The following is a 246783-nucleotide window of genomic DNA, read 5'->3' as shown; positions in this document are numbered from 1 at the left end:
GAGCCTAACCAAGCCTTCATGACAGGCAGGGCACACCCTGGACAGCCTTAAACTAAAAGGCACGCAACTAGGACAGCCGGGATAGGCTCCAGCTCCCTGCAAGAGGAGGAAAATGATGAAGAAAATGACGGCCGGATGGATGTACAAGAATTCTCTAGAAACCCCCAAAAAAGTTTTTTGTCTGCTCAAACTTTTATTTGTTTTTGATAGGATGTAGACTTTTCAAGCAGTGACTGTTTTTGAAGCTTTTCACTTACCCTGTCTTGGTGTTCCTAATTGGTCAGTTGGTTAGTTGCTCTTTCAAGATATGCTCATACCAGTGGCTGAAATACCCAAAATACCCATCGTTTCAGGAACCATAATGAAAATATCCCCTCATTAACTGTTTGATGCAGATGGAAAACATTGCTTAACATGGCACCCATGTTGAGATCTGTTGACCTGTCAAGGCCAGAGTGTCCGAATCACATGCTTTTCATACTTTCAGAGATCTATCGGGCCCTTGCGTGGACACATCCGCACTCACCCCGTGCTGTTCTTTTTGTTATCCTGGACATAAAGACGATTATTTTAAGAAGTAGCGAGGAAATGATGTAGGAAGGAAGGAACAGAGACATGACGGGCGATTAAAAACAGCGCCGCAGATTACTTTTTGATAGTGTGCGTGGAGCAGGGAGGCGACAGCCAAGATGGATATTTGATTGGCTAATGCGTCGAGGCGGGTTGCCACAGAGGGCATCCCGTTCTGGCCCCGCTCGCTCGCCCGCTCTCCCTTTCTCTTTTCGCTCGCCCTCTCGTTTTCTCTCAGCCTTGACGGAACAAGACCACCCATTGGGGACGTCTCTGATCAATGCAGTCATTATCCTTTCTGCACACACACACACACACACACACACGCAGACGTAGAGGACAAATGAGGAAGAGATGTGCTATGACTAGGTCAGAGCAGCAGCAAATTTAAATGTGTCCAGTGAAATATGCTGGAGAATGTCGCACCATTAGCCAGCCTGCCGAGCGAGCCGACTCTCTGGCCTCAGGTGCAATAACAAGTGGAGATTTAGGTTTGCCTTTCTTCTTGGCTTGCTCTCTTCTTGTTTTTCCCTTACTGTGGCTTCTTATCCTTCTTTCATTTGTTCTTGGACAAAACAATTTGATTCTCACTTCCTGTGTGTACCTTTGTACATGTATTGACATATTTTCATGTACCTGTTACCCACATATGATTTAATCTCTACCAGTGTGTGTGTGTGTCTGTGTGTGTGTTCCCATCTGTACATATGCCGAGCGCGCTCAGTCCCAGAGGAATAGCAGCGATCAGAGTAGAGCAGTGTAATGATTCCTGTCTGTTAGCTCTGCACCACCTGTATGCACACCAGTGTTTGCCGACTCGACATAGCTGTTTGCCGTTTCTTAATGGCTTCGCCCAGCGGCAATACTCTGGGAGTTTAACAACAGCGAGCGAGGGAGAGAGTAAGAGGGGAAAAAAGGATGTTGTGGTGGAGAAGCCAGAATCAAATTGAATAAGCATGAGATTTTTGAAGATGAAAGAGATGAAAAGAGGTGGATGGAGGTGCCAGAGAGATCCTGATGGGGGCACTGAAGGACCTGTTATGATTTAATTTCCCCAGAGTGCTCGGGTTTTGAAAGCAGAGGACACGGCACCGTCTGAAATGCTCAAAAGATCTATTTGCGAGAACTCCGTGGGATGACTGAGTTTATGGAAAAATACAAATTAAATCCATTCTGCATGGCGGCAGGTTGCTCTTGTTGGTCTTACAAACACCTACTATGGAGTGAATACAGTTTACAGAGTGAAAGTGATGCCCCGCACGCATCGCTCCTCCGAGATGCACAATTTCGCTTTCAGAAATAATGACCACCTGCATGACGAATATGCTCTGGCAGGATACAGTATGAGAGTAAACACCACAGATAAGAGACCGCATGCACAAGTTGGATGTCTGCTTCTGAGTGTGGGTTGGAAAAGGCAAAAACCAGGCTGCAGTTATGGTGATAGAAGAAGGAAATGTTAAACAAGCATGCAGTGCCCACCGTAGATGCACAGACATGCACACCTACCTTAAGTGACTGCATAAAGAGTATTTTAAGACGAGTAAATGCAGAAGCTCTGTCCAGATGATCATGTTGTGCTGTCATAGCCAGGTTCTTATTACAGTTAACAACCTGGCTGTGGCTAGACATGCATGCTTTATGCCACATTTCCTCTTTTTAACAGAATAGATGGTTGCAGTGTGGCTATCATCTGCACAGGTCACCCACTAAACCAATATAATACTGTTAGGGGATGAAACCTTTGTAAAAAAGAAAGAAAGAAAGAAAATCAAAGTTCTAGTAATAGGGGAGAGCGGGGTAAGTTGTCACACTTTTCACACTGACTAACTCTTACTGAGCACCATACATCACAACGTAATAAATGTTTCACCAAATGAAAGAAGGAAGTCTCGGGCACATATGATGTATTCATTACATTTTCATATCTTATCTCATTACGGAGTTGTAGACTGTTGAATGGAGAATGTGTACTTGTGACAATTTGCCCCATCGGCAGGTAAATTGTCACACTAGATTATCTTAAAATAAGAACACAAATACTTAATTGTGATTATTGATTTTAATTGTTAAATTCAAACCAAAACTGGAAATTTGAACAATTATGCCAAGAGAATTTGGAAAAAAAACAATTATTTCAATCCAATACACATTTTAATCAAAACATTAAGTAGAAAGAAAACTTTAGTTTGAACTTTAAACTCAAATGTTCTCTGGCTTGCACATAAATCCATCATAAATGAATGGAATGCTGCAAATAACTTGCTTTACTTAACATGTTTATCCTCTGAACAAAACAGATGCCCTATTTCTGATTAATCAGACTCAACTTCAGAGTCACAATTCTGGCACACATAAATTGCCTGGCCTGAGGTGCAAGCATCATGGGCCCATTAGTTGCATTTTACGCATTTTACCCAGGTCTCTTTTGGACAACTGTTTGAAAATGGCTCCACACAGACAAGGCAGAAGCACTCTTCATCATCTGATGATGACTCTTGAATTATTTTTCTTCTTTTAGCTGCGTTGTTCTTCATAGGTCCAGATGTTTTCCCCCCTCGCGTCCCTCTCTTTTGAAACAGCTTTTTGCTAGATTCAGCCTTATTCTTTTCTTTTTCTAGTTGCTGCTTCACTGGCGTGTCGGTTAGAATTGCTGATTTGCGTTGTTTTCTTCCTTTGCTGGATGGTTTTCGGCGGCCAGCTTTTGGATATGGCCGGATGTCCTCTGGAGTTGGTAGTCCGCTGTCAGTAATTGCAGTGCTGGGTAAGGGTGAGCTCGTGATAGAGATGGTGCTGGAGCTTGGCAGTTCAGAGTTGGTGCTGGGGCCTAGCAGTGCAGAGTTGGTGCTGGGGCCTGGCAGTGCAGAGATAGTGCTGGGGCCTGGCAGTGCAGAGGTGGTGCTGGGGCCTGGCAGTGCAGAGTTGGTGCTGGAGCCTGGCAGGGCAGGGTCCGGAATAGGGCGATCTGTGATGTAGGATGGTGCAAACTCGGCTTCCAGAAATACATTTCTGTTGTAAGGTTGAATCCCAGCCACCCTAAAACCAGCCTGAATGTTCAATGGGGTTGCAGCCAGAGGATATGCAATTGCCACAATCCCAGGAATGTCATAAATGGACATTGTCTTCCCAGGGTTGTTCCTCATCCAGGCATCACACGTGCTGTTGATGTGCCTCTTTAGTGGCCCGCAGACAGACCTGTCTAATGGTTGGAGCCGATGTGAGCAGTGCGGTGGGAATGACAGCATGATTATGCCATTTTCTTTGGCATAATTGAGTCCATCAATGGACAGATGAGACTCGTGGTTGTCCAAAAGGAGTAAACAGGGCTTCTCCTTTGAACACTTTGTATGTTCATTGAAATGTTGCAGGAAGTCAACAAAGTGTGTGTCTTTCATCCATCCAGAGGAATTTGCCCCTCTTTTGCTGCCGGGTGGCCCGTTGATCAGGAAATGGTCATGGAAGTGGACACGTGGGAAAATAAAGTATGGAGGTAAACTATTCCCTATGGCTGAGACAGCACAGGCCAGTGTGACAAGGGTTCCCCTTTCAGCAGAGGTCAATGACCCTACTTGTTTGAATCCACGTCTGGCCAACACTTTGTCTGGTTTATGTACAGTGGTGACCCCAGTTTCATCAACATTCCAAATGTCTCCTGGTCCAAACTCATATTTGCATAACACTTTCTCTAAGTTGTCAAAGAAAGCATTGACATTCTCTCTGTTGAAGCTACTTGCCCTGGCAAGGCTAGTTGCTTCTGGCTTTCTCAGTGACAATGTTGTATGCTGCTTTAAAAAGCCTGTAAACCACTCTTTGCTGGCCTTTTCTTTTTCTGCCCACAAAGGCACAAACTTCAGTTCGTGTGCCACAGCAAACTGGTAGGCAAGCTTTCTGACCTCACTTGGTGACAGACCAAAATAAATGTCAGCTGACCTAGTAATATATTCAACAAGCTGCTTTTCCAAATCAGGGGAAAAAATCTTCCTTGGCGTTGTATAACCAACCATTGTTGTTGGCATGGCTGTCTGACTTTCAATTTCTTCTCTGGTAATCTTTTGACAATACCGAGTTAGAGTACGGTAATTTATGTCAAAATCCTTTGCTGTACTTCTGATTGATTTGTTCTGCATCTTTACCTGCCTGACTGCCTTTAACATAATGTCAGGTGGTGTTCTGCCACGCTCTGTCTTTCGTTGATAATTTCGAACCATCTTACTTTCTTCCTTCCTTCCTTAATTCCTGCCTCTCCTTCCTTTCTTCAAAAACCTTATTACAAATACAAATGAATTACAATATCAATTTTTTGGAGCATTTATTTGTACTGGGGCAAGTTGTCACATGTGACGACTTGCCCCAAAGTTAATGAGACAACTTGCCCCAAACTGACATTTATGCTAATTTTGGCTAAATGTCAGGGTTAGCTCAACATAGCACATCAGCTGAAGTATCAAAAGACACGTTAATGTCTCCTCTATTTTGTGTAAAATAATAATTTGTAACATCTATACCTAACAAAGTTGTACTGACGAAAATTTAAAGTGATTTATTTTTCCTTTTAGGTCAAAAAAATAAAAAAGATGTGCTCACCTCAGATTAGAGCAGTCTTGACTACATGTGAACAGGAGGTTGACTATAGAAGAAGAAGTCACACAAAGTGGCTATTTCATTTTTGAGATAGAGCCTCTAGTGTTGGAGTTATGAACAGTGTGACAACTTACCCGTGTGACAACTTACCCCGCTCTCCCCTACTGCTGGAGGCCTCGAACTCATCACCCCATCATTGCACTCATGGGACTGAGGTTGTCAGCATGCTTCAAACGAAGCAGCTGCTGAATTGTTAAGGTGCCTGAAATGTGCCTCCCCTCACACTTCTGTGATACTGGGACAATCGATATTTATGACTTTCTTTTTTTTTAAAAATTACAACCCACCGAGCACAACCTCTTCACAAAAGCAGTTTCCAAGTATGCAAAAAATGGGAATGAAAGCAAGCTTTTCTTCTGTGGGTCTGTCTTAGAATGCACATCCAAGTGCATCACCTGTTGCTAAGGCACTTTTCGCGTCACTTCCGAGTGTGGCAAACGCTTCTGCCGTGTTTGTATCTGTAATTTGGAGGGAAGATACTCTACATGGTCTATTTATGGGAGAACACGTTCCATGTGCTGAAAACCACAAACACTGGAGGTCAAAACACTTGCTAACACAATATGCATCTACAGAATGTATATAAAAGAAGGATATAGCCATCGTGGCAACATCAATTGGCATTACATTAGAGCAGCGGTCCCCAATCTTTTTTGTGCCACGAATCGGTTTATGTATGACAATATTTTCATGGACCAGCCTTTATGGTGTCACGGATGAATACAACAAAGTAAAACCAGTACCGGTACCAAAAAAAAAAGAAAATTTATTCATAACACACGGGAAAAGACACAGGCATCGTCTGTTGTCTTCATCTCCATTATCAGTCATCATAATTTTACCATCTCTGTGCAAGTCTGCAAATTTCTTTATTAAAATCATAAGATTCTTAAATCTTATGATTTATTTATATAATCAAGTCTCTCTGTGCCTGGGTCCTCGTCACAAAACATGACATCACTGTTTTGTACAGTTTAACACAATTTAATCCCCACATTTGTGAAAGAAAAACAAAACACTTTATTGAAAAGTCTGTAACAAAACCATCAAATCTGATAAAGGTTATTTAAATGCTGCTAAAGAAGAATGGATTGGAATTTGAAAAAAAAATACATATCCTAACCTTAATTACTGGAGGAGAATAATGAATGATGCTCACAGTGAGTAAATAGTAAACTGAGTGCATTTTCTGGACAGAGATTCACTTTTAATGTGTATGTATAACATAATACAGATACATAAAAATACAATCCATAAATAGAAGAGTCCTTGAAATGTACAAATGTACAAAATACTATTAAAAATTTAGAAAAATTGAGACACCTTGGCCTCTGGTACAATGTATACAATGTATGAAAAGATCTTTACTGCAGATGCTACTATGGCTTTGCAGATTTTTTTCTTTTCTTTTAACCTGAGGTTGGTAAATCTGTCTATCACATTTTGGTGGTCAAGTCTCTCAAGCATCTCTTTCTCAACTGACATCACAGCCAGGTGCTGGAGTCAGCTTTGACCCATGGTCCTTCTCAGCCAGGTATGGAGCTGACTCAAGACACTAAAAGACCTTTCACAGCTACAGTTGCTAACTGGGTTTGTTAGGGCAACCCGAATAACAGTTTTCAGTGTGGGGAAGATCTGATTATCCAGAAGATTGTACAATGTTAACATATCTGGAATGGCACCAGCCTCACTCTTGAGCTTCAAAAAGTTTTTGGCAACCGTGACTTCCTCTGACTGAAGCTCAATATGGTAATGCAGTGCCAGGGCTGACAACCCAGTTTGTTTAGCAGATTCTGTATAGCAGCTTTAATATAGGGAGAACACAACTTCCAGATTGTACGAGTAAAATTAGTTGGGGTTTTTTCTTTGCCAGTTTAACAGTTTCTGTTTTGCCTGTTTTGGGGGTGCTTTGCACTTTTTAGCACTTCTATGTTGGCTTTATTTTTCTTCCCCGGACATCCCCCCCGTGTACTGTATGGTGAGAGCTGAAATGTAGACAAAATACCTTTTATCTAGCATTACATTAGATCAGGGGTGGGCAACTCCAGGCCTTGAGGGCCGGTGCCCTGCAGGTTTTAGATCTCACCCTGGGTCAACATACCTGAATCAAATGATTAGTTCATTAGCAGGCCTCTGGAGAACTTCAAGATATGTTGAGGAGGTAATTTAGCCATCTGAATCAGCTGTGTTGGATCAAGAACACATCTAAAACCTGCAGGATACCAGCACTCGAGGCCTGGAGTTGCCTACCCCTGCATTAGATTCTGAGGTTTGAGGGAATTGTTTCTAGTTAGCTATTAGAAGGCTGCACTCTAATTAACTAACGCACTTATAAATATAACAAGGATAAATACAGCGATATAAATTTTCCATATCCTACAAAAAATTGTTGAGCAAATTGAATGTACACAAACAATAGGTCTACTACAAGTTTTCATGTAATAGTGCAGCTCTTATCATGTGTGTTCACTTTTGTCTTCTGCAAATTGAGGTTTTCCAATCAGCAGCTTAAAAAAAACATGATGAATACGTTTGTTGAAAGCAAAAAAAAAAAAGTCAAATAACCTTAATATTGTAAAAAGAAAAGAAAAGAAAAGAAATGAAAGCACTATTCCCATATTGAATGAATTCATGCTGCAGAATGTAACCTCCCATCTTTGGTGAGCTAGTTACTCCAGTCAAAGCGGTGAGCTGGTTGTTACATTAAGCCACAGCTTTTCAACATTTCCTCTAGATGCTGGGTTTGAATTTGGGTCTTTCTGGATCTAAATGCTTCAACCAGCAATTTATCATGCAATGCAATCAAAGGAACAGATTTGACTGTACTGCATGAAGCCTGAACTTTGAGTCACCCGTGTTGGGTTTCACCACTTCTCCACACACTTTATATCGGCTCAGTCATGACAACTTACTTTCTCTCAGACAGACATGACATGTTTCAATATTTTGGCTGTCTTTCCCTCCATTAAGTCACAATTTCGATGTCTCGTGGAGATGGACAGAGATGTCTGGTTGCACAGTAAACTAGGACGCCCTATGGTCCTGTCACTGTGGGTAAATCAGAGGGTCTCATAGCTGTTCTCACCCACAGCACATTTTTGCACTGACATATAGCCATTTTTTTTTACCCCCCAGACGCCGCTAAGATAAGATGTCTACCCTGAGGGAGAGGACTGTACACACACTCACAAACAGAAACACACACCCAGACACTCATCCCATCCAATGTCAGTCGAACCCCTCTTAGAAGGTGATAGTTTTTGTTTGTCCGTGTCCTGCTGAGTTCTCCCCTGGAGCAGAGCTGACACCGGAGCAATGCACCTCAATCATCCACAGTCATAAACAGAAAACAAGTCTGAGACATCAAATGGATAAGGAAGACGAAGTGGAGAGGAAGGAGGAGAGGCGCAGACAGAGGAGAAAGCGACTTAAACAAAATACCCCGCAGGGGTTTGAAGACTTGGGTCATGAGGGTGATTGGAGGCTGCGGAGGGGAGGTATCACTTAGAGTTTTCTGGAGGGCACAATGCTTTAGTCATTTCAGTCACACTGATGGAGGTGCATTAATATTGGATGGTGCGATATCCATGCTTGACACAGACCAAGACTCCCAGAGAGAAGAAGCTTTTCTACACTGAGCTGTGAGCAGCCAACATATACAAACTGTGGTATGTTGAAGGCAAGTTTGCAGGTCAAGTAAGACGGCAGTAGAGGTCACGGGGCAGGAGTCCTCCAGTTTACTTGAGGCAAGTGAAAACTTTGTGGCAGACTTGAAAAAACTCTCTGCAACACTGAATATTCATGACGGACTAAACAGCAATCAAGGTCGAAGTTTGGGCAACTCATTTTTAGTTATTTATTTAAAGTTACTAATGAGGGAGCTAACCGTTCTTGTGTTAATAAAACAAACCCTTCCATAATTTTTTAAGGAGCCTATTCAACCCTCCAAGGAGACCGTCTGTTTGTTTGCTTGCCTGTCAGCAAGATTACAGCCGAATTTCATGCAACTTAGTGCAGACACGGAGAGCTGGCAAAGAAAGAACCCATTACATTTTGGTGCGCATCCAGATCAGTTTCTTTAAAACTGCAACATAGGTCACTGACCTTGGGGGAGCTCTGTGTTCTCTTGAGTACCCTTTATGCATAAATGTATCAATGAAGCAAATGTGTTTTAAATATAGTGCACATTTTGTAAATCTGAAATGGCATCACCACGAGCTTATTTTCAAGCAGTTGTTATTTAGTTTTACTTGCGACCCATAGATCTGTCAGTGGTAGTCTTCTTCTTCCTATAGTGACATACTTAAAAATGGAATCTCATTCAGCCATTCAGTAAAGTTTCATACTATTAAAGGTTTACGCACTGCCTTACATGCAAAAGATCTCTGGTTTCATCCAGGGAGGTGAGGTTGTGGGGTTGTGTCAAGAAGGGTATACAGCCCAAAAAAGATCTGCCAAATCAAATAGCTGGGGATCTCCTCACCTACCTATCTGCCGACTGTACAGTTTGTACATATCCTGTTCTACCTCCTGAGCCACTTCAACCCCTAAAAATAGCATAACAAATAATTTAAACTTCAGTAAGAAATTGGAGCTTTGCAAGCTCTGTGTGAACCATTTTTAGTGGCAATAAACTGATCGAATTGTTTTCTGTTTGATTTATTCAGTCTCTCATTGTGGAGGACTCTTCTTCACAACGTTGCCTGAGTTCATGAGGTTTACAACGGATTCATTCAAAGCTTTGTTAAGGTCTTGCCACACCTTGTCAGTTGGGCTGAAGACTGGACTTTGGACTGTTGCGATTGACCAAAGTCTTGATTCTTTTCTTTTTCAATCGATTCAAATTTACTGCTATGCTTGTGTTTGTTGTTCTGTTGCTTGACCCAATTTCATCTGAACTTTAGCTGTCGGACAGTTTGAGTCTAGAATACTTTGATATATAAAAGTGTGTTCCGGAAATCTTTTGGGTTGTTCAGATGCAACTTTGCAAACCAAAACTGTGCTGCCATGTTTTTTTGTTGTTGTTGTTTTGTTACAGGAAAGAGGGTTTCTGCTGACAGGCCTTCTAAAAGAGCCATAGTTGTTCAGTCTTTTTCTAATAGCTCTATTAACATTTAAAATGCTAACCAAGGCCTGTAGAGTCTAGGATGTCGATTTATCTATTTATTCATTTTTTTACAGTTTCTCTGAGCATTGCACAGTCTGACTTTGGGGTATTTTGATGAGACATCCACTCCTGGAACGATTGTGCCACCTGAAGGCTCCAGCATCAATATGCCAAAACTCCTGCTTTTACAGAGATGGTCTCACTTGGTGACGATCAACTGCATTTGATTACTACTTACCTTCTTAATTCTTATGGAAGCAATAAAGGTGCACTTACTTTTTAACAGGACTGCCCTGTTTTTCACATGACTGTGTAATGCATAGTGACATTAAATACTCATAAACTGATATACCACAAAAAAATGACATCACTGTGGTGAAATAAATGGGTGAAATTGGACCCACTGTGTGTGTAATGGACCAAGTTGAAAAAGCAGGAGTCACAGGAATTATTAGAAAAACAGGGTTTTCATTTATTTAACCGAAAAATTATATTTACAAAAGTAATAAATGTTGAGCTCATAAAAGCGGTCAAAGAAACAAAACTAAACTAAACTCAGGTGAAAAGACCTGCGAACACCACAAACCAAACAACTGCCCCAACAAACATAACTGACCTAAACAGGAAATGACAGACAGGGTTATATATAATGGCTGATGAGACCACTACGACACAACAGGGGTAACTAAACAAAACACATTCATAAACCACAAAAACGATGCAGTACAGTCTAGTTTATTAATAAACTAAACACCCAAGAAGAAAATCAAAATCTACTAAACCCTAAACTCGCATATTTAATCAAGTACAAAAGCTTTTTTAATGAAAGAAAATACACATCTCCCCCTTCAGCAGGAAGTGGTGGTGCAGTCCAATCATCCCTCTTGTATTTAACTGCTTAAAACCCTGCCCACCACCTTTTGTCTGGCAACTCTCAGGGATCATGGCAGGTAAGAAACAGGTAGAAGAAACAAAGTAATGAACTGGTATGTAGTGATGGGCAGATGAAGCCCCATGAAGCACTGAAGCTTTTCATCCAATTGGTTCACCCCAACACGAAGCTTCATTTGCTCTAGCAGGACACCTACTGGACGTAAAAATAATAGCTGGCATGAATTTGAAGAGTGTGGCATTTTGCACACAGCCTGTAAATGTCAACAACAAAAGGAGTGTGTAAAACATGTATATTGTAGTGATGGCAGTATACTGTGTATATTTATACTGGCAGTATGGGAAATGATTATTTGGAAATGCTTGAAATGGAAATGATCATTTACTGTGAGGTGAGGTGTGGTTGGGGTGTGGACAGTGGTTGTGCTTTTGTAACGTTGAGGTATGGACAGCTACACACTGCCTGTTCACATTTTATTCTGTAAAAACTAAATTTTCACTGCTTTTATGACCTTTTTAGTGGGGAGAACATAGCTAGGATTTAATGATTTAACAAATCTTTTGAATCCTTTGTCCTCCACAATGCTAAATGGCTGGGAGTCCTCAATCACCATGCTGACCAGGTCTTCATCTATTTGAGATTGTTCTCCTGAGGAAAGACAATAAAGATAAAGCACAAATATAAATATCACACACGTAACTTATAACAGTTGTATAATATTGTTATATCATTTAGTAACATTACTGCATCCTATATTATCATTGCATTTGATGGCTCACCTGGTCTTGCTCCACAATCGGTGTCCCCCTTATTCTCATGCAAAGCTCTGTAGTGCCTAAGCATGGATGAGGTGTTGCTGTTATATCCCAGCTCCCTGGCACATAGCAAACACTTCACCTTGTACAAAAGTCAAGACAGCTCAACATAAATTGTATTGCACCATCAGTATCATGAAAATACATCTTCTGTAGAAATTTACATACCTTGTTGGGAGGAATAAGATCAAAATGTTCCCACACAGGGGAGAACATCCTCCTCTTCTTAGCTGGCTCCATTCTCTCCTGACTTTCCTCACTCTCATAAACCTCCAAACGGTCTCCAAACTCTCACTAACCGCAACTCTCCATCAAACACCCACATTTTTGAATGAAGTCTGAGGGGTTTATATCGCTGTCATATCTCGCGGCAAAGTTCGAACCGCTTCCTGAACCAGTCACGTGGTACAGCCAGGCAGCGAGGCTTCGGACGTCATCATTTTCAGCTCCTCCCATAAATGAAGCAAGCCTCGATACGCGCTTCGCGGAAACGCCCCCTCCATTACTCGACACACGCTCCGAAGCCTCGATACAGAACGTCCCATCACTACTGGTATGCATACATAAGTAAACTAAATGTGTGTGCTTACAAATAGAACAAATGTACTTAAACCAATCAAACTAATTAGAAACCAAAGTGTGTTATTGTGTTCAAATGGAGAAATAAAAATACACAAGAGTTACCGACACTAGGGTGTGGCCATAGGTTTGGCCATCACAGTGTGCAAGCTGTTTATTTGTACGATATTATTAGAGATAAAGTATCTGAATTTCAGGAGCGGGACCACGCCTCCAAACACGCTCCTTCTGCTTGTTATCGATGTGTGATCTCCCAGTTCTATAAGTTGTTTGTTCTTGTTTTTCGTGCCCCACTCTTCCTTCCCTTTTCACTTCTATGTATTGCATGGGGATCTGCCAGGCCCGGGAGCCGCCATCAGTCCCTTTCGAGGCCTTCCCCAAACCGCAGCTCAATTCATGTTTAAGCCATTAAAACGCTGTCAAACCTAAATGAGGACGTGGGCCCAGCAAGTGAACACTACATTACATTCATTTAGCCAATTCAACAAACCAGTTTAATATTGTGCAAATTATTACATTCAAATACTGACTCCACTATTTCTAAACGCAGTGAATTAGTGTGCCTTTTGGTCAAAACTGCAAATGAAGAGAAAGATTGCTGAAGATTGCATCAGTGCTTCGGTTTCTCAAACGTATTCAATTACCGTCTCCCTTATTCATCAACTATTTGCACAATAAAAGTGTAATGCATTTTTCTTTGTACTGGACATGTAATGAAAGGTTGTGTATTGCTCGATAAAGTCTTCAGCATCCTCATCCAATAACAAATATGACTAATAATTTGTTTGTTTCCTCTCAATGACCAACTACCCTTTGTATGCAGTCAGTTGGGCTTTTATTGAAGCATGCCTCATATTCTCACACAAGAAGAAGTGACTGCAGATGCCTTCTGGCTAATGGAGTCATTTAGTGGAGAATGGTGGATTGTGTATAGTACTTCTGAGCTTCCATGCTGAGGCTTGCTGGAGAGGACTAGACAGCGAGTAACATTACAGGGTGTAATTACTTCAAGCACCATTAGGAACGCAATAACGTCTGTGCTTTGCAGAAAAGCCCAGTCCAGCATGCTCACTAAATGTGTTTGTGCTTGTGCAGCTTGCTTTATGTGTGTCTGCACAAACAGGTCCTCCTATTCAAGTGATTAGCAAGTAATGAGTAGATTGCTCCAGCAACAGATTCCCTGTTTGCTAACAAAGTGCCAGCTGAGGTAATGACTTGTCACTACAAAGCACTCTGCAATAGCCCGCTGGCAGAGGCCAAAGTGCCACTGTGGATTCAGCAGGAAGGACTCTGTCCACTCTTTAGTTCATAACCCAACTTCACAAGTTACTTTGTAAAGAAATTTGTGAATTTTGTGAACTCTCCCAGTTAGTGAAAGGAACAAAATTGGCTGGAGTTACCAAAAGAATAAAAGATTCTTCCTGAAACTGATGCTGAACAGACAGTATCAGACAGAGCAAAACTAAAGTGCCCAAAACAGTCTGTATATAGAAGGAAACAAAACACTGAACTTGAATTTTATTACTTGCGGATCAGTCGTGTCACAACCCAAGCAGCTCCATCATGTTAGCGTAGCGGGTGAATCATTCCTCTCGATACAGTTTTGGCAGACAAGTCACATTTGAAATTGATTTATTATATAACTACAGGTGGATGTTGGGTGATGGAGGGGCTAAGACAGCAAACAGCGATGCAGGGTTGTGTGTTTAGTATATGACATAAGGACAGATAGGGATGTTGGTGTAGATGACCAGCTCGACTTTTTTGCCTGAAATGTCTTGGAGGCTTCATGCCATTTTTCAGTGAGACTTTTGGGTCTGTAAAAAGTTCAGTGCGGGCAACCATTTTTATTCAGTCTATTTAAAAATGTAACTCTTTCAGACTGAGCTTGTACTTGAAAGAAGCGTTACCTCAGTGACAGTAGGTAAGCACCGACAGTATAAAATACGGATGTAGCCACAGTAAAGTCTTCCATTGCTTTTGGACTCTAAATTTTGAAGCCTCAAAATTAATCTTTTGTCTTTTAATGTTAGTTTTTTGGAGCCAGAAGCTACCATATTTAGAGAGAGCTAAATTGGAATGCTAAATTATTAGCTAATTGCTAGGTTAGCTAAATTATTAGCTAACAAGCTTGGTTAACAAGCTGCCTTCTTTAACTGTAGTGGTGTAAGCAATAGCTTTGTCCCAGTTCTGGTATTAATTTTTCACGAAATCATGGAAAATTTAATTTAAGTATTGACCGGCATATAAAGTAAATGCTTTAAAAGCAAGTGGGGGCACCAGTTTAGCTCACTGGGATGAGCAGGCCCGCTCTCAGCCATACGGTCCTTCCAAGATCCCAACATCCACCTGGGCAGCCCTGGTTCAAAGCCCTTTGCCGCATGTCTTCCCCGCGTCCTCTGCTTTCCTGTCACTCTTAACTGCATCTATCAAAATAAAGCCAGAATTGTTTTAATTTACTTAAAGTAAGAAGGTAAAAGTAGCTATTCTTGTGCAAAGCTAACTGAACCGTAAAATAATATCAGTAGATGGGTTTACTTTTTTCCATTCTAATTATACTCAGCTGGAATCTGAGGAAAAAGTAGGAAAATGAAAAATATATAGGTATTTTCTGTTGCCCACATTGTAGAGGGTGATTTTAACTCTAAACAGGAAAATGTGCAAATGTGCAGTACAACCCCCCCCCCCCCAAAAAAAAAAAAACCCAAAAAAACCCAGCCTGCAGACACGTAACACAAGAGTTAAAATGGGATTCAGCAACGGGCGGCTAAAATTGGTTGTAATGGCTCAGTGTGAGGAAATGAATCATAACTCACAATAATTTCTATTTTGAGAGCCTCGGTAGATTTTCTTAGTGTACAGGCTGTGATCAGCTGACCTGCTGCTCTTTGTGGATGTATACAACTTAATTCAACCAGATGTGAGCAGATGTTTCATGAGCTTTTCATCCTCTACACTGACAGTACACTCTTTATGCTGTCTTTATGAAGGTGGAATCCAGTCAGTGGATCTCAGCATCATCAGCTAAAATTCATATGAATCTCTGCTACGCTTGATGTAACCTTACTGTGACCATGAAACCACAGCCACTGTGCACCAGTCACACACGGTTCTTTACTTTAAATCCATCACAGAACAGCAAACTAACGTATTTATCCTGCACTAACCTGCAGAGGTTTTTCATGCAACCTTTAAATAACAAAGTGAGTCTACCTCAGCTTGCAGCTTGTTTCACAATATGAAAAAACATAATGTCACATACAGACCCAATATTTGATTTAAAAACATGAGGGCTTACATGTAAGCTTTCAATTTCCAGTTTATCAAACACCACTGAGCAGTACTTACCTTTAAATCTAACCTCTCTTCTTCCTCTCCTTTCCTGTCTGTCTTATCTTTCTCCATCTCTCTCTGAAGTTAGCGCTCTTTCTTTTCTCTCCCTGTCAAATACAGCAGCTGGACTTTCAGCTAGCAACACACTGTGCCACAAACTGCACACCATCAGTTTGTGTGTTTGCTGATGTTTGTTGAGCTGATAGAAATGTCGAATTTAAAATGACCTGATATTTAAAAAAGTCACTCGCTTTATGTTCGCTCTTCTTCTGTAAGGCTAGCTAGATGCTGAAGTACCGCAACTTATGGACACCTGCAGTCATTTTGGCTTTGTTTTTTTTAGTTTTTTTTTAACAAATGTACCGCTAAATAACTAGTTGAGATAAAACCCAGTACTTAATGTTGTTTCTCAGCTGTTTCACTTGAGCTGTTCACCAGTTTGGGAAAAAGTTATCCACCACTGCCACTGTGCAATGAATCTTAGGATAGGGTAGGGTAGGTAGGTTAGATAATGCATTTCTAACAATACTGTTGCAAGCTGAGGAATCTTAACAACAAAGCACCCACACAGAGATCGAGCTTGCTGTTCTACCCCAAACAGATAGGGAGCGCTCTTTAATAAACACTTCAGCTATACTACACTGTATACAATAACTGTCGGTGAATTTATACTGCAGCGTGGGGATCCTATCCACAAAGGGCAAAACTGTTCTTTGTACAAAGCTGTAAATCTGCTTTCTTTAATGCCATAAAGCTGGACATTTCTACATGGGCGCTTGCTTTTAGAGCCAGCCTCACGTGGACCTTTGTTCTGGCTGGGCCTCCTAGAAACGTTTTAAAGTAATTTACCCTTTATTACCAGAAATGTAGTTCTGTATGTTGATCATGTATAACATCAGTTATTGTGTGAAAATGACCAAACTACTATTCAGCAGGACCGAAGCTAAATGTACTGCATGTCAGTGGTCCCCAACCTTTTTTGCACCACGGGCCGGTTTATGTCCAACAATATTTTCACAGACCAGCCTTTGAGGTGTTGCGGATAAATACAACAAAATAAAACCAGTAGCGGTACCAAAAAAAAGAAGATTTATTAATAACACACGTGAAAAGACCCAAGGAAAACGATTTTTTTTTTTTAAAAATTGAGGTTTAAAAAACCCTAAAACCCATAAATTTCACACCCGAGCCTCAACTCTCGCGGCCCAGTACCAAATGACTCATGGACCAGTATCAGTCTGTGGCTGGTGTGTTGGGGACTGCTGCTGTGTATGGCAGGAAGAATCAACCAATTGGCACTAACAGGAAACTCTGTGTTAGAATGAGATGTTTTGCTTTCATGTTTATTTCAATTAGACTTTGTCGCTGATTATTTTTCTAATACCGTAATTAACCTTTTTGAGCAATTACCAGTTTTTAAAATATTTTTTCTGTTCCCAGACAATGTTTTCCATTATAAAACAATTAGCTGTGGTTAGGTCACATACTGACAGCAGCAATAGAGTCAGACTCAGGAGCAGCTTTCTTGTTGGTTTGTCTTCCTTTCATCATATTTTGCCACACTGACATGTTTATGAGACAGGAAGCTGCGTACTGGTGATATTTATGGGAGTAATAACAACATGATAACAGCTATTTAATGACAGTTGAAATGGGTGTCATTAGTTTTCAATTGCTTAATTTTCTCTATCAGTTAAGTAGTAGAGGCAGTTTTTTTTTTCTTTTTTTGACATGTTATGTTTAATATGATCGATTTTTTTTATGATTATAGCCTGACAAGAGACAAAGCAAGGATTGTGATAAAGCCTAAATAAGAAACAGAATCATTTCCATCTGTGTAAATGCTGTAGTTACTACAAAATACTGGAAACTGTCATCATGTTCAAATGAAAACTCAACTCACTTAAAAAAAAAAAACCTCAAAAAAAGTTTTTCCTCTCCTCAAAAGAAGGAATGCATTGTGGAGTAAATTACATATCACAGCATTGCTTTGAGAGGATTATTACAATTTGCAGGATTAAAAAGATGCTTGGTGTGTGGCCTTGTTAATTGCTGTAATAATGCTGATTCAAGGACCTCTCACTTTGAGCGTTGGCTTTTACTCAGAATTTACATAATGAGGACGAATGGCTTGCTGCATAGCTAATAAAAGATAAGCTGAACTTTTTGAGCTTTTTCTTGTCGCTGCTAAAATTGCAGATACAAAAGAGTCACGAGAAATTAGTGATCTAAAAAAGAAAAACAAAGAATGAGTCCAGCCATCATGGTATGCTGCTCGTCACAGCTGTTTAATCAGCGGGAAGTTTTCCACTCCATTACTCACTATGTTCTTTTTTTTCAGATGTTACGTTTGTGTAATAACCACTCACTTATGTAATCTGCTTCACCTGCATTTAATTCCTGATGAACTGAAGTGTTAGGATGGAGGTGGATTAATGCCAATGGCATTTTTGCGCCACGGACCGGTTTATGTCAGACAATATTTTCACAGACCGGCCTTTAAGGTGTCGTGGATAAATACAACAAAATAAAACCAGTACCAGTACTCAAAAAAAGAAGAATTATTAATAACACACGGGAAAAGACCCAGGGAAACCAAGTTAACGATAAAAAAGTAACAATAAAAACCCTGAAAACCATAAATTTCACACCCAAGCCTCAACTCTTATGGCCCAGTACCAAACAGCTCACGGACCGGTACCAGTTCGTGGCCCGGGGGTTGGGGACCGCTGACTTAAATGACCCATAAAGCATTGGTAAGTATTGAATATGAAATGTTACTTCCCTACCTTTTTTGTAGAGTAAAAAAGGTCAAATTGGATTGGAATTGTCAAATTGTCCTTTATCACCTAAACAGATTTGTTTTAAATAATGAAATAAAATGTAGTCTTCAGCTTAAAGGTATACCCTCTAACGTGGGTGACTGCATCGGTGAGATGAAATGTGTAAGGAAAGGCCTGGTTGTGTGTCGGTGTGCATGTTTGTGTGTGGGTCAGAGAGTGAGAGATAAGAGGCCGGTAGTGGCTCCTGACTGAGAAGATGGACTGTTATGGCCTCATTGATCTAGATCTCTCACAGGGAGCTCATTCCAATCAATATAGAGAGAAGTGGGGAACGGTGCTGCTGCTGTTTTGGACCACCGCCCCTGCAGTATCTGCTCCGTCTGTCCTTCTAACTCTTTTTCTCACTCACGCCGCTTTCATACCACCCACCTAATTCTCCTCAGGCTATCACACAAGCAAATATTTCCGCTTTTGTTTGTCTCTTGTTAGACGACCTGCTGTGAGAAGATTTTTTTTAATCAAGATTTTGATGCTGTATTTATTACTGTGATAGAACCTTTAGTGGAGGTCGCACTGCCTGCCACCGCATCACCTTTTCTGCTTCCCTTGATCACATAACAGTTTGCATTGGCACACTGGATGTTCCTGTTGTGTGCATAAGAAACAAAAACAAAGGTTGCAAAAAAAGTGTTTATATGTTTTAAGATGCAGAATTCTGTCATACTTGGACAAATAGGTTGAAAAGGGCTCGATTAAAGGGAATAGTCTTGATGTAGGCCCAAAGCATCCTTTTTAGGTGTCCCGAGGCAGGGGATGAAAGAAAAGACGTAAGCATGTGCTTTCCTGTTCCCTTTTGTCCCACTATAAGTGTGAATCTTTATGTGGAGGGAGAAAAGGTGAGACTTGTTGATGCAAGGGTGGGCGTGGACGTGTGTGTGAAGGTGAGAGAGGCACAGAGTGTGAATGAGAGCACTGGGGGAGGTGTTTTAGGGGGCCACTTTGGGTAAGGACACTGCTGAAAATTGAGGAGAGCCGACTGCCTTTTTATGTGCGTGTGCATTTGTTGTGTGGCAGAGAGGGTGTTTATGCGGCTGTTTTGTCTCACCTTGCGTCTCAGGTGGGATGCGGGAATGAGAGAGTGGCTCACGGTGGGCTGCGGACAAGCAGATAGAGAATAAATCAATAAGGAAGTAGCAAAGCAAGAAAATGAGGGAAGAAAGACGGGAGGAGGGAAAACAATTTGGTTGTCGCTGCGGAAAAGACAGGCTGGAAAATCCGTCTCGTCTCAGTGCCATGCTAGCTCTTGTATTAGAGTAATGTACAATCATTTTGAAGCCAGCCTGTCAGATAGTCACATTCCACAATACCTGCTTAGACGAGCAGCTTGGCAAAGTAACATTTTGGCAGAGGTGTTAGCAGGAGATAACTTTTAAAATTTCATGGATGAAAGAAACAAGTAACACTGGTGACCTTTTAGTTTTCCCATGTGGAAGGTGTACCGCCAAGACTGCACCGCAGTACACCACACTGCAGTCTTTTACACTCTGGCTTTCTGCTCCCTGGTGACAAATCAGCAAGGTTTTGGATGTAATCCTGCACACAAACCCTGGAAATTTACATGGACTTGAATAACAGTGTGAAAACTTCAGGGACCATACTTGTAACTTTTTTATTGTTAAAAAAAAAAGTTAATAAGCTAATATTTTTGAACACTTGAACACAGACAAATGAATTTCCTCTCAGTTAGACAGTTTGTTTTATGTCATTTTGAGTGCAGTTTCAGAAGAGATACTGTCAGAAATGGCACCTACTGACAGTAAGAAAAAAATAAATCCTTAATTTCCTTAGATTTTGCTTCCTTACAAGACTTTCTAGTCATGTTTTAAAGTAGTCTTCAGCAATATTTCTCCAGGCTTCCTGAAAGTTTTCTTTGGACATTGGCTACTTTTTGCACACATTTGTGATCCAGTCCTTGTAGCTGACCATTTTCAGAGGAATATTTTTGCTAAGCCACTTGTTCAGGGATTAAAAACGGAGCTAACTCAAGGAATGAACCAGTGCTGCGTCTACACTTTGCAAAGAACCAGTTTTAAATTGTATCTTTAGGCGATGTTATTACTAGCAGCCTGTCGCAAAAACACATTTGTTTGACTGTCTTTGCTTGAATCTATGAAAAATGCCAAATCATGTTGACAAGCATAAAATGGTTACTGTGCACCAACGATGTGATTCCTATTAGCCATTTGCCAGGGTCTTTTCAGTGTCAGGTGCAGTGTGGTCTTAAAAAATTTGAGGAAACTGGACAAGCAGAGGAAAAAAGTGACAAGTGTTAGGCCCCCAAAAATAATATCTAGAGCAGATGAACAGTATCTGCAAGTCATAAGAAGCCATAAGAAGAAGGGAAAAATGCAGCAAAGGACATGCGAGATGCATCTGGACCTTCACTTAATTAATCTGCTGTTCACTGAAGCCTCATCAGAAATGGTCCCGGTTGAAGGTGTGTGGTAGATGAAAAGGCAGGGCACAACCAAACAAGAAGCTTTGAATGTCCTTCAAGAAGCCCAGAGAACTATTCCTGAAGACTATTTAGAGACATGACAAGATTGCCTAAGACAGCTAAGGCTATCTGTGTTGAAGAATAAAGTTCATTTTACCAATTATTGACTTTCAGACTTATTAGAATTGCAAAAACTCTTTTTACATTTAAATAGTGTTTTGCATGTTCCTATAAATCGCTGCACCTATTTCCCATTTTCCAAAGTAAAGTATAAAGAAATGAGGGGTGGCTTGAAACTTTTGCACAGTAGTAGTTACCATGTTGCTCCATTTTGGTAATCACCAAATTAGAAGGGGTTAATTGATTATTAGAGCTTTAATTTAAAAGGGGCTTTATCCCATTAAGATGTGTTTACTTTTAACTTTTTTAATTTAACTTTAAAACTTTAGCCAAAAGTTGTTTTTTGTGCCCTGGTGTGAGTTTTAGGTCGACAAGAAGAAAACCCTGATAATGTCAATGGGTTTGGAGTCGGCATTATAAAATCAATGATGGAATTTGAAAGCATTGTTTACTCGTCATGGAGGGTTTCACCAAAGACAATAACAATTTGTATCATGGGAAGTGGTGCCTTTAAAGCTTGACAGATATAGGGAACTAAAGGTCACATCTCATATCTCAGCCACTGCCACACCAATATAGCTTCTTTATCTAACTGTTGTGAGTACTTTGCAAGCACAGTAGTAAACTGTATATCCCTCCAGATTCCATATAATATCTACTTTACTTTGTGCTGTTTCACACCATTGAAATAACTGCTGATTGGCACAAGCACCTTCGACCTTTGGTGTAGCACATTCAGCCGGTGCACGGCCTGAATAGTTTTAAAAAGCAGCAAACTAGGGCCCAATACGGATAAATCCATTACATGCTATTGCTACAACCTGTTTTACCTGAGACAAGTTTGATTTGTGGACTTGCACTCATACCCAGGGTGAGAAATTTTAACTGACATTACTTTCCAAATTTAGATTTCCATACTTGCCTATCTCTGTGTCAAAAAAGAAACAGGATCCAGTCTGTGGGCAGAATGAGCACAGCTTGAAATACCACTCCATCAGCAGAGACCTTTGATGTCTGATGTTCTTTAATGAAACATCTCACTCACATCACAGCACCCTATTAAATCCCACTCATACAGGGAGACAGGTAAAGAGTGAGAGTAAGAAAGCCAGATCAGGAGACCGCTGACCTTTGTGTGCATGCGTGGGAGAGAGTGTGTCTTTAAGAAGTAGAAAAAGAAAGGAATAAAACAACACTGGCATCAGACGCACCATGAGTTCAAAAATCTGATTTCAAAACAACTTTATTGCAGTTCTTCGTTATATAAAACATATCTAGTTACATCACAGCTTGTTTTGTGTACAGTGTGTACTAAAGTATGAAGAGTCAAAATTAAATTAACTTTATATTTTGATTTAGTTTACATCTTTATCATACACTAGTGGGTTCCACTAAAAAAAACAGTTTCATTGCCTGCAGACAGTAATGCACACAGTGCAATAGTCTGATTAAACAGCCGTCATCTAACTGGACCCATGAAAAGAAGGCAGCTAAGCAAGGCAATAGAAAGAAGCCCTAATGTGATAACATACAATAGCACATATCCCAGTAAGTGCACAGTGGTGGTTTTATCCCAATAAAATTCCCAGACAAAGTTGCAAAAACCTTCTTTTTTTTTTTAAACTACATTTAATAGTTTAACCAACAAGTAACCAGTAATGTGTGATGTTACCATCTCTTTGTTTTTAGTTGTGAGCACTTGAGCAGCCAGCTGCATAGAGCCAACATGAAAGGGCGCTTGTTCTCACATCAACTACTTTATAACTGTTGGAAAGTAGCATCATTTATGGTTTTACAAGATTTTGCTCTGTTTCAAAGTCTTGCGCTTGACTCTCTCTTTGCATAAAGAGTGCTTAAGTTTCTACGTGACAACAGCAGCTAAGATGGCGAACTAATTCATTTAGCATCAGATTGATAATCTGAAAAGATAGCGAGCGTTAACCTTTGACTCTGGATATGACAGTTAATCAAAATGCAATTGTAAGCACACAGAAATTGGACCAAACACCAGGAAAAGCATTGGTGGAAAAATGTAAATAAAGGTTTAAAAAGTTTAACTTGGATTTAACTTCCATGGCTTGTTACCTTTTTAGATTCCCATCACAAAATTAAAAAGGGATTTAATTTTGTTTTATATTATCTTTCTGAAATTATACTGTATGAACATTACATACACAAAATTAATGCTCATTAATGAAAAATAACGTTAAATAAAGCTTTTTAAAAGCTAAAATGTTCATGTGTTTTAAGATGTCTGACAGAAAAAAGGTACCAATTATTGCATTAGTTACATTTGTGCGTTTGGTCATCTATAAAAATTTCTCACAAGACATCCTGCACATATTTCTCTGTGGTCTACCATAGTGGACATGATACAGCCACCAATCTCTGAGTAAAAAGTTTAGCGTATAGTTGCTATAGTTTGTAACTGGTTGCAAAGAGGGCAACCAAGAGCTTTTTAGCAGTGATTTTCTTTGGTTGCAAGCCTGTACTTTTCATGATGCCAGCTTTTTTTTTTAAAATAAATATTAACTCACTGCTAGCCAAGCGACAAAACTCGCAAAAGTGCAAAGCAAACCAGAAACAAAATATTTGCCTTCATAGTAAAAGTGCCTCAGTGCTACAGCAAACACATTTAATTAAGTGCAGATTTTCTTTACAAGGTCAACAGCTTCAATTTCGGTTCGTATCATACTTTTAACGGCCTTACTACCGCTTGGAGAGTAGTTGGCAAACTTGCATATTCCATGCAAATTACCGGTGAACGATATCTTCTACCTATCAAAGCACTGCTAAGGAGGTTTTGTCCAGCTGGTCAGGGATATCTTCCCTAGTGACTGGTGGTTTCCAGGGTGTCACTAACTGATCTCCTGGTCTGTGTGACTAAGGCTTTATTCGTTTGACCCTATGTTGTAACCATAAATGTCACACATCCAAAATGGGGGACAAACAAACATCCCACTGTTAGTGATCATGTGTCTGCAAAAACCTCAGTAACAACAAATCTGAAGCATCTCAACTATGGTGAGACACCATCTGAAAAATGGCAGCTATGAGCCCCTAAGTAATAAAATCCAAATTATCATCATCACTGGCATCTTCACACACGCACGCACGAATCCCGAAGGACCTGCAGAAAACCCACTTTTACTTTAATCACATATACATGGACCCTCATGTATTATTACCATACACACAGTTTTATATAATCACTGTAAAAATAAAAGCTTCTTCTTATTTGCTGGCGACCGTTCTCCTGTGATATCAAGACCAGCTTGACCTCAAACAAAAAGAAAAAAAAAGAAAAAAAAAGGAAAAAGCTGAATAAGAGCAATTTCAAAGCAAAGCAATACATTATCTCTAATGATGTTAACAATGGATAATTTTAGCTAATCCCAGGTGATGATTAAACTGTTGGTAGTTTAGCCAGAGACGAGCAGAACTCAGAGCCACAGGTGCAGCGCAGCGGTGCTCAGACACACCAAATCACTTAGCAACCACTTTGCCTTATCACCCAGCAGTCACCGGGGTCCTGTTAGTGTATTAGCAGGGTACTCAGTCCTTTTCATTAGTGCCCCTGGCTCATATCTGCTTCCACCTGGGTCACAGATGAAATGATTTTTTCCCCCTTTTCCCCCTAAAAGGAGAGATTTGTTTTTTCCTTTTAGCCTTGCTACTTTTTTCTCTACTCTTTTCAGTTTATCAATGTACTTCACAGGGATTATTCTTCATCCTTCTTACAGAGCTGCATCTCCTTGGCTCTCTGTCCATGCTGTGTAGGGAGAAATCCCATTTATATTCTCCTTCATGGCAGGGTAAAGACCTTCTGGGATAGTTAAGTCCAGTTTCATCTGTTTGTGCGTGTGTCTGTGTGGACTCCCCTGCTTCAGATCCTTTGAGCTTAGACATCTTAATTTCCCAAAAAGTACAAATACAAAACCTGACATTTTGGGTTTCAATGTGGCAGCAGTAGGCACATTATATCTCTGCTTACTTCAAGCTCTATGAGGCAATTTTGTACCTGAAAAGCCCCAAATGTCAAAGGGGAAATGACTAGTTGACTTGTGATGAAACTTTTCCTTGGATTTAAATGTTCCATCCTCATAATGGGATGCTGAAGTGCTTTTTAGCTTTGCATTTTTCAAATAACCAATGGGGTCAGAGCCGACCCCATTGGTTTTCTAGGGAAACCATGGGGTCAAATTTGACCCCATGGGTTCTCCAGGGTTAAATTTCATTCCCCCCTTTTTTTTTGCATGGATAGGAGGCAAGGAGACATCAGCATTTAGGATTTAAACTGATATGACGAATGTGTTTTTCCAGGAAACTGTGCCAAGTTCAACTAAGTTGTTTTTGAACAGTTAAATGTCCTCTTCAGCTCTCAATCCACTGACTAGTCTGTGGTTGGCTCCAAGGCACTGAGGGTACACGGGTCGTCCGACACACACTGCTGCTGCTGCTGTTCCTCAATACCACGGGCAAACAGCCTGATCAACTGGCACTGGACACTGCAGAAATAAAGACACACACAAAATGCACCATTTAGCCTGAATAACAAACCATCAACTTAATGACTATGTTCTTTTCTGTGAGACTTTACTGCCCATGTGGCCGCAGAAGCAACGGAAACCTTTAAAGTGCCGCCTATGACAGATGGAGTATATGCACAGAAAAAAAGCTGTAAAATGGCCAGTGTGTTGTACAGTCTTAATTACTACCTGTGCCTTTTTCTCCTAAATGATACCTATATTTACGTCAGAACACCTGCTGTTTTCTTGGGGGCGTAAGCAGCAGTTAATATAATGCTTTATCTCTAGATTCTATTTATACATGAAATGAAAACACAAAATCAAGCAGAGGCATCTTCAGGTTGTAATTACATAAAAAGGTACCTTAGCTTGTTTGTAAGTATTTGTCTTTATCACAGTTGTGCCTTCAGTTTAACTTTCGCTAAAGATGTACTTCCTACATCGCACTCTTTTTTTCCCCCTCCAACTTTCCTTCCGTCGCACCCGGGCTATTACCATTTATTATCCAAGCAGCACTCTGGCTGGCTCACTCCAAGAACGATTAGTGGCGAGGAAGAGGCAATAAAAGGACGGACTTCTGCTTTAATTAAAGGGGAGTAGCCTTTTAACATGGGGAGGGCCGTTAAATTAGCAACATTACAGCGCCATGCATCATTGGCAAAGTACAATGGAGCATGAAATAAATGATGCGTCAAGCAGTGCCACGCCGGCTGTATAGAGATCTGATAGCGGGGAAAGCTGAAGTGTGGACAGGGCCAGAATAATGAGGGGGGCTAATTCCATTGAGTTGCCAAGATTGTACAGCGGGGAACAGTGAAAGACTCTCCTGACCAGAAACTATTGGACACTAGTGGTGCTAATGGCACTGCTGCTCTCGCTTCTGTCTCGCCACACAGGAGGACATCTTTATCACCAGCCCTTCTTTTATATTGACAATTTAGCTACACACAGAGTATTGTCGTTGTTAGATCTTTAAATCCTCTACATGTTTTTTCCTGCTTTTTCTTTCCAAATTCAAGTTTTCTCATATAACTCCTTAGCATCTAGCAGACCACTAGAATTATTTAGCCAAAATAGTAAAACTGTAGATTTGGGCATTATAGTTTCTTTGCTAAAAACCCTTCCTTTTGCCTGTACCTCTAACCCTAGATGGGTCACTGACAGATATTAAAAGTTTGGATAGCTTGTAGCCAAGCTAGCATTGCCATGCGAACATGTTATCAGCCTAATAAGTCTTCGGTCACTTAGGCCAGCGGGCCATGGACCGATACTGGTCCGCGAGTCGTTTGGTACCGGGTCACGAGAGTTGAGGCTCAGGTGTGAAATTGATGGTTTTCAGGGTTTTTTCGTTATTTTTGATCGTTTTTATCGTTAACTCAGTTTCCCTGGGTCTTTTCCCTTGTGCTAGGAATACATTTTCTTTGTTTTGGTACCGGTACTGGTTTTATTTTGTTGTATTTATCCGCAACTCCTTAAAGGCCAGCTCGTGAAAATATTGTGGCGCAAAAAAGGTTGGGGGCCGCTGACTTAAGCCTGGAGCCCAGTTGGTAAGTCCCTGGCAATCTCCGCTAACTAGGAAAAAATGTGCATTCCCCAACCAGTTTTCTACTTGTCGAGTAGTTTGGTATCTTCCATGTTAACTAAAGTGACTGCAGCTAACTCCAGAAACCACTTGCAAACAGTTGAGGAAAACTCTCCCGACTGATGGTTGCCAACTGGTCTCCATGCCTGTGTGACTAGAACCTAAGGTCCATGTTCACCATCCTAAAACTCAGTCCACTTAAGCAGTCATCACTTTGTCAACGGCAGCTGCTCTTTAGAGGACATTTAGAGGATCTCGTTAGTTAGGTAAACCTTTTGTATATTGCCCACCCTCTAATATGCCAGTCAAAGGTATTCTTTGCTTGCACTGTTAGACACTTCTAGGTCTCTGGTCATCAGTCTGCTGACCTGTTCTGGCATGTAACCATGCTAATGTTTAACAATTCTCACTAAAAACAGTTATCTAAGGCTGATCTGAATGTCTCGATCTTTAATGGCTAAAATCCAGGATTCACAGAAGTCATTGGGATCAAGGAACATGCATGTCTGAACAGCTTTTCACAGCCATCTACCCAGTACCTTTAGGTGTTTCAAAGCCATAAACGACCAAGGCGAAAAGGCAAAGTCACGGTCACCCAAGTCCACAGGCTTTTTTCTACGATTTCAGTTTAGATCAAAGCAGCGGCTAAAAGTTGTACATCTGAGTTTTACTTCAGTGCACTGTGAATACAGAGTTGTCAGGCATACAGAACATAATCTGTTTCTACTTACGCTTTAAGACATAATACTCAGGAACATTTGGGGCAATTTAAGCCAAGATTACAGCTTAATACCCAAAAGGAAAGTCTTTACCACAAATATCCAGCCATGATGATGCAATAGGTATGAGCCCCGCACGTATTTCAATACTTCATCCATTATACTGTTCCTACAATATTATGTGCTTCAATTCAGAACCATTTGCCAGTCGTCATCTATGCCGAGTGATCCAGGCCCGTCTTTACCGCTCCGCCGCACAGAGTTCATTTTTAGTGACAAGCTTCATAAGACGGTAAAAAGAAGTTATCGAGGTTTGCTCCTCTTTACCAGGCAAAGTAGAGTTTAAAAGCATTAAAATGTCTAATATATGAGCAAAACATTCATCACAACTTATAAATAAAAATGCATTTTATTGTTTTTCCAGTGTTTGTTTCCCCAAGTTTGAGAGATTTCTTTTCTTTTTTCATTTTTTTTAAACACCTTAGTGTATTCCAGGCAATTTCACATGTTCACTGCAGTCACCAAATGTTTCTATAAATCACCCAGAGGATCTTATACGAGTATGCAAATATGCATCTAAGTAGACCATGTAACTGTACTGAAAGTCTTCCTTTTGGGGTTTAACCTCTTACCACAGAGGTTTCTTTGGTCCGGATATTCCCAGGTATTTAACCCCTAGTGGGATTTTCCCCTTGGAGGTGGTCCTCAGAGTTAATGACCCACCTTGTAATCATTTGAGTCTCGGAAGGGGTGTCAACATTATAGGTGCCACCTATAACGCTGCCCTGAGAGTCTGAGATTAAGACTACCATGACCTGGATGACATCATTCCTCACCTGAGCCAAATGCAGTATTTCTACAAGTAAGACCTTGGTTGAATCTCTTATGATGCCTCGTAGCGTACGTCGCACAATTGTCTGTGCAGTCACACATGATTCTGTTGTCATTTACCTGACTTGAATGGCAACCTCAGGCAGGATCTCCCCATCGCAGCTCCAGCTGCCGAGGGGAGTGCTGTAGCCAGTCTTTGTTGCAGGCTCGCTCAGGTCTTCCAGTGAAACCAGTATGTGGCGCTCTGGCTCGAAGCGAAACTTCCTCACCCGGTGGACCTCTACAAAAGGGTGGTCAAACTGGGGGAGAAAGGCAGACCCACATGAGAAATGATGAAAGGGGAGAAGACGGACAGATAAGATAGACAAAGGAACAGATGTTCTCACAGATGCTGCAGATGTTATGCTCCCGGATCACCTGTAAAGGTTTCAAAGTGAGCAGCTTGAGAGCCGACACAAGAGCTCATCTTTGTTTTAGTGCTCGACTAAATCAACGTTTCTTCATTCAGAGTCACAAGGAAATAAGACGTACTGAACAGTGAGGATGGAAAACAGCATTTTAGAAAAGAATTTCTAATTAGAATTTCCTCATAATAAGTGTCTCCACCAAATTTTGAACTACAGCTCAATATATAATGTATAAATGCTTGTCTAACAACAATAAATGAATGATTAACCCTTGATTATGGGGAACGGAGCCTTCAGTCGCTCTGCTCCTTGGCTCTGGAAATCTCTTCCTCCAGCAATAAGAAATATAAACTCTCTTCCTGCATTTAAGTCACAGCTCAAAACATCTGTTCAAACTGGCTTATTCGCTTTAGTGCTGATTTTATCTGTTGTCAAGTTCTGTTTTGCAATTTTAACTTATTTTATGTATTTTATGACTGTTGCTCCTTTTATTAATTTTGTTCTTTTGTAAGGTGACCTTAGGTTTTTGAAAGGCACCCTCAAATAATATGTATTGCTATTATTACTATTATTATTAAAGTTTCACAGAGCAAGCACATCTACTATCACATGTCCCGTTTTTCCTAACACATGATAACATTATAGCCATAATGATTTACTGACATTTTATTGGAAGTTAAAAAACAATGGCATGAACAATCTTAAGCTGTTTTACTACACAACCATCTGTAACCATAACAACTGTTAAACACTGTTCTCACTGTTACAGTACATCATAAAAAAAAAAAAATCCTCATAACTCCTGTCTACAGTGATCAAAATTTATTCAACATTCATTAACAGAACACTAAACAGACAAAGAAATGCTTATGGCACATTAGCCTGGTCGTTCAAAGAGGTTGTAGAGACCTTGCATATGTGGGGCATCCACACTTTCCCCCACATTCACTGCAGCTCAGGTGCTGTTATAATATTATGGATGTGCCAATCACGCGTATGATCGTCGTTTTAATCTCAGTTTGCTCAAAATAACGACAACTAGTTCATGTTTTGGACAGTGTAGTCACATTGCAGGTTCTTGTGCATCTTCTGACCTCTGCATGACCTCATTTTGTGCACCATATTTCCCCAGTCATACAGGAAGCTGTTTGCACTTCACTGACTGTTAGATTTGTGTTGTGCTGTCATTTTTTCCCCCGCCTGCTCATTTCTTTATGTGTACTATAAGACACACGCTCCCTGTCATTCTTCATTTCCATTTGCTGTGCAAATGTACAAACCATTCATATGCAACACAAACCCCAGGAAACAATGCCGCTGTTGTGTTGTACATTATCATTGTTGTTATTATTAAATCCTTTATTTGAACAGTCTCACTGATATTGCAATCTCTTTTTCCAGCTATATATCAAAACTGCACTTTATGAGTGATCACAAATCAAGAACAACGTTGAAATATCCCAGAGACTGCTTTGTTTTCCTCAATTATAGCGAAGTATTTAAATCCAGTTTTTTCAAGTTCGGCATGAATAACACGCACAGCTCAAGTTAAAGTGTCCTGTGACCCGATATTCTAAGCACCGTCTTTAAATTTGATTAAGGAGCAGAGGCAAGCAGGAAGTCTTTGCAGCAGGGCCTTGTAAATAAACATGATAGAGAGGACCCCCCCACTTTTCCATACACGATGCCACAGCGAGTAAGAAAAGAATCGCCTGTAATAAATCGTGATGGACCGTGACACACAGAATCGAGGCTTCCAGGTGGATAAGAAGCATGCATACAAACAATATCACAGTAATCAAGTGCAGACAAAACAGTGGATTGTACACTGACCTTACGACCTGCGAATGAGAAACAGGATTCGTTTCTGTATAAAAACCCATGAAAGGCCCTTTATGCTGTTTCACTTTTCTAAAATACCCCTGCGATCTTTCAAAGCCCAGCAGGTGCCCATCACTGCAGGAACCTGGGCAAGTGTGGTAGTGGGAACGCAGACGGGTCCCATGACTTTGTCAAGGTCCTCGTTGATCTCTGTCTACACTGCCCCAAACCAAAACTTCTGTTTCCTGAAGATTTCTCAAACTGATGGATCCATCAGGAGAAACTTGGAGTTCACCATCTAGTTCAACATGCATACTGGAGGAGCTGGGGATCAAACCACTGACATTCTGATTGGTAGGTGCCCCATTCAGGGCAGGGATAGCTCAGTAGGTAGAGTGGTGGCCCCATGATTGGAAGATCGGGGGTTCAAATCCACTGAACGGCTACCCTGAGGCACCCCTGAGCAAGATGCCGTCCCTACACACTGCTCCCCGGCGCCCAATTGCTGCCCACTGCTTCACTGAGTGAATGGGTTAAATGCAGGGAGGAATTTCCCCACAGGGATCAATAAAGTATACATTATTATTATTCTACCACCTGAGCCACAGCCCCATCCAGTGATCAGAGAATCCCATTTTCCTGAAAAATTACACTTAAATTTAGTTTACAGGCTCCTTGTGTGTAGAGTAAACATTGTATTTTTCCTACTGTCTTCTTACGGAACGTCCTTATATCAACATGTGGGCCTTTTTTCCTTCTTTTTCCAGTGACAGATGTAAACAGGCAAAAGGGAGAGATGCGGGTCAGATAACATGCAAGTGCATGAAAACTGTGTGAACGCTGGAGGAGTGAAGGAAAAGAGAAAAGAAAGATGAAAAGAAATTATTTTGTCAAAAATCCCCTTTCATCTCCGTCAGTGTTGCAGAAAGCGCACGGACAGAGCTGAACCTATTTTCTTAAACTTCACAGGGTGCCACTTTCTCTCTAAACTCCTCTCTGTTTTGTCTTGCTTTCTTTCCGTACCTTCCTCCCCTCTCTTTCTGACCCTCTCTCATCCTGAAAGTGGAGTGAAAGCCATTTATTTCACATCAGACCCGCTTTATGACTGCAGCCGCTTTGCATTCATGCTGGATGGTCTGCCTAAAAGGCTTTCTGACAAGGCCATGAATACGCTTAGTGGCTTCTCACTCCTTGTTTCTCTCTGCTTGGCTGGACAGTGATGCTGATATTAGCTGAACTCTGACGCAAAGTCCCGATCACCCTACTCATACTCGTCTCCTGTTCTGTGCCGCAAGTAAAGCGGCAAAGACAGCCTAGAGATGCAGCATGTCATCATTTTTCGTTGCCATTATCACATTCAGACATCTGCGATTCCTGGACGGTGGTTAACGAGACTTCCTTTTCTTTTCCTTACACAGCTGTGACAAGTGAGTGTGTAATATAAAACAAGCTTTAAACAGCAATGCTAGCTTATCAAGCTCAAATAGCCAGGGCTAACATGCTCTCTGAAACATACTTCTATGTCAACATCTACTTACTACGATGATCGTAGCATGTGTGTGTGTATATATATGGACCTGTATGTACCCGTACCTCCTTAACAGACGGGCAAACAAACTAACCCCCCAGAAAAAATGTGCAAACTCCATCACACACACACAGCAGTTATTAATGTCTCTATGTTTTTAAAATTTCCCTTATGTTCCATTCAATGTGTGTTGCCCGTATGCAACACACTCGAATTTAGTTCGAGTTATCATTAAACACAGAATTTAAAACATTCTGTGTAATCATGTAAAACAAACCAGTTGCTTGATTTGCAAACATTAAAAGGGAGGGAAATGTTGAAAACTGCTAAATAAACATCATGTATCATTTCATTAATAATTAAAACGAAGTGAAAATTCTGTTTGTTTTGTACCTTTACTTTGTAAAGGTGATTGAATGATCCGTGAATAAAAACGGAGCGGCATTAGTTGCACAGTCATTCAAACTGAATTCCCCAGCTCATGGAATAATAATGGCCATCTTATTAGTACCATATATTCAATGTTTTTAATGATAATTATTTTTTTAAATTAAGACACTGTGGTACTCTTGGTAATAGTGGTATTTGATTATAATTGATAGTTGCTGATTGTTTGGAAAAGTTTCTGATTGACAAATAAATATTCATTAGTTACATTGTTTGTTGTTGAAAACAGAAACAAAGAGCGACTTCTCCATTTGGGAAATTGGGACAATCGAGCATCGCGCTACCGTTTGCTAATTAGACCCAGACAAATCGGAGGTAATAGATAAACAGAACCAAACTGTGTCCCATTGCTAATATCTTGCTTTTGACTCTCAGCGTTTGGATTATAGCATTCAGGGGAAATCCTCAGCAGTCAAAGTCATTTTAATTCCTACATTCAGCAGCATTGCCAGTGAAGGCTGGTAATTTTATGTCGTGCATGCACATTTCTCTGAGTCATCTAGATGCTAAAATATTTAATTGGGACTGGAGACACGCTTCGTGTCACTCGGAGCAGCAAAATCTTTCCCTTTGCTTGATAATTTCACTGTAACAGCACCCGCCTCTGCGCTCTGCTCTGAATACCATTTTCTTTACTTTATCATCATCGAAATGTTTGCCTTTCTGTGCCGCTGTATAATGTCAACTTTAAAACTGGAAATCTATCAAATCATCGAATCAAACCACATCACAGGTAATATTTTACCTTTGTGATTTAAATATCAGGGCACAACTGAAAAGGAAAATCTGACATTTAGAAATCGCCTCACGATGCCGGCTTGGGCTAAAAACACTGGAAATTCACACTTTTACCAAGGAAGCCGGTGCAGATAAAATTACTTGAGATCCCTCTGAATGGGATAAACTTCCTGTGGTCCTTCCTGAGGTAATTATTACTAATCACTAGACTACCCCTGGTAATACTTGTGCTATCCTGTGAGGGCATTAGTCTGGTATGAGCCTGCTCTCCCATACAGTGTATCCCTGATGCAGCGATTACCGGTGCCTCTCTGGACTAGGGTGGAGGTTATTTATGATACGTGGGAAGGCATAAGGGCTAAGGCATTTGAACTAAAGTGAACCAGAGTTGAGAAATTGAGCAGAGTCAGCAAAGGGAGGTGCTAGCACAGCAAGTGGGCAAACTCTTCCTTCTGCTTACTCGATTACAGGCTCAACACACTCAATCCATCTGTGCACAGACTGGAAAGTCATCATGTTGAACTCGATGCTGTGCGTAGTGTTTAACACGATGATTGACAGAGGACTGCTTCACTGTTATCTGAAGATTCCTTCTGTTATCCCTGCTGGATCCGAATTGCAGTCTTTTCCATTCAGTAAGATTACGCACAGCATGCCCCGCGCTTTACATTTATCGACAGTTTAGGCATATTAGGGGAAAAGCATCTTAACTGCTGCATGCCTATTCGGTAATAGCAAGTGCATTGAGATTTGATTGCACACAGCGCAGCTGCGTACGCCCACCTGATCGTCTTTGTTGGTGTGTCGAAGAAGGTGTTTGAAGAAGTCCAGGCGGGAGCAGTTCCTCACCAGGATCAGGTCTGCATTGCCGTCAGCGAGGTGGGCGAAGGGTGACAGGCCTTTTGGACTTCGAGGACAAGCGCAGCTCATGTTGGCTGCGTTAATGGCAATAAACTTTCCATGGATCTCATTCCAGTCACTGCTGTCATCTGAAACCAACATCAACACATTTAGGTTTACAAGTAAGAACAGACTAGATGAGGTGAAGTCATTCATACACAGATGTTACTCCTCAAGCTGCAGTTCCTCTGATGGCCACTTGAGGCTGGCTCCAAAGGTGAGTCAATCCACACAGACTGATGTTAAAGTGCACGACTTTAGCTATAAAAAGAACGTCTTTGCAGCCCGTTTACATACACTTTTCCCCTTCTTAACATCTTTAAGGCAGTGTATTTTTTTTTTTAAATGACCCACCTGTTTGGATTTAGTTTGGGTGTAGCCACTTTGACCGTCACGTGTGTCAACAGAAGATAAAACTGTTTCAGCAGTCTGTTGCTCAGCGCTGACTAAAAGATATGTGCGTCTGCGAAGTGCACCTATACAGTTTATGGTTGCAGTTTGCAAGCCAACTTGGAAGTCAGCAAATATGGTGCTTTATATAAGTGTGTTAGGTGTTACATGCAGTCTGATTGCAAAACTGTGGGCACAAAGCAGCTTAAGCTGCAAATTGTTCTGTGACACTTGCAAAGTAAACTTACATGTAAACACTATTAAATTGTGCGATTACTGTTGATTTGCATTACCTGTAATGCAAAACAACCATAATTACCCTTTTGTGATCGTAAGAGGCACGCAACCCAAACAGTACTTTTCACTTTAAACACACCTTTGCAGAAGAGTTCAGTTTCATATCAATGCAGCAGAGAGATATACTGCCTTTAACTCAGAGTTACGTGAACTTTACGCATGGCAGTCTTCTCCAATGAAGTTTGGACACCTAAGCATAAATTCGTCCAAATTTCCAGAATTACTCCTGGAATTACTTTGGTAGAGCGTGCAGGAGATGGGCCACTTCTCCTCTCCAGCTCCTCACCTGACACACCTGCTCCATTTCCACACAAGCGCAACTGGACATCAAATAGGTTTACACACTAGGAAGCTGGCATTTGTTGTGTTTGAAAAGAATCTTTGCTACCAAGGTCAACAGTGAGTTCAGCGAGTTTCATTCAGTTGCACATTTCTAACTTTTGATTGCTGGATGTCAGCATCTTTCTCCTTAAAACCTTTAAAAACTTGACTTGGTTTCCAGTATTCCATATGAGGTTGCCAAATGTGTAGTAATCCATTGCACTGCTGAACCACACTACAGAGCTCCAAAGCTGCCGGTGCTGTATGCTCCAAATAACCACACTCACTTTTATTTAAGTGCACTCCACTTGGAATTAAATGTGTCATGTTGATGGAGGGAAATGGTGAGTTAGCAGCAAAAAACTAAAAAAATCAAGTGGTGGTGAATGAGAAAAAAAAAATACTTTTTTCACAACCCCGCCTCAAGCGGTCGAAGGTAATCTTTTAAAAGTGTGAGGTTATCAGTTTGCTTTTGTCCATTTGTGCTTTTGCTTAACTTCTTCTGCTGTCTCTGCAATATTCAAACTCCTCCATGTGACATTGAGACTCTTAAACAAGCAAACCTTGAGCTGAAGAGATTTTAAGTTCACTGGAACTTTACCTGCAATTCGGCTGCAGCTCTGCCACATTTGCAAAAAACGCCACATTTAATTTCGTTTTGGAGAATTCTGAAAACCTCAAGCTATGTACTTGTACAACTGAGATAAGAGATGGAAAAAAAACCCTCATTGAGCTTGTCCAGAAGGGTCCATTATCAAGCTGAAATGAATAATCAGTGCACCATCAGGTATGTGGGTTTGAAATATTTTCTGCATTTTGCTAAGTCTTTATGAGTCCTGGGGTTAAGCTCCAAGCTTGTCACAGAGCAATAGTGATGCTGATGAGGGTCCATTAAGATCCAGATGTCTTGGCAGCCGTTCTCAGTGCAGCTACCCCGCTGACTGAGCCAAGATAGAAACTTCCCCGCCGACACCAATCTACCAAGGCTGCGAGTCTTCCGCTACGAAACGCAATTAAGCACGACGAGGTAAGGGTCAACAAAAGAAAGAGGAAGTCGTACAAAGGTGGAAGGCTGATGGGTTAACCGCGAGTTTGCTCGTTATGATTAAATGGCACGCGTGGCCTCCCATACCGCGAATGACAGACGCGATGGTTGCACTTCACAAATCACCACTCTGTTCCTCCGAGATTAGTGGCTGTTTACTTGTGCGATGGCGTATCAAAGACACAGTGCTATCACCCACGGGACCGCCGGTGTCTGTCACCAGGGTGATAGTCGCTGCAGCAAGCTGGAAAAAAGTGATCACAGACATCCAAATTAGCATCTGACTGCTCCGCGAGCACCTCAGAGGGAAAATTATGTGATCTCGGAAAGCAAAACGATTCATTACCCACCCCCCCAACACACACAGACACACACACACGTTGCAAAAGCAAACTTACAGAGGTGATAACGCGAACCAATGATAACAAGCCCACCGAGGCTACTTTAAAACAACAGTATTCTAATTGGAAAGCAGTGATGTAAAAGTTAAAGAACAACAACAAGACATCCAACGGTGGACTGTAGGCTCTGCGTTTGGAGAATGTTTCCAAATGAGTGTTTGCTTTTGCAGGAGAGGCTGGCTCATTTGCAGTGAGGGAGTGTGTCGTGCCTCATTGATTTAGCAGTTGTCTGAGATTTCCCTCACCAGTGAAGAAGACAGGAAGAAGAAAAAAAAAAAAGCACAAAACAAACAGCAGCAGTGGCGTGAGGCAAAAGCCCCTGTCAGTGCTGGCAGAGCCAAATTTTGTTCTGATTAGTGGAAACTGGTCACACGGCCCGCACAGATACACAAACAGGTTGCGCTTGCTTTTATATTTAAAACAGGCGAAAAATTAAAAAAAATATAAACACAAACACTCCAGAGGAGCCCTGAGTGCCAGATAGCCAAGAGAAGATACTGCTGAATTTAACATCCTGACACTAATTAGAGAACACACACACGCACAGATCATCTGCAGCTCAGAGTACACACTAACACACACTAACACACACTAACACAGGAGTCAGTATTTCATCTGGCTCCAGAGGGCTTCTGCTGCGGTGTCGCGGTTTTGAGAGGGTTGGGGGTAATAAAGTGTGTGTGTACGTGTGCAAATGGTCAGAGGGAGAGCAGGAGGTGGCTGTCGTCCTCGGTCCTGTGCAGACAGAAAGAGTCCGACTGGGAACATGTAACCTCGCAAAGTAGGCGCGAGGGCTGGTTGCTGGAGATTCGGTAAATCAATAGGTTAAAAAGGAAAAAAAAAAAGAAAAAAAGAAGGCGGCTCCGGGGGGGGCATAACAGGGGAGCTATGCACTGTCACTAAAAATCACTTTACGTTTTCTCATCAATAACTCATCAAGAATCTCATCAAGAATTTTGCCGTGCTGCGGGAGAGAAAGAGGAAGAAGAAAAAGGAGAAGAAAAAAAATCAACCCAACAGAAAACCCAGGAGCGAAATGTTGCGAGGGAGAAGATGATGCGGTTATTTACACTCAGTCCACCTCAGGTACTTAATCTTTCGCAGAAAAAGAGAGAAAAATGCAAATCTTCCCCTGTTTTATGTGTACGACTTCAAGGGAAAAGACAGCCAGCGTGGGATTGTCTCCTCTCCTCTTTTCCCCCTTCTTCTCCTGTCTCTATTCTTAAAACTCCAGCCTGTAAAAATACTCATTTTCACATGTATCAGAAGCCTGGCAATGGTTTCAAACTAGACAAACAAGCAGATAACGAGGTAGAGAAATGAGAAATGCACTTTTTCCTGTGTGATTAAGGCGGTACATTTCTAGTAATAAACCCGAACCCGTACCTTTGCCTGGCTTTTCCTTCTCCTCCGACACGTCGCTGTGCGTGTCTTTTGATGAGCGGTTGTGCTGACAGATGCTGCACCTGAAATATCAGCGACACTTTGATTAAAACATCAGTCTCCCTGCTGACATTCCAAACTTTAACAAGCCTAAATGATGCATTTGATAGGAATGCATTCGGTCCATCTGAAACCCGGCTCGGCTTATAAGTCTAAAGCCTTTTGTAGCTCGGTCATGTCACATTTTATGCTACAATAAGTTGTCGAGTTACACAGTGATGGCACTTTTTGGAAAAGGATGAAACTTTCCTGAAAACCCGAAATAAAGCGATAGCTTTTCATTTACCCGGATCGACACTGCAGCTTGTCCCTCGGATTCCCCACGTCGTCCTCGGCGGGGAGGAAAGAGACTGTGCCCTCGTAGTAGTTGTGGCTCAGAAAGGTTTTCACACCTGGAAAGGAGACACAGTCAGTGTGAGTGCAGAATCCAAATGTGCCGTGTGTTTTATTTTGTTGTGCTTAATTTCAACCTGAACTCTTTTTTTTTTTTTTTAAGGTTTTACTAGAAAAACAAACAAACAAAACACAACACATCAGCTTTCACTTTTTAGGCAAGTATGTAACCCCCTACCCTGCAGAACCACTTTATTGATCACTGTTGATTACTGCATAAAAGTTTGATTTTTAAAAACCAAAAAAAAACCAAAACCTTTCTAGCTTATTGCATTCATATTATTTATTAATTGCACAACTCTCTTGCACAATGTCACTTTCTTCTGTAACTTCATTTTGATTTTCTGTAGTTGTATTTGTAAAGTTTTTGCACTCCCTCACAGCATAAGGCACTCACAGTGCTCCTGTGGCACTTTTATTTTAACTATGCTGTTTATTTATTGTAGGCTGCACTACCTTTTATTCTTTATCCTGCTGCTGCAATACAATTATTTCCCTTGTGGGTTCAGTTGTCTACCTATACTAACTACCTGTCCATCCATTCATCCACCCATCGGTCTCTTATTGCATCACCATATCAAATGCTGGCACTGTGTCCGAGCAAATATGCAAAGGGTGTTGTTTGGTCTTTGCTGCTATCGCATGCAGAGTTGTGTCAATATTTAGAGTTTATTATATACTCCTCCTACAAATGATCATAACTGCCAAATTGTGACACCTGTAAGGATGCTGTGTTAAACGTGAACACAATAAAGGTGTTATTGTTATTTTTAAACAGGGCTAAACCTAAGTGATTTAACTTTGGTCAAGTTTTCCATTTGGGAACACGTCTAGACAGCTTCCAGTGTGGATGCTATCTTAGCCTCCTTCTGTCCACTTGCGCTGTGCGCTGTGCGATTTTACGATAATCCTCAAATGGCAAAAGAGCAAACATCAAGCTGTCTTTCAAATTGACTTGAATTTTGCTTGGAGGATCATTGTTGGTGAGAGCCGGGCCTACAGCTACATCTAAGCACTTTTCTGCAGTTCACAGTGGAATGGTCCACAGTTTCCAAGCCCAACGGTAGCCCGAACCACTTCCATGTGAGTCCTTCCACTCCTTGAAATTGAAAATCAATGACCATTCTGACACACAGCACACATCACAGGCACCAAGTACACTGGGACATAACATGACTAGAGAACATTTTGATCACACCTCATTTTTTTGTGCATACCTGCAACCAGGAAGTGTAAATTAAAGTAAAAAGATGAGTTTAAATTTATGGATTTCTATTTTGGATAAGTGGAGCTCAATTTTTGTGGATGAAAATTGCTTATTTCTATTCAGCTGGCTCTAGTTTAGTTTCCTATCTGTCATCATAGCGTTGAAGCCTAGACCAAAAAAAACAATAATAATAAAAATAATAATAATAGTAACAATAACAATAATATGTAGAGGTTTCTGCAGACCATCTCATCTAATCATGGTGTTAGGAAAACTGTTGATCCTGCTGCTGATGTCTGGACCCTTTACAAAGCCAGCAAGCCCTGGGATGAACTCCAGGTTAAATCTTTTTTAAAACAATTCATTGTGAGATTGATAGCGTTTAAGAACAGTGAGCCAAGAGTTAAAAATAAAAGGTTAAATGATCTAGGCAGATTTTAGAAAACTGATGGCCCACATACCTGCCAGGTCGTATCTGGCAGGGCCAAGCCATCTGTTCCTCTCACTGTCTGAAAGCACATCTCCATAGAAGCCGTAGCCAAGCAATGAGACTGAGTATCTGAGAAAGACGTCATTGTGATGAACTGAACACACATCCATTGGCTGCGAATCACCTGTTGAGATAGTCAAACAAACAAAAAAACAAAACACAAAAAATAACATGAATATGAAACTAAAATTAGTCTAATCTTTCAAAGGTTGTTGGTTCTTGTAAGTTTTTCATATTCTTTCAGCAATTTCCACTCACCCACAACGATGTGTAAAGCAGAAGTAACTGGATCGTTGGTTCCCACTGTAGCAAAGCAGATACAGTCAGTAGACCCTGTTGGGTTACGGAAACAAAGATGCGCTCCGGTTAAAGAAATAAAAATGACATACTTCTTTAATTTACCAGAAGGTTGTATCCTCTCTTTGTTTGTCTGGGTTTTCAAAGATGTGGATACATCTAATCAGTGGCTCTGGAGTGTAGTGGTTTATACAATCAACTAATAAGTCAACGGTCCCTTTCCTGCTAATTATGCTTATATTTAATAATGAAAAAAGCACATCTTATTCTTTATGCTTTGTTTTTTGTTTTTTTTGTTGTTTTTTTTACGTGCCAGCATTGGTTTGGTTGTTTGATGCATCTTAGTCTACGTTCAAAAGCGCATCAAATCCGATTTTTTTGACCCTATGCGACCCATATCCGATCATGGTATGACAGTGTGAACGGCACAAATCCGATATTTTCAAATCCGATCTGGGTCACTTTTGTATGTGGTACTGAATCCGATACATATCCGATGTTTCAGAAAGCGACTGCTGTGTGAACGGTCATGTCGCATTAAATCCGTCTTTTACGTCACTGACACAAGACAGACGCCAATTATCAGCGCCTGAGAAGACATCGCGAACGCTTCCTGAACTTAAAGCAAAAATTGGGAAACATGAAGTCCGAAGTCTTTATATTAAGGGCCATCAGTCAAACAATATTGTTTGCTCTGGGTCTAAACAGAGCGCGTTGTGTGTGACGTCTTCTTTTGCACATGCGGGCCGCTTTGAGCGTTCACACTAGAGCGCGTTTACTGTCGCATTTTATTTGTAGTGTGAACGAGCAGACAAAAAAAAATCGGATTTGATCAAAAAATCGGAATTGAGCATTAAGACCTGCAGTGTGAACGTAGCCATAGTAACTGTCACCATGCCAGTGTCCGGCAGCCTCGCCTCTGTCAGTGCGCCCCAGGGTGGCTGTGGCTACAATGTAGCAGCCATCACCAGTGTGTGAATGTGTGTGTGAATGGGTGGATGACTGGATATGTAAAGCGCTTTGGGGTCCTTAGGGACTAGTAAAGCGCTATATAAATACAGGCCATTTACCATGTATTCACAGGTACATACTGAAAGGCCTTTTTCCTTTTAAATCCATGTCTTCCTCCTTAAGACAGGAAGTGGAGCAGATATGATATTTTCCTGTCTTCAACTCTCAGTAATTCTAAAGGTTGCAATATACACTCAGGATATGTGATGGGTACTCTGTCATGAACGCCTTCCAGCTAATCAGAAGAGACTGTGTAGCAGCTTAGCAGACACTGTTGGCACTTAAGTTTTCCAAGATGCTGATAGTGTGTGTAAAACATACTCTCATAAATTAAATCAGTCCTTACACATCATAAGCAGGGTCACGTCTCTCAAATCTTTGACCAAGGGAAGGGAATTTAGTTGAATAATTTCACTAGACGGAAGCAAGGAGACATCGTAGTCATAAAGTTAACTGATCGGATAGCTCCAGGCTCCAGGCTATCATCAGCTCTCTTCAAGCAACAAATGAGGGATAAGAGGCATCCCCGCTTTGTGAGAAATGTTGAGTTTGACATTAAATCTTTCAACTTGAGAGGTAATCAGCCAGTATCTCTCTTTCTGCACCACATGGTGTAATTTCAGACCTATCTGCCCTACTTTGATCATCCTCAAGTGGTAATATAGACCTACTGCCACTGATGAAAGACAGAGAGCGCGAGCAAGAGAGCAAAGAGAGGAGAGTGAAATCTAACCAGTGATGTTTTGAGCTGGCTCACAGAAGCGTGACAGGGAAGATCAGGCCTGTCATTCAGTAGCGGACACACAGATGAGTATGAAGATGAGCTCCCTCTCTTGCTTTTTCTGACTTTCTATGAATATCACTTATCTGGCCTTTGCTTCTTCCCCTCCGAGCTTCATAATCACATCCGAAACACTTTCCGATTGCTCCTGACAGCCCTGCACTGCCTGCTATTTTGCTGAGCATAAAAAAGGTGACATGTGCCATTTCAGTCTTCTAAAGCTACTCCGTAAAAGCCAGCTGACTTTGAATGAATATAACTGCTGCACACAGATCTTCAATGATGTTTAGTGCTCAGATCTTCAATGTTTTATTCCCCTTAAGTTGCTCAACCACAATAGCTTGCTGGCATATTCTGAGGAGAGAGCATAAACTGTCGCAAGGCAAATCCTCAGTGGAGATGCTCCATTTTTTATCTGTGTTTCCCCTAAAACTGTCTTGCCAGTAAAATCATCTCAGCAGTTAGATCATCTTTGTCTCTGGGAAAACAATGGACGCTAGATGCTTTTAAGAGCTGCTCCAAAAAGGATATTTTAGCTGTTTCAATCCTCAGTACATGAATATATTCATGGCTGCACTGGCAGTATCTTAAAAACAGCCTCAAACCAAAAAAAGCAGACCTTTGATTTAAAATATTTGGGTTTTTTTTAATCAAAATTGTCTAATTTGTGTTACCTGAAAATGTTTCCAGTAGCAAAGAAAACTAAATGAACAAATTAAGTGTTCAGTTGAGATAGATGCTGACACCTAACTGTAGTTAGTTCATACTACATTTAGCACAATAAAGCAGCAGTGTCCCATCAGGGCAAGCAAGGGAAGGACTGCTTGTCCAGTGAAATCTATAAATAGTCATCAGTTAAAACTCAAGTAAATTCAATCTCTATTCTTTCATCTCAAACAGTGTTCTGTCTCATAAGTTTGCCCCTTTTGCATCCACTGTTTAAATTACTGTCATGTTGTTGGGCTTTTGTCTCAGGAAGCAGGATTAACTCTGCTTAATTCGGATTTCACTTGAATCTGTATTATATGTACATTTCATGGGTGTGTCCACTACCTGGTGTTAAAGGGCTGGAGCTGAGCAGGCTGAGAGACCAGCAACTTTTTCTGGTTGTTCTGTTGCACATTAAGGATAAACATCTAGTCTGTGATGGGAGAATTATCTGAGACTAGCAAGACAAACTGCTCGTCTCTGGTCCCCGCTGAGATCAGTTATGATCTATGCATTTATTACAGTAACAAACAAGTTTCCTCTCGTTAACCACTGACATGTTTGATGTAGAGGATTTAGAAAACTTTTTTTTATTAATAGGCAGGTTGACCAGCTGCAGACTTCAAGTACACTTTTAGATTTAGTAACTCTGAAATCACTTAGTTGACTGAACGACAGTTAAGTGTAACCAGCTGTTTAACTAATTTTTCATTAATATTTTTAATCCTTCAGTAGATACTGACAGTTAACCATGTCACCCAATGCTCAAGGCTTTTTTTATTTAGCCGTTTTGTTATTTATACATTTCAATATACTTTAACAGCAGTTGTGTTTTTCTGGACTTATTACACATAACGTCCTTGGGGATTATTAAAGTATTCTGATTCTTATTAGAGATATGAGGTCCTCACATGAAGCCACTACAAACACTTTTTATAGAATATAATGCATTACTACCATTAAACAGTATGTAAAGCATTACACTGAACTTAACCTTACACAACTGCAGCAATAATAAAACCCATATACAGTGGGGCAAAAAAGTATTTATTTTCCACCCTAATTTACGAATAAATTCTTTACAAATCCCACCATGTGATTCATGGATTTTTTTTTTCACATTCTGTCTCTCACAGTTGAAGTGTACCTCTGGTGCAAATTACTGACCTCTGTCATCATTTTAAGTGGGGGAACTTGCACAATCGGTGGCTGACTAAATACATTTTTGCCCCACTGTAACAGTCATGGGGAACATTTTTCTGCAGTATAACAGTGGTTATGTTCAGTACTTTACAGTTTTATGTGTACTAAGATGTGTGGTATAGCTACTAAAGGAATGGTTTTAATACATTTAATACATTTCTTCTTCAATCATCCTTGTCAGCGAATGGTAAATATTTTAAGTATAATAGTAATAATATTTTTAAATTCTTCAACCAGGAAGGCATGCAGAAAGCTCAAAATTTCCATGCAGTGTGCAGCATAAATAAAAGAATAAAAGAGAGGCTGAACTAAATCATGAAACGCTATATGTTAGTGGTTTAAGATCTATTATTCTTTTTGGATATTCATCATCTCTCTTTGCTTTTCTGTATAAGTCACCCTGCACCACTGCAATCAAGTCTGTTCCTTTTATTGGATTTTATGAGAACTTTTTGTTTACTCCCCAAAAATCTAATGTTCGACTCTAGAGGAAGTATTAGAAAGCCACGGCTCAATGCTGAAATATACAGCATCTTCACTGGTGTTAGGAAACTACCTTTCCTGTGCATATAGGGTGTTACATATGACCACATTAACTCATTCACTGCCAGCCATTGGCAGTGAATGAGTTAAACCCATTGACTCATTCACTGCAATTGACGGCTATAGACGTCAATGGCAGTGAATGAGTTAATAAATTAATTCAGGCATGGAGACAGAGTACAGCTGAGTTTCACCCACACCAGAGGAAAAGCAGTTTATAGCTCTGACTTTGTATTGAATGACCTTGTGAGTTCCATCTGCTAGCAAAAAAAAAAAGAAAAGAAAAGAAAAAAGAAACATCGATAGAAAAGTAGTGCAATAAAATGTGCAGGATGAGTGGGTAGGAAGGTGATACTCAGTATGCAAAACATGTATGTGTAGCAATGGGTGTGATTTTTAAAGTATGATGCATGTTTTCTTCATAAGAAATGAAACAAAAACAAACAAAAAAACAACAACTGTTTGATTGAAAGTTCAGTGGTAATTCCACAAACAACTTTACAACCAATTCCTTTTAACTTTAGCCCACGGGTCAACTACCCACTCAGCAATGGTTCAAACATGTAAACAAATGCTTTCACCAGGTAGCCATGGGCCCCAACACCATTGTGTTATCTCAGCCAGTGACAGACATTCATTCAATATATACCAGAAATTTTAGAAAAGTGGAAATTACACACTTAAAATTTTAATTTATCTGCTTGTGTAAAATGACAAAAGTCCAAATTGTGCTTGTAAGTGGCCTAAAAATCACTTACTGTGTGCCCAGCAGCTTTTTAAAAACCTATGTCATTAACATCAAGCTGTGCACAGGATAGCCTCATGCACTGTATCTCTATCCTCATGAAAATTAAAGATTTAAAAATGTCACTCAGCACGTTTCCATTTATGGCACTTGGACTGATTGACCCTCTGCAGGCCCCTGTTGGGAGCTCCTACCCTGTTGCCATAGAGATCATTGCTTTTAACTCAGAAAGCTGGGATGAGAGAGTGTGAAGTTATCGCAATTAGACTCTAAATCATGTTCTGGTGCGATTTAATGCATTTAAGACTTTTCTTTTAACTGTAGGACTACTTCAGTCCAATTTTATTTAAAAAAAAAAATCATAACCATCCATCATCCAACTTGCTGTAACTCAGTTATTTGAGACAGCAGGACCTTATGAAAGAGTCACAATTGATTTCTGACAGCAGAGAAAAAACAAGTGTGACCTCAGTTCATTCAGCTGTGGGTTATGTCATGTGTAGACAGAACATAAAAAAAACATGGATTTTTCATTTGAGAACAAAAAATAAAAATTGTGTAGGCTAATCACAATGTCTCGGGGCGTTATGTTCTACAAAGGTTTGTGCTGCAAAGATTGTAAAGTTGCAGGTTTTAAAAAGAAGACCTTGACTTCAGAAGTTGGTGTTTACCTGTGATTTTGTAGTTTTTCCATCAAAAAGAAAAACAAAAAAAACAGAAGAAAAACCCCCCAGAAAAAACAGACTAGAAAGTGACATCCATCCGCTCTTTTTAAAAACATCTTATTCAATCCAGGGTTACAGAGTAGATCGAGCCCATCTTAGCAATGGTGGGGAAGAGGCAGGACACATCCTGAATAGGTTGCTAGTACTAAAACATACAAAAAGTTGGCTACCTATAACATGCATGTCTTTGGACTGTGGGAAGAAGTCACATATCAGAGGCCCCAGTCAGTGGATTCTATCCCAGCCTTCTTGCCGTGAAGTGACAGTGCTAACCGCTGCTCCACTGATTTTAATACATTTCTAAATAATAAAGGCGACATTATTTTATCAAAATGTAGCTCAAACTTCAATGGAGCATAAGTTAGTGATGAGTTAGTAAAAATGTCTTCTGTCAATATTTGCATTTTTTTAAAATTAAAGTTTAACTTTTTTTTATTACATAAACTTCACTGGAAAAGTCTAATTTCATTTCAAATATTTATTTTGTGAAAAATAAGAGACTGAAGAGACTGATGCCACTCTGTCTGTACAATACATATAGAGCAGATTTCCCACGCATTTTTCATAATGACATGATTCCCAAAGCTCACCTGCAGGAATGATTCCTATCCGTAAAGAACATGGCACCAATTCAGCATCCGGTTGGTTCTGGTCAACACCGTGGTCATTTTGCGTCCTGGCAACCAGCCCGTGAAGGACCTCACTGAACATCCCATCTCCACCAACACACACCACCCTTGGCAGAAAAATGAAATCAACAATTCAGTAAGTGTTTGTGTCATGACTAGAGCTGGGCGATAGAACGATAACGATATGTATCGCGATATAACTTTTACTCGATAGAGAAATTAAGCTATCGCGATAGACCTCGCCGCTCTTGTCCCCTTAAAAAAAAAAAAAAAAAAAAGGGTCAGCCAATCCAAATCAAGTAGCGCAGAGTCGAACCAATCACAGCCGCAGCGTCACGTCGCGTGACTTGTTACGTACAGCACAAGTGCCACGCCGCACGTGTGTTTGTTTGGGAAGCAGCCAGCGGGTAATGGAGCCAGCGCGTAATGGAGGAAATGAGTGTGCCGACTAGAAAAATCAACCGAGCGTGACCGAAGAGAAAACAGATGATGGTTCCAATGCCGGAGAGATTGTCGAACGGAAGAGCCATAGAAGTTCCGTAGTGTGAAGGTATTTCGGCTATTTCAAGTCTGACAAAAAACAGAGTAGCATGCACTGTAAATTGTGCCGAAAGCAAGTCTGGAAATACAATAAACTGGTGCATGCGTCACACTGTGCGCCACGTTATTGTTTCGGTGAAATGAATTTCTACAATACTGTTACTGTTAATTCTACTCTCTGCAGTGTTTACAGTGGGGCAAAAAAGTATTTAGTCAGCCACCAATTGTGCAAGTTCCCCCACCTAAAATGATGACAGAGGTCAGTAATTTGCACCAGAGGTACACTCCAACTGTGAGAGACAGAATGTGAAAAAAAAAATCCATGAATCCACATGGTAGGATTTGTAAAGAATTTATTCGTAAATCAGGGTGGAAAATAAGTATTTGGTCAATAACAAAAATACAACTCAATACTTTGTAACATAACCTTTGTTGGCAATAACAGAGGTCAAACGTTTACTATAGGTCTTTACCAGGTTTGCACACACAGTAGCTGGTATTTTGGCCCATTCCTCCATGCAGATCTTCTCGAGAGCAGTGATGTTTTGGGGCTGTCGCCGAGCAACACGGACTTTCAACTCCCGCCACAGATTTTCTATGGGGTTGAGGTCTGGAGACTGGCTAGGCCACTCCAGGACTTTCAAATGCTTCTTACGGAGCCACTCCTTTGTTGCCCGGGCGGTGTGTTTTGGATCATTGTCATGTTGGAAGACCCAGCCTCGTTTCATCTTCAAAGTTCTCACTGATGGAAGGAGGTTTTGGCTCAAAATCTCACGATACATGGCCCCATTCATTCTGTCCTTAACACGGATCAGTCGTCCTGTCCCCTTGGCAGAAAAACAGCCCCATAGCATGATGTTTCCACCCCCATGCTTCACAGTAGGTATGGTGTTCTTGGGATGCAACTCAGTATTCTTCTTCCTCCAAACACGACGAGTTGAGTTTATACCAAAAAGTTCTACTTTGGTTTCATCTGACCACATGACATTCTCCCAATCCTCTGCTGTATCATCCATGTGCTCTCTGGCAAACTTCAGACGGGCCTGGACATGCACTGGCTTCAGCAGCGGAACACGTCTGGCACTGCGGGATTTGATTCCCTGCCGTTGTAGTGTGTTACTGATGGTGACCTTTGTTACTTTGGTCCCAGCTCTCTGCAGGTCATTCACCAGGTCCCCCCGTGTGGTTCTGGGATCTTTGCTCACCGTTCTCATCATCATTTTGACCCCACGGGATGAGATCTTGCGTGGAGCCCCAGATCGAGGGAGATTATCAGTGGTCTTGTATGTCTTCCATTTTCTGATGATTGCTCCCACAGTTGATTTTTTCACACCAAGCTGCTTGCCTATTGTAGATTCACTCTTCCCAGTCTGGTGCAGGTCTACAATATTTTTCCTGGTGTCCTTCGAAAGCTCTTTGGTCTTGGCCATGGCGGAGTTTGGAGTCTGACTGTTTGAGGCTGTGGACAGGTGTCTTTTATACAGATGATGAGTTCAAACAAGTGCCATTCATACAGGTAACGAGTGGGGGACAGAAAAGCTTCTTACAGAAGACGTTACAGGTCTGTGAGAGCCAGAGATTTTCCTTGTTTGAGGTGACCAAATACTTATTTTCCACCCTAATTTACGAATAAATTCTTTACAAATCCTACCATGTGGATTCATGGATTTTTTTTTTCACATTCTGTCTCTCACAGTTGAAGTGTACCTCTGGTGCAAATTACTGACCTCTGTCATCATTTTAAGTGGGGGAACTTGCACAATCGGTGGCTGACTAAATACTTTTTTGCCCCACTGTAAATGCTTACATATACACACAGTTACTGTCCCTCCACACACACAACTCGGTTCTGCTTCTATGCCCCAGCTTTGTTTCCTTTTTCCCACCGAGGCTTCTAGACTTCTGATTGGCCAACATTTCTGCACGGTTAGGAATCTAGCGCCACCTGCTGCTTTGGCATGTTCATAGCAGCGTTTTCCTTCATTTCTGCCTTTATGTGTGGACGGGATTATTTTTTAAAACGAAAACGGAAAATCTCAGTTTTCAAAAATACCCGTGTACGTGTGGACGTAGCCTCAGTCTCTGACTGGAAGCGCTAATTCGTCATTCGGCTTTTGTCAGACTAAAGTAACTGTTAAAACTGTTTGAAAAGCTAAGCTATACAACAAGGAGAGATTGAGAATTTCCTTTTAGTTCTCAGTTTATTTGATATTGACAAAAGTTAGTCAGTTTTGTCTGTTCTTCTGTAAAACAAACTAAGATTTATTTTTAGAATTAATATTTTGTTTCTAAGTGGAATTGACAATTTAGTCTGTTTCGTTTGTTCTATTTTGAAACTTAAACGCTTTAGCGGCTGCCTTTTGTGTAGTTTGCAATATTTGCCTTTATTTATCTGAAAAAGTCTCATGTTCCTTAAGTACATCTACCCTGTTGAACTTATTATGGGAAATAAATATTTAAATAAAAACAAGCTGCTGATTATTTCACATTTTACTTGTGAGCAACGGCACATTTAAATCTTACAAATATAGTTATTTGGCTCATATCGTGATAGATATCGTTATCGCCTGAAATGAAAAAAACATATCGTGATATGAAAAAATCTCATATCGCCCAGCTCTAGTCATGACTCTTCTAATACACAGATTGCTGGTCATCCGGGAAGATCGACTGGATGTCACATAATGACTTGTGTTACATGTACTTGAAATGACACACACATGCTAGAGGGAAAATAACTACACAGCTGGAGAACTGACAAAAACATCACTGAAGAGGAGGCCCAACTGTGCAAGGCCAGTAAATAAGAATATCACACTGTTCTATCAGACATAACAGCTTCTCAAGTCCAACTCATCTATAAATCTATAAATCATATGAGCTGCAGAGTAAAACCATAATGGACTCTAACCCTGCTCTGGGAGAATGAATAGCTGATGAATAGGAGCTGGAAACAACGGGGAACTCAGCTGGAAAGTAGGAGACCCTTTATATTCCATGATAAACTGTATTTTGCCATTGAATGCCAACTTTGGATCACAGACCTGAGCAGCTTCATGTACAGTTTGAGCTGAAAACCTTCATTTATTGTCAGGATTTAGATATAGAAACAGACAAATATATATATAAAAAAAGAACTATAGAAAATGTTGAAATTCCAGTAAAACTTACTAGTGATATTGCTTCATTGTGACTTTTGACCACTTCATTTTACATTAACATCATCATAGACACTGGATCAGTGGTCAGTAGGGCTACCACGATTAGTCAACTAGTCACGATTACGTCGACTATTAAAATTGTCGACGACTAATTTAATAGTCGACGCATCGTTTGATGCTTTGTAAGATCCCAAAAGACGCAGGAATAAGTAGTAGTATTTAAGAGTGTAATATCGGACTGAAACAGAAGATGGCAGCACTGCATGTACAAGGATGCCAGCTGCCGTTAAACCCCGAAGAAGAAGAAGCTGTGTCCCAGAATTCATAGCGCGGCCCAGCTCAGTTGTCAACAATGGCGGAAGCTAGTTAGTTTTAATATTACTCTTATTATTCTTTCTGGGTTACAAAATAAACGATTAACATATTTTCAGGTGAGAATGTAGCTGTGTAAACCTCAAACATCTGCTCAGTTTATCAAGACACCGCATATTTTCAAAAGCGCGCCGACGTTTTCGGAGACGTCTGTTACCCACTAGGTCGATAGCTAGCCGGGGGCAAGGCTCACTAGAGCCGTGAGAACACCGGACTCCCGGCAAATCGTTTTCAAACCCACTGCCGTCTTTTGCTACTCAGGTTAAACATGATATATAAGTCACTTAGATAACTTAAAAATTATATTGTTTGTTTTTTTTTTTGTATTTTATTTGTTCCTGATTAAATCGGTTTGGCTGAGATTAAAGTTATAGTTTTTACACAGCTGAATAAACGTCAAGCAGATTAAACTCCATTGAAACAATCTGCAAATGTCATTAAAATTTAATAAACTATCATCTTGTCTTTATTTTTAGTTAGTACATACCTTAAACACTTAAAGCTGTAAGCTAATGATAGTTATATAAGAGCAGATGCTGCTGGTGCAACAAGCTGTACGTTTTACATCCAATGGATGCATGATCTGATTAGTTGACTAATCCCAAAAATAATCAGTGACTACTCAACTATCAAAATAATCGTTTGTGGCAGCCCTACTTGTCAGTAATTGTAGAAAATGTGTTACTCCACTTGCAAAAAAGCTCAACTTTCATGACTGTGAAATTAGATCAGACAAGAGGTTTGTGCCCACATAATGAATGTTCATCTTGTGACCATACACATCCATTTAATCACTTTTATTTTGAAATTAATCCCCTGCTTTTAATGTTGCTTGTTCCACCTCCTTTCTTTGTTCCCATTTTCCTGTGAATATTTCAGCCAGATACATTTCCTACCAGCTAATTAGCCACCTAGCATATATACAGCCATCCTCCCCTTTGTTCCCTGCCTCACTGTTTAAAAGCAACCTTTAAGATTGGCTTGTTGGAGTTTTTAGACCCTACCTACCAGTGTATGACCCAGGCTTTGAACATTAAAACTGAGTTATGGATCATTACCACGGTAGAGTTTTGAATTAATGGATATGTCTCAATCTCCTTTTTCTTTGCAAAGTGTTTTTTCACACTTATATTTAGTTTTCAGTTTAATTTTAGTTATCTAGAATAACCTTGAAACGGGCCAGTAATGAAAACACGAAAGGAAAGAACCTTTCATTTTTATCATTTCCTGTCACGCTAGGACACAACAGCACCAAACCTTTTGAACAATTTCAAGTCTTACCATAACACCAAACTAAACTGAACGTTCCCAACAACAATAGATATGCCGGCAACATAACAACCCCCATTCTACAAAAGAAACAGCATCAACAGCTACCAATATAAACCACCAGACTGATGTGTTTTTAAGCTTTATATCTCAAAGAGTTAACATGGCTACAAACTGTTAATCTTACATTGGAGTGCTTTTAGAGCACTTACATCCAACATCTACTCAGTTTAATCTTCTTTTATTATTATTATTATAAACCAATAAATTTTCTTTGTAAGCATTTATTGTGGCATAGAGAGATTTAAGAAATGTCCTGACAAAGAAGGTTAGTGATTAAGATGATCAGAATATTTTCCCGTTGTTAAATATGAGAAACACAAAGAACTTTGTATCCGTAATCTGTCACAACACAGACTGCAATACAGCAGAGGTTAATACAAACTATGGCCGAGTTTCTCAGTAGCTTTATTAAAGTACGAGCAAACAAAGAAGAGTCAAGTTCATGTCCCGGTGAAGAACCAGTTTTCAAAGCCTAAAAGCAAGAGCTACCTAGCTTAAGTACCTACCCGTCATATTTATCTAGATTGGCCTCTGTTTTCAAGTGGTCTTCAGCATGATTGGCACGCTCTGTAACTATGGAAACAAATCAAATGGCAAGCATTAGTAGGCATTCAATGAAAGGGAATATACTGACAAAATAACTAGGCACTTTGTGGCTTGACTGGTAGAACAAGCACTCTATTACATGCATTTTGAAATACATGACAAGGAAAGTACTTCACCTTTGAAACATTCACTGGAACCTATCGAGCAGATTAATGGTCAGAAGAGGCATAAGTGTGCTGGCAACCCCCCCCCCCCAAAAAAAACCTCAACCTAATTCAGCTACTGTATACTAGCAAGCAAAATGAGCCTATAAAACCAAAAACAATATTTCAACAGTAATTCTGTTTACCAGGCATATAATAGCAACACACACACAATCCTGTAACCTACAGCAGCTGTAGGAAGCCCAAGGTGAATAGCGGTCCCTCTGATGGACCATCAATACCCCAGACTATGTGTAGCTGTAACAAACACTTATTGAATAATAGATGTGTTTGGATACCCGAGCTTATCAACTATCACAGCTTCCATTAAGGTGGTGGCATGATTAATGGCACTATAAGCCAAATCATATCCTTGCAAGCCTCTCCAGTCCCCACGAGAGGCCACAGTGGCACTGGAGATCTATATGGCAACCATCAAGACTCATTTTTTATTTAAATGTTGAGGAATGCTACTGATAGGGACTCACCAATCACAGTGGTCGCAATGCCGGCAAGGCGAAAAATTGGGGCCACCTTCTGCTCGTAAATACGTTTCCCACGACGCTTTCCACCGAATGGATTGATGTATACCAGAAGGCTCTTTGGTCGATTGGCTGCAAAAACAGGGAGGGGCATGAGATCATCTTTTAAAATGTGTAGTTTACCTTTTTTTTTTTTTTTTTTTTTTTTTGAAACAAATGTCCAGCTGACAAAAGCTTGATGAAGTTTTCATTAACCAGAGACCTTTCTCAAAATGCTCAGTCAACCTGACTTGTCCCAAAAACATGCCGCTCAAGAAATAAATGGTGTGTCTACTGACTGTAGGAGGAGTGCAAAGCAATTCAGAGGCACTGCATCATTCGGTGATAAACCTACAAAGAGCTGCGATGGAGAATACTAAATGGCTTGTTTATGGCTGTTGTGGAGGAGTGCATTTAGGACAACAAACTAAGATACATGGGATGCTCAAAGTGAAAATGAATGGATTTGGATCAAGTGTTAAATGATTACAAAGAAATATAGGGTGCCATATTGTTTGGCAATAAGACAAAAGTTCCATTAGATTACATAAATGGATTGTAAATGGGCGATGTAAAGGTGTGTGACTAATACTACTGAAGATGCAGCGACTTATTCAAAATGAAAGTGGTTAATTTACCTTGAATTGATTCATCCTGCCAAGTGAAATGGGACTAAGAGGACCATTTTAAATGGCTTAAACCCACCTTCCACTCTTATTTCAGCATGTTAGTTAAACACTAAATTCTGTACAGCCTAATCATGTGATGCTTATTAAACCCAGAGCATAAGAGAGCATTTTGCACTCAGGTGAAAAATAAAATGCAAACTCAATATGCTTGAATAATAGTCTAGTAACTTTGCATCACCATGTAATCTGTTAGTACACAAAAAACATTACATTTAGCAAGCTAATTATTTTGTAAACATGTTGATAGATAATGTGCTGCTATGTTCGTTTTTAGTTATATACTGTATATGCCATTCTCTTTTACTGTAGGACCGCCCATTAGCTATCCTAATTATTTTTATTATTTTTATTTAATATTTCTAAATAGGGCTGCCACGATTAGTCAGCTAGTCACGATTACGTCGACTATTAAAATCGTGGACGACTAACTTAATAGTCGACGCATCGTTTGACGCTTTGTAAGATCACAAAAGACGCAGGAATAAGTAGTAGTATTTAAGAGTGTAATATCGGACTGAAACAGAAGATGGCAGCACTGCATGTACAAGGATGCCAGCTGCCGTTAAACCCCGAAGAAGAAGAAGCTGTGTCCCAGAATTCATAGCGCGGCCCAGCTCAGTTGTCAACAATGGCGGCAGCTATTTAGTTTTAATATTACTCTTATTATTCTTTCTGGGTCACAAAATAAACGATTAACATGTTTTCAGGCGAGAATGTAGCTGTGTAAACCTCAAATATCTGCTCAGTTTATCAAGACACCACATACTTTCAAAAGCGCTCCAACGTTTTCAGAGATGTCTGTTACCCACTAGCTCGATAGCTAGCCGGGGGCAAGGCTCACTAGAGCCCGTGAGAACACCGGACTCCCGGCAAATCGTTTTCAAACCCACCACCGTCTTTCGCTACTCAGGTTAAACATGATATATAAGTCACTTGGAGAACTTAAAAATAATATTGTTTGGCTTTTTTTAGTATTTTATTTGTTCCTGATTAAATCGGTTTGGCTGAGATTAAAGTTATAGTTTTTACACAGCTGAATAAACGTCAAGCAGATTAAACTCCATCGAAATAATCTGCAAATGTCATTAAAATTTAATAAACTCTCATCTTGTCTTTATTTTTAGTTAGCACATACCCTAAACACTTAAAGCTGTAAGCTAATGATAATTATATAAGTGCAGACGCATGCTGGTGCAATAAGATGTACGTTTTACGTCCAATGGATGCACGATCTGATTAGTCGACTAATCACAAAAATAATCTGTGACTAGTCGACTATCAAAATAATCGTTTGTGGCAGCCCTATTTCTAAATTAAAATTCAAAAATCATTAGTCACAGGCTAACACTTACAGACAGACAACCATTCGCCCTCACAACTATAGGGAATTTAGAGTTTCCAGTTAACCTATCATAACTAACTGCATGTCTTTGGACTATGTGAGGAAGCCGGAGTACCCGGAGAGAACCCACTCAAACATGGGGAGAAGAACTCCACACAGAAAGACCCCTGATGGTGGAACTGAACTCAGGACCTTCTTGCTGTGAGGCAACAGTGCTAACCACCGTGCCAACCTTCTAATACACAGTTTCCAGTAAGAGTGGACCTTAATGACCGCGTGCACTTAGCTAAAATACAACTTTCATGGTGCGTCGGGTCAGTACATCAAGTACAAAGTACAAACCCATATCTTTTACAGAACATCAGATGACACATACTGAGTAGTGACAGCTGCTCATTTGTAACTTGGACCCACTCCTCGCAGAGTGCCTGGTTGTCACAGTGAAAGGTGACCTCACTACACCGCCACTGGTGCTGTTGTGTCCTTCGCACATAGGAAACTGTAAAGAAACAAAACAGAACACTCCAGAGACCACTTATCAACAAAAATCAGAGACGAAAGATGCTTTTATCATTCCCATAGACCATCTTATCAGACAAATGCCTCCAAATGTGCTAAACAAAGCCTCTGATAATGTCTTCTTTTCACATCATTTTGCCTTGCTTAAAGTCATAATCATAAAATACCCAGATCGCTTGTGACCTATAGTTTATTTAGTAGGCAGGTATTTTTAACAATTCCTACTTTTGTCATTTACCATATTACCTGGCTTTGGCACAGTGGGGGCTTGCCCTGAGAATAAACCTGGGCTTTATCCTTAACACACAGATTATTCAGATATGCGCTTATGTCAGAAATAGAATAGAATAGAATAATCCTTTAAAATGAAAGAAATGAAATAGAAATGAAAGCATGAAGAAATTAGTTTCCTAAATGAAACAGGGCTGTGCTCATAATCAGACACACACACAAAGTAGAGACAGAGTCCCATAATATCCTGCTAGGAACATTACTGAAATATTTACATTAAGAAGGAAAAACTCACTCACTAAGCACTTTGACAGCAGATTCACTCGCTAAGCATTTCAAAGTGAAATTATCACACTAAGCATTTTCTTCATCAGATAGAAAAGTTAACTTTTCAGGAAAGTTGTGCTGTCCAAATCGCTAACCGTACCTCGTACTCACCATGGGGTATGCAAAGAGACGCTCAGAGTGGGTGCAAAATTATCCTTTAATATGTTACATAATCAGGATGTAAGTGATGGGGTGCGTCTTTGAAGCCAAGTTTCCACAGACTGTGGAAATGCAGTCGTGTCAGACTCGACGCACTTCATTGCCAGTAAACGCTCACATTAGTGAGGTAATTTTTAACATTTGGCTGCGATACATAATGTAAATCCGATCTTGTTTGGATATAATCTAATGGCTCCAAATCAAGCATTAGCCCCAAAGTCGCTGGCATGCTGCCATCTTAGACCCAGTCTGCTAAGCTGTGAGGGACTCTCTTGTTAATGCATTACTTTCTGACTATGGAGCTGTCTACAGGCTTATTCCCAGTGTCACATCACTTGCGACTTGTGGCACTAAACACAGCCTCTTGGCACGCTTAACCAAAGTGCAACTGCAATGTAGCATTAACATACTACAGGAAATTCAAGGCGACATTGATATAGACTGGCCTCAGGTTCAGTTGTTGGAAGAAGCAACAGAGGTTAAAGTGGCTACTTTATCAGTTTAGTTTTTACTTTAATAAGACTGAGACATAGGATAGATACTGATGCGGGTTTTTAAAGACAAAAATGCTACATTTTTTACTTTGGGCTTTGCATAACTTTTATAAAACTAGTGATAATGAAATGCTTCTGTAAATGTCATACCTGTGAATGCATAGCGATACAGCTGTTTTGTCTTTTTTTGATGTTTCCCAGTCTGTGCAGCGTCTTGGTCATCGTCTTCTGTCTTGCGGACAGCAACTATTTCACACACCTCAACAGAATAGCTGTGTACTGAAATGACATGAAATGGCTCTTTTAGTTCACTCCATTCCACAATGACCAAAGCACACAAAACTATACACAAAAGCATTCGTGATGCATGCTGTAATCTATAAATCTCCAGTAATCGGTATCTTTTTTTTTCTTCATATGGACAATAGATCCTGAAACTAAGTGGTCTGTGGAAGGGGTCACTCTGAGCCAAGCTGACAAAGAATAATCATTCAACTGCAATTCCCCTCTACACCGTTGAGAATGTGGCACATCGATATTTTAGTTTTATTCTCCACTCCCTTTATTGTTGCTCTTATCAGCCCCGTTTACCGATGTAACATGCAGGTGTTTTGTCAGAAAGCCATGATAAGCCTATTGTATGCTCCCTGCCCAGCACCAAGCAACTGAAGTTAGTAGCTGGTTAAGAAATTAGAGCATTTAGCAGCTAAACAGCCAGATGTATCCAAATGGCTAACTGGGAATATCTGGAAACAGCAGCATTTCCCTTACTGGCTTCTTGAGGCTGTCTCACCAAGCCTCAAGTGGCCAATCCCAATCTGCACTGAAACATAGCATGAAGTCCACACTGCAAACCGTGGTCCCCATGTGAGTCACAAACGAAGACCTCATTGTTCAGCAACTTGTGACTGACAAGTTGGAAGTCAACAAGCATGCAGCCTCATGTTGTGTCTCATTATATATATAAAAAAAACAAAGATGGACAAAACAACAAGCCTCAGCCTGAACATCCATAACAGGACCCCACCAAGCAACGAGCATGCCACAGGTGCCACGTCTGTCCTCTGATGATCAGAAATTAGAACAAAGAATGTAACCGTTTCTGTCTCCTCGAAGAAATTCTAGTTTGTTTGATGTAAATGTCCTGTGTATTCACTCAAATTTAGAGGAGAAACAAACACATCAGCGCATTTGGTATCTATAGCAAATTGCGTCATTTATGAAAAATGCATAGGACTGCACTTTTATATTACTCACTCATTTAAATTACCTCAGGCAGTAAGACCTGAGGTTGTGCATCCTGGGTTTGAGTTACATTTTGTCAGAAGACTAATTTTTGGTAACCACATTAGCATTCCATTCAATCTCCAGGTACATCATGGATACACCTTGCAAAGCAGGTTCATTATCCATTGCCAGCATTAGCTGATAATACTGCCATTCAACTCGTCTTATTCCACTGTGGAAATGAACAAAGTGCTTGAGTCAATAACCCGAGTCATCTTTTATCCTCTCTATAAACTGGTGGAGACTAAAACAGACTTAAAAGGGGAGTGAATAAGCGTGCTGGATAAATCACTCTGTATACTTGCTAATTTTTCTCTTTATTTCCAAGTACAGAAATGTTTTCAGATGTAAGCCTGATAACTTGTAATCATACATCAGTGGGTTGTTTTCATTTCCCACTGCAAAAATAAACAAACAAATAAATCAGTAAGCTTAGATTTCCCTCTAAAATGTCAAAACTGTTGGATACTGTATCCAAATTCAGAACAGCAGCCTGGAATTCATTTCACAAGGAGCAAAATGAATGGGAATAACACTGTCATGTCCCAAGAGGTTGTGAGTGTTTGGGAAGAAAATACATCCCTTTGTTAATGTCCCCCATAAGCGTGAGAATGAGGTTTAACAAAATTTTCTGAGCACAGTGTGACCTGGTACCTCCTGGCAGTAACAAGACGGGGCAGCTCAGCTGACTTGAAGGGCTCCTAAGTGACATTAAAGAACCCTGCGTTGAAAAGTGGTGTTAAAGGATTTGTTGGTAATGCATTCATCCATCTTCACATCCTTAATAATGTGAACACACTTATGTGACAGACAATGCAATATAATCCTTAAAAATCATTTTAAGAAGGTGGAACCCAGTGCTGGGAATTTGATGCCTAAATATTGCCAGGCCTGACGAGACAAATTTCCCTTTGAACCATTTCATTATTTAAATATTCAAATCCCGAGCATGGCTACTAACAGAACAAATTCAGCTGTGCACTTTTGTACTATGGAAGGACAATATTACTTGCATTGAGTTTTAAGTGACCTGTTCAACTGCGTCACATACAGGCATTCCAGTCTCTCCTACAAATTTATTCAGCTGATATGGTGAAATGGATGGGAGGGAAGCATGACATATTATTTCTCCCCTGGGAGTCTGAGGGAATAGGATTTCATTTCTTTTTCAAATAAAGATGATACGCCATGCAGGCATGAATAACTTTATGGCCATCGATATTCACACTTTGACAAATAGGAAGAAGAGTTATGGCCATGTGGGTAATGGCTTTATTTCAGGAAAAAAAACTATTTGAAAAATAGCACCTAGTTCTCCTGCCAAACCGATTGTTGGTATTGAATTAAAATACATAATGAATTTCTAAAAGTTTTATATTCCATTTTTAAACTGTTAAACTGGAGCTCTGGCCTGTACGCCAAAATTCGTTTGGTTGTCCATGTATCATACAAATCAACCACTAGATTTACAATTTTCAATTCAAAGCTTTCAGTTCACATAAGCAGAAATTTCAACACAATATATTCAGATCAGAACGTGCTAGAAAATTTGGATGTTTTTACATAAACTATATGGACAAAAGTAATTGGCCACCGACACACTGCAGTTTTAGGAGCTGCTATACCATGATGGTCCCGGTGCAGTTTTTGTGCTGATCTGAATGTCGGAGGTGGTTTGGAACATTGGTTTAAGCACCATGTACCTCAGCGGCCACACTCTGTGACTGGTGATGATGATGATAGTGATAATAACATAAGGCAAAGATAAACAGCTGTAACAGGTTCCAGATAATTCATTGTGAAATTCTGAATTTGCACTTTGTTTTATATCTCAGTACCAATCTTGTGCCTGAATTGTGTCTAAAACTCTGAGAAATATAATCAGAAAAATCTTATCTTGTATTTTACACATTTACATACGTATCATCCTAAGCTCCCAGGCCTGAATCCAAAACAAAACATTAAACATATGATATCTTCAAAAAAGTAGGCAAATCAATTCCCCCAAAGGCACCCCCCGCCAAAACCCCCCAACAACCACACTCATGATACTATCTTTTCACAGTGCATCCGTAAAATATTCACAGTGTTTTACTTGTTCCACATTTTGTCATGTTGCCACCGTATTCTAGATTCATTGGATCAAATTCATTTTCACCCTAAAAATTCTACACACAATACCCCAGAGTGAGAGGGAAAAGTGAAAGAAAACAGGTTCGCTGAAATCTATGCAAATTTATTTAAAATACAAAACAAAAATACAACATATACATGAGCATTCACAGCCGTTGCCACACAAAACAGTCAGGTCTAATAACCCTGGCACATACACACATCCTCAGATATGCACACACAAGGACACAATAATCGCTTCACCACATACACAGAGCACATACCCCCACATAAATTCTCCACTTTTTAGCTCAGTGCGGTCCCTAAGCTACATGCTAAGCCCTCGGCCATACAAGGCAGATCCTCTCTGCTCTGACATACTTTTCTTTGTGCTTGAAAAGAATCTTGGCACTGGTAGTCAGCCATGTGTGTGCTGCCTATTCATACCACAGGGCTCAGTGTGCTACAGCAAACCGAAGAGGTCTGCTATCTGCAAAAAGTCAGCTTTTCAGGAACTGGAGGGAAAAGGGTCTTTTTTTTTGCCCAATAACTAGAAATCCTGCACACGAAGGAGAGAATTCAGATGTTTGTTTTCATTGCTACACTGATACCTAAGAACTCTGAAAGGGAATATTAATGTTCCTGCAGCCTTTTATTTAATCACTTTGAACATTTGTAAAGCTAATTACTGACATCTGTCAGTTACTTTTGCCATGCTTGGATGGTTGTTAAGTGACTCTTGGAGCTTCCTTGACCTTTTGCCCATTTTTTTAAAAACCTGCCCAGTGGCAGAATTGTTTGTCCCTGATCACATGTTAAAGGTCTTGACCTGTTCCGAGTTTCCCTTGAACTCCTAAAAGCTAGACAGTATATCGTGACACAGTGTATACAGGTTGAATGCTGATTGGTAGAAAAGCAGATTCATCTAGAAAAAGAGGAAGAATGCTAAAACAATAAGGAACAAAGAAGCACGAATAAGGACGATGTTGACTGGTTTTTAACACTCTCTTTGTGTGTTTACGTACAGAGTTCTCTTTTCTGCTGTTAGAACCAAATAAACAAACTTAACCTGATGTACCTGTCGACTGAGCTCTGTCTGTTTCTATTTGGTTTTAACTTGGTTTAGTCCTCCTTCCACCGAGAAATCGACATGATCATACTTTTGTACTATGTGCATTTTGCTAGCCAACTGTAAATAAGCTCTTAGGTATTTGCTCAGGCTTCTTTTTCCCAACAAGGGAGCGGGCAGCTTAACTGGCATGGGATCAAGGCCAAGTTCAAAGACACACTCACATGCAGTGTGGATCAGGAGAAACATAATGAGCAGTTCTCCAACCCTGCCATCTAACTCTGAACCTCAAACCCTGGCAATGGCAGTGCGCTGCTTTGCCCCAAGTGTGCGTGTAATCCCCGGCTCAGGCACCGTTAGTGCCTTTCTCTACTGAGCCAGAAACATTCATATCCTCAGGGCCTCGGCTGCCACTAGTTTCCACTCAACCCACGTGAGATGAATTAACACCTGCGATGCAAAAGGGAACACTATTAAAAGGCAAGACCAGTCTGAAGACTTTTTACACCATCCCTGAAGTTGTCAGACAGGATTGTATACTAAATGTTATGTGGATTTTTTGAACTTGTAACTCTGTTATAAGACTTCTAGCAGATTTGATCAGTTTACCCAAAGAGCGATTATTCACTCTGAAAAAAGTTCAAAAACAAAAACAGATTTTTCATGTGACTGCTTGAGTCACATCATAACAGTCCGGATTCCCCCGAATGGAAACCACTTTGGTCAACACCATCACCCTACAGTCTCTCTCATGCTCGTTCCAATTATTTAGGCTTTTTTTTTCCCCCACCAGGAAGTAAAACTCTTAATCCAGACACTTCTTTTAATACACTTTCACATACCAATGCATGCTTTGGTTTTAAATCGGACAAGGCAGGTTTCTCATGCTTCTGTCCACACCCTTCTGCAGTGAAGACAACAATTACACAAGCACGAACATTGCTTGTGTAACTGTTGCATTCATAAGCTATGGTTTTAATTCCCATGCCTAGAAAAATCTAGGTAGTTGCAAGAACTGGCTGATGACGTATGGTAAATGGACAGGTATTTGCACAGCGCTTTTTCTACTCAAGCTGACTTCTCAAAACACTTCCTATTACAAGTCTTACTAAGTCACACACATATGCATTGGGTTTTTTCTAGATGGATCAGGAGCAACCTGTGATTTAGTATCTTGCACATGGTATGGACCGGTAGGACAGGATCAATCGACTGACCTTGCAATTGGTAGATCATCCTCACTCGACTGCTCCCGTCTCTCTACCAGCCGAAAAGTGCTTGGTAGTCCCTCTCTTTCCCCTTCGTCACGTAGTGATGTGTACGACACCCCAAACTTTGTGACTTCATGTATACAAATTTGATACTGTAAATGCACTTATGCACTTAAATCCGTGACTTATTTTATTAGAATCTCCACTTCCTTAATAGTAAGATGGATTACTATATAAATAGGCCCAAGTGTGGGTAAAATAGTGTCTTTTCCACCCACGACTATCACCCAGGTGCAGGATTTTGTTAGCGTGTTTGTCAAAAAGAGCACGGATTACTGCAGTCATTTCTTTAAGTGTGTCATATTTGAAGAAGAACACGGCAATGAAGTGCAAAGTCAATGAAGTGGCCCTTCAGGTACCTTGAAAGGTAGATATTCAGCAGCACTTGACGAGGATTGAGAGCCACAGGTCTTAGCAATACTAATTTCCTTTGGTAATGGAACAAAAAGGATCTTTTGTAAATTTAATGGAGTTTAGGAGGTCAGTTAAACTTCATTCCTTTGGTAAATACTTTCAACCATTTAACTCAAGAGCACAGTTCTGAAGAAAAGCTATTGTTCATTTTGGCACACTTTGAAAAAGGTAAGGCAGAATTGTGCCTTTTGGCTTTTTCTTTTTGGAATTCTGAACAGTACAATATGGCAACTACTCATGCAAGCATTTGGCCATCTTGCCTGGAAAAAAGGCCCCAAAATGAGCTGCAACAAATCAGTCAATGAATGTCCGATTCTATGGTCCTGCTGTCTTTATTGTCAGGATTTGATTTGTCATAAAGGATAGCATTTTTGATTTAAGACTGATGTCCAGTCAATCAAATTTCACAGGTAAAATGTTTAATTAAGACATTTTGGTACTTTAATCCTTAATGAAAACAGCTGCAAGTTTCAGTCCTACACACTTCATAGACAAGGCTATGATGGCTCCCTCTTTGAGAATCTCTTTGCTCACAAAGGTCAAGACAAGAATACTTCCTGTTGGGAAAAGTCACAAGTTCTCCAAGCCCAGGGGTCGAGCCGGGTGTCAAAGACGCTTTCTGACCAAACAGTTACAGAGACTTCCTTAAGGTTTGCAGCCACTGCTGTGTTACTCTGAGAACTATACACCTTTTATTTTTGCTGCTAGCATTCAACAGTGACGAAGCACGTGAGCTGGCTAACACAGCTCCATAACAAGCTGGAGGGTGTGATAATTGGAGCGCTGCACTCTGTGTGTTTTAAAGTTTTCAGGTCTAACCAATACAGGATTTTTAAGAGCAATACTAATAATAAAGATGTCGCTAACATCTGCTCTATATATATATAATTATTTATTTACTTATTTATTTACGCTTCGCCCATCATATCAGCAACCAGCTGATCATATCACTTCGTTCCAAACAAAGTGCTCACTGACAAACTATACAACAAATGATTCACATGGTTATCTCTTCTTTATTTTACTTCCACTTATTGGCTGTTGTAAATGCCTCTACGGGGGGAAAATAGTTATATAAGCTGATAATATTATCACACTCATAAACAGGTTGGACTCTAGAATAACAGAGTTTCAAAAGGAGCTACATGAATTTAGGCTAGTGGCTGAAAATGCCCTTTTTGTTTTTCTTAAATTAAATAACCTTTCTTTGCCGGTAGCCATTTTTGATCGTAACACATAAATACAGCAACAGCCTATGTATACAAGAGCCACTAACTTTATATGGGCCATCTTGGACAGACTGCAGCTCTTTGTGCTGGTAGTGATTGCCTCCAACAGCTCAACTATTGGATCCTTTGTGCCTCCATTGCCAAAATGTGCCGGTCCAAATGTGGGAAACCAATGAACCAAACCCATTCAGATCCCCTTTGACAGCAGTGATCTTACGTCCTTGTATTCATATTTCACTTGCCAAAGCAAGTTGACAGATATTCTTGCAAAATTTATGTCACTCTGATGCTCCTGAATCAAACATGCAATTCCTCTTTTGAAGGGAAGTGCAATAAAGCCTGGACTTTACTCTCAGTCCATTTCTGTCCGTTTTATCACTTCTTGCGGCTGTCTGTGGTTTACACAGCTAATGTGAAATCCCTTCTGTGACATCTCTGCTTATGTTTCCACTGCACTAGTCACCATATACTGGTCTCACTGCTATGTTCCTCTTGTATTCGAAATTACCTACCTTGATGTAGGAGCAAAAATAATATGCGTGTGGGATTTCCTCCAAATGTTCCAAACTATGAAAAAAATGTGTTTACTTACTTAGGTACCCAATTTCATTTTAATTCATGGGCTAAACACTGCTTTAGTTTATTGGAGTAGGCTACAACTGAAAATATTTTGCCTAGAAACCTTTAAAGTCCCCTCAAAAATTCTCAAGTATTATAGCTCACAAAAGTCAGTGTTTTATAGTCCACATTTAATATACCCACCATTTATAAAACAGATGCTAAACAGCCAGGATAGTCTGAAGTAAGGTGAGTGCAATTTCTCAATATTATGTCTCATTTATCCACACTGATCGCAAAGAAATACTATAGAATAGAATAGAATAGAATAGCCTTTATTGTCATTGTACAGAGTACAACGAAATTGGAGTGCCATTCCCTTGGTGCAAGTTTCAATAATAAAAATAAATGTAAAATATAAAAAGTACAAAAAAAAAAAAACAATCGTAAGTACTCAAACAATAGTATGTACAATATATACAGGATAGCAGCATTAATATAATGACAGTATGAATAGCAGCATAATATAATGACAGTGACGGTATGGAATAGGTTCAATTGTTTTTGTGCTTATTTACTACGGTGATAGCTCTGGGAAAGAAGCTATCCCTGAATCTGTTTGTCCTGGTTTTATGTGACCTGTACCGTCGGCCTGACGGTAATAGTTCAAACAGTTGGTTGCTGGGGTGAGAGTGGTCCTTGATGATATTGCCATATATCATCCCTGATCAAAGAAGGTCAGCATAAGGTCGTGCTGCCTTAATTTGGTGTGGTCTCTTAGTAACATGGCTGCAAATGTGACAATTCAAACCCCTGCTAAAGTTTGGACAACAGCTCTTAAGATTTGATCAGTGTGTAACAACAAAAAGTGTGAAATACAGTGAAATGCACAAAACAGTCCTAATCTCTCACTTCCACAATTTGCAAAGCCATCCAGCAGGCCAGACACTTCTGGTAATATGCCTGACACACATGCGATACAGTGAGGTGTATTAAATGTTAGTGTGAAGCACTGCTGCTGGGCTTTAATAGGCATTCCTGTGGCGCAACATAATCCTTTTTCTCCCGAGACTTGCAGCTACTTTAGCGGCAGCACCTTTAATTCAGATTGAACTGATAAAAACCAGTTCGATCAGCAAGGAGCTGCGTCTCTACAGGTGCATGTGTGAGGCTCGTGATCCATCCAGCTCATCCTGCTTCCCTAAAGCAAGATGGCATCCTGCTCGACTGGATTCCGCTGAACACACCGGTCTCCTACACAGTCAACGCAACGTCTGAAATCCTTGTCACACCCCAGCTGTTTTTCACTCGGGCGTTGAAGTGACGCCACCCCGGACATTTTCTCCTCAGCCCCCCTCAATTCGAGTTGTGAAATACACGACAGATTTAGACACGGCTCCTCTGAATTTTGATCTTGAGTCGGCGAACCCTATGCGTTCGTGCACGTCCACGGGAGACTTCGCTTGTGTTTATGATATCTCCGAGAATACTGCGCGTGCCCTTGCCTCCTTTCAGTCCTCTGACAACAATGAGCTGTCATCATATTCATATTCTGCTGCTGTTCTCGGCACCCCTCCCTTTACACATTGGTTCACTATGTAATCCCTTTATTTATAGTGTGGTGTGGCACTGACAGTGTGTTAGAGGACAAGCCAGTGCAAGCTTAAGGAAATGCTTAGGTGTTCCCTCCTGTTTGTATTGTTTCTATGTTATTCCGTTTTCTGCTTCGATCCCGAGCCTTCCTAGTCACATGTGTTTGCAAAAGATGAGACAAGATTTAGCTGAGTGTGTGAAAGTTACCAAAACTGTTGCTGATATTACAAAGCTTTCAAATAGCTTGGTGCTATCAGTGCCACATCATCATGCAGCTTTACTGCATGATTAGCTTTTCCTCCTGTTGACCCAAAGCTCAGGTGAACAGAGCAATCACCGTAATGACAGATCCTGCATTGCTGCTGTCAGTGATGCAGTGTAAACCTGCGCAGTTTACCCAATCTCCAGCTGTCGCTTTCTGGCAGTGTTTATTTCTCTGTATCTCTCCCCCTCCCTCCCTCTGCAGCCGTCTCTCAGCATACAGACAGGGCTGTGCATTGAGCACCAGCTTTAGATTACAAAGCGCAGATCTGCCTGGGTACACATGGCAGTGAGCTGTCAAACAAGACGTGGATTTCTCCCAGGCACAATGGGTTTGTTAAGCCAACGCTTAGGTAAACAGATGGAGAGGAAAGGACAACCAAGGTGGAAGATGTAACAGGAGAAGAGTGGTGCCAGTGATGCTGCTAGTTCTCTACTATGCTAAAAAGTCACAGTCTATGATTTCAATATTTATGTTCACTGCAGCTCCGGTTGCTGCTTTTGGAGACATGCGTACGGCACTGCTGATCAGGTCGCACCCCCCACTTTGGCCAGGTGGAATGATATACAGTGGGGCAAAAAAGTATTTAGTCAGCCACCGATTGTGCAAGTTCCCCCACTTAAAATGATGACAGAGGTCAGTAATTTGCACCAGAGGTACACTTCAACTGTGAGAGACAGAATGTGAAAGAAAAAAAATCCATGAATCCACATGGTAGGATTTGTAAAGAATTTATTCGTAAATCAGGGTGGAAAATAAGTATTTGGTCAATAACAAAAATACAACTCAATACTTTGTAACATAACCTTTGTTGGCAATAACAGAGGTCAAACGTTTACTATAGGTCTTTACCAGGTTTGCACACACAGTAGCTGGTATTTTGGCCCATTCCTCCATGCAGATCTTCTCGAGAGCAGTGATGTTTTGGGGCTGTCGCCGAGCAACACGGACTTTCAACTCCCGCCACAGATTTTCTATGGGGTTGAGGTCTGGAGACTGGCTAGGCCACTCCAGGACTTTCAAATGCTTCTTACGGAGCCACTCCTTTGTTGCCCGGGCGGTGTGTTTTGGATCATTGTCATGTTGGAAGACCCAGCCTCGTTTCATCTTCAAAGTTCTCACTGATGGAAGGAGGTTTTGGCTCAAAATCTCACGATACATGGCCCCATTCATTCTGTCCTTAACACGGATCAGTCGTCCTGTCCCCTTGGCAGAAAAACAGCCCCATAGCATGATGTTTCCACCCCCATGCTTCACAGTAGGTATGGTGTTCTTGGGATGCAATTCAGTATTCTTCTTCCTCCAAACACGACGAGTTGAGTTTATACCAAAAAGTTCTACTTTGGTTTCATCTGACCACATGACATTCTCCCAATCCTCTGCTGTATCATCCATGTGCTCTCTGGCAAACTTCAGACGGGCCTGTACATGCACTGGCTTCAGCAGCGGAACACGTCTGGCACTGCGGGATTTGATTCCCTGCCGTTGTAGTGTGTTACTGATGGTGACCTTTGTTACTTTGGTCCCAGCTCTCTGCAGGTCATTCACCAGGTCCCCCCGTGTGGTTCTGGGATCTTTGCTCACCGTTCTCATCATCATTTTGACCCCACGGGATGAGATCTTGCGTGGAGCCCCAGATCGAGGGAGATTATCAGTGGTCTTGTATGTCTTCCATTTTCTGATGATTGCTCCCACAGTTGATTTTTTCACACCAAGCTGCTTGCCTATTGTAGATTCACTCTTCCCAGTCTGGTGCAGGTCTACAATACTTTTCCTGGTGTCCTTCGAAAGCTCTTTGGTCTTGGCCATGGCGGAGTTTGGAGTCTGACTGTTTGAGGCTGTAGACAGGTGTCTTTTATACAGATGATGAGTTCAAACAGGTGCCATTCATACAGGTAACGAGTGGGGGACAGAAAAGCTTCTTACAGAAGACGTTACAGGTCTGTGAGAGCCAGAGATTTTCCTTGTTTGAGGTGACCAAATACTTATTTTCCACCCTAATTTACGAATAAATTCTTTACAAATCCTACCATGTGGATTCATGGATTTTTTTTTTTTCACATTCTGTCTCTCACAGTTGAAGTGTACCTCTGGTGCAAATTACTGACCTCTGTCATCATTTTAAGTGGGGGAACTTGCACAATCGGTGGCTGACTAAATACTTTTTTGCCCCACTGTACTAATGGATGGTCACGGCATGTGGTGCAGACATTCATATTACAAAAAGATTTATACCTAAAGGTCTCCGCCCCACCTTGTCATCTAGTGTAACCAACAACAGGTGTAAATCCATCCATAATTATTTATTAGATGGATTGGTACCAGCTTCCAGTTTGGATTCGGGAAACAGACACTATCTCTACTTTTAAGATGTGGCTTAAAACTTTCCTTTTTGCTAAAGCATAGAGTTAGGGCTAGAGCTGGGCGATAGAACGATAACGATATGTATCGCGATATAACTTTTACTCGATAGAGAAATTAAGCTATCGCGATAGACCTCGCCGCTCTTGTCCTCAAAAAAAAAAAAAAAAAAAAAGGTCAGCCAATCCAAATTAAGTAGCGCAGAGACTTGTTACGTACAGCACAAGTGCCAAGCCGCACGTGTGTTTGTTTGGGAAGCAGCCAGCGGGTAATGGAGCCAGCGCATAATGGAGGAAATGAGTGTGCCGACTAGAAAAATCAACCGAGCGTGACCGAAGAGAAAACAGATGATGGTTCCAATGCCGGAGAGATTGTCAAACGGAAGAGCCATAGAAGTTCCGTAGTGTGAAGGTATTTCGGCTATTTCAAGTCTGACAAAAATAGAGTAGCGTGCACTGTAAATTGTGCCGAAAGCAAGTCTGGAAATACAATAAACTGGTGCATGCGTCACACTGCGCCACGTTATTGTTTCGGTGAAATGAATTTCTACAATACTGTTACTGTTAATTCTACTCTCTGCAGTGTTTAAATGCTTACATATACACACAGTTACTGTCCCTCCACACTTACGACTCGGTTCTGCTTCTATGCCCCAGCTTTGTTTACTTTTTCCCACCGAGGCTTCTAGACTTCTGATTGGCCAACATTTAGGCACGGTTAGGAATCTAGCGCCACCTGCTGCTTTGGCATGTTCATAGCAGCGTTTTCCTTCATTTCTGCCTTTATGTGTGGACGGGATTATTTTTTAAAACGAAAATGGAAAATCTCCGTTTTCAAAAATACCCGTGTACGTGTGGACGTAGCCTCAGTCTCTGACTGGAAGCGCTAATTCGTCATTCGGCTTTTGTCAGACTAAAGTAACTGTTAAAACTGTTTGAAAAGCTCAGCTATACAACAAGGAGAGATTGAGAATTTCCTTTTAGTTCTCAGTTTATTTGATATTGACAAAAGTTAGTGAGTTTTGTCTGTTCTTCTGTAAAACAAACTAAGATTTATTTTTAGAATTAATATTTTGTTTCTAAGTGGAATTGACAATTTAGTCTGTTTCGTTTGTCCTATTTTGAAACTTAAACGCTTTAGCGGCTGCCTTTTGTGTAGTTTGCAATATTTGCCTTTATCTGAAAAAGTCTCATGTTCCTTAAGTACATCTACCCTGTTGAACTTATTATGGGAAATAAATATTTAAATAAAAACAAGCTGCTGATTATTTCACATTTTACTTGTGAGCAACGGCACATTTAAATCTTACAAATATAGTTATTTGGCTTATATCGTGATAGATATCGTTATCGCCTGAAATGAAAAAAACATATCGTGATATGAAAAAATCTCATATCGCCCAGCTCTAGTTAGGGCTGGACCAGGTGACCCTGAATCTTCCCTTACTTATGCAGCAATAGGTGTAGGCTGCTGGGGGATTCCCATGATGCATCAAGTATTTCTTCTTCAGTCACCTTTCTCATTCACCTCTCTGCATTGAATCATATTTGTTATTAGTCACAGCATGTCTTTTATCTCGTCTTCCTTCTTTCACCCCAACCGGTTGCAGCTGATGACCGCCCCTCCCTGAACCTGGTTCTGCCGTAGGTTTCTTCCTGTTAAAAGGGAGTTTTTCCTTCCCACTGTCACCAACGTGCTTGCTCATAGGGGGTCATATGATTGTTGAGTTTTTCTCTATATGTATTATTGTAAAATTGAAATTGAGTCCAGCCTGGGGTCTTTTCTGTGTAGGTTTTTCACGTTCTCCTCATATCTGCAGTGGTTTTCCCCGGATACTCCGGCTTCCTCCCACAGTCCAAAGACGTGGAATTAGCAGGGTTAAGTTCATTTGTAAATTCTAAAAACCGTGAATGTTCCTGTGAATGGCCTCTGTGTTAGCCCTGCCGCAGGTTAGTGATCTATCCAGGATGTTCCCTGGATAGGGTAAAAAGCATGGTTGGGCTTTGAAAGCCTTAATTTATAAATCCAGAGACTTTTGGATTGCCATTTATGTCACCCACAGGATGGACTATAATAGCTAAAGTACAAAATTTCAACTTTTGACCAAATACCAACAGATATACACACACCGACTTTGCTCGTCAATGTTCTGAACCAACAGATTGTGACAATGGTAAACATTATCTCAATGATAACATGGTTCCCTTGTCATAAGCCATTTTCATCCACATTCTGCACAATGTTAAGATGTTTCTCCCAAGTAGCGCACAACATCCACTCCTCCACCTCACTACTCTGATAAAAAAATAATAATTTGGTTAGCTGAGCTGAGGAAGCTGCCTACGTAGATCAGGAGCAGGTCGGAGACACCAGTGACTATGGAAGACAGACTATTACCTGAGCTTTTCTCACCTCTGTGCATCCCTGCATTACGTGGACTTTGTACTGGCAGGTTAAACACAGTTTACTGTCTGATCTGAATATGTCAGGCTTACGTCCTAATGTGCACCTTTGTTGCGCAATGTCTAGAAAAGTGCAGGGCTCTGCTGATTGCGTGACAAGGCACTATATCACTATTTCTGTCTTTTCAGAACCCTTTGCGACCGAGTTGTAGTCCTGTCTGACTAATGGACAAAAATCAGCCTAGGTTTGCTTTGTCTCTTAACTTTGTTTTAGGCCGATTTTCGATACTTTCAATATTGATAAAAGTGAAGCCCTGCACGCCGGGTGTCTATGCAGCGCTGACATATGGGAAAGCAAAAATCTAAACCTCCCCCTCTGGCAGGGAGAGACATTCAGGCTTAGAGGGCCTGAGGAAGTATTGCTTGCTAAGCATAGTAATTTGGAGGGAAGGGGAAGCACTCTCTAAAGCATATGCCATGATTTATTCACGACTTTACTCTGATCTGAATTGCATCAGAGCAGTGACTCAACCATTATGTGGACAGAGCATTTACTCCAAGGCTCAGAGGCCATCTCAGTGACTGGCTTTTGTTTGTCTGCGTCTGTATCTGTGTGCAGTTTACATTTGGAAGCTCTGTTTTAAACAAATTCACATATAAGGTCAAGTGGTAACATCATTATTATCACGTTAACACAATTTATGGTTTCGGGTGTCAACTTCATCTTCTGGAAAATCTTCTATGGGCGGAGATGGAATATACAAGCTGGGGAGGATCTGTCAAACTTGAGTCATGCTGAATCATTTTTGACTATGATGTTTTTTTCCGTCTCTGTCGCGCAACAGATTCCCAGAAATGCCTAGCTTGGTTCCAGTTAGGAGTTACAAAAGCTAAATTGACGGTGATGAAGAAAAATGCTGCTACTGTGACCTGACTGAGTTCATCTGGAATATCCCTACTGTGAAAGACAACCACAAGTGCGATAGGGAAAAGTGTGGAATGTTTATGACAGTTAGGTCACTGGCGATAGCACAGAAACTGAGCACTTGTTTACGTGAGGGAAAATTCCAGCCACCATCCTTTTCTTCATTAAAGTCACTGATTAACCACACTGTACTGGCTGTACTTGTGATAATCGCACTCCACAGAAGTGTTATATGTTGAACCCACTGGCAAAGTGTCCTTGCTTGCTTCCCAACTCCACAATAAAGCTGACCTGCTCTTGTCACAGAGATCACTAGGGGGTGGGAGAGGGATTTTGATGTAGTTACACTGAGCATAGACTCAATAAATGGAAGTCTTTATGGCAGGTTATTATAGGGCGCTTGATACCACTTTGAGGAAGGTCAATGGGCAGGTTTAAATTTAAAGTGTGCGGAGCCAGCTGTAATCACTCTACTCGATCGTGGTACAGTAATTGCAGACCAGGGAGCTCATCTCGATGAACAAACATTAGCCTCTGGAGGTTATCTGAGGGTCCGGATTAAGTGGAAGTTGTCTGATGCGACGATGGGAAAGGGCGGAAAAAATAAAATAAAATTGGGAGCCCTGCTTGATAACCACAGCAACGAGAAGTGAATGCACATGCCATTAATCCAGTAAATTAATCTCGACCACAGTACACCAGCTGGGTGTAAAACCATAAAAGATAAATATGTTAGGTAATCAAAACTGGGAGAAAGAGAAATGAGAAAGCCATCCAGGCAAAAGCAAGGAACTATGGACGGACAGTCGTAAGCTAGAAAAGAAACAGACGCTTCTAGGTTGCAAAAAACATCACTGCAACTACAACTATTTGTCAGGAAGTGTGTGAAATTGTCAACTACGCAGCAAATGTTGTTGTTGTTTTTTTGTTTTTTAAAAATGGTGAAACCAGTTCATAGTTTTGAAAACGAAGATTTTTGGTTTTCTCATTTACTGAACTATTCATATCATGTGTGTATTGCAAGCAGCAACACATCCTGAAAGTGATAAAACCTGCAGTTCTACTAGTGGCCACTTGGACTCCAAGACAGCGAGTCGATTCCCATAAAGCTCCTTATTAAAATCCCCAACAGCTTGTACATAAAAATAAATTTGGTCTTTGAGTTTAAAATGCCAATCTGTAGACTTCTTCAAGGTATTCACGCAAGCTTGGTGTGGGTAGAAGGCCATCTTTTTATGGCATGCATACAGCTGAAACAGCAGTATGTGGTTATGTAGATCTGCTTACAACTGCAGTACTTAATAGAACAATGCTTGGGTTAAACTTGTAAACAAGCAGCAGACTTCTGGTTTGGACAGCCTGGAGTTACAGTAAAGTGGATATAGTGAGGGTAGAACTCAATCCCGGCTCTGACTTCTTCTTTTCCTCTTGCCTGCTCAAACTCGCCAGGTTATACTGACCAAGCTTAATGTGTTTTCTAAACGAGCTGACACTGTGAACGTTTTCAAAGAACTCACCGGACCATTTCATGACTGAATTAATGAATGAAGTGCTTCCTGGAGGGGGGCATGTCAAATAACAGTGAACCCATAACAGTGAACCCTGCAGGCTGCACATTAGAAACACCGGCTGCTAACGACCTGCGACTTAAAAAACCCAACAAGAACAATAAACCCCCCACACCTGTGTGACCTGCACCTGTCAGTGAACGGAGCTGAACTACCACAGCTTCATATCCTGATTGAGGCTTTCTCAACATGTGCCTACTCTGATCAGGAGCCCAAACAGCTGCTGCAGTTTTTGCATATATAACAATGGTTTCATGTCCTGAAGGCAAATAGTGGATGAACATATAGGCAAATATGCTGCGCTCTAAAATACCATTCACATTCACGTTTCCACTTTGCCATGTTAAATGAATACTGATGTGTTTAGCCGGTGTCTATTTCGTCAGTTTCCCCCATGAAACCTACACTTATGTCACACTTACCTGAGTCACAAGTCCCCGAGCATGGTTTTCTACTTTTCTCAACCGGTTTCCACGCCAAAACACTGCGACTGAGAACTACTTCTACCTGCCTGTGCTTCTGAAAGAGCTGCGATGACAGTAACGTGACTTGTTTCTCCATATTACCGATCCTAGGTGTCACTCGTTACGCCGCTGGATGCTCCTCATTGCAACTTTATTATCGCCCGCGCGTGCCAAGTGTCTGCGCTGTTTGCAGTGGTTACGCCGGTCGGCCTGAGCCGTCAGGGAAAGGGAGGGGGGGAAACTTAGGATGAAGATCGTGTATGAGAAAGATGACTCACTCAGTAATAAAAATCAACCTGGTCTAATAATAATAATAAACGTTATTTATAAAGCAGACTTAAAACCAAGGGTATACCAAGGTGCTTAACAAGTAACATAGAGAATAAAAGGAAGATAATAGAAATAGAAATGTGACCATAATATGAAAAAAATAAATTTAGAGCCTTTTTGGGAAAACTTTGTTGACTCCATTTATATGTAGGGGATTTTCACATTCTTCTCTAAAGAGGTATGTGCCACCCTGCCTAGACCTTATGACCCTCCTTTGCCCCCATGTAAAATTTTAACGATCCACCACTGATTATGACTCACAATGTAAATAACATAAAGGGAAAATTAGGGCAGAGTGAGCCCTCTTACCTTTAAGGCTACCAATTTCAAAACAAAGTATCTACAAGGGTAAGCGTGTGTACGGAAGATTAGGGCCACTGGAAAAATAAAAAACAGGTCTGAATTCTGAGAAAAAAAGTCAAATTTCGGAGAAAAATTGATTAATGTTAGAATTCTGACTTTTTTACTCAGAATTGTGAAAATAAAAAACAAAAGAACATTTGTTTTTCCCTGTTCTGTACATATGAGCACACTGACTCTGACTTAAAGCATTTGCCTTTTAACAAAACACACTCTAGAAGCAAGTCTCACCACTAGATAGATAGATAGATAGATAGATAGATAGATAGATAGATAGATAGATAGATAGATAGATAGATAGATAGATAGATAGATAGATAGATAGATAGATAGAAACAGCAAATACAAACTAAACTTTATGCAGGTTGCCTTCATTGGCACCGCACTAGCTGTAGATATGTACACGTAACAATAATAGTGGGTTATTTTTCTGATGAGCGGAGCTAGAACTTAGCAGAACAGAAAGGCCAAACGTGTTGTTTACCGAGTCAAGTCATCCTCATATTCATATAGTTACTCCACAATGATAATCCATTTGCTGTAATACTGTAATATTAACTATTACTTTATACAGCCAGTTTATTAAACATTTAGTTGATATGTGGTTTCCAGGACAGTTTATTGTTTATTATAGCCTCAAAAAAAGCATCATTCAAGTTTAATTTCCAAATTCCCAAGCACATAAAACCTGTATTAATAGAATCACCTGTCAGTTCACCAAGTTCATAAAATAAGTTTGAAAAGCCTAAAATAAACCTGACTTTATTTTATACATAGTGAGAACCAACATTCAATATATGGCATCACACAAACTACAGATTTATATTACAAAAATTGTATGAGAACCGATCTATTTAAAGATTCTGCCTGAAAAACAATGTATACATATTATATGAACATTTCTAAATATCCAAAAAACCCTCCTATGATCCTGTCCATGTATTTTCGTTGGTGATATTGTATGCCTTCCCTCTGGTCCTGATGCTGGAGGGTCTCTTTGATTCACAGTCGGAGTTTCTGTCAACACAGCAAAGGCCGTGGAGCATGACGTCAGCGTCCTATTAAAAAAATGCTCCTACCGACAACCAGATCTCACTTGTGATTGGGTTACAGTGAGGAAGTGTCACCCCAGCCAATCACAGTCGCGTTTACTTGCCGATTAGGCAGTATCAACATGGCAGCTTTCTGAGTTTTGGAGGAGGGGAGCTGGTGTAAATAAACAGACATTTAACATTTTTGAGATAACGACAGCGTCGGGGTGTTTGAGTTTAGGACTGAGTGGACCGCTGCGGGAAGATGTCGAGCGACGGAAACAAAAAACAGTTCTGGAAAAGGAATGCAGCGAAGGTTCCTGGCAGGTGAGTGACGTGTTCCCTCCTGCTTGTTAGCTTAGCGTAGCTAGCTTCACTCAGCTGACGCTGCGCTGCTGCTCTTCAAACGCCAACTTTCACTTTGATTGTTGGGGCTTTGCTGTTGGACAAAGTTCCCATTCTTGTCACTGGCCAACGTCTGTGGTAAAAACGTCTCGTAGACGCATTTTACCCCTTGCAACTGTTAGCTAGGCTAAGAGCTAGGCTGCTAACAGTGGCTAATAGTTCATCAGTACTCCGTCGCAGAGTTGTAACTAATGACACAGTAACTATTTCACAACACGAGTAGTCAAGGTCTCACGGCAAATTATTGCACTTCGGGTCACACGGAGTCTCACTCCTGCAGTTTAAACTGGTATTGTTTTAAATAGCTTAAAGCTAACATGCTAGCTTGCCAGCCAGTGATCGAATAGTTCATTCATTTCCATTCTATCTTTTCCACTTCCTCAGCATTCAGCATGTGTACGGTGCACAGCATCCACCCTTCGACCCGCTCCTTCATGCAAAGTAAGTTAAACCGACTTCCTTGTTGTAAAAATAAATACCATGTGATCTTGGTGAAGTTCTCTGGCCCAATGTCAGTTTTTGTGTCATGTGATAAACTAGACTTCAAAGCCCAATTGATGTCGACCCGGTACTTTGCTTCAGATTAAAAAAAGTGATGTACTGTTGAGTGGAGAAAAAAAACTGTCCCTACCATGGGAAATTATTATTGTTTTGTGTTAATAATGGTTGGTTTTGGAAAAAAAGTTATTATCCATTTAGATTAGGTCATTCTCTTTGAATGGGACGTAACTGTATACTTGTTTTTTTTGTTTGTTTGTTTTTGCTTGAGTTCTGTTGTTGTCACTAGCAGAAATCATTTGCCTTCTGCTGAAGGTTTAAAATCAATGAGCTGTCTCAGTTGTTCCATCTGTATCAGATGCTGAAACCGATGTTTTATTGATGCTTACCACTTTTGGGGGGGGGGGGGGTTACTTCATGAAATCATGAAAAAATACCTAAATGTCTTTCAGCTCTTTTTCACACTACTTTTAAACATTTTGCCAGCACAAAATTAATTTGACATAACAAAAGAAAAAAGATTCTGCCTCTGCTGTCTCTGCTCTGTTCACCCTGTCTATACTCCAGCTGTCAGTCAGTGTGTCTGTTTGGTGGACGATACACACGGCAGACGGGGTGAACCCTGCTGTTAGGTTACATTCACATCAAATCTGGTTGTCTGGCGCCTTCCTGAAGGATTACATGGAGGTGTGGCTCTGTTTGTGTGATAACACAAAATTACTGTGGGGATTAACTTATTTATCTAGTTTACGTCTTTGTTTTGGTTAATGCCTCCCTGCAAACACCACCGACCATCATTGCCTTCTCCCACAGTAACCAGTAGGGCTGTTCGATATAACGATATATATCGGATGCCGATATAAAAACGTCTATCGTTTCATTTTACGCTATCGTTTGTTTCGTGGTGTCGCAAAATGAACTGTTTACAGCAATATTCTTTCATCGTTTTGATGGTCACTGTAGTGGCTATATTAATTTCTTAAACTTCTCTTTCTCTTATATTTTATATAACCACACTACAGACGGACAAGCGCCTGTTTTTATGCGTTGTGGTTAGCAACAACGATGGTAACACCATCGCGTGTCCACTTGTTTATGTTCCACATAAACCTTTCACCATAAAGCTCAAGATCCTGTTGAGACTTTTCAAAATAAACTGAACCACGTGAAAGAGCAGATTATTTACGGATGAGAAGCAAAAAAAGAGCCGCCAGGTGCTAAAAAATAAACCTTAGACTCAAACGTTAGAACAGGCTTTTCCCCGCAGCACGCCGTGTATAAATACTCAAAAAGAAAACGGCGGCCGTTACAACTTATGTCTAAAACTGTATAGTTTCATGCATCTGTTAAAACACTCGACTCCAGCTACATGACGCGCAGCTGGAAACACTTCCCGCAAGTCGAGCTGCCCGAGATTCACAGAATTTAAAGAAAATGTTACATTTTTGTGATTTATATCGTTATATGATTTTGGTCATATCGCACAGCCCTAGTAACCAGCACTTTCTGCTTTATGTCATAAGCAGATTGTTTTGTTTGTTTTTTTTATCAGTTTTTGTGAGATAACTGATAAATGGCTCAAATGCTATAAGTAGGCTACTTGAGCAACTTGACCAATTTGAAATGTTCATTATTGCACCTTCAGTTTACCGGACCTTGTGAAAACGCAATCCTGTGAGCAGCAATGTTTTTTGTGGGGAAAATAATTTATGTACACTTAAAAAGGCGGCTAATTTCAGCTTATTTAAAGGTAGGCCTGTTTTATCCAATGTATTGGTGCTGAGATAGATTTCTTCTACCTCAGTTTGTCACGGCACAAAACGCTCAGGTGTGGCTGAATGGCTGCTGTATTTTTAGCCACATCCCAGTGACGAATGTGGACGTATATGTTTTTCCATTACACAACTGACGAATGAACATACCATCTGTGACATCATGGGCTGGGTTGAGCCTATTATTACTTACAGTTACTTCAATGTGTGTAATGTCATTTGTCAAGTCTTTCAGTTATAATTCTGGTAATCTTCTGTTTTGCACTTTGAAACTGCAGAACTGGAATGACCACAGAGGCAGTGACTCTACAAGAAAGTCCAGTCATTTTGTGACTGGGTAAACAAGTTGAAGAAAGTTGAGCAATTCTAAGCCTTGATTATACTTTCTGTGTCTGCATGTCCACTAAGGCTCCAAGTGATGTAAATTTCATCATTAGATGGTGGGCACAAGGGTCTGTGTGCACGTCTGCGTGCCTGTCTGTTAATTGTGATTGTCTGCGGAGAGTTGTCATTACAGTGCTCCAACTATACATGCTCATGTGTGGTTGGAGCATAGCAGCTCTCCGTGTCCATGTCTGCAATAGAGTATAATCAATAGTGATGAAACGGTTGATTCTAATATAAGTAGTATTGGTATCAAAGCTGGTATTGGTATTGGATCAATACTGGTGAGATACCTTGTTTCTGTCCTCAAGGTTCAGTATGTATCCCACTAAACTGTTTTGAAAAAGATTATTTTTATTGGAAATGAGAGAAAATATATCTCAAAAAGCACTAGTGCTGGGCGATATGACGATATATATCGTGTGGAGGATAGAAAAGTGTCTATCTTGCCATTTGTCTTCTATCGTTTCTAACCCAAATTTTAGATATTATTACATAAAATATATAATTAACCCTTTACAACCGGTCGGAGCAGGCACACTCCGTTTTACCTAACTATTTTTAAATCCCTGTAGAACTGGAACCACGTAAGGTAGTGCAATAATTTTTTTTGCATGTGAAACCGGAGGAGTTGTACTTACATCTTATGCCATTAGCTTGTCCTAGGTCACGGTTTCCTTCCACATATAGCTTTGCAAAAATTGTATAAGAAGAAAAAAGCAAAAACATAATATTCCAGAAACACGCTTTGCTGATGTTCATAGCACTTCCTACGTTGGCATATACGTCAACGCGAACTATTGCATGTCCGCCATTACCTGCCCGAAACTGGAAGTGACGTCATTTTTGCGAAAGGGCCTTATTAGCCTTTGTTGGTGTTTTTAGTCATGTTAGACTTTATGCTTTTCTGTATAGTTTCTGGGATGGTTAGAACTCAAATTACACTGTTGGAAATAGTTTATTTTGATGCATTATAATATTTATTTTCATTTTTCCTGTAGTATATAAAAAATTAGTGTATCTCAAAAATAAAACTATGAAGACACTCAAAATAAATTTCTCGTGGTTGGAAAGTATTTTGTATTTACAGTTTTGAGGGATACACCTCTTAATTTTTTCTAACTAGAGATATATGTAAAAAACTAAACAAAAACGATTTTCAATTGTTTTTGTAGTTAATTGCACTACAATTTTTTTGCAATTTATGTAGTTATTATGGACTTAATGCATACATATTATTAAAATTTGGGCTATAACGGTTGTATTGATATATGGAAACTTGAAATGCTCCCACAAATGGGACTACAGCATGTAAAAACATAAAGATAAGCTCTGGCGGACTTGGTTCTATGGTAGGTCTTAAAGGGTTAAATAGCCTGTGGCAAATATATTAGTGTTGTCTTCTCACTATACATGCTCTTAACTTTATGCAAGAGAAAATAAAGTATAAAAAAATGATATTTTTCGCAACGAAACTCTGTCTCGTGGTTTGTGAGCTGGTGCTGCTGTACGTGCACCCGGATTTGCGACATACTTTACGGTAACTCAAAACAAAGACTGCACCCTCGGCACTCGCTGTTTACAGACTGCGTACTTTCTAGATGACCACAGGTCAGGTGGTATATCATGATATATATCGTTATCGTGATATAAAATAATTCATATCGTGATAAATATTTTTTCCATATCGCCCAGCACTAAAGAGCACTATAAAAATATATCTTTAAACAGAATTTGACCCAAAGTCCTTTAAAGGAAAACACAATCAAATTCCAGGTCTAAAGCAAAATCCAACTTCAAAATACATGAAAAGCTGAAAGGTCTGTTTTGTTGTTAGCTAATTATTGTGGAAAATAAATAAATATTTAGTGTTCATTAAAAAATGTTCATATTGATGATTCATCTTGTAAATCATAACACATTGCTCTCCCTTCCATAGGCTGTCTCTAAGCTGAAAGTCTCAGTATTGGTGTCGGAAATATTGACTTCTTATTTTTTTTGGTTTTGGATTAATATCAAAAATTGCTTTAAAGTAATTTGAGAAACATCGTTCCGTGTGGACAAAAGAAAGTTTCACATTATCAAAAAATAAAAGTGGGGCCTTGAAGTTTGTCTACACAGATGTCCAGTGTGTTGTAGAATAGTATAGCATACCATATAGTGGCATTAGCAGTGTCTCTAACATTAGTAGAGGTGCAGCATTTATGAAAGTCTAGGCAGATACCAATAATATTGTTTAAAATCATAGCTTTCATGGCATACATACAGTATAGCACAGCTTAATTTTAAGTGGCCTGAACTGGACCGTTAATACTAGTGTCCTGTAAACTATTGAAAAACACTTACAACTTGTGCCCCTTTCTTTCAGAGTAGCATTCAAAGAAGTGCTAGTGTAACAAATAACGCCTGTCAGCACTGCTCTATGGGCTGTGGGCTTGCAACTGTAAGAAATAAATGAGTAAAATCACAAAAACCCAGACCATTTTTATTTCAAAAACAATAATTTTCTGTCAATTTGCAAAAAAAAACATTTTTCTTTTTATCGTGAGCTCACTGTTTTTGTTTGTTTGTTTTAAGAAAAAGAAAACTTTGTTGACAACAGGAAATGGCTAGATCCGTTCTCTCTTTTTAATAGAATACTAACAAAGCAAAACACATCTACTTCAGTCATTTACTGGTTTATCTTTTACTTAATTGGTTTGGTGTAGTATGCCAGACCATAGGTAATGACTTCAGAACTGATGAGAATACAGTTAAAAGCTCTCCTCTGACAAACTTAACAGCTTAAGAGTTTTGCAGTCAGCAATGTGTCTGTCCATTCATTTTATAATTTCACTTGAGGTTTGTCACTTACACTCACATTTACTTTAGTAAACTCACTTCTGAGCAGGACATAGTGTAGAGTTCTTTTTCTCTCTGGATTTCTCTCATACACGCACTCAAATAGAGGGGAACACAGTCTCCTCTTCAGTAATAACCCTTTTCTTTCTTCTGATTAATGTTTACTCGTGTAGATTTCCACAGAGGGTTGAAATTAATTTGCGTGTTTTCAAACTTTCCCTTTCTTTTGAGTTAGGATGGAAGTTGGCCAACGTGTACACGTCTCCTGGTTCTTTCTTATGGTAATAACCGTCTTTGTAATAGGGAAATTACAGTTCGGGGGTGGTAGTGCTTTGGCAGACCGTGTGCATCTTCAGACTGCAGAGAGTGTCTGTTGTCAGATGAGGGCAGTGTCAAAAATGTGGTACAACCGGTCTGTTGTACACTTCTTGCTTGTGCTGCTGTCAGTCCTTCATGTTATTTTGATGCTTTTCCCATTCCTGGTAAACACCGCTGCCGCTCACTTCCCTGTTCCAGCTCACTCGTCAGCCAATCAGCATTTGACAGACACGCCGCATGATCCATGTCAAGCAGCGTGCAGTTAGGATTTTGTAGGCAAATAGCAAAAAATTGTGTTCCAGATGAAAACGGAGCTAAATTAAACTGTATCCTTGCAGCCTCAATAAAGTAACTCAAAGAAATTTTAAGTAACTCAATGAAACTTTTAAGCTAATGATGTACTTCAGTTAATGTGTCTCTGTGCACGTGTGTGCTTTTGTACATGTGGTAATTCGCACACTGGGTTGATTCGTGAACTGGGTCTGCACGCAAGGGTGATCTGAAGTAATCCTTAAACCTGTAAAATAAGCCAAAGATATGTTTGGAGGGGGAAAAAACAGAGCAGCGTTATATGAAAAGAACACCTTGCAAAGTGTTCAGCATGGGGGTGGAATTATTCCGCTTCGGGCCTGTGTGCATGCTGTTGCACAGGCAGGCGTTACACGGATAGAAAGAGACGAAGGGATTCCGCTAAATCGCTGCAGATTGTGGATAGAATTATGAAGAAGTCAGTCAAGGAAGTGAAACTGATCCAAAACATGCTTCGAAATACACCACGACCTACCTCAGGAAACAGAAAGTAGAAAGCGGTAAAACCATGCTGTGCGTACATCACAGCCTAAACATGGATCAAAGTGAAAATTACATAATGAATGGACAGACACACAGCTGTCTGCAGCACTCTTTTAAGCTGTTGTGTCTGTCAAAGCGGCACTTTTGCAATTAAAAGTATCCTACTGACTTGGAAAGGCGTCCAAAATGTTGTCCCTGTAAGAAGAACTGTTTATTTGGTTTATAAAATAAAAAGGTAGCAGTCATTAATAATTGAAGAATGACTCATATTGATTTGCTTATTGATTTGACCTAAAAGCTGTCCTTTTGATTTGTACTGGGATTAACTTTACTAAAATAAAGCTAAGCTGAGTGTTTTTGTGTAAAATTGAAATATTTTACAATATGTGAACGACAAATGCTAGCTCATTTATTAATTCCTAATTTTAATTAATTATTCATCTCACATTCTCTTTTCTCTTGTTTTCTTTCCTTCTCTCACCCTCTGCACCCATCCCTTTTCTCTTCTTTTTTCGAAAACCACTTCTTTTTTTCCCCCCATTATCCTGTTTTTTTTCTCTGTCCTTCAGTCTGATCAAAGCAGGCAACAAGCCGCCTCCAGCCACTCCAGGCAAGCCCAAGAAGGCGACCACCTTCCAGGAGTTTGAGAGCATCACGAGCGACGCCTGGGATGTCGGGGATGACGACGACGAGCTGCTGGCCATGGCTGCGCAGAACCTCAACATCGAGGTGGTCATGGAAACAGCCAATAAGGTAAACTACTTTAAAGTAGTTTTGCCTGGTTGATGTCTTTCCACTGCAGTAGCACATTTTCCTATGTCTGTGTAGAAGGAAGCACTCATCACGAATCAACACAGCTTCAGTGTATTTTGTGAAATACTAATGATTCTTTTGTTCTGGGTATTCATTTGCTAGCGTTTATTCATATTCCTGAACACAGTTTTTCATCTCTGCTATTTTACATGTTCTTATTTGTGTCCATAAATAATATGTAGCAACTTTTAAAGGGCAAATAGGTTCATATTTGAAGGCTGGAGGTGTTGGTAGGTAAGCTCACAACATGAACACTTCATTTCTATTGTTTTAACATACATATAATTTGAAATACACGATTAATTATCATTAAAAATGACTTGGATAGGCCCTTAAATCTACAGCGTTAGTTTTAAAGGAATGTCATGGTAAAGTCTTCTTTTAAAGCGCCCTTGTCTTGGTTGCCAGGGTGATGTGTCCTCTCTGAAGAGTCGGGACAACATACATGCTGCAGACATAAAATAAACTTCCTGTTAAAATAGATTCCTCTCTAAACTATGCCGCCTGCCATGAAAGAAATGGTACAAGTTGTGGCCTTGAGCGCAAACAATTCAATGGCTTTTTTAAAGATTATTTCAGATTTTGCTGCATTTGCTGAAATTAAAATATTGGAGATTTACTAAGGATAGTGTGTTCATTAACTGAGGTAAGGACAACTTTTAACAAATTGAAAGATTTTTCTTTTCATAGAGTTATTATGCATTTTATCTTTAAGAGGGGAAATTTTACAAAATTGCACAGTTTGCATTTCTCTCAAGCAAGTAGCAGCTGCAAAAAAAAAAAAAAACCCAACACGTTAGTTTACTCATCTAAGCGAGTTGTACGCCTTATGTGTTCTGGGGAGGTTACCAGCCTTAAGCTCACCAAGGTTTCACCTTGTTTTTCTATCTGCTGAACAGGTGATTGAGAATCACAGCAAGCAACAGGAGAAACAGAGGCAGGATGAGACATCAGAGCTGGACCGAAGAGAAGACGACACACAGGAGGAGGTGGCAGAGGACGACGAGGACAATGAAGAAGAGGAAGAGGAGGACAGGGTGGAAGAGGGAGACGCGACCAGCCCTGAGGTATTATTTGGATCCCAGAGCAGCCCTTACACTGATGGCCGCCTAGTGAAGTCCCACAGCGAAGCTCCAATTGGGTCACCTAAAGGTTAGTGAGCAACATTACTCAGTGTTCTGCGAGGTTTTTTCTTTTTTTAAGCCCAAGTGTTCACTAAGAGAAATTTCTGCAACGATACACTTAAATCCGTAAATGAGTTTCTGAGGAGGGCAATACATGGAAGGTGAATAGGGCATCTTTTAGAAAATGTCACCGCTGTAACTTCTAATGCAACGCCATAAATAGGTTTGTTGCTTTGCGAAAAATCCATTAAACACAATTAAAAATGATCGGCATAGTTAGGTTTTTAGTGATGATGCACTTTTTATAAGCTCAGAAAGTTGGAGTGTTTGTGGCGCCAGTATTTTTAGTGGGGTTTATTTACTGTGCCTCACAGCTGCTTTGAGACTTGGCAGATGTTGTCATTCTGCAGTGAGAACATCTGCTAAGACTGCTAATGTTGTACTTTGAGCAGACGTGTTTGTGTAGTGCTCAGCATGAAAATTACTTTAAATTTAATTCAGTGAAAAATTGTTGAATTTATCATTAACATCACTTCAGGAATAAGAAAATAAATAAAACAGTAATTCACCCGAGTTCCGCTAATTTAAAGTCTTGAAATTAGTTGAATTATATTGCTGAAATTGAACTCAAAAAGCAATTCAATACAATTCAAAAAGCATAAGTAGGAGATGGAAAGTTAAGCTATTACTGCTTCTTTTCATATTATTGAGAACAGCTCTTTTCTATGTTGAAGTTCAGTCACCACACACGCATATTTTTAACTGTCAAATGGTAAAAAGAGTAGCTGCAATATCACATTAAACCTCAGCCACAGGGGCCTAGAGCCTGGTTGGCAACCACCAAGCTGGTTGCTATGGAAAAATGAGTATTCCCTGACCAGTTGTCGCAGGTTTGCTTGCTGTCAGTCGGTGAAATTGGTAAGAAAGAGAAAGAGAGAGCAATGCTGTACCAAAAACGTGATTAGTGCTAGCAGATGCCACGGTTGCTGGTAATTTGCATGGGAGTTGCTGACTTGTCTGCAAACATTCTCCAACTGCTTGCTAAGCAGTAGTAAAACTATGAAGAGCACAATGCAAACCAGATACTGTCTGTTTGACTTCACAGTAAGAGTTGCATTTTTGGAAATGTGTTGCTTTGAGCAGTAAAGGTGCTTGATGAATATTCTCAGCTTTCAGTTTGTGTAAAACTTCAGTTTCTCTCATGCTCTGGGGTTAGTTTGTGAGTAGGGCTGGGCCATATCATACTGTTCACGGTAATACAAGTATAATATTAGGCAACGATAAGAAAATGAAATATCGCAATAGAATTTGAAAAAACGCACATGTGCAGTGCCTTTGTTTTCATATGCACATGGCAGAAAAAGGATGGTGGCGACGGAGAAAGAGAAGGGCGAAGGCGGATCGTTGAATGAAACAGATGAACCAGAATTGGTTTGTAAAAATGCTGCAACTTCAGTGGTGTGGAACTGGTTTGGTTTTCGACCGTCAGATACGCAACAAAGCACTATTTTTGGTAGAGCATGCAAGCAGGCCGTCGTTATTACCATGTTTTTCAGAAAATAAGGCACACTTAAAATCAATCCTTTGATTTTCAGAAAAATCGACAGTGCCCCTTATAATCTGGTGCGCCTTATGTATGAATTCTGGTTGTGTTTACTGACCTTCAACGGATTTTATGTGATACACGGTTAAAAAATCTGTCAAAAATGTTTTAGTACAACTTTGCTAAGCTACGAAGCCGCACCGCTTGATGGATTGTCAGAGCATTACGGCTATCGTAGGCAGGAGCCTCACGGAATAATACGTTACTGGGCTTGAACATAACATTACCGTATTGTGTGTGTATAACCTCTTTTTAAGTTTTGTGGATATTATACATGGTTATACTCAGGATATGTCGGCCAGTTTCCACTGGAAATGCCTTTTGGTTAAACTGTCAGCAAGGAATTTGTGAAGATGTTTCAGCTCTCATCCAAGTTCTAAAAACAGAGGGTTGAGAGTCTCAGGTATTAAAACCGTAGTGAGTGTCGTCCGCTTTCGAAGTGACTGTTGACCCACTGTTGATCATGTGAGTCATCATGCGAGCCAAGGTGCAAAAAAAAAACAACCCCAAAAACAGATGTGGGTCATTACAATCACCGGGGGTTAAAGGGGAAACCACTTGCCCCACCCTATCGTGTAGCCTATCAAGGTCACCTGAGGTCGATAGGGGAAGTGCCTGAGAAGGGATCTCAAGACTGCATTTTATGTAGCTGATAGCTACGCATAATATTGACACTGAAGTCTCAGAATCAGCAAACCTGATGATTAGTTTTACATTAGAACTCATTATTCATTAATAAGTTGTGTTAACACATTTTAAGGCAATAGGGGAAACAAGCAGACTTAATGAATCAGACTTAATCAGAGGTCTGACTGTCAACACTGTTTTTCCACTGTAAGATAAAAATATTCAAAGATAAGAAAAGGAAAAATGTTTCAGTGTAGAGCAATTTTTTTTTCGTAGTAACATGTGTTTCTCCCCCCTTCGCTTCAAGTCCCTTTCCTCTTATATATGAACATGGGAGTTGAAAGAAACACCTTCCCACCTCCTGCACAGCTTCTCTGAGCGACCTGCCATGACCTCATAATACACAACAACCGTTCTGCATCATGGCTCCCTTTTATAGATGCGTCACTGTACGAAGCCTGCTCCACAGGTCACGTCAGTGTTCATGTTTAAATGTGACACTGTGTAGCGCTGTATAGCAACCGGGTATGTCTATAGACCGCAGCACCAGCAGCAGTAGCAGATGCTGAAGCTGTACATGGTGAGCCGTGTAGCCGACTGTTGTCCTGTCTGGCAGGTCATCTGTCTGTCTGTCTGCCTGGCTGTCTGCTCCACTGCCTGTTGCTGTGTTTAGATACAGATAACACGAACAGCCCTTCGCCTTCAGGCAGTTCCTCTTATCTGGCCTCCATGTACGGCTACATCATCTGTTGGGACAGGAGTATACAAGTCTTCTCTTGTCTTCTCTTATTTTGTCTTCTGTTTTGGGCTTTTTTTCTGTTCTGCTTGTCTTCTAAAATACATACTCTGCTTTTGTAACTGCCTGTCATGTTTGGGAAAAGTGCTCTTTATAAATGTTTGTACACTTGCTCATATTTATTTTGAATCCTTCCTTAAATGTAATATTTGATGTCTTACCGTGGCTTACGTAGTCATCAATTTTAAGCGTTTATTGATACTTACATAATTATTTGTAATAAAGATTTGTCTAATTTAATTTCTTTCAGTTAAAAATCATATTGTCTTTTACATGTTTAGCCAGCACAAAGCAGAAGTCATGATTGAACATTATACAGATGTTGTACAATTGGACCAATATTTTTGGCTTTGCTTCAGTAATGACGGATACTGGTGTTGTTGAATGCTGGCTGCATGTTTGTAAATGCAATTTAAAACTGTAAGATTTCTTTCTTTCCCTGGTATTGGTGCAAAATTTCACAATCAGTGCATCCCGAAATGTAACTTTCTCAACTTAGCTTTGCTCTTAACAGCCTTTTAAAAGGAAAGTTATTAAATGAACTATAAAAAAGGGCTTATTGTTAAAATGACACAAAGGGCTCCAGTAGAGAGAAGCTGCTGCCAGCTTGAATAATCTTTTTTAATTTTTCTAAGTGCAAATAAAGCACTTGAGAACAGATTTGTAGCCTTTTATTTGTTCTTGTAAAAAGTGAAAGGGGTATTAAAATCGGCAGCATTCCAGTTTTCTTAATTGCTGCCAAATGCTTGTGTGATTCTGGTTTTGCTTTAGGAAATGTTGGCAGTGTGGACGACAGGGCGTTTAAAAAATTTTTTTTATGAACTTGCCCAGTGTGATAGGAGCAGTGTCCGTCTTCACATTGAGGTCCTGATCTCACACACTTGTCTGCGTGCTGTCTCTGCTTGGTTTTGTGGGACTCTTTCTGTTGTTTCTTCTGCACATCTGGTAGAACATGTGGCCCTCAATACTGAATTAATGTGTTTGTCTATCCAGTATAGAGCCTTCACGGTTATAAAACCACAACTGCCGCTTTACTGGAAGCTCATTCAATAACAAGCCACCAGCCGTAACTACATCTGTTAACACCTGCATACAAACAATACAATAATGTCATATCTAAGTACTCTCTTTGGGCTCTAAAATGATGTGCATAAAGTGATTCTCACACATGAATTGTGGTAGAAGTTTATGCCAGAAGTTGCCTTTTCTTACTAGTAGTATGATCGACATTAGGGGCATGACTGTCCTTATCTATTGTTCCCACTATATAATCCCGTATACAGCTCTGTTGCCATGACAGATTTTGTAATCATTACTGAAAATCCTTTGTTTGGTTTAGATGAAGGTGACAGGACAGGAAGCACACAGTACATCTGATTGGACTATGTAGACAGTGAGACAAGTTTTGTAATTTTTGCCTCAGTATACCACCATGTTGGACCTTTAGCTTTAATTCAACAGAAGTTTTGGTTTACCAGTTTAGGAGTTACAGCCATTTTTATACATAGTCTCCCATTTTTACAGTTAATTGGACAGCTGACTGACAAGCAATTTCATGGCCAGGTGAGATTTGTGGCCTTGTTAATCCATTATTAGTAAAGCTAAAAAGTGTTGAACTTGAATTTGGTGTCTTTTGACTGGAACCTTTGAGTGAGGTCCAAACAAAACTGATGCGAAGGAGTGAAGTGAAGAGATTGCAGAACTTTAATCAAAAGCACTCTAGAGAGGTAAGTGAATCATTGTCAAAGTCTCAAATTGAGAGGTTCCTTCATTAATGGAAATACAGACAGTTTACCCCCAGGTTACACAGAAGAACAGGAAGGACAGACTAGATAAATAAGATACCATCTCTTATTCAAAGCCAGATAAAACAAACATTAACCTGTACCAGAATGATGGGAAGAGAAGGAAAAAAGCGGCTTTTGAGGCAGTGTTATGATGAAGGCATGCATGACTGCCATTGGAAGCGGGAAACCAGTGTTTATTGATAATGGGACTGCTGATAGGATAAGCAAGATGAATATTGAAGTGTACAGGACTATACTCTCTGACAGCTTCAGCCAAATGGATCAGACAGCGCTTCACAATTCAAATGGATAATGACCCAAAGCATACCGCAAAAGCAATCAAAGAGTTTCTAAAGGCAAAGAAATGGGATAAAGTTAGCGACCTAATCTCAACTCAATAGAGCATGCGTTTCAGTTGAGACAGCACTGAAAGCAGCAACAGAAGGTGGCTGCAGTAAAAGCCTAGCAGAGCAGCTCAAGAGAGGAAACGCAACATTTGGCGATGTCCATGTGTTCTAAACTTTCAAAAAAACCTTAGGATTTGTCCAATTATTCTTTTTGAGTCTTTAGAAAATATGGCCACTATGTATAAAAGTGGCTGTAATTCTTGAACAGTTAATGCTCACATTTTTTGGAAAACCCTGTGAAATAAACCTGAAGTCTGCAATTGACAATAACTGTAATATTTAGACTTGCTGGCCAGGCTAATGTCGCTTTCATGTTACTGCAGCTGTTCCTCTCACATACTGACGGACTGACTTCCCACAGTAAATCAGCTGTTAGAATTGAATCCCTGACCAGTGCAGCTCGATGCAGCTTTGCTGTTACAAACATTAGAGGTGGAGACGAATGAACCATCGAGGACTTGATTTTTAGTTTAATGACATATTTTCTGTCTGCTCTTCACGTGGCTTTTCTGCTCATCTCTTGCAGAGTGCTCCGAGCTAAAGCTAGCTGCACAGTTAAACTGACTTCACTCGCAGATGGGCTCACAGTTTGGCCTGAGAGAGTCGCTGCACTGCGTTGCTGTTTTTACAATTAAAACGTAAAATTACTAAAAGAAAAAAGGAAAGTTATGCGCGATATGACAGATTTAGGTGTCACACTATTATCCTTGTCTTTTGGCCACACTAATCCTGCATGAAAATCTGTTGCCATGACAACCCTTGTTATCGTTGCTGTAAATATTTAGTTTAGTTTACATGGAGGTGACAGGACAGGAAGCGCACAGTAGACATCTGATTGGACCGCATGGACTTTTCTCACATGTAGTCGATTGGTGCAGCAGGCAGAAGGGTTCTCAGGCTGCAGTGCGTGCGAGTAAATGGTTCTGTAATTTGATATCAACTCAATTAGCTTGAAAAAGCCGCTCTTCAATTTAACTTTGTCTGCTGTTCACAGCAACCTCACGTTATCTCGCCTGCTGTTTAACTTGTTATCACCGTACAGCTACCTTTTGCTGCCAGACACGGTGTCAACTCACCACAGCTCAAATTAAAGTGCAGCGAATGCCCTGCACATTCAGGAGGCAGAGCATTTTTAAATTGCAAAAAGTGATCTTTGAGTAGACACAATTTTTGCAGTTGAAATTTTTCTCTAGGAGTTTGATGAAGATAAAAGCCATCTGTCCTTTTTTACATATGGATGTATGTTTTCTTTAATGTAGCAGCAAGCCATAGACCTTCATCACATATTCCGTGTTTTCTGCATGATGTAGAGCTGCATCGTCTCAATCCTTTGGATGTGTGTTTGTGTGTTTATGCAGCCCTAATTTCTCTCATCTCACTCCTTCCACCAGATGCAGCAGGTGAGCATGCAGCCCTCCACAGACAGCGGTCTCTGCCCCATCGGCCTCCTGTCATCCCTCTAGTGGCTCGCATGGCTGACCAGAACACATCTGGCACTCCAGCCATGACCGAGAGGGAAGCGTCCCGCCTAGATAAGTTCAAACAGTTGTTGGCAGGACCCAACACAGATCTGGGTAAGAGAAATTTGTCCACCAGTCTCCGTCTGTCAGTGTTACAATGTGTTCTGTTACTTAGTTCACTTGTCTCGCTATTACTTTGTCTCTCTAGCGTTGCCTTAGTTCTTTTGTTCCCTGAACTCTTTCACGTTTTCATTTCCTTGCACTCTTTTGCTTCCCACTCTGTCTGCCAGCTGTGTCGTGCTTTTAACAATGCTGCGAGGGAGAAAGTCATCCAGCCATCTGGACATGCAGATTACAAGGGGGGAAAAAATACCCCAACAACAAAAGCCAATGACAGGCCTTTGTTCTAACCAAACGACAGGCCTTTATTGTTTATCCAACCCAAGAGATGTTGTTTGCTACCACTGCTTACCCCAGTGGCCGTGAAATCCTTGTGAACTCTTTGCATTTGACTCTGTGTCCTTTGTAACTAACTTTTGGCAACTTGTGCGCATTAGCTTGTTGCATCGATTCCCTTGTTTCAGGTAATTAAGTTACATCGAAGTAGTCATCAAACGAGTTATCTGAGTGCAGAATGCTGAGTTTTGCGATCCATCCAGTGACTAGTCTGCAATTTGCAGCATGTTATGTGATGAAATGTCTGTGATTTTGGCTGGAGAACATTGCTTCTGAATTTGTGGAATTATTGCAGTTGTTATAGCAATGGTTTAAATCACAGCAAGGTGGGAAAGCAGGGAACGAAGAAAAATCCCACATTTTACTGAGGTGTCTGCAGTTGTATTCAGGGTTGGATGAACATATGTCAGTCCTTCATGAAGAACAAAACACTGGACCACAAACATTGTTTGACAAAAAAAAGTTAAATGTGGAACTGTGAAAAATACATACGTAAATACTTAAGTGAGGCCAAGCTGAGGCTTAGAGCTGCTTGTCTCAGCGTATATACACGTCTGTCAGTTACTTTTGACAAAATCCAAGTCAGTGAGTTGTTAAGAAACAAGTAGTAAAAATAGCACCTACAATACAGTTGTTTTATCACACGGAAAACCTATAGAGACCAACATAGTATATAATAAAAAAATCACATATTGACATTTGAACAGTAAACCTGAGACTAATGACCAAAAATTGTAGATGTTTGTCTTCTTCCTCGTTAGTTTGACCTGAGGTTACCTTTGGTCAGAGCAGAGACTTTTAAAAGCGGCTGAGTTCGTGTGGATTATTGGTGCAGGATGAACTGTAAAAGTCGAATGTCTTTTAAAAGCCCTTTTGCTTTTAGACCCTCGTTGAGATTAAAGACGTACACCTGATGTCCTTGGGTTGTTTTTGTGTATTTAAGCTGCGTGTATGTGTTTGTTGAATGTGGCTGACAAAACGTAGTGAGGCCACTGTGGTGAATTTGATAAAAACAAAAACAAAACAAAACCACAAACTGCAAGGCTTATGAGGAGAATTGGTTATGTGCCTGTCTAAATACACTAAATATGCTAAATGCAAAAAGCTGTGTCAGACGTATTTCAGCGCAGAAACGACACAGTTTAAATACCGTGCCTTCTATTTTCAAATGACGACTGTGGTCTTAATTTACCGCAACCGAAAAGCTTTCAACGTGTATTTGAGACAGTGTATCATTAGAGACAAACATTTTCTTCAGGTTTTTCTTTACCTGATCACATTTAAGTAATTTCCTTGTTGTTTTTCTCATCTACTGTTTGTGCCTTGGTGATTTACTGTTTTGCTCTTGGTGCAAAATCAATGCTTTCTCGATCTGTTTCACATTAAACTGCATCCTGCGTTCATATTGTCTTTCTTGGAAACATTTGAATTACAGGCCAACTGATACTGGAATTTTGAGGCTGCTTGAAAGAAAATAAAGAAAGTAATTTTCAAAACAGTTGTTGAGTAATAACAGGTTGAGGGAGCTAAAAGGCAGCAGCTTAGCTAACCTGGCTCCAAAAGCAAATCAACTTCTACAAACATCCATATATATTTTATAACAAAAATAAACATGCTGTGGCCAAAAATTTTCCCTCCTAATATCCCTCCTTATAATAACTATAAATTCAATTAATTTTATATCCCTTTAAATTTTATTTATGCTTTAAGATGTGCATTATTAGGTTTAAGCCCCTCTGTTGTACTGGTGCCTTTGGGTATATTTAATTAATATGCTAGCACTAATGTAATCATTCTCAGTAAATTTGTGCTATTGCCATCATTATTGTTTGCAATCACATCTTAATTGTTACATTAATCTGCATTCTCATCACCTAATGGCTTAATACAGTGGGGCAAAAAAGTATTTAGTCAGCCACCGATTGTGCAAGTTCCCCCACTTCCAGATGACAGAGGTCAGTAATTTTCACCAGAGGTACACTTCAACTGTGAGAGACAGAATGTGAAAAAAAAATCCATGAATCCACATGGTAGGATTTGTAAAGAATTTATTCGTAAATTAGGGTGGAAAATAAGTATTTGGTCACCTCAAACAAGGAAAATCTCTGGCTCTCACAGACCTGTAACGTCTTCTGTAAGAAGCTTTTCTGTCCCCCACTCGTTACCTGTATGAATGGCACCTGTTTGAACTCATCATCTGTATAAAAGACACCTGTCCACAGCCTCAAACAGTCAGACTCCAAACTCCGCCATGGCCAAGACCAAAGAGCTTTTGAAGGACACCAGGAAAAGTATTGTAGACCTGCACCAGACTGGAAAGAGTGAATCTACAATAGGCAAGCAGCTTGGTGTGAAAAAATCAACTGTGGGAGCAATCATCAGAAAATGGAAGACATACAAGACCACTGATAATCTCCCCCGATCTGGGGCTCCACGCAAGATCTCATCCCGTGGGGTCAAAATGATCATGAGAACGGTGAGCAAAGATCCCAGAACCACACGGGGGGACCTGGTGAATGACCTGCAGAGAGCTGGGACCAAAGTAACAAAGGTCACCATCAGTAACACACTACAACGGCAGGGAATCAAATCCCGCAGTGCCAGACGTGTTCCGCTGCTGAAGCCAGTGCATGTCCAGGCCCGTCTGAAGTTTGCCAGAGAGCACATGGATGATACAGCAGAGGATTGGGAGAATGTCATGTGGTCAGATGAAACCAAAGTAGAACTTTTTGGTATAAACTCAACTCGTCGTGTTTGGAGGACGAAGAATACTGAGTTGCATCCCAAGAACACCATACCTACTGTGAAGCATGGGGGTGGAAACATCATGCTATGGGGCTGTTTTTCTGCCAAGGGGACAGGACGACTGATCCGTGTTAAGGACAGAATGAATGGGGCCATGTATCGTGAGATTTTGAGCCAAAACCTCCTTCCATCAGTGAGAACTTTGAAGATGAAACGAGGCTGGGTCTTCCAACATGACAATGATCCAAAACACACCGCCCGGGCAACAAAGGAGTGGCTCCGTAAGAAGCATTTGAAAGTCCTGGAGTGGCCTAGCCAGTCTCCAGACCTCAACCCCATAGAAAATCTGTGGCGGGAGTTGAAAGTCCGTGTTGCTCGGCGACAGCCCCAAAACATCACTGCTCTCGAGAAGATCTGCATGGAGGAATGGGCCAAAATACCAGCTACTGTGTGTGCAAACCTGGTAAAGACCTATAGTAAACGTTTGACCTCTGTTATTGCCAACAAAGGTTATGTTACAAAGCATTGAGTTGTATTTTTGTTATTGACCAAATACTTATTTTCCACCCTGATTTACCAATAAATTCTTTACAAATCCTACCATGTGGATTCATGGATTTTTTTTTCACATTCTGTCTCTCACAGTTGAAGTGTACCTCTGGTGCAAATTACTGACCTCTGTCATCATTTTAAGTGGGGGAACTTGCACAATCGGTGGCTGACTAAATACTTTTTTGCCCCACTGTACATGGTGCTGGTTGACTTGCAGTTTGAATCAAAGTGTGCAAAATTAGTGTCCCTTGGACGACTTTGCACATGTAGACTGTTTTAATTTGTACACACACACACACACACACACACACACACACACACACACACACACACACACACACACACACACACACACAGAGTGGGCATTAGCTATGGTCCTAAAATGTAAATGTAGGATTTCATTAGGCTTGAATAGCCTTCGTCAGCACACTTCTTCACCCCTTGAAAACTTTTCTAACAAACTGGTTCACAAGTCATCAGTGTTAGTCAACAGCGGTTGCGGCCGGCTCGGGAAAAGTGTATCTTGCACATCAGCAGAGTGTCTTGAGATGTCAGCCCCCATTAAGGCCTGCCAGGCATCACATGCTGACTGTCTAAATTTAGTTTAGTCCCTGCACCATGATTAGATACCCCAGAACGGGCGAGCCACGCTGCCGGCTGCTGGCAGCATGAAAGATGAACTTCATTCACAGGACATAATTAAGTGAAGGATCGGAGGAGAAGGGGGGTGCTGAGAGGTGATAGGGAAGGGGAGAAGGATGGGGCAGATAAGATAAGATAAGATGAAACTTTAATGATCCCCGTGGGGAAATTGGGTCATTGCAGCTCCAAAGAATGGGATATAGATGAAAATACAAAAGGAAAAAAATAAATTGCCAACATCTGATGGAATTTAAGCCTCTTGTAAACACAAAGGTAAATAATATCACTATGTGCTCACAGTTGGATGATTTGCTTTTGCTGTTACTTAGATTATTTTCAAAGACTACAGCTCCCCCTTTTTTTTTTTTTTTTTTTTTTAACAATTTAAGAAGTTTTCATTTAAAAGTAAGATGACCAGACACATACCACTCCTTGTCCTTTAAGGGCAGGCCATTATTTCTGCTGCTGCCTGGGACGCATTAATGCTTATACAATTCGCACATACATACCAGCAGACTGTGTCAGCGGGGATGACACCCCCTGGTGTGGAAGGGAAATTTGACCGACTGTCCTTGAGCTCAAAGGACGAGGGTTGGGATGATCCATTGGCTGGTTGCTCGCTTGAATGGTGTAATTAATTGCAGAGGCAGCCATGTTTTGGGGCCAAGCCACCTGACATGGTTGGTCTGCCAGCCTCTAGAGACCAAATGTAGAGATGTGTGTGACTTGGTGCACAACCCAGCACCATTGGTCCCACAACTTAATACTTGGTTATGTACTACTGGTATTTGGCCAAGAAATAGTTTGGGTGCATTATATAAATATTTCACCTGTCAGTACATTATTTCTTTTTCTTGATCAACTTGCTTCAGGATCTCCTTTGCATTCAGAACTTTAACACCGCTGTCAGTTTCTCTCTTAACTGTCTCTCTCTCTTCATTGAACCTTGCGACAGGTTGTGACAGCAGTCTGTTTAGCATGTAAGGTCATGTAGAAGGTGATGACCTGTACGCTTGTAAGAGTAGAGTGATTGATGTCAGGTTGATCTCTGCTAATTATTCCTGATGTCCTGAGGCGAGCCGGTCTGTTGAGTGAACCTGAACACAGCACCCACGGTATGCACAGTGAGGGGGAAGCTATTTTAGACAGAACTGAGGGGGGAAGGGGGAAAAAATGAGTCCCGTCTACTACAGAGTAGAACTTTTGCAGTTTCACATTCCATGTTACAAGTGAAACACTGAAAAAATATATTTAGCGAGTTAATAGAGGTTTTTATTTTGTTTTTGTTTTTTTGGGGGAGCTGTACTTCAGATTCAATGCAAATCGCATCTCAATGAACCCAAAATGTACTTATTTTTTCCATTTGTTTTAGAGAAATGGAAGAAGAGATTCAACCATTAATTATTTTCATGATTAATCAATCAAGTGTAAGCTAATACTGAAAAATTTAATACTTGGACCCCATGGTGCTGAATAGCCCAAAAACCAGTGATACAAATTATTCATTATATCAGAAAATATTGAAACATCTCCATACAGCTTATTAAATGATCTTGTTTCTCTTACAAATGCTTCAGAAGTGACAAAACCATTACTATGGCTATTTATAAGCACTGATGGATTCATTGTTGGGATCACCTCAGACTGCTTCAATTAAAGCTTTAATGGGAATGATTAAAATTAGTCACCGTCAAATTAACAGATTTATTTATTACATTTATTAGATATTTGGACCGACACTTAGCCTAAATGATTTTTAATTTTCTTGACAGGTGGCATTGCAGTTCAGTTCATGCTTGGAGGTATGACTAAAAGTTTTTATCACGGTGCTTCTGAAAAGTTCTAGCAGTTTTCATGGTGGCATTATTATTACTCTTATTACTGTTGTTATTATTGCTTGATTGGCCTTTATGTAGACTTATGTTGGCTTAATATACTGTCCGAAGTGCTTGGAATAAACATTTTATTGTTGTGATAAAAGCTAAACTGTTTCACCATCTTTACGGCTTTTATTCATTTGTCAGCATGCGAGGGGGCAGTCTGGACACTTAGCTTTGCAATTGCGATAACTTGAGAACAAGGTGACGTGGGATTTTGAAATTGTTGCCATAGGCATATCTACTAAAAATCTCGGACCAGTACGAATTGCAGTGATCTCGACCTCAAGGTCAAGGTCAAAGGTCAGCTTTTCTGAAAATTCAATTCAGTTCAATTTTATTTATATAGCGCCAAATCACAACAACAGTCACCTCAAGGCGCTTTATATTGTACAGTAGATCGTACAATAATATGTACAGAGAAAAACCCAACAATCATATGACCCCCTATGAGGATTTTCAAATTCATACCATAGCTGCACCTAATAGAAGGCTGAGTAGTACTGGCAGCTACGGCTACAGCTGTTTGTGAAAGGTGCCTGTTAGCCCACAATAGCACGTTACCTCCACCTTAGCTGCTTTGCTGTGGGTGCACGTAGAGGAGCCGGCTGAGCATCTCTGGCAGTGGCGAACTGAGAACTGATGACTCGCCGGAACAAGTCTCTTTGAGCCACGTGGGCCACAGGAACTTTAAGTTCTTCATTCATTACCACGGCTCCACAGTTCATCAAACTTTTTGCTCACAGAGCTCTAATAGCTGTTGATTGGTGATTAGTAACAGTTCATGAAACATCCAGCTGTTTATGATGCGGGTAAACATCTTGACAAATGCACCGCTATATGGCACGTTGTGTTGTTGAACATTTGTGCGTGTGTGATGTGTTTAGAGACTGTATTTAATATTGTAAACTCTCTCTAAGTCACTCTCTAGGAGAGACTATAAGCCACAATTTTACAGACTTTATGCATATCTTTCTCTTTTAATACATTTTAAGACCAAGAGCTGGCATCTGACATCAAGCAGTTATTGCTGGATGGCAGAAATACTGCTGTTGCTATGGCAATGGTCTTTTCTCCTTTTTTTCTTTTTTGGCAGTTTATCCTTTCACTTCCACCTTTTCATCATTTCTTTTTCTTTCTTTGAGTCTTTTTTCCCCCCTTATTTTTGTTTGCTCAGTATTTGGTATATACTGATATGTGGTCACTTAACACACGTACTCCCACACGTGCCGGAGATCTGTGGGTCAGCAACACTGTAAATAACTTACAGAAACACATACAACACACACAAACCGATATCTAACATTAAGAAAGAGGAACAAACCAAACCAAACGGCTGCTCAGGAACACACTTGCTTCCATTACCTCGCTGCCTGTCGGTGTGTCTCTACCCTCTGTTGGGGGTGCTGCAGCTCTTTGTTACTCTTGCAGCATTTCAGCGCCCGACTACCATCAGCCTCATTGCAGCAGTGGTGGTTTGGAGGCCTGCTACTTTCTGCCACGCTTTGCTCGCTACACACTTTGTAGTGCTACAATCTGCAATCCCGTTACACAGCAGTCACCATATGATAGGCTTACCATCAGGACCGTCTGCAAAGTTAATAGACGCTATCAAAGTGTGAATTGGCGATGTAATTCAATTCAGCTCGGTCTTAAAGCTTTGCCTAAAAGCACTGATCATGTGTGACGATTCCAGAGGTGTGTGTCACGAGCTCGGCAATTATAAAAAAAAGAGATGATGTAGCTTCAGACTGGCCATCCTGCAAAGAGAGGGGACTCCATGTTCATTCTGATGAGACGCCAATAAAATCTATTTAAAGGAGCAACATTTTCCTTTTATTTAAAAGCTGGGAGAGATATTGTGAGAAATACTACATTTTTAAGACTCTGTGTTTTCTTATTTCCCCTTTTTGCTTTAAAATTGTATGCTGTGTCAGTCAGTGAATGAACATTTGTTTGTGCACGCTGCCTCCTAGCATGTCCCCAGGCGTAACACCTGACTTGATAAGGTTGATCCAACCACCAGCTGTCTCCTGTGTCAGTATCCTCACAGATTGTCTGGCTTAGTTTATTCATATGTTACACCATGTGGTCTTCCAGGTGAGTTTTTCATCCTCCCTTTCTTTCTTTTTAGGAAGCTTGACTGAACAGACCTCAGCTCTTACAGTTCTCTCCCAGCTGCTGAGAAATTTCTCCTTTATGTGCACGCCGGGCAGACGTACACATCTGCAGCCATCAGCTTTACCCTTCAATTCAGTATCTAAATTAATCCGTTTACTAACTTATATTTAAAATCGTGACAATTCTCCATTATAGCTCTGCCCACAGCCTAGTTGTGTAGTAATTTTATTCATGATTAATAACACAGCGTTCCTTAGCAGGCTTTCTTTTACTTCCTTAAGGCTAAATCGAGATAAAAAAAAATTTCCCATTAAGTGTCAGGTTTAATTTCAAAAACCATATACAGTGAATAAAAACCAGCAAGTTATAAGGCAGATTGATAACCTTTTACTATTGCAGAAACTTTCAGTATATTTTTAATTAACCATTTATTCTGCAGTAAAGGAAAAAGTGGATTTCTGGATTCAGAATCGATGCTTATTGTGTTCGACAGCCCCGGTGGTGGTGGCTGACATTAAACATGGACACAATCTTAAATAATGAGGTCAGCAAATGCAAGTAATCCCTGTGAGTCAAAAGCTCAGGCTGTTTCCCGCTGTTTGTTCTGCTCTTGGCTCTATAATCTGTCATATATGCTTGATATGAATATCCTTAGAATGGTCAACTCATATAGGAAGTGACATATGCTGTGCAGACCTGTTTCAGATTGAGGATAAACTGAGCAGCCTGACCAAAGGTGAATTATTCTGAACTGCAAATCAGCCTGAGCTTCTCGAGAATTCGAGAATAAAAATGTGGAGCTGGACATAAGCATAATAGGTCCCCTTTTACAGGATCAGTTTCACCTCAGACCTTTGCTCTAGGCCAAAAGAAAACAAAGCCTCCCTCTGCAGTGATCAGCGTGTGTTTCAGATTTTTATTTGAAGCACTTTAATGAGGAGTATTCACTGTTAACTATTGCAGTTTGGTAGTTTATATATAATCTAAAATATATAAATATTTGTGGACAGCAGCTCTTTCAGTCAACAGAAATGTTGCCTGCAACACTAACTTACCTGCAATTTAATATGACTGCAGAAAAGGTGTCACCAGGCCAGATATTTTTGAAAGTGTTTCACCCAAACCAGTTAAAGGCGAGGCAAACCTCGGGGAATTAACTATACAAATTCTCTGTGTTCATGCAAAAGAACACACACACACACACACACACACACACACACACACACACACACACACACACACACACACACACACACACACACACACCTGTATGCTCATCTGTGTTCCGTGTCCTCTCCCAGCCATCTGGGCCATCCATCAGGTCTCCTGAGCAGGTATAATCCAGGGAGGGAGTATCTTTTTACAAGAGTCCCATTAGTTTACGAGCCGTCTGCTCCCTGGCGCTATCGCTTTGTCCTTTAGATGAGTTAGACCATTCAGGACTCTCTCACAGCATTCAAGGTTTATAGGAGGAGAGCTTAACTTTTTAATATACTCTGTGATAAAGGTGTCTGTCCTGATTGTATTGTTTTTCTGACCTCAGTGACTAAATATCTTCAGATGACTTGAATAATAAGCTCGAGAAGATATTGCATTCGCTGACTTTATCACTGAGGTATTTCCCAAAACAGGTACTTTGGGAAACACCGTTGTAAAATGTGCTTTATAAGCTTTACGTTTAATACTACACACATGAAGGAAAGATTTAAGAAATAAATTGTACTGGTTCTTATTGCGTGTAGATCTCACCACTATAGGTCAGTAGATTTTAGATTCAGTCAACAGAGTTGTGTTTTCTTACACCTCCCAGTTCAAGTGTATATCCCTAGCTACAGTGGCCACTGTAGGATAAACAGTGGTTGCCAACGTTCATCTGTAGTGAGTGTGGGTGGTCACCTCAACTGCCATGCATCATTTACTCTGTTTACTTTGGAAGAGGCTGTAAAAATTTTGTTAAATGAATCGATACGGAATCGATTAGTCAGTGATACTCACTTCTGTCCAATGACAACAATACTAAGGTGAGGTGTAAAGGATATCCTGAACTTTTCTGCTCTGCTGTTAGCTGTCATTAGCTGCTGTTAGCTTTCATTAGCTACTGTTAGCTGTCATTAGCTGCTGTTAGGCAATGTTAGTGAAACTTTCTAACACTGTTGCACTCGGACGCTGCCATCACTGCCATGTGATTTCTTTTTCTTTTTTAGTAGGAAACTGGAGTCTGACATTAGCTGGCATAAAATTAGCTTATAACTGTTGTTGTTTTTTAGCTGGCTAGTTGTCAATGATTTGCACGTCTAATCTGCTGACAATAAGTAATTGTGACAGTATCAAGAAAAAAAAAACACGTTTTCACATTCACATCACTAGTTCAGGAAGTGGTGAGTAAGAGGTGAGGGGGAAGAGGATGACGTTTTATCCAGATGCCAGTGGCGTGGTGTCTTTTCTTCATGTTTTCACTTCATTCGTGAACGGGACCCTTTCTCAGGTGATAAAACATCATGTTTTGAATGTGAAGATGCAGCGTATGAGTGAAAATTTGCCTCTACTACACACGAACACCTACGGATTCTCTCCTCTGCCTTTGGTGTGGTACATATGTGGCTTGTCTCTAGTCACATAGATAATTAAGCAGAATGGTGATGATGTCCATCTTGGCCAGTGTATTCAAAATGGTGGTGCAACAATGTGGCTTCAGCAGATTGATGCCCGCTCCTGCATACATCAGTTAACATTATTTTTGCTTATTTAATAACTTCAGAAATGGCATACTGTGCCTTTAAGATGTAGCTGATGCTCAAAGTTTCATCAAATTGGTGTTTGTAGGTTGACTTTATCTTAAGCTGATGTATGTGGAAAGCTAAGTGTTCGCAGGATTGAGTTTGGATTTGCTGAAGAAGCTTCTGGAAGCTTCTGTTGCAGAACACAACTCTTTGGCCAGGTGTGTTTAGGTGTGTGTGTGTGTGTGTGTGTGTGTGTGTGTGGTATTCACGTGCGTGAATATGTGTGTTGTGTTTTGCCCCAGTGGTCGCGCTCCGATTGAATGATGCCTGAATAGTGCATGGCTTCGGCCCGCCAACCGTCTTCCCTCCTGCTCCCATCAGCTCCCTGCTCATCCAACACTGACTGACAGCACTTCTTCCCTCTCCCGCTGTCTTCTATTCTTCTTCCTGGCCTTCACAGAACTGTGCACACAGGCAGGTAGACTGACTGACAGGCAGGTAGACAGGCAGACATGGAAGGGGTGCAGGTACACACTCTGACATGCACATTTACAATCACACATGTGTGCACACTTCCTTATAGGAGCTCCATTTGATTTTTTTTTCATTACTTGGTTGTTTATAGTGAGTCCTCCCTTGCTGAAAGGAGCTTCTTAGCTCTGTTGTTTCACTCTTTCAGTCCTTTGTCATGCTTGGATGATTGTATTGGTGGCACTTGACTATATACTTTGTGCACACTCAAGATCCCAATAGGTGATAACCCAACAAATAACCCGCTCTTTGTGGAAAATGCAACAAAAATTCCGCTTTGAGATTATTTTTGTTTTGAACGAAGCAAGACTCTGAAGCCCAGAAACGTACGTGAAGCTGACAGATCCAGGATTTCTTGCAGCATCTAAATGAGCAAATGGAGGTAACATATGCTGTTAAATCATTTGGATGCACAACCTGTAACATGTGGCAATGCTGGTGGAAAAAACTATGAGTCTATGAAAAACTTGCAATTATGTAGCAGTTTCACTTAAAAACTTAATTTAAAACAATACAAATCATCCAAGAAAATTGCCGTCCAACCGCCTAGCCCTGAACAAAACCTGTGTTTAGGTTGTCAGTCCAGACAAAAACGAGGGACCAGAGCATCTTCTCACATGTGCTGTTTCTTACATTAGGCTTTCTGAACACAATAAAGTGTGTTCCTCAGGATTTGTTTTCTTATTTAACATCTTGGATTACGCAGCCATTTTCATTAGAAGCTGAAATCCTTTTTAAAGTGAGGTAAATTGTGTTTAATTAGCATTCAAAAACCTAAGGGTTCAGTGAGCATTACTAGTGTGCTTACATCTAAAAATTCATCTAATATTGAAAATCTCACCGTGTTTGTTAATGAATGCTGCTCGTCTCCTAATTGTTTAAGGTCTAAGAAGCTACAAAAAAAAGAAGAGAAACTTATCTGTTGAGCAAGGCTCAACAAGTCCTGCAAATTAAGAGACAAACTGGAATGGCACACTTGCAGAGCACGCTCTTTGCCAATGCACTGCGCACTCTCACAGTTTTTAAGAAACTGATCTGGATCAGCATCATAATCTAATGGGTTCTTTCTATGCCTGTGCTCTGCCTGTCTGCCAAGTTGCATTAAATTGGTAGTGTTTTGCACAGTCCTGCTGATAAACAGAGACAAGCAGCACCTCTGATGGGGCTCTACTCGGCCTTTTGCCTTAGTGGAGGAAATGTATCATTTGTTAAAGCCCTTTGTGGTTTATGATCTCATGTTCCTATTTGCAGGCTGATATGGTTTGTCTGCGCCTTCTAAAATTGCTGTAAATCAGTGTTAAAAAATAAATCACATTGATGTGATTGGGCATTGTTCAAAAAAAGAGCATGGTTTTAGTTAAAATAAAACAAAGACTGGGTGATATGTTGTTAAATCTGTTAATTTTATATATTTAGAAACAGATAAGTACTGTTTGCTTTTTGAGCCAAAGTATCTCAATCTGTGGACTATCTGTATATCCTTTTTGGAATTAGTATGTGACATAATTAAAAGATGTTGAGGTACCAGTAGTAAATATAACCAGATTCAGACCTTTTCAGAGTTCAGAAACCGAGAGGAAGGAGAAACACAATGAAACACGCAGCCACAACACTGCTAGAAGAACAAACCAGAACTGGGTTTCAAGTTTACAGGTGTATGAGAGTCAGATTATAAATTGTTATAACCAACAAATGACCAAAAACACTCAAACAGATCGTTTGCATAATTCCAAAAAGAAGAAATACAAGTTGTCAGTGACATTGTGACACTGAGAGCAGGTGGATATGTGTGGACCCCGCCCACAGCCGTATGTCAGAGTACAGACTGTTCTCACACACGTCATGGATATAAGGTTCAGTTTCATGTGCATAGGGCTGTCAGCTCTTCATCTAGAAGGTCTTCAGAAACTTCAGGAAACTATAACTAAAAGTAAAGTACACTGGATTTATGGAGAAAACAATGTTGCTTCACCTGCCTCAGCTGATGCAGCCAGTGGACTCAAACAGGAAGGTCATAAGGTCACAAAATAAATGTTAGATTTAAAAATACTGAATTTTTTTTCTAATAGAATTATTTATTTTTCTCATCTTTACCTGGTAGTTACTTCCTCAGTTTACTGTTTTTAGAATCGCTGTGGCCAGTGGCTTTGTCACTTGTTCAAAAACACTTGTTCATGAGGAAAATACTTGATTGAGGCTGTGTTCTAATGCAGGTTTCTTAATAATCTAGAAGTAGGATTAACTTGTCTTTACAGTGCTGCAAACCCTGGAATTTATTGAGAAAGGCCTCTGTCTTTAACAATGTCTGAACTAGCTAAATGTTAAGGAAGTGATCCTGTGACCCACATATATGTGCCAGAGAGAATCTGGGTCAGAGAGGTGACAAAGACACATTCTCTCCTGCTTTAATAAGCACAGTTGAGGTGGCCTTTATCAAGGCAGCCAGCCCCGTCTGCTCAGTGAAGCTGCTGTCTGCGACGGTACATGAGTGAATGCACTGGAAAACTCCGCCTTGCGCTCATTTGACGTGACCTTTACGTCCCCTTGATACTGCTCTCAGAGTTTGGTTGTGTAACACTTTGGGTTATCTTGGCTGGTTAAATAAGTTTTAATGAAATATAAACACGATAAAACATATTGTACCCTTTGAATGTTTCAAGAGTCACTGAGCATTTGCTCCCTCCGAGCGCCCCCCCATCAGAGGAGCTGTTGTGGGTGTTCAACATAAGGTACATGGTGTTCTAATCACCCCCTGTGGTCCCGGCTTAACTCCAGCCAAGACAAAGTGAACTCCTGTAAGTTCATGCATAATGGAATACAGTAGCCACAGAGAAGAGACTCGCAGCACTTGCCCTTGAGTTGTTACAGGTGTTTGGTTTTTTTTAGTTTTTTTTAATGGTGGTAAGAAATAAGGCTTCCTCCAAGGTTGGGTCTGTCCCTCCAGAACAATCCGTTGAGATCTGTGTCCAACATGAAAAACACCCATGATACTGATCATGTTAAGTCCAAAGAACCTTATAACATAATGAGATGTTTTATTGGTCTCCACAGGGTCCCCTCTTTCACTTCTCTATATGTGCTTTGAAATAACTGCCTGTGGGGTGAATTGACTTTAAATAGAGGTTTTGCTTTAATTTTGTCTGTCTCCAGAGACCTCTTTAAAAGAAATGTCCTTATAGTTTTTTTTCTCTTCTAGATATTATGATGTATAGCGAGGAGTGACAAATTTGTCAGCTAAAAGTGTCTTGTTTGCATTGCTAACTTTGTTCAGTGAAAGTGACGCCGACAGCTAGTCCCTCGTCACCTCCGGGACAGTTGCAGAAACTTCTCCGCCCTTCATTTTGACAAGTGCCCGCTGAGCAAAAACAACAGATTAATTTTCGAAATGTCACGAAATGCCTTTAATTTATTCCAGTGGAGTTTGGGTTCGGCTGTCTCATTCATAATGCACAAGAGATGCCCTAGAGAGTTATATGTTTTTTGAGAGATGAGCTAGCCTCGCACTAATGAAACGACATCTGCAATTTAGCCTGTATGTCAGCTATGCTCATTTTGCCCTCTCTATCTCTGCCCACTGTGGGAAATTGAGTTTTATTCCTTAGCAATGAGTTCTTGGGAATTGCAGTATGGTTGTGTAGTATTCATTTAGGAAATGGCAATTTTTTTTCTTCTTCAAAAAAAAATCAGTATTTAAAGACTCTTTTGGAAGAATAGTGCGTCACCTTGGAGTAGATTTTACAGATGGATTATAGATTTATATATTTCCTCATGCAGTTCTCAGCTCAAGGAAGCCTTTTAAGCCAGGAGTAGTTAGAATGTGTGATACTGGAAGGTTGGTCCATTGTATTTTCATGTACAGAACCAGTGTGTGCATACGTCCTCCTTACAGTCAAGCTGTGGTCTAGAACCATCAGCGCTCACGTTGGGGTAACTAATTTGGATTCTGTAGTCATCCGGCTCTCTGCTGGGGAATGTTTGGAAGACGGTGAATTGCAGGAATAGAGGTTGTTTTCTCTATAGGATGTAGGGCACCTTTCCTTGTTCTGCTAGCTGCATGGTGTAAGTAAATATTTGCACCTTGCCCTTCGGACGCACTGCTGCGTATCTACATACACAAGCAATGCAGTCCTTCTCCCACAAGCTGTTCCTGCAGAATATTTGACCACAAAGGACAGAGGCGTTTTGAAAATCACTGCAAAATCAGGATGTAAAGACCATTAGCCAACTTCTGCCCCATGCCCCTTCACTCCCCTCCTCTGTGCAGCCTATGGAGAGATTAATGCTAGGTAGGTGAGCTATAACATAGTTTAATTAAGCCCGAATCACCAAGATTCATGGACCTATTTCTTTGTCTGACAGTGCAAATGAAGGTTCAAAGGGTGCAAGGCAAGAGGAGAGACACCTTTTGACAGGCTGTTAGGAGCATAATGAATGTGGAGGTACACATAGGATAACTATTTCACCCTTAAGGACTGTTGCAGATGATTTCTGCATAACCTCAGTGCAGGTATTCTACTCTACATATCTGAAAGGTAGATGTCGTGGCAAGCAGCCTCGTGCTAGATTCAGATATATGATCAACCACCAGTGGTAAAGATGTAAAAGTTCATCCTATAATGGGGAGGCGTTAAAATAATAGAAGAATAATATGCTCCGGACCCTCTGACGTGCAGTCGTGGTAATCAATATGCGGAGTACTTCTCGAGCCTGCAAAACAGGATGTTCCCCGAGGACAAGCACAGGAGCGGTGCGATTCGAGTGCAAACAGAGCGGCCGCTGTGCAGATCGATCTCAGCTTCTGTGGCATCAGGATAGCGTTATGCATTGGAAGTAACATGAAGTATCGCATTATGAGTTATTCCCCAAACAGAATGCGAACTGTGGAGGAAAAAAATACTTTTGAATAGGACAGAAGATTGTTTCCTGGCACAGTGTCAGGCACAAGATGAATGGCTTGGAAATAAAAATGCCTCAAATTGATGTTTTTACTAAAGATATAGATATTTTTTTCATTTCCATCCGTTCTTTTTACTTTTGAAAACCCATAATTTTTGGGGTTGTATCTCCAAATATTTGTATCATGCTGCGTTTTTAAAGATTCCAGCAGTTGCATTGTATTTATTTCTCTCTTTTCTAAATGCATTTATTTATCTTTTGTAATGTCTGGTCCAGTTTGTGTCATGATTACATAAACTCCCCCCAAAAAGTTTTAAGATGAGTTGAAAGGCACATGAAACACGAATGCAATAAAACCCACACAAACAAAACCATAAATACAAAGTAATATGTTTTTAACACTTCCTGCTGTTCTTTTTAGATTTGTTGTTTGCGTTTTTCAGAATGTAGTTCTGAAACCAGTCCTGCAGCTGAAATTACATATTAATGTACTCTTTAGTTCTCTGAAATAATATACAGGATTCTTATGTATCAAACTACATTGTCATTAATAATCCACAATGCAGTTTAAACGGTAAACATGTCAACGTGATGTCCCCCTCTCTGCCTTTAATCAGGACAGTAGTTTTGCAGAATCAACCTTGTGCTTTGTTCACTATGACCTGAAACTAGCAGTTGAGCTCATAATATCATCAGTAAAGTGTTTGCTGGGATCACAGTGCAACAGAACTGATGACACAACTCACTGATTTTTAACCAGAGGTGGTGTTTCTTTAGAAAGAATTAATGCATTAGCTTGACTTTTCAAAGGATGCTATGCTCCTTTTTTATACTGTTAGAAGCTAAGTAGTGTGCCTGAATAGGTACATATTACTGCTATTCATGCAGAAGTATGTTGAATGATAGTACACATAGAATATGGGATTTTGAATGCAACAGCACTGATATCCACGATTTTTAAAAATCTGGTGAGTAAATAATATTTCTGTTGCAGTTGGGTTTGATTGGACAACTTTGGTGCTGCTGTGATTTAAATGTCCACACCATACAATTGTAGCAATAAAGGAAAAGCAGCCTCCCAAGTGTCGTCTTCAACTTGTTGTAGTGTTGTGGAGCAAAAAGGGAAGGAATCCATTCTTTTGCTTTGCGTTTTTTATGGTCTGTGTGATGTCTGAAGGAGTTTTTTTTTTAAAAAACTACGACCTGCTGCTGCACACGCTGCCTTGGGGTAATCGACACCTTCCCACATCACGGTGCTCTGACTGTCTCTGAACCAGCAGACCCATGCTGTGCACTAGATCACTGTATTGAATTTCTATATAATTAAAGTCACTGGGGGTAAGGTAAGAGAGAAATTTTAAGTGGAAGATGCGCAGGAACTAAAGAGAATAAATAGCTGCTCCCATCAGCTGAACAAGCTCTAATGCGTTTCACTCAATTTAGCCAATGGACTTAGCCCATTGCTGTTTAGCTGATTGCTATTTCCTATTCTGCTATCTGTCACTGGCTCTGCGTTGCATTTGCCTTGAAGAACAGGCAAGGCAGAGTCATTTGCCAGCGCTAATCAATACTGTTCACTCTGTGCAAAGACCTTATCAATTTCCAGCCGGTTCCATGAATAGGAGCAGAGGAGGAACTTGGCTTATTTATTAGGTACATTTGTTTTTTCTTTTTTTGTTTTTTGTTTTTCTCACAGAAAAAAGTATGTTAAGGTGGTGGCATTTCCTTTGCTCAAAAATCAATCCTCTGTCTTTCTTTCACTCGGAGAATGCAGGTAAAACAGTGGCAGTGCAATTACAAGTGAAGAGATTTCCATTCCTTTTTTATGTTTCCCTCGGTTTGGTGAATGCTAATGGGGGCTTGTAGATTTGCAGGGCATGGGCAGAGCGAGGCCCATCTGTGAATAATGGATGAGTTAATGTTAGCGAGAACTCATCTTGGAACCCACTCCTCAGAAGAAATGCATATAATTTTTTATCTTTGGTTTCCTGGACTGCGTGATTCTGATTGGCAGGGTCATCCAGTCATCTCACGTACCTCTCGTGTAGAGCTTCATATCAACGAAGACCAATGCAGTATACCACAGTACGGATTTCTAGCACGTCCAACTGTGTGGCGTCATGTATATTTACTAATATTTCTTTTAGTCGATATCAGTGTTTCCTTCAAGCTTAAAGGTTTCTTTTTACTTTAGAGGGTTTGAAAAGGATTAAGCTTGGTTTAAATGCTATTTATTTTCTGTCAGAAGTTTAACATTGTAGAGCTATATTTTAAACGAATAACATTTTTATATATATTAAAGTAAAATCTTAAATCTGACTAGGCAAAAGGTTGAAGAGCTACAGAAGAACACAGGTGAACTGGAAAACTAAATTCTTTGGTCAGTTCCAAAGAAACGAAGTAGCTGTAATAACTACTTCTATACTGTTTTTATTTCTTTTTTGTATAGAAACAAACTGTTTCCAGTTGTTAAGAAATGTCCCCATAAATAGAAAAAAGGAACACTGAAATGATTTTGTATATATCCTCAGTACAAATTTAAAAAATCCAATTCACTTTTATTTATATAGCGCCGTATCACCACAATTGTTGCCTTAAGGTGCTTTATATTGTAAGGTAAAAACCCTGCGATAATACAAAGGAAAAAAACCTTTCAAATAAAATGAAGAAGAACTTAAACAAAACTGACACTCGGTTGCGGTCTGCTTATGCTCCAGGAGGAACAAAGGGGACATGAAGTGCAGTCTCAATGAAGTGGGCAGTGAGGCTCATATATGGATCAGATGTGTGACTTGTTCATGAGCAGCAATCCGAACACAGAAGTTCATCCCTCTGTTTACGCTCGGGATGTTTACGGCCTTGGAGTTGGTAACGATGCTCAGCTACTTTAATCAGCTGCTTAAATCGGACATTTTCAACTGTGGTTGCCGGCGTTGTCTATTGTAATGGTGTTAGCTGCCTTTGTAGAAACATGCTTTTGCAACAGTGTGTGCTCTGCTCTGCTTGTTTGGCGGAGGTTAAATAGCCAGATTATCTCCACGCTCCCGATTTCCTTAACAACGTCCTCGTGTTTTGAGCCTGGGGTTGTGCCGTTGGGGTGTCACATGTTCGATATCACTGTTGCTTGAGTTTTCGCTCAACATGCTGGTTTGTAGCTTCTCAAACATTAGCGCTGCTGCTGCTCGGACTCGACTCCAACCACAATTTTTTCCGCGCTGCACTCTTCTCATTGTCATTGTCATTCTGTCAACTTTATATTGACCATGTCTCATATTATAGAAACATTTTTGGTTGATAATGCTTTTTATTATCAACCAAAAATGTTCTTTTTTTTAATTATTTTTATTATTTTATTGCCCTGCTCTGGATGAGTTGGAAATCCGCATCATCTTGAATTTCCTCCTTAAGAGGAACCTGTTTTATGAGACGTTATGCCTTTGCTAAATGAATTGGGATGAAGCTATAATTTTGTGTTTTCAGTAGACACTGGGTCGTGAAAACGGCGTAAAATCACTAGTTAAAAATTTTAAAAAAGCAAACCCTAACAAAGCAAAACAAACAAGTAAATAAAGTTTGCCTTAAAATAAGGTTTCAAAAGCCTCCTTCCAACAGAGATTCTTGTACCGTGCGTGTGCCATCACTCGAACCTTTCATTAGCCCAGAAAAACAGGGAGATCTACCTAATCTTTGATGTGGTAGTGTATACATAAGCCTGTTACTACACAGCTGAAATAGTAGCATCACAATTAACCAACATGTTTGCTGGTTTAGTTGGTGATTAGCTCTTTGGGGCAGGGAACTTTCATATTTGCCAGATTTATTTATTTATTTTTTTTAGACTGTCTTTCGTCTGATTATGATTCCTCTGCTAAGACCAACCTTTGGCCTTTTACTGCTTTTACTGCTTTAACATTAAATCAGTCAGGACCCTTTCAAATGATGCCATAGTTAGTTTAGGTTTACAGTCTAGTAACCAGTAAAATCACCTCACTGTTTGTTGTGAGCATCCTTTGCCTCCTGCATTTCTCCACAGTTTTAAAAGGAATTTGAGAACTCTTGGAGGATTCTGTGGACTTAGCCTGTCTCAGTCGTTTCTGTTTCTCGCTGGTATTTCTGGCTCAATAACGTTGAGATCAGGGCTCTGTCAGCCTCTTACCATCTGCTGCAGGAATTCTTCCTGCTGCTGAAGACGGTTCTTTGTGACTCTCTCTTTGGGCTCGTCTTTGTGCTGCAAAACGAATCTGAGACCATCCAGACACCTTCTTTATGGTGCACAGATTCCAAAATATAAACTGTCTTAAAGCTTTTCACTGTATTGCATTGTTGTGAGGAAATTGAATACTTTACAAAGAATTCTACTGAAATATTAGATGAACGTTTTTGATATGACAACTACATCAGAGGACAAAAGGATGCCCAATATGGGTCAAAATTAGGTGACAAATGACACGTTTTCTAATGTAGTGGGTGGAGACCTTATGGTACGAGTAGGATTAAGTTTGTGCCTCGAACACAAAAGTGGCGCTCCAAACAATAGCTTTAGTTCTGTTTATGAACATGACCTCTTTTTGGTTCAGGGAAATTCAAAGTGACACTTTGCCCGCCAGAAGACAGTGGTTTCTAAATACCACACGACAAAGTGCTTTTTCTCGAGTCATAGCTGATTCCCACACTCACACATCCTCTCACACTGTGTCTGTGGTTGTGTCACAGAGGGAAAAAGAAGGTCCGGCCCGGCTAACACTTAGCACTAAGCCTTATTTTCTGTGAATTTTTTTGTCAGTTCAGTTAAACTATACAAGATAGAGCCATGATGCTTCACAGGCATATAGCTGAGATCAAAATAAAGGCCATGTTCAAAGATATGTTTAGTCTTACCATTCACGTACAGATGATCGAGTATGAGTTGGAACCAGTGCTGGTTGTAACACATTAAACGCAAGCACTGAGTACTTTTTTCCTGTAGTGAATAATCGAAGGCATTTAATTTACAATACCAGTAATCACTTATTTACCTACTTTTTTCAAATGACCAATCTGTCAGAGTGACAGTATTACCACAGTTCCTTCCTTGAGACATTATACATTGTTTGTCTCTGACTTCTTGGCATGCAGCTGTATACTAGTGGAATACACACCCATCCAGGGCCAGAGCTGTGTCTTTGTGCATGTTAATGCCAGCTAGCTTATGCTCTTTTATTATTTGTGGCAAGAGTGATAGAAAATGTGTGGCTAAGGAGCTCTGCTTTACATTTTGAAGAAACGCCTGCAAGCTAAGCACACTGATGGTGAGGCCCACTGAGGAAGAGAACCACAAAATTGCTTTTAGCATCGCTAAAGCTTGTCGCTGGTAATTTGATGGAGGAGATGCTACCAGTGTCAGCTCACTGTGTAATTAAGTGATTTTTATTTAGCGCCTTTTCTACTCTACTTGAGTACTCAAAGTGCTTTATATCATTCACACAAGCCCCTTTTCATACTTCTGAGTGTTTTCTATGTAGTCTAAGAAGGTTTGATAGAAAAGCATCTGGACTTCTTTAAGTTGCTTGAAGATGCTTCACTTCTCATCCGAGAAGCTTCTTCAGTTCTAAGGTGAAATGGTACAGAGTCCCAGATTTAAGCCCTATGGGAGTGTCCCCGAAGAGGGACAATGGACCCCCAAATGATCCTCTACCTAATCCCATGAGTCAAGGTGTGAAATGGTAAATGGCTTGTATTTGTATAGCGCTTTACCAGTCCCTAAGGACCCCAAAGCGCTTTACACATTCAGTCATCCACCCATACACACACACACACATTCACACACTGGTGATGGCAAGCTACATTGTAGCCACAGCCGCCCTGGGGCGCACTGACAGAGGCGAGGCTGCCGGACACTGGCGTCACCGGGCCCTCTGACCACCACCAGTAGGCAACGGGTGAAGTGTCTTGCCCAAGGACACAACGACCGAGACTGTCGGAGCCGGAGCTCGAACCGGCAACCTTCCGATTACAAGACAAACTCTTGAGCTACGATCACCCAAAACGGGTGTAGATCCCAATCAGCCAAGGTTTCGACTAGGGCTGCCACGATTTGTCGACTAGTCACGATTACGTCGACTATCAAAATCGTCGACGACTGATTTAATAGTCGACGTGTCGTTTGAAGCTTTGTAAGATCGCAAAAGACGCAGGAATAATAGCAGGATTTAAGAGTGTAATAACGGACTGAAACAGAAGATGGCAGCACAGCATGTACAAGGATGCCAGCTGCCGTTAAACCCCGAAGAAGAAGCAGCAGCTGTGTCCCAGAATTCATAGCGCGGCCCAGCTTAGTTTCCAACAATGGCGGTAGCTAGTTAGTTTTAATATTACTCTTATTATTCTTTCTGGGTCACAAAATAAACGTTTAACATATTTTCATGCGAGAATGTAGCTGTGTAAACCTCAAATATCGGCTCAGTTTATCAGGACACCACATATTTTCAAAAGTGCTCCGACGTTTTCGGAGACGTCTGTTACCCACTAGCTCGATAGCTAGCCGGGGGCAAGGCTCACTAGAGCCGTGAGAACACCGGACTCCCGGCAAATTGTTTTCAAACCCACCGCCGTCTTTCGCTACTCAGGTTAAATATATATGAGTCACTTAGATAAATTAAAAATGTTGTTGTTTGGCTTTTTTTTTTTTTTTTTAGTATTTTATTTGTTCCTGAGTAAATCGGTTTGGCTGAGATTAGAGTTATAGTTTTTACACAGCTGAATAAACGTCAAGCAGACAGCTGATTATCAGAAGTGTGAGATGCTGGAGAATATACTCCGGTGTCCTGTTATATTTTAGATAGCAAGGAGTTTATTAAACTTTACCGAAACAATCTGCAAATTTCATTAAAATTGAATAAACTATCATCTTGTCTTTATTTTTAGTTAGCACCTTAAAAGCTTAAAGCTGTAAGCTAATGATAGTTATATAAGAGCAGATGCTGCTGGTGCAATAAGCTGTAGTTTTACGTCCAGTGGATGATGATCTGATTAGTCGACTAATCGCATAAATAATCGGTGACTAGTCGACTATCAAAATAATCGTTTGTGGCAGCCCTAGTTTCGACTGAACTCATTGTGAAACCTAGCCCCACCCTATCATGTGATTTCCTGAGGTCAGAAGGCCCAGGATGTGAGTGGGCTTTAACGCCTCTGGGCTTTCTATCTAGCATTCACACGCCGATGAACCCAGTGGGAACAACTCGGGGTTCAGTATCAGTATCTAGTAGATTGGAGCAGCCAGAAATCGAACCACCAACCCTCTGATTAGTTGATGATCTGCTCTGCCCCCTGAAGCAGTAAATATAAACTCCCAATGCAAAGCAGTGTTTATTTTTGGTAATGAAAAAATACCCTGACAAGTTAGCCTTCCCATTAGGTAACATTGTCTCATAACATAACAAGTTGCAGTGGTTGGATTGTCAACATGTTGACAAGCCTGATGACAGGTTGGGTCAAATAACAAGAAGAGATTAGCTTTTCTATTAACTGCTCATTGTATGAGGTTAATTATTTAATAAAATCCATCAGTGACTTCAGTTTGGAATGCACTGTTAATATGTTTTAATGCCTAAACCTTAGATATTAAGTAGTATACAGGATGGTGTATATCATATTTCAGAGAATGGTGTGTAAAAAGAGCCTCTTGTGTGTTTGTTTTCCAGATGAGCTGCGGAAACTCAGCTGGTCCGGAATCCCTCGACAGGTCCGACCGATTGCATGGAAACTTCTCTCAGTAAGTTTATTTATTTATTTTTTGGCTATACACACAAGTGGTCTACCTTTATTACATTAAATATTAAATATTATATTTAGATCCCAAGAATGCTTTAAAACACAAATTTCTGTAAAACATAAAAACACATTTACACAAATACAACAAACGCACTCAGACATGCGTAACCTCACAACCAAGCAGAGGAGGAAAAAGATTAATCAAATATGAGCCAGTGTGCACACACAGATCAACGCATTACAGATGATCACACACACACACACACACACACACACACACACACACACACACACACACACACACGCTCAAAGTTCCTGTCATGTTCTTTCTCCCTAACCCCTCCCTTTTTTTGATTTATGAAGACTGGTAGCAGTCCTGCTTTTTTTTTCTCCAAGCTTCAATAGGGAAAATTAATTGCAAGGCACAAATAATTTATTCATGAGACGCACGGTGTGTTTACTCATTAAGCCATTGTTGTGGTGAACAGCTTCTAGTCTGCAGAGAGAAGACTGGCTTTTTGAACACCATGACTTTCCCATTAATTACCGCACAATAGTTAATGTGCCGCAGAAAAGATGTCATTAAAGGTGTGTGTGTGCGCACGCGTGCGTGTATATATGTGTGTGTGTGTGCGTGCCTGTTTGTGAGTTGGTTTTCTTTTTTGGTATTGGGAGGTTACCAACTGGGTGCTTTAACCATTAATGGCCGCTTTGTTTGGTACTCAACTGATGTAAAGGCTCATAACACTGTATGAAGTTGCACAGCAATGACTGTAATGCAGGCAGTCAGACAGAAGAGAGGAGGGGGGCACCTCAGGACTTTTAGTGTACTAAGGTACCGCAGAGTTAATTTATTGAATTAGCATCTTTCTGTGTCTCCATGCACAGTGTAAACATGCATGCATACAAGCTGTATGTGTGTCTGTATGTATATATATATGTGTATAAATATATATATGTAAAGTGAAGACTGCAGCAAAGTTTGGGCGTGCAAAGAACAACTGCCCTGTGGTGTGTTTAAACAATGATTGCACCACCCTGCTTCCCTGGGGAGAAAAAGATAGAGCTAGCAGAGGTGGGGATTGTGTGGATGGCAAGGAAATATATTATAAAAAAAAACAGAACATGAAGGATTCAAAACTGAAAAGGTTGAAGAGTTGGAGAAATTAAATGGAAAAGAGAAACTGTTGCTGGATGCTGTAGAAATGATCCCTCCTCCACAAGTTCTCCTGCCCCTGTTACACAGCACTCAGTGCCTTATGGTTTGACAGCTGTAACAGAAAAATCTAATTACATTTTTTTCATATTGGCACCAAATTGCTACATCAGGTTCTTCCTGCTAAAATATATATGACTGTGTTTGGATTGCTGTGACACTGAAGAAAAGCAGGTTCTCGCTTAGTCACAGTCAGTATCTTTTCTCATGGCTGTATATAAAAGATGGTTATTGGTAAAGTAAGATTACTCATACATCTCTGGACTTGGCATTGATTTTTGTAACATCGTGGTTTTTTGTTTTGAAGGGTGAAGAAAGGATAAAGTGTTAAGTCATCAGCAATATGAACTATAATGTTTAATGCACTATATTTTGCTTTGGCCAAGGTTTTTACATTGAATGTCTTTAATGATGCAATACTCCCAGAGATTGTGTCTCCAACAGTTGATCCTTTATAAGTTAGGCAAAATGTGTTGACTGCTAGTCCTCATGTTTCACAACATGAGGTCCAAGGACAAAGACTTCAATCTGGCCCACAGGATACTGTGAAAGATGTGAAAGTAGGCATTCATTTTATCACTGTATTTTAATAGGTTTTGCAACTTTTCCTGCTAATGTAGACCTCCCCCATGGCCGTTTATTCTACACCAAAATAATTATGTGTTATAAACAATTAAATAACAGAAAAAGTTTCTTTTTATTCCACAGTTGACTTTCTGTTTTTTACAGTGGGTCCTCAAAAAAAGGGCATTTTCTAACAGAAACTTTCTGTTTTTATAATTACAGGAACATCTGGACAATGGGCTAACAGGATTTTGTTTTTCTGTAATTTTACATATTTATTCCTTGCAATTTAAGCTCAGATGCTGAAAGATTTCTTTCATTTACCACACCACCATTTCTTTGTCATGTGGAAAAACCGATGCAATGTTAAAATCGCATTTCTTTTTCTTACATTATCATATAAGCACAAGGGATTAAGTGTGTAGGTAAAGTTCTTTCCACTGACAGAAAGGAGAGCTTCACTTGTCCAGCCCACTTAAAATCAAAGTGAGATGTATGTGGAGCTGCGTGCGTACGTAGTGCTAATTAGTGCTAATTAGTGCTGTTTTATTTGTTTGGTAATTCCATCAAACTGCTCCAAAATGCACCAGCTCCAGAAACACGATAGAGAGGTCCAAAACAGAGGCTCAAAACAAACAGAAGCCAGGCCAAGCAGCCTGCTGCCAGTTACAGCCTCCAGTGTTGCAACACTTGTCAAAGCGAGCGCACCCCTAACTTTATCTTTGGCTTCTTCTTTTGGCTCCTCCCTTTAGGGGTTTCCATAGCAGATCATCTGCTTCTATCTCACCCTGTCCCTATCTGCTGTCACACCAACCCTCTCCTTCATTTCATCCATGAATCTTCTCTGAGGTTTTTCCTCTTTTCCTTCTGTCTGGCAGCTCCATCTTCAACATCCTTTGTCCAGTAGACCCCTCCACTGCACATGTATAAAACAGTCTCCCCCTTGCCTCTCTTAGTGTGTCGCCAAACTACGTAACCTGAGCTGTCTCTCTGATCTACTCATTTTTTTTAGTCCTTTCCATTCTGCTCACCGCCAATGAAAATCATCAGCTCAGCCTCCATTTTTGTCTGTGTCACTGTGTCCAAACCCTATAACCGTGGCAGGTATTACTACCATGTTTTCACTTTTGCTGCTATCCTTCAGTCACAAATCACCCCAGATAACCTGTTTCCTTCAAAATTATTCTTGCTAAATCCAAATTTGTGACTTATTCAAAAAACAAGTACTGAGTAGTCTTTATAAATGGAGAAATTAACTACAGTGGCCAGAACTGCTTTATTTAACAGCACATAAACGTGAGTTTTGTGGCTGTTGTGCATTTTACCATGCTAGTCTATGGTATCAGTCTGCCTCAAATGGTCATTGAAGAAACTGCACTTATTGTTTTTAGCATCATTTTCAGCACCATAGGTTGTAGCTTGTTATATCTCAGCAAACTTACTCATATTCATTTGCAATAGTTCTAACAAACAATCAGATTGACAATTACCTAGCAGTGGAAGAATTTGTAATAAAATACAACCGAATCCAGGAAGCTTCCTTTAATATTCACATGCTTATTATTTCTTAAGTTTTTCCATTTGTTTCTCAAATAGATGTCGGTGTGAGCAAAGGATGTCGACATTAGACTCAAAGCAACCCCCCCCCCCCCCCCCCCCCCAACTGTTTACGCTTATGAATGGATCTCTACTTCACCTCTCAAGGTCTTGTAGAAAACCAGATCTTGTAGCCTCTTGAGGGGTGAACTGTCCCAGGGTTAAATCTAAGGTTTGGATGAAAGTAAAAAAGTGTGCAAAGTGTCAGAAGCACTAATATCGTCTGAGGTGTCATAACACTTGACTGCTTTTTCTGTCCTGCCTGTGGTATGATCCAATGAAGAAATAGATAGGAGGGATCAGCCTCAAAAAATCTATTCTCTGTCTGGTACACACACACACACACACACACACACACACACACACACACACACACACACACACACACACACACACACACACACACACACACAGACAGTGAGACTCACAGCCCACGCTGTATTCCATAAACTTGGCTGAGGCACCTAATAAAACTTCACTCCAGTGGCGTCCCTTGTGCCCTTCTCCTGCTCACCAGCGTGCACTAACTTATTTGATTTTTTTTTTCCTCTTCCCCTCCAGCAGGCATGCTTGAGCTGCACTCTTCTTTACTTGACAAAAGCAAGAAACAAGTTTTCCCACTGCAGTCAGAGCTCGCTAATGCTCCCCCAACGGGCTGCATTTACCACCACATCACAGAAATCGTCCATAACTGTCTTGCCTGTTATTAACCGCAGTGGAAATGAAGAATCAGGCAAACAAAATCTTGAAACCAGGCTACAAAAGAGAGGGCCAATTTCTAGCCTCACTGGATAGCTCCCTCTACCTCCCTTCACTATTTGCAAGATGCTCCACAGGTTGCCCGTGGCATCCAGTTAAACTTCCTATTATTTCAGAAATAATACCGTCTTATTTCATTTGTTTAAAGAGCATTTGGTGTCTGAGCCTGAAGGAGAAAGAAATTAAATGGCTTTCCTGCTTTGTGAAAGAATGTCAGCCTGTGGCAATATGTACATTTGTTAATGGAGTGTGGCTGTTAAATGTGAAGTGGCGGGAGAGGAGAAAACTAACTGGCTGTGGAAATATTGATAAGGCTAAAGGGTTATATGAGATATATCAAGGCAGTGGGAGAGGGGACAGATTTACAGGTTATGTTAAACTTTACTACACTACATGTAATTATAGTGCTTAAAAGAAGGAGAAAGCAGTGCTTTTCTTCATTTGGGGCTAACTTACGATCAACCTTACGGGCACTTCAGCTCGCTAGAACATTTTGTTCCATTCTGCCTCATTCAAAAGTGAGAGCCATGCTAATATTAACTAACGAGACAGGGCGAGTTGCTTTTAGTTAATAGATTCATGACCAGGACATGAAAAATGTTGAGTTGTATATGTCTAATATTTGAGGTGAAATATGCATTTTGCACGTTCTCTGCTCCAAATCTTTAAAGATGTGCTCTCATTAGTCATGAATAAAACGTAATGCTATTTGCTAATCTGCCGTGTTGTGTCTTTTCCAGTTATGGATTGCACCATTCGATCACAATATTAAAACTACTGAGCGGTGAAGTCAACATCACGAGGGCTGTGCAATATTTCATATCCCGATAAAAGACATTTATCATCCCGACAACGATATATATCACAAAAATGTTGCATTTTCTGTAAATTCTGTGAATCTCGGGCATCTCGACTTGCATGAAGTGTTTTCAGCTGGTCGTCATGTACCTGGTGTCAGGTGTTCTGACTGATGGACGAAGCTGATGGCTCTTTTTGGCCTCTCATCCGTAAACACTCTGCATACTATTTCATGTAATTCATTTTATTTTGAAAGATCTCAACAGGATCTTCAGTTTTATTGTGAAAGTTTCATGTGGAAAATAAACAAGCGGACGGTGGAGTCACGCGATCGTTGTTGCTAACGACAATGCATAAAAACAGTCGCTTGTCTGTCCGTAGTGTGGTTCTTTTAAATATAAGAGAGAGAGCACTTTAACAAATTAATTCTACAGTGACCATCAAAACAATGGAAAAAAAAAAAAAAGATATATATCGTTATATCGAACAGCCCTAAACATCACTGATCTCATCTTACTATAATGCAGGAAATCTTTTGCCTCTTTTGCACTAGCACCTACTCGAATTGACTCAACTCCACTCGGTTTTTAGGATTTTCCATTAGGTGGTAGTACCTGGTACCAGGACTTTTTAGTACCTATTTGACTTGGGGCTCCTAGCAAGCGGAGTCTAGCCAAAAATGTGACATCAACAGACTGCATGCTTCTGATTTGTCAGGGAGTGACGTTGCTGGATAAGTCATGAGAAACCTGGCAACAAGGAAAACGTGTACATACAAATCAACCATGAGGTGCAGACGTTTTCATGCAATGAAACACCATACCATGGTAGCTTGGCGCTTGTGTTGTGTGTGTGTGTGTCACATACAAATGATGTCAAGGAACCTTCATGCCACGTTGCTACAACAACCCCACCCAGTTCAAGGTGGTACTCAAATGTTATGGAAAACAGCTAAAACTGAAGCTAACCGAGCCGAGTACGTACTAGTAGACACATTTGTGTCCTGGCATATGTGTGGCTGGTACTTGGTCACCTGTGACCCACCTAAAACCAATCATGTGCCCAGTTGCAATGGCATTATGGACTTATGGTCTACAAAAACTGTTTCGATATGGCTCGAAGATCTAACCTCTAAACTCCAAAGATCTCAATTTTATGAAGCAATGACAGGATTCTGTCTACAGGCATCAGGCTCCAAAGGTTCTGGTTCAGTAGCAGAAGTACCACATCTGTGGCAGCAATGTTCTTGGGGACTAATTTCCTTTATAACATGCTATAAATCTATGGGACGATGTTAATATTACCCATAAATTTTGCATTTGTGTTTACACAGTGGTTAAATGCCAGCTGACTGTGACACAGCCTACATACTGCCATCCATTTTTTTTTTTTTTTAGGTCAAAGTCCTGCAGAACCTGCTGGGCTGTCATCAGTCTTACCTTCCATGTTGCTTGTTTAGAACTTCCTGTCGCTGAAAGAGTGGAGCACATGTCTGCTGGAGCTGCAGTACAAGCCCTGTAAAACATCAGGCTGTGGCTCAACGGTTATATAGCAAAGGTTTTTTGACTAAGGACCTGTGCTGTCTGCGTTTGTGTTTGCAGGGAATGTACACCAGTACTTGTCCTCATTACACTATAATGCACTATTGGTGCTCACGTAGCGTAGTATCACGACAAACTCAATTGCATTTGTCCTCCAACAGCAAGTCTTCCATCAGTCAGAGGTTAATAAAGAGATGTGAGGAAAGGATTGTGTAGGTAATTAATAATGAATATCATGCAGTAGAATTTTGGATCAGTAGAATATTGAATCCCTGATGATTGAAGGGTTTGATATCTGTAGTTGATAGGCAGTGAGTCAGCGTATTACATTGATTTTTCAGTTGGAGGTTTCCAAATTCCTCAGATGTTGCCACGAAGCACTGAAAAACTCACATTGTGTTTATAGAAAAATGTGGACATGCAGAAAAACAAGCATTTAAACACAGAAAGTAAAGTTTTGTTTGTTCAACTTCTGCCATGCTTGCAGTGGGACAGTTTATTTTGGTCTCCTTCTAGAATAATGTGCTCCTTCTAAGTAGAAATCAATTTAGAGAGGAGACTTGGTATAAAAAACCCTCCAACAATTTCATTTAAATTCCCCAAATGGATTCCCCAAGCATATTTCCCCTGGTCTTTTTTTTTTTGGAAGACAGAGTTTACTGAAGTGGAGGATCCACGGGAGGAAGAGTAGATTGATGCATTAAGAATGAAGAGAGGAAGAGATGAGGTTTATGTAGACTGATTAACAGAGGCAGGAGCTACATTTTGCACCACTGGCAGGACACGTAGAGCTCTCGTGCATTTATGCCTCGCTGTCAGTCTCCCATCTGTCTTCTTAAAATCTCCTTAAAAAAAAAAAACAAGAAAAAAAACAAGTAGATCACAAATTAAATAAAATATTTGTCAGATTCGAGCATAAGTGCTCTTGAGTTTTCTGCTTTCTAAAAGAAGGCGAGCTGCTTGTGCTCTCTGCATCCCTTTCCTTCAACTAACTCTAAAACATTTACATTTACAGGATGGTGCAAAAGGCTTTGGTCATTTATTTGTTCCTTTACTTTGGGGAAATTACAAATTGGTGCAGTGATTAATTGTGCAGACATAAATGGAAATACACAGCCGGAACTCTCAGACAAGCTTTCTTGTTCTCTGGGCTTCTTGAAGGAGATTCAAAGGATGTTTCTGCCTTTTGTTCTGTTCTCTGTCAACATGATCCCACACTGCTTTAACAGTGTCGAGGTGCAGGCTCTGGGCAGGCCAATCCATGACTGATGGTGTTCCACTGTGTGTTTTTACTGTATGTTCCTATGTTCATAATTCTGTCAATTTTGATAAGATTCCCACCACCACTGGCTGAAATGCAGTCCCAAACCATCACAGATCCACCATGTTTGACAGATGGCTCTAGAAACGCACTTACTGTACCTCTTCTCCGTACATATTGATGGCAATTTGAACTAAACTTGTCATCAGTCTATAACAGCGGTCCTCAAACTTTTTTGCGCCATGGACCAGTTTATGTCCAACAATATTTTCATAGATAAATACAAGATTTATTCATAACACAGGAAAAGACCCAGGGAAACAGAGTTAACGATAAAAACAATTAAAAAATAATAATACGTTTGAAAGGGCAGCACGGTGACACGGTGGTTAGCACTGCTGCCGCACAGAAAAAAGGTCCTGAGTTCAATTCCACGATCAGGCCGGGGTCTTTCTGTGTGGAGTTTGCATGTTCTCCCCGTGTTTGCGTGTGTTCCCTCCGGGTACTCCGGCTTCCTCCCACCGTCCAAAGACATGCAGCTTGTGGGGATAGGTTAATTGGATAATCCAAATTGCCACTAGGTGTGAATACGGGAGTGAATCTCTGTGTCAGCCCTGTGATAGACTGGCAGCCTGTCCAGGGTGTACCCTGCCTCTTGCCCTATGACAGCTGGGATTGGCTCCAGCGCTCCCCACGACCCTGAAACGGATACGCGGAAGCGAATGGATGGACCCTAAAAACCATAAATTTCACACCCGAGCATCAACTCGCGGACTCACAGACCGGTACGGGTCTGTGGCCTGGGGGTTTTGGACCGTTGCTCTATAAGACCTGGCTGCTGATTGTTTGCTAAGTTTTACGTTATGTGTAGACAAAACACTAGTCCATCACTTGTGTTAGCACTGTGGTTTTTTTTTTGGTTTTTTTTTTTGCACAGTGCCTTCGTAATTGGAGACGGAGATGCTTATCATTTAGGTCAGATGGCAGATATGTTTTAACTGGTCATGTGAATTAGTAATTGTCACTGTGATTTCATTTTACAATACATGTATAGTCGTGTTTGGGTCTCCTCTATATTTGTCAAATCCTCCCATGTGTGTGTCCTGCTCTCCTATCGAGCAGTAATACAGCTGCAGTGTGATTGACCTCCACTAAGCTGTCCATTAACCTTCAACACACACACACACACACACACACACACACACACACACACACACACACACACACACACACACACACACACACACACACACACAGTCCCTCATTTGGCAGAGTGCACCTAATGTCTGAGCCCATTGCTTTGTAGCTGCCCTGTACTGATTTGTGTTTGTGTGTATACAAGTGTGTGCGTTTGCATGTGGAGCAGTTTCAACATGTGACGCATGGACATATTGGCAGAGACCATGTGTGTGTGTGTTGTCAGGGATCTGGGTTGGGTGGGGGAGTCATGTTGGCACAAATGTGACTGTCTGGATGAGTGGCAGCACCGACTGAGCATTGACAGTCGGGTGGATGAGTAAGAAGCAGGGCAGTGCTTCACTGGATTTATGTTGCTGCAGGGAATTAAAAATGTCACAGGTCACGAGAAACACGTGAGAAGAATGTTTCTGATTTAAGAGTGTGTGCGCATATATATGTTCACATTATAATATAACTGTTCTATAATATATTTTACAGCTAAGTTTAACTGTTCTCAGTGTTTGTGCTTGCCAGGTGTGTGTGTGTTCAGCTTTTTGCAGGCAAAGTTATTGTGCTGCAGACAATCCTCTAGACTCTGCAGACTTCTCTTGGGGCCTTGTCTTTGTAGGATTGAACAGAAAACAAATGAAAGAGAAACTTTTGTCACTACACTTATTGACTGTCTTGTAGACAGTTGCTCAAAATTGATGGTTTGTGTGCGTTTGTCTGCTTGCCCGCATATTTCCAAAAAATGGCTTCCCGCTTCCTGAAACGAATGACAACAGCATCACAGACAGACACACATTGATGATGAACACACAGTGAACACCCGCGTTTTAGGGCCTGTTCTGATTTTCCGACTCTTTTGGAGCAGGTAGATGAATTTAATTTGATGGGGATTCCACTAAAGCCAGTCCAAGACACAGTTGCTCTAACTTGCGTGTGATCAGCAGCCAAATATGCTCATTTTAATTGGAAGTGATGACAAATCCGTGCACGAGAGCAGCTGTTTGCTGAAATATTTACAGGAAAGGCATCTTTGTAAGATTTAGGGAGTTTTAGTCCTGACCTATGGGAGCAGCATATGGTCTGTACTTAAATGCTAAGTGCTCTGCACTCATATGGAACCTTTTAACCTTATCTGTTCCACAAAGGGCTTTACAGTGGGTCACTAATTCACTCATTCATCCATTCACTCGACCACCTGAGCCGCAGCCACGTCAGTGTAACAATATAAGGGCAAAAATCCACTTGCTAGCTTTCAGGATCATTTAGTAACACATCATGGTCTTCTTTAGTGAGATATGCTGACTTAGTGGTCACGAAGAAGCAAACTCATCACTCACAGAAAACTTGAGTTCTTCTAGTGGCCCACTGGGGCTCAGCCCCCACAGACCTGATGTTAGAGTGCCCAACTCTACAGTAGAAATAATCATGTTTACAGCCTGCTATAAGAACAGTTTCAGTCTGTAGCTGAACAGGATTTTTATATAATCGTCATGGTTAAACGCTAACAAAGTTCTGCATTATTAGGAGCATGGCTGTCTGGAAGCCCTTGCCTTTGTTATTTATGTGACAAATATTATAGTTTTAACTGTACTAACAGCCTGGCCAGTCATTTTATGTATTTATTTGCTGCAAAATGAGATTGTCAAGCATAACAACATGCTCTAAATCCTGCCTTAAATGTTGCCATAAGACGGAGTGGGTCTGTGATGGAATAGGGTCGATTTGGCAATTAGATACGATTGGTTTCTGATTATTCAACAGTTGACTCTGATAAATCTGTTGTCTACATAGGTGGAAATTCACATTCAATTATTACTTCTGCACTGAGCAGCTTTCCTTGTTCTATATATAACCAAAATACAATCACCTCTGGCTATCAGCTGAGTTGAGTCCCCTCCAGTTGTGCTCTTTGCAAAGACTCATTCAGACTTATAGGAACATGGAAGAAACTGGTGGGCAACACTGCAGTGACTATATCTGAGTTACAGTCAAGATTTCATTCATTCATTCATTTTCTTGACCGTTTGTCTAATTCAGGGTCAAGCTTCGGCTGGAGCCTGGGTGTCATAGAGGTAGAGGCGGAGTATATCCCGTAGCCTGTACACCAGTCTGTCACAGGGCTAACATATAGAGACAGACCAACCATTCACGCTCACATTCACACTAACAGTCAATCAACAGTTAACCTAACATACAGTGGGGCAAAAAAGTATTTAGTCAGCCACCGATTGTGCAAGTTCCCCCACTTAAAATGATGACAGAGGTCAGTAATTTGCACCAGAGGTACACTTCAACTGTGAGAGACAGAATGTGAAAAAAAATCCATGAATCCACATGGTAGGATTTGTAAAGAATTTATTCGTAAATCAGGGTGGAAAATAAGTATTTGGTCACCTCAAACAAGGAAAATCTCTGGCTCTCACAGACCTGTAACGTCTTCTGTAAGAAGCTTTTCTGTCCCCCACTTGTTACCTGTATGAATGGCACCTGTTTGAACTCATCATCTGTATAAAAGACACCTGTCCACAGCCTCAAACAGTCAGACTCCAAACTCCGCCATGGCCAAGACCAAAGAGCTTTCGAAGGACACCAGGAAAAGTATTGTAGACCTGCACCAGACTGGGAAGAGTGAATCTACAATAGGCAAGCAGCTTGGTGTGAAAAAATCAACTGTGGGAGCAATCATCAGAAAATGGAAGACATACAAGACCACTGTTAACCTCCCTTGATCTGGGGCTCCACGCAAGATCTCATCCCGTGGGGTCAAAATGATCATGAGAACGGTGAGCAAAGATCCCAGAACCACACGGGGGGACCTGGTGAATGACCTGCAGAGAGCTGGGACCAAAGTAACAAAGGTCACCATCAGTAACACACTACAACGGCAGGGAATCAAATCCCGCAGTGCCAGACGTGTTCCTCTGCTGAAGCCAGTGCATGTCCAGGCCCGTCTGAAGTTTGCCAGAGAGCACATGGATGATACAGCAGAGGATTGGGAGAATGTCATGTGGTCAGATGAAACCAAAGTAGAACTTTTTGGTATAAACTCAACTCGTCGTGTTTGGAGGAAGAAGAATACTGAGTTGCATCCCAAGAACACCATACCTACTGTGAAGCATGGGAGTGGAAACATCATGCTATGGGGCTGTTTTTCTGCCAAGGGGACAGGACGACTGATCCGTGTTAAGGACAGAATGAATGGGGCCATGTATCGTGAGATTTTGAGCCAAAACCTCCTTCCATCAGTGAGAACTTTGAAGATGAAACGAGGCTGGGTCTTCCAACATGACAATGATCCAAAACACACCGCCCGGGCAACAAAGGAGTGGCTCCGTAAGAAGCATTTGAAAGTCCTGGAGTGGCCTAGCCAGTCTCCAGACCTCAACCCCATAGAAAATCTGTGGCGGGAGTTGAAAGTCCGTGTTGCTCGGCGACAGCCCCAAAACATCACTGCTCTCGAGAAGATCTGCATGGAGGAATGGGCCAAAATACCAGCTACTGTGTGTGCAAACCTGGTAAAGACCTATAGTAAACGTTTGACCTCTGTTATTGCCAACAAAGGTTATGTTACAAAGCATTGAGTTGTATTTTTGTTATTGACCAAATACTTATTTTCCACCCTAATTTACGAATAAATTCTTTACAAATCCTACCATGTGGATTCATGGATTTATTTTTTTTTCACATTCTGTCTCTCACAGTTGAAGTGTACCTCTGGTGCAAATTACTGACCTCTGTCATCATTTTAGGTGGGGGAACTTGCACAATCGGTGGCTGACTAAATACTTTTTTGCCCCACTGTAGCTTGCATGAACCCACAAAGGCACAGAAAGAACAGGCAGACACAACACAATAAGCACAATCTAAAACCTGAAGGCGCATTTATTATATTTCTTACAGGGCTTTTACCTGCAGCGGGTGGATGTTATTCAGTCTCTGAGATTGCTTAGTTGTCATCTAACAGGCGGTTGATAACAGGCAGTCGTTTTGTCTGTTGTCATAATCAAAGCTCTTCAGAGAAAAATGGCAAAAATGGTTCATTCATAGATGTCATTTTAAAATAAAAAGGGACCCTTTGAATGTTTCACAGCTAGATGAACCAGCTTTTTCTCACGGGAAGTAGTTTTCAGGGCCTGAAGTCATGTTTGAGTTCAGTTTTGAAGATTGTAACTCTCTGAATATTTCAGAACGCCTAGCCCCAGCTCTCACTTTTAATAGATGTATTTTTTTTTTGTTCGTTTTAGGGCTGACTTTCTCCTCATTGCATAAGCCTGACCGCATAACCAGGATACAGTCTTTCACAAATGCATGCTCACATATGCCGTCTGACAAACACCCCCCTCCACACGCGCACAAATACCCATTTAAAGGTAACTCCCTGAAGAAGCAGAAAGCATTTGGGCAGGAAGCAGAAAGTTTTCTTTGCAAAGTGAAGTGTATCATTTACAAACCATGTAGTCCCAGGTGGTGGAGTCTGGGTTGTGATTGAACTTGGCTCAAAAAAACCTCAAAGCAAGTTTTTTTTGAGAGCAAGTTTTAAAATAAAAGCTCATTAAATGGTACTAACAGAAACAAATAGTACTGAGATGGGAAACCTAAAACCATTGTGTGTTTTTAAACACTGGAAAGATGGCCTCCCTGAATATATGCTCAATTAATGAATCCCATGTGGAATCGACAAGCATGTTTGCATGTATTAGAAAAAGACAGGTGAATTGGTTACTCACTACTAATCCTACAAGAGGCATGGTGAGCATCAAAATGAGTTAGCATTTTGAGCTAATGGTAGAATTCACGCCCGTAGTAATAGTTAGATGAGTATCTGGCAAATGTGAAGCTCTGGCCAGCCTTAACATTTAAAGCCAATCCTCTGTTTGTTAATATTTTGAGAATAAGAGTATCAACTTACCACTCGGTGTTTTTCCAGTCTTCTGTTGTCCAATTTTGTTGAGCCCGTGTGGACGGTAGCTTCATTTTCCTGTTGTCAGTTAACAGCAGTGGCATCCAGTGTGGTCTTCTGCTGCTTAAATTTTCATTTCCTCTGCATACCTTGGCAGAAGAGCATTACTTGTAATTAGCTTATTAGATATTAATGAGCATTTGAGCTGGTGTACCTAATAAAGCGTACTGTCACATGGGTTGTTTTTCTACTCCTGGATCTTTATGCGTTAATAAACAGTTGATATCTGTAATATATGTTCTCAGGCATAGACTATCCTTGCTGTACAACAGGCCCGCCAACCTGCTGTTCAAACCTACTGTTTGTGAGTGACAGCCAATGAGAAGAACATGACTCAAAGCGAGAGCAGCTCTAAAAGGTAGCTGAACCGAAGCCCAGAATAAGAAAAATTGGGATTATCTTGAAGTGTGAATTATGCAAAGCCACTCAAGTCAAGTCAAAGTTAAAAGTTTGGAGTTGAAAATGAGCCAAATAGGTTCTTTTCAAGCTAAGCTAACCAGCTCCAGGCCTCAGCTTCATCAATAATACACAGGCATGAAAGTAGTATCAATCTTCTCTTTGAGCTGTCTGCAAGAAAGTGAATTAAAATACAGCATTTTTTTCAGCTGTAACTTTACTTCAAAACTGAACTCTTACTGAATTGAGTCGGATCCAAAAACAAGAATATATGAAGAACTGAGAAGATAAATGGAAAAATCAAATCTACAGTGTGACTTGCATCAACGTTTAAATGGGTGATGTTGTATGTTTCTCACTCTCTGTCTATCAGGGTTACCTGCCAGCCAACGCAGAGAGGAGGGAAAGCGTTCTACAGAGGAAGAGGCAAGAATATTTCGGCTTCATCCAGCAATACTACGACTCTCGCAATGATGAGCATCATCAAGACACATACAGACAGGTACATGCATATACACGAGCCCACACATCTCGTATGCCTATAGTTTTCTGAATCCCCCAACTTGAGGGACAGAATGAATGAAAGTCTCCAGAAAGACTCTTTCTAATTACAAGAGCATCCTCCCGTTGCCAATGTATTAGCTCAGCATGAATTTAGGACACAAACAGTGTAAGCGTTTGTTTGTTTGTATATATGTGTGTGTGTGTGTGTGTGTGTAAAGAGTGCCTTTTTACAGAATTTGGCCCTGCAGTCAGGATTACTGCCACTAGTTATTTGGCAAAAATGTGATCTTTATTGCATTTTTTCCCCCCCTTGCTTGTGTTCCTTTGTTCTCTCGTCCTTCTCCCTCATGTACTCGTCTGATTGTTTGTTCGTCTGTGTGTGTCTGTGTCACAGACCAGAGACGAGCGGCTTCAGAGAGATACTGAAATTAACAGTATTCTGTTTGGTTCTGAAAATATCCGTTTTTACCCCCCACCACCACCACACACACACACACACACACACACACACACACACACACACACACACACACACACACACACACACACACACACACGGATACACACACACCATCCCCTCGTTCTTACACTCGACTACTTCCCATTCATTTTGAGCCGATAAGGAACATCAAAGTGAACTGTCGATAGCAAAAACACACATTTCTCACATTCCGTCCAATTTCCCATTGATCTCCTCTGCACCGTGCCAGGGAGCTGGCATACTTTGTTTTGATGATTGTTTGGATTGTGTCTTGAAGCCTCCTTTTTCTGCCAGATTCTACTTGTGCTTTAGTGATTTCTAGTTTGTTTGTTTGTTTATTTATTTTTGCTGTGTGCCTGATTATGTGTGTTTGTACATATGTTACTTTGGCATTCATGTTGCTCAGGATGGTGGGTTTGTATTGGGTTTCTGTATTTTTCTTTCTTTTCTTTTTTGATTTTTTTTTTTTGTTTATACATATTTACGTGGTTGTATGTGTGTTTACATACAGTACTCAACATCATTTGACATCATTTGAAACTGTGCGATCTCTAAATAGCTGCATTTTTTAAGTAGATCATTTCCTCTTATGAAGAGTCGAAAACAAAGACTTTAAAAACAATACAGTGAAAAGAAAGACCCCCAAAGTAGAAACTCAGTTCAGCAAAATTAAATACCCATGTTAATCACAGTTTTGCTAAAAAGCAAAGACTTAAAATAAACTGAAGTGATCAAGAACTTTCTTCATGTTGAATCTCCGTGTCTGCATCATAGCTCCACGCGGAGAAGAACTGCCCGAGGAGCTAGAAATGCATTTATTGTGAGAATTCTCCCACATGTTAAGCATACAGGAATATCAGTGACCAACCATAAATGAGTCGAAATGAGACGGCTGCAGAAGTAATCAAAAGGTATAGCACGAGTGTCAGACTCAATTTTACTAAGGTTCACGCCAGGAAATGGGGATCACACCAAGGGTCAGGCATATGCAGTTTAATGACATGGTTTAATTTAATCCACAAAATAACATCCCACGTAATGTTGTATATCCCAAAAGTCTGTCTTACATGCAATTTGGTCCACATAAAGGCTTCAACAAAACATCTGCAAGTTTCCCAGCTGTTAGTGTTTAATGTAGCAAAATACTGCAATAAACCGCAGTCGGTAAACTTTGCAGAAATAAGACAGCTACTGAAAGTATCGGGCATAGGAAAAGACATCATATTTAATTATCCATATTTAATTTGTTTTTTGAAATATTTCTAAAGGTTTTCAACAGTCTGTTATGAGGTGGGCACCGCATCACTGTGCAGATGTATTTGCATGTAGGCAGGCCAGAATTTGAGCACCGAATGTGGGTTAAGATACATAGCTGCAAAGGGGCTCGGACCTTAAGTTTGGGCAAGTACTTCAGATTTGGCTCAGGGTTTATCCATGGAAAGAGTGTTTCTGTGGTAGCTCAGACAGTGTAAAGGACAGTTTGTAATGTCAGCCTGTTCGAACAACTTAAAAAAGAAAAGAAAAAAACCCGGTGTAGACTTTAAAAAAGAAGCGCAAAGAGGAAATTTATTTTGGCTCGCGCGCGGTTCAGCAGGACCACTACAGTGAATGCATAGTCCCGACAGTGAAGCACAGAGAGCGCAGGGGTGTGATGATTTGGAGCTAGTTGAGTGCAAAAGGGAGATGACATTTATAGATGGGACCATCAATGCCTGTGAATTTAACAAAATACTGGCTGACAACATGAGCAATACTGCAGCGTGATGGCGATCCAAGTCACGCTGCCAAAAGCACAAGAAGAAGGAACACTAGGAGGTTCATTTGCTTCACTGAGTTTCTACTCTGTGGCCTGCAATTATTAATATAGTAAGTCTGTGTAGTCTTTATTTTGTAAAGAGAAAGTGGGTCTACTGTTCAAGTATGTCATTAATTTTAAGTGATATCACACAGGGCTCCGCTCATTTCTGTTACATGTCATCCTTGTGTTTGTGTGTCCATCATCCATTCTGAATGTCCGTCTGTTTCGAGGTTGTTCTTTTGTCTCTTTTATATTTTTGTTTATGTTCCTTGTAACTTGCCCACACAGTGTGTGTGTGTGTGTGTGTGTGTGTGTGTGTGTGTACGTGTGCATACGGATGTCCCAGCTTGAACTGCAAACCCTTTTGATGTACTGCAGCAGTTTCATTCTTCCCCAGGAGAAAGTGATCTAAAAAAAATCTAGCCTTGGTCTTTTTTTGTTATTTTTCAAGCAAGCAGAGAAGAGTGTTGTGTGGAGATGGCATTTTGTTGGTTTATTTCTGATGCATTAAAAATATTTGGACCACTAGAGGATGAAAATACCGACCCTTCATTTACGATGGCCTTATCAATTACAAAATGTCAAATGTCAAAATACAATTTTAAAACAGTGAGCTGAATGCTACTGGAACTTACATAGAGAATTATTATATTCTCAAAGATACCACCTCGTCCTGCTTCATGGGAAATACCACAACTTCCCATTTTAAAGTGGCCTTGAATACTTTTAGCTTATTTTCTGTCATATATTCTATGAAAATGGTGCACGCTCATATTAAACATGACCAAAGCTTCCTTCCATACCTTGTTTCAACTCAGTCATTAAATCCAGGAGGATTTAGTATTGGTTTGTAGTAAGTTTTGGTGGCTCTGTGGTTAGTAGTGTGGCTTTGTTGCAGAGGGACGCATGCATCAAAATATTAACCATTTCTAAGATGGGCCGCGCTCCACATTAGATATTTTTAATGCAAATCTGTTTATTACATTAAGTAATTCTGGAAACGCACCAACAAAGAGACAAGCCAGACCTCTAAAAACGTCCTCGCTCGATGTAGAAACATCACTATATGTGGAAGTCATCCCTGTGAGCCAAATGCTCAAAATTCTTCTTATTACTGCTCTTGACTATGTATGCTATCAAGACAGAAGATGTGTAAATTATTTGGCGTCTGAGGCCCCACCCATCTTTTGCTCAAACCTTCTGTTTGTGAGGGGCAGCCACTAGCTAGAGTGGCTTGTTGAAAACAGTGGATGAACTGATACGCTATAAGACAAATAAGGATTATAAGTAATCATGCAAAGCTACCCTATACATTCCAACATATAATATAGAACTAGGTGTGAGTGTAATAACTCCACTTTATGTCATTTGTCATTTCTTTATAACGCCTGAAAAAGTCTGAAAATGCAGTACATGTGGAGGACGTTTATATTGTGTGTGTTTGTGTTTATGTGTGTGTGTCCGTGTGTGTCTAACACATTCTCTCCCATGTTGCTGTCAGATCCACATAGACATTCCTAGGATGAGTCCTGAATCTTTGGTGCTGCAGCCAAAGGTGACAGAGGTAAGGTGGACTGGATGTGGACCCAATGCCCAGTCCCGTAACCAGCCGCGCACTCTTACAAACAGACCGGGCTATTTCAGTTGGCTTGGCTCCAGCTGCCGCCCTGCATCCGCCTGGCTCCCTTCTGATGAATCTGTCCGCCTGTCGTATCGGTCGTCTGCGGGGTAAACACTCTGAAATGGTGTAAATGTGGTCTCGTACATGCATAAACGCACACACACACGCATTGATGCAAGCACATATTATCGTAGAGGCATCTCAGCATGCAAGGGCACTCATATGCAGTGCTGCATTCAAGACCACAGCTGCTATCCATTTCAGAAAACTGAAACCCCAGTCCGACTTCAATCAAAGACACCAATCCACTAACTGTTCCTCTCGCTATCCGTTCCTGTCACTGTCTGTAATGGCCAAATCTGTGCTAACCTGCCCGTTGCTTCAGTGTTTGTCTTTTTTTTTTCTCTCCTTCTCTCTGCAGATTCACATTGACATACCGAGAACTAATCCTCTTATTCCTCTCTTTCAACAAGCTTCTGTTCAAGAGGTGAGACCCCTCCAGCTGCACACACACCACCTCACCTAGCAGGGTTTTCCCTTTTCTGCTTTTAGGCAGATTTGGTCCTGGAATTAGAGGCACTGATGATGTTGGACACCTTAAAGACAGAACATGTGAGATGGCTTACAAAGAGGGGAAAAACATGACAATAGTTAAAACGATATAGGTCGAAAAAATGGGGCACAAACTGTGAAGAGTAGTTGAGTGTTAGAGTAAAAATACTGTCTCCACTCAAGTCTCAGTATCTTGATTTATTTACTTACTTTATTTAATGTTTTTCTATCTGCCTGCGAGTGTAAAATGGGAAGACCCTTGCTTAAGCACTGCATGATTTGGCATGGGGCACATACACAGCTGCTCAAGCGAAGAACACACATGATTTTAATAATTACATGCATGGGATTAGATCCCTTTTAACTTTCACTCTGCATGGTTGGCAGTTTCATATCTTTTTGTTGTGCTTCGTTAGTTCTACTGAAGCATTTCTTATTACAGTTGGGTGCTCTGTTATGGCCGATATAAGAAGTCATTTTCTTCAAAACATCTTGAGCATTATGTTTGAAACATTGAACTATTAGTCACAGTTGTGCACATTGGACAATATGGTTAAAAGCTAGGAAAACTCATAAGCACCTTTTTTCTCATGGTGATCAGTAGAAATGCATAAACAATACTTTAAAGGCATTTGTTTCTCACACAGAGCTGCTGCGCTTTTACATATTTTATCATACGTATAAAATTAATATCAGCTGATTTCACTCAGATCGGGTTTGCTCAGTTTCTCTGTTGATGGGTAAATGCAGATTGTAGCTACTTAATATGAATCAGTATCACTTTAAGTCTACATATACTGTGTATTGGATGTTTTTTGTAATGTTCATTAAAAAAAACAACTTTTCCAACCTGTCATTACACTCTATTAGTTCAATTCACTTGAATTGAGTTATGTTCATATAGCCACAAATCACAGCAATAGTCACCTTGAGATGCTTCCGAAGAACCTACAATAATCAATACTGATTTTACCTTAAAAAAATACAGTTTTAATTACTAGATTTTTGGCTTACTAGGTCATTTGTATTAAATGTGTGCAGATGATTTAGTTGGCTCAGAAGTAATGTGTTAAACCCATAAGTTACACAAAGTGACAAAGTTGTCGTAACCACAAATCAGTGGTTTTTCTTGACAATAGTGATTTCACATGTAATTTAATAGTTATATCAATGAAGACATTTAAAATCTGATTGATTTGTTGTCTCCCTTCAGAATGTCACACTTCAATAAACATGAAGTGTAAAGCCAGAACAGGGTCAGGGCTGTGTGAGAAACTATAAGCCAGGTTATGGCTTGAAACCTTTAACTATCTACTCATTGTAAGTTACAGAATAACTTGAAATAATGTAAGTATGGTTAGTGGTCTTTTAGCTATGAAATTCTTGTAAGAAGTTACTCCACTGGTCTGAGGGACTATCAGTGCAGCATCCCAGTGCAACTTAACATGGATATTAACCTGATTCCATTCATTTATATTGGGTTAAGCTTATCTTATTATTCTAGTGCTTCAGGGATGGCCTGTCATGAGTAGAACCACTGGCCTGAGAAGCAGAGAAGTGAAAACACAGATAGAAAACTCCATAATGAGGTGGAGGCTAATGAGGTTCCCAGGGCTCCGAGCTGCTTTGTGTGTATACCTGCACAAAGGTGCGAGGAAGCACGCACATACACACTCAGACATCCATACAACATAGTGGGATTTTTGCATTTAGGTGAAAATATGGTTGATCTTCATTGAACATATGAAGTAATCAATCACAATGCAGACTAGAAAAAATTAACAAAACCTCTGTCCTAAAGCTTGGAATCACACCAAGAACAAAGTCTGTAAATTTAAAGAAAACATAAGGATCCAAAGTTAACAGCAAAATGCAAGCAGAAATCTCTAAGTTACTAAAACCTTTGTTCACGTGTCCACTTAAACAAAAACCCACCCAATAAGAATGTGTTCATGGAAAAGTAGCACAAAGGAAAACACGGATCTTCAAGAAAGAAATGATGGGTCACAATGTTTATTATTATTATTTATTTATTTTTATTTTGCAAAAGACCACTTGATGTTTCACAAGAGTCAAGTTGGCCGCAGGTCATTAAAGAGTCTAGTAATGTCTTGACTTTTGTTAAAAATAAGTCTTAGTATGTATTTAAGTGTTTGAAACTCTGTTTTCTGCATTTCAGCACCTCGTATGACTACACTGCTGAGGTCATAATATTTTTGTAACACGCTAAACTCAACTGTTGCTATAGCTGGGAACATAAAGGGACAGTTATCAGCAGAATAACATACAAGGTTACGAGAAAAGAAATCGTGTCATGTGTAGGTTGGTTTTTTTTTTTTTTTTTGTTTTTTGTTGTTGTTGTATCAATCCAACTGATAGGATTGATATTTTGATTTAAAAGTCCGATATCTCAGCCGATACATTCGTTCTTTCAGACACAAACATAAGCAGATTTTCCTAACATTTGTTAAGAGTAGTTTCTTATTTCCTCATTTACAATCTACCCGACAGTGCGGTGATCATCTGGTTGTTATAATTGTGGCGTTCTTAACAGGGATGTTGCCAACAGGGAAATTGCAGAGTGCCCTCTGGTGGATAAACCATGCAACATCAACACTCATATGGTTAATTAACTTTTTACCATTTTATTCATATGTGTAGTAAAAACAGTAATCATGCCAATAATATACTTTAGCAACTTATGGTTACTTATGTCCGTAAAACGTTTAAAATCCCAAATTCCCCAATGGTTATGCCTCATTTTTCTCTACCTCAGCCAAATAGCTTTGCTTTAATTATCATGGTGACTGATGCCAGAATGCTTACAAAGAGTGTATTTTCACTTTTTCACATATCTGAAGTCTGGTGCTTAACAAATTTTGAGAGGTAATTAACTTCTTCATACCTATAGGACAGACGTAGAACAATGATCTTATGCCACAATGTGCAATGTTGTGTTAAAAAATAAAACAAAACGCCAAAAATAAGTCAAAATATTTCACACCAATACCAAAACTTTTATCCACACAGTGAAACATGGTGGAGGGAGCATCATGGTTTGGGTCTGCTGTCCTGCCTCGAGATCTGGATGCTTTGCAGTCAGTAGGGGAATAATGAATTCAGAATTTTTTCAGGCTTTACTTAGTAGATAAGTAGATTAAACTTAGAAAAGAAGAAAGGTAATATCTTGGAATGGTCAAATCAAGAAGGCTGCTCAGTTATCCAAAGAAAGATGGATGCACTGAAACACTCCTGCAGGAAAAAGCGTTTCTAAAAGCCTCCTGTTGCATTTGTTTACTGCTGAAAGAGGTTGCACGAGGTGCTGCTCCTATCTGGCCTCCACTGCACGTGACTGCTAATGCAAAAATAAGATTGTGTATTTTGTTTAGTCAGACTGCTGTGACTTACATGAAGACTTATGTTAATTCCAAACTTTCTCTTGTACCTGTAAGTGAAAGAAAATGATGAGGGTTGCTGTCATTCAGGAGTGCACAGACCTATAATATGTGCAAACACTTGAATACATACGCACGTTGCCCCAGGCAGTGCCACCTCCCATTGCCCCTGTTTTGTACAGGATACATGTCGAGGCTGTAAGCAGGGAGCTTAGCGTGGAAATGAGATCAGACAAGGAGGAGGCTGGGTGCTTGTTTTCTACCAAGTATCTTATCTACAGTATGCACTATTACTTCATCTGATGTTTGTATTTTTCCTTTTACCTCCATTTCCCCTCTCCCAGATCCCATGTTTTTCTCCCTCTCATCCCCACACATCAGCTCTTCCCGCTTACGTGCTAAATAAAAGCCACCAGCATACACTGAAATATTCAAGCAGTGTGCTCCTCATATATTTTGGTATGCAACAGACTCCCAAGGCCCCCCTCCCTTTTTTTTTTTATTTATATGGTTATACTTGCTGCGGTGCCACCTGAAAATCACCTCTGCTTCATTTCATTCACTTGTTTGTCTCTGGGGCTCCGGAGATTTAGTCAAGATGGAAGGCAGTCAACAGTCTGTTCCATTTCAGGGAGAGAGGGATATTGAAGCAATTCTGCAGTGATTTCCTAAGTGGTATCTAAAGCGTTGGAGTTTTTCTTGTTTTCGAGTACAATATTGTCTTCAGGAGATGTTGATAATCAGCAATTACAAGATTCAAATGTGTTGTGTTTTGCATACAATTTGTGATTATAGGTTAAAAGAGCAGGATTTATCACTCAGCACAGTATGAGCCTTATACCACAAGCTTTTTTAATTTTAGTCTTTGCATAACAAATAGGTATGATGTAAGCGACTCGTATAGTTATTGTAGGATATTTAATAGACTAATGTTTTGAATGTGGGACAGCCCTTTTCCCCCAAGATCTGGACAAGACACCAATGAACATTTTCTTGAGTTGACACCTTTCTTGTAACAATTTCTTTTTTATCTCTGGAGATTATCCTTATCTGGGTCTTGGGGGACTGGAGCTAATGGAATTGAACAATAGTTTTTTGACAAAGGAGACAGAAAAGCTGATTTTGTGACACCCCCCCCCCCCCCCCCCCCAAAAAAAAAGCCTCTATTATTAGGAGAATCTGAAGTTAAACTGGACTTCTCCAAATGAAGTTAATGTTATCTTCTCCTGGAGAAAATATTCAGTTACAGCTGCGTTTTCTCTCGCTTTCATATACAAATGATGCCACAGACAAACATACAGAGTTTAGAGTCTTTGTCCTCACAGTAAAACGGCTGCGGACCGGGTAGTTTTTGTGTGCATGAGTTCACTCAAAGCGGTTGCCAATGTGAAATATGCATGTCGGCTTTTGAGGCTGCATGAAAGTCCCATTACCCACTCCCCTTGCTCTCACCAGCACCTCTCCTGTGTTTGATGGATGCAGCTTTGATAGGGAAAGAGGTGGTGTGAGGTGTGGAGGAGAAAGCCAGGGAGAGCTTACCATTCTCTTCCACTGTCTTAGCAATGATGGAATTACTTTAAATAAAAAGGCGAGGGTTTTGTGGAGACACTTCCCAGTAAAAACACAAACAAAAAACCCCTTACCATGACCATGTTATATACCATAAAACAATGAGGTATGAGGTTATTTAGAAAGTGACAGAAACCTGACATGGTCACCAAAACATAAGGGCTTGATGGGTGCGGTACATCAAGGTGTAAGAAAAATGTGTTTCTGTCTTCGTATTTTGGAGGGAAATCCATTTGCACAACAGAAAAAAACCAAGCTAAACATCAAGCCTCTTCTAATTCACTGGGGCTGACAGTATTAAACAGCCACCCATAACAAAGATGGAAGTGTTTGCCTTGCATAAAAAAAATGTTGAAAAGAAGGGAAAGAGAAGGAGATGGAGGAGACTAACTCAAAGGGGAAGAGGAAGAGACAGAGACAAAGTGAGGAGGGAGGAGACCAACACCAGAATCAGAGAACAAAGTTCAAAGTGAGTTTTTTTTTTTAAGAACAAGAAATACAGCTGAGGAGCTAAAGACTGAGGTGTTGCTCAGTGATGATGGAGAGCCAAAGAAATGGTTCATATTAACTGTGGATGTATTGGCAGGCCGATATTATATAATTGCTAATTGTAGATGTATCGGCATTGGCAGTAGAGAAGAGGCGGTAGAAACATCCTATTGCCATTTTATGAGTTTTGATGTCACATAGTTTGTTCGCCAAAGCAGTGTTGGTGTTTTCACTGTTGACAACACGTTTGTTTTTCAATTGCCAAAAACATAACCAATTGATCTAAGCAGATTCAGGTGGACATCTCCAAGTATTGTTATTGGTATCGGCCTCAAAAATTCAGTATCGCTCAAGCTCTACGTTAAACTATGTGACTGTGTCAGCTGACTATAGTGCTATCTAACTAGCTTGGCTAATGAGGTGCATCTTTTGTCCCTTTGCTACTTAGGTTGCAAACAAAATAACTGGGGCCTTAAGCCAAACACTGCAGATGGAAATTAGCCCAAGGCTACAATCTGGCATATTTACATTTGTTAAAATGTTCATTAATATGTATTGTCCCTCTTTCTAAATAAAATCAAATCATTTAGCCAAAAACTGACCAGCTGACAGCTGAGGTTGAGTGACTTTCAGTGCACCTGAACGAGGGAGGGGCAGATGTGACTGAAAAACAGATGACAGTAATCTGCTGGGTTCCACCCCGCTCTGAACCTTGTTCTGCTGGAGGTTTCTTCCTGTTAAAAGGGAGTTTTCCCTTCCCACTGTCGCCAAAGTGCTGCTCATAGGAGGTCATATTGATGGGATTTTCTCTGTATGTGTTATTGTAGGTCTACCTTGCGATATAAAGTGCCTTGAAGCGACTGTTGTTGTGATTTGGCGCTGTATAAATAAAATTGAATTGAACTGAATGCGTCTTAAAGCAGCCATCGCGTTATTGTCTTTTTCTAAATTGGACCATTAGCTACAAAATGAACATCGTTTTGTATCAGATGAGACTAGAAACTAATGATCCAGATCATAAACTCATCAGGAACGTGTCAGCCCCCCCACCCCACGCCCCTTTTGCTGGGCATTGGAAAGAATTTAGGTTGACAATTATGAGTCTGATTCACTTTTCAGAACTGGATGCTACATCCATAATTAATATGGAGTGTATGTGCATGACCGCCTGTAGATCTGCTGGATTATGCTTTTGTAAAAGAAACCAAACAAAGCCCTCTTAAAAAAGGAAAAAAATATGCTACAAGTGATCAAAAGTCCCCAGGCTACCTTTAGTTTTTCAAGAGATGGGTTTAAACAGTATTCCAAGTAGATGATCAGCTAATGTGGCAGAGTTGAAACCTGCTTCCCATGACATGAGCCCAGCTTTTCTTCTTTACCAGCTTAGCACGCCTGAAATGATTCCTATGCTTTTTTTCCACACCTCACTCGCTTTCTGACATGTATGCTTTAATGATTTAAATCTCTAATTCCAACCAGCTTAATGTCTGAAATGTTGTCAATCATTGTGTTAAAAATTTCTACGACTATGTTGTTATTAGAGTGTTGGATTGAATTTTTTTCTTCTCTTTTCATGGCGTTGGTACTCTGTCTCTGTGTATGTTTGTATGTCTTAAGATTTTTGAACGGATCCTGTTTATCTGGGCCATCCGGCATCCCGCTAGCGGCTACGTGCAAGGCATCAACGACCTGGTCACACCATTCTTCGTCGTTTTCGTCTTTGAATATATTGGTGAGTGGCAACCCCCCCCCCCCCCCCCCCCTTTGTTTTTTTCAACTTTCACTTTAAAACTCCCTAATCTTTTGTGTGATATCCTTTTGAAGTAAGGATCACTCATCTCTTTCTGCTACCCCTCTGCTGAAAGTGCCACTCTCCACAGTGCAGAGTGGCACCTTTTGTAGCTGGCGAGACTCAGGGGTTACTCGCCGGTTCATCACCACAGGTCACAGGAAATCAACCCCGGGACCCTTGAGACCGTTTCTCTTTTCACAACTCTGTGTCCAAAGAGCTCCTCCTGCACCTGTGTGCCCTCTTCTCGCCCCTCTTTTCAATCCCTCTTTCTTTTCTGCTTTCATCCAGACACACACTTGGTTACAGTTTGTGTTTCGAATGTGCTTTTAAGCTCCATCTATCAAAGCATTCTGGTTAACACTTAGGAATTAGACTGTACAGTATGTGTGTGAGAGAGCATGACACGTGTAGGCGTGTATATGTGTGTGTGTGTGCACACCGTGCTGTTTTTCCCAGGGCCCTCCTGCTGTGAGCGTTTAAGTTGTGCCACATTTGTGTAGATGAATGCTTTATTTTCCTTTCACACTTAACTCTTCTGACAGTATAAACACTGCTTCAGATCCTCAACATGAGAAGGGGGAAAGCAGTTGCAAGAAATTTCATTGCCGGTATAGGTGCGATATAATTTTATTTTTTATTTATTGATTTATTTTTTAAATGTTTGAACTACTTGAAAATATGACCAGATGGAACTTCTTGCATATTATTTTTTGTAGCATTTTTTCCTTTGCTGCACTGTATGTACACTGTGAATTTAACTCAAATCATCTTTATTTATATAGCACCAATTCATAACCAGAGTTGCATATAGGCGCATTATATTGTAAGGTAAAGACCCTGCAAGGATAAATCCTTGACAATTAGAGCCATTAGGACTTGGAGGACTTGGAGACATTGGGAAGGAAAAACTCCCTTTTAACAGGAAAAAGCCCCAGCAGGACCATCCTGTGGGTTTGGGTGAGGGGTAGGCAACAATTTAACAATCCATCCATTCGCTTCTGCTCATCCCTTTCAGGGTTGCGGGGGGTGCTGGAGCCTATCCCAGCTGTCATAGGGCGGGAGGCGGGGTACACCCTGGACAGGTTGCCAGTCTGTCACAGGGCTAACACACAGAGACAGACAACCATTCGCGCTCACATTCACGTGCAAATTCACACCTATGGGCAATTTGGATTATCCTCACAAACTGCATGTCTTTGGACTGTGGGAGGAAGCCGGAGTACCCGGGGGAGAGAAAGACCCCGGCCTGATGGTGGAATTGAACTCAGGACCTTCTTGCTGTGCGGCAACAGTGCTAACCACCGTGCAGCCCTTGCAATTTAACAAGTTATTGTTAAATAGCAAGAAAGTGTTACAGGGATATGTTACAGGGAAGCTAACATAATATACAACAACAGTTTACTTCCCACCAGCACTGCAGACGTTCTTGTTGTTATTTTGATGGAAAGGGTCTTAAAATGTCCATCATATTGTAATTTTACCTGTCGTTTTAATCTTACATGATAATGAGGCAGGTTTAATAGCCTTATATTTTCAGAAAGAAAAAAACATTCTGAAAAGAGAATGTTTTTATATGTACGACGACCTTGTTAACATCCTAAGAAACACTTTTTTTTTTCCTGCAGTTTCAGCAGAGACACTAAAAGACTGCAATGATTATGCCTAAACAGGCAAATTCGAACTAAGTGGAATTAAGCTTGGTGCTTGCCTGAGCGTAATGAAATGCATCAAGGGAGGTTGCTGCAGAGGTGATATTTTTTTCCTGTTTTCCATCTCTTCTTCAGACAGAGAACTTTCCATATCCGATTAGATTTTACTCTGAAGGCTGAACCCTGCTCCTATAGTGGATACTAAAATTGCTTCCTTTCAGCTGTAGTCAGGGGGACATTTCTCCCCAGGAAGAGTGCTCAAAAATCTCTTTAATTTGGATTTTCCGATCCTGAATGCACTTCCTTTGCTGAGAGGAAATCCTGCAGCATGCACTCCCTCTGGACGAGAGAGAAGCTCCACATATTACCTTGTAGTGGTCACAGATTTACTGTGTTTTAAAAGTATTTGGTTAACCTGAAATCTGCTATAGACAGCATAATTTACAGTTTACAGTATAAGATCTTTGATATCACCATCATGGAGGGTTCCTTTCATCAAGTGAGCTCCTCCTTGGGTTGCAGAAATATGTTGCTCGTACCTTCTTTATGTTGAATGTGGCGATGTTAAATGAATCGATTAGAGTTGCAACATGATTTTTGTGAGATTAATTATGAGTGAATTCAAGAAAATCCATCTACATTTAGAGCATTTGACAGTATTCACGAGGAATGATGCTTTATTTTACATTTCCCATTCATTTTCTGCAATTTACCAACCAACCACTTTATTAGATAAAGCTCGCCATTTCTGGCTTGCACCCCTGCTCGAAACATTTTGGGTCCATATTGGCAAACTTGCTATGCCACCACATCCCAAAGATGTTCTGTTGGATTGAGATCTGGTGACTGAGAAGACCACTTGAGTACAGTGAACTCATTGTAATGATCAAGAAAGCAGTTTGAGATCATTTGAGCTTTTTGACATGGTGTTTTATCCTTTTGGCAGCAGCCATTAGATGATGGGTACACTGTGTTCATAAAGGGATGCACACGATCGTCACTCAGTACTCAGGCTAGACTAAGCTCTGTGGCGTTGAGAGCTGGGACTAAGGGATCTACAATGTGCCAATGAAATATGACTATCAGCCTGAACCATTAATACAAGGCATGATTGATCCATGCTTTCATGTTGTTTACATCAAATATTGTCGCTACCATCTGAATTTTGCAGGAGAAAACAAGAATCATTAGGATAGAAGCATTTTTCCAATCATTTGTTGTCAAATTTTGGTGAGCCTACATGAACTGTAATCCTCAGCCTGTGGTGTGGTCTTCTGTGTTGTGCATGCAGAGATGCTCACTGTTGCCTTCGTGTCAGTTTAAAGCAATCTGGCCATTGTCCTCTGACATGGACAAGGCCCGAAGAATTGCTGCTCGCTCTCTTTGTTGGAACATTCTCTGTATAAATTCAATTGATGATTCTTTGGGAAAATCCCTTTAGATAATCAGTTTCTGAACGGCATGGCTGTTGGTGCCAGGTGGTTTGGTGTGAGTATTTCAAAATTACTTAAGTCACCTTTCTTCCTCATTCTGCAGCTCTTTTTATTCAAGCTGAACATTCTGAATTTAAAACAGATGTTTTGCACACACATCAGGTGAACAGAACATGAGAGAGGAAAGAAAAGAGGATAAGCCACCTTCAACCACCTGCTGAGAGTTTTGAGTTGTTTTTTTTCTTTATTGAGAAACGTGACCAATTTTTAAAAAAACATTTTACCTCCTTTTCTTTTGTGTTCTTGTTTGTTTTACATTTATAATAAGCTCTACGTACTAGTTTGTCGAGAGACTCCTACAAAGAGAAATCCTTCCCCTTATGTGTGCAGTTCTTGCTGCTTCCTAGAATCCATACATCCCACAAAAATAGGTTAGTTTAAGTTCTCTGTGCTATGTTTTGGCTCATCTTTGAAGCTATGCAACATAGAGCTACTGTTGAAACCACAGTAAGTCACACACCATGCACACTGTGACCCTGCTGGGAGCCTTAAGAGGTTGGACCCAATTGCTTCTGTGTACTACTTTGGACACAACACTACACACAGCAAATTTACTGTCATTTTAAAATCTGCTAGAAGCACCATTTTTAACAAATGTAACAACAATATAACAACTTCCAGTGCTGGAGTGCGTCTGGTGCTTTTACTACAACCTCCAAAATGACACGGACGTTGAAGTCACATATCTATAAAGCATAAGCGTCATTAAGATAAAGCTTTATTGCTAAATTGAAGCTGAAAACAGTTGAGATATCTCACAAATAAGAATTTTTTAGAAGAACTCACTATGAAACTGCATCTACATATTTGCCATCCCTTCTTACGGCTTGTGCCAATGATGTTATGCAAATGAGCTACTTTCTTTGACGTAGCCTCTCTTCTCTTTTACTTTTTCCACTCTTCTTTATAAAGTTTTTCACCTGTTTTTTGTTTGTTTCCTCTACCTTCTCTTTTGCTGTCATTTTCTTCTTCTTTATTCCTCTATCCCTACTTCTTTCTGCATGTTTTTCCTCTCTCCTCTTCTCTTTGGGCAATTCAGACTGTTGTCAGATCTTCAAAGCATCACCCCATGCTTTGTTCCTGTGTATCTCCATGCACTGATGAGCCTTGAATAACATACACAGCCAACAAACCTTCAAACGTGCCTGGCTGGCGTCTTACATGATGGGTTGATGCGCTGTTGTTGTTGTTGTTAGGTGCTCTTGTTTTCTGACGCAGAGAGAGGGAGAGGGATAGACAAAGAAGAGAGAGGTTTGGCTCTTTCATGCAGTGGGCCTAATTTTGCTCCTTTGTGAAGGGGGTAGAAAGTGAGATTCTCTCATGCTGTCTGTGCTCTTGCACTCTCTGGCTGTCGTCTCCTTTTGCCATCTCTTCTTCTGTTTTCTTTTATGCTGCTTTACCCCTTCCCCCCCCCTCTCTCTCTCCGTCCTTTCCATGTAATTGAAGTCATGAATTCATGCTGAAGGCAGAAATGTCCTTCTCTTAAGTTGTAATTATTTTGTATTATTTATTATTAACAATATTTTATGTACAAATAATTAATTGACATTTATATGAACTTATAAGGAAAGCTTGCTTTTTCTTAAAAATTAGAGCAAATACACATTTAATCTTCAAGAAACGTTGGCTTTTGTGTTGTTTCCTGTGGACTTTTTCAGTTAACTAATCTCTAGAAAACATCCATTCGCTTCCGCTTATCCTTTTCAGGGTCGCGGGGGGTGCTGGAGCCTATCCCAGCTGTCATAGGGCGGCAACAGTGCTAACCACCGTGCTGCCCTTTTTTATGCTGCCCGTCATATTTATTTGCTTTGATTATTTCTTTTTCAGTTTTATTTTGTATTAAATGTTGGCTTTGATTCAGAACATAATATATTGGGGGCTAGTCCGGGATGTAAACTCAATGTTCCACTGGGCAGACATAACTTCCTGCAGCAATATATCAACGTGCTGAAATGTTTAACTAATCTTTCATGTTTCACTTGCCCTTCCATTCAAAAGATAGGTTTTAAAAATATTGCCATAAGTTAAGTAACAGTGTCACAGGTTGCTAGATTTCAGTTTAAACATCGCAGACTAAGTGCAGCTGGTAAACATGTTCGAATCTCGTTTAATCCCAGTGCTAACCACCGTGCCACCGTGGTTAGCACAAGCATTTTCGGGCAGAAAAAATAAGTCAGTGACCACAACTGTGATCAGTTAAACAATTTTAAGTTCAGAAATGATACCCATTTTGTTTCATGTCTGTCCCACAATCATTGTATAATTGTAGAAGACATTTATTCTGCACAGCACTCCTTACATTTTCTGACCACCTGGGTTTGTACTTTGGCTCAGTTGTGCAGCAGAGTGCTGCATTTATCCAGTGACTGTTCCCGACGAGGATTTTGCAGTAACAACAGCTTAACGTATGTGTTTTTTATGTGTCTGCATTATCCAATGTACGCCGAAAAGCTCTGTCCGTTTATGACTCCCGTCTGTTTAAGTGGCACAGTGCTGGTCGTTTGGCAGTTTTGATTATGGTATGATGGCCTAATTAGTACGAATAAAAGCTGTAAACAGAATGTGGAGTACACTGAAAAAGTCACTTTGATCATCTTGAAGCAAAATGCCAGTGTGGACTACTTTTTCCTTTGCACTCACACTAGTGCACACAGAGTTTTCGCTCTAAAAACCCTGAAATCTTCATCAGATTGAATTTTCGAATCCTTACTCCAAATGTGTTTGTCTGCGTCTCGACCGTTTAAAGCCTTGAGTGAGTTTGAGTGACAGCCAGTATCTGCAAATGTGAGTCAGTTCACCGATGGGGGCGTAATTAAGACTTTGACCTGTTTCGAGCTGCATAATCTGTCCTCTAAACAAGTCTTTTAGAGGTGTTCTCTTTCTTGTTTTCACATCATTTTATTGCCATTGTCTTTTTCTGTCTTTCTCTGGAATGTCTTCTTTGATTGCTGCCACAGTGTAGGTAGGCTACTGGGCAAAAACCCACAGTGATAGGATGAGGTGAGAAAAAAAAGACCAACATTACACCCTGTACCACTCACACAATGCCCCCACATATGTTCGTTTAGTTAGTTTATCTTCCTTTTGTTCTACTTTCTCTTTGTTTTTCAGTTTAGCTCATTCTCGTTTGTATTTTTTGTATTTTTTTTTGTTTTGTTTTTGTGTCTCCAGTCACACATCTACCTTGGTCTGGCACTGCAGTGCTTGTTCATCTGCCATACACTCTATTTACCTTTTGATGATGCAATGCGGAGTGATGGCTCCACTTCTTAACCACTCCAACTTCGCAGCACTCCTCCCTTTCTTCGTGTCACCGACTTTCATTAACACCTGCCTGTTAATCCAAATTGAAAAGTTCCAATTGTTACATTATTGATGCAGTGGGAGGGGAAAAAAACACACTTAAGTTGTTTTGTATTGGACTGTTAGAAGATCCCCCTTTTCAATCAAAGAAATTGATCTGGAATGTCTATAGTGTCTCCTTCTCCGAGCATTACTTTGCTTTTGGCTTTTCCATTTGCTCTGGAGTAGCACCTCTCCCATTTGCCGACTATAAAAGCTATCTAATTAAGGCCAGGATGGGCCATGACAGGAGCAAGGAGCTCGACCGGTCCTCTTCTAATGAGCAGAGGCTATGATTGACCAGTGGATCCATAATGTATTCTGCCTGCCAATATCCAAGTATGGATTTTCTCTGAAGAAATATGAGAACAAGAAAGCAACGTGGAGACAGAAAACGGTAGAGTGTTTTAAAATTCTGGGAGGTGAGGATTTGACAACTGTGAGTGAAAAGGAAGCAGAACTAGAATAGAGGCAAAGTGGTAGAAAATAACAGCAGCCTGAGTGTCTTGGCAGGCTTAAGAGTAAGAAAGAGTGAGGACATGGAGAATGACAGAGAGGGATGAACAACAGAACAAGAAAACAAGATTTTCATAAAGGGAAAAATCACCGACTGAGAAAGTGCCCCCATGCTGTCAGGAAGCAGCCGAGCCGGGCAGTCCTTCCTTGTATCAACAGAGATGAATGGCCTGGTGTACCCCATCACCATTCTCTGCTTTGAAGCTGTACTTGTCATAGCAGGCACAAAATGGCAAGCAAGTGCTTTACACTTGCAAGGAATTCACGAAGAATTCAGCTATTAGCTCTGTACTGAGTATTCATTGTATGCTTGTATACAGCAGCTTTCACTGAACAATTTACACATTTATATGGAATTTATGGATTATGGAATTTTATATACATATACATTATATGAAAACAAAAAAATGGATGCACCTTTTGGTTTTAAAACTAAAACCCTTAAGTTTACATTCTTTTTAATGGCCACCACTGGGCACATCCTTTAGTTCCAGAAATAGGGTTGATTATATAGAAGTCTATGAAATATGAGCCTTATGCTTGTTTTTCATTGACTCTTACTAAACTCATTAGTAGATAATTTCTAAACACTTTATTAATGGGTCTTAATGACTAGTTTCAATTCATGTTGAAAATGACATGGTATAACTGTGCAGTGTCCAAGCAGAAGACTGGTCCAACACGTAAAAGCTTAAAGCGGAATTCTTGGAGGAACCACTTGAGGGTCGCTTCAAAAGAAGTCAACTGCCATAAACTCAAAATGCTTCCTGTTTTAGAATAAGAAAGGTTTAGATCCTAGAGAATTTTTTACATTTTTCAGTTGTGATGGGTGAGGCTACTTGGATTGACAAAGGATGAGGAAATTTAAGTACCTGCACTGGAGATCTTGACTGTGTTTGTGGTGTTGGAGCATTTTTAATGGAATTATCTGAAATAAAGAAGTTTGGATCTCTTTTTTTTTTTAGGGAAATCCTTGTGTTTTATTGGCAATTAGCCACTTAGCACATGTAGAAAACAACAACATGTTTATATACAGTGTACTCAGGGAGATCTAGTCTGTGTTTGTGATCTCCAACATCAGATGTGATATAAATATTAATTTAATAGATGTCTTTCTTTCATCAGAACGACAGCCTACAAGGTCACTGTTTGTTCAGTGAAAGTGTAAACGTAACTAGTTAGAGAAGGTTTCCTATTTTGAGCTGCTGACTGCCACAGTTTTGCCTGCTGAAGTGACAGCTACTGGAAGCAGATGTTATCAGCTATCGCCCAGTACAGGTAATTGAAGTTTTTTTTTTTCCCAAATGACAAATTGACACTGTGCTTGGTTAATTTGCTCTTGGAGCTATCACCTCTTACAATGCAATTTTAAAAAAAGAAGCAGAACTTTTACAGTTTTTTTTCTAGTTTTGTTTTGCAGAAGAAAGTTGTTTCAGTTCTGACATTAAAGATGCCCTTTCACCATTTTGTACATTGTTGTCCTTGTAGAAGTAGGATGGTGCACTTTAGAGAGCGTTGGCCCTTGAGGAAATGAATGGTGAAGACAGACCGAAAATGTTCCAAGTTGAGCATATTTTAATATTTGAATACATTTTATTGCAACAGAAGCTGGAGCTCTTCTTCAAATGGCAATGTGAATTACTTAAGATAAAGGGTTAGAGAGAGAATGCGCAGACATTTACACAGCACAGATGATGATGATCACTTAGAGAGGACCAATGAGAAGTAAATGAACAGGAGGAGGGGGAATATGCTTGTATACTAAAGGACCTGCTGAGGTGTGTACGAGTGTTTTTAACAGCTTTTTTTTTGAAGAAATAAAGATTACTCAGATCCCTAGATACACACTTTATTCTGAGAAGCTACTTCAAGCTCAAAGCATCAAGCAAATGGAGAGAAATGTGTGCTTTACTCCACAATATACTGTTTATGACTTTTTATGCAGAGCAGCTGGTGTCTGCTGGTGGGACATTACTGAATTATATACTGAATATTTAGTCTGATCGTTTTATGTCAGCCATATTTTCTTTGACATTTGGCATTGCTTTATGATGTGAATAAAGTTCCCATTAGGGCTGCCACAAACTATTATTTTGATAGTCGAGTAGTCACCGATTATTTTTGCGATTAGTCGACTAATCAGATCATTCATCCACTGGACGTAAAACTGTACAGCTTATTGCACCAGCAGCATCTGCTCTTATATAACTATTATTAGCTTACAGCTTTAAGTGTTTAAGGTGCTAACTAAAAATAAAGACAAGATGATAGTTTATTAAATTTTAATGACATTTGCAGATTATTTCGGTGAAGTTTAATAAACTCCTTGCTATCTAAAATATAACGGGACACCGGAGTATATTCTCCAGCATCTCACATTTCTGCTTGACATTTATTCAGCTGTGTAAAAACTATAACTTTAATCTCAGCCAAACCGATTTACTCAGGAACAAATAAAATACTAAAAAAACAAAAACAAAACAAAAAAACAATATCATTTTTAAGTTATCTAAGTGACTTATATATCATGTTCAACCTGAGTAGCGAAAGACGGCGGTGGGTTTGAAAACGATCTGCCAGGAGTCCGGTGTTCTCACGGCTCTAGTGAGCCTTGCCCCCAGCTAGCTATCGAGCTAGTGGGTAACAGACGTCTCCAAAAACGTCGGAGCGCTTTTGAAAATATGTGGTGTCTTGATAAACTGAACAGATGTTTGAGGTTTACACAGCTACATTCTCGCCTGATAATATGTTAAATGTTTATTTTGTGACCCAGAAAGAATAATAAGAGTAATATTAAAACTAACCAGCTGCTGCCATTGTTGGAAACTGAGCTGGGCTGCGCTATGAATTCTGGGACACAGCTTCTTCTTCTTCGGGGTTTAACAGCAGCTGGCATCCTTGTACATGCAGTGCTGCCATCTTCTGTTTCAGTCCGTTATTACACTCTTAAATACTACTACTCATTGATGTGTCTTTTGTGATCTTACAAAGCTTCAAACAACGCGTCGACTATTAAATAAGTCGTCGACAATCGTCGACGTAATCGTGACTAGTCGACTAATCGTGGCAGCCCTAGTTCCCATAAACACAAAGGATAAAAAGGGAGAAAAGCGAGAGATTAACCTGCAACATGCCTTATTTCGCATTGTGTTTTCTGTGGTTTGCCATAGTGCCAGCAAACTGCAGCTTTCACCAGGCGAAGAAAAGTAGTGTTCCGCATTCAGCAGCTTAGCTCTTGGCTCAAGGTTGGGGTAGCACAGCAAATTATCCGCAAGCTAAATGCTTCTAATGAACAAGTGGGTTATTATTAAAAGTATATTATATACTGAGCTCTGCTGTCCATATGTGGCTGGAAACCCTATACAGCCTGAGCCCTACCACTGTGGAGGGTGTGTGTGTGCACGCAGATAGACTGCCTAGGTGGAGCACTCAGGGACAAAGCTGGGAAGATGGAAACATACTGTCAGTCAGCTGTGATAAAACGCCTGCAGGCATGTAAGGCCTCACACAAACACAGAGCACAGACTGACAAGGTGAGCTGGCTTAATTACAAACCCACACAGCACCGCACATATAAGAGCTTGTCTGACTGGAAGGAAACTTAAACTGAATCAAGCAAGTAATTATGTCTGAAAATGAGCATATCTTCTTTCCAGAGTGATATTGAGATGTTATGTTGTCTTTGAATTACAAGGCTGGTAGTATTTACTGTTGCTTTTGCTAAGCGGTTCCTTTCTGGCCTTTTCAGCCTGATCTCGCATCTCATTCATGTGTTTGTCCTTCTGCTTCTTCACATCTTCCCTCGTATCTTTTCTCTGATCTGTTATTTGTGGATGTAGCTTTAGCCGTGACACAGTGTACCCGGCCATGCTGTGCTGCACAGTGTTTATATAATTAATGGCTCAACATGTGCAGTCATAGAAGTAAAGTGCCAGTTTAGAGGATTTGTTCAGTTGTCACCAGTTTTGTCACTCACTTGTGTGGCCATGAGTCATTTGTATTTAGTGCTGCAGCAGTTCGTTTTGTCAGAGTACGAATTTGCACAAATTAGATAATTATTAGTTTTCATTAGAGGGCCAAATGCTGATCGCTGCTTCTTTGGATGCAATATGAATATACTGTCACCAAATAGTTTATATTCCTGTTAAGAATCTAGTTAAATACAAGTTCACCTTTTTGCTTGTTTTTCTTTTCCCTATTTAATTAGAAAGAAAACGTCCGAAATACACATTTACAGGTGCATCTTAAAAAGTTTTTGTTATTCAAAAGTCTTAGTTTATCCTTTGGAATATGATTATTTTATATTCTGCATTCATTACATGTGAAGAGAAATATTCAAGTCTTTTTTTTATTTTCATTTTGATAATTGTGGCTTATAAATCACAGAAATCCAGTATCTAATATGAATCAACAAAGGATTTACAGCACGGGAATATCTTTCTTCTGAAGTGTGTGTTTATTTATACACGCGTTACTGTTTTTGAGGCTGCTTTAGTGTCACAGATGTGACCATTAGCATTGTGGAGGTTGCTTTGTTAGTGGCTCTTCAGCTCATCTTTTTTGGTCAAGTGTTTCTCATCTTCTTTGTTACAGTACCTTACAAATACTCAGTGGGATTAAGACTGGATGAACGTAGCTACCCATTCGGCCAAAACCGTGACATCGTTATCAAACCATTTGGTGGCAGTTTTGGCTGCTCACAGTGTCCTGGTGGAAAAGGAACTCAGAATCTCTAAAAAGCTTTTCTGCAGCTGACCACCCAAACTAGCAAATGACATGGCACCTGAGTCATCACAGACTGCAGAGACTTGAGACTTTCATTCTATTCAATTTCAATTCGATTTTATTTATGTAGCACCAAACAAAAGTTTCCTCAGGGCGCTTTATATTTTAAGTTAAAGACCCTGCTATAATAGAGAGAAAATGGAGAAAGCCCCATAAATTAAATGAGACCGTTATGAGCAAGTGTTTTGGTGACAGTGGGAAGGAAAAACTCAATTTTAACAGGAAAAAACCTCCAGAACCAGGCTCAGAGAGGGGCAGTCATCTACCGCAACCGGTTGGGGGGGAGGACGAAAGGACAAAAGACATGCTGTGCCTCTCCACTCTTCAGACTCTAGGACCTTGATTTGCAAAAGAAGAACAAACTTTTGTTTTATCTGAAAAGAGGACATAGGAGAACTGATCAGCTGTCCAATTTTTTTCTCCACAGCCTTAGTAAGGTGCCCTTGACAGTGTCTGCTTCACAATTAACTTGATCTTTTTGACTGTAACAGTTGTAGCCCTTTTCCTAATGCATGGTGGCTCTTGACTGACACCAGCCTCAGTCTACTTCTTGTGAAGTTCTGTGAAAGCCTTGATCAAAGTTGCCTGACAAGCTTCCTAAGGCTTCGGCCATTCCTGTGTGTTTTACACCTTTTTACTTGCACAATTTCCCCCCCCCAGTCAACTTTCCATTAATATGGTTTCATACAGCACTCTGTGAGCAGCCAGCCTTTTCAGCAGTGACCTTCTGTGACTTACCCTCCTCCTGGAGGGCGTCATCTAGACAACTGTCAAGTCAGCAGTCTTCTCTGGGTATGTGGTTACATCTACTTTATTACCCCGGGCAATACACAGTATTTATATTGTCTGAATAGTAATTTACTCAAACTATGCATTAAATATTTTAATAATTTGGGATTTTTTTTAATTCAACATTGATTTTTGATGATCATAAACTTGTATTTGGCAAAATGGGGAAAAAGAAAGCTTGAAGTATTTCAGTTTATTATTGATGAATGTATGAAAGCTCGTCTTGTTGGAAAAAAGTTTCACTTTTTACTCTCTCTAAATATGTTTTTTGAGATGCACCAGTACATTTTTGTGCTTTTACATCCCTGAAAGAAATGCAACAACGGTGCATCAGCGTCGAACGCGGGAAGCTGGCAGTTCATGTTTGACATCTTTAATCCCTTAAAGCAATGGGAGGCTCACATTTACTTATTTGAAGCTGGAACATGATTTGTTGTTTGGTTAACACACTGTTAATTAGGGCCTGGTGTTATTCAATAATGGTATTGACACCAGCACAGCGTTTTGCTATTGATACTTATCTGTATACTTATTGATTTTCTTCCTTAATGGAATTGGATTTAAATCTATAACCAGAGCTTATTGTGGTCTTCATTCATTCATTTATCATAAAATCCTGAAACACTACAGCTACATGCCATATTGTCCCATTAGTTCGCCAGCTTTTTCACTATTGTGCCGAGCTGTTCATATAACTTAAGTTGTGGATGGTTCTACTCCTGTCTTTAACCATCAGAAATTGTTCCTATTTCTGTTTTTCCCACTCAGCTAAGCAAAGCTACGTTGGATTCGTACCTTTTATAACTATAAACAACAGGAAGACTGTAATTGTGTACGATGTCTTGGCAACTGAGCATAGTGATATCTCCTCTTCTCCATCCTACCCCTTCTCTTCCCTCCTCTCGGTCTTTGTATCCATCCATCTGCCTGTTTGTCTGTCTATAGATTGAGCAATCTGTGGAGTAGATCTTGGCCAGTAGGCGGTTAACTAATATCGGCGTCTTTCTCCCCGTGGTTTAGCCACTGTTGGCGGAGTCTTCTGTTCTAAGTCTCCCTCTGATTAACGTCTGTTATTAGCTCTAATGAGCTGCTTAGTGATTGCCTGGGTACAGCTGCTGACATCCAGGAGGAACACTGTCTTTTCTGCTGTGTTCCTTATCTACTTTTGCTTTCTCTAATTTCTTCTGCTTTAATCATTGGGTGAGATTATTGACTTGGTATAAGCATTGTTTTCCTTCAGGCGGTTTAAGACTTTCTCTTCAGTTTTCCTTGAAGCTGTCTCTCTTTGTGGCTTTGTTGGCCTGAGCATCGCCCTGGTATTCACTGCTCTATTTGGTTTAGGGCACAATCACCATGTTTCTAGGGTTGGGTAATAGCATTTGGACTGGCAGAAATAGAATCAACCATTTGTTTTTGGTGCTCTATCTCTTTCTCTGTCTGATTAAATGTCTCTCTTTCATTCTCAATCAAGCGTGGTCTTGTCTGCTAGACAAGACCACGCTTGATTGTGGCAATAGCAGCCACTTTGCATTTATTTTCTACTTCTATACCCTTAAAGTGGTCATATGGAACTTTCATATAAGCCATAAATTGAAGTGCCCAGGTGGTTATTTGTGTGTGTCAATGTGTCAGCAAAAGAAAGGGTCAGGGTTTTTGAGGTGTTGTTGTTTTTTTTTAAGGAGGACTAGTAGGATTGTCACCATCAACCTGTCCAGAGTGTACATTTTCTCTTGCCCGGTATCAGACCTAGAGACCAGTCAGAAAACTTGGCAATGTGCGCTCACTAGGGGAAGATTTGTATTCCCCAGCTTGTTGGTGAGTAGTTGCTGAAAGTTAGCTGCAAAAACCTCTAAAAACCTCTTTGTGATTGCAGTTGCCAGTTGCCTGCTTGGAAGTTGCTGAATAGTTTGGGAATACTTTCCAACCACTCTCCAAGCCGGAGTAAAACTTTGAAAAGAGCGAAGCAAACAGGAAATGTTCTCCTTCAAAGCAAAAACAACATAACTTTAAGGACAAACTGTCTCCGTTTCCATTTGGTGTGACACTTTTCACAGTTTCACTACTGCCTGGAGAGTAGTGGGCAAGTGTTTGCAGACAAACTACAGACTAAAGCCCCCTGTCAAGACCTAAAAAGCTAAAAAGAATCGATATTTAAAAAGTGAGTATTCACATATCCAGGAACTTGAATCTGGAATGCCTAAAATGTTTCGATATAGTTCAGTTTTCCATTCACATAAATCTCTATAAAATTTTTAATCTGTCAAAACCAAACTACAGGATGTCAGGTATAAACTTCTGACACCTGTTTAGATATGTTTGAATATACGTGCGACCAGCACAAGGCATAGCCAAAGTTTTGTATGCGTAAATGTAAACGGCATAGCTTTACAGATGTCTTCAGATAATTTAACTTTGGTTCTTGCTTATTGAGGTGGTGTATAAATAAACCAATCTTTTGTGTAAGTATATCATTAGCATGATGAGTAATTTCTCTTACAGTTTGTTTGTTGTTTTGTTTTGGGGGGTTTTCAGTATTTGTGTTTGAAGGACGACCTGGATCTTTTTTTTTCTTTGTTTTGTTTTGTGACCAGTACGTGCACGACTAAAACTGAATTCATTACCAGAGGATGGGTTTTTTATAGATTTTCTTTTTTTTATAGAGTTATTTCCTAAAGGGATATTATTACAACAGGAAAAAATAGGATAATTGTGTCTGTTCCACAAAAAAGTCAGCAGGTAGAGACGAGAAATATAAATATAATATGGATGAAATGAACGAAGAGTATCCGGGAGTTACTCATCAAGCGCTATAATAGCCACATTTGATGTTTCTAAATGTTGTGAGAGTGACACGTCTTGACCTGCTGTTTGGAAATGATCAGCGCAATCAGACAGGCCATCGTCGTCGTTCAACAGTAGGATATATAAAGCTGAAAATCAATAGCTGCGCTTTCATCTGCATCCGGCCTCATCTTACTTCCCTTTATAATCAGAGATTCTCTCATCGCTCCAGATAAAAAGCAATAGAGCTCCTAAATGATCCAGAGAAATAGTTCTGTCAAAAAATGATTTATCTTCTGTGAATAATCGCAGGGGTTATTGAATATTTTTAGATTAACTTAATTACTTGACTATAAAAAGCCATAAATTGAAGTTCTCCTAGCTGAGAATCTTTAGATCTTGCCGAGTCTCTATTTCTCGTGTCAGCTGTGTGATAGGGGGACAAAGAAAAGAAAATCTGTTTTATCATTCTGTCACCAGCAAAGACGCATTCTGCTTGACCTGATGCAATTGGAGGCAATTGAAACAGTCATCTTACCATGCTGCTGCTGGTGGTGCGTGGTGTTTTCGATTGCATCATGACCATGTGTGGAGACGCATACAGGCAAACATGCACACACAGTTGTATTTTAACATGAACACACTAACCCTTGCACACGTAAGTGTTTGGAAACGGCACCGCTTATTGAGGATATTTTTTTCTTCACTCATCAATACAGAGGATTTAAAATCAAAAAATCAAGATGTGATCACTGTGCAAACTTTTAGCTACAGCATAGTCCTCCATTTTCAGAGGTGTAAAAGTGATTGGACAGTTCACTGTCCAATCACAAGATCTGGAGTTGAATCCTAGTGTGCTTTCGATATCTTCACTGCAAATCTCAATGTGAGGTCTGAAGACATGTGAATACAAGTGAATATTATACGAGACAGATTTTGTTTTAAAGTCCAGTGTGGTAGTGTGCAGAGGCAAACCCCCCCCCGTCCCAAAATGGTGTTAAGTTAAATCCTACTTGTGTGTATCAGCACAGATGTTTGTCTATGCAGCGCAGGGCATTTACATATTTTGGGTGTTTTGGCTTTGTGTCTGCTGCTGCGTGTTTAATTGTGTCTGCTGCCCCTTGGAAAGTCTGTTTCTCTTCTGTTTTTTCCCCCTAAACAAAGGCCACAGATTACACACACTAATGACTTAATGGACTGATCCTTCAATTACATGTCATGAAACTTTCCCAAATCACACATTAGGCAGGCACATTTACTATGCCTTGAGTGGATTGGACATTTTATCCAATCAAGTAATGTTCATGTGTTTGTAAAAGCAGGCAGCTCAAATTAAGCAGAAGTAGAGATTCTTTTTTTATCTCTGCACCTGTTGGTTACATTAAAGACTCTTTTTTTTTTTTTTTTTTTTTTTTTACATGAAAGTATGACTTATTACACGTACCCTGCTTATAGATACAGGGCAGTGGTTATAAAAGTACATTATGTAAAAATAATGATAATAAAAAAAAATGTTAATAGCTGGTCAAATAAAAATGGTGTGACATCGTTGAAAACATAAAAAACACAAGGGAATAAAGGCATTCATATAGTTTTGCCTGGGTAAATAGCAAATAGCAAAATTGTAATAAAATCAGTGTGATTAAAAATCTGTTATGCAAAGAAAAAAATAGAAATGCTTAAAATGGTCTATGGGCTAAAGAGTAAAGGGACCATTAGGGTTGTTATTAGTGCGAGGTTCATAGCCAGCATCCCTGATGGTGTGAGAGTGCATTAGTGCACATTGTATTGGTGAATTCTACATCTGTGAAGGTACCATTAAAGCTGAATGATATATTTTCCTTTTGGAGCAACATATGCTGCCACCCAGATGAAGCAAGACAGCGCCAAGCCACGCTCTGCACTTACTGCAACAGGATGCCTCAGAAGAAAAGTGTCTGTGTGCTAAACCGGCACCCATTAAAAACATTTGGCACATAACATTTGGCCCCAAACTGTTGAGCGTTTGAAATTCCTTTATCAAACAAGAATGAAAAAATCTTTTGCTTTCAGAAGCACTCCTCAGTTGCCAAAATCTTACAGACTGTTGTTAGAGGCCAGGTGATGCAACACAGTGGTAATTATACCCTTGTTGCATGTTTTGAAATGTGTTCAAATCCAAAATGTACATGCAATTTATAATAAATATAAAGTATAAATATAACAATGCTTTAGTTGCATTATTCTCATCTCTAATTACTGCTCAGTGTGGCTCAGGGAAAGGCAGCATTTCATTTTTCTGATTGGTGGGACATAAATATGATTCACCAGTTTATGTTTTACTTATCATAGTCTGAAACAGCAACAACTGTAAATCCTAGAAGTTTGCAATTTGAAATTGTAGTCTGTTATCTTGTGCTTTTGCTGATCAATTTTAACAGTATTTTATCTTTTTTTCTGCCCAGAAACTGCAGATGGAAATGACCTGATAGCTAAATCTGGTACGAGACATTTCCTTTTATGTTATTAATGGGTTTTGTGCACATATAAATAAATAAATGAATAAACAAACAAAGAGAAAAGTAGGACAACTTTTCAAGTCCTTTTTGAAAAAAACTATACTGCATGACGTACAAGAGATTCTAATATTGCAGTTCATCGAGTCACGTAAGAAATTAAAAAAACAAAAATGGTGAAAATTTGTCTTGTGCATCTTAAAATTGCCTTTAATTAGGCTGTGTCTTCCTCATAAAAGAACTACCCCTTTAAAAAACCCACACAACACAAAAAAGCCTTCCTGAATCTTAAAAAAAATAAAAATTCCAAAAAACTTCACCCTTGGGAAATGATCAGGATATTTTTCCCTTTAATAGAAGCTGACTTTACAAGCTGAATTGGACTTTTCATGTGCAAATTTGTTGATTACACCTCTAAGCAGCAACAATAGTGATTATCCAACCAGTAATTTTGGTAGAACTCACTAAAACAATGCAAATCTGGGTGATTTAAGAGACAAATTGATGTGTATTGTTTGGCAAACCTTTCTTTGCTTTCTTAATAAAATTGCCTGCCACGTAACAACGCTTGCAGAGTGTGCGAATTGTAAGCCCTACCAGGAACCATTGTGTCGCCTCAGCTATGATTTGTGCTATTGATCGCCCGTCCCTGTTACTACCACCACCCCTCCACCTACACCACCACCACCAACCATATGCTATTATTGTGGAATTAGAACACTGTGGCGGAAAGCACAAACCTCACCCCAGCCAATGTTGCATCTCTCTGGCATTACCATGGTTACACGACTGTGGAATATGTCGCCAGCTGCGCGCCTGTTGATTCACACACACATCTGTGCTATAGAAATGCGCCACAGGGCTGGCGGAGCGCTGGTATTGGGCAGGGCTTGTAGGTTTGTAGCGTGTACAGAGACAGCAGTAGAAACAGTTAATGTGACGCTTGCTCAACGTTAAACACTTTAAGCTTTCTCATACAAGACACCATCTTACCCCCGGCAAAGTGGATCATTATGTGTGCACACATAGGCAGATATGGTATTAATAGCTGTATTCCATTTGATGTCAAGGACTTAGATTATCTTGCCAAGAGCTTTGGGGGCTGCTGGTTGATATATGGACACAGGGCTTACAGTGCAGATAGTGGGAAGATGAGAACATTGTTAAGTGATTGTGTAGATTCATCTTATCATTGGTGAGGCTGAAGTTCAGCGCTTTCACTAAGCTTAGTAGTGTACTTTGAAGAAAAAATATTGTAACTTCTAAGAACCCAAAAAATTAAGCCAGTGGATGACTTCTTATTGACTTCAGATAAATTTCTATGCCTCCTAACCCCCCCGAAAATCATAGTTTGTTAATTTATTTATAATAAATTATTTAATTTATTCAATTAATCACTCCTCTGTTTACCTCAGCTCATATCACTTCGACCTGTTCACTCTTCCTTCACCTCCAGCTGTCTGTTTTCATATCTTCTCATCACACACTGCCATAATTTTATTATCTCCGGTGATTTTGTGCGTATGCGTGTCTGTATGTGTGTTTGCTCACACTAAGGTGAGACTATCAGGTTTTCCGGGGTGACACTCTTCTTAATTATCTAGCAGTATGAATCGCACCTCTGTAAAATGTTCTCTTCTCGTTAACAACATTGTTATCAGACTAATTGTGCCACAGAGAAGAAGTGGCAGGGTTTTTGTTTTTTTGTTGTTGTTGCTAGAGCCAAAGTGACAGGCAGGGACTTTGAACAATCATCAGTGTAACTTGCAGCTAAGGTGTGGCTTTTTTAGTTCGAAGCCTTTCGTCGGTGTCACTGGGGTGTCATTCTGAGGGTGAAAAGTGGATTGTGACATGTTTGGATTCAGCATCCAAATTGTAAACCATTAGGTTCATTAGATTGAACCTCAAACCAGTGCTGTAAATGATAATTAATGACTGCAGCACTTTATGTGATATTGTAAGCTTTGGGTGTTGAAATCTTATTAAAGCCAATTGGGTTTTATCTCTCTTTGGCCAAACAAAACTCAGGTTTGCTTGTAATTAATCTGAACCAGCAGAAGGTTGTCAAACGGGACTGTTTTTTATTGCCAATTGCTGTCTACATGGACACGTACCCGCTCTCTCACTCGGCACACACACTGTCTTTGTGATTACATCAGGCTAAACTGGCTCGTTTATCATCTTACATCACGTTACCTTGTGGCCCGTAGTTGTAGAGGGCAGATGGCAGCACCGGCGCGAGCGAGCACGTCGTGTGTGCTTGCGCGCGTGCACGCGTTTGTGTATGTAGGTGCCTGCACTCAGTCTCTGGAGGTGTAACCCAGCTCAGCATGCCAAGCTGTGCCAAGTGCTCACAGCTGGCAGCAACCAAGCAGTTGGTCTCTCTGGACAAGTTGCCCCCTGCGCCAGGACAAACAGGAAATGAGTCCTGGGGCCTGGCAGGAAACTGGCTGTTGGGCCAGTAGTGGTGGAGAGCTGGGAGGGGCTGAAAGAACGAGTCGGGGCGACAGCTCGGAGAGGAAGGGAAGCAACAGAAGAGGTGTCAAACGTCTGTGCTACGAGAGGTTCAGAGAACGAGGGACGAGGGAGAGTAGAGAAAAAAGAAACTGATGCACGAGAGGTTAGGAGGCTGTGTGAGAGGATTTATGTGCGTGGGCATCACCCAGCTTTGGGTTGATGGGTGTCATTCAGTTTAGAATACTAAATGAAACATGTCCGGCCATAACTGTGTCTTTATGCCCGAGTATCACTTTCCTTTCAAACATTATGTCTCTGCCTCGCTGACAGCCAGGGCCCGACACATTATGTTTTTATGTGCATCCCAAACGGTCAACACATAAAAGACAGTGTTTGTGTACATAACACCTTTTTAAGGAATTCCTTGAAAATTGACACAGCTGTTCACTGGGACTGAGTGATCGAGTTTTGATAGTCAGCTGTTAGCGTCGCTAATGTGACATTTCATAAAAGCCTCGAGGGGAATTGGTACAAAATGTGCTGTTGAAGCCAGGCTTTGCCTGAGTGGCCCACACTGGATTAATAATGATCATATTTCAGCATATCGGGGGGCTCATTTAGGAGTCTACAAAGGTTTGGTTGTTGCTTGCTACTTAGCCCCAACACTTCCAGCCTTGTGCCTTCTCAGCTGATTGACAAACCACGTTCCTGCTGTGGAAGACTTTCCCAAAGAAGGCTTAAACAGCATTTTATTGGGTCGCAGCTAGCAATGGTAGACCTTCTACCATATGAATATTCAGAATCTGTAGGTAGAGATTACTTTTTAGCACCTGAAGCTGTCTGGTTTCCATTTGTAGTCTGATTTTAGTCCTTCTGACAGGTGCACAAGTAGTTGCTTACCTGCAGGTCAGATAACCAGAGGAAATCCTGGCCCAATTATCTACTGGCTACACCCCAGGCCTTCCCCCAGAAGCTCTGCTGTTATTACTGACATCGACATTAGTCAGTGTGTTTTGAGACTCAAGTTACTCTGACCTCACAAAACACTTTTTTGCAATAACTGAGTCTCATTAGGATACAGTTTCACTTAAATTTCTTAATATTATAAAACCATCAGGTGGTTATTTTGTACATCACGGTAGTAATTCAGCTTTATGGATTAATAACTCCCCGTCGTGGCTTGTGTTATCCCCTCACAAAATGGTCTCCAGTTGTAGAGCAATTACTGCTCTGTAATCACTTTTATTGTCGTGTAAGTTTGTTTTGTGCGTGTGCAGTTTTGTGTGCCGGCTCCTTGGCCGGGCCGCCAAGTCTGCAGTCTGTGTGCGCTGTGCTGCTCTGCCAGTCTGATCACAAAATGCCAGTTTTCTCTGTGTACACTGCCACTGTGTTTCATTGAGTTGGCTGTATCAAACTAGTTCTAATCTCCTACCAAGGTGAATGTCAGACCTGCTCTTTTACCAGCTGACACTCTGCCTCTGAAGAACTTGAGAATACTATTTGGCAAAAGATTATTGTGCAGGCAGGACTCACACAGGACTAAAGCAGCCAAAACCCTCAGTCACTGATGTGAAGTTCACTGAGGCCTGAACTTCCAAAAATTCCCCTGGCTCTTATTTGTGAAACATTTCTTCAGAGACACGGATCATGTCCCAGACATGTATTGTCAGCTGGTCCTTGGTGTGAAGGAAAAGCTCCCGGAGTAATCACCAAGAGAGTTTCTTAGGCTACGTTCACACTGCAGGTCTTGATGCTCAATTCCGATTTTTTGATCAAATCCGATTTTTTTGTCTGCTCGTTCACACTACAAATAAAATGCGACAGCAAACGCTCTCTAGTGTGAACGCTCAAAGCGGCCCGCATGCGCAAAAGAAGATGTCACACACAACGCGCTCTGTTTAGACCCAGAGCAACAGTATTGTTTGACTGATGGCCCTTAATATAAAGACTTCGGTCTTCACGTTTCCCAATTTTTGCTTTAAGTTATTTTGTTATTTACATAATAATGTAAATAACCTAATAATGATCCTTATTGCTGTTTTAGAGGAGCGGTGCTTCAAAGGATAGCTGCAGATTTCTATCAGAATCTGCAGATTACACAGAACAAATAAAATGTTCACGTTTCTCCAACGTTGTCTTCCCAACAGTTTCACTGATATCTACACGGGATGGCCAGAGAAGCGTTCGCGATGTCTTCTCTGGCACTGATAATTGGCGTCTGTCTTGTGTCAGTGACGTAAAAGGCGGATTTAATGCGACTTGACCGTTCAAACAGCAGTCGCTTTCTAAAACATCGGATATGTATCGGATTCAGTACCACATACGAAAGTGACCCAGATCGGATTTGAAAATATCGGATTTGCGCCGTTCACACTGTCATAGCATGATCGGATATGGGTCGCATAGGGTCAAAAAATCGGATTTGATGCGCTTTCACCTGCAGTGTGAACGTAGCCTTAAAGGAATTTCCACTGAGGCATGGATTCTATGAAAGTGATTAGCAAAACCGTCTTTTGATGACAGGTCAACTGTTACAGTCTGTTACCTGTTAAAGGTGGCCTAATGGTCCTCCTCTTCATTTTTTCCCCCATCTGCCTTGTATTTCCAGTGTTAGCAAAACACACTGCTGCTACTGTGAAGGCAGATCAAGTGAGGCAGCTACAGATTTTTAAATAATCTGACATTTAGCTCACAGCTTTGATTCTTTTATCTTTTCAACACTGAACAAAAAGAGCTGTCTGGACTACCTGACAATAAAACTGATTAAATGACCTGAGGTTTGGCTGCTGTTTAGCATTCATCCATGTGGGGCAGTGTAGCCCTGTGATAGAGCCACACTGAGTCCTCAGTGTACTCCTGCTGCACTGCTCCTCTTTCCTCTTTGCCTGCACTTTTCTGTGTTCTTGCTATTCTGATGAACTATCCCCAGTTCCAGTACAACCGCCACACTACCTGAAGCTGCCCCTCATAGAGTCGAGGTTTGTCTACTACAAATAGACCTTAGCCACGACAAAGACTGATTTGAGGCTTTGGGATACTCAGGGACTCTCAGAATACTAAAGCAGTGGAGCTTTCATCAGCTTGTTATAATCAGCAGTGACACCATGCAAGTACCGGTGAGCCTTTCAGCTACAGGTTTAATATTGTCACTGCTCAGAACTGCTGCAGCCCAAGAAGATGCCTGTGCTGTAACATCGTCAGCCATTTTTACACAAAGATCGCACATTTTTGCTGTTCTGAGATCACTCCCTGTGCTGTCCCAGCTGCACAAAACCAGCATAATGCTTTCCCCAGTTGTGTAATTTTTACATAACAGGCCTGCACTTAGAATTCTGAGAGTCATAACAAATGTGACACATAAGGTTTGATGTTGGAAATATGAGGGGATATATCACCTTAGTCTTATCGCTGGGTGTTTGTCTCGTCTGTTTGCCTTTGTCTCGGTTGCTTTGCTACCTAATTTAAGAGTCTGTCTTCTTCAGAATTCAGCATCTTGAATAATTAACCTGGAAATTGCAGTTCAAAGCAGCAGTTGTGTTGTGTTGTGTGTCATCTGGTTACAGATTTGTGTCTTTGACAAAAAAAACCAAACAAACCAGCGGTTGCTAAATGACTGGCAAACTTTTTTTAATGGTTGGTGTTCCATCTGTTGCTGCTGAAAAGCAGTGCCAATGCATGAATAATTTCCGTTGATAAAATTAAACTAGTCTACAAACCGTGCTCCCTGATGATCCACCAGCATATATTATCCTCACCTCTGTGGCTCCCCGTCATCGGGTTTGGTTCATTTAGGTTCGCTGGTTTTCTTTCTGTGGAATTTAAAACTAAATATCACAAGAAAGGTGAAGTTTCTGATGTATTTGTTTAAATTACTTACTTTAGGATTAGTGGCACTTAGCCATATTACCCAGCCGTAAGTAACATCTGTCTGTGCAGTGTTCCCTCTTTAGAGAGTTTGTGTTAAAGTTATTGTTTCTTGCATCGCTGTAGACGATGTAAAGTTGCGTACTTTTGCTCTGTTATAGCAGCTGCTCATACTCTGTGTTTAGGTCCAGTTGATTGTAGTTGACTTCTGCCGTGGCCTCAATTTAAGCTGAGGAAATATGTTGAGTTCTCATCTCATCAGATGTCTCAGAGTGGTAACATTTCCTCAGTGGGTGACCTCTTCCTCTCTCGATATGTTTACACTTCTCATTGCTGATTTACTTTCTGTCTTTCTTTCTTTCTTTTTTTTTGATCTCTTGCCAAAAATGGGATTTTATGAGATTATATCTCTGTATGTTTGCACAAATAATGACTGCTATGTCTGCCCTCTGGCTGCAGTACGTCTCCTCTCTCTTTTCTTTCTTTTCTTTTTCTTTTTTTTTTGCATTATAAGTATTGGAGTAAAATAAACTGTACTGTCATCTAATCAGAAAAAAAAAAGCCTCTGACGACTTTCATATCTGGTATTAAAGATCTGGTAGGCGTGTGAACAAAATTAGATTTCTGTGCTACTGGACACGTTGACATGTACTGATGTAATGGGATGAAAGACCTCACTGAAATGAAGGAAGCATAGCCTCTCGCTCTACATTCTGTCCATCCTTACCTGACTTTAAGCAGACAAGACAAATGAGACAGCACACACACACACGAGCATGCAGCGTAGTTGTTAGCAGCTTTGTAGCCCTGGCCCAAAGCCAGCTCCCTGTCTGTCTGTCTGTCTGTCAGACGGAGCATGCTCATTACAACCTTGACAACATTCCACTGAGGTTGCCAAGGATACCAGGCAGAGCTGGCAGGACCTGCGTGTATGTGTATTTGAGTGTTTAATAGGAACTCACACAAATACGTAGACCAGTGTTTTGGTTATATGACCACACACACACACACACACTCTGTCTTTGCCTTTGCTCTTTTTCTCTCTCTCCCTCGCTCATTCTTTTCTCTCTGTAGATCATTGTTAATCAGTCTCGTCCCATCTCCTCTCCACTGGCTGTCAGTGGCTTGTCAGAAGCCCGTCAGAGCCCCTGCAGTCCGTCACACACTACTGCCGTTAATGACATCTGATGACACCCATCGTTGAAGTCACCCACTGGAGATGACTGGGGACTCGGCGTGCTCGCAGCTTAGGAATCGTTTCTTTTGTTCAGCCCTGCAGTGTGTTTAAAAATATATCTCCAAACATAATTCTGCTTTACTTATGTGCAGACTGTTTGTCTTTCAGCTCGCCTGACCTCCTTCACCTTGCTTTTCACAGCTCCCTTTGAACTCACTGCAGTAGGAGTTTACATCAAAGGTCATATGAAAACCCTGAATCCATCAATAAATACTGAACTGTTTAAAAATGGTACATTTAGGATAGACGTACAGCTAAGATAAAAGATTGAAAGGTCTAACTCCTTTCAAATACCAAGTTATTGGCATAAATTTGACTAGTAAAACTATTTTTTCCGGAAAAAATATGTTAAATACATTCATGCTGTCTGTCCTTTGTGCACAAACTCTGTAATATTTTCGAAATGTTCAAAGAAGCCACGGGAAAGGTTGAACCGCTGTTCAAAGATGATAATCATTAGGCTGCTCTAATAGGCCTCTTTTTAGTGTCTTCCTACATCCTTCCACACCGTCTTCACTGCTTCATCCCCCCTTTCATACCTTTGCTCCAATTTGTCAGCGTCTTCGTTCATTTCCTTACATCTTTCGTAACCCACCCACTTACCTCTTTCCTGCTCCTACTCTCCCTATTGAATTAGTCCTCCCCATGCACCTATGGCTGTATTGTTCCCCTGTCAGGGTTTATGGTGACAGGCTTATGGCAGAGCCCATGCTGTGCTGGGAACCTGGCATTGCTCGCCATATCTCTCCCCTGAATTCTCCTGTTTTCTCCTGTTGTCTTTTTTTAAACTTCCCTTCTTTTTCTTTGGCCCGTCTCACTGTCTTTTTATCTGTCAGTCTCTTTCCCATAAGCAGCAAATTCTTTACGCTCTGTCGTTGTTCTCATTTTGTCTTCTCCAGAGGAGGAAGTGGAAAACTTTGACGTGTCCAGTCTCCAGGAAGAGGCTCTGAGGAATATTGAGGCTGACAGCTTCTGGTGCATGAGCAAACTGCTGGACGGGATCCAGGTAAGCTGTGTGTTCAGCCTGTGCAGGTTGCCTCACAACATTTTCAATAATAGGTCTTAAAGCCACTACATGAACTTCCAGTAACAGATGCTTTACCATATTACTGATCCTCTTTAGTCATCACTCTAAGCAGAGATGGAAGAACTGAAAGGGTGTTCACATATTAATCTCTTGACAAGACATCAGATATCTGTCAGCTGGCTAGCTTTTGTTAGCTAGCTACCTGTTGTTTAACCTGTTGTTTAACATTTAAGTCCTCTCTTCTTCCACAGTTTCGCATCTTGTAATCAGAAATTTGTCAACACACAAAAAGAGCTCAAATTGTGGTGAAAAGTCTCATTTTTCTTTTTTTTCTTTTTTACCAACAACTACATTGATAAGTGATCAGTTAATAGTTGATTTGTATAGTTAGTGTTAATGAATCAAAACAATGAAATGATCTTTAATAATGTTCACTAATCAAAAGTAATGTCAAAAAATCTGTTTATTTTCATCATAACTTTGTTTAATGAAAGGTAATTCATTCTTGATTGCATGTTGTACTTGAGTTGTGTAGAGCTTACAAGAGATGCTCAGGGTTATATACTGATGACACCAGTAAACATAACATCCTCATTCCAAGATGTCACATACCTTTGTGACTTTTGATGGTTTTAAAGTAGTAAGTTTTAAACCAAGCCATAATTGTTTTAATTAACCAATTTATTTTAGTGCCTAAAATTAGCTGTTTTTTCGTGGCTTTATAAATAACTTTATAACTCATAAAAGCTGTTCGTAGATGCACTACACTGTGTTTTGTAAGTTGTATTATAACTTCACAGAAACCATCCAGACAATGTTCAAAGAAGTAATAAAAGCTCATTCTTAACCAATTAGAAAACATAAGAAATAAAAATGTTAATTAAGATGAACAATATTAAAATAAGCCAGTAGTTCATTACAGTTAACTCCTGTTTTTACCATTTTTTTTTTAATGATATAAAGTTTTGTTGCCTCATTTCTTATTAATGTGACTTCTGGACTGGATTATATTACATCTTCTGGTCACTCCCAGATGGTCCTGCTGAGAGTTGAACTGAAAACCCAGCTCTCATGAAGGAGTGGCTTGACATGGCATCAGTAAAATATAACACTAATTATGCTTTGGTTGAACATTTGATTAACAAGTCCAAAACAGCCTTCAAAGAGAATGACAATGCTCAGCTTCTTTTTAATCTCCATACAGCGTGGTAGTTGCTTGTGAATTTTTGGTTTCGGAGGGTTGCACATAATGGACGACTCAGCCAGTAGCTACCTGACATTAGAGCAATGTGGATGGAGCGGGGATTTGCAACACTATCTGACCATCCAACACGCAGTTTGGACAGACCATAAATCCCACCTAACGGCACCTTTCCTCTGTTTTCCTTGGTTATAGACCATTAATTTGAAAAATAATTGCATCTTTCCACTACATAGGGCAAGTTTTACACCATAACTCTTTCTTCAGCATGATTTTCTTCTGCTATGTGTGCGTGCATAAAATAACGGCTGAGATAATCGGCTGTACAGACGGTGTGGAATGTTACAGCGTTTTGGTGGGCTGGTATTCCTCTCTGTTGCAAAGCTGGCAGGACTTCTTGTGTAAGCATTACATACAGTCTTTCTGTGTGGGTTTCAGAAATGTGATCGTCTTGCATATTCTAAAGCGTGCCCGAGTGTCTGGAGGCCAGATAATTGCATACAGTCCACATCACCAAAATTCATTTTGTTTCATCATTTCTTCCCAAACCGTCTTGCCCACGAGCTCTGTTAATCGACCCGCTCTCAGCGGTCATGGTTGAGCCATCTGTCAATTCTAAATGTGCTTGCCTGGGCTGGCGGTACATTTGCTCTCAATAGCAACATTGTTGCTTAGCATCCCCAATTCTGCATCCATTTTGAAATATATATTATATATGTTTTATTATTTCTTGCTGTGTTGTAAGATTAAAATCTTTGAAAAGTCATTTGTGCTATCAAAAAAAAGTAGCCAGCCCACTTCCCTTCATCTTAAAGCAGCAGCATTTTAGCTCCTTTTGAGATGCTAATGATACCAAAGTCAGATGTTACTGTTAGCCGTGGCAGCTGTAATTGTTACTTACTGGCAAAGTAAAAGAAACATCTGCCAAGTCTTAGCAGTGGGAATGATGACTGTAGTATAAAGTAACACTTAGGAGAATTGCCACTGCAGTAAGTGTTAAAGTATATTTACCAGGCAATATGCTTTTTGTTGTATGTGTTTTAAGGGCAAAGGACAACACCCTGAATCTTGGTAGCAAATTTTCACCAAAGTGAAATCAAAATTAGGCTTATTTCCAGTTGCCTATTTTAATCTTGGATATTCTTGCCCTATTTATTTGCCTTATTTATGCAGTTTTTCAGCTCTTCCTGTGGCTCATTTCCTTTAAAGGCCATTCTCCCTTCTTGTGATTGGCTACCCCTCTGAGCTGTGTGTTGGCGATGACCATATTTTGTTTTCAACTCTCGAGAATAGAAAAAAGTGCCTGAAACGGAGCATTTAGAGCAGTCGGAAGGCTGAGCTTGATTGGATTACCTTTACAGATGCTGTCCTCAACATTGGCCATTAATAGGCACGTTTAATACGATATAAGCACCCAGCATTGGAACAGTACACATATGTAGCAAAAAGTAGGGGAAAGCAAAATAAAAATACAAATGAATAAACCTTTCAAACCCATAATGTGTTTAATATCCAAACAGCTGTTTAAGAGACACTTCAGTATCTATCCTCTCATCAGAAGCCACTATATTTTACATAGGTAGTGCATAAGGCAGCTAATCTGCTCTGATTTGACCTGCAAAACAAAGTACACACACACACACACACACACACACACACACACACACACACACACACTCACAGTTTCTCCACACCAGTGTTTAATCTGTGTCTCCACCTGGGATGGGGATGTAGTTTTACTATCCACAGTCTGCTGGTGGTTTTAATAGTTAATTGGAGTATCAGAGTAAGGTGTCCCGCTCTATGGGCTGCTTAGCCCTGTTAGCCGTCTCCTCTGGCGTCTCTGTGTAGCTACAGTGGCAATACGCACCTTAGTATCACTAACATGGATAATAGGTTAACTGGATACATCCAGATTAACTGAAGTGTTTCATTTTTAAACTGTTGTACATCCCGCCTAATATCACACTTGTACACAGAACGATGTGTGCTGCCAGACGACTGAAAAAGCTGCACTTAAACTGAGCCTCTGTGCGGTTAAAGCAGTTGGCTCATTACCTGATATTTGACCATCAAAGTCAGAAAAAGCACAACCTCTCAATTTATTAGCAACTGTTTTCTATTTAAATGCAGTTATAAAGATAGTCTCCCCCCCCACCCCTTCACCCCCATTTAGGACTACTTTATGGATCCTGCATCTTGCACATCTCGTTTTGTATTTTTTGCGTAGTCATTTATTATTATCACTGCAGCTTATGAATCACACATCACTGTCTTTTGTGATGCCAAATTTGTTTGTGATCTATCACAAATAACAAGAAAACGCATAGATTTCTGTCAAATGAGACAACACAGACTCATTGCCTTTAGGCATGCCGATCATGCTTACTGCTCTGCTCCGTCACCCTCCAGAGGCTCATTCTGAGGCAGAAAAAGAAAAGACTGCAATATCTTAACAGATGTTTATCCATGCTGTTTAATAGATACAGCTGTGCATTGAAAATAGTGTTAATCAAATACCAAAGGTAATTCGTATTAAGGAGCATATTTAAATACAAAGTCCATAAATAACTATCAGTTGGTAGGCTATTCATTCAGGAAATTAATAGACGCTGGGCCTTGTTGCCCCTGAGAGAGAAAGACAGAGAGCTGCAGAGCAGAGGAAGTAAGAGAGAAGAATAGAGTGTGTGTCTTTGTGTATGTTTTTGTATGTGTATGGCTGTCCCCACGCTTGTGTTTGTTTGTGACCTTGGCTCCAAACTAATTATGTGCAATGCACCAGGGAAGCCCATGCTTCCCCCCTAATGCTTTCTAAACAATCTGACGGAGGCTGAGTGCCTCCGCGCCATAATTAGTTGGTGATCCTTGCTCTGACCTCGTCTTAGACCCTCTCACATCCACTATACACTATTACACTTAACTGCGGCCATGAAGGTGGGGGTCCAGGGTTGGCGGGTGGCAGAGTTTGTCTGTGCAATTACATTTGCAAGCTGCCTTCTAAGCACCTTATATTTCCAGTGTTTTGTGTGGAGCCTGTGCCACACTGGTGTCAACTTGTTTTGAACCAACTGGTGCAAAGTGTTTAAAGTTTAATTGCATAACAATGCAGAATAAACTTTTAAATGGGGATGTTTGAAAACCACTAAATGGTTGGGAAATTTCATGAAGAGAAATGTGTCTTCTTCCATCCATCCATGAACCACAGCTGGTGTGCTTTTCTTGCTATTTTATGTAATTACCTGGTGTACAGTGGAAATACTTTTTTAAAACTGTAAATTGGCCATTAGCTCTGGTTTTAGTACTTCACCACCACGCTTCTCTCTCACCTAAAAGTGAACAGAGTATTTTTGGCTGTCAATTCACTTAAGCGGCTTCTCTAATGAGCTGCAGTTTTAATTGGCAGCAGTGCAGCCCCCGCCTCTAAAGAGCATGCTGGGATGAAAGATAGGTTGGAGAGATCCAGGCTATTCTGATTTTGATGTTTTACAAAATCAGATGGACAATTTATTTTGTGAGGAAACATGACCGCTCTCGTTAGTCTTCACGGTTCTAGATCATAAAAATGTCGACAGATGCCTTCTTTAACCGCTTGGGATTTTAAAAGGAACATTGCTCATGCTAAGAGCATGTGCTCTTGATGTGTGCACTACCACACACACGCTGCTTTACTGGACAGTGAATGGCAGTTTGATGGTTAAATGATTGAGGATTGATATTTATCAGTCTTGGCGTGACCTATTAAGTGCTGTTAAGTGGATGCGCACTTGTGTACTTGTGTGCATTTACAACTGCCTCAACCATATAACGGCACACAGTCCAAAGTGCTTCTCCAGTGCCTCTTTTATTGTCTCCTACGGTTTTGATACGCTGGCCCACTCTTTAATTTAAGGAAAGGAAGTAATACCATTGCACAGATAAGAGCTGATGGTTCACAAAAGCAAACATCAATGTGACAGACATCATGTAAAAGCCTGCTATGTTTTCCAGCTTAAACTACGGGCCGACTGATATCAGATTTTTTAGACCAATACCAATATTTGATTTAAAAATCCTGTTACTGTTACTTACTAAGATAATGCGTCAGTGCAATTAAAAAAAAATAAATATTTGTTTTATGTTCACAACAAGTCCTTGTTTCCTCATTTGCTCTTTTCCTGACTCTGCTTGGATCAGCTGGTTGTATTTCTGGTCTTCTGCCAGTAGGGAAGTTGTCATCTGGTGGACAGATTATGCAACATCAACATCAATCATACCATAGTTGATAGGTGTTTCTACTTTTCATTCACCAGCTGTTATAAATACCATACCAATATGGCAAATAGCTCATAACGGCTGATATATCTGCCCCACTAATATATGAGTAAAGTTAAAACCTCCCTGTATGTTACATTTTGAGCTCTCGTGTGTTAAACCTGTTATGCTACTTTACTAAAATCTGCTTCTCACAAAGTGTTTCTCAGAAGCACTTTGTAATGATTTGCTCTTTTAAAATAAAGTTAAGTCAAGGTTTTAGTTTATTTCAGTTTGCTCTGGTTGTGCCTTCAATTTAGGCTTTGCTGTGTTGTCAGCTTCTATGATGGTCTTTAATTTTAAGATACACTGAAAAGCTTAATAGAGGCAGGAGTTGAAGAGGGATCATCTCTTTAGCAGGAACGGGAAATACAAGTGGACGGCGCTCATGCTCATTTAGCTGCTGTGAATTTTTATACTTTATTCTCATTTATGATCAACCTTGATCATAAAGTGATATTTTTTCATGTATACTGCATATATCCTGCATTAAACAGAATGGTATTAAATATATGGACTGAAGAATCTAATAGTTTTTTGATATTATCCTTCACATCTTTCTTTGAGTTCATCTCCACTGAAAAGCAATTAGGAAAAGACAGCTAACATTTTTCTGACCTAATGAACGAAACATGACACAATTAACTGAGTTACTTACCTAGAAGAAATTGTTCAAATGGGCCTAAATTTGCTACTTTTTGATTTTCTAGTCATACGAATAAAGTGTTTTTAAGCCTGCCTGGATCTCTAAGATAATACATGAACCCTCACAATACTGTAAGAATTACAATGAATTTATGTATTCCTTGAAAAGAAAATAGGTTCTACAAATGGCTACATTTCACTAGTTGACACACAACTCTGTTAGACTGCCCGCCTGTTGCCCCACTCTCTCTAGCAGCCAATTAGCCTTACACTGTTCTAAATTGGACAGCGCCTCTGGCTAACTTTACTAATTTAACTTGTTAAAATTGTTCCATATCTCCTGTTTCCATGAATCTAAATGAAACCGTCATCTCTGCTAATATTGCATTGTTGATTTAAACATGTCTTCTTAATCCTGGGCCATAATATATTATTAATGTTGCAATAAAAACAGTCAGTCAAAGCCTGAGTAATTTAATATGTGTCATTTTACAGCACAGATAGCTCCCACCTGCATCTCTTGCTGTCTAGCAGCTACAGTATGTGGCTTCCCTGCACAGCCAGGGAGCCTGTGTCTTACCTGCCATGCCCAGCGAGGGAAATGAAGTCAAAAAGTTTAAAAAGTCCATTATTCCGCCAGCACACCCCTGAGGGCTCTCAGTTTTAAAGCCAGCAGATGAAAACCTGCCTTTTATGCTAATTCTGCAGATATGCCTTTTGCAGCACAGGCTCTTAAATGTATTTTCCCAGCACAGGACCTAATTTTGAGATATTTAATTTCGCCTTGGGATGTGAACTTGTTAATACTTCAGCGGTTGTCTTGACAAATGGAGGTCCTGCATGAAAATGTCTCTGACCCCTTTTAGGTTAAAGTGCCATGCTTGGACATGCTACTTTGTGCTATGATGCAGACTTTGGAAATGTAGATTTATTGCCCCCCATCAAGCACAGCATTGGTGCTTTAAATTTAACTTCTCCTTCTTGTGGAGTCGTGAATGGATTATTAAAGTTTATTAAAGTTTTATTAAAAGTCTCAGCAGGAATAATATTGGGCAGCTTTTTCAGCACTTTCAGGATTTTATATACACACCGTGCACTGTATGCTGAAGTTGATCATTTCCAGAGGAAACTATATATTGTCAAGCCCTGGTCCCATGAATGCTTCTGCAGTTAAGTTATGACCAAATAAAGAGTAATGAAATGGTATGAAATATAAAAATATTAAACGGTCAAACGCTCCCTCTCTTACTACTGTGCATGAGCTGCCTCCAACTCATCCTTTGGTGCACAATCCAATCGTAATGTGTTCATTCATTGTCAAGGCAACCATCTGTTTCCACGGTCGCAGTAAAGATGGGGGTCTCCCCAGAGTGAGAACAGGGGTCCGAGGAATGACGTGTAGCAGACGGTAGCCAGACCAAACCAGACGCCATGTCCTGTTCTGGTTTCCCCAAGGGTCTCCTACCGTCAACCTGGGCTGTCACTCAGTGCAACACCCACACACACACACACACACACACACACACACACACACACACACACACGGAGTGATCTGCCAGCTGGTGTGTTTGTGTGTGTGTGATGCTTGACAGAATGTTTGTGTGTTGTGTGTTTCCTAAGCTTTTTTAATGAGCCTGTGTATGTAGCCACTGTTGGAGGACAACTTAAGATTGAACACATTCACCTGCTTTTATTTTTTTTAATAATTTTCAGTTATACGTTCTTGTCCTGCTTCATCTGTTATTCTTTGACAGATTAAGTAGTATCAAATTAGCTGAACTTGTTTGTGTGACGGGTCAGTGGAAAAGGAGGTGGTAACAGCTGCTGAGGAGAAGAGGTGAGGAGACAGACTGGAACTGAAAAATCAGACACAGAAAGAGTGGATGGATAAAAATTATGTAATAAGGATGGTGGATGCTGGATGAGAACCTTGTTAGCAGGGAGACGAGCAGTGTTGATCGTATTAGGGGGCATGTAAAGCCAGCTCTTACACTGAGGCAGTGTCAGAGTTCACTGATAAGCGAGAACCTTATAACCACCCCTGCCTAATATGCTGCTGGTTCTTCTTGTGCTGCCAAAACAGCTCTGACCTGCTGAACCTTGGAATCTACAAGACTTCTAAACCGCATGTCCTATGGTATCTGGAGCTAAGACATTAGCCGTGAACTCTTTAGGTCTTGTAAGTGACGAGTTCAGGCCACCACAGATCAGACCTGATCCAGCACATCCTGGTTTTTGCCCACCATTCCTGCATCCAGTGCTTTTCTACAACAATTGTTTATTTACAGCTAGTTTTTATTCTTTGCCTCTGTGTGGTCATAATGTGGTCTGGTCAGTGTACTTAACTGACATTTACTTCTATATAGAAGAGTGTTAACTTATTAAATTCATGCAAAGTTGTTGAACAAAGGAATGAGTTTGCATTCTATTTAATGTCCTTTTTTAAAGACTCAATTGAAGTAATATGGTAAATGGTATATGGCCTGCATTTGTATAGCGCTTTTCTAGTCCCTAAAGACCCCAAAGCGCTTCACACTACATTCAGTCATTCACCCATTCACACACACATTCACACACTGGCGATGGCAAGCTACATTGTAGCCACAGCTGCCCTGGGGCGCACTGACAGAGGTGAGGCTGCCGGACACTGGCGCCACCGGGCCCTCTGACCACCACCAGTAGGCAAACACGGGGTTAGTATCTTGCCCAAGGATATTTGGCATGCAGCCAGGAGGCAGCCTGGGATCAAACCACCAACCTTCTGATTAGTGGCTGACCTGCTCTGCCACCTAAGCTACAGCCACCCCATAGCAATCGTTTGCAGCAACAGTCGTATTATTTTGCACATTATATTCCAAAATAATATGACTTATGATCATATGACTTAGAACTTGTGTAGGGAAGAAGAACTTCTGTTTAACGGGAAAAGATTTCTGGCAGAACAATGAAGGGGCATTCATACGCTGCAGCCGGTTAGTGGGCAAAGAAAAATAGAGGAAAGAAAAGCTTAGAGAAATGCCAAACAAAGACAGGTGCTAAGTGACCAACAGGATGAATCCGATATGGATATTCCTTGCTGTCAGGCTATTGATGTTTGCCTACCAGCTTTATTGATAAATGCAGCTTGGTATCATCTGGATAGCAGCGGAAATGTATGCGGTGTGGTTTGTTTTTTGTTTGTTTGTTTTTTAAATAACATAAATAGAAGTGGTCCTAGCACACAGCCCTGTGGAACACCATTCGTAACTTTCTAATATAGCACACACAGCACTGTGCATATCCTTTAATCCCAGTCATGTGTTACAGCTTCTGTAATAAACCTTTGCAATCAGTAGTATCTAATGTTTCTCTGAGGTCTATCCAGACAAGCACAGGACAGTTTGTTTGAAGCTATTAAAAGATCATTAGTAACCTTCAGTAGTGCTGTCTCTATGCTACAATAAACTTTTAATCCTTACTCAAACTCTCTAAATAAACCATTCATCTGTAAACGATCACATAGGTGATTTGCAACAATTTTTTTGTGGGTTTTTGTGTTAAAGGAAGGCTATGAAAGTACCACTTTAATTACAGCAATGTTGCAATAGCTGTTATTGTTTGCTTCTATGTTGAGCTGAATTGTGCAAGAGACATGGACAGACCAGGTTACGGTCTACTTTCTTCAATGACCTTATTTCTTAGAAGTTACATAAGTGAGAAATGTGGTTTCTGTTAATAGTTTTAGGTAATTAGGGAAACAGGTTCAGATGTAGATGCTGGTCATTTAAGTTCACAAGGTTTGAGAGAGGTTTGTCTCTCTCATTTCTTTGTCTGTTACCAGATACAGTTTATAAGATGTAGAAAAAGCAGATTTCTACTTCAGACTAACACAATATAAAAGAAGATTAAATGTTTTTTTTATATAACCTGTCTTGTTGGGTGGGGTGGGTGGGGGGTTCTGTCCATATATCTCTTTATACTTTAATTTCAGAACTGTATAAATTGATATTTTCCTTTAGTCATTAGACATCCAGACTTCTCAAACTCTAAGTATTGACTAAAAAGAAGGAACTTCTACAAGAAGTTTAAAATTGGCAGCTGGCAATTATCCAAAACCTTTTGATCAAAGACTAAATTCAGACGAATAAAAAAATCAGAGAAAAAGTTCAGAGCCAGCATAAAGTATGACATTAAAGATGGATCTCAGTCCAGTCTAAAACATCTTAAACTGTTTGGTGGACTGCCATTCATTTTAGTATAAATATCCATGATGCTGGGAGGAGGAATCCCAGACTTCCTCTTTACTGTGAGCCTGGGTTCACATTTGGTTTTTACTGAAATTTTCATGACTTTTCTTGCAGCAACGCCAGCAGGTCTAAAACAAGTCCTGAATGGATTGGCACAGCAAAGCTTGGAATGAAAATCTGTGCTTCCCAGATAATAAATCCTTCTCTATAGGGATTCATAACCATCTCATTTGTGTAAAAATTGGTCATATATGACAAGTTATACATTAACATAACACTGCCGCTATTAATCACAGCTCCTTTAGTGTTAATGAGCAAATGCTAGCAAGATTTGCTAGAAGCTAGCAAATCTAAGAAGCCAGAAACGGTGAACGTTTGCATTTTAAGGTTTAATTTAAAACACGCTGCCGCAGATAGCCTCACCAAACCTCTGCCTCAGCCATAGCTCCTTAACCTTGTTGATACTCTTTACTAATAGTCACACTTAGGCTTTTTTAGGCTTAGTATTTCTGCATCTACTTTTATAGAGAGGCTCATTACAAATGACTGTATCCTATTGTAGTGTGTGAAAGGGTGTGTCATTAATTCTGATCGCCAATGTTTATGTATATACCTTAAGGTGACAAACGTTAATATAAGTGGGCCACTGCTCTAATCCAAAAACCTTGAAGTGGATGCAATCATAGCCCTCCTTAGGAACGAGGTCCCATCTCATATCCTGCATTAAAAAGTTACTCAAAACACGTAGTCTCTTAGTTTGAGGACAATCTCACTCACACTCTGAGCCATCAAAGTAGTCACTGCTCTTTTAGCGTGGCATGTCTTTTGGGTGTTTTTTTTAGTGATGTGGAGGTGCTGCACAATGGCTCTGTGACTAGCACAGTAATATGGTTAATGAGCATCGCAGGAAATTCTCAAAATAAAAAAATAACATTGTCTTTATTGAACTGCACTGCTGCACCTCAGATTTTTAGATGACCTTCCTTGTTGCACTGCCAGTACACGTCTGAGCTTACTGCTCTCACAATCAAGGCCAAGATGCTGAAAGCAGCGTTAAAAAATCAGCAGAATAAAATCAGCGCAGTCCTCCTGTAACTTTGAACAGCTGCGGTGTCCACCTTACTACAATCATCATTTCTCTCTCCTTTCTCGTTCTTGTACCAGAATGATGGATCATTGGCTTGTCCTTCAGTCTTCTCTGCGACATTGTGTCCATTATTTTCTACCCTTTATCTTGACCTGTCATCTCTCTCTTTTCCTCCTCCTCCTCACCCTTGCAACGTTGGTTCTGTCCAACTTGCTGATAGACATCCGGTGCCACAAAAGGAGGCAATCTTAGTCCAGCATGGAGCCATTGTTGAGTCTAATAGAATGGACTGTGAGGTGAAGGGGAGCTATTGATTCGGCTGACTGAGAGCGAGCAACACAGTGAACAAAGGAAGAGAGAACGGAAGGCTGTTGACACCCGAGAAAGAGGAAAAACAAGACAGTTTATGTTTGTGTGACGCGCCTCCGTCCGTTTATGAGGGGCAGACCGGAGCAGTTCCGCTAAGTTGCTGGGTCAGATGTGGTGAATGGACAGATGGAGAGGGAGGAAGAGAATGCATGAATAATAAAAGGGTGAGAGTTGATTTCCTCGTGTTGCCTCAGCTGATCAAACATCTGACATATTGGATTTGACAAAGACAGGAAGTGAGTGGAAGAAGGATGGGAATAAAAAGAAAGAAAGTAGCAAAGGGGACAAAAATATAAAAAAAAAGATTTAAGTGAAGACGAGAATTGGAGAGGGATTGAAACTGGGAGGAGGTGAGGCAACAAGCTATAGGAAAAGAGGAGAAGAAGTGAAAGAGGCCAAAATGCTAAAAAGAGAAGAAAATGCGAGCATATTGTAAAAAAAGTATCTTATTCTCATCACAGATATGTTTGAGGGAAGAAAAAGATAGATCTGACTCCAGTACAATTAGTCACAAAGTAAAATGCAGAACAGCATGGAACAAAATGAAACACCAGGGAACAAGCAAAGCAGAGGAGACATAATAGGTTATTCAGAACACTTAGTCAAGTCTAGCCTCATTAACACCACCAAAGTGATGAAAATAGACGGCGAAATGGAGAACATAAGGCGGGAGAGGAAATGACTTCTAGTAGTGGTGGGCGATTAATCGAATTGTATTTTCAATTATGATTTCAGCCTCAATCGCTTATGAAAACGGGACAATCAAGATAAAACCATTATTGCGCTGCGTTTGTTTTCAAAATGACATTCAACTTTTTGCATTGTGCTATCAATCTAGTGCATCCCGGTTCTTTAAACTGGTGCGCTTTTTTTCCTCCCGTACAGCTCATATTCATTCATTGTTTATAATAATAATAATGGATTGCATTTATATAGCGCTTTTCAAGGCACCCAAAGCGCTTTACAATGCCACTATCCATATACTCTCACATTCACACACTGGTGGAGGCAGCTACAGTTGTAGCCACAGCTGCCCTGGGGCAGACTGACAGAAGCGAGGCTGCCATAACGCGCCATCGGCCCCTCTGGCCAACACCAGTAGGCGGTAGGGTAAAGTGTCTTGCCCAAGGACACAACGACCAGGACAGAAAGCCCGGGGATTGAACCAGCGACCTTCCGGTTACAGATGTGCATCCCAACCCCCTGAGCCACAGTCACCCATTTAGCGTAGATCGAACTAAGATGTAAAAAAAAGGCGTCTTTTTTGTGTATCTACAGCCAAGTTTAAAGGTCAAGTGTCACATTAAGAAGCCAGTTTATGATTTACTTTTTAGTAAGTGTTACTTTCCCCCAGGCCGCACTATGAGAATCCTGGACGAGAGGAAGTAAAAACTGAAAGTGAAGGTTTTGTAAGTGAGCGTTGTTTGTGTAAGGCAAGACCTTACCCAAACAACCCCCTCAAAAAACCCAACAAACGAACCAATAAAAAGAACCCACTGCATTTTTTCCCCACTTATTTATTTGTTTTTCAGCTCATTTGGCTGAAGGTCCGACGATCTCATGCCATGCAGAGGCATCTGTCGTCTTTCCATCTGTTCACAGTTCACGTCGCTAGTCCTCATAAAATGATCACCTAATGGGTCCTCATACAAACTGTGCTCAGGTCAAGGTCGTGTGTGTGTTTGTGTTTGTTTTTTTTTGGTTGTTTTTTGCAAAACTATGAATTGTGATGGATTGCGAGCCAGATGAACTTAACTGATGTTCTGGTTAGCAGATTTCTGTTTGAAGCTCCAATTAATCCACAGTTAAATGTAATACTATAATGTAATTTAAAGTAATTGTAATTACAATTATTATTTTTGCCATATTCGAGTAGCCAAAACAAAACAAAAAGATTTGGAGGTAAAAAGAAAAAACACAGACTAACAAATGAGAACAAAGGAAACAAAGTAGAGGGAGGGATACATTAAGGAAAGGGTCTTAGGTCACTGATAAACTGACATTATTTTAAAAAAAAACTCATTCAAAGGTCAATTTTGATAAAACTATGAAAGATTAAAAGAATGAGAATAAGAAAAACACATATCCTTTCTGCTGCCTTTTTTATGCTATTCTGTGCAGTCAGGCAGAACTGCAGCAGTGCTCCAACACCAAGAGTAAGCTACAAGAAAACTGCAAGCTAGCAAACATAGAGTATGTGATAGAAAGTGGAGGGATGAAAAATGTAGTTCGCTCGATGTTTTATGAGAAAGGAAATATATTCAAGTCATTTGCACAAGAAAAATAGAAGAAATGTAATTGAGTTAAAATTGCCTGTTGCCCCAGGTTTGTCTGTTCAGCCGGAGAGAAAAGTGCCTTATGTATGACAAATAATTTACCTCTGGAAAGATTGTTTAAAAAAAAAAAAAAAAGAATGAAAGAAAGGAGACGGGCATGAAAATGTAAAGGAAAACAATCAGAAATACCTGAGTGCGCCCGATGCACTTAAATGAGTCATACCTTTAACACAAGCAGATGTAGTGTTCAGCACAAGCAATCATTTTCAAAGTTGCCATTCGAAGATTGGGACCGACAAACATGGTGAAGACGGTGTGGATGAGCAAAAAAGTGAAAGCAGTCAGACACATGAAACAAGAAAAATGTGAAGCAAACATAGAAGTCTGATGAGGTTGAAACAACACTGGAAAAAAGAACTGGTGGTGTGACAATAGGACTTTAAAACAAAGAAGAAGAGGGAGAAATGGAGAGCAAGAGAAGGGGACAAGGCACAGGGAGTTGATTAAAGCCAGCAGCTTCAATAATGCAAATGTAATTACTTGTACTGGCCCTCACACTTGCTTAGCACGTAACCGCATTAACACTGGGGTGGTAGAAAAAGAGAGCCGGAGAGACTGAGGACAGAAAATGGAGGCAATGAACAAATGTAAATGAGGAAAAAATAAAGCAAAGTTGAAAGGTGGTTTAGATAGTGAATAGAAAAGTAGAATAGAGGACAATGGACAACATTTTAGAGAGAGAGTGTAGAAGGAAGAGCAGGAAGGTGAGATGATACCAAGTGTTGGGATATCGTAGCTGTGAGAAATACAGTTAATTCTCAGGGATAATCAGGGACACTGCTGGCAGCTGTGCTTTAATGTAGCTGTTTCCAAAACTACTAAATGAATTTACTTTCCATCCATCCACCCATTTTCTTCCGCTTATCCAATTCAGAGTTGTGGGGGTGGATCCCTGAAGGTGAGAGTCAGCCTGGACAGGTCACCAGTCTGTCACAGGGCTAACACGTACAGACAGACAACCATTCACGCTCACTTTCACACCTGCGTGCAATTTAGAATTGCCAATTAACCTAACCCCATGTTTTTGGACTGTGGGAGGAGGAAGCTGGAGTACCCGTAGAGAACCCACGCAGATGCCAAGAGAACATGCAAACTGGATTTTCTGACCAAAAGTGCATACACCACTATGTTTCATAGTTGAGTACAAATGAACAAAAATGCATTACTATACCCATGTTCATAGGAAATAAAACACTGAACTATAGAGCTCGACTGGTTTGTCGGTGGGGCTGATAAGTCGGCCAATATTAGATATTTGTCAGTATATTCTATCACCATTCATAAGGGCGTATTAAGAAAGTTAGGAGATAGGTGATGATGTTACACATTTTGTCCTACAGAGGTCACTCTGCAGTTTCACTGTTGAAAACACATTTGAAATGCTGCAGACGCAACTGACAGTAAACAAGTAATCTGCAATTTGTTGTGACAATAAAACGTGATTATTTTTTAAAAATGAAATGTCACATTGTTGCATTTGAACTCCATAAGGTTCATAAATCCCTATTGTAACGCAGTTAAAGGACCAGGGCGCCTGACTGCAGCCTCATAGACAATGAGCTATCAGAATAAGATTCGACTATGGAGCCTGAGGGTGTGAATAAAACACAGGAAACAAAAGTAGAGCTCAAATATATATATATTATGTTTGTTATGAGAAGTGTATAGACGGATGTACAAAAGAAATAAAAACATATGCATATATATCACAAACAAAAATAATGTTGACAATACAAAACAGCTTATTAGGTTCCAAAAGGAGGTGGGATGAGGTGTAGTCCAGTATGTGATTTAGTTTAGTTCCATGGACCTGTGATAGGTCATGTGTCAACAATTTGTGATTCAGTCCATAGGTTCACAATTCCTACCGCAACGTAGCGGTGGTCGGGTGGCTCGCCATCTCGCGCTGATCAGGGCTGATCACGGGAGAACAAAAAAAACCTGACCGTTGAGTCGAGTGTGAGGTAGTGTAAAGATGAATGAATCGGCCGGGTTATTGCACGCTGTCAACTGGCCTGTAGTGCAAAATTTGTCGATATCTGACAAGTACGCCAACCACAGGGACAACAGCAGCCAGAGGAGCAGGGACATGCAGCTGATTGACCCGGAACTTATACAGGATTCATTCCCGCCACAATAAAGGGACTGGCGGAAGTGGGGTCAGAAGTTACCGTGGTTACACTATGCATAGCAAATGTTAGGTGAATCTGTTTATTCTTTATGCATCTGAAAGGAAAAATAGGATTTTTTATTTATTTATTTTTTTTAAATCACTAAATATTGGTGTCAATATCAGTTGGGCTCTGGTGAACTGGGAGCTTGGGTTTCGAGAAATATGGGAGCATATATTTAATGTTTTTTACAGCTAAGGAATAAAGCACTAGACCAAAAACATTTGTGTAGAGGTATGCTAAGAATAGTAAAAGTTGCATTCGGGGACTATAAAGTGGTGAAAGGGTGGCGACTAAGGGATAAAGAAAAAAAAAACTGTAGGAGGAAGGAATGCAGTTTTTACTCTGCCAGCCACTGATGGACTCAGGAGGACACGAGTGCCTCAGTTCTGCTGTGCCTGAAGGACAACTGAAGCTGTTTATTGCTAAATGACTTCTCTTGCCCACCTTTATCCCCCTTTCTCCGTCTCATTTTCTCTCTCCCTCTCTCTTTTTCTGGGATGGTTTGCCACATCAGCTGTTCTCAGACCACACTGAAATGACCCCTCAAGGAAATGTAATCCTCGTTTTGTGTGTGTTTGGACGTACACGCACACACGCAAAATGCTTATGTGCTGTTTCACACGTGGATTGTATTCTGCAAGTTCAACTTACACTGCCCTCTGTTGTCATTTTATTCATCTTTATTATAAAAGCCATAATATACACACACACACACACACACTCATTCATTTAATCTATCAGCAACCAACTAGTGACTTGCTGCACCTTGTAAAGAGAATGTTTGACGGGCAAATATGGCTTATGTTTAAAGGCAGCGTGTATTTTTTAAACACTTGCCTACTTTATTTAACAACCCAAAAAGTTTTATTTATTTATTTTTTCCGCCTAAGTTGGCCTCTCTGCAACATTACACAGTGAGGCTACCTTTCCTAGCTAGCATGATTATGTTACATTTTTAAAACTATATAGCAATGCTACTTTTATTAACCTGCGTGGTTATGCTGCATTTCCAAAACTATATATGCAACTACTTTTTATCACTGTATCGAGCATGGTTGTGTTACACCTCCAACTGCATACTGAGGCTACTTTTTGCTAGCTAGCATGGTTAGGCTACACCTTTGAAACTATATAGCGCAGCTACCTTTTACTAGCTACCACGGTTATGCTACAACTATATGTAATATGAACTTGAACTCTCCTCAGTGCCTGTTCTTTCCTAGAGCTGATTGACTACAAAGGAACATATAATGAATAAAATTTTATACAATAACTCTGTTATTTTTGTCACATTAAGAGCTAGCTACTTAAAGAAGCATTTCCAAATTATCTTCATTTCCTTATGACACCATAGCTTTTGACCATTAGCCAAAATTAATAAAATAAGATCAATGTTATGAGTCAGAATGTCAATGGAAACAGTAAAATAATCACTTCTTATTATGTAGCCTTTTTTTGAGCACATGACAATACTTGAAAGTCCATTTAGAGCTTTGCAGGCTTATGGATCTCTTGAGTTTTGGTTTTACTTGCAGCTTTATAAAACCACCTCTTCTATCATCGAATTTTAAAACTGGATTTATTTAGCCAAGATGTGGCACAGGAAATCTTTAAAGGATATAATACATGACATGAAGACCTTGGTGATAAGTACCTGCACAACAAATTTGACCCATTCAAGCCTGATCTCCCTTTCTAAGAACCTCATTCGTAATCAGCCTTTTACTTTGCCTGCAAGGTTGGAGCTGCAAATGTTTTGTTATGGCAATATTAGTTAGGTTGCCCATTTCTTTATTTACAGTTTAAAAATGACTTGGGCTTTGTGTGAGGTGTGAAATAGGCTCTGGCAAACACTCAAAATTTCTAATAGCTGCAGCACTTTATAAAAAAATATTCTGAAAGACTAAACGGAAAATTTCAGACCCTTTCACTGTGCGCTGTGATACACAGACGCTCGGGCCAAATAGCTGCGAAACATCAATGTGAATCAAACTGCATTAGTTTTCTCAATGAGGGATCAATTTCACGGCTTGTCGAGCAAATTACAGAGAAATATGACAAATATTCCTGTAATAAAATATCTGCTTGATCTCCTTAGCTTGTGCTTTTATTCCCTTTTCCCTGTACTTTGTTGTTATCTAGTCACTTCAGGTTCACAGGACTTTTATCCACTTGCCAGTCTGACCTTCGCACTGCTTTTCCCGGTTGCTTGTGATGATTTATACATAGTGTTTGAAGGCTGTTTTGTTCTTGCATTCATTTTTCTTGGGGAGTAAGCGAAATGCATAAGTACCAACAAACGTATTAAAGACCAACTATTTAAAGGTACTTTTACTGTTGCTTTATGAGCCTTAGGCCATTTTGACTGTGTGCTTTTTCTTCTATTCCTCAGGACAACTATACATTTGCTCAGCCAGGCATCCAGAAAAAAGTCAAGGCCCTAGAGGAGCTGGTCAGCAGGATTGATGGTGAGTCATCTGCCTGGCTTCCATCCGTCCATTCATTCATTCACCCATCCATAAAGTACTTTCTGTTCACTGCTCTTCTGTTCCGATTTAATTTCTACTTACCTGTTCTTGCTTTTCTGATTGTTTAAGTTCTTTTCCTTTCCATTGCTTCCTATATTACCCACTTTTTTTACATTTAACATTTTCATGTAAAACATGAAAAATACATAGTGTGTTCCACAATCATTCTATTTTTCTTTGTAATAGTCAGCATATAAAGGACTGATCGAGCGAGCCACAATGACATTTTTGAAGCCTTATCATTAGCATTATAGCCTGGACCTGATCATTTTTCAGAGTGAGGGTAAGATGTTATCTCAGTTAGCAAGTTACAGCCACAGACTGGACATAAACACCTGCTAATTAAAAAAAACAAAACATACATTATGATAATTTAATTCACCAACACCAAAGCACAAACTTGTGGGACCATCTGGACCTCACAGTAAGCCATCTTTATCCTGGTACCAAGCTGTAAACATCCTGTTTTCAAGCTCGAGACCAGTCTTTTAACGTTAGGAACCAGCCTCGAAGGGCCATTGGAGGAACTGCAGTTTCTTGCATTCAAGTGTTGGTTTCATTGTTCAGCTCCAGAAGTTTCTGCTTGGGGAAAATGGAGGGAGAATATGAAGGAAATGTTGTTTATTTTGTGTTTTCATCTGTTTTTCTTGTTTGTTTGCTTTTGGAAATGTATTGTTCTTATCTAGAAGCCGTTTCTAGTCCAGCCAGGGAAATCTTAACTTTGTATATTTATGTACATTTTATATATTAAGACTATTGAGTATATTGGCTTCTGCATTCCCCCTCTAATAACATTAACCAAGTCATTAACTTCAAGTACCCTAGTAGGACTTTACTGTATGCATATAAATATCTGCTTGTTGCAGAGAGGAGGTGGAAGTGGGAGTAATTGGACTGATTTGACACTCTGCAAGGCACCGCAAATGTAAAATGAATAAAGAGAGAAAGCAAAAATAACTCAGCATGCCCTTAATGAGCCCACCCCCCAACTTTGAGTTAACACTTAAACTCTTTGTTTTTTAAAAAAAATGTATGTGTTAGAACTGTATATATTACACACCAGCCAGTTACATTTGCTTTCACACCTTAATTCTTCCAGGCTTATCGTCACTTTCTAATGACATGACATGAGAATTGTCTCTCGCTAATTTTCATTCCACTCGGCTGTCTGGAAACGCGTACGTGCTAGTGACTAATAGCACAAACCAGAGGCCTGCTGAGGCCTGGAAGTTAATGTATGCACACCGAGTGTACTCATATGCAGCTCAGTGACATTTCACACATGCTCTCAACTCGGTGTTAATTAGCAAAGCTACTTTTCCCTCTCTGGTCCCGTTGTCTTTTCCATTTTGTCCAAACAGTACACATGTCACCTGGTTTGAAATAGTTTTCCATCCAAACTTTGTCACTTAAAACTCGTGCGAGGTTTGCAGCAGCCCCACGATGCATTGTGCAAAACAAGGGCTTATCAAAGCAGGCTTTTGTACAATGGTCATGTTCCCGGCTAACCTTGGTGCCGTCCCACCACCCTGTCACCCGCTCTGTCAGCCACAGGGAGGGGAGGACTCATCCTCTGCATCCAAATGGATGGAGGGTGTGTGTTTGTGCGCGCGTGTTTGTGTGTGCGCAGGAATCTGAATGTCAGAAAAAGTTAGCGAGCAAATGCAGGCCTGTCTGTTTGCATGTGTGATTGTGACAGAAGAGGTCCGTTGAAGAGCATGCACGTACGACGGTTGGTGTGTGTTTAAAAAAAAAAAATTGTGCGTACACTTGTGTTTGTGTTTGAGTGAAATACACAGACACACACACGGGAAGGGAAAAAAGAAGAAGAAAAGTCCTCCACCTCATCCGCAGTCCACTTCACCCCACCCCCACCCCACAACAGCAACGACATAAAAAAAATGACTCGACATCTTTACTGTATCTTTTTCCATAAGTGCCCTGTCATCATAGTGGGGGCAGAGAAATTTTATACCTCGCTAGGTTGACATTACCAGCTCTAATGAGATCACAGATAGCTTTTATCTTGTGTTACGGGATTGTTTTTCGCCCTGCTGTTGACATACCATCTGTTTTGAGAACAATAGCCTCTCATCGTTTCCAAAATGACCTATCAGCGCTTATCAGATGCAGGTTTATCCAGAGTGGTGTGTATTTTGATAGTGGGGTGGGGTCTTGTCTTATCCTAGTCCAGTGGTTCCCAAACTTTTTTTGCTAGGCCCCCCTTTGTTTTACAAGAAAAATGTTCCCATGTGCAAAAAGGGCTTTTTCTGTCCCTGCCTTTCAGAATAAAAGCCTCAGATTGCTACATAGTTTGTTTGCTGTCCTCCAGAAGAGGGAAAAGGAACTTAGTTAATACGCAACTGAAGAACATCTTACACAAATATGGTGAAGTAATTCATGAATAAATATTAATATAAATATTTTAGAATATTTCTGCAATTAGAAAAAAGTTAGAAACACAAAGCAGAGTTCTCTAAAACAAAAGAAACAAACCTTCATAGTTCATTAGAAGAAGACAAGCCTACATTTGTATGCAGCACTGTATCGACTTAATCAGCCAGACTTCCTTTTTTAATCTTTTGCACAAAGAGGAGCACAGCTATCCATCCATCCTTTTTCTCTCACTTATTCTTATGTTAATTAAAATGAAATATTTGTATTAATGTCAGGTAAGAATAACTTTAAAGCAACACCTCTAAGAAAAAGATTCATTTTAGTGATGGAGATGATTGAAAGTTTTAGCGGATATTGATCTTGCAACTATAATATTCACTATTAATGCTACTGTGAACTAATATCTTAGTGGGTCCAATGGAGAAAAACACTTATAAAGGGGTCGAAATTAAGCCTGGTCTAATGGAGGTTAGATATTGTTCATAACTATATTTCAGACATATTTGAAGAACAATTTCAGTTAATAATTCACATTTTTACCACTCAAAGTATTTGAAAAACCATGTACTGACATTTAGAGGAATTTGCTCTATGTGGCTAACTCTAGTAGCTGCTACCATTAGCTAGTTCCTCACCAGGAGCCTATGCTAAATGCAGCTGCACTGCTCCCTTTGCGTGGGGTTATGCCAGTTTGCTCTCACATAACTGTCTGCCATTCTTTCTTATTGTGTTTCTTGCTAATTTTAAAACTAATTGCTTTGGCTTCAGAAACATCTGAGATCAAACCGTTAACCAGTGAGGGCAAGAATAATTAGTTACAGAGTTACAGAGAGTGCAGTGTTTCATGACTTTCATAAGACAAACTGAGTAAACGGTAAGTCGTAATAAAATTACCTTCTCTTCTAAGCAGAAGAAGGAGGTGAAGTGACCAAAAAATGGCAGTCGCTAAAGGAGAGGCAAGAATACTGTGATCAAACGACGTGTGTGTGTGCGTTTGCGTGTGGATACTCTATTCCTGTGAGGTTTGTGTTTAATTACAGTGACACAAATTTAATCCCAGAGAGGAACAAATGGTTCTGGATTTGTGCCAGGAAGCCCCGGCCTGTCCTCAACATTTGGTCGATTTAGCGACGCTAATCTTTGGTGTTCACCCAAAGAAATCCCCAAAAATGCTATTTCAACATCGTGACTGCATTCAGTATATTACAGACCTGGACAGACATGGATATTAAAACCACTCAAATAATCTTTTTTGTTCTCCATGCACTTTATTTCTCAGTACAGTATAAGCTCATATTGAACTTGAAGTAGGGAGACCAAAAAAAAACTGCAAGCACTTGTTAAAAATGAAAGATGTTTATTACTTTGCTTCTTTACTTTGATTCGTGGAGTTGAAAGAGCTGTTGACATCGTTTCTAATCTTTTACTTCGAGACGCCTTCATTTCTGCCTCTGCCTGCCCGTCCCTCGGTCGCTCCTCCTCTGTAATTATCCTACTTTTAATAAGTGACGCTAACTCCCATTAGCCTTGCTTAACGCTAGCACATGTTCCTCCTCAAAAGAACAGCCAGTCTGTCAGCATGTAATGTTTTTCTGATCTCTTTATCGCTCCCTTATCTCTGTCTGTGTATTTGTTACATGCAAGTGCATTAGCGCGAGTTCATCAACATGCAAATTGCTAAAAGGTGAATTTATTTATGCAAATGAGGGGATGTACTTGCAGCATGCGTGCCTGACTTTAGTAGAAAGGCTGGTAGCTGCACTGTGAGACTGTATTGCATAATGAGAAGCGAGGAAAGCTGTTCTCATATGTTTGGGGGAAAAAAATCTTTAGCTAATTTGGCTTTCTTGTGCGGTAGTTTTGTTTTAGTATTTTATGTTCCCAAGATTTAAGTGTGGTTTTTTTTTAAAACTGCAGCAGTATGTTTGGCTTCCTTTTGTTTTCCCTCGTCAACCAAAGGCCCCCACCTCCCGTTTATTTTTTTTACGCCTTATGTTCAGGCCAACTGTGATGCCATTTAACCTGATTTTTTTCTTTTTGTTTGCTTGTTTGTTTCATATCTTCCCACACAGTCCTCCACAACCCCCAGATACTATCATTTGCAAGTTTTCTAACATTTTCTTTTTCAAGCGATTCACAGATTTCTTCACCACAGTCGTTTCAGACCCTTCTTATCCAAAGCCTTACCGCCACGGTGCAAATCTGCTATCACATTGGTCACTTGTGTTTTCAACTTTTGAGGGCACAAGGTGGAATTTTTGCATATTACGTGGCCTTTCTTTTATGTGAAGTAAAAGGGAAAATAAAAGTCTGCTCTCGCTGTGCTTTGTGCTGATTAAACTTTTTCATTTTATAGAGCTGCGTCGTGCAGGAGAGCGTCAGAGTGTCTGTGTAACAGTTAAACAAATAAAGTGGGATTTGGGGAAGCTAGAGACACACACAACAGTCAAGATGTGTACACACAGCATGTCCGTCTAATTAGTTTACTCCCTGCAGAAGGAACCAAGCCTGTGTCTGAAGTAAATAAATCTTAACTCCTTTATACTTAGATACAACTTCACTGCATGCCATTTTAAGATGAGATAAGATATGAGATACTTCAAACCATATTTGGGCAACTATTTTACATTTTTTAATTCTGTTACAGCAGTTGAAGTAATATTTAAAAAAAAATATTCATCTGTCCTTCTGGCAGCAGAGCTGAATCAGTCTGCTAGAGAAGTGGGCCAGAGGGTGGTCAGGATTATCCGTGATGGATAACAGTCATTTCAGTGACCTCCTCTCCACCACAGCTTTAAAAGTGCACAGTTGGCAGCCAATCGCAGAGCAGCCTTCCTAATCATTTTATCAGTCTGCCAGTGTCACCTGCTCCAATGCTGCTCCCCACAGCAGACCCAGTCCACGGCATTTGCCTAACTGTTGTTTTTTTTTTCAGCTTTGTTGTTTGCATCTGTTTGAGCGAATTATGCCACCCGAGCAGAGTTTACTAGTGAGAAGCCCGTCACTCTTAATTTGAAAGTTCAGTTGATGCCTTTCAGTCCTCTTTGTGTTTTCCTCACAACCTGGGCAGGTTGCTATTCTAGCAGTTCCTCATATGATTCAGTTATCTCTCTCTCTTTCTATTCTCTCTTTCCTGGGTTCGCAGTTGGTAACAGTAGCTCAGGGATACTCTAACCAGAACCTGCAGCAGGTAAAGAGTGGGTCATGTACAGCTATGCCAAGCCCACTGAGGCTACAGAGTGGAGCAGGGACTACTTTTGGCAGCTGCAGTCCAAGATGGTGGAGTTGGAGTTAATCCACAGGATGAGAGACTCACTGGAGAGGCAGATAATTAGATTGCTAAGTTATTTATTTGTCACAAAGTGCTTGGCAGCCTTATAAATGCTTATAACCATAAAAAATTCATACATCCATCCCTGCTGCTTGGCAGGTACAGACAGTGACAAATGCTGACTAGTCGGCAGGATCGCGGTTATGAAAAATGAAAAGCTACACTGTAAATACGCTAGGTACGCATCAAACAAAAGGCGAGCAAATTCAAAATAAAACCGGTGTTTTAGAAAAAAATGAAGACCTCAAGAAGCTAAAAGAAAGAAATGAAAGGGGGAGGAGGAGAGGATAAAGAGAACGTGCGAGTGTAATTACTTTTTATACCAAGCAAGGCAGAATCCGAGGAGCTTCTCACTAGTTACTGTACGACCTCTGACCTTCTACTGACCTTCTACTGCCCGACAGCCAGAGGCTACGGTCTGCCGTGGAGAGCAGACTAGCCTGCTCTGTGGCCTCCGTCCTCAACTTTAACCAGCAGTTGGAGGGAAGACAAGACTCATCAGTCAATCAGTGTCTATGAGACATGTCATGCTCAACCTCCCCGAGCCCTTCTAACAACCCTGCCCAGTATGCTGAGCGCTGTGTGCCAGCCAGACGGCTAAAAAGTCACGAATTTAAGCGCCTCACTTTTTTTCCCCTCTATCATTTTCACTGTCCCACCCCACCACGATATCATCTCATGAAAAACGACTCCTCCTTTCCACCACTCCCCCACCCCCACCGCGCACCTCTTCCCCTTTGTGTTTGGTGAAGCCGCTAATATTAGGCAGAGCAAGTTCATTAGTGTAATTTAACATTGTCTAAAGTTGTTCCACTCTCTCCCTTTCTGTTTGGCAGCTAGCTCAGATCTGCCACCATGATGCATTTGCCGTTAATGAGCTAGCCTTGTTTATGCTTTTACAGCAGCATGTGATAATTAAACTGCACAGAGGAGTGTGAAATAATAGCTTTGTGTTTACTTTGCGCCTTTGCTCATGTGGTGGAGTGTGTGCATTTCTGTTAGACATGTACGTAAGCTGAGGAAGACATGTGCCAATCAAGTGCTGGAAATCAACAACGTATGTGGTATCTTGTCTATAAGGTTTTGCCAATTAAAGGTTAAAAGCTGAATTTGTGTGTGTGTTTGTTTGTGTCCTTGTGCATGCCAGTCAGCCCTGATTAAGAGCCCAGAGTGTCAGGGAAAAGGATGGGATAGTTCCTTGCTAACTGTTTTTTTTTCCTTCATAGATTCCCTGACAGCTCTGTAATTACAGCTCTATTATGAAGTGTGTGTGTCTAGGAGAATGAGTGTCATGGGTTTGATGACTGTGGAACAGGGAGTCGCTGAATATTGAGTGGTATTTTTAATCTTTTGTTATGTAAAGGCGCATTAAACAAACATTTATCAAGAGCAGGGGAAGGAACAAAGGCAGCCATTCTCACAGTCACTCCCTCACACACGGCGAGCTTCTTCTTCTTCTTTTTTTTTTTTAAACAGACGTTTCTGTGTCTCATCCATTTTTCCTTGTGAGCGTCGATGCCAGCGTGCCGCGCCATGACACTGACACCGCAACCGCATATTGAGAACGTGTTGAGATGCCATATGCAACATATGGTCTGTTTTTTTGTTTGGTGGTTGGAGACATGAGCTGAACCAATTGTAGGAAGGAAGAAACAAAACACTGTTTTAAGGGTACGAGGAGTCTCCGAGTTGGCGCCTGTTGTTCAGCTGTTTGTCAATGGGAACTGAGCAGCAGTGATGCCACAAGAGTTAAAATAATGGAGGAAATTAGAATCCAGCTTACCTAAAATACAGGTCTGTTTCTTCATTACAGCAGACTTGGAAGTTTCTGCTGCTTTGAGATTGCTTTATAGTACGTAGCCTGCTGTGCTCCTTCACAGAAATACGGCGTAAACAGCAGCTTCTATGATAGGTCCGTTTGGTAGCAATGTACCGTGTAAGCACAGTTTATTGATTGGGGCAAGGATGATGCAATTCAGACGCACTGGCACACAAGTTTAAATGCAAAAACCCCACAAAAACACAACTTTGCCCACTACGGCGTGCGCTCTGTGGGGATTTAATGCAGGAGTAAAAATCTTTTAAAGCCTTGGCCTCAGGGCAGCAACCAAAAAGGGAATAAAAAGCTAAGGTTTTGTCAGACGGTACCTATGTTTTCATGATTTTGCGTCATTGCTAACTCGGTGCTTCTTTCACTGTATTTACCTGCATGCAGCCAAACTCTGCTCAAACACGATTGGTCGGTGGAACTTACAGAAATTACAGATGGAAAACCTGAGCCAAGAGTTGCCTACAGATACTGTATCTGCACATCTATATGCACATAGAAATATACTGAGTTAACTCCACATGCACTCTAATTGTGCTAGATATCACTGCAGTCACCCCCATAATTCCAAAGGAAAACAAAACACAAACACTGATTCAAAAGCTTTGACCATTTCTGTAATTTTCTATCTCTGCAGTAAAATAAACATCACTGATGCAGAGAGGGCAATCTGATGGTATAAAGCTTAACACTTAGAGTCCCAGGAAGTTGAACCCCATCTTTAGAAATCCACTGAAATGAAACATTTTTGAGGACAAAGTGTCTTTCGACAAGGTTAAGGTCACATTTGACATTTGCGTTATTCAGATTGACTTGGGTTAGAAGTCAGCATAATACATTTTTAATCAGTTCCTGCTCAAAGCAGTCGTGTCAAAGAAATAATTACTACACGCCCTATACGTTACATACATCCATGCCTTGGCTCCTCACCTCTGGATGCCATTGACCTACTTTATATGCATTTCATTCCTCGGCGCAGCGGCCTGCAATTGCTTTAGAGGGTTGTTTAACAATACAATTATACTTCCATTTTTCATCCTGGTTTAGCTTTTCTGAGACAGTTTTGATAGCTCTGTAATTACATCTCTGTTATGAGGGAAAGGCTGTGCGTGTGATAGTGACTGCAGCAGTAATTAACAGAGAAGGGAGTTCTGAAGGAATCTGTCTAGCTACATACTTGTTACTGTCACCTTTACCATAGATAGAGTATTTTTTTTTCTTTGCCGCTCCATGCAGGATCTCTGCTGTTTTGCTTTTGTCTTTACACAGAAAACTGATGGAAAAAGTTTAAATATATATTTTTTTTATTATTATTATTTTGTCAGAATCTGTGCACCGCCACATGCAGCAGTACGAGGTGGAGTACCTGCAGTTTGCCTTTCGCTGGATGAACAACCTCCTGATGAGAGAGTTGCCATTACGATGCACAATCAGACTGTGGGACACCTACCAGGTACAACAAAGTTATTGTTATTCTGCTTTCTTTTTGTTTTCACTTTATTTGTATGTGTTTGGTTTGCAAGTTTTCAAAAACTTGATAATCTCTTACTGTTGTTTTGATATCAATTACATCTCAGCCAGAGCACTATGATGCACCATTATATCGACGTTCTTCTGTTAACATTACAGATTTTCTCCATGGTGTTCTTGATTATACAGGGCTGGTTGTACAGCTTTACTTTGCTGCTTGGGCCCACCGCACAGTCTTGCTAGTAAAAGTTTACACTTCAGTTTGACAGAGGGGTGTTATTTGTTCATGACATAGAAATGTTTAAAAGTGGGAATAATAAACATTCCTGAAGCATCTGGCAAAGAAATCTCCATGTGTGAGACAAAAGTTTTACCTGAGTTAACTTATGGCTCAATTTTTATTTATGCATGAGTGCCACAGTTAAAGCTTGACGTCAGACTGTGAGAGACAATCTTAATCTCCTTCAAACAAATCTTGACTTTTTTTTTTGTGACATTTACACTGAGCTTATAAGCCAGCTTGTAGAGTCAGAGACAGATTTTTAACCTTGATCGGAATGGTTGAAAACCCCCATAATGCTTGCTTATATGTGTATGTACATCTATATGTATTTCTAATCCACAGATGTAAAATAGCACAATGCACATTTATTAAACAAAGGCCTTAAAAAATCTAAAATTGGCTTAAATTTACATAAGATTTGTAAAATTTTCACAATCACCAGACTATTGTTACTATATATTATATTGCAGGAGTTATGTGTGATCTCAATATTATAGCCATAATGTTTTTGCATCCACAGTATAATTTAGAAGGCTGTAGAAGGAGAGCAGCCAGTAACAGTTAACCTCGACCCCACATACAGCGATTAAGGATTCAGCATATTGAATATAACTGTTCAGATATTTGATATAAAAGAAGGGAAAAAACAATGTTTGTTTGTTTGGTTTTTAAGTTGTAACATTTGCTTCTTTATAGATTGCACTACTGTTTTTAGGTTTTTATATGTGAAAAAAATATTAAACCTACATTAGCTAATTTATTGGTAGGTGTGGGTATGTATTTGGGTTGGGGGGACTTCCCAACATTTATACCTAGCATGGGATCAAATTAAGAGGCTTGCAGTGCACGGATGGAAACTCCAAAGATCTTAAAGAAGAGAAAGGCTTTACTAGTCGGCCTTCAGTCGTTAGTCTGTGAAAACGGAAAGATGCAAGATCAACCTCGAGAAAAACGATTATGAAATGTTTAAAAAGCAAACTGCACTTTAAGTCTAATAATCTTTCTACATTATATAAATACATGTAGAAAATGTTCTTAAACCCAAATAAATATGTACATTTGACCTTTACTATTATTATAACTGGTACCAGTTTACTTGCATGGGCATAACACTTTTTTTTTTTACCATTGCCATTTAGATACTGAATTTAATTTAAAATATAATTTTTAAGTCTTAAAATTAAATTGAACGTCTTCATACCCGTAGACTCCCTGAGAGAGTGTAATACTTGTTAGGTTACATGAGAAGTGTCGAAGGAAAAGGAATGAAAACCAAGTTTGAAATAAACTTCTCCCAGTGATGGCTCTGTGCCAGGCCTTTGCAAAAACACGTATAAGCATCTTTGTTGCTGTCGTCTTGCAGTCACAGTTGTTGTTATTCCTGCTGCCTGTTCTCAGCGTCTTCACCGTGACTCAGAGTTTCTGTCCTCTTCTTTTCCTTACGTATTGTTCTTATCTTCCGTTACAGCTGAAAATGCTGATGTTTCTCGTCACATAACCTTTAGCTCGTGTCATTTGTGTTTGCGTCACTGAAAAAGAGACTGCAAGTCTTGCGAGTCTAAATCAGACATTTTTCATAAATCTGAAGTATTTTGCTGTGTGAAATGTAGAATGTAGTAAAGTGAATGAAGGGAATGTGAAGGAGTAAAGTCTGCAGAAAGATTCAGATTGACTGCAGTAAAAATAGACGCGTACAAGAACAGAATTATTAGGGAACTAAAACAGAAAAGTTAAACATGGGCATGTTGCAGCTGAAGTACATAGTTCACTGCCAACAAGCCATAGCTAGTAGTAAACAAATATGGTCAAAATCTGTATGAGCTCTGGCTTTGGGGAGTATAACATAGATCGCAGCTGGCACACAAAAGGGACATGGCAGAAGCATGTTTGTGCTGTGCTTGAATTAAAACACCTTCAGGGTATTTGAGGTCCACAGTGAATCAGATTTGTCCTTTCCATAAAAAAAGTCTGTGTTGTTGTTTATCCAATCTTCTCCCATGAATGTCGAGTTATATATTTTAATTAATCACTCACAGTTTACTGTGTGAAAGAGGAATTGTGATAGAAGTAATAGCTAATGAGTCCAAATTGTAACGTAGTAGAGAAACACAATAAGCTACAAGTAATCCAAGGAAGGGGCAAACCGGGGGAGCTACAGATTAACAAAGGAAAGGGAGCGATATTTCTATACATGCACATTATAAGGATAAGGATTAGTGGATACATGTGGGAATGTGACAAAGTCTAAACAGTAAAGTAAAGCAAGTCACAACTACCAAAGTAAAACAGCAAATAGCCCACCCCTCCATAAACAGTAACTGGAACCTAAATATAACAAGAACGAAAGATTCAAGTTACTAGAATCTAAAGAAAATACAACCTCGACCTAACAATAATCAAACATTATGTGTGTAGAATCAGAACAAAATCAAACCAAACAAATTTCATAACAATAAATAAGAACCCAGAACGCTGCAAAAGCCAAAGTGTTGTACCGTTATAGAAATGGTAACATCAACAAAACATGTGAAGTCAGAAAAGAGATTGTGAAGTGTAGAAGTTCAATATATAAATAAATATAGATGGGAAATTATTAAATGGACAACTCCCAAATCCAAATCCAGTAACAGGTGTTCTTCAAACATTTGTCATGTCATTAGGTGAAAAGAATAACTGCAATTTGGCAGTATTCCTCATATGGAAAAAAGCAGCATTGCAATACAACGCTGACATGTTGCATTTTAGCACTGAATCCAAAATAAATCCCTGATTCTTAGCACTGTCATGAAGGGTTAATGTCATTGGGCTTAAACATCTCACTATACTCACTGGTCTGGTCGGGAACCCAAACCAATCACTATTTGTATTTAACTGAAGAATGTTTTTGGAAATTCAGTATTTCAGATTACTTGAGGGACCTGAAAATTATCTTCATAGAGAGGTATGTTTGTGTGTTGTCCACATAGAAGTGGAAGGCAACATTATGCTTGCGGGGAAATGGAACCTACAGGGAACAATGGAACTGCCCAGTGCAGCCGAACGATATCAAAGACTCCAGTCTCAGCCTGTCAATAGGGAAGCAAGAGGTAGGAAAGGTGGGGGCCGGGAGGTTAGCAGCAATCAAATTTCAAAATAAGGTTGCTCATCATTAAATCGATTGCAGATGGTAGTGTCTTCTCATGAAGCTAAATAAATAAAAATACAACATGCTGAAATGAGCCACAGAATATACTTGAACATAAAATCTTGGTGGAATCTGTGTGTAGGAAATGCTGTCTGTGCTATGCTCTGGGCTATTCTAATTAACTATTTGAAAAATAACGAACTAAAGACCATCTTTTTCGAGATATAGGAGCAGACCCAGCTCTACTATATTAAGGTCTGTATTATATAATGTCTGCATGGTGTCCATAGTAACAAGCTGTTCCTTTTTATCTTTTTATCATGTATCTCTAGTTAAGAGCTGACTGTTTTGGAGAACAGAAAATACTGTTGTCTTCTCTCTATAATCCACTCAGAGAATCATAAACTACGTGTGTCCCACAGAAACATTGCCCTGGCATTTAGTCATAACTCATGTCTCATGTCCTGAATGCTGTTTACACAGTGATGTCACAATAGTGACTACGCTGATAGTTAGCACCGCAGGGCAGCCTCAGTTTAGGTTTTGATATTCTTTGTTACAAATTATCTGTCGCACATACCAAATGGAAGACGATGCTTCCACAAGCCTTACATAACATTTAAAACTCTATGAAAACAAAAATCTATGAGTTAAGTTGCCTCTGCAGTGTTTGTTTAGTAGCCATACAGTACTATGCAGAAGTTTAGCCAAATGAAAGCACTCAGTTGCTTTAGCAGTCCCTTTAACCTTTAATCAAATATCAATGAAGTAGATGTATAACTGTATTTCATATAATTACTTTTCCTACACTACATACAGTCATAGTGTACCACTACAAGTTTGATCTGATATTCAAGAGTGTTGGTGGCAGCTATTGTGGACCTGAGCATCGAGCCTAAAGCTGGGGCTAGGACTGGGCTCCAGAGGTCTGGTAATGTCACTTGTTTCAAACTTGACAGTTTGGGAAGTGTTGTAGTCTTCACCAAAACCCAGAGTCAGTTCAGATGGTGTGAGCGTCTGACACGGCTGGCTCTTGGTCACTTCACTGTAGAGGTGGGAGACCCTTGTTTTTCCCTGAAAGAAGCTGGAGGATGTACTTGCAGCTGAGGAGAAGGGTGTGCAGGCCACTTTGCTTAGACTGCTGTTGCAGCACTGAACCATAGAGAACAGGCAGGATTCATTATAGCTTGAGTTTAAAAAACAAAACAAAAACAGCACAAAACCAGGAAGTTTAGTGAGACATTATGTAGTGCAACTAGAACCCCTAAAAACAAAACAAAAATTATATTTTTAGTTTATACCTCAGACAGTTAGCAAAAACACACTATAATAGTTCAACCTGAAATCTTCATCGAGGTCTGGCATACACATCGGAATTAAATATCAGCTGTATAGCAGTCTACCAACACCTGTGGCAGACTATACAACGGTGTTAAAATAAAGGCAAAACCCACATGCAGCATAGAAAAATACATAATTTTTGCGAAATAGAAGATTGAAATATAGAAACTCTGAAGTGACCCTCTGACCTTGAAACAAAAGAGGACTACAAAGAGCCCTGTAAAAGAACAAGAATCCCTCCCCATTGAGTCAATAGCTTGTAGAACCACCTTTAACAGAAATGACTTGAATTGTTTTCTTGTGGAGGGATTTTGACTCCCTCTTTACAACATTGCTTTAGTTCGTTGTTGTTTTTCCCGGCATTTGTCTGTACACAACTCTCTTAAAGTCCTGCCACAGCATTTCACTCAGGTTGTGGTCTGGACTTCGACTCAACCATTGCAACACTTTGATTCTTTGCTTTTTCAGTCATTCTGTTGTAGATTTGCTGCTGTGCTTGGGATCATTGTCCTGTTGCATGACCCTATTTCAGCCAAGCTGTCGGCAGTTGGCCTCACATTTGACTTCTTGAATATTTTGGTGTACATGGTTAACTCCCTGAGGGGAAGGTGCCCAGGTCCTGTGGCAGCACAAAAATGTTTGTGATGATATTCTGTGTTTGGTTTTTGCCAATCATGGAACTGTGCATTATGGTCATCTGCACTTTGGTTTTGACTGCCCAAAGGACATAATTCCACAAGTCTGATTGTCTGATTGACGAGTCTGCATGGCTAAGGCGTCTAGCAGATTCACTCCAAGGAATCTGTTGATGTCAGGGTTAGGGTCTATTAAGATTGCGGTATTTTGTTAACACACACCTAAAAGTTCCAGACCAGCAAACTACCAAATCTTCTGCTTTTCTAGAGGTGCTCACCAGTGATGATTCTATTTATGCTTTCATTTGATGAGCAGTATCTGGCTTTGACTTACCCTATTAATTCTTATGAAAACAATGAGAATGTACTTTGTGTTTCGCAAGAATGCATAGACTGTAGCTCAGGAGGTAGAGCAGGTCATCTGCTGATTGGAAAGTTGGTGGTTCGATCCCGGGCTTCCTCTCGTCTGCATCCCAAGTATCCTTGGGCAAGTTGCTCAGCGATGCATCCATCAGTAAGCACTTAAAAGCATAGAAGATGATGAATGGGTGAATCTAGCATGTTGTATAGAGCGCTTTGTGTACTCCGGGAGAGTAGAAAAATGCTATTTAAGTCGATTTACCATAGAGTGCTATGAAATATTTCTTTTTCATATGACTGCATGTGTTTGGTCCACCTCAAGTCGAGCAGTGAATGATTAAACAGTGTTGTTGCTTTGTCGTGACTTGACAGCAACGCTGGTACACATTGTACTTGTAATGCATCCTCTAAATATTTGATGTTTTACAATGTCGTTTGGACGGCACCCTCGACACACACCTTTTGATGCAGCACACAAACTCACATTCACCTCGTCTTGGCAGGCTCGGTCACAGTCCCTCACCTCCAGTCCTGACCTGGTAGGGGAATTAGGCCATTTCCACTCATGAAACTTTCAGAGGAGCTGACAGCAAAGCACAGAGCTCTTCTTATCTGTTCTACTCTGCTAGTCTCTGTTGTCCTTTTTAAAACTTTTTCATCGCATTGCTTTTCTTTCACGCGCCCCTTATGCCCTTTCTTCTTGTCATCTCTCTTCTCATCTCCCAGTTTACTCTTCTATCCCCTTCCCTCCTCTTGCTCTTCTCCATCACACTTGCCCTCAAACTATTTTTCGGTGTGTTTACCTTTGCATGTAGTTTTGACCTTTTCCTGTTTGCCTAACAGACAGCTGATAGTTTAGTGGTTGTATAAACCCCTTTACAGCACAACCACATGCATTATTTAGTAATGTCTAGAAGATTGTTTTGTAAAAAGGCTCCTTAATTCATGTTCTTGACTTATAACGAAAAAACTAGTGTGTTTGGGTTTCTCCCAAATGCTGATATTAAACAGAAAGACCTTACCCTTTGCCACTGAGCCTCAGTATATGTGTGTATGCGCGCCTGTGCGAGTGTCTTCCAGGGGAGATTTTAACCTGAGTGTTGTAATGTCTCTGTTGTAGTCTTCTCTCTGCGGTGTGGCCATCTGTTCAGTAGTGTGATCCAACACAACACAGCGCTTCCTCTTTCTTTCGCTGCGTCTCGTGTCATCTCTCTGTCTGCAGACTCTTCTCAACATTCGTTTGTTCTCTTCTCTTCTCTTCTTTTTTTTGTCTATTTTGCCCTCAGCCTGCTTTTCCTCTTTTTCTCTCCGAGACTTGTTTTTCCCCCTCATTTGTCTCTATTGATCTTTGAAAGAGGGAGAAAGGCACAAACCAAGAGAAGGACACAAGATATAGAGCGAAACACGCTCACATGCACAGACTGCTCTTCCCTTGGCCGAAAAACGGGCAAGCAGACAGACAGACAGGGACCAAATTATCCCTGTTGCGTGGAGCATGAAATTAGCAAGTAGCTCAGTGTGGCAGCATTAGCATGGCTGTTAAAGGGATACCATGACATTTTGGGTTTCTGAAACATGGTGCTTTTTCCATATGAATGGTTGAATTTACCAAGCAGGAAGCTGTTTACCTTTGTTTAAAACCACTGGGTAAGATCTAACCAATTGTATGGATTGCTAGTGGAAATAAATGTGGTAATTTACTGCAACATAGGTCAGAACATTAGCTTAGATTAAGGTTAAAAGCACAGAGCAAATTAGTCAAATGCACACAGGAGTAGTCGGCTTCTTCACAGACGTTGAATTATTTTTGCTTTGATCTCCTTATTAATACAGCTTTTACATTCATTAGCGGTTGAAGGAACTAAGTAGCCGACTATTATTGAAGTAGTGAGGCACAGTTTTTAATCTTGTGCTGCTTTATAGTTTCACTTCACTACATTTCATGGAAAGTTTATTCATTTTGTAATACATCAGTTACACACACAGACATAATGTTTGTTTTTAAATAGTTTCTTCTTCTTCTTCTTCTTCTTCTTCTTTTTTTTTTTCTTTTTTTCTTTACATTATTGCCATGTTATGTCAGACAAACATAAACAAAAAATGGATGGCTGTCTCATTTCAGTCCTTCCATTTGTCAATGCCAGCCAATCAGAAGAAAATTAGCTTAAGAGGTGAAGAGCTGAAACTGTATCATTATCTTAACTTGTAATTTTCTTGTTTTAGCATTTCCCTGTAAAGCAATTTGTTTTTTGATTATTTTGAGCTGTGGATCATCCACGGCTACTCTAGTAAAAACTGAAAATACAAATGTGCAGCTGTGAGTGACCTGAATAAGCCACTTTAAGCTTTAAACCGGTGTTTTCCAACCTATGACGCGCGTGATGTTGCATTAAGACACTCTCTCACTCTCTCACAGTCTGTTTCTAAAACCTAAAAGAGAATTATGGATTTCACTGCAGGGCAACCTGCACGTGGCGAATAAAGCCTTGATTGATAAGACTTGCTGAACTAATTAGCTGTTAGCAGTTTTATCAATCATGTATTTGTTAACTACTTCATACTTCTTTTTTTTTTAGTTCAAACGACATTTTTCAAATAAAGCGATGCTTTTGTAGTTATATTTTTACATGGTTGTATCTGAAGTAAAGAATTGGAATTTCTTCTACCAACTTTTCCAAAGTTTTCTCTTTGTGGATGTAAATAAAAGCTGCCACTTAAGTAAGGGGGACAATCCCTGAGGAAGTGTCCCTACTCGCTTTGGCTGCCTTCCTGCGTCCTCTCCATAGCCGTTGTTGGCCCTGCGATCACTCCAAACAATCAGATGGGCCTCTGTAGACAGGACCCTGGTCACTGTGTTTTCTCTCTGCCATGTTCTCACTGTCGTGAGTAGAAATATTTCTCTCATTTTTTAAAAAAAGTTTTGTTCTCCCTCACCCCATCTTGACATCGAAGCAGCATTTTAAGTGTCACACTGGTAGCATTTACCACAAACTTCAATGTATGGTTTCCCCACACATTATCACCTATGTTCTCTAAAACCTAACCATGCATTATTGGCACTCATGCTAGCTTTGAATGCAATTATTTTCTTTTAAAGTCAGCCTGCTCACAAACACAGAATGAGAGTGAACAGAAGCAGCAGGGTTCCAAAATGAATTAAATCCATGGCAAAGTGGGAATTCAGATTTTATCATTTTTGCCTCCTTTTCCCCTTTTGATTAGCTCTGGTGCTTTGTAATTTTAAATGTTGCCTAGAGCAGGGCAACGCATTAGAGCAGCATGCACAAAAACACTACGCTGAACTTGACTGGAATTATATTCAAAGCTGTTTGCCTGAAAAACTCTGCAAACCTTCTCACTTTCTCTTTAAAAGGATTGCATCATGAGTTGACACTTGTCGTCAGTTTTTATTTTTTATTTTTTGTGAGATCCCACGTCCCAATTTACAATTCAAAATATCCCTGTCTTGATATCCGGTGTTTAAATTCATCGTGCACAACATCAAATCCAGCTACGAGTGCGCAATTCCACACAGGAATACTTGTACAGCTTGTAGCAGTTAATGCCAACTTTTGCCAATCACTAATGTTGCGATGTTCCTACACAAAGGATAGGAAGGGAGCTTGATCATATTCAGTCTGTGTAATTGTTACATCACTTTGAATCTGCTCCATTACCGTCTTCCATCATCATCGCCTTTTCACCTTGTCTAGAGACGACTCGTCAGAGTATCGAGTTTGTCCCACGTCAGGCCGGTTTGTCTTGGAGCAATGAGACTAGTCAGACAGCCAGCGCAGCAGTTTAGAGAAGCTATGACATTGCGCTACTCCTCACTCTGCATTCCTCATTCCCTCTCTTTTCTCCTCCGTTCACCCTTAGCCTCCTACCCTTTATGTCTCTGGTGACCCCCCCTCCCTTTTACTCCTCCTGTTCTCCCAATCGACTGCACTCAGCATACCCCTATCACCCCGAGTCCTTCGCCCCCCTGTTTTCTCCGTACTTTGATCAGCGGCGCTTGTCAGTCAGAGTCTCGCGTGTCTCAGCCAATATGGCTGCCCTGACACGAGGAGGGTGGAGGACCAGGCATAACAATGGAGGAGGAGAAGAGGTAGAGACAAGTTTGACGGAGTCACCTTGACTCCTACGACAAACTTTGTTTTGCAAATCATAATGACGAGTAAGCCTTGAGCACCAGCGGCAGCAGATAACATAGCTGTGGATGGGGCAGCAAGAAAGAGCAGTGTGCCGATGAAATAAACGGATGGTGGTAAAGGACCATTTACAAAATACCATTTTATTTATATTTATATTTGAGTTACCAGAGTCTATACAACTAAAAACTAAACCAATATAAAATAATTAAGACATTTCTCTGTATTCAGAACTGATTTAGATGAATTGATGCTATTATGTCTGTGCCTCAACTGGAACTAGAACCAGGAACTCTTGTCATTAAAATTAAGATCAGTTGTTTAGATGGGTGGAACTTGTATTATGACATATCCTGGCTCTGCCTCATACTCTGGCTAACCCACAAGCTCTTTAAGGGACTACATCTATTTTTAATTTAGCTGAACTCTTTCTCTCACCCCAACCGGTCGCAGCAGATGGCCCCGCCCCTCCCTGAGCCTGGTTCTGCCGGAGGTTTCTTCCTGTTAAAAGGGAGTTTTTCCTTCCCACTGTCGCCAAAGTGCTTGCTCATAGGGGGTCATATGATTGTTGGGTTTTTTCTCTGTATGTATTATTGTGCGGTCTACCTTACAATATAAAGCGCCTTGAGGCGACTGCTGTTGTGATTTGGTGCTGAATAAATAAAATTGAATTGAATCAGTCATTTAACCGGAATATGTGTAACATAGTAGCTCATTCGGCTCCTGGTCCGTCATAATTTACAGGTTCGTAATGTGTGAAGTGAGGTTTTTACAGTGAATATATCTTTGTATCTGTCCTCTTTTGAAAGCACGGTATGTATATGCGGGGCTAGAAGCTTTCACAACAGCCTGTTCCTACAGGTGGGTGGATCGATCAATACTGTGTTTATAACCCTTAAGTTGAGTATGTAGCCCACTGAATTTTTCAAAAAGAAATTATTTTTTGAAAATAGAAATGAGCAATGTCTGAATGTTTTTGTGTTGACTGTCACATCCATTTTATTTTTAGCCTTTAGCACACATTACATGAGATACATGAATAATATATGAAAAGTCTGTTTTGTTGTGTTAACTAATTGTTGTGGAAAGTAAATTTAGTGGTCATTAGGATGTGTTTAGCTTGCACATTTCATCTTATAAGTCATGACACACCGATCTCCCCCACATAAGCTGCCTTTATAGGTTAAAAGTATCAGTATCGGCAATACTGGCCCTATATTTACTTGGTATTGATCCATACCACACTCCTACCGGTTATCTTAATGTGTGGAGTTCAGGGGCCATCTGTAAATTGTAGCTATGGACAAAGAACCACAGTTCCTCTCACCCGGAGTTGTGTGAAGCAGAGAAAAGCACTAAATCCTCACCTATCAGAAGCTCCATCAAGCAAATATTTGAAATTTAAATGACTCATATGATGAACCAATTATCAGACTTGACTGTTCATTTTCTGTCAGTCAGCTAATCCACAGATCCTTTCAGAGCTAATAAACTTAAAACAGTTTTAATCATTACATAGAAATGCTTCACAGGGCAGCCTGTCAGTCATGCACAGAACAAATTATGAACAGTTTTAAATCGTATTTATAGCAAACAACTATTAAACATGCACATTTTTTGAATATTGAGCCATTTATACTGTGGCCTGCATTACTTCACAGGAACATCAGAATAATTCTGGCCTACAGATGCAGTGGCATTTAATAATTTCAACTTCTGTGCCTTAAACGCATTAAAGTGAAGAAGAACACGAGTCATATACCACCAATAACTATGCAGTCGGTGGAGGCAATAGATTTCACGTTAATGCTGGATTGCTCGTGGAAATGATAGATGACAAATTTTATATTAACTGTCAAGAAAAATCACTCTCTAAATTATGAAATAGTCTTCACAGTGGGATTACAGAGAAAGAGGGAGAAAAGTGAGTAGCAGACATTTGTTGAATGAGACTGAAGGAGGTGACAGATTGTAAGAATGGAGTGGCGACAGAGAGGGAGTGACGGGGGCAGAGCGAGAAATAGAGCGGAAGTCAGAGTTTCACGGCCCCGCTGGTGCCCTCAACCATGAACTCTCTCTCACACACACACAAACAAACTCATAGAAGAAAGGAAATTAAAACTTGGTGAGTCTTTGGAGAGTGATAAACATTGTGCTCCCATATGCCACTCATATACTCACTCGTCTCTTTGTGTGTGCGTGCTCGCATGTTTGCTTGCTTGCTTCAGTTGTTTGCTTCGGCTGCAATGCCCGACCAACAAGCCACTCACCTGCCAGTTTACAACTCCCATCACGCCATGCTTCGCTGTTCACAGACACCCCTCTTTTTGTCTCACCACTCCCTGCACTCTCCATTATTCACTTTTTCATTGTTTCTCACGCACACAAACAAACGCGCGTGCACACAGACGCTGTTAATTGCATAATTGTAAAAACTGGTTTAACTAAGTGGGAGGCAAAGCGAGAAGGAAACCGAGCGACAGGATATGTACGCAGAGGCGTGGGGAGAATCAATCTGTCTGCAAAAACCTAACAATGTTGTGGGGGGAAAAAGAAAAAAGACAGAAAGAGAGAGCGAGAAGACAATTTCTGTTTTTTCGAACATCAAATCTCTGTTCGTTTCTGTATATCCATTATTAATCTGTTTGTTCCTTCCTTCTTGGAGGGAAATTCAATTATCACAGAGGAAAGGCAGTTTCTGATAATTCCTGCAGAGTTATGGCTCACTGTTATCCACTGCATAAATGAGCATGGTGATTAAAGATCAGCTCGTACACTTGATTACAGTACCTGGCGAAATATAGAACATGGCACTGTCTGTGTTATTTAAATGCAATAAGTTAACTGACCAGTGGTTCTCCCTGATTGACTGTTTTGTGGGGTGGGTGATCGCCACTGCGCCGACCTCTGAACCACTCTCTGTACTGTGTATGAGAGAATAATGGACGGTTTGTCAGTAAATGCACTTCCTCTTCTGCCTTTGAAATGAAGTTAGGGTCTGAAACTCGTGTGCTGCTGAGTTATAGCCGCTGTTATACGGTCGAGGAAGCACTGCTGATGATACATTGCTGAGTTATTGGAACGTACAGTGCCGTATGTACAGCCTTTGGCATTTTACTAATCCACCTGTGCCAAAGAGACTGCAAAGTTTAATATCAAATTATAGGACGTGTGTGTTTCATGATTTTGAGCACCGCAGTGCTCCATTTGTTTTTTGTTTTTTTTTCTAATACCACGCACTATTAAAGTGGACACATCAAGGCGCACACTTGCAGAATATTCATTAATTTATGGGATTATTAGGAGTGTTTTTCTTGCTCTAGTCTTGCCTTCCCTGTGCGCTGACCACTCATGTTCCCACATTTCTGAGCCAGGAAAAGCCTGCTAGTGAACATAGAAATTCATGGGTGCAATTCCATACTTAAATTGCATTGGTTAATCAGGCTTGTCAATAAACTTGTCAGTTTGTTATCCTGTTTATGTAGTGGTCACTTGGTAGCAAAATGTCCTGTTTTGATCTCTATTTCAGTTCTGAGAAGTTGAATTGAAACAGGAAAACAGGAAGGGCTTTGCAAGACTCAGCTAGGAGATTTTATTTTCCTGAATTTCTGACAAGTTACAAAAAAAATAAAAAATGGAGAGAAAAATTTCACGTATTGCTGTCAATCTCAAGAACAGGGAAAAAAGCAATGCTACAAAATATGATCAAAAGTGTCTGTCCAGGGGAGATAAGGTTACAGAGCCCTGCATACAGACTGCCTCTCGCTCACTCAGTCACTCCTATACTGTTTACATCTCTCTCTTTTCTCTGCACTTTTGGTTGCCTTTTCTTGCCGTCAGACTGAAGCTGGGTCCTCTTACACAGCTCCTGTCTTCCTGCCTTTGGTTGATTTTTGACTTCCAGATTCATGCAAATGTTTGGTTGTCACTCCAAGCTATTTATACAGGAGTTTTTATTTCTTCCCCAACTGTTGTCACAAATAAGCCTTGCCCCGAGCTTTATTTGAGACTCAGTCTGGCTGTCTTTAATACCGGCACATTTGTTTGGAACAGCAAAATTTTAGGTGTCCAGTTAAACCTTGATGTTCCCTAAAATAACACATGTTGTAACCTAACTTGTCAAAATGCCTCCAGAAAAGTCCTCATACCAGGATGTACTTTGAATATTGTGTTCCTTCTCTAAGGGACCGTATACTCCTAAGTCACTTGCATTCAAAAGGCCTTGGTAATTATCCCCTCTGTGATGGTGCTCTGGAGAAAAATGAATAGAACAGGGAACATCTTATCCTTTGTCTTACTCCCTTTTTAATTCCCTCTGCTCATTGCAGAGTTATAAAAAAAAAAGTAAGCCACCATACATAACGAGCAGCTGAAATAAAAAGCTGTGCAGAGGAAAAGGGGATTTGTATCTTTCTTTCTCGCCCTGCAAATGTAAATTTCTGGATTTTGACAGGAAAAGAATGTTTTATATTCTCCAATTTTTTTCTATTTTTTCCCCTCTGTCTCCTTTTTCGTATGCGTGGCTAAATACATCATGCAAAACTGCTTCCAAATTTTCCCTAAAATGAAATTGTGATGAAAGACTGGAGTGTTTGAGCTTCTCAGAGATGCTTTGCTCGCACTCTTGAGCTTCCGTTTGAACAATATAACATATCTGAGATGGAGGTGTTGTTTGTTTTCATGCTGCAAAATGTTAAACTTGTGCTAAATCAACATCATATGTTTGTTTTTTTTTTATCTCGCTCACCAGGCTGAACCAGAGGGCTTCTCCCATTTTCACCTGTATGTGTGTGCGGCCTTCCTGGTGAGGTGGAGGAAAGAGATCCTGGAGGAGAGGGATTTTCAGGTAACGGACACAGACACAGAAGGCGATGGTGTTGATATTGACATTTGTTTACATAATATGAATATTTATAAATGCCATACTTTGGTTATAGGGGTTGGGGTGGATGTAAAATTGTGTTTCTATGAGAAAACTTGTTTTTAAATCATAGACCGTCCACAGTAGTGCATATACAGCACTGTGCAAATTTCTTTTGGTTGCCTTGGAACAATAGAAATGGATATTTATGAAAACGTGCAAGCATATGTGGAAATATAACAATGTGAATTTCAGATACTGTTCATCGTGTGATTCGATCCATTTTAGCTGCTACTTCTTTTGTTTTCTGAGCCTTTGGTGGCTCAGAAGTTGCTTTTTGCAGATGATGTGGTTCTGTAGGCTTTATCAGATGGTGGGCTCGAGCTTGCCCTGGAGCAGTCCTCCAAGTTTGACACCATGGTCCACAACTGGAAAAGTTGGGAGTTCCCACTGCAAGTCATGGGCAAATTACTGCCCCAGATGTCTTGGGAGCTTGGAGAGGGCAGTGGGAGATTGACAGATGAATTGTGGCGATGGCTCCAGTGATGTAGACACTGGACCTGTTTGTCGTGGTGACAAGAGAATTGAGTATTAAAGCAAAGCTGTTCATTTACTGGTCAATAGTGAGCGAAAGGACGAAATTGCAGATATGAGAGGTGTGAAAGAGCTTTCTCTAAAGCAGTGGTTCTCGGGCTTTTTACATCTTCCCCCACAAAGCAGGAAGAAATATTTTCAGGCCCCACCTAAACAAAACAATGACAGAAAAGCCTAGCTGCAACTTTATTTAGATAATAAACTCATTCACAATAATGCCTTTGGTAATTTTTTTTTAAACAAACAACTTTCATTTCAAACAACTATTTGTAACTTTTGTAACTAGACTGCTTCATTAGTCTGCACCACTTCTTCAAAAAAGCATCAAGTTAAACAGAATGTGAATATTGCCAAACATGGAAAAATAAAGTTCAGTCTTAGTCTTACAAAAAAGAAACCCAGAAACATGTGAACAGAGATAATACATATATATATATCATTTAGTGAGAATGTAATACTGTTCACCCTTAGTGACTGCAGTGAGCCTGTTTTTGACTGCACAGCTGTGGTGGGGCGTGGTCTGCTGCGGGGAAGGCGGACGCACCTGAACGGCACCCCCAATCACTCAAAGTAGATTTGCTATTCCTCCACATCGAAAGGAGCTGGTTGAGGTGGTTTCAACATCTTCTGGGCACGTCCTGGGCAAGATGTTCTGGGAATGTCCTACTGGGAAGAGACCAGGACATACCAGAGAGATTATATCTCTCGGCTGGCTGGGAAACTCCTTGGTGTTCTCCTGGGTGAGCTCAAGGAGGTGGCTAAAGTGAGGGAGGTCTTGGTTTATATGCTTAGGCTGCTGCTACCACGGAGCGGTTAAAAATGGATGGATTGGACTTCTTCTTTAATCTTCCACTTGTCCACTTTCCTCAGATTTTTTTATCCACACACTGCACACCATGTTGAGGTGCCTCAAGTGTTTTGGGAGTCACCTTGCCAGTGCAAAATAACTTTATCATTCCTGTTAGACTGTGTTAACAGAAACTGGAACAAATTATGGTTTTGTTAGACAGGCTGCTTGTTACAAAGCACCTAAAGACACATTTTAAAACAGGCTTTTTGCTAAATGTACTATTATATGTGTTTGAATGATTCATAGGTTAGTGTTAACCAAGTTCAATAAAACAAAAACAATAAAATCAAAATGGTCAGATACAAGGACTGGTCTGAAAATGAGTGGTGGAAAGTAGCCAGAACACCTGGAGAACTTCTGCTCAGGAGCACTTTTTAAAAAAGTAATAATAAATTCAGACTCCTTGGAAGCAAAATATTTAAAAAAGTGATGGGTGGCTCAAGACTTCTGCACAGATCGGTGAATTAACTAGGGTAATTGTTGTCGCTTGTGTCTATATGGGGGAATAAAAAAAAGATCTTAAAAAATAAAATTCCCAGCTGCTTAGTCCCAGCAGGGGATTAGTTTAGGCTTGGAATAATTCTGCAGCAACTGTGTGGTAATGATGGCAGAAAAATCGAAACCCTTTCGGCAGCAGAGAGAGCGATTTGCACTCTGAGCACCAAAATACTTCAGATTTTGGTCAGTAGACGGCAAAACTGCGGAACCTTAACTGTGCCGACTGAAGTGTTATTGAATAAACCTTTTGAAGTAACTAACAGGAGACTCTTCACACACAGCACGTCCCAGAGATAATTGTTGTTCCATAGTTTTCGAGGCAGAACTTGCTCAGTGTGTTGAATTTCCACTTGAGATTTTACAAGTTGTGATACTTGAGAGGTTCAAACCTGTGTGGGCTGTCCGAACACTACAGATGTACACAGGAAGTTACACACGGTGCTGGTTTTTCTGTCCAGTTGGTGATGCTGGTGGTGATTTACTCTATGCAGATGAATCTGTCGGTTGTGCGAAAGCAATATTAAAACAGTCTGCCAGACTGCGGAGTTGTTCATGGCCTACATCCCTCTCCATTACCTCCCTGGTCATTAACTGCGAGGTTCAAAAGTCGTTGTGAGTGCATTAGTAGATGACAGTAGACAGCTGCCAGAAGGTGACTTTGGTTGCCAGCTCACTGGGGGGACTTGCCTTCTTAACGGTAGCAACACATTCTAGCATCGTCACATATAAACCTCATCTCTGCTCGTTGGCAGCTCTCTCTGATTCTCTGTCTTGTTGTATTCTTCTAACTTATCCGTTTGGGTTTTTCTCAGTGCTCTGTTCTCTATTTTTCTTCTTTTTAACATTTCCCTCTACTTTCTCTGCTCCTTTCTTATCTTATCTCTGACCTTTCTCTCTTGTTTATTGTTGATGTCTTGTAGTCCTCTGAGTCCTCTCACTTCTGTGTTCACAAGTCAGAAATATAAAAAACATCATAAGGAGGAGGATGAGACTGAGAAGTAATCTTACGTGATACTTGAGATAACATTGACATGGAGGATATAAGATGCTCACAAGCTGCTTTGACTGTCCAGACAGCTGAGCAGATCTGCTTTGCTAAACACAAGTGTTAGGATTGGACAGATGGACACTTTGTAATGCTTGTGCCTGCATAAGTGTCGTCGCTAGGTGTGAGTTTCTCTTCTAACCACTATGTGAAGCTCAAAAATACACACTCTTTTAAGCTTGCACAGTGTTTACATTATAACTTTTTGTCTTAAATGTGCTTTAAGTGCATGTGTGTGTATTTGATTTGATTTTGTATTGTACACATGAATGCATGCACAGACACATATTTACACTTCCAACTTTAAAGTGTGACTTTCTGACTGGTTTTGCATGCGGCCGATGCAGTGGCAAACAAGGGCAAACAGTCTGTTCTCATGAAAAAGACAAAGAAATGTGAGGTTTTGAGGAACGAGAGAATCTTAATGGGAGAGTAAGAACAGATGCAATTTTAGAGCCACGGAGGAGAGAAGTTTTTGCACCGAGACCATAAATACGTTGTTGCACACTTTCCTCTTGTTGTTCCTGAGACAGTTTTATTTAGACCAGTCTTACGGATGATTAATTAAAGCCGAGCCTGCTTTGGTTTGCAGCTTGCAGGCACTTGAGGCTTGAGGCAATAACCACATTTCAGAATGAAGCCAATAAACAAAAGGACTGCAGTATCTGGTTTCCAAAAACACTGAAAGCACAGCTGCCTCTTGGTTGGAAAATATGTCAACTGTGTTATCTATGTTAAAGAGGTATATTTTTACTCGTATTTCTGAATTATGGCTAATCTCATTGGATGACTGATGTAGCACAGCTCAGTACTGAGTGGATATCAGCTGATCAGCTAATAACATAGTTTTTATTTGCTAAAAGAAGTGACTCGTAGTACTTCAGAGGTCCTACACAGGTCCGTTTGACTTCAGAGCCCCTCAGTTGGTTATATAGAATGAAAAGAGTGACAAAAGTACATCTGAAATGAATACAAGCAGCAATCAAATGGCTTTACTTGTGTTCTTGATATTTGACGGTCATGACCTCAAACCATCTTTTCTGTGCCTCCTGTTTCATCACGTAATAAATGTGAAGAAGTCTTCAAAAGTCGCACGAGTTGGTTACAGTTCTGAAAAATGTGTGCTTTAGGTGGAGGCCAGTTGATTAAAGATGGTTCATCCACTCAGTGAGACACTGGAGGCTATCAGAGTCTGAAGATGAGACACTGACTGACTCGTCTGTCCTTTAGTATTCTTCATATCGAGCTTAAATAAACTGGTACTTCTTGTTGGAGTCCAATTCAGATAGAACTTAAGGTGGTTCTAGTTTTTTTTTTTTTAATGGGTTTCTGCAGTTTGAGACTATGCACACACAAAGTCCTTGCTAACCTTTTGTGTCATTAGGGGATTGTTGGGATTGTTGGCATGTTAGCATGACATCCTGTAAGTTATTTAATGGGGGGATCTCCACAGATCTGGCTTGTTTGTCCAGCACATCCCACATTGATTGAACTATATTTTAGATTATATTTTCCTCCTTTTCCTTGATATATTTTGATTTTATAGCTACAGTAGGTACTCAGTCACCCACAGATACACACGAGAAACAACACACATACTCATAAATAGCTACAGCCAAATGTCATCCTGACATTTTCCCCCACCCAGTGCACAACAAATGAGCTCTCATCATCTATTTGTTTATGTCTTCACGGGAAGTTGTTGTCGGTACGTAATGGAACACAGATGTCCTCTGTGTGTTTGTCTGTGTGTATCAGTTTGTTTATGTTACGGACTGGATGCATATTTATTTATATATATATATTTATATATCACGAATATATTGAAATTGTGGATTTGAGTTAAAATTACAGAAAGTTTTACATGAAAATATACAAACCTTTACTTTTGTTTACGGCCTTTGACAGGCATATTGCCTTAAGGGGGGGGGGATGGTTTGTTTTCTCTCATTTGCTAATTCAATTTACCAAGTTTTTTGATACAGATTAGTGTCTGTGTGGAAAGATAAGTAAAGATTTCTTCTTCTCTCAGCTTTAGTGGTTTAATTCCAAGAGATTTCTGCCTCTGATCCGCTGAGCCTTAGAGTTTAAACGTGGACCTGCCAGGTTCTTAAGGGCCTGTTGAACAGACCTTATCTCCACATGCTTTATCCAGCAACCCTCACATCCCTCTCCTCTCAAGCCTGCTTGTCCTTCTCTTCCAATCTTTCTCACAATCTCGGTTAGTCTTTTCTTTCTCTTACTAATTCCTAACTTCTCTGTTTTTTTTTTTTGCCACTTTTTATTTCTTTGAGTCTCAGCTTCGTATTTCTCTTTTTCCTGGTCTCTTTATTTCATTCTGGCTTTCGTTCTTTCGCCATTTATCTCTCTGGCATTTATTCTTTTTCTCGCTATCGTCTTTTTCTCTCGCTTCATTGAACTTTATCTTTTACAACATAAATAGTAGAAGGATTCTAGTAGGGCTGCGCGATTAATCAAATTTTGTTTTCAGTTTCATTTTTGTCTTCCAGCAATTATGAAAACCAGATATTGGAGACAAAATTGTTCTGTATTCATTTTCACAAAGACGTTTTCCTTTTTATCTTGTGATTCAAATGTGGCGCAGCCCCTTTTGCAGTGTTACACTTTTGCTGCTGCCTAAAAGCCCAAATTATTGTTCAGCTTGAGCAAAAATGGGGCAAAGAGGTTTTCATTTGTAAAATTTGTAAAATGTATCTCAAGGAATTAAATTCTTAAAAAGTTTTTTAAATAAAGCCTGTCGTCTTCAGAGTTTCTTTCCATGTCTGCGAGGAGTCAGTCGGTGCTGGCTTAATACCCTTCTTCCAATTGACACCTCTGGCTCATGGCACCACAGCAATTCCAGTTAGAGATTCATTAAACCAATGAAAACAATAAGTCCACATCTTTACATATCTCTGTCACCACACTGTTCAAACTTTTGAGAACTTGTAATAAGCCCATCTCAGTGCAACAACATGTTTATTTCATGCTTGTCCCAGTGGGGATGTTGTTTGCCTCAGATCAGCATCTCTGGCATTACTCAACTCTCTTTTCCATTCCTATTTAACATTCTTTAAGGGAGACGTCTCCTCCTTATATTGTCTGCTACAACATGCATGCAAACACGTAACACACGCTTGCAGCGGTATAATAAAGGTTTCCAACCAGTTTCAATCAATCTGCTCATTATTACACTGAATTGCTTCTCCAATTTCCCCAGGCCTGGAGGGAAAGTTCACTTGTAGCAGCTAGTTAGAACAGTACAACATTAACAGCTTGTTCAGCTCACAGTTCTAAATTGTTTTGATTGATTTGAGCTTTGTTCAGGTGGAAAACGATATGCTCTTGAAAATCTATGGATAACGTTTTTGTCCTAGATCGAATACTCGAAAAGCCTCAACTTTGTTCTTCTGTTTATTCTGGTGATATACTGAGTTCTCTAATTCTGCCCAGTCACTGCAGTGTAGTCACTAGCTGTGGAAAAAAAACGTGAGCTAATTGACTTTAATGTTAAATGTAGAATGTGAGGAGCAGCGGCGTATGACAAACTGCTGGCGAGTTACATTCTCAGGGTCCTCAGAGGGACCGCGAATGACTGATTCACTTTAATAGTTTTAATTAAAAAACGCATGCAGAAAGTAATTTAAAAGGATAATTCATGCATTGTTATCAAACATAGTAGGGAGAGTAGCTGTGAATCTCCTCTCTTGGTTGTGGGATTGGATTGGTTAAGCTGCAAAATGAAAAGCAGGAGTATGGCACTCCCTAAGCAATCTGCCTTTCACCGTTCCACCTCAGCTAGCACACTACCGCAAACTGCCGGCCTGGGCTGCATGGATAAGTTGGTGCACGCACATTTCCACGGATTCTTTTTCCCTCTGTCACTCAGAGTCACACGCCCATAGACATGACAACATAAACAAGCACAAAAGCTGTTCTCTCTCACACAATACTATTTCATTCACACATTTGTGAGTCTACTAGCATGCGACCACTTTGAAGCACACACCCACATACTGTACGCACAGTAATGGGCAAGCAGGGGGATATAATGCAGGTATGTGTTTGCACTGCTGTTTATAGGAAAGGCCAGCACAGTCAGCACATTCCCATTAGTCTGTAATGCCTGCAGACGCTAACATTGCCACTGCAGAACTCCTAAGTGACAATAAAAAGCCTCTCCTCTTTTGTTTCTAAGACTTGACTGTGGCCTGCAAGTTTGACTAGTATTCACAAGTCCCTTAAGATTCACATGTAAGAACCATGTAACCGTGCTTTGTTTGTGATATTTTGAAAATGAGCAATGACCACTAGCCATAAATTCAGTTTGATGCTGCTTCTTGTTTGGACTTTAATACCAACTCATATTCACTAATGATGTACTCCTGTTTTTTGTTTCTACTGCATAATGTACACTTGCAGTCAAATGTTTACATGTTCTGGTGATGAACATGAATCTTATGGTCTCGCCTCCAATTAGTTTTTCAGTTAAAATGGTTGCTTTCTGGGGCAAAACTGACTTTTAACTGTTAAATATATTTTTGATGGATTTGAGGTCGAAACTTTGTTAACCTTCCTTGTGTCCAGGTTTACACTGATGATTGGAGATTATGCTAAAGGATTTTGAGATTGTCTGCCAACTTTATTGTTACAAACAATGTTACGCCTTCTCTGGTAGAAAACAAGTACTAGAGAAAGATGACATGCTTAAAAGTTTAATACAGCGTTCTTGGACTTGATTTGCCACATACCTCTGGAAATTGTGTTTAAACATCTGAAGCTTTACCTTTTATTTTTCCAGTCCACCCCCCACCCCCACCTTTTTTCACGTGGTCAGGATTAACCAAGCTTTATCTCCTCTGTAAAATTAAGCCAACACTTGATCACCACAATATAACACAAAGTATGTTCAACTTTAGGGATATCTGTCTCTCCAGTTACGAACCTTAAACCACTGTGAATCCAGTTCACCTGCTTTGATGCAAATAAAAGTGACAGCAGGTACACTGGAAAGGCAACCCCCAAAAAAGGAATGGGTTTGTGGATAACGGCCACACACTATCACTCGCTCCCTTCTACTTCCTCGCTCCTGCCTGATTTTCCTCTAGTTTGGTCTTTAGTTTGTGTCCTTTTCACTACTGGTAGGATGAGACAGTCCCTGCAGCCCATTCAGGTAGCACAGGTAATCCAGCTACTACAGAATGGCACATCCATATATGGCATTACAAAAAAGGTTTGCAGTGGCACGCAGAGAAGCTACAGGCTATACTCAGTCATGATTACCAACAGAAAGTTTACTGCCCTTGGCCTTGACAAGTTAAAGACATTTTGTAACTTTCAGCTCTGCAGAATTAATCATCTCACAGGGTGTATGTACATTTCTCACCTTGTGCATATAGTATTGACCCCGAGTTGATTTCAGAACAGCCCAAATAAATTAAAACTAAACTCTTGAGTTTCTTTTTTCTTAAAGCTGTATGTTGTGCAATGCTTTCACCTAAAATAACAGTTCAAAGACTTTATTGTAAGCTCAATATGGGAGTGACATTCATATTTATGATCAGTGCATGCAAAGTGTCAATCTCCAGCTCTATGTGTTTTCAACAACTTCTGTTAATCATGCATCAGGGCATCATTATATACAGTGTATGCAACTAAACTGACCATGGCCATCTAAAATTGTTACCTTGAGATTTATATTAGTAAGGACTGCTGAATAGTCTCTATCCTGAGGATGCTCGATCCTTGTGATTGTTAACGTGAGGCCAAGCGTTTGTGTGAGTACAAAGCTTTTAGTTCTGTGTAAACGATTACAGTTTTTTCAACAAGGCACCGAGGAGATCGGTCGTGACGGAAGTGAGAGGTGGAAGAGCCAAAGAGGGAGAAAAAGATTTGTTCTCACTTTAATTAATGGTGTGTGAAAAAACTGTGGACCTTTGTAAATGTCAGCTGCTGTCCTCAGATCAGTTACGTGTGGAGAACGCCTTGGGTTAGCCAGCCTTGACAATCACGGAAAGAAGGGGTACTCCAAAGGAACCAGAGTGTTCTGGAAATGTCAGCGCTATTTCAATCACTGTCACAGGGCGCAAGGAGCAAAACCTTGTATAAGATCCTTTTTGTTTTTTTCCTGGACTATGAGCAGAAAACAAAAATCCCAATATAACATAAATACATTGCAAAAACGGGCAAGTGCACCACTCTTGTGTTGTAATATAGAATATATGTAAATAGACTGTTGTCAGGACAAAAAGCTTACCCTGCCGCTGGTCTTTATAAAAGAGAAGAGAAACAAGCCTTTTCCCTATTTAGAGTGCTTATCTGCACCACCCATTTCTAAATAATAATGCAATTATTTTACTCTGTGACACAATTCACAGAGGTCTCCTTTGCAAGAAGAAAACTCCAAAAATCCATTCAGTCTAATTATCAGAACAAAGTGTGTCCCTGTCGAGACGCCAGGACAAATTGGAACTCTGATGATTTAATCAGGACATCTGGTCACTCTAGATGTTTTATTCTGTCAACACAAACGCTGCAGTATGTTGTGAACAGTGTGATCCAACGAGTCCTCTACTAGAAAGAAAAGAATAGTTTTATGGATGTTATTTTAAGGTGCCATGTGGTAAAAAGTTCTTTTTCTTGCCCATTTCTCAAGCTTAAAGTTTGTTGTCCTGATTAACTTTTTTTTTGTCTTTGCTTGCATATGTGTACATGAGTTGCTGTCAAGATCAACACCTTGCAATTTCGCGTACAGAAGCCGGTCCCACCTCTGATCATTAATTCTATACTTTTCACCCATTTATCACAACAAAGACCTTCTCATTTTCTCTTCCTGAACTTTCTTCCCAAACTTGGTTTGCGTCAGCAAACACTCACAGGGGTTTGTAGCTGCTCTGATTGATGACACTGTAGTCAATAGTGTCGAAAGTGAGACAAGGCCACCTCCGGTAAACAGCTTTTAATAATCACCTTGCTGATTGAGTGCTGCGTCCAATTTGGCATATGAATCTATTCGTGCCAAAACAAGAGGAGAGGAATAAAGGACCGGAAAACTCAGAGCTTATATGGTGGAAGTAATTGTGTAACCCTCCACCCCATCCTCCCGTTTACTCCGTGACATCCTTTTCTTATGGCTTTTCTTACGCCTACACGCTTTCCATCATTGACAGCCAAAGTTTGCTTTCAGGCTAACTCGTGCCGGCTTGTACTGTGAATTAATTTGCTGTACGATTTTGATGATCAAAGCTGCTTGGAAAGTCAGTCATCAATCACGGCATGGTATTGAGTAGACTTGAAGTAAGGAAGTGTATATTTGCGCGAAAAACGTGTTCACAAATGCATTTGTGTATTAGCTTTCTAATTTAGGTGTGGTGTTGTTCTGTTGATTGGTCCAAGTTAGCCCTTGCCAGGAAATCATTTATCAAGTGAAAATAGTCATGAATTGGGTGATTAGTTTGCTCTTTGAGTACCATTACCAAAATTATCATCTGATGAGGTTTATTCCCAAATAAGCACAATAGTAATGGGAAGTTTACAGCTTTTTCCCTTTTTTGCCCTGAGATAATAAAAAACAGGAGTTGCTCTGTCAGCCTGTAAGCTAACTGCATGTCCCCTTCTCAACTCAGTTAAGACACAAAAATGCCAAATAAACAGCTATATCGACCTGCTCGTGAGGAATAAACAGAGTGCAACAGCAGCACGAGAGGGAGAAATAGATTTTTAAGACTAAGAGAAGAAAAGAGTTTTTGAGGAACGCTGTGGGTCATGAACTGAGACATAAATATTGAATTTTAAATTCAAATACCCTTCTATGCAGTCAAAGCGATCACCAACGCACTTCTGCTCCGGGGTTTTTCTCATGGATCTCGAACTCGTGATTAGGAGGGCATTAACCTTTCTGAACTTGCTGATGGTTTGAGATAAACTGTTTAGTCTCCAGTTTTGCTTTTGTTTGATTTATTGTAGTAGAGTTCACGGGGCATCCACGTGTTACATATTGGGCTCATATATGCGATAGAAATGTATTTCAGTTGTTGGTTTCATGCATTTCTTGTTTGAAAGTGTGACAGCGAAACAGTTTTGCTAGGATTTAGTTGATAATTGTTGATATGGAGCAGGGCCAAATGGTTAAATATTGAGTGCTTATGTACTTTGATATTGCACTCGCTGAAAATCAAGGGGAAATATCACTGTAAATGCTTCAATGCACAAAAGGAGAGACAACTGTTTCACCGCTTAAATTGCTTCTGGCGGGATTGTTCCAAAGGTTATGAACTTGTCATTGGGTTGGCATTGACTGATACCAAATGGATGCAAAGCTAGCTCCCTATAACTTAACTGTGGAAAGCAAAGGCATTTTTGTCCTAACAGAGTGTCCATACACGCTTTTTTATTGTACTTATCAAAGCCATTAAAACAGGTCTTTACTGTGAGGTTGGAGTATCCAAATGATAAATGAGAACACCCACACTTGTAGTTCCATGTGTACTGAAAGCTCTCAAGCAGTCTGCCATTTTCTCATTCTTTAATCCCATTCACTCCCCCGCAGTATTTAAATCACCAAAGGTGCTGGCCAGATCCACTGTCTCCTCGAGATATAAATGTATGTATTTTATTTATAATGCATTAAAAAGCACCTTTTATGAGCTTGTTTATTTTGTTTTCGGTTCTGTAGTCTAGTCTTGATCTACTGCTCAGCAGATATATTAGTAATTGTTGAATTATCTTGGCATATTTAACCTCTTCAAAATATTTTTTTGGGCTTTTGTGACTCCAGAAGCGCATAAATGAGCAAAGCAGATTTCTTACGTTTGTTAACCATTTAAGACCTACCATAGAACCAAGTCCGCCAGAGCTTTTTACATTCTGTAGTGCCATTTTTGGGAGCATTTCAAGTTGATATACATCAATACAACCATTATAGCCCAAATTTTAATAATATGTATGCATTAAGTGCATAGTAATTACATAAATTGCAGAAAAGTGCAATAAACTACAAAAAAATTTAAAATCGTTTTTATTTTTTTAACATATATTTTACAGTTTTGAGGTTTATCCCTCAAAACTGTAAATACAAAAAAGTTGCACAAAATAGTTTCCCACCACAGGAAATTTATTTTAAGTGTCTTCATAGTTTTATTTTTGAAATACACCAATTTTCATATACTGCAGGAAAAACGAAAATAAATATTATAATGCAAATTTGCAAAAAAACCCAGCATATGCATCAAAATAGACTATTTCTAGCAGTGCAATATGAGTCCTAAGCATCCCAGAAACGATACAGAAAGTCATAAAGTCAAACATAACTTTTAAAAACACAAGTATGGGCTCATGAGGCCCTTATGTTAAAAAAAAAAAAAAACTACATTTCTGCAAAATGACGTCACTTCCGGTTTCAGGCAGGACATGGCAGACATGCAATAGTTCGTGCTGATGGAAGTAGGAAGTGTTACAAACAGCTGATAGGATCGGCAAAGCATGTTTCTGGAATATTATGTTTTGTTGCTGCAAGTGCTTTTTATGCGGTTTTTGCAAAGCTATATGTGGAAGGAAACTGTGACCGAGGACAAGCTGATGGCATAAGATGTAAGTACAACTCCTCCAGTTTCATATGCAAAAAAAATTATTGCGCTAACTATTTTCAAATCCCGGTAGAACTGCAACCACGTAGGTTGCAGTTCTACCGGGATTTAAAAATAGTTACGTCACCGGCTTTAAAGGGTTAAGATAGACCAGGGGTAGGCAATCTTTCTGATGATGAGTGCCATCTAAAATTTCCTCAGAAGTCAATGTGCTATATGATTGCATTAGCAATAAATTTAGTAACGCTCTATATGAACAGTTACACACTATATAGAACCACTTTATAGAATTATATTTGTTCCCAGATGTCGGCAGCTATCAGCGAATAGTTATCAGCTATTTTGAAACAAAAAACAGACACTTGTTATCCATAACAAGAACTCCATAACAGCAAATGAACTGTACAACAGAAAATACAAATGCTATTTATGGTCTCCTCACAACAGTGATAAGAAAAGTAAACTGAGCCAATATGGCATGTTTGTTAATACACATGTTAATGTGATCTTTGGTCTCCCACTCAGAGACACAGGTCTCCGAGTGTCCAGCATTCAGACGGCTACCTGAGGACACTCATGTGAAAGAAAATCTGCTCACACAGATATGTAGAGCCAAATACTGTCAACAAGGCCTCTGCAATGTGACAGTGATGTACACTGTCTTATTGGTATATGTATGATTGCTATACATTTTACATCAGATAAAAACTTTGGTTGTAAGCTTCAGATAATTATTTAATAACAGCCAGACAATTTTAATGAGAATAAGAAAGCATTTCTTTGTGCCCCCCTTTCCCTGTTAATGCCCTACCTGCCCCCCTGTCAAAACTTAGCAAGACCCCCCCTGCACAGTTACCAGCTGTCAGCTGGATAAAAAAGGATCCTGGCGTTATTTGTCTCTCAGAAACAGTTCATAACTTCCCTTCAACTCATTCATGTCACCTAAAAGGTAAACCTGTTTCTCCATCACCTGTTCAGCTCTGATGATTCAGTAAGGACATCTCCTGGTTTCATCTTCATGTTTCCCTCTCACCACATATCCAAACCGATATCATGACCAGCAGCTTTACATCAGCTGATAGTAGAAAGTAATATTAAATAAATTCTAACAACAGCTGATCAAGCTTAAACGTGCTGCTGTTGTTTAGCGCAACATCAGCTGGTTTCCTCTTTCTGGTGCAAAGTGGGAGATAAATAAACAAGTGAGACGATCAGCTGATCATTGATCAGTTTCATGATTGAAGTAGCAACAGGAGAGAGAGGGGAGAGAATGAGAGAAGAAGAGGCAGCTGCAGTGTAACGACAAATTAACTCCGGCTTTGTGTCTTTTTCATTGTAGCTGAAGTTCGGGACAAACTGTGTTCCTTTTCAGCTCAATACGAAACGCGTGATATTTTCTCTGAATACGAGACCATTCCGTTTTTTACAGGACGGTTGGCAGCTCTACTAACTAACTTTATGAATAAAATAAAGTTCACTCTCAGTAACATCATAGCACCACACAGCTGTATATAAACTCCGTCATGCTAGCTAGTACGCAGTACGAGTTATTGTAACGGACTGTAAAAAGTCAGCGCAACGAAAATAAACTCCACCTAAACTTGGTTTATATCTGACCCAAATAGACTGCAGGTCATAGCTTCTTACCTGAAGTTAAGTTCACCTGACACCGGCGGCCGCCTCGGGTCTCTCCTCTTGCCTCCCCTTTCCCTCATCCACCTGCTGGGCTCCACCACTTGCTAATGTTACTGAATCTGTGGAAGCTCCGCCATAGCCACCACCAAACAACTGACTTATTTTTACACACCGGCCAGCATTCTGCTTAATGAAAAAGAAGACTGATGTGATTAACAGGTCAAAATTAAAATCCCACCACCACCCCTCCTTTAAGCCAGCTTTCTTCTGATTGGCTGCACCTTGCAAACAGTAGGTTTGAACAATAGGTAGGTGGGGCTTCCGTCATAATCAGAGCTGTTTGTGTTAAGGAGCTCTGCTGCACTGAAATAGAACCTGAGAATGTTATGAAGGATCAAGCTTTCAGGTTTTTGTCTTTTTTGCGAATTGATTTTGGTGCATGTTAACAGTTAGCCTAGCCATTCTTGCTCAGGAACCAGTCTTAGCAGATCACCAGTCTATAAATAGTAAATACACCTGTTTGATAATTATGGCATTGTGCTGATCAGTGGTGACAGTGCATCAATAAAAAAAAAACTCCCATCAACATTTACTTTGGCCGTTTTGTTGCCATAATAAATGAACAAATTACCCATAGAGACAACATCACATCCTGCTACGTGCAGCTTGGCTGTGCCATCCTGTGTCGGCTCTTACCTGTGCATGCTACGGTGCCCCACTCCTACATTAGTACCCACTGTTTGCCAGAGTGCCCATTTTGTGTAATTATATGAACTACAGCAAGCTAATGGCCCCGACAGAGCACTGCCTAGGCCTATTACACCTCAGGGTGCTGCAAAACACCATTACCACCAGCAGCAACCTGGAGTGTTTGTGCATGTAGGTGACAGGATGTGTGTGCAACTGCACTTTCTGCGTAACGTTCATGTAGATGTGTTGGTTGGAGGTGGATTGATACATGTCACAGAAACACAGCAGTTACAGCCAAAAATTGGTGCTTTTAGCCTCAAATGCGCGTCTATTGATATGTGTATGTGCGTACCACACCTGTCATCTCTCCTCCATTAATTTCTCCACGGCTTTAGCCGCTTGCTGCTGGCAGCTGTAGTTGACACAGCAGAAAGGATTGCAAGTTTTGGAAGCCATTGCATCCACTTCATTTACCACCATCTCATCTTCTGCCTGTAAATTGACTATTTGGTTCACAGGAAGTGATTTAATTGCATGTTTGTCAGTATGTATGTATGTATGTGTGTGTGACTACCACTGATAAATAGTATCTAGTGTAATATTTCTCTCTGTTTGAGGCCTCAGCTCTTTTAACTAATAATCATCTGTGACTCACATGTATACATAATTTAGGTGCTCGTGTTCACGATTGTCTGCCCAGCTTTGCAGGTTATTGAAGACTGGCTGAGTCAGCAGCTCGTGCCTTTCAAGGTCTTAAAATCAAACACGTGCAGCTCTTTAGATGAGAATAAGGATTGTGATGGACTCAATTAGATGGATGGATGGACTCATCTCCCCACACAGTCAGATCCAGGTCAAAACATTGACTATACACATAGCTAGTACAATTTACTTGACAGTGGCCTTGGCTGTCTGTTCAACCATTATGTTATCTCATTCTCTTTTTAAAGAAAGAGCCTTAGCACGGCTCTATTGACAAGCTGCTTTCCCCTCAGTATCAATAGCCATTAACCACTTTAAGCCTTGCCAAGCGTAGGAGATGGAGAGCTAATTGCCTTTTTTGTAGCATACAGTATACTGTAATGGTGAATCAATGTCTTTGTTAGTATTGTGGGATAAATGGATATTCATGCCTGAACAACCACATGCACCCACACATAGCGCTAGCGACATTAACAGCATATCTACCTACACATACACACAAATGTTTGTTTGGCTACATTTGTGAGGACATCCTATAATCAAATGGTTTCTAAACCATTTTACTCTACCCAAAAACTGAGGGCTTAAACTGTCATTACTGCCCTCTGTTAAGAGGTTAAACAGTGTTGAGAAAATTAGCTTTGCCAAAGTAAATGAACTAAAATGTAAAATTTTATATATTTAGTTTATCATTTGCTGATTCCTTTTTTACACGGACTGTAACAAATACACATTCATCGATATGCATTTTTCTTTTATATACTTAAAGCATGAATGCTGCATTTCATGGATTCCAGCAAAGACTCACTCCTTCACACTAACACTGGTGGCCTCTCAGTGTGGAGTGTTACCACCTGTGTAGAGTGGAGTGAGTGCAGTATTCCCCCCTGACAGCGAGATGTATGCAATTAAACAGTATTAGAGTCATTAGCTCAACACAAGTGATAGCCAGCAGATGGTTACCATGCAGAAATATGCTCTTAATGAAGCTCCTCAGTCACTATGGGTGTATGCTTGTGTGGCCGAGCACGCATGAGCGCGCTTATGTGTATGTAGCGTGTATGGTCTATTGGCTATAACGCTCAAAGCAGCACTTGATTAGACGGCAGTTGGTCCTCCTCTAGCATAACCATTAGTGCCTGTGGTTGTTTATAAAAATGCTGTAGCACATGGTTAATTTCATTCATGCTACTTCTTTATCTCTGTGGAGGTCAAAATGTGTGACGAAGATGTTTTCTACGAGTCTCTAGCCATTGTAGGGATTTTGAAGTGTTTTAGAGCTTTAAAAACAAGCTTTATATCATGAACATCACTGAAAACTGACAAACCTTTTTTGTTAACATCAGTAGGTCCTTGATAAGAATTTGCATTTATTACACATTTTCTTAGCTGGATCTTGCTAGTACCAGGCTGGACAACCTTTCGCCTGCAGAACTACCTTCTTCATTGGACAGATTAAACAAGGTGCGGGAAACATTCCTTGGTCCATATTAACATGTGTCCATGTGCCAATAAAATATCCCCCCATTATTGAACCCCCACCAGCATGAACCGATTACAAACAGCCGGATGGATCCGTGCTTTTAGTTGTTTTTACACTAAATTCTGAGCCTACCCTCCAAATGTCACAGCAGAAGTCAAGAATTGGTTGATCAGGTAACATTTTTCCAATCTTCTGTTGAGCCTGTGCAAATTGTAGCCTTAGTTTGATGTTCTTAACCAATAGGAGTGGAGTCCAGCGTAGTCTTTTGATACACGTTGTGTTTGTAGATGCTCTTCTTCATTATTTTGTATGCAACAAGTGATTATTTTGACTTTTGATTTTGCCTTTGGCATCAATAAGGCAGACCTTCTCACTGGATATGTTCTCTTTTGTCAGCTCATTCTCTGTAGACTATAGAGGTGGTAGTGTGGGGAAATCCCAGTATATCCACAGCTTTTGAAACACTCAGACCAGCCTGTCTGGTATCAACAACCATTCCACATTCAGAATCACTTAAATCGCATTTCTTCCCCACTCTGAAGTTCAACAGGTTGCTTGATCAATGTCTATTTGCCTAAATGCATGCATGAGTTGCTGATTGGTGTCAACCAGCAGTTAAACCTGCTGATTATTACCCAATAATGTGACTGGTACACGTATATGAGTATCAAACAACCACATGACTTCATGTTTATGTACAATGGACGTTTCAAGTTTCCACAACTGGTCCTTACTACTTACTTTGGAGCATGGATCCCTTTAGACACGGAATCATTCCACACCTACACACTTTGAAACCAACGCAGCCCAGTGAACTTTTCCTCTTTATTGTTTAAGCAGACTCCTGGTGTCCGAGTCTGCATATACAGTATATCACTCGACGTAGTGAAGGTCCAACGTCCAAGTGAAGTGAAAATAATCAAAACATATTTTTGAGTAATGGAGGACTTTAAAATAAAGTTGGCCATTTACAAACCTGTCATTATCAATAATAGCATATTGGCCCAGATTTGGAAAGACTCATGCTTATCATGAATTTTCTCTCTCATAACTGAAGCATGAAATACGATAATATGTAAAGCCCACGCTTGTTTAGCTTGTCTGTCAGTTACATCCTCACTCTCCTGTCAGGCTCTTGGAAGTGGTTAATATATATATATATATTTTTTTTTTTACTGACAGCATCTTCAAGACATTTTTTTTAAAGCTCTTCATCCTTGACAGATTTTCTCCCTGCTTCATTTCTGCTGTAAAGATGTTGAGTCCTTTTCAGCCGTCATGAATTTACTTCCTCTGTGACAATAAACCTTGTTGCTTCAGCCTTTGGGAATTTCTCCAGGTTAAACTGGGGTAATAACAATAGGTAGCCTCGCGACACCGAGGCCACCAGTAAGTCATAACTGATTGCAGATTGTGCTTTTGCTGAATAATATCCAGGAAAAATCTTGGCTACAACATCAAGAGTGTTGCAAGTCCCCAGGGAGTTTTTCTTTTTGTAAAAGAGCCTGAGGCTTTGAGGTGCAGTAGGGGAGGTGCGTGGTGTCTCACCCCCAAAACTACTGTGCTTATAGGTACGTTTGCAGTCCAGCTACAGTGAATTGGCTGTGGTATAAAATAAAATAAAATAAATGTTTAGTTATTTGCTCTTCTTTTTTGTTCTGTTTATATTAAAAAAACAACAACTTGTTATTGGCTTAACTTATTAGACAGATATTGAGCAGGACATCTCCAGGTCAAAACAATTCATTTAATTTTTCTTTTATTTTATATGATTTGTCCTAAGAAGGAATAACACTCTGCTGGCTGTGAGCAAATTTTGCGGATTTCCAACTTGTGTGTGTGAACGTGAACTCGAGAGAGAGCATGAGCGATGAAAGGAGAGAGCTGATAGTGATGCTCTATTGAATACAGATGAGAGAGAGGCAAGCTGAATTCTGATCAGGCTTTCTTCCACTCTTACTCTTCCTTCCGCTCGCTCTCTCTTTTTTCTGTCTCCCGCTCCATCCCTCTGAGTGAAAATACTTCAGAGGACTGTGTCTTTCTGAACCAAGGGGGAAGTCAGTAGGTCAACCTTTCAAAGTCAACGTCCAGGCCCTCCTCTCAAAGGTGCAGCTATTACAGTGAGGGCCACCCCCTCCCCGTCCCTGTAGAATTAACAAGCGTGTGGATTTTGATGTTAGAGATATGGAGCAGTACTTTAGAGGAAATCTGATCCTGAACTGAAAATCCTGTTTCATGTTTAACAACACTAGAGGCCGAATTTGTTAACATTTTTATCAGCGCTCGCTCGGTACCTGTGAAAATTTGTATTATTATTTTTTTTCCCTTTTGAGAAACTCCAGCAAGGTTTTAACGCATTCCAAGGGCCTCAGGTTCATCAAAGTCAGTCAATAAAGTAATCTGCAGCTAGTCTCCTGGAAAAACATATTTCTACATCAGCTGAATGTCAAAACTGGTATTCAGCTGACTTCACCTATAACTTATTCAGAAGACCGGGGTGAAGCGAAAGCCTGATCTCAGAAAATATCTAGCCAGGATGGCAGCTTGGAGCTTAATTAGTTGAAGAAAGCATGTGCTCCCCCCCCCCCCCCGCTCCCTCGCTCAGAATACAAATGATTTTTGGTGAAAAGTCACCGGGGTCGTCTCACCGCCTCATTAAAACCGAGCGAGGATGGGAAAAAAATTAATGGAGCCAAACACCTTCAATTTAATACGTAGGAGGGTAAACTAATACAAAGTGCCTTGCTGTAGTAAATATCCCCACTTAAAGTTTTGTATAGTTTGACTTTCTCAGTAGTCGTAGAAAGATCAGCGTGAAGATGCAGGAGCACATCGACGCGTCCGCAGCGTAATGGTTAAAACCACGATTGCGACGCGATTAGGTTTCGGTATTTGAAAGCGTCTTCGAATCCTTTTTGTAACAGGGTCACATCCTCTCGGATAGCAGCGAACTGCTTAGGACTCAGATGAGTGTAGACACCACAGTCCCAACGTGATTTGTCCTTCGATGTGATTATCAGCAGCGTGATTGGTTGTAAACCCTGTTGTCACGGCAATGATTTCAGCCTTGATGATGAAAGCTCATGGGACACTGATCCGTAGCATGCAGACACACACACACACACACAATCGCTCTGTCTCACTGCTAACCAGTCTCATTCCCCTTTGAGAGAGAGGCATTAGTCGGTGAGATTGAACTCTTGCATGTGTGTGTGCGAGTGTGTGTCGCTGTTGTCTGTCTCCTTACTTACCCAGTAATGTACAAAACAGGAATCTGGGGAAAGGCTCAAGCTCCACTGAATTGTACTTGACATTTTATTCTTTCTTTCCTGATTTTTTTTTTCTCTCTTTCCCTCTCACACCATACCCTGGACCCCTTTTTTCTGTTTCCGTCTCACAGCTGTTATTAAACCACTTTGACTGAGTTAATAACATCTGTGTCACACGCACACACACAAAAGCAAGTGTAACTGTGCCTGTCTGCTACAGTACCTTGTGCAAACCAGAACCGCAAGTGTGCATCTTGGTGTTATCTGTCTAAATACACTAATTATTATACTGGGTTTGGTGTACCTGTACACTTTTTTTAAAGATGGTAAAATGAAAATGAAAAGCAGAACAGAAAGACTTAATATAAAGATTTGAGTGAAAGATGATCATGGAAACATTGTGTTATTTAAAAGCTAAACAAAGAAACAATCAATAATTGAACTGAGCAGACCTCTCATTTTGAAATTTATGTAAGTAAATAAGTTTTATGTTTGAAACCAAAGTCGTTTCCAATAAAAATAAATGGGTTCTTAGAATTTTCTCTACCCACATTTACAGTCTTTACATAAAATAACACAGCAGCCTGCCCTCCAACAGCAGTTCAGATTAGCACATTTCTAAAACGTCTTAAAGACAGTCGTAGCTGACGCTTTCCTGAGGTCATTTGGAGGTTATTCCAGAGTCGTAGCGCGATGACAGCATAGGTGTGACCCGCCCTCCCCATTTTGATATCAGGATTACGAAAGGATCTTGGGGGAATGTATGTATTCAGCACATTGACCACATATGCAGATGTAAGACTGTTTAAGGCTCTAAATGCGAACACTTTCACATTTAGTGTATTCTGTAATGCATGGGGAGCCAGTGCAGGACTGCTTTGTCAGTAACCTGCAGCAGCATTCTGGACAGAAATGTTCATGATGCACACGCAGGGCAATTCTCTTTAGCAATGCTGCTGGAATATGTGGTGTATGGTTTGGCTTTCTCTCACTAAGATGAGCTTCCCTGTCTATGTTGCACCAGAGGATGTTTTTATCATCAAGCATTAATGATGCCTTCATAGATGTGCAAGTCACATCCATGTGCAGAGATCCATACTTCCACAGATGCTGGATTTTGAGCGTTTTTGATGGTTTCTCTCCTTTTTAGCCAGTCCCTGATTCCTGAGTCCATGCACCCCAAAGATTTGTACTTCCCAGCTTTTCTGTGCATTCTTTATGTGGTTATGTTTATCACATCTGATCAGTGGCCTTTGCACATCATTGTGTTTCCTATGTCCTTTGGATCCGATTAAGGGGAACAAACTGAGCGGACACCATACACGAGGCATCTATGTATAAGTTACCTGGTGGAGAGGGAATCTTATATGCTTAAGGCCACTACAGGACCCCGGACTCAAGTCCACATCAGGTCATTTTGTGTATCATTCCTCTCCCTTCCTGCTTTCCTGTCTGCGCTGTATTCGACTTTCAAGAAAAGGCTGAAAATGCCAAAAAAATATATGAATATATATAAAAGGCAGACAACAAGCCAAGGCATTTAATTAAAACATTGCACCCAGCTTCTGACATTAGCCAGATCTACACAAATTAAAAGCTCGTAATCCTGGCAGACCTTTTATCAAACGCAGTGCGTACCAGGTCGAGGGAAGTGGTGCAGCTGTATTGGCTCTACTTGTTTTTCCTTTGCCAAAGGAAGAGCTCGTCTAGAGTTCTTTGCTGGGTCTTGCTTGAGTTCCAGAGAAGAAGTACAACTAGGTCACCTTTTCACCTGCTAGATGAAAAGGTGACCCAGAGAGCAGCTAAACTGGAGCAAGCACATTTACAACTGACTGAGAGTTGGCCGGAGAACAAAGCAGACCATGTTCACGTGTGAGCTGGCCAACGGGATGAATATTTGGCTATCAGCAGATGGCCAAATCCACTTCTGTTTGGTGAGGGCATTTGTGTATGTGCGTGAGAGAGAGTGTGATTTTTGACTTTTTTGGTAAAGTGCAATTGCCGCTTTGCCCTGGTGGTTAAGCTGGCTACATGTTCACATTATGCCACCTTACAAGGTCATTTATTAGCATTTCTTGTTCGTCTCCCTGCCTGTTTGTTGTTTAAAAGCCAGGAGAGCCACCTTTTTGATTTATTTCAGTGTTTTGACTGATGGATATTGTTCAACTTTTAAAAGAATTTTATTATTATTATTATTATTTAGGTCCTATAAGATGACGGTGAGGTCCTACCATCTCTGGAAAAGGCATAAATCCAAATTGGGATACAGAAAGTTTTATTTTCTGAATATAATTACAAGATGATGGATTCTAAAGTTCTGTCCTTAAGTGAAGCAAAGAGCCCAGACTCTTTTTCTCTCTTATTCTCTCTCATTGATTGCCTAACCATGTACCAGCTTTGTCTTACATTACTGTGAGACAGAAGTAGTGCTTCCACTCTCATTTATAATAAGTACAGCACCTCGACCCCCCAAATTGGTTCCTTGTCAGGTACAGAGGAATCAATGTACGAGCGTGATTCTGACCTGAAACCACGCTGCTGAGCTTGAAAAATCCCTAGTTTTGTGTGGATATAATAGCCGACAGTATAAAAATTCATCAGCTGCTGCCCACAGATTGTGATTTCCCTTTTTTCTTTCCTCATGTCCTCCTCTAGCCTCTTTTAATATTGATCAGATACACATTTATCTTTGCCTTTCCTCTTGCATCAATATTTTCCTTTGGCCCCTACACACACTCTCCAGTGTTTGAGTTTTACTTTTTAAATCTTTTTTCTCTCTGAAGCTGATTAGATTGATTAGATCTTGTCGTCATGCATCTTGCGGTTTTGCGTCTAAATAATGTCTTTGTTTCTTTCATCAGGGCCTGATGATCCTCTTACAGAACCTTCCCACGATGCACTGGGGCAACGAGGAAGTGAGCGTACTGCTGGCTGAAGCCTACAGGTTGAAGTTTGCCTTCGCTGATGCGCCCAACCACTACAAGAGATGATAAGCAAGGGGCGGGGGAGGGGGCTCCCTGTGTTCCTCCTTTACTCCCCCCAAAGTGGTCTACTGAACTCAAAGGCCTCTATTCCCACACAGGAAGGAGCTCCCTTTTCTTAACCTCCTTTTCCCTTATTGGCCGGTGGGCCTTTCAGCTACTAAGAGATTTTTGAATCAACCAATGACTGCGAGGATGTGCGGTGTAGCATTCTAACATGTTGATGTGGAGCCTTTTTTTTTTTTTTAATGATTATTGTGTTCTCTGATTAGCTCTGAGCAGTGCAGAGTCCTGTTCTTTATCACTGCAAGCTGACAGCTGGGAGATCAACCTAAGGCCCGATGCAAAACCAGGAGCTGTTGCTCAGCACCACCTGCGGTCTGGCTCCGAAAAATGCCTCTTTCTGCTAATTATTTCCATAACCATGGTAATACATAGTTGATTTTTTTTGTTCCCTGAGGCAAAATGTGATCTTTTTCCTTTTCAGTTTGCAAAGACAAAGAAAGATGTCAAAGGGCATTGCACTAGATACTTTACTTGCCCCTCCCCCCCACAGATTGTTTTTCTTCGTGACCCTTCCAAGACTTTTGAAGCAAGACACTTTGTCAGTCAGTGAGAGGAGGCATGTGTACTTCCTTCCATTAAGCCAATCACACACCAGCTTTAAACCCTCATTGTCCAGTCTCATCACTGCAGCGTCTCGTTGTTTGAATGTAACGCAAACAGTGGCAGGAGGCTGCAGAACAGGAGTCACATACACAGATCAACATCAAAGAACATAAGAAGCCATTAGGAGGGAGAATGCTACCTAGTCCCACTTGTTAGGGTTCTTTTTTTCTTTTTTTGCTCCTCAGACCTGCCGCATGTGAAGGGCCACGTCTTATTATCAACTTCTCCTTCTTTGTGAATGTAAGACTACCTCAGAACACGCATTGTTATTACACGGTTATACACATAATGAGGCGTTAGCAGACATAAAGAAAGAATAACTCAGATTCACATTGGTCTGGGTGGGTGACAGGCCAGATCTGAAGTTGAAGCTAAATTCCGAAAGAGCACAATCGACACGGTTTGGGGACCTTTTGTTTTTAAGTTTTCTGCCCAGAATATATAAAATATGGATTGGACTGTTTAGAGATCACCAGCAAGGCGGGGCCTGAGCTTAAAAGATGTATTTCCATATAAACACGTGAAACTAGAAGGGTTTATTTGGAGGCTCCAACTTAATGGAAGTCTTGCAATTTTAAAATGCAATTACACACGCTTGATCTATTTCGGCTCTCGTAATTTATTTATGTAGAAGCTCTGCACGCAGATCATCGGGATTATCCTAAAAACGTACCAATACATAAATAAGTAAATAAATAATTACAAAGCTGTTTCTTTGCTTATGACCATCCATCCCATTGCCTCTATAATGCTGTTTGTAAGTACCCTGTAATCAGGCGTCAGCACGGTGCTTACTGAACTCTGTGAATATAATAGGAAGTTGACAAGCTTAGCAGGTGACAACGATTCATCACGCCCTTTAATTAAAAAGCGTTTGCATAAATAAGTTATACAACCTGCTTCTTGTTTTTGCACACACAACTCTCCGCCTTACATTAGTCGTTCACACGTTGCTCTGTTCTTATAGAGCACATGGGATGTCTTACGCAAAGTCAGTAGCACCATATTGGTGTGATGTTAGGTGGTGGTGGTGGGGGGGTAATCAGACATTCATGACATAACACAAAGCTGTTAACGTTTGGATCCTCCTGTCGCAACTCCGCCAGGATCCATTATTGTCACCCGAGCCGAAAAAGGCGGCAGGCGTAGGTGTGTGAAGGGAAGATGGAAGGAGAGAGGGGAAGGGAGGGTGTTGTGTTTCTTTGGAAGTTCAGTCCCTTTTTTCAGTGAGAGCTGTCAGTCTTTGATCACATGTTGAGGGTTTGGGCTTTTTTTTTTTTTTTACCCAATCTGCACCAGTTTCACAAGCCCCTCATCTCCCATGCTCTCTGACAAGGAAAAACTGCACTTAATTTAAAAGTCTAAAAAGTCCCCTCCCTTTTTTTGTATGAGATATATTCTTTCAGTCAGCATTTTAAATTTGTCTTTTTCATTTAGGTTTTATTTTTTTAAATGCCTACATATGTTTACGTTTACATGCCTGTAAAGTTGTGCCTGACTCTGGAGACACGAGACAAACACCCTGATTGTGTTTTTTGACCACAGATGATTTTTTTTTTTTTGTTTCGTTTGGTTTTTTTTAGGTTTTAAATTTGTGCAAGCAATATGAAGTCATTTTTAATTAGTAATAAAATCAAAGGAAATATTATTTTGACTACAGAAACCACCAGCACGAGCTGTTGAATTACACTCTGGGCATTTATGCCATAATAAAATAACCAATAACCCATCCCTAAACCCTCCCCATCCCTTAAGAGGCTTGTCAAGCTTTGCATTCCTGCACATGCTGAAAGAACATGCAGTGAATGGGCTGTGGCTGTAGTGCTACTCAGCATTTAAACAGTTTGGCGTCCGCAGTTAGCAGCTTTATGAAATTTGGGTGAATTGCCACTCCAGAATCGCCAGTCAGTCAAACAGACCAAAATCATCCCAACCATGTGTTATGAACCTGCAGTCTCGTGGCTTTTGAAATGGTTGCTTCAAAGACAGGGGCCAAGTCTGCATCCACATGCAGTTAGTTGCCATGTTCAAAGCAACTTGGTCTGTCAAAAACATGATAAAAAAATAAGAATCAGTCTGCTACCACTTTACAACCAGAATGCAACCAGTTGCCAACCAACTGAGACAAGTCCCCTATTGCAAAGATGCACATTGCAGACGAGTTGCACTCATCAGAGCAGACCGACTCTTAATTGAGTCGGTCTGCTCACTACCAAATGTTTTAAAGTGTGTTTTTTTTTTTTTTTTTTTTAGCATAGTTACTGGAGATGATATTTGCTTATGTGATCTGTACGTTGTTATTTAAGTTAGAAAACTGACGCCACTGAAGCCACTTCTGAGTTTGAGTGTTACATTTTTTAATCACGAATGCAAAGCTTGACAGGCACAGCAGCAGTCAATAAGGTTGGGCAGGGGTGAGCGAGCAGTCAATATTTGTCCCATTTATTACCCATAACCTGACTTCTCACAACATTAAACTGCCTTATTGCACACATTCATATGGATATGAACACTGTAAGGGGTAAAAGCAATGTTGGTGGTGAACACCGATGCTCCAAGATAACAACAAATGTGGGGGTCGAAAGCCGCTGCAGTGTGTGTGTGTGTGTGTGTGTGTGTGTGTGTGTGTGTGTGTGTGTGTGTCAAAGGCAGAGAGTAGGTAGGTTTGAGCCCCCCTCCGTTTCTGCTGTTATGCTATATGCAGTGTTTTCCCTTTAATAAGAGTCAGCTGCCTACACACACTTCTGCGAAGAGAGGTGAAATTAACAAACAAACACAGGAGCAAATTCAGTTGCAATCTGAAGTTTGACTCTCAACACACACACAAACATATCTCCATGGAGATGAATGTCTCAGCGGCATCAGGTTGAAACCCCTTTTTTCTATTAGCCCACACACACACACACACACACACACACACACACACACACACACACACACACACACACACGGCAAACTTCAAACACTCTTTGGAGCATCTTCAGGAGTGCGTCCTTAAGTAACATTTCCAGCTGCTTTCATTTCTCTTAGAGTAAAATCTGTCTATGAAAACCAAACTGAAGGAAAAAAGAAAAATCCTCCCTCATGTGTTTTGTCTCCAGAAAAAAAGAATCAAATAATACTAGAGCATGTGGGTGACAGGAGTAGCAGGTGTTGAATTTAAAAAATAAATGTGTACAGAGAAGATTTTGAAACAAAAATCTGTAAATAGAAAGTGTAAATAAATCCTATATATATGACATCACGCTGTACGTATGTGCCTGTTTTTTCCTCAAGCGTGCGCACGTGAGCAGAGAAATCGACTTGCTTTTTCTGCATATCGCACGTCCGACCGCGGTCAATTAAACTCGACGGGTTTTCCGTATTCCAGAGCGCCGTGCCTCCGCTGCCTCCTTGTAGCAGCACGTCTGCGATGTGTGTGTAATCTGTCTCCCGGCGAGTCCGGAATGAAGCTCTTTGCTGTGATGAAAACACAGAAATGATGCAGATGCTTTAAATCAAAGCCGCCGCTGCTGTTTGTTATATGTGTGTAATGAGCATGCTAGTACATTAGCCAGTGCCGCAAGAAGGCCGTGGCTAACAGCTGTGCTAATGTGCAGCATGTAATCATATTGGTTGCCTACACACACACACACACATCTAAGAGGTACACACATACACTGCTTGTGTGGAGGAAATGGCAGCAGCAGCTCAGTTAATGAGACTTTTTCCCTTCCCTGTGTGTGTTTCAAGAGAAGGAAAGCAGCAGACACACAAAGACACGCAAAACAACAGCCAGACTGCTTTCAGTTGCAAACAGGAGAGCATACCTGTGCGTGTGCAAGTGTGTGTGTGTGTGGGGAGCAGCCCACAGTAGAAGCTCCCTCTTGCTCTCGTTAGGTTGACTGATGTTCACACAGGCAGCCAATTATGGAGTGCCGGTCACCGAGGACTTCAGTCACTTCATGGGAAATTAAAAATACATTAAAACCAACAATGGTCGCAGGAAGGCGCCGGTCGTGCGCTCGCGCACACATTAGGGCAATAAGAGTGAACGGTGGGAGGAGGCGTGCCAGCAAAGAGCCAGCTGGAGCTCTCTCTCTGTAGCTAAAGAGATGTAGCGCAATTATTAGCATAATCAACTTTTCCTTCAGCTTTCCTTCTCACATATTGTGGCTGTTTTTCTTTTTTCTTTATTCGTACAGTATGTCACTATTATTATATCAGCATTTGCTGTTTTACCTCCCAAATCCTGGTTAACTCCCTCCACCCAATTTATAGTCCTGTAAAGAAGTATTTACCTGCATGAGTCCTTTTCATCAGGGGCTCACGCTGGCAAATGTTCCAGCACTCTGGGATCATTAAGGCAGGAATGTCAAGACTCCGATTTTGAAGTCGTGTCTAAAAATCTATTTCCTGATTCAATTTTTTTTGAAGAGTGGATCCGAGCAGCAACGGCATTACAGTCACACTATAGCATAAAGACGCAGATTGAGGATGACTCCGGAGAGGATTGTAGATGCACTGTGGAGGCACAAGGCAGCTGTGATGTAAATCAGCTTCAGTCTAAAGGGAGAGAACCAAATATGTCAGGCAGTTCACTAACTAACCTAGAAACAATAAAAAACACCCATAAAACAGCCATAAGAAAGTCATCAACAGTCTACCAAAAGTCAGTTGTGTGTTTATTGCTAGTGTATAGGATTATCAACATTTTTTCTTCATCAGTCACAGATTCTGAAAGCTTCAAGTAGAAATAAGCTGTGTCCCAAAACGTCGGCTGCATCCTCCGGAGGCCGCGTTTGAAGGCCGATTACGTCACACCCAGGCGACGAAGGCTGTCCCAATTTGTCGACTCCTTGAAATGCGGCCGACAAATGCGTCCTTCATTTTTCCGAATTTGAAGGATGGGTCGGGTGTGTCCTTCACCATATCCCAGAATTCATAGCGTGGCCCAGCCAAATTTCAGCTGCCAACAATGGCGGCCGCTGCTAAGTTTTAAAATTAGTCTTATTACTCTTTCTGGGTCACAAAATAAACTTTTAACATATTTTCAGGCGAGAAAGTAGCTGTGTAAATTTCAAAGATCTGCTTGGTTTATCAAGACATCGCATATTTGCGAAAGTGCGCCGACGTTTTTGGAGACGTCTGTTAGCCACCCGCTCGATAGCAAGCCGGGGGGTTTAGTGGTCACTCGAGCCGGCGAGAGCAGCGGAATCGCGGCTTCATCGTTTTCAGGTCCGCTCTTTGCTACTCAGGTTAAACATGATATATAAGTCACTCGGACAACTTAAAAATGTAGTTGTTTGCCTTTTTTTTCTGTGTTTTATTTGTTCCGGAGTAAATCGGTTTGGCTGAGATCAAAGTTATTAGATTATTATATTAAATAAAACGTTATTAATCTATCTGGTGGGTTCCTCCGGGATTTTCTCAACAGCTGAATAAACGTCAAACAGAAAACTGATTAAACAGAAGTGTGAGACAGTCGAGAATTTACGCCAGTGTCCTGTTATATTTTAGATAGCAAGGAGCAGATGGCTGAGTTTATTAAACTCCACCGACACAGCGGTGACGCAAATCTGAAGGCTAGACCGTCCCGTTTCACAGCCTCACACTTCCGGCCTTCTCGGTCTTCGAAGGACCCAGCCCACGTAGACCGCGAAGGCCAGGTCCTCCGAACGATGCAGCCGACGTTTTGGGACACAGCTATGATCTCTCCAGTGAGAAGCAAAAATACATTGTATTGCCAAAAGTATTCACTCACAGGGCGGGGTCAGCACATGCTGAGGAGCGTGGTACGCAGAGGTCATCAACTTTCTGCAGTCAATCAGTACAGACCTCCAAACTTCACATGGTCCTTGGATCAGCTCAAGAACTGCGCATAGAGAGGTTCATGCAATGGTTTTCCATGGCCCACCAGCTGCATCCAGGCTTTACATCACCAAGTGCACTGCAGAGTGTTGGATGCAGTGGTGTAAAGCACACCACAGGACTATGGACCATTGGAGACGTGAATAATCACACTTCTCTATCTGGCAATCTGACGGACGAGTCTGGGTTTGGGCGTTACCAGGAGAACAGTACTTATCTGACATTGCCAAATGTAAAGTTTGGTGGAGGTTATGGTATGGGGTTGTCTTTATGAAGTTGGGCTTGGTCCTGTAGTTCCTGTGAATGGAACTCCTAATGCCTCAGTACCAACACATTTTGGACAGTTTCATGCTCCCAACGTTGTGGTAACATTTTGGTCCTTTCCTGTTCCAACGAGGTCCATCCAGACATTGATGAGCAAGTTTGGTGTGGAAGAATTTGAGTGGCCTACATAGAGTCCTGACCTCAACCTGACAGAACATCTTGGAGATGAATTAGAGCAGACTGCGAGCCAGGCCCTCCCATCCAACATCTGTGTCCGACCTCACAGATGTTCTTGTAGAAGAACGGTCAAAACTTCCCATAAACTCTCCTAATCCTTGTGGAAAGCCGTCCCGGAAGAGGTGATGCTGTTATAATTGCAAAGAGTGGGCTGACACATTATTAAACCATATCGATTAACAATGGGATGTCACCCAGTTTTATATGTGTGTGGTGGCAGATGAGCGAATACTTATTAGTGGACGGTAATCTAAGAAAGAACAACGATCCAAGATGCCCAGTTTGTAGTCCATCCTCAGAACTTAGTTGCACCTCACAAAAGTCTGATGTAAGTGCAGTTATCTTTTCTAAGTCCAAATAAAATCTCACAGTGGGGAATATCATGAGGTGAAGGAGAGTCTTTTGTTTTTACTTCCCCCACTGAACTACTGTACAGTGCTTCATTTCACAGTCATTGCTGTCATCTCGGTGATTGTCCTAACAACAAGAATTTCCCCTTTTCATTATAATTTTTTGATTTCTCATCCAGATGAGAAGGTAAATTAAACACCTCCACGCTGTCTCTGATACCACTTGAATCAAGACACAGCAGGCCGAAGTAGAGAGTCAACTTAAAACTTAACAGCTTAAAAAACACTGAGCAATTTTGGTGATTGTTTGAGAACAAGTAAAGCGGTCACTACAAGGAGGAAATTAAGGCCTATAAGAAGTGGATTTACTACACTTTAACACTTTAAGACATGTTTTATTCTAATCAGCTGGTCTAACAGTAGAAGTAGGGGGATTTATCAGCCACTGACATTAAGCGACAGAGAAAGTGCTCCACTTTAAAGATGGCGGTGCAAGTGTGTTCTTCAGAGATTATATTTGAAGGCTATTAAAGGAATGCACTTTGCTTGAACTTCTGCAACAAAGAGCTGATCTGTCCTTTGATTTTGACTTTTTTAAAGTCTTAGTTTTTCAGCGAGCGGCTGATGATGTGAATCGGGAATTTCTGGAGATACGTGCAGCCTTATGAACTTCATGTCATCTATTTTACCTTTGCAGCTGTAGAGGGATATTAAAACTCAGCGTCGTACAATAAGAGCATGACTTGGAACTTCTGGAGACTTTTTATGGGATATGTTTGCAAGGTAAGAAAACTGAACTCCACAAATGAACCCTGACTGCTTACTCATCACATCAAGCTAAAGTTCAGCCTATTAGATTTGTTGTGTGTCTACTCATCACCGCTGACAGCATCATGGCAACTGGGATCAGCATGACTTTTATACATGAGTCACTCTGAATCCATCTTCAGACCATCTCCACACTACTGCTGTGCTCACGCACATTATCACGGCATGCAAAAGCATAATCCCACCACTGATTTTGCCTTGTAGCCTATTTATCACATGTAACACATACTGCACTGGCTCATTTCATCATATGGAAGTCCATATGTTTTTAGACCATGACCATTTTTCCTCCTCATTACATCACCACAGTGGATTTTAAATCAAACAATCAATACTCAGTGCAATCAAATTTATTTATATGGCACTAAATCACAACAATGTGCTTTATATTAAAAGGTAAAAAGCAAAAAGTAATACTGAAAAATAACATTGAGATGAACTCCTGTGAACAGGGACTTGGTGACAGTGGGAAGGAAAAACTCCCTTTTAACAGGAAGAAAGGGAAATAACTGGAAGACTGTTCCTGCTATAAGAGTAGTAAGTCCAACCATTATTCAGTCAGGTGCATTCTGACACAAATATTTGGGTAATATTTTATTAATACCTTCCATTTTTGAAGTTCAGCTTCTTTCTTTCTTTTTAAGCAAGTTACATAATGTTGTATTAGCTTCTGACAGTGTAATGGTGAAGAAATGAATTTGGCATCCAGTTAGGCATTTCATTTTCCCAATGATCTGGGAGACAGAAAACTAGTGAAAATGTTGTATTTAAGAGCTCAGTTTCGAGTATACAAGTAATAGTTTAAAATGTTTGCTTGAATTAGAAGATAGTGATTGAAACTAAAAATAGGTAAAAGTCTTAACAAATTATTTTGTCTTGTTTTATTAGAAAAAAGAAAAAGAAAATATAGAGGTCAATAACAGCCACTTACCGGTTTTAGTGAGAAATGAGCAGAAGTCTTCAATTTTGCTCAAACAGCTTTTTGCAGTGACGCCTCCCCCGGGTTAAGCTACCTAGATTTTCACCTAGAGTAAAAGTTGTTCTCATCCCTTCAGTGCTGTGGTGGCACTTTTTTTTTTCAGGTGATTGGGTGAGAGCAGAAAACTGCAGCACTTCGGGTCCAAATCACTTTATAAACTTTAATACAAATGTCCTCATTTCTGTACATTGGAGTGTATGTGTGTGTGTGTGTGGATATATATATATATATCTGTGATTTTGAATGTGGGTCTCAGTGTGTGCATGGGGAAGCGCTCACGTCCTCTATCATGGTTAGGCCACCAAGCTGCAGTGTTAGCTAAAATAGCAGCCGACCCCTCTGGCCTAAGCCTAAGTGACTCTGTAGCGATAAAGACAGAACCGTTAGCAATGACACACTGAGGATATGTAATTAACTGGTGTGTGTGTGTGTGTGTGTGTGTGTGTGTGTGTGCGCGCGTGCGTGTGCTACAGTTACTCCTGCTTTTCATTTGGCAGCTTAACCAATTCAATCCTGCCAACTGGACGGTAGATTCGTTCACACACTAATGGGAAATACTCTCATTGGCTTTCTTTGAATTAGTTTAAGGCTAAACTGATAAAGTACAACTCATTCTCTTAACCTTATCGTCGCGCTGCTGCACTAAAGATACCTGGGGCTAAACACTGTATCTGCACATCTGTATACATGTCAGTGTTGGAGCTGGTGTTTGATTACATGCGTGTGTGTGTGTGTTTGAAGGAGACAAAGATCATTGTCAGTCTGATCCGGTTTGATTTGTCATTTCTGCTGTGAAATGACACTTTACAGAGTGCCCTGCTGCATTGCCTTTAGCACAACAAAACCTCATACTGCGACACCGTTCCACCTGGCACGTTGCCATAGTGTGTGTTTAAGTGTGAAAGGAGATTACATACTTTGTCACTTTAAAGAATACGGCCTGTCTTTGTTGTAACGATGCCACTTGGCTGTGAGGGTAGGTTGTTACATACAGATAATGCAGAAAACCCAACTTATCCTCAGGTAAGTTTGATCGTCTTCATAATACAACACTGAGTGCTGGCACTGACCACCCTCAAAGGTCAGTCTGAGGTTGTGTGATGAAGGACAAATGTCAGTTAATAACACAGAGTTGTTCATATATTAAAGCCCGTAAGCCCACTCAGGCTTGAAACACTGCAAACGTTAGGCCGAAGCAGCCACCAGGTCAGGAGGTCTGTGTTTCATTATTTGGATCTGAGCTGTGTTAGATGGCTGGCTGCATTAGTTTTCCCATCAGCAGCACATCACAGGGGTTTTGCCTGGTCTGTACTGACGATGACTGTGTGAACAGAGGCGAGCTGAAATACAAATCCAACAGCTGTCGAAGACGAGCGTACACAAACTGCTGTTTGACTGTGTATCCCTGTATTTGCCTTTGACTGTGGATGTTTCCGCAGCCAGTTTGCTTTTCTGTCAGACCACGAGCTACAGTTAACACACTCCCCTCTCACCCCCCACCTGAGCTCGCCTCTTCACCTTCTCCACTCTTAATAGACCACTTTGAAGAAAAGAGGGACTAAAAAGAGCTACAGCAGACTTGTTTTTGGCACGTTGGAAGGATTTGTACAGTTTATAAACCACCTTAGCTGGATTAACTGTCACGATCCTGGGCTGTTTGACCC

General features: G+C 40.4%; 2 protein-coding genes and 1 long non-coding RNA gene across 4 annotated transcripts; 1 reads left to right on the top strand and 2 right to left on the bottom strand.

Moving 5' to 3' along the window:
- Positions 1 to 11669: 11669 nt before the first annotated feature.
- LOC145421490 (uncharacterized) lies at positions 11670 to 12107 on the bottom strand. Its single transcript, XR_013902859.1, has 2 exons — positions 11990 to 12107; positions 11670 to 11858 (listed from the first exon to the last, which is right to left on the bottom strand). It is a non-coding gene; the product is annotated as an uncharacterized LOC145421490 (long non-coding RNA).
- Positions 12108 to 22550: 10443 nt separating this feature from the next.
- On the bottom strand, positions 22551 to 76238 carry cerk (ceramide kinase). The gene is made up of 13 exons (XM_026147524.2): positions 75378 to 76238; positions 58055 to 58183; positions 56551 to 56673; positions 54111 to 54236; positions 53380 to 53446; positions 47430 to 47575; positions 41085 to 41159; positions 40798 to 40950; positions 39023 to 39128; positions 38680 to 38759; positions 34723 to 34928; positions 29119 to 29297; positions 22551 to 25845 (listed from the first exon to the last, which is right to left on the bottom strand). The coding sequence occupies exons 1-13, from the start codon at positions 75514 to 75516 to the stop codon at positions 25731 to 25733; spliced, it is 1644 nt and encodes a 547-aa protein (XP_026003309.2). The 5' UTR covers positions 75517 to 76238; the 3' UTR covers positions 22551 to 25730.
- Positions 76239 to 77207: 969 nt separating this feature from the next.
- tbc1d22a (TBC1 domain family, member 22a) lies at positions 77208 to 239855 on the top strand. 2 transcript variants are annotated; one of them, XM_026147265.2, is made up of 14 exons: positions 77208 to 77467; positions 77930 to 77986; positions 84720 to 84903; positions 85863 to 86115; positions 92699 to 92881; positions 116990 to 117060; positions 131712 to 131840; positions 136164 to 136229; positions 143365 to 143479; positions 169847 to 169953; positions 188695 to 188770; positions 197712 to 197839; positions 212501 to 212596; positions 235823 to 239855. In XM_026147265.2, the coding sequence occupies exons 1-14, from the start codon at positions 77406 to 77408 to the stop codon at positions 235949 to 235951; spliced, it is 1656 nt and encodes a 551-aa protein (XP_026003050.1). In that variant the 5' UTR covers positions 77208 to 77405; the 3' UTR covers positions 235952 to 239855. The 2 variants fall into 2 exon arrangements, with proteins under 2 accessions (XP_026003050.1, XP_026003051.1); XM_026147266.2 differs by lacking the exon at positions 136164 to 136229 and adding an exon at positions 135623 to 135685.
- Positions 239856 to 246783: the final 6928 nt, after the last annotated feature.

The sequence above is a fragment of the Astatotilapia calliptera genome, chromosome 17 (assembly GCF_964374335.1).
Source record: "Astatotilapia calliptera chromosome 17, fAstCal68.1, whole genome shotgun sequence".
Classification (NCBI taxonomy): Eukaryota; Metazoa; Chordata; class Actinopteri; order Cichliformes; family Cichlidae; genus Astatotilapia; species Astatotilapia calliptera.
This window is presented reverse-complemented; position numbering and strand designations above follow the sequence as displayed.

Coding starts and splice junctions, on each gene's coding strand:
- cerk (XM_026147524.2), bottom strand. CDS start 75,516: ATGGAGAAACAAGTCACGTTACTGTCATCGCAGCTCTTTCAGAAGCAC. Junction 54,237..56,550: donor TGAGCAGCTGTCACTACTCA/GTATGTGTCATC, acceptor CTGTTTTTGCAG/CCAATCGACCAAAGAGCCTT. Junction 34,929..38,679: donor GAAGGAAAAGCCAGGCAAAG/GTACGGGTTCGG, acceptor TGTTGGTTTCAG/ATGACAGCAGTGACTGGAAT.
- tbc1d22a (XM_026147265.2), top strand. CDS start 77,406: ATGTCGAGCGACGGAAACAAAAAACAGTTCTGGAAAAGGAATGCAGCG. Junction 197,840..212,500: donor GACTGTGGGACACCTACCAG/GTACAACAAAGT, acceptor CTCGCTCACCAG/GCTGAACCAGAGGGCTTCTC. Junction 212,597..235,822: donor TGGAGGAGAGGGATTTTCAG/GTAACGGACACA, acceptor TTCTTTCATCAG/GGCCTGATGATCCTCTTACA.